This window comes from Ursus americanus, chromosome 33 (assembly GCF_024610735.1).
Source record: "Ursus americanus isolate L20-20 chromosome 33, mUrsAme1.1.p, whole genome shotgun sequence".
In the NCBI taxonomy this organism is placed as follows: Eukaryota; Metazoa; Chordata; class Mammalia; order Carnivora; family Ursidae; genus Ursus; species Ursus americanus.
In genome coordinates, this window is record NC_142159.1 from 28,241,068 (window position 1) to 28,445,345 (window position 204,278).

General features: G+C 55.5%; 6 protein-coding genes and 1 long non-coding RNA gene across 21 annotated transcripts; 3 read left to right on the forward strand and 4 right to left on the reverse strand.

Annotated features, from left to right (window-relative positions):
* The first annotated feature begins 82,711 nt into the window (after positions 1-82,711).
* On the forward strand, positions 82,712-89,813 carry C33H1orf174 (chromosome 33 C1orf174 homolog). Its single transcript, XM_045803512.2, has 4 exons — positions 82,712-82,851; positions 87,360-87,470; positions 88,339-88,824; positions 89,209-89,813. Exons 1-4 carry the CDS (start codon positions 82,837-82,839, stop codon positions 89,320-89,322), a joined length of 726 nt encoding a protein of 241 aa, XP_045659468.1. The 5' UTR covers positions 82,712-82,836; the 3' UTR covers positions 89,323-89,813.
* DFFB (DNA fragmentation factor subunit beta) lies at positions 89,792-108,614 on the reverse strand. Of its 7 annotated transcripts, XR_015722817.1 has the most exons (9): positions 108,326-108,614; positions 107,204-107,330; positions 102,378-102,566; positions 101,507-101,586; positions 101,257-101,427; positions 99,450-99,550; positions 90,959-91,049; positions 90,705-90,820; positions 89,792-90,531 (listed from the first exon to the last, which is right to left on the reverse strand). XR_015722817.1 is itself a non-coding variant. In XM_045803510.2 (8 exons), exons 1-7 carry the CDS (start codon positions 108,446-108,448, stop codon positions 90,983-90,985), a joined length of 858 nt encoding a protein of 285 aa, XP_045659466.2. In that variant the 5' UTR covers positions 108,449-108,614; the 3' UTR covers positions 89,792-90,815; positions 90,959-90,982. The 7 variants fall into 7 exon arrangements, 5 of the variants coding, with proteins under 5 accessions (XP_045659466.2, XP_045659467.2, XP_045659465.2 ...); XR_006780681.2 differs by having other exon boundaries at positions 90,705-91,049; XM_045803510.2 differs by having other exon boundaries at positions 89,792-90,815.
* Positions 108,615-108,724: 110 nt separating this feature from the next.
* On the forward strand, positions 108,725-142,114 carry CEP104 (centrosomal protein 104). Of its 2 annotated transcripts, none has more exons than XM_045803504.2 (22): positions 108,725-108,965; positions 112,738-112,863; positions 115,457-115,630; positions 115,944-116,082; positions 117,308-117,370; positions 117,671-117,747; positions 120,152-120,320; positions 120,758-120,913; positions 121,855-122,076; positions 124,141-124,338; positions 124,904-125,071; positions 125,617-125,790; positions 127,196-127,372; positions 130,796-131,002; positions 131,401-131,508; positions 135,319-135,355; positions 135,737-135,803; positions 136,356-136,464; positions 136,767-136,905; positions 137,060-137,127; positions 138,867-138,957; positions 139,866-142,114. In XM_045803504.2, the coding sequence occupies exons 2-22, from the start codon at positions 112,751-112,753 to the stop codon at positions 139,979-139,981; spliced, it is 2,772 nt and encodes a 923-aa protein (XP_045659460.1). In that variant the 5' UTR covers positions 108,725-108,965; positions 112,738-112,750; the 3' UTR covers positions 139,982-142,114. The 2 variants fall into 2 exon arrangements, with proteins under 2 accessions (XP_045659460.1, XP_045659462.1); XM_045803506.2 differs by having other exon boundaries at positions 139,869-142,114.
* A 119-nt stretch (positions 142,115-142,233) lies between these two features.
* LOC123796146 (uncharacterized) lies at positions 142,234-150,216 on the reverse strand. 5 transcript variants are annotated; one of them, XR_015722710.1, is made up of 6 exons: positions 149,554-150,216; positions 148,498-148,729; positions 144,653-144,818; positions 142,822-144,470; positions 142,532-142,742; positions 142,234-142,435 (listed from the first exon to the last, which is right to left on the reverse strand). It is a non-coding gene; the product is annotated as an uncharacterized LOC123796146 (long non-coding RNA). The 5 variants fall into 5 exon arrangements; XR_015722709.1 differs by having other exon boundaries at positions 148,498-149,045; XR_015722708.1 differs by having other exon boundaries at positions 148,936-150,216.
* Positions 150,217-152,292: 2,076 nt separating this feature from the next.
* Positions 152,293-163,419, forward strand: LRRC47 (leucine rich repeat containing 47). Of its 2 annotated transcripts, none has more exons than XM_045803501.2 (7): positions 152,293-152,931; positions 158,200-158,658; positions 159,569-159,685; positions 160,380-160,495; positions 161,006-161,108; positions 161,411-161,500; positions 161,630-163,419. In XM_045803501.2, the coding sequence occupies exons 1-7, from the start codon at positions 152,311-152,313 to the stop codon at positions 161,876-161,878; spliced, it is 1,755 nt and encodes a 584-aa protein (XP_045659457.1). In that variant the 5' UTR covers positions 152,293-152,310; the 3' UTR covers positions 161,879-163,419. The 2 variants fall into 2 exon arrangements, with proteins under 2 accessions (XP_045659457.1, XP_087714494.1); XM_087858368.1 differs by having other exon boundaries at positions 152,297-152,931; positions 161,633-163,419.
* A 2,395-nt stretch (positions 163,420-165,814) lies between these two features.
* On the reverse strand, positions 165,815-168,606 carry SMIM1 (small integral membrane protein 1 (Vel blood group)). 2 transcript variants are annotated; one of them, XM_045803503.2, is made up of 4 exons: positions 168,504-168,606; positions 168,116-168,245; positions 166,353-166,472; positions 165,815-166,066 (listed from the first exon to the last, which is right to left on the reverse strand). In XM_045803503.2, exons 3-4 carry the CDS (start codon positions 166,460-166,462, stop codon positions 165,940-165,942), a joined length of 237 nt encoding a protein of 78 aa, XP_045659459.1. In that variant the 5' UTR covers positions 166,463-166,472; positions 168,116-168,245; positions 168,504-168,606; the 3' UTR covers positions 165,815-165,939. The 2 variants fall into 2 exon arrangements, with proteins under 2 accessions (XP_045659459.1, XP_045659458.1); XM_045803502.2 differs by having other exon boundaries at positions 168,116-168,252.
* Positions 168,607-169,725: 1,119 nt separating this feature from the next.
* On the reverse strand, positions 169,726-183,444 carry CCDC27 (coiled-coil domain containing 27). 2 transcript variants are annotated; one of them, XM_087858370.1, is made up of 12 exons: positions 183,256-183,444; positions 182,620-182,752; positions 181,429-181,539; positions 180,708-180,865; positions 178,224-178,385; positions 177,107-177,211; positions 176,458-176,848; positions 176,166-176,296; positions 174,063-174,140; positions 173,557-173,769; positions 171,439-171,543; positions 169,726-170,002 (listed from the first exon to the last, which is right to left on the reverse strand). In XM_087858370.1, the coding sequence occupies exons 1-12, from the start codon at positions 183,442-183,444 to the stop codon at positions 169,877-169,879; spliced, it is 1,902 nt and encodes a 633-aa protein (XP_087714496.1). In that variant the 3' UTR covers positions 169,726-169,876. The 2 variants fall into 2 exon arrangements, with proteins under 2 accessions (XP_087714496.1, XP_087714495.1); XM_087858369.1 differs by having other exon boundaries at positions 176,458-176,866; positions 177,107-177,190; positions 180,708-180,879; positions 181,416-181,539.
* Positions 183,445-204,278: the final 20,834 nt, after the last annotated feature.

Here is a 204,278-nt window from a genome sequence, read left to right on the forward strand (position 1 = left end):
TTTTCCTTTGCGTGATTCCTAATGACTTTGAGCTTCTCTTCTCAGGTTTATTAGCTTTGGGGTTTCCTCCCCCATCGATTATCTGCCCATATCATTTGCCCGTTTTTCCACTGGGGTCCCCGAGCTCATCTTTTTTATTTGCAGGAGTTCCTTGTAAATTCTAGGTCTTAATCCCTTGTCAGTTTTTAACATTGCAAGTATCTTTTCTCATTTGCTCAGTTGTGTATTAACTTCGTCCGTATTGTCTTTCACTGAACAAAAATCTCTGGCCCTGGTATAATGAAATGCAGGGATTTTTTGCTTTATGGCTTGAGGTTTTGAATTTTTATTGAAGGCATTCCTGCTCCTCAGTGACAGAGATTTTCTCCTACGTTTTCTGTAACTTCTGCTTTTCCTAGTAGGACTTTATGCAGATCCTTTCTCTGTATATGTCATCAGGTGGGGGGGGGGTCAGTGTTGAGTTTGGGGTGGTTTTTTCGTATCTTATCACAAACGGGTGTTAAGCCTTATCACATGTCCTCGCTGCACTGATCGAGCTCCCTGGGGTTTGCCCCACAGGGAATGACAGTGAGAGTTTCAGATGTTCCTGGTAAAACCCTGCTTCATCAGGAGTCCTTCCTCTGATACACTGTTTGATTCGGTTAACATTTTACTTAGGATTTCTGCAACTTTGCTCATCAATAAAACGGGCCCATAGTATATTTTTTTACTCTCATTGGCCTTATTTGATTAAGAAATCTGGATTACACCTGATTCACAAAAGAATTTACCTGCTCCTAGGAAATACCGTAGAAATCTCCCAAAAATTCATCTGGACTTGGGGCTGTTGCTGGCTGGTGGGGGAGGGTCCCGGCCACGACCGCCCTCGCTCCCTGCGTTTGTCTATCAAGCCGGCGTTCGACCGGACACCAGTCTGCGCGTGTTATGCTCCTTGTAAGAATTTATCCGTTCCATCTAAGCAGCAGTTTAAAGGGTAAAATCTGCCTGTTTGTGACACTGATTTCTTATTTATTCCAGCTTCTCCATCTTTTTTTTTTTTTATTGGTCTTTGCGTGGTCTAACATGTTCATTTCTTTTAACCAGATTTTGGGTTTAATGCCCTCCCTATAGGGTTTATCTTTTTCATTTGTTTCTGCTTTGATCTTTATTTCTTTCTTTTTTTTTCCGGTGGGAGAGGGTTAGCATCGCATTAAATGCCTCCTTCACTTCCAGCACCTGCTGCTTCCTGATACACACATTTGCTACTGTCCGTTTCCCGTTAAGAACCGCTTCAGCTCTTTCCCACCAATTCTGACACGTTGACTTTGTTATCATTTATTCTGTGTGTTTCTTTTTTTTTTAAGATTTGTTTTTCTTATAATAATATTTTTTATTATATTATGTTAGTCACCGTACAGTACATCCCTGGTTTCTGATGTAAAGTTCGATGATTCATTAGTTGCGTATAACACCCCGTGCACCATGCAATGCGTGCCCTCCTTACTACCCATCACCAGCCTATCCCATTCCCCCACCTCCCTCCCCTCTGAAGCCCTCAGTTTGTTTCCCAGAGGTCATAGTCTCTCATGCTTCATTCCCCCTTCTGATTTTATTTATTTATTTGACAGAGAGAGAGACAGCCAGCGAGAGAGGGAACACAAGCAGGGGGAGTGGGAGAGGAAGAAGCAGACTCATAGCGGAGGAGCCTGACGTGGGACTCGATCCCACAACGCTGGGATCACGCCCTGAGCCAAAGGCAGACGCTTAACGACTGAGCCACCCAGGCGCCCCTAGTCTGTGTGTTTCTTCAATTCCTTGATCGTCCCTGTGAGTTATTCAGAGATACGTTACTGAGTTCCCCCAAAACTTCGGGTTTCTGAAAAAACAAGATCCTTTGTTAGTTTGAACGTCACGTATGTGTGGTCAGAGCACATAGTTTATCTCCTAATAATTCTTGGAAACGGACCGAGACCTCCTCCAAGACCCAGTACCCCCCGCCGTGCGTGGGCCGGGGCGGACACACCACCGCACTGGTCAGGACCCCGTTTCTCACTTTTACTTTGATCTGTCATTAAAAAAAAATACCATTAAAATTCCTCCCTGGATTTCTGCCAGTATCGCTTGGTATTTTTTTGAAACTATGCACTTAGGTGCCTCTATCTGTATGACGAATAGCTCTTCTTTATTGGTGATGACATAATGTTCTTTTTCTTTGTGATTTTTTTCATTCATAAGCTCTGTTTTGAGTCTCTCTTTTCTTAAGTTCAGAAGACTGAGGCTAACACTCCCTACATCATAGAATTAATATGAGGATTAAATATGTTATCTGTGTAATGCATTTAAAACTGGTCTACTGTTGTGAAAAGAAGGGGCACCTGTACCCCAATGATCATAACAGCATTGTCCACAATAGCCAAAGTGTGGAAGGAGCCGAGATGCCCTTCAACAGATGAATGGATGAAGAAGATGTGGTCCATATATACAATGGAATATTACTCAGCCATCAGAAAGGATGATTACCCACCATTTGCGTCGACATGGATGGAACACGAGGGGATTATGCTAAGTGAAATAAGTCAAGCAGAGAAAGACAATTATCATATGATTTCACATATATGTGGAACATAAGGAATAGTGTGGAGGACCATAGGGCAAGGGAGGGAAAACTGAAGGGGAAGAAGTCGGAGAGGGAGACAAACCATGAGAGACTCTGGACTCCGGGAAACAAACTGAAGGTTACAGGAGGGAGGGGTGGGGGGATGGGGTAACCGGGTGATGGGTAGTAAGGAGGGCACGTGTTGGGATGAGCACTGGGTGTTATATACAACTAATGAATCATTGAACATTACATCAAAAACTAATGATGTATCATATGTTGGCTAATTGAATATAATAAAAATAAAATAAAATCCAGTTTAAAATGAAAAAAATAAAAATAAAAAAATAAAACTGGGTCTAGAATATTGATGCCCCGTTAAGTGTCAACTTTCTTTTTTTCCCCCAGTTTTTAAATACCACAAATCTCAACACTTCTAGATGGCCTGGGCCCCTCTGCCAGTCTCTGGGGGGTCCTGCCTGAATCTCCTCTGTTTCTGCTCAGCAACGGGGTACCCGCTGCGTGGAAAGAGCTCGCAGGGCTCAGGGAGGGGGAGGAAGTGCCGGGCGCTGTGACAGAACTCCCCCACACCTGGCGGAAATTAGAGTCCCTCCAAAGCCGGATGGATGGGCACAGGCCAGATCAAGAGGAGATTCTGTCTGGATACGGTGAGTGACGGGATGTACCGGAGAAGCTGGTCGATGTGACAAGTGCTTGCAGCCAAGAGCCCTGGGATCAGAGTGATGGGAGCAGCCCAGCTTCCGCATGGATGGAACCTTCCAGAAAGATTGCCCTGCCTTGTTGGTTAGACCACAGAGTGGGGGAGAGGAGGCAGAACCCTACCCAGGGCCTCACCTCTGCTCCCAGGTCTCGAGGCATGCACGCAAGAACCCAGTGGCCAGAGCGGCATCGATCCCTGGCATCAGGGACATGGACACGGGCCTGGGAATTCAGCATAAATCACCCCCTGTCCCCCGGGATGGCGTTGGCGGGACTCTGCAGCAGGGAGCATAACTCAGTTACTGCTGGGAAGGCCAGCCTCCGACACGCGGTCATCAATCTGAATTAAACTGGGGGTTTTACTAACACACCCCTGCCAGGAGCCCCCCTCCCAGCTTTGACATCTCCAAAAGAAAGTGCCGGAGCCAAAGGGGAGAATAAGTAATCGTTTTTTACTGTGTTTTGTTCCTTGTGGTTTACAGGGGCGAAGAGCAAGAGCCTCTGACAAGCGGTCCCGAGCGGGTTCTGGGCCTGACGCCCCCCAGGCCTGGGAAGGAACCGGGGTTACCAGGCCCTGGCTTTAGCAGGCCCGGCGCTTCCCCAATCCCAGCAACGGCGTGTGGGAACGACACTGGAGCCTGTAGGACACGCAGCTCCTGGGGCCCCTGCCAGCCCCACTGAACCAGAAAGTCCAAGGAGAGGAGGCCCGGGCATCTGCCCTCTAAATCCTGACCCGCCATTCCCGTGCTCGGCCCAGGGCCTACCCTCCCTCCAGCTGTCCTCAAGGGCGACAGCAAATGAGTCCACTCTTCATCCCTTGGCTAAAGCATTGCCCTCAGCGGGTTCCTGGGTGCTCTTCATGAGAGGACTGTGATATTGTGACTCATAGTAAGAAATAGGTACTTGGTCTTGACCTCTTTCCTGGCACGGAGCTCCTAGAATCCTTGGAATTTCCTAAGTGCTGAGAGCCATAAAGGTGTCTTCTGTTACATTAATGACATGACTTTGGGACTTCACCTAGGCTGGGGGGCTGGGAGCCAGTGCAGCCACCCATGTGATTAGAGAATGGTACTTTCAGTCCCACACCCTCAACACCCCCTCCCGGCTGGCCCCTGGCGAGGCGAGAGGGGCAGGAGGCTGAATCAATCACCTTTGGTCAATGATTTGATCAGTCGTGGCTATGTAATGAAACCTCTGGAAAAACACAACGGACAGGGTTTGGAGAGCTTCCAGACGGTGCAGGCGTGGGGGCGCGGGGAGTGTGGCTTCCTCCGAGGGCACGGGAGCTCACGCCTTTCCCACGTACCTGCCACTATCCATCTCCTCCATCTGGCTGTTCCTGAGCTCCATCCTCTCATAATAAACTAGTGATCTTGCAAGTAAACTGTTTTTCTGAGTCCTGCGAGTCACGCTAACAAATTAATGAAACCCAGGGAGGGGGTCATTGGAACCTCTGATCTATAGCTGATTGGTCAGAAGCGCAGGTGCCAAACTGGGCTTGTGAGTGGCATCTGAAGGGGGGGTAGACTCAGGGGCCTGAGCCCCTTAATTAGTGGGACCTGACACTAATTGCAGGTAGACAGTATCAGAATGGAGCTGAACTGTAGGACACCCAGCTGCTGTCTGAGATTTGCAGGGAGGATGGCGGGGAGGGCACCCCACACATATTGGAATTGGAACCAGAATTCTAGAGGCTTCCATGGCCCAATAAGTCTGAGAATTAATGCTGGTTGCCTCCCCAGTTCCCAGGCAGCGAGGACCCCCCGTGGCTTCAGGAGTCTCATCTCCAAAAATACACAGAGGAAAGTTTTCCAACCCTGCAGTACTGAAATCCCATCTGTCTTTCTCTGAAGATTGAAAATAGTAAGGTAGTCAGTAAATCTACCTTTTGTGTGCCCTATGGAAAATATTAATTAAAATATGCTTGTTTATCTAAAAGTCTTATGAGCAACTGGAATGCCTAGCTAGGCTCTGGCTCCCTGGCCTACTAAATAGGGCTCCTTGACATAAAATATGGAAATTGGCAATAGTCAGGCTCAGAGAAGCTCATCACCTATCGAAGGCCACACAGCTGGGATTTGAACACAGCCCACTTGAATCCAAAACCCAAGATTCTGCCCCCATGTCCCCGTACTTCCCAGTGATGACAAGTACCAACTGAAATGGAGGCTCAGTGCTCAGGGAACAAGTACCATGGGATGATAAGAACCAGGGACAAGAGGGGGACGGAAGACTGGCTTCTACAGTTGAATTTGGATGGGGACGCAAGCTCCCTGCAGAACAGGTAACCGGGTGGGAACGAGAGAGAGTCGCTTATCAGAAAGGGGGGAGCACGCACGTTCCTGAAAGGAGGGCTCTGTGTAGTTGATGCTGGGAACCCCATGGGAAAAAGCAAAAATGTCCTTGATAACATTTTTGTAGAAAAGGACCGTGGCTGCACTTCATGCAGCTGCTTCTCAGAAAGATCTCAGCAAACGTCAGGGGCAGAGCAGAAACTGTGACTTGGTGAAGACCAGGCTTTGCCAAGACAGGGTCATGTGGTCTCCATATGCAGGCTTCTTGCTCCAGAGAGAGGATGTAGAACACCCAGAGGCATGGACGTGTTGCATACCCTGCAAACGATCATCTATTTTTAAAGAGTAATCATTGGGCTTTTGTTAGAAGGCGCAGAGCACACGCACTATGGTGGCTGACGATGGATGGGGGTTGTTGGTTAGGTTGACCAGATGGCCGGATGAGTATCCTAACCAAAACTCCCGCTTTGATCAAAGGTCCCCACCCAAGAGAGTCTGCAGGGAGCCAACTGTTTATTCGTAAGGGTGGCTTTGGCTTCAATTCCAAAGATAAAGCACCATGATCACATCTCCCAAATTCTGTGCTGTAGAGCGTGGCCAAGAGGACGTGGCTGTGGAGACACCATTAGCCCACCGCAGCTGTGGAAAACTGCATGTGTGCCACCTGGACCATCTGATTTTAGCAACAGGGAGTCCCAAACACCCTCCAGATGAAAGACGTATGAAATGGGCCTCTGACAATTGAATAAATCAACCTTCTTTATGGAGCTATTGTTCATTTCAATGTAATTAGATTCTCAAACATTTTGCTTAAATTTTTAAGAATCCAAGAGGATTCATGGGGGGAATTTTCTCTTGTTTTTTTTTTTTTTTCCTCCACTCTTGTGGGAGAAGTAAAATGTGTTCATGATTTTCTTCTGGTTTAATAGAGAAAAAATAACAAACATTTATGCCTTCAAGAAAACAAAGACATTGATTTAAATATTATTGCCAGGGCAACACATTACCCATTCAGATGCCTTATGGGAACCACAGCCTGCTTTGAAGACAAAGGTTACTTTCTCAAGGCCCAAGGACACTTGCACCCAGGGTCCCCCAAGGTGCCTTTTTCAGCAGTGACGTCAGCGAGATGGCATGCGTGGTCGCAGCTGCAGGGAGGCCGGTGCACGTGCTCTGTCGTATCTTGCTGGGACATCCTGCGCCAGACGTTGGACAGGGCCGCAGTTCCCAGGCTACATCTGAGAAACAACACCGACGGGCAGAAAGAGGAGTTTGTCGAGTTTCACATGCCCGCTGCTGAGTCTCTCTGACGACGACTGAACGGGAGTGGAAACCACATCGGGTTTGTGCAGTAAAAACCATACCATTGATGTAGGGGAGGGATCTTGGTGCATCCAGAACAGCTCCGCCCCCACCAAGGCCATGATGGGAATCAGGAGTCAGAGATTCAGAGGGGCCAGGCAGCTGCTGGTCCAGTCATCATGTCATGGGGGATGGAAGGGTTAGTCGTGTGACCCGTTGCAGGCACAGGGGTGTCTGGGACTGGACTCAGTGATGGGTCAGGGTGTGCACTGGGTGGCCACGCTCTGAGATGACCCCCGGGGCCCCACCTCCTGGTATCCACACCAGGGCAGCTGCATGGACTGCCCTCCTTCCCCCTCTTCCCTTGAGCTCAACCAGCTCCTGTTGTCCTCCCTCTGAAATGGGTACATCTCAGTGCGGTGACACAAACCTAGCTTAATGCTTGCAGCAAGCCCGTCGCTTAGCATTTACCCCACCAAGGAGCTTCATGGGAAGCAGGAGTTCTCTCTGCAATGGGAACAACTCTGCGTTCAAGTATTTCATGCACAGGCGCATGCACTGTGCTTTACGGCAGAGCCTCCAGACTCGTCCCTTGGGACCCTCCCCGGCTCTGGTGTGTCTCTCTGCCCAGGGCAGGCCCACAGGGTACACCGTGTTGCTTGTGACGGACACAGCAACTGGCTCAGAGCACCTTCTCCCCAAAGCGGAGAGTGGAGGCCACCCCCTGGACCTAAGGGTGCAGATGTTGGCACAGCCTGGGTTCAAATCCTCATCAGGCATTTGTTGACTGTGTGACTTTGGGTAATTTGGTTAACCTCTCTGTGCCTTGGCTTCCGTACCTTCTAAAGGGTGGGGGTTGATGATGCCAACCCTGGAAGGCTGTTGTGTCAATTAAATATGCTAGCCACGGTGAATGTTCACGTAGCAAACGAGAGAATGACCAGGCCTGCTGCAGCCCTTCCTTCCCCCTCCCAGGAGCAAAGAGCCCAGCACCACCCCTATTTCCCTGAGAGCTGGTAGTGCACAGCCTCCCAGGACACAAGGTTCTTTTGCTCGAGCTGTGGCTCTGGTGGCTTCGGGCCACTTACTGGCCCCTCAGCCTTGGCCCCTGTTATTCTCAGGGCTGAGGACCAGCTCCTGCCACCTGCACCCCATCTTTGGCCTTGATACCCGCCCTTGCTTTTCAGGCTCTGCTGGAAAAGCCTCTTCCTCTACCAAGGAGACCCCCAGCCTCCCTTTTGTTTCTGAAGATGAGGAGTGGAAGATTCTGGAACTATAGTGATTGAGAGCAGAATAGCCGGCCGACAGAGAGTGCAGAGTTCAAGAAGTGGAAGTCGGGGGCTGGGCACCCGGAGGGTGGTGGGCAGCAGGGGTGGGGGCAGAGAGGAGGCAGGGAGGGGGAGGCTCCCAGGCTCCTAGAGCACGCAGGACTGACCGGGGTGCGGGCTTTCGTTCCAGCACAAGTGCAAGGTTCAACAGGAAGGTCAGTTTGGGGCCTGCCGCGAGAAGCCCCCCACTCAGCAGCCCCAGCATCACAGGTCACCCCAGGGACGTGGCCCTAGCGTGGCGGCCAGTGGCTCAGTCGGGCCCTAAAGCACATCTTCAGGAAACGGTCCCTGGAAGCCACCGGGGGTGGGTCCTGCCTCCCCGCCCGTCCTCCTGCGGATGCGGAGCCCACGCCCCAGCGAGGGGCGGGCTTCCCTCAGGACCCACATCCAGGCTCAGCCCGGACACGGAGCCGCCCCACAACCCACTTTCCCGTTTAATATGATTTCTTGAGTTTCGAGGCCTCACGAACAGAACAGGCCCTGTTTTGATCTGTCAACTTCGAGGCACCCACGGGGGCTCCTGGTAATGACGCTAGCTTCCTACCAGCAACGTCGCAAAGCGCCATAAACACGGTGGCTTAAAGCGACACAAATTTATTCTTTCACTGAGGTCGGAGTCCAAGACGGGTCTTGGTGGGCTCAAAGCCAGATGTGGGCAGGACTGGGCCCTTCCGGAGGCTCCACGAGGATCCGTTTCCCAGCCTCTCTCTGGCCCTGTCTCTGACCTCCGGTCCTGCCACCCTCTTCTGTTTCAAGGACCTTTGTGATTACACTGGGTCCACCTGTGGGTAAACCGAGATCAGCTGCTCTGCAGCCTTAACTCCCCTTTAGCGTGGAAGTTCGCCTGGTCACGGGATCCAGGGCTTAGCGCCTGGACATTTCTGCAGACCGTCACTCTGCCCACCGCAGCGACCAGACGTCTCTGGCTGGCAGGAGTTTGGGGATTTGGCTGACAGGTCCCCCCACCCCTGCCGCTCATCCACAATGGTGAACTACTCAGAGCTGCGCTGCTGATTCGTGCGAGCAATCACAGAGTGGACTGACCCTATATTCCAGGACGATCCCACGGCTCCCTGTTGTGGAAAAGCAAGCCGTGTCCCAGTCCCCAGGCCCTGGCCTGGACAATTTCGCCAGAGCAGGACAAGGGGCAGCCACCAGAGGCCCTGGTCACCGTGAGCATGCAGCCACACAGCAGGGACCGCTGGGGCCTCACCCTCCCTCACTCTGCCCTCTCCAGCCTCTATTCAGAGATATTAGACCTTTCTCATACAATGCAACTTGAACCATAAACCATGACAGAAGACCCTAACATCCCCTATGTACGATGCCAAGGGCTACTTCTGTGACATAGCTGAGGACCAGCAGCTCCTGGGGATGCCACTTACGGTATCATCTTTGTGAATGGCACCCCTCGGGTTGTGCAGTGCTCCTCCTGTGCAACTATGTATGGCGGCCCTGAAGACAAGAGTGGGGAGTAGAAGAGAGCAGGACATTCTTCACATGGGATCCGAGAGGAAATAATGAAGCCCACCTTCTGCATTTTCTTGGCGTGGACACATCCATCATCTCGCCTGTCTTATCCTCCATAAAGACCAACTATTTCTCAGTGGGCACCCGAGTGTTCCCTGCCTGCCAAAACCTGACAGGTGACCTTTGCTTAGGTCCACGATAGATTAGAAAAGCTAACCACATTCAGGCAGAGGCTGAGGTAGAGAATATCCGCCCCATCTCACAGCAGAATGGAGGTTTCCCAGAGCCGTACAACTGGTAGGGAGCCCCAGGGTGAACAGGCAGGCTCTTCTGCCACCAGTATGCTGTGTGGCCCATCAGAGACTCTGTCCCCATCAGGAAAATGAAGTCGAAGTTCCCAGCGGCTCTAGGGCACCCTGTGCCCCACAAGCCTGCAGACAAAGCCTGGGAACTCAGGGCCAATCACAGGCAGGGGTGGAGCCAGCCGGTTGCTTCTTGAGACAGCCATACCAGGAACGGCCAGCGTGGAAGCAGCTGGCAGCCACAGGGCCGTGGCTTTGGATGAGCAATGAGGGGAGCTGCACCTGTCCCCCCGAATTCTGCTGCTGGAATCATCAGCTGACTCTGCAGACAGAATGTACATCTGACCCTGTCCTGAAACGCGGGCTGCTAGCAGGAAGCTCGTCCTCCTGCCTCGGGTCCTGGCGGGAGACTCTGCCCCAGTGGTGTGGGACCTGCCTCCTGGTGGGGCGGGGAACAGCACAGGCCCCTGCAGCCAGCACAGCCCCTCAAGAAGACAGAGACAGAGGTCCGGGCACAGTTTACAGCTGACACAGACCCACCACCAGTAACCCTTGCCCTTACCCCGCACTGTCCCCTGTAGGAGCAATTCCCACCCAGCTTCCTACCTCGGTCACGTGGCACAACACCCTTTTGGGGTACTCTAGGCAGGTGTAACTGTTTCCCATTATACAGAAAGGGTACCTGGAGGCATGAAGTTCTGCCTCCCTGTCCATCAGCTCCCCGGCACCAACAGCCTCACCTCTCCCATCTGGCCAGTCTCCACCCCTCCTTCGGGCTGGCAGCACAAACCCACTACCCGTCCAAAGGGCCTCCCTGCCCGTGGCCCTAGCCAGCACAACCAGCTAGAGGACAGACGGAGGCCATGAGTCTGCACGCTTGCCGGCCCTCCAGAGCGGTTCTGCGGAAATGTCTAAGCATAAAGGCCCACAACAACCCAGCATCATATGAAAACCTGTGCAGAAACTGGAAACGGCGTATTCCACACCCCGCCTTAGCCGGGCTCTGTGCTGGCCCTGACACATCCGAGCGCTACGGCTGGACTTCATGGTCGTGTGGACAATCCCTAGGGCCCAGGCGGCAGGGCAGCACCGGCGAACAGACGGATTGCACCCCGTTTCACGCTCCACACAGACACGCTCTCGGTTATTTGGGGCCAGCACCACATGGAGGCCGGGGGGATACACCCTCTGACAAGCGTCCCCGCAAGCAGCCATGCTTCCTCCTCTGTCACACAGGAATGTGAGCCTCTGCTCCACACCCTCTCGGCGAGACCCTGAGCGCCGATGGGATAGCTCGCCCCACGCGCCCTCCTGCTTGCCAGGAGGAGCCCCCAGGCCCCCGCCCAGGGGTCTGCCTCCCGGAACTCCGTCGCGCCAGCAGCACGTTGGGTCAGCGCTCACCGCCTCTTGGCATTCAGGGGACGAGCATCCTCGTTACCAAGGCTCCGGATGCCCTTTCAGGCCCCTGCGGCCTACGGTAATTAATCCCGTGCCCCTCGGGGACGCCATACACACGGAGTCCACTAATGCAGAAACCACGCTGGGAACAGTCCTTGCCACGGGCCCCTTGTGGCTGAGGCCTCAGAGCATTTCGCACACGCCCGGCTCAGCGCGCACCGAGTCTTCCCCAGAACCCCGCCGGACAGGCGCTCTTGCCGTCCTCCTGGTGGTCAGAACATGAAAATAAAAACCCTGAGGTTTCACTGGTAGTGTGGGGACCCTCACCCCGGCCCGTCTGGCCCCAAAGCAAGCCCAACATCAGAACCAGAGAAGCTGAGGTCCGAGGTGCCTGTCAGCAGCCTGCTCCCGTGGGGACGCGTGAGACAGGGGTCAGTCGGAGTCAGGGGCCGGCACCCACATTCCTGGAGACGCCATGTGTCTTAGTCCCCAGGAGTAGCCCCAGGAGGTCCGGCCCCCTCCACAGAGGAGGCACCCAGGGCTCTGACCTTGTAGGGCCCTGCCCTGCGGAGCCAGCAGCAGACCTGGGGATGGCACTGTGGGCCTGTCTGTCCCCGGGGAGGCAGGTGGTGTGGGGGTGTGAGCACCGCCCAGTGGAGACCAGAAGGCTAGGGAAGGACCCAAGGAACACAGAGGAAACGTGCACCATCCCCTGCCTTCCCTTTCATCTCAAAACCACATCTTCAGGACAGAACGGGGAAGGCCTGCTCACGGTGCAGCCTCCTGCCCGTCCAGTGGGTGGTGGCCAGCTCCCCTTCTGTCACATGCCCTTCTGCCCCGACCTCAGGGCAATGCAGACACAGGGACACTTGGTTGATTCATGCTGCTCACAGCCCAGCCTTGGGGGCCTGCCATCTTCCCCAGGGACACAGGGACCCAGGGCCCTGCACCCAGGTGTCTCCAGGACTTCTGTAGGGTCCTTCCCGCCAAGCACGGGTGCAGCCCCCTCCCCTCCTCCGGGCCTTGCACACACCTCTCCCGACCGTCCAGTTCTCAGTCGCAGCCTCCCTCCCAGACCCTGGAACTTCCCTCCTGCACACGCGGCAGGTTACAAGGCCGTCATAGAGTTAAATGAGTTGAATCACAGCGCACAGGTACAACTGCAGCTGACACGTAACAGCTGTCGCTATATTGTACTGAGAGGGTTTCATTGAATTTAAGACGTGGTCCGTGGCAAGACGCTCTGTTACTTTATGTACCACTAAGAAAGAAAAACGCCGCCAATTAAACTGACACGATGTTTCCTATCCTGTACAGTTTTTATTTTATTCGTATTGAAGGAGCTCTTCCGGACTTAATTAGACAGGGCTTTTTACTGGCTATCACTTCGACGCACACATAAAAATAAAGATAAAAGCAAAATGAAGAGGTTGAAGAATTCCTAAAACTTGTGCACACGCAAGTCCACGTCCTCTGATTTGGTGTCCCCCACACTGGCACCCTCTGAGATGTCGGGGGTCAGCTAGTCCTAAGGGAACCCACAAAAGGAGGAAAAGCGGGGCCCAGAACAGGCCTGGGGAGGGCGGAGCAAGCCCACGGCATCCACTCGGAACTTTGGCGAAACAGCTGATTGTCCCCGTCCCTGGTCACCTCCCACAACCTGTCTCCCGGGGCAAGCGTGCCTCACTGGGGTCTCCAGACTTTCCCCCAGGCCCACTGCCACCTGCAAGTTGGGGCACACTTGGGATATTCAAGTGGGCGTCTTTCCCTCACCCTCACGGGGTAAGTCTCCTGAGGACAAGAAGGCACGAGGCCTCTGGGTCTCTAACTGTGTCGAGCAGGTTAGAGCCAAACCAGGCAGGCGCTCAGCCAGCCGCCGTCCGTCCGTCCATGCTGTGTGATTACTGAGTACTTACTCTATGCCCGGGCCGGGACAGGGCCGCGCCCCCCGGCAGGTGCAGGCTGAGATGCGGTGTGTGCTGGGGGTCATGGGAGACCAGAGAGGCCCTCCGCAAGGAGGTGATATATATACTCGGCAGGAGAGGAAGGTGTGACCCAGGCGGAGGGGGCGGGGGAGGGACACAAAGTCAGAGAGACAGAGAGACGGAGGTGGGCAAGGAGGGCAGGCGGGCGAGCTTGCGGTGATGTGGTTGGTCTGAGGACCTCCCACAAGGGCCCGGCTGTGCACAGCAAGATCACGAAACAGCCCCGAGCCCTTACCACCCAGGGCTGGAGTCAGGGCCCAGGGCGCACGGGGCAGCCCCACGCAGCACCACAGAGGCCGAGGCGACGCTGCAGACCGGGGACACGCACCCGCTCATCCATCCTCCTGCACCTGCTTAGGGAACCAGCTAGTCACAGAGGCACAGACACCGAATGACCCCACTCTCCGTAGGAGTCCTATCCACAGAGACAGAAGGTAGAAGGGTGGGCGCCAGGATGTTACTGTCCAGCAGGTGGGTGTGGGGATAGCGGCGCAACAGTGCGAATGTGCTTAACTCTGTCCCCGTCTGGGGCTTCAGGCCAAAGCTGAGCCAAGAGCCCGTCCAGTCCAGCCCCTTGAGACTCAGGGCACGTGACATGGCTGGAGCCCAGCTGGGGCTGGACGGTCTTACTCAGAAAAGCCCCGGAGACCCGCTGGCCATGGGCAGTGCAGGCCCTGGCTCCCTCGGTGTCTCCTCTCGTCGTTGCAAGAATGAATGAAGCCAGCTCTGTGTCATCTTCCATTTCCTGGTGCTGCCCGAAGAAGAGTATAACTGGAGGGCTTAGAACAACAGACACCTTTTTCTCCCAGTTCTGGAGGCTGGGAGTCTGAGATCGAGGTGTCTGCAGGTTGGTTCCTTCTGGAAGCCCCAAGAGAGAATCTGCCCCATGTCCCTCTCCAGCTTCTGGTGACAACCAACAATCCTTGGTGTGTTTTGGCTTATAGACACACACCCTTAATCCACATCTCTGTCGCCATGTGGGCTTCTCCAGTGTGCCTCTTTGGTCTCTTAAGATCATCAGATCTTATGGTCATCAGATCCAGGCCCACCTTCATGCAGCATGGCCCCCGTCTTACCTGGACGACACCTGCAGAGACCATATTTCCAATAAGACCACGTTCTGAGGTCCCCAGTGGAAATGAATTGGCGGGGGGGGGAGGGACACACTGCTCAATGCTCAGCAGGTTGGAAGGTTGAAGTGGGCTTAGGGCTGGAGGTCACAGGCTGGTATCCACAGCTCACGTGCCTCGAAGCCTCATCTCGGTCATCTGCAAAATTAAGGCCAGTAATATTTGTTTTATGGAGTTGGGAGGATCCCAAGGGGGGGTGTGTGTCAAGACGCCTGGCACAGAGTTGGTGTAGCACAGAGGAATGAATGAGTGCATGAACAAACTGGCCCCACCTGCACCAACAGCGAGGCCCCACTGGCCAAGCCCCAGCCCCACAGGGCCCGGCACAGGTGACCCGTCGGGATCTGACCCGCAGCAAAGCAGCACGGGCTCCGTTGCTGGGGGAGGTTAAGCGTATTATGTAGATGCATTTGCGTGTTTGTGAATCTCTTCCCAGCGAGGGATTTGATTCTTCGAGTGCCGATAGGATGTTTGAGCAAACTCCACTATTGTCCTGATCGTTGCTACTAAGTGCAGTTGGCGCAGCGTGGGCTGAAGAAGGGGATCTATTTTCCCGGTTAATAAGGTTTATTTTTACTCCAGCTGAATAATACACGATCAGTGTCAAAATAAATTACAATCCTTCCATTCTAAACCGCTTGGCTGTCCTACACCCGTGCGGCGTCTGCCTTCCCCTCGACTCCGAGCCGCCTTCCCTTCTGGAGCTCCTGGGAAGCCGCCCTTCCCTGCCTGCCGCGGCTCTGACATTCATTCTCTCCGCGGCAGAGCGGAGTACAGATCCGGTGCCTCCGGGACCTGCAAAACTGGAGAACACATTGCATTAGGAATTGGTTTCGTGGCTATAAATTATGTAACAGCTCCAATCCCAAACCAAGCTGGTATTTTCATGTATGGTGTAAATAAAAACATTAAAAGATTTTTCTAAGTGTTTTGATTTTTCTTCTGTGGTTTATTCCCCTACTAAATTTCTATAAAGGCCCATTTATTCAACTTTGGAGGAAAATACATTAAGCAGTTGTCCACTTGGTATCGACAGAGTCAGCGGAGCTCCCAGGCCGGCCCCTGCCTGCGGCTGACCACAGGCCTCTCTGCCTAAGCCTCTCTGCCTCAGTTTCTCCTACATGATGGGGGGGCACAAGTGCCATTTTCTGAAGGGCTCCTTTCCAAGTCAAAAAGAAGGAAGCGGGAGCAGCATGAAACAGAGCAATGCTGGTCGCTGGAGTGTTTGATATGTATAAAAAATTGACACAGGCACAGCACAGATGCCTCATGGACCCCGGCACCAGGAGTCGCCTAAGTTATGATATTGACAAATACCGCTGTGCACCAACCCGACAGAAAAAACATTCTGATGTGAAGGGTAAAGGAGTTTCTCTTTAAGATCCAGAGAATGGATCCTGCCAGAAACTCGTTTGTCCGACCCCCAAGGCCTTCATGGTGTTGCCCGCTCTCACGTCCTGCCAGCCAACACCTAGCAGGTATCAGCCAGACGGTCTCCTCCAGCCTAAACAGGCCCTACCCGCACTTCCATCCCCCAAGGCTCCGGCCAAGCTCGCAAACTCCGGGTCCAACACAGTCCTGGGCCCAAGTCTGGACTCTGAAACTTACCAGCTCTCCATCTCCCTAATAAAGGGCCTGCCCCTGGCTCAACCGCCCACAGAAACGGCCAACCCCAGGGCCCGACGGAGGAACCCCTCACCCCACGCCCCTGGGAGGCCCGCATCGCTGCCCAGCCAGCCCTGCAGCCCCTCCTCATGTTGTCGGAGCCGTGACTATGCATAACTTGCCCTTTGAGAACAGGAGCCCACCTTCGCCTCCTGGGATCTCCTGCCGGAGCTCAGGGTCCCACAGCCAGGGGCCACTCAGTGGCCTGGCAAGGGTGTCCCCATTATCCCACTGGGGATACGAACGCCTACATTGTCAGAGTTCTGTGCATTTGGGTGGGGTTTTCACATGCTGGGAGCTGCACAGTATCGTCTGTCGTCTGCCCCCAGAAGCCCCTTTGGAGACACCCATAACACAGACCCCCACCTCCCACCCGCTATGCTGCCACTTTGCTTCCAGCTCCAGAGCCCAGCAAGACTCTGAGCTGGGCGTGCAAACACCAGAGTTGCACTTTTTTTAACCAAGAGGTCCACTAAGTTTCTTCAATACAGGCTGGCTTCTGAGGCTCGATTAAGATCGTGAGGTATGCATCTGCCTGGTTCTATTTGTCGGGCAGGAATCGGGTCCTACATTTCCAGGGAAGTCAGGTGAGGCTGCTTGGCCATGCATGACCTTGTTTGCTTAACCTGAACACAGACCAACAGATCTGCCGACGTCACTATCTGTGCGGACGCCGTGGGCAGAAAGATTTGTCATGTGTGACGTCCTTCCGTGAAGCATGCCACACTTGATCGCTGGTATTATTAAATTATTAACTATTATTGATGGGAAGGTCCCCCAGGAAGGACAGTAGGAACCCTGCAGCTGGGATGTGGAGGAAGAGCTCCCTCCCTACCGCATTCTCCCCACATCCCACAGAGACAACGAGAAAGCGAGGCACAGACGACTTTGCCCGCCCCTTCTGCTGATCGCAAGGTTGATTCATGCGACAAGTCAAAACACTCTTCTGAGATTAGGATAACCCTATTTCTTTGGCTCAAAGACAGAGAACTCCCCATTGTGTGCTCAGCTGGGCCTTCGGTGTGGAGACCGGCAGAAAGTCAGGTGGCCTCCATGGTGGAGGCTGGGGCAGCTGGGAAAACCCGCATTGTGGAGCTTGCTGGCAGCAGAAACCCTTTGCCCCTCGGTGCAGGGCTCCTCCAGACCCCCGGCCCCAGGGCTCCAGCACAGCACAGCTCCCGCTCAGCCTGCAGTGGCCACTGACCCTGCCCTTGCTGCTGGCATCTGGCTTTCCACAGTCACGGTGTCCTTCGGCATTCCATCCTTCTCTCACACTTCCGAGAACAGAAAGAGCCATGTCCCGTGGATAACTGATACGGGGTGACCGAGCTCCCTGCACCCTATCCTATGAGCCAGAGAGAGTGGTTTTTCATGGTAAAACATGACATTGCATCTTTAAAAAAGCAAATCGGTGCTTTTAATTCAGGATGTGTACTTCCTCCTGATTTTAAAACAGGATTTGAAGCAGAGCCCTGCTTTATAAAAGGTGTTTGTATGTCTTCACCTCAAACAAGAACAGACCTGGGGGTAGGTGAGCACGCTTTCCCTCCACAGAAATGCTTGGCTTCTATTAACCACATCGGGGAGAATGATCAAGAATCTTCAGACTCCCCTCTGCCCTGAGCGTCTGGGACGGCACCCTACATTTCGTGGGTCAGGGGGAGACACTAACCAATATTCAATCCACAGACACATCGGGAAAGCTTACTCCTCCTGCCCAACACGGGCACGGCTGGGATTTATGGAATTACTTTTGGCACAAGCGGCTTTAAGGCTCAGAGCTGAATGACTGTAAGCCCTGGAGTCACAATGACGTGGTGACGGACGGTCCTGACGAGTCGCTTTAGGACAGAGCTGCCGTGTCTGCTGTTTTTAGGGTCCTCCTCTCAAGAGACCTTTGTTTGCGTCTTTAGAGTGTGTTTTATGAGCACAGGAAGGAACAGCAGAGGTAGAAGTGGCCCCTCTGGGAACCAGCGTATGGGGAGGTGGGGGCCGGACCAAGGCCTCTAACCGTGCCCCCCCCCAACATGGAAGGCTTTCAAACATGTGCATTCATTCTGCAAGGAAAGAGAAATAATGTTAAAGGTTTGGTCTTGTTTGGGTCTTTCGTTCGTGGATAAAAACTCACAGAGCTGTCTCCTGCTGTTCTTACAAGGTCTTTGGCAGCTCAGATGTTTGACTGCTTCAGGGCAAATATATGACAAGTGGGAAGCAATCAAAGCCTTCCTTTCGGTAGCTGGTGTGTGGAAAGCTAAAAATCACTCAACAACAAAAATATAACAGTACACATCCTTTTCAGAAGTGGGAATAAATAACAGTCATTTAAAGTTAGAGCTCAGACCCGTGGAACGTTCCTCCATGAAGGATCTAGAACTCGGCGTGTCCAGATCACGCCGGGGCCTGGGATCCCCTGGCTGGCATGACGTGCCCACTCAGAATGCTTCCCCCCACCTCAAACTCAGGACTTTGTCCTGTTGGGGAACCCCTCTCCCCAAACACACACAAATCCAGTTCTCCAGAGGTTCAGTGTGGGGGGACCTACCTACCCTTTCTTTCTTGATTATGCCTGACCCAGAGTCTGATCTGGGGCCAGACTCCGAGCTGCGGTGAAACAGCATCAGACCACCCCAGGAGACAGAGGGGGCGTCTCTTTCCTGCAGGGAGCCCCACCCCACCCACCGAAACCCACTTCCAACAGAGAAAGTAGGACCTGCTTTCCAATAAAGGACGATTATCATCGTGAAGTGAATCGGCAAGATTTTCACACAGGTTCCCTGCTCTTGAGCGATGCTTCTGGCCCAAAAGTAGTCATGGTCATCAAAGTAGCTCACGTTTGTGGGGGCACGTGGTATGACTGCAATGGCATGGACATGACTTCACTGCAATCCTTCCTTGAAAGCTATTATGTTCTTTTTTTTTTTTATGTAAGGCTCGATGATTCACTAGTTGCATATAACACCCAGTGCACCATGCAATACGTGCCCTCCTTACTACCCATCACCAGTCTATCCCATTCCCCCACCCCTCCCCTCTGAAGCCCTCAGTTTGTTTCTCAGAGTCCACAGTCTCTCGTGCTTCATTCCCCCTTCTGATTACCCCCCTTTCTTTATTAGTTCTTCATTTGCAAACAAGGAAATGAATCTCAAGTAGATTATGTGGCCTGTCTGAGTCCCCATGGGCTCAAGAGACAAAAAGCCCAGGTAGCAGACGCCAAAGGCCTGTCCCTCCATCACTTTCTCCACCCAAAAGAAACAAGTCGTCTTTTTAAAAATTTTATCCTTAATACTAAAATAACATGTTTATTTAAAACAGAGATGTAACAAATTTAAACTTCACCCACCTTTGCACAATTGAACTGTAACTGCCCCTGAGAACTACCATGATAGACAGAAGTGTATCTGTTCAGTATTTTCTACATTTCCTTCTTTACAGAAATGGGACTTAATACTGTATATGCGCCTTTGTTCCTCGTCTTCTTCCCCCCGAGATGGGGTCGGTGCTGCCTGACCAGAGGCCTCAGCAGAGCCCTGCTTCTCCTCCTCCCCACCTCCTTCTCCCCCATTTGGGATAATGAAGCTCATCTTCTTCTCTGGGTGATCTGCCCTGCTGGGTCACGGGAGATGCCTCACCCCTGCACCCCTGCGGGGTCAGCTCCCCCTCTCTCAGACCCCAGGAAGCAGACTCCGCAGGCCAAGCAGTGGAGGTGGAATCAGGCCACAAGACTATTATACTACATGGGGGCTCAATAGGGTCAGACTGGTGCAATAAGAAGAAGTTTCAAAATGAAAGCATGTGGTGCAGCTGGTGTGGGGAGGAGGTGAGGTGTGGCCAGTGAGACACGCCCCCTCCTCTCACAAGGGCCTTTGTTCAGCCAAAGGGGGAGAAAGATCCCCAGACGCCATGCCAGCCCTCAAGCAGCTGACAGTGCAGGTGTAGGGAGCTGTGTGTGGTTAATAGAATACCACATGGTAATTCTGCACTGCAAACGTGAACCCAGCACAAGAATGTGGGGGAAGGAGACAGGAGCCCCCCTGGGGTGGGACTTTCTTGGATTGCCTCCCTGCCTTCCTCTACACTCAGGGCCAGCAGGTTAGAATGGTGACTTCTCAGCCTCCCTTGCAGCTAGGAGGGAAAGGACTGGGTCATATCATCGTAAATAGATGTAGGCAGAAGTCCCTAAGGAATATGTCCCTTCCTGGGGCACCTGGGTGCCTCAGTCGTTAAGCGTCTGCCTTCAGCTCAGGGCGTGATCCCGGAGTCCTGGGATCGAGCCCACATCAGGCTCCTCTGCTGGGAGGCTGTTTCTTCCTCTCCCACTCCCCCTGCTTGTGTTCCCTCTCTTGCTGGCTATCTCTCTGTGAAAGAAAGAAAGAAAGAAAGAAAGAAAGAAAGAAAGAAAGAAAGAAAGAAAGAAAGAAAGAAAGAAAGAAAGAAAGAAAGAGAGGGAGGGAGGGAGGGAGGGAGGGAGGAAGGAAGGAAGGAAGGAAGAAAGAAAGAAAGAAAGAAAGAAAGAAAGAAAGAAAGAAAGAAAGAAAGAAAGAAAAGAAAGAAAATTAAAAAAAAAAAAAGGAATATGTCCCTTCCAAACCAAAAGAGAGGCCTTCAAGAAGAAGTGGCTTTTGCCCTTCCTGCCTTCTTTCTGCCTAGGATGTGTGCACAATATCCGGAAGAATGGCAGCCGTCTTGCAGTCTTGAAGATGAAGGGTACCTGCTACGGATGACAGAATGGGAAAATGGACAGAGCCTGGTTTGTGTCCCAGCCCTCTACTGCCTTTCTCTGGACCTCTTCTCACAAAGAGTTAAAGGCAAACAAGGAGGGAGGGAAACCAGTCAGGAGTTAAAGTTGACACCAAAAGCAAGGAAGAAAAAGGGTCCAGAGCTCAAAATGATCTTCTGGGATATGACCCAAGAAGAAACCATGGAATTTGTTCTATTCTCCAAATGGCTGGTGCTTTCTCATTCTTCAGGTCTCAGAGCTAATCACTTGATTGGAGAAACCCTACATTGACCATTGTGGCTAAGATACCCAGTGTTAGCCTTCCCAGGGCCCTGTGTCCTCTGTGAGGCATGGAGTCCTCCATCTCCTTCACCACTCTCCCCATCCACATGGATAGATGGATGGGTGGGTGGCTGGCTGGGTAGGTGGAGGGATGGATGGTGGGTGGATGGATGGATAGATGGTTGGGTAGATGAATAGGTGCATGGATGGATGGATGAGTGGATGGATGAATGGATGGACGGATGGAAGGAAGGATGGACGGACGGGTGGATGGATGGATGGATGGATGGATGGATGGATGGATGGATGAGTGGATGGATGAATGGATGGACGGACGGATGGAAGGAAGGACGGATGGGTGGGTGGATGGATGGATGGATGGATGGATGGATGGATGAATGGATGGAAGGACGAAAGGAAGGATGGACGGACGGGTGGGTGGATGGATGGATGGATGGATGGATGGATGGATTGACGGAAGGAAGGAAGGACGGACGGGTGGGTGGATGGATGGATGGATGGACGGATGGAAGGAAGGACGGACGGGTGGGTGGATGGAGGGATGGATGGATGGATGGATGGATGGATGGATGGATGGATGCCCAGTGATCTCCTCATGTACCACACTGCCCTTCAAGCACAAACTTGTTTAAATAAAATGTTGTGACTGTTTCACATGTAGGGCAAAGCAGAAAATTCCCTCTCATCCGTGAAGACATGGCTCGCACAAGAAGGAAGCACCAGAGAAGGAAGCACACAGGGCAAACCCCTGGTCCTCTCTGAGCCTCAAATGCCCATAGGGATGTTCCACGGGGCTTGCTGGGCCATAAAACCCAGTCATTTAATGATCAAATTAAACAAGGTTGCATTTTTCAAAACCAGTGGCTCAAAAAGGCTGTCACTCCAGGTCCTTGAAATACTAGCATTTGGTTTCCAGGTCCCCTTATCCCCTTGGACTATGTAGTTCCGGAAGCTTGCCAGCGCTTCTCCAGAGCAAGAGGCAACTGGACTGAGGTTGGTTCAGGGAGGGGCTCCCCTCCAGGAGGTCAGCTGGGGGCTTAGCCTCCAGACATCAGGGGACCCCAAAACGCAGGGTCATGCACCTGACCAAGGCCTCCAGCAGCCTGGCAGATGGACGTGGATCTTGTTGCAGGTTAGGGCAAAGTCCCCGCTGAGAGCAGGTCCTCCACCTTCCTGGGCAAATGCCTCTCTGATGGCACTCAGGGGAGAAGGGACTTCATTACACCAAATTAATAAAACATAAAGATAGGCTCCGAAATCTAATCATAGCTGGTTTACATGCTAAAGAGGCTGCGAGGAGGAAGCTCCAAGGCCGCCCGCCCCACTCAGCACCACCGGGCCTGGCAGCTCCCTGCAGGGGAGGCTGTGTTCTCTTGGTTGGACGTATACCTCGCAGGTGGCCCTCACCTAGTGCAAGAGGTTCATTTGTAACAATGAAAATTTGTTAGGTGAATCTGATTTCCTTTTGACTTTCATAAATACAAACAAGGTCATGTTCTCACAGAGAGAAAAAAACCCAGTAACTATTAGGGCTGGTGAAGCAGCGTGTTCTTGGCATAGTGAGGGGCTGGGGCACAGGATACACCCCCGCAAGGAGGGAAACCGCTTTGCAGCAGGATAAAGGACAGAGTCCTACAATAGCCAGCCTGTGCCAGACACCTTGCACCCAGTGAGCCCCCGGGGCATATTTATGGCTTGGAATGAGCACAGGTCCCAGCACACCCAGGTAACTAACCTGGCCCTCTCATCCTCATGGAGGCTGGTGGAGCCTTCACTGACCCCACTACCCACTCTCCCCCAACTCTTAAAGCCTTCCCACTGTGACCTTTGGAGCCCATAGCCAGTCATTGCCAGAATGCCCCATATCCTCAAACTCTTGTCTGGAGAGCCCCCTCATGCTCCTGTTCTATGGGGTCCTGGTCCTCCCCTGCAGTCACCGCTCCCCCCACAGCCTCTGACCCCTGCACCTGGAGGTAGGGGAGGGGGCCTCCTTGCTTTTCACTGTGGCTTTCTGATGGTACCAGTTAGTTTTGCTGCATAACGAATTTCCCCAAAGCCTCTTGGCTCTGGAACTAACACAACATGGGTCCTTTCTCGGGATTCCGGTCTCAGCTATTCCCGGCTGATCTCTGTGGGATCTCTTGCAGGTCTGTGGTCCACAGATGAGCTGGCTAGCACCTGGAACGCCCAGCTTGGCCTCCTCACCTGTCTGATGTCTGGCCGACTGTCAGCCGGCTCCTTGCCTCTCCTCCTACAGCATTCCTCTTCCAGAGGGCTGAGCCGGGTTGTGCAGGTGTAGCCTCAGGGCTGTGAGCACAGAGAGAGGACCAGCCTCTGGGCACAGGGGCTTCTCACCCTTGCTGCTAAGTCACGTGGCCAAGCCCAGCGTCTGCATGGAGCCCGTGCCTCCCCCCTGCCCCCCCGCCCCCCAAGACCATGGACTCAGCGGGAGGAATGACTGGAGTCACTTCTGTCACAGAGACCCTGCTCCCTCCTTCTGGGTCAAAACCCTCCTCTTCAAGTACCAAGTCCTCCGTAAAACCAGACACCGCCCCCCAACCTTTCTGGCATCTGCATCATGTGGCTCAGTGAGGATGGAGGAAGACTGTGCAGACTGGTCACTGGAATTTATGCCCATAAATCTCCAGTGGGCCCCTACTCCACTGAGTGTGTCCCGCGTGGCCGTGTCACACCACCCCCTGACCACTCTGCTGTGACGACTGCTGTTCTTTTTTTTTTTTAAAGATTTTATTTATTTATTTGACACAGAGAGAGAGAGAGAGACAGCCAGTGAGAGAGGGAACACAAGCAGGGGGAGTGGGAGAGGAAGAAGCAGGCTCCCAGCAGAGGAGGGAGCCCGATGCGGGGCTCAATCCCAGGACCCTGGGATGATGCCCTGGGCCGAAGGCAGATGCTTAATGACTGAGCCACCCAGGCGCCCCAATGACTGCTGTCCTAATTCACTATCAAGGTTATACGCAACTAATGAATCATGGAACATTACATCAAAAACTAGGGATGTACTGTATGGTGACTAATGTAACATAATAAAAAATTATTATTAAAATAAATACATAAATAAATAAAATAAAACCTCTATAAGAAAGAAAAAAAAAAGTTGGAGTGATTAGAGGGAATCCACAGAAGCTTCTGCCACCCACCTGCGGGGTTGCCTGTTCTCCCGCCTCCTCTCTGGACACCACAGACGGGCCCCCTCCAATGCCAGCCCCTCCTCTGCCCATGCATCTCCCGCTCCTACCCCAGTCTGACTCTGGCAAACCTTTGTCCTCTCTTCCGCATCTTCAGTCACTCCTCTCTGCTAGGTTATTCCCAGCAATATGTGCAATTCACTGGGCACTTTTTTCCCACCTCAAAAAACTGACAAGTACGCAGAGATAAAGCTCCCCTTACGCTCCATGTGTTTCTCTGCTCCCCGTCAGAGAGGAGCTCTGCAAGAGCTGTGTGCGCTCAGCCTCTCCATCTCCCCTGCCGTCCTTTCCAGAGCCCACCACCTCCAACCACGGCTCCACACCGTCTGCTCCAGCATGACTGCTCCAGTGCCAGCGATCAGTTACCTTCACCCTGCGGTCAACGGTCAGCTCCCGCTTCTGGCGCTCTGTGACTTGTCAGCAGCACTCGACCCTGTCCATGGCCCCCACCAGCCTGGCATGCTCTCCTCACCTGGCCTCCAGGACCCCGCACCCTTCCAGCCTCCCACCTGCTTCTCTGCTCACTCCTTCGCTGTCTCCTCTGCTCAGGGCCTCCGTGTGTGGCCACACAGGTTGTGCACTGCACAATTCCAAGGGGACAGTGCACACGGCAATGTGGATGACCCGCCTTTGCCCTCTCCCTCCTGTCCCAACACTGGAGACCTCAGGTTTTCATTCTCAGATCTCTCCTCATCTCTGCCCACCCTCACTCCCAGGGTGGCTTCGTGTAATCTCATTCCCACCCTCAGGACCCCCAAACATGTATCTTCTAGCCTGGGTCTCGCCCCAGATATTTTCCTGCCAACTTGGATGTTAAGCAGGAATCCCATGTTTCACATATCCAAAACCAAGTTCCTCATCTTTATCTCCAGAGCAGTTCCCTCGACAGTATCCCCATCTCAGTCATTGGCGACTCCATCCTCTCAGCTCCGCCCGCCAAACAGTGACATCAGATGATGTCACTCTCTCTGCTCAAAACCTTCAGGTGGCTTCTCGGCTCACTCAGAGGAAGAACCCAGCCCACCAGAACCGCCCTTGAGCACCTGGCCTCCTCGCTGCTCCTTGAGCAGGATGGCACATTCCTGCCTCAGGGCCTTTGCACTTGCTGTGCCCTCTGCCCGGAATGCCCTCTCCCCGCATGTCAGCGTGGCTCTTTCCTTGCCTCCTTCCGGCCTTCCTTTAACCACACCTTTCCAGAGAGGCCCCACGCAGACGCCTTGGCGTAAGCTGCAGTCCACCTCCCTCTCCGCTTCTGTGCTCCAGCTTCTCCGTAGCGCTCACCCTCAAACACGAACACGCATTGACCTTCTCAACAGCTGTTCTTCCTGCGCCGGAATGTCAGCCCCACGAAGGCAGGGATCTGTCTATCTTGCTCATCACCGCATCCTGGACAGCCGTGTCTGGCACCCACAATAAATCTTCCTTGGCACTCAGTAACTTCTAAATGAACGGTGAAATGAATGTCTAAATGAGCAGTCAGGTTAGCAGCATGGCCAGCGGGCTTCCTCCCAGCCTTCGAGAGTGCGCCATCCACAGCGGCCACACTTCACTGGCTCCGCCGCCGGGGTTTTCTGCTCTTGTAACCCTGGGAGCCGCCAGCCAGCCCGACCCCCAAGGGCATCAGACGCTCAGCCCCACCCAGCTCCCAGTGTGGGTCCTGGAGTGTTTGTCAGCACCCAGGCAGGGGCACCAAGCCTTAAAGGAAAGCCCTAGAACCACTCCTGCCCTGGGAGTCTGGGCCAAGGGGAGGCGTGTGTGTGCATGTGTGTGCATGTGCACTTGTATGCATATGTGCATGGCGCCTGTGTGTGCACACACGTGTGCATGTGTGGGGTTTAAGAGGCAGCCTGCTCCTTACTCATTCCTAGTTTCATGCTGTCCTCGTGTCACCTCATAGTCCAGGGGAAAAAGGGCATCCTGGATGTCCCCATCCTGGCGTGGATCTGTAAAGTACCTTGCCCTCTGGAGCAATGAGATAAGGGGCAGTGTCTGCTGCCCTCCCTGGACATGCTCCCTGGCATAGGACCCACTTCCTGCTCCGGCCACACTCCCTGCTGCAGGACCCACTTCTTGCTCAACACACACTTCTTGTCCAGTGAGCCGTTCTCCTTACTTGTGACGTTCTCTCTTTGAAGACAAATGTTTGCTAACCTCACAACTGATGGTGGCCCTCCCCCATCCAAGTCCCCACTTGCCCCATCTGCTCACTTCATGCCAGAGCCGGAGCCCTACTGCCCCCCTTGGACAGAAGTAACAACAGGGCTGACGGCCTCTGGGCAGCAAAGCTTGGCTCACTCTGCCTTTTTGCCCTTCTTTTAAAGTCTGAATAAAAATGCTCTCCAGCTCTGTGCTTAACCCAGAGCCAACCTGAGCACTAAATGAGCAGGGTTTCCCAGCATCTCTGAGACAATTGCAATGGGTGGTCAGACCCCACAACAACTGATTCCCCAGGACATCACAAGTTGTGGGTTGCTGTGTGTTCACTCCCTAAGTCTGCCCTGGATTCTGTGGGGAAGTGGTTCCCAGAAATGTTCTAGGAACCCCAACTGCCTGGACAGCACAGTGAGGATGGGTCTCTGAACTGAGGTGGAAGACACAGTCTCTGCAAAAGGGCTTGTTCTGGACTGCAGTAGACCTGAGAACTGGCTTTGGGCAAGTCCCTGATATTTCAGCCATGTGCACATGTCCGTGGACCCTTGGTCCCGAATGCCGTTTACCTTCTGCACGGTCTTGGGTCCTTACCACTTCACCTCCATGTGCTTCAGTTTCCCCATCTGTATGACTGGGTGACATTAATTGTCACCCACCTTATAGGTTATTGTGAGGAATTAGTGCATTAATTCATACAAAGCATTTCAAACTGTCCTTGGAGCACAGAGGCATTTATAACTATTATTTCAGAAATTCAGGAAGAGACAGATTAGGGGTTGGGTCAGGTACCAGGTGACCAGGTTTTCCAACTGGTTTGGAGCCCAGGTAGAGTGTTCTCAGTTCTCACGAGCCAGTCATTAAGACTTTCAACCCAAACCTCTGCAGGGTACTGACCAGCAGGAACAGGAAGACGCTGCCAAGAGCTGGCTCCTTTTTGATCTTTATTTAAAGGGGATTAGGAAATCCTGCAGTATTGAAAAAGCCTATAGTGAGGCTACTGTAAGGATAGAACTTTTAAAGCAGACAGATCAAAGAGGTAGCTCCTTGTGCTTCCAACATCTGAAGCCATCCTTATAATCACTCCTCAGACTGCCTCGAGGTCAGCGGACGACTGTGTGGTTCATCGTCCCCAAACCCGTGAGATTTCCAGGCAATGAAACCACTGAGTTTGGTTTTTTCCCTACAATTTGGAAAAGGGAAAGGAACAAAATTTCATCGAGCACTCAGTTGTGTGTCCCATACAAGGCCAGCATGTCGCCTGTGTCACCTCATTAATCCCTGTGACAACCCTATGAGGTGAAGAGTATTATGCCCTTGATTCAAATGAAGAAGGCTGTGCTCAGAGAAACTTAATAACTTGCTCAAGGTCACACTACTTGACTAATGGCCAGTCTGGATTCCATTCCAGGTCTGCCCCCAGAACACACTTTCTTCCCACTGCCCACTGGGGAAATAGCCTTTGATTCTGAGCTCTCAGGAAAGTGAAAAACAGGTTGGGAATTATTTACATTTTAAACCCTGTATCCCTTCATTTTTCCTCACTGGGTCCTGGGGGCTCGAGAGCAGAGAAACCATGACCGACTACCTCTGCATTTAATGATGTGCTCAGGAGGACCCACCCCAGGGACCACCTGCTCACAAGATTTCCCTCTGCCTGCATGGTCTTCCCATCCACCCACATCCCGGATGTTCAGTCCCCTCGTGATGGGTCTTCTGCAGCTAACAAGGTCAAAGCTACAGTACATTTTTCAGAGAGCCACATGCAGCCTTTAGCAAGTGCTCCTGGGCCCCTCACTCATGAAAGGTGAACATTACGTCTCTTTTATGGCTGGGAGACCTATAACTCAAGGGTGCTGCAGGCAGAAGGAAAAACCTGAGCAGACTTCAGAAGTAGAAGGAAAAGTAATACCCTTCATCGGTGAGCTGTTTAAACTCTCCCACGGGGGAGCACTTTGTTTTTGAGGAACCAGCTGACATTTGTCTCCAGGAGCCCAAACTGAGAAAAAGGGGGCAGCCACTATTTATCCCAGCCAGAGATTACAGTGTCCTGACCTGACACCCCCTGAGGTTCTAGCAGACTACTTGACCAAAATACAAAAAACCAGAATCAACATGATGTTTTCTCCACGCACAGATGCAACAGCTGGTTGTCTGATTTTTCCCCTCCACAAACAAGAGTTGACAAACAAGTTACAGACAGACTCCCAGCTGGTGTACTGCTCTCTGCTCTCCTGGCACAGATGCTGTGTGCCACCATTAATATAAATCCATAGGGATTTTAGAGGTTGAGCTGAAGTGCCAGGACCATAGGTAAAGGAAATTAGATTTCTGAGGCAAATGCGTATTGTATGGCAGGCAAGGCATAGTGCATCACCAGCCTGATGATGAAGTCAAGTGTTTTGGAAGCATTTTGGATCCAAATCCACTTGTCGGGAGTAGCAGACACTGGTGCTGTTCCACACCTTAGCCCCTCAGCACACCTGACTTCAGCACCGTGGTTGTGGACAGTTCCCCATGTCTCTCCCAGACTTGTGCCTGTCAGCACACCTGACTTCAGCACTGTGGGTGTGGACAGTTCCCCATGTCTCCCCCAGACTTGTGCCTCTCAGCACACCTGACTTCAGCACTGTGGGTGTGGACAATTCCCCATGTTTCCCCCAGACTTGTGCCTCTCAGCACACCTGACTTCAGCACTGTGGGTGTGGACAGTTCCCCATGTCTCCCCCCCCCCCCCCCCAGACTTATTTGCATCGGGTCTCTGCCCTGGCTTCAGCACAGCCCACGGTATGAGGAAGATTACAGCCTAGAGGCCCTGGAAAAATAAGGACAAGAATTGGTGGATAGATGCCCCTGTTTCACTCTCTTCAGAGGCACAATAACAAGAGGCATTCTGCACAGTGCTTACAGGGTCCCCTTTGGGACTGAAGCTCAGCTGAACACAATGGTAATTATCTTCATAGCAAAATCTTTCACTAGATTTTCCTCCTGCCCTTTTCCATTCCCGCTATCCCTGCTCCTACTCCTTGGGATCACTTCTCCATTAAAGTACCTGTACCCTTTCTGAGGAATCCAAACAAAACAAACTTAGAAAGCCGACCCTCAGAATGGAATCCTGGAATTCGATTACTCCCTTGTAAGACAGCAACAAGGAGCCCATTTGTAGGTGACAAATAGAGTGATGACAATTCCTGGTGTGCAGTAGCACCACAGCTATGGACAATCTCACCTGTAGAGTGTTGAATGAGGTACAGGTGGAAGCATTGGCTTATACAGTAACTAGCCATTGTAGGCTGTAGAGGCAATGGTAGTTATAAGGCTGGGGGAGTTTGCTGGATTTTGTTAACTGCTTTAGACTTGAAGAAAGAAAACGACAAGCTCAGGTCAGCCAATTGTCAGCTCAGGGTATGCCATCAAAGCCAGAATGTTTCCATGACAGCATTTAAAGTGACTCTCATCCCCTGTAGCCAGACAGCAGATGGTATTCAACATCAGGCCTGTAATTACACTGAAGGTTAGAAAACTATAAGGGACCGAATGCGTAGCCTTGACAGGCTTCCAAGGTAAAGGCTGGTGGAGTGGAACCCTGAGCCAAGGGGTGGAGATATTTGGATGAATGCACCTAAGAATCTTTTTTCTTTTTACTGTCTTTACTAATTTTCCCCCATCCCCCTACCCCACCTCTAGCAACTACCAATCTGTTCTCAGTATCTAAGAGTTTGTTTTGCTTTTTAGATTCCACATATAAGAGAGATCATATGATAATTTGTCTTCCTCTGTATGACTTGTTTCACTTACATAATCCCCTTGAGATCCACCCATGTTGTTGCAAATGGCAATATTTCATTCTTTTTTATGGTTGAATAATATTCCATTGTATATATGTGCCACATCTTCTTTATCCATTCATCCATCCATGGACACTTGGGTTGCTCCCATGTCTTGGCTATTGAAAATAATGCTACAATGAACAGATAGGAGCATATATCTTTCCAATTTATTGTTTTTATTTTCTTCAGATAAATACCCAGTTGTGGAGCTGCTGGATCATACAGTGGTTTTTGTTTTCATTTTTTGAGGAACCCCACAGTTTTCCATGGTGGCTGCACCAATTTACATTCCCACCAACAGTGCACAGTGTTCCTTTTTCTTCACAGCCTTGCCAGCACTTGTTACTCCTTGTCTTTTTTTTTTTTTATCATAACCATCCTAAGAGGTGTGAGGTGATATCTTGTTGTGGTTTTGATTTGCATTCCCCTGATGATTAGTGATGTTAAGCATCTTTTCATGTGTCTGTTGGCCATCTGCTCATCTTCTTTGGAAAAATGTCTATTCAGACCTTCTGCCAATTTTTTGTCAGATTGTTTGTTTGTGCTATTAAGTTGTATGAATTCTTTATATATTTTGGAATTTGTCCCTTTTCAGAGATATGATTTGCAAATCTTTTCTCCCATTCAGTAGGTTGAATTTTCATTTTGTTATGGTTTCCTTTGCTGTTTATAAGCTTTTTAGTTTGATGTATCCCCATTTCTTTATTTTTGCTTCCATTGCTTTTGCTCTTGGTGCCAGATTTTAAAAATCATCGCCAAGACCACCATTAAAGAGTTGATTTCCTATGTTTTCTTCTAGGAGTTTTATGGTTTCAGGTCTTATGTTCAAGTCTTTAATCCATTTTGAGTTTATTTTTGTGTGTGGTGGAAGATAGTGATGGAATTTCATTCTTTTGCATGTGACTTTTCAGTTTTCCCAACACAATTTACTGAAGAGACACCTTTCCCCACTATATATTTTTGGAGCCTTTATCATAAATTAATTGACTATATATGCTTGGGCTTTTTTCAAGTAAATGAGATATTAAAGTCCTATACCATTATTGTGTTGTCGTCTATTTTTCCCTTTAGGTCTGTTAATATTTGCTTTATATACTTAGGTGCTGCTTTTTTGGGTGCATATATATTTACAAGTGTTATATCCTCTTGTTGAATTGACCCCTTTATCACTATCTCACAGCCTTCTTTGTCTCTTATTACAGTCTTTGTTTTAAAGCCTATTTTTTCTGATATAAGTATAACTATACAGCTTTCTTTTTGGTTCCATTTGCATGGAATATCTTTTTCCATCCCTTCACTTTCAGTCTGTGTATGTCCTGACATATAAAGCGAGTCTTGTAGGCAAAATATAGATGCGTCTTTCTTTAAAATCCATTCAGCCATTCTGTGTCTTTTGATCGGAGCATTTAGTCCATTTACATTTAAAGTAATTGATAAGTATGTATTTATTGCCATCTGGTAATTGTTTATTGGCAGCGTTTTTAGTTCCTACCTATTCCTTTCTTTTTATTTGTTCTTTTCCTGTGTGGTTTGATTACTCTCTCATTTTTTTTTTTTTTTTTGAGAAACAGAGAGAAAGCATGTGCATGCGCAAGTGGGAGTGGGCAGAAGGAGAGGGTGAGAGAATCTTAAGCAGGATCCATGCTCAGTGTGAAGCCTGATGCCAGGCTTAATCTCACAACCCTGAGATCACAACTTGAGCTGCAAACAAGAGTCAGACGTTCAACCAACTAGCCACCCAGGCCCCCGATGACTTTCTTTAATGGTATGCTTATATTCCTTCCTCTTTATCATTTGTGTACGTACTGTAGGTTTTTGTTTTGTGGTTACCATGAGGCTAATATATAAAAACTTAAATCTATGACAGTGTATTTGAAGTTGACTTAAGTTTGATCCCATTCTAAAGATCAACATCTTTCACTCCCCTCCCACATTCTGTTTTGATGCACATTTTGCATCTCTTTGTCTTACCTTAACTAATTATTGTAATTTTAGTTACAAACAAAAGTTACTACTTTTGTCTTTTAGTCTTCATACTAGCTTTGTAAGTGATTATTCTATTACCTTTGCTGTATATTTCCCTGTCCAGTGAGGTTTATTCTTTCATATATTTTCTTATTCCTAATTAGCACCCTTTCTTTTTAACTTAAGGAAATCCCTTTAATATGTCTTATAAAGCTGGGGTGGTGGTGATGAACTCCTTTAGCTTTTGCTTGTCTAGAAAAATCTTTCTCTCTCCTTCAATTCTGAATGATAACTTTACCAGATAGAGTATTCTTGGTTGGAAGTTTTTTTGTTCAGTACTTTGATTATATCATGCCACTTTCTTCTGGCCTGAGAAGTTTCTGTTGAAAAATATGCTGATGGTCTTATAGGGGTTCCCTTGTATGTAACAAGTTGTTTTTCTCTTGCTGCTTTTAATATTATGGCTTTGCCTTTAATTTTTGACATTTTAATTATAATGTATCTTAGTGTGGGTCTCTTTATGTTCTTCTCATTTAGAACTCTCTGCCTTTCTGCATCTAGATGTCTATTTCCTTTCCCAGGTTAGGGAAGTTTGCAGTCATTATTTCTTCAAATAAAATTTCTGCCCTTTTCTCTTTCTTTTCTCCTTCTAGGAGCCCTATGACACAAATGTTAGTCTGTTTGATGCTGTCCTCCAAGTCCCTTAAGCTGTCTTCACTTTTGTTGTTGTTGTTTTTGTTCTTTTTTCTTTCTGTTGCTCTGGTTAGGTAAGTTCCACTGCCTTGTCTTCAGGTTCACTGATTCTTTATTCTGCTTCATCTAGTCTGTTATTAAACACCTCTAGTATATATTTTTTTCATCTCAGTTATTGTCTTTAGCTCTGCAGCATCTATTTGGTACTTTCTAATATTGTCCATCTGTTTGCTGAAGTTCTCTCCATGTTCAACCATTCTTCTTCCCAGGCAGGGAGCATTTTTATGACCATAATTTTGAACTATCACCAGGTAAAGTACTTATCTCCATTTCATTTAGGTCTTTTCTGAGGTTTTTTCTTGTTCTTTCATTTGGAACATATTCCTCTGTTCCTTATTTTGCTTGACTCTCCGTGCAATAGATGAAATAACCACTTCTCCCAGTCATGAAGGAGTGGTTTCATGTAGGAGAAGAAACTTGTCATTCAATCCAGCCCCTGCTCTTTGCTGTCTGTCAAACCTCTGTGCTTGTCCAAGTAGCCTATTATATTTTTAATGTGCCAATACCTGTCAGGATATCAGTACCTAGATCCAGGCTATTTGGAAGCCAGACCCTTTGGTAGAAGCTTTTTAAAATGTATAAATATATATAGTCCTGTGGGAGCAAAAGTGTAAGCCCCATCAGGCACCAGAAGCCACAAGAACTGGGACAGCAGACATAAAAGCCAGGGTACCAGGTGCATGTTGGTGCTCTTGAGCACAGCAGAGGGAGAGTTAAGATAACACCCACATTCTGAGGCATCTGGAGAGGATAACAGTCAGCCCCCAGATGTGTGTTTAATTAGAAGACTGCCCTTCAGGCCACAGCCATGATGATTAGCTATTGAAGCCTCCTTCACAGAAAGACAGATCAGGATCTGTTGTCTCTTCCTGTGTCCTGGGGGGTCATAGATATTTAAGAATTCTTTCTTCATTTGAGACAGTCCTGTGGGACCCAAAAGTCTAAGTCTCACTGGCCATCATAGCCAGGTGATGTAGAGGTGTCCCCTGGCAGCAGCTGCAAAAATCAGGGCACCAGACAGGGGTCTGAGCTCCTTTCCAGGTGACACCAATTATTATAGTCCTATGGGATGAGGAACGCAATCTCCCTTGGCCTCCAGCATCTGGCAGTCAAGAGGAGTCCCCTGAGCAGTGTCTGCAACAATTGGGGCACCAGAAGCATGTAAAAGCTCCCTTCCAGGAGGTAATGATGCTCTGGAGCACACGGAAGGAAGAGTGTGAAGGTGGTGCCCACCAGCCTGGTCCCCAGAGAGTGTTCCAGTAGAACACGGCTAGATGCATGTGTTTCTTTAGATCCCTGCCCTCAGACCCACACTTAAATATAAGCAGGTGACCCTTGTCCACTTCAAGTCTGGGTGTGATCAGCTGTCTCTGACGGAGGAGCTTTGAGTAGATTACACTCCTTGGATAGGCCACATGTGGATATGTGCCTGGTTCAGGAGTGACCAGTTTTCATTAATTGGCTTTAATTGTCAGTGATTTAAAACATGCAAATACAGGGGCACCTGGGTGGCACAGCGGTTAAGCGTCTGCCTTCGGCTCAGGGCGTGATCCCGGAGTTGTGGGATCGAGCCCCATGTCAGGCTCCTCTGCTATGAGCCTGCTTCTTCCTCTCCCACTCCCCCTGCTTGTGTTCCCTCTCTTGCTGGCTGTCTCTATCTCTGTCAAATAAATAAATAAAATCTTAAAAAAAAAAAACATGCAAATACATTAAATCATGACAATTATTGATTTCTCCCATTTTCTGGGGATAAAGTTCTTGGCTTACCTTGGTTTGCCTCAGCTTACAAGGTCTCCCCTGAAGCGGCTCCTCCTGACTTCTGTGACCACAGAACTCCTCCCCACGCCATCCTGACACTACATGTCCAGTCATATGGAGTGACTCTGTTTTATGGGACCCATGCTCCCTCTCACCTTCTGGCCAAAGCCCCAGGACTTAGCCATCTGGAGGAAGTCTGTCTGTCCCCACCTTGTGCCCACCTGAGTCTATTCTCACCTAATTATCCCTCAACTGCCCTGATGCCCCCCTGCCAGGATGTGCTGGGTATCCCTCCTAGGTGTTCCCAGGGGCTTGTCATGTTTAGCCAATATGTCATAATTATGACTATATTCTGATGTGATCTATTGACTTGTGCATATAAACCACAGTACTATAAGCTTTATCAAAACAAAGATGCCATCTCACCTATTCCTATAACCCAAGAATCCAGCACTTTCCAGAGCACATGGCGGGTGCTCAGTAAATAACTGTTAGGAAAATGAGATTGGTGCAAAACAGTCGTAACTACAAATGTCATTATAGTCAGTTCATGAATGTGTTACTTTCCTACAGATGTTGTAACAAAGCCCCACAAGCTGGCTAGCTTAAAACAAAAGAAATGAACTCTCTCATAATTCTGGCAGCCAGGAGTCCAAAATCAAGGTGTCAGCAGGGTTATGCTCCACCTGAGACTCTAGATAGATCCTTCCTTACCTCTTCCTGGCTCTTGGTAGTGGCCATCAATCTTTGGTGATCCTTGGCTTGCAGTTTCATCACCCCGATCTCTGCCTCTGTCATCAGATAAGCTTCTCCCTGTGTCTCTGGCTTCATATGGTGTTTTCTTCTTCTTATGAGAATACCAGTTGCTATGGACTGAATTGTCTCCCCAAAATTCCTACTTATTATCACAACCACATTACTGATGAATAACTGAGGCTTAGAAAGTTTCAGTAACTCCCTCTCTCGGTCATTTTGGGGCTGCTGGTACAAAATACCATGGACTAGGCAATTGGAGTCTGAGCTGGAGGCACCGGCAGACCCAGTATCCAGTGATAGCCTGTTTCCTGGTTTGTAAATGGCTGTCTTCTTGCTGTGTCCTCACATGGTGAAGAGCAGAGAGAGAGAGCAAGCTCTTCCCTGAAAAGGGCACTAATCACATTCATGAGAGCTCCACCGTCCTGACCCAATCACTTCCCAAAGACCCCACCTCCTAAAACCATCACCCTGGGGGTTAGGGTTTTAACATGTGAACTGGGGGGCACACAAACATTCAGTCCATTGCACAGCCCCCAAACCATCCTGCTCCAAGGGTGACAGCGAGGGCATATGGTCTATGACAGGTGCACAGCGACCTCCAGGCCAGTAACTGCATATCAACTGAGGCCAGCCAGGAAGATTGACAGTGTTGAATTTCTGAATATTTTTAATGTATTCTAAAAGGACATATTCTTTTCCCATTTTTTCTTATGGAAAGCAGCAAGGTATGGCAAGAGCACCCCCAGCAAGGGCTCTGAAATGGGAGTGCTTGCTGTGTGGCTTTGAGCGGTGCATGTGTGCTCTCCGTGCCTGAGTGGTCAGACCTGTGAACCGAGGCTCACGACCCACTGACCCGTGAAGGGCCACGTGTGCGCGCATCTCAGCAGCCTGGGGCACTCGTGGCCTGGGTGACATGCATCTCTTGGTCACTGCACATGCCACCAGCTTCCTCAGAGTATCTCCCTAGCTCAAACTGCTCCAGGAAGTGGTGGGAGGGAGAGAGGGAGTCCACAGGGGGCCTGGAGCCTGCTCACTGCCCAGTAAGAGCTCATGTTAAATTTTTAGGGATTTTAGGAGCCAGTTGTTAAAACATAGCCATTGTTACAAATTAAAGTATACAAATTCACAGTTAAATAACTTATAATAAAAACAGAGGTAATAAGGACTCAAAATTCCTCAATCCCTAATGAGTCTACCACATGTTATTGTTTTCTGTGCCCTGAGGTTACCGTGTGTTCGCCTGGGGGGACCGCGTGACCATGGCTTACCTATGTGACCTGCCCACCTCCTGCCAGCCCTGCTTCTCCCAATGTCCCCCCAGGGGAGCTGCAGCCGAGCCATGGTACCATTTACACCACGGAAAGTGGCAGTCACTATCCATCAAGGCTTGATTTATTAGTGCCAAGGAGGCAGATCGCACTTAAAAGTGTGTTGTGTGTGCAGTCACTGGCTACACTGCGGAGAACACAAACCATTCAGGAAACATCCTCCCGGTATTTGAAAACCATCATCATCGACAAACTGTTGCCGTCCAGACGTGCAGCTCTGTCGTTTTACTTCTGTCTCGTTCACCAACATGAACAAAAGCGCGAGCTCACATCCGTGTCAGAGCCGTGTTCGTTCATCAATGGCAGGCAACGGTTGACTACGAAACATACAAGAGTTCAGCAAAAATCGACCAGAGCAATCTGTGAGAATCAATGACCATATGGAACTTACAGTACCGAGTGTTGTAAATGTTATTATTACTTGTAAATTGCGTGCTGTGTATCTTCTTTGTCACTAAAACACTTGTGTGCACAGGTGTGAGTACGTTTCGTCAGGGAGCTGGTTGTGACACGTCACCAGCACACCACTAACTCCGAGCACGGCCACCCTTGACCTTTGAACCCTCAGCCTTTCCCACGCCTCCCTTCCCTGTGGTCACAGCGGGTCCTAGAAATGCCGCAGTCACCGGCCTCGACCACGTGGGGCAACAGGACCCGGGGGGCTGCCAGGCATGAGTCCCCGCGAGGCTGACTGAAGACTCTGAGGCCTCACAGGAGAGAGGGATCTGACGTATGAGACCAATTGCCAGGAGGAAACGTCATTTTCGCATAAAGGTGATGACAGCCTCAGCCTGCAGACCCGTCTGCTTCTAGGGCTCAGCTCCCGGGGCAGGCAGCCCGATGTACCTGCAGCCCAGAAACGCTCCCTTCGAGTTTTTGTGCTTTGACAAAGACTCTCTCGCTGCCCAAACTCTCGTCTGCCTCCCCCAAGTCCGTAGGACTGGACCTCGTCCATCCCTCGGGAACCTACCTCATCCAGTCGTAGCAGGAAACCTGCAACATCAGCGTGGACGGAACGCCCACCCTGTATATCTGATGGGGTCCCCACCCCCACCATCCCCAGGGCATGTCTGTCCACCTTGGCCTGTCGTCAGCAGAAGCCTGTCAGTCCTGTTTCGCCAGAACGCCCCTCCCTCCCGATGTTCCCTTTCCCTCTCGGTAATTTCCACGCACGCCCCGGGCTGCTCCCCACTTGTCCTTGCTGTCCTCAGAGCTGAGGCCCATTCTTCCCCGAGCTCTCTTTCCCCTACTGCAAGAGTCCTGACCAAAATCTGTTGTTACCACCCACACTGCAGCCGGGGGCAGCCTCGCCCCGGGTCCCCCAGTGAGTGTCAGGGAAGGCGTGTCCAGCTGGACCAAAGGGTGGGCTTTCTTGACAAGACAATTTGGCTTTTTTTACATTGTGGTAAAATATACATACAATTTACCACTATAATTATTCTTTTTTTTTTTTTTAAAGATTTTATTTATTTATTTGACAGACAGCCAGTGAGAGAGGGAACACAGCAGGGGGAGTGTGAGAGGAAGAAGCAGGCTCCTAGTGGAGGAGCCTGATGTGCAGCTCGATCCTGGAACGCCGGGACCACGCCCTGAGCCGAAGGCAGACGCTTAACGACTGTGCCACCCAGGCGCCCCAATTCTTAAGGGTGCAGCTCGGGGGCATGAAGCACATTCACGCTCTTGGCAACCATGCCCGCCACCGTCTCCAGACTGAAACTCCATCCCCACTAAACGCTGACCTCCACCCTCTCCCCCTCCCCAGCCCCGCGCCCACCCTTCTGCTTCTGTCTTTATGGATCCGACCACTCTGGGGTCCTCACAGAGGTGGAATCATGCCTCTGTGACAGGCCTAGGTCACCGAGCATGGTGTCCCCAAGGTCCCTCCACGCTTTAGCAGGCGTGGACACGTCTCCTTTCTAGGCTGTATAACGTGCCGCCGTGGGGCGCCCCCACTGGCACGTTAACCCGCTGTCAGCGAGCTCTTGGGCTGCCCCAGTCTGGCTGTTATGAGTAACACGGCTGCGGACATGCATGTGCAAACACCCGTTCAAGTCCCTGCTTTCGATTATTCAGGGAGTGCCAGGTGCCTGACGCCGGATCATACAGTAATTTTATTTCTGATGCTCTGAGGAGCCTCCACCCGGCTTCCCACAGCCGCAGCCCCCGTGTGCACTCCCGCCGGCAGCGCAGAGGCCCCGTTTCTCCGTGCCCTTGCCCACGCTTGCTGCTGCCTGTGGTTTTGAGCCTGTGGGCACCCCGAGGAGCGAGGGGCGGGGTCTCCCGGTCACGCTCACTTGCGCTTCCCTGACGATCAGTGATGGCGAACATCTCGTGGCCGCTGGCCCACCGTCTGTCTTCTTCGCAGGAACGTCTGTTCAAGTCCCTTGCCCTTCCTCTGAGCAGGATTGGGTGGGGTTCTGGGTCGCGTTGTCAGGGTTCTTTATATATTCTGCCCATGCACCCTTATCAGCTGCGTGATGTGCAGCCCTTGTCCCCCCTCCCGTGAGCTGTCCTTTTCCTCCGTCAACAGCATCTTTGAGGCACAGAAGGATTTTACTCCGATACAGCCCAGGAGATCTGGCTTTGAATTTCAAAGCACAGCTAATTTCCACAGGCCTCGGATCCATCCTGGGCCTGCCCCCTGTTAGGTTCTGGGTGCCCAACGGAAGAGCCGGCGCTGCCTGCGGTCAGCATGGTGGACAGACTGGCAAGCCGACAGTGCTGAACCGGCCTGCCTCGGTTATGGCACCCGATGCAATGTGCTCTAGAAAACACACACACACACGTGCACACACACACACGTGCACACAAACACAGGTTAGGACAGCCTCCTAGCTAAGGAAACATCTGGGTCCTTGCACAACCAAAGTGACCCTAGGACCATCAGCTGGCAAAGGGTGGCTTGCTCAGCTCCCCGAGAAACAAAAGTCACCATGGAGGGCCCAGCAGACCCAAGGAGGCCCCTGGAAATGAGAGGAATTTGCTGGGGACCCTCCTCTTCGCCCCCAGGACTGCAACCCCAGGACCTCAGTGAGGCCTCGTGATCTGCTGGGGCCGTGACCACAGTTGGGCTCATGACTCGCCCCCACCCCCCAGCCCCATCTGCGGAAGGGAATAATGATCCATTTGTATTCATAAGACTATTGCTGGGAAGATTAATTAAAAGGCGAGGGTATTTTTAACCATCTGTACTAATTTAGGGGAAGAGTTTAGAAATATAATTGTATTATCTGTAACTGAGGAATTCACAGATCCCTCTTGGAATCAGAATATTAATGTGTCGCTCAAAGACACTCAGCAACATGAGCAAATCACGGCCGCCATTCCTCCTAAATTAGCCCAGTTAAAGAAGGATAATTTTAAATGTTCGGCTTGAGGGGCAGGGGCTGGGGGAGTGGAGTCACACACTGGCAAGAAGACCAGGCTTTCTCCCCCAAGTCTGGGGAAGCCGCATCTCTGACACAAAGCTGAAGGCCAGCCCCACGGCTGCTGCCCTGGTCCCCGAGGGCTGGGATTCAAGCCCGAGGGGGTGGGAATGGATGTTCTCCCCGTAAATAACGCAGCAGAGAAATCAAATCAGCCTCAGGGATGGGAGGGAGGTGCTCAGAGATGCAGCCCAGGGCCAGCTGAGTGGGTCCTCGGAGCTCGGAGTTGGTGACCCTAAACTTCTGTCCCCATGGGGCCCTCAGAAAGCACGAGCCCTCCACGCTGCCACTAGTCAGTTATTGAAAGACACCAGGAATAAAGCCCCAGGGCAGGGTTGAGCAAGGGGGCAGTTGGGAAGCCTTTTGCTGGGTGGTGGTGCCTGGGGACAGGGAAGCGTCCATAAAGCAGACCCCAGGCTGTGCCGCCTTGCCTGGACTCAAGCCAGAAGTGGAGCCAGGCTGGAGGACTCCGCTGGGCCCTGGGGAGGTGCAGAACTTCCACGCCCATCAGAGGCCCCACAGGGGCTCCGGGCCACTGAGGGCTAAGGAGACGGAGGGGGCTTCCGCGTGTGCCAGAGCCTGGGGTGATGCAGGCAAGGCAACTGCAGGGCCAAGCTCCTTCTGCTCCTGGAAGTGTTCCCTGAGCACCTCCCAAGGCCCTCGGTATTCAGCGGCTTAGCTCAATTTCGTAGCGCATGTCCGCGTGTGTGCTGCCGGTAAACTGCTCGCCAAGGGATGCTGTACCGCAGGAGGTAGCGTGATCTACAAGTGCGTACGTGCGTGCACACATGCCCTTGCATGCACACACGTGAGTGTGCACACACATCTGAACACACATGTGAGTCCATGAGTGCACATGCATGCACACGTGCCCTGGCATGTACACATGTGAGTGTGCACACACATCTGAACACACATGTGAGCCCATGAGTGCACATGCATGCACATGTGCCCTTGCATGTACACATGTGAGTGTGCACACACATCTGAACACACATGTGAGTCCATGAGTGCACATGCATGCACACGTGCCCTTGCATGTATACATGTGAGTGTGCACACACATCTGAACACACGTGTGAGTCCATGAGTGCACATGCATGCACACGTGCCCTTGCATGCACACATGAGTGTGCACACACATGCAAATGTATTTGTGGGTCCATGAGTGTACGTGCATGTGCACACGTGCAAACATACATGTGGGTACATGAGTGCACACACGTGTGCACATGCATACATGTGCACACAGGCTTTGAAACGAGGGTTCAGATATTGGTGCTGCCTGTACTAGCAATGCGACTTTGGACAAGCTTTGGAACCCTTGCTGAGCCTCCAGTTCCTCACCTGCGCTGAGAGTGGGTAAAATCCCAGCCCACAGGGATTGGTAGAAATGTGGATTCTAGTGGCCAATTTGTTTCGAGAAAGCCCAGCTGACAGGCAGTACCCCGACTCAGGAGACCCTGTCCTCTCTCTGCGTCCCCCATCCCCCTGCTCTCGTATGCCCCCTGACATGGGGGAGGCCTCCATCGAGTGTGGAAGTAGGGAATCATCTTCCTAAAGGACCAGGGAGGTGGGAGCTCAGGTGCAATAAAGCACGCAGAATGGTGCCAGAGCCAACCACGCGTGCAGGAAGCATCCTCCCCAGACGGCGCTCACCGCGGCCGGCATCGGGCACCTTCCTGGCGCTGCGAAGGTGAATGTTCTCCAGGAGATTTCCCCAGGCTAGAGTTACACACGGAGAAAACGAACAGAGCCGCATCCGAGGGGTTCTGTGAGACACTGGGCATGGGGGAGCAAGGATGGACCCACGCCTGCGCCCCCCGATGCACATGTGAAGAATGAGGTCCCAGTGCCCCCTTCTGCTGAGCAATAGATTCCACCCCAATCAGCTGCTTCTTCCATTGCCGTGTCCAACCCCCCATCCGGAGCCCAGGACTTGCAGTTGTGGCTTCCAGAGTCAACGTACATTTTTGATCAAACAGGACCAACATGTGTGCACAGAGCACCTACTGAATACAAGCCCCTAGGTCACGACGAGGTCAGAGAAAGTTGACTTCAGTGAGGTTTCAGGGCAGAGCACAGCTCCTTAGACCATCAGAGACAAAGGAGTTCTGGGATTGGGGACAAGGATGGAATAAACTGGGGAGCAGCTAGACAGCCAGAGTCCCCAGGCACCCTATTCTGTTATTTTGGGAGGAAATGAGATGCAAAATAGCACTTGGGCCCCTGCACACGTGGGATGGAAAGGGGTGGTCGAGTTGCTCTCCCCAGATACGCTGGGCTTCAGAGCTCTTGCCCCACAGCTCGGTGAAAGTTAGGGTAGAGTGGACCCCACTCTGACATACACCATCAAGTCCCAGGTAGAAAACTGAGGCCAAGGGGAGAGAGGCTCAAGGTCATAACCCAGGCCCTCCCTTCCAGTCCCCCTTGAGTTCTGGGGGAAGATTCTCCATATGTCACCCTCAGTCCCATCTTGCTTACCAGGAAGCCGTCCCTGTGCCCACAAGGTCCTCCAGCCATGACTTCCCTGGGACCTGCCCTGCAAAGCTCTCCAGGGGACAGAGACACTCGGGGCAACCCTGACAGGGCTCTGTCCCCGTCCATGGACACTCCACCCACCTCTGCATCTGTCCTTCCAGCCGTCCTCCAGAGGTCACCAACATCCAACCAGTCCTTCATCCACGAAGCACTCATGATCGCCTACCCTGGGTCAGCCTTCAGGCTGCGACCTGCAGACAGCCAAGAGCCAGCCTGTTCACTCCTGCCTGGAGAGAAACCCCTTCAGTCTGACCCTTGAGAGGCTCACACCTCACGGTCAAAATATTCTCCCTATGACAGCAGCCCCTCCCCCCTGAAACAGTCCCTCCTCCATGACAGCAGCCCCTTCCTCCTGACAGCAGCCCCTCCCCATGATGGCAGTCCCTCCCCTCTACTGACAGTCCCTCCCCGCTGACGACAGCAGCCCCTCCCCCTGATGACAGTCCCTCCCCCGGATAATAGCGCCTCCCCCATAACAGCAACCCCTCCCTGCTGATGACAGCAGCCCCTTCCACCCCTTACAAGAACCCTCTAGAATAAAGTGCGTCCTGCCTGAGTTGGACTGTTTCCCCAGACAGCGATCCCAAAGCTCTGTCTGGGGAAGTCCGGTGGGAAGAACAGGACAGGGAGAAGCCCGCTGTGCAGAGCTGGGAGGAGGAGGACGTTCCAGGCAAAGCAAGGTGGGAGAGGACCAGCAGTGGAGAGAGGACCCCTGTGCAGGGCAGCGGGAGTGGCCTGGGCTGCGGTGGGTGAGGGGAAGGTCAGGCCCCCCCATGGACGGTTGTGCAAAGGGGAGCAATGGCCTAGGGGTGGGTCGGGAGGCTTTCCAAAGTTGCTGATTACAACGGCACGGCCGGCACTGACCCAGCGACCCGGGCAGACGCATCTGATGAGGCGGGAGCGCACAGATAAGTGCAAAGTCCTTGAGGAGGCAGGGGACGGAAAGCACAGCCCAGGACCCCAGAAACAGGAATTGTCCACCGCACCCCCCCAGAACTGCCCGCCGGCAGAGTCACCCAGGGCCAGGCTCGGCGAGGTTGATGTGCTCTGGGGGACACGCCTCCTTTCCAGCCTCCTGAACTCACCGTGTCTGTAACAAACCCACCATGAACCATCCGCTGTGCTGGGTCTAGGCAGAACCAGTGAGCTGTGGGTTATCTGGTTTCAATCTGGGAGCAGTCAGCCGAGGGGGGCAGGGGGCCCAGGGCTTCTCCTAAAATCGCCTCCCTGATTTTATTACTCCCCTCCAATGTCTGAGTGAGCCTCACACCCTCTCTCTCTCTCCTTTCTCCTCAAAACACCTGAGTGGCTTCCGTGTTCCTGCCCAAGTCCTGACTGATAGCAGCTGCAGGGAGAGGCAGGCAAAGGGAGGGTCGGTGCTGGCCCGGGAGAGGAAGGCTGAGCATCCTGTGCTACAGGGAACGCACCCCCAAGATGTGGGAGGGAGATGCAGGAAGAACAGAGACAGCAGCACGCTGGCTGGGATGTAGCAATGATGGCAGGAGCTGGGGCAGCTATGTTGTGACAGCAGCCCTGTTGAGCACAGCACACCCGCAAGGACAATGGCTCCTGACATTGCAGAGCCTCCAACAAACCCTGGTCAGCTTGTGCCTGGACCAGTCCAAGCAAGAGAAACTGACTTCTCTGCTGTTTCGGCCGCTGCACTACTCCTCCCTTGTCGTAGCCACGGGAGCCTGTGTTTTAAAGAGAAGCTTCATCCTCAAGGGAGGGCTCAGGGCTAGAAAGCTATCCGGTTGTTCTAGGTCTGAAATTTTTTTTAATCTAGTGTCCTTGGGCAGTGACCACTGCAAATTTCTATGTCAGGAGGCAAAACAATGTGTTCCATCTACACCTCATGGTGTAGTATTCCAGCATTCTATCATGTTCTAGCATTCTATCAGATTCTAGCATTCTATCATGTTCTAGCATTCTATCAGATTCTAGCACTCTATCGTGTTCTAGCATTCTATCAGATTCTAGCACTCTATCGTGTTCTAGCATTCTATCATGTTCTAGCATTCTATAGTGTTATAGCATTCTATCAGATTCTAGCATTCTATCATGTTCTAGCATTCTATCATGTTCTAGCATTCTATCAGATTCCAGCATTCTATCGTGTTCCAGCATTCCATCGTGTTCCAGCATTCCATCGTGTTCCAGCATTCCATCGTGTTCCAGCATTCTATCGTGTTCTAGCATTCTATCGTGTTCTAGCATTCCATTGTGTTCTAGCATTCTATCGTGTTCCAGCATTCTATCGTGTTCCAGCATTCTATCGTGTTCTAGCATTCTATCGTGTTCCAGCATTCCATCGTGTTCCAGCATTCCATCGTGTTCCAGCATTCCATCGTGTTCCAGCATTCTATCGTATTCTAGCATTCCATTGTGTTCTAGCATTCTATCGTGTTCTAGCATTCCATTGTGTTCTAGCATTCTATCGTGTTCCAGCATTCCATCGTGTTCCAGCATTCCATCGTGTTCCAGCATTCCATCGTTTTCCAGCATTCCATTGTGTTCCAGCATTCCATCGTGTTCCAGCATTCTATCGTGTTCCAGCATCCCATCGTGTTCCAGCATTCTATCGTGTTCTAGCATTCTATCGTGTTCTAGCATTCCATTGTGTTCTAGCATTCTATCGTGTTCCAGCATTCTATCGTGTTCTAGTATTCTATCGTGTTCTAGCATTCTATCGTGTTCTAGCATTGTATCATAGTCTAGCATTCTATCATAGTCTAGTATTCTATCATCGTCGAGTATTCTATCATGTTCTAGTATTATGTAAGTTTCCAGTATTATATCAGGTAAGGTAATGCTAATTGTTCTAAAAAAAACAAACCCAAAAACGAGTAATGGCCCAACACAGCAGCAGTTCGCTTTGTGCTCAGATGAAGTCTGAATGGGTGTTCCTGATGACCAGGTGGCTGTCCTCCCTGCTGTGACTCCACACTCTTTCCACCTCGCGGCTCTCCCATCACAGGGCAGTGGAGTCCTCCCCTGCATCCTCTCATCCAGGCCCTCGATGCAAAGGGAGAGAAGTGCATCCAGGGGAGCGCTGGAGCAGACTCCATCCCTTCTGCCCACACTCCTTCATCCATACCTCCGTCACTTGAGCCTGCCTCATTATAAGGAGGCTGGGAAGTGCGATCCCTGCCTGGAAAACCAGTTCCCGGTACCGGCTCCACAGCTCGGAAGGAGAGGACCGATCTTTGATGGATAGCCAGCTGTCTCTGCCGTGACTCCCGAGTCCCATGATGGTTCCAGCCACTGACACTAAGAATCCATAAAACCAAGGGTGCTTCTCCCTGTGTGAACATGAGCTACCACCCACACCCCACTCTCTGCACCAAGGAGACAGAGGCGGGCATGGGAGCGACAGACACAGCTCCATTTGGGCTGGGAGCTAAGAGCCGGCTCCTGTTGCAGCAGACTCGCCTTTCAAATCTCTTGCTGTTCCTGGGCTGCAGGGAGTGTGTTTTCTTCACCAAGTGCCCCAGAGTCTCATGTGAGGAGAGAGAAACCAGATGGGTCGCCAGAGGAAGGGGAGTTCAAGGAAGAAGGGTTCTCTGATTCATATCATTTCCGGATGGACATCCTGCCTCTGTCTTGTCCGGAAGGGATTCAGCCTGAGTCAGGAACGTAACCCAGACATCAGCTGGGGTCCCCTGAAGGCCGCTCTCCACAAGGATCCCCACTGTCCAGCATCAACGGTCTGGTTTGTAGTCCTCGGCCAGACCTCCTGGAAACTTCTTCCCTCGCTTCCCTAATCCTCTTGCTTCCATATCTGTCCCAGAGCCTCTCACGGGGAAAGCCCCAGGAGCTCTCCGTGACATCAGCACGTTCGGCTCTTGCCTACCCCCTCCTCTTCCTCGCCTCTCTGTGATGTTATGGAGATCCACGCAGCCTTCTCTCTGCTCCAAGCTTCCTCTGGCCCAGCTTCACCCCAAATCCAGAGGACGAGGAGGGAAACCCCGCAGTCCATGTGGGAGGGCACGGATCCCTTCAGTGGGCAGGGGGAGGAGAAGGCTGGGACCCTCACAATTTAACAGATCTTGTCCCATCACCTGAAATGCGCACAATTCACTGATACAGTGTGAACCGTGAGTGCTTGAGGACGCTGGGCAGAATGAAAGCCAAGGCAATGCGGTAACCCAGAGCTGGAAATGAAGCGAGGCCGCGGCCCTGAGGCTACCGAGGGCTGCACGCACAGAGCGCTGGGCAGCCCCCACTGACGGTCACTGGTCAGAAAAGGCGAGGCAGCTGGGACAGCCTGCCTGACTTCACGCCGCTGGTAAACGGCGAACCAGGACTCAAACCCAGACCCATCCACGACCAAAGCTCAAATGATTAATCATTCTTCTAGGAGAAAGGACACACACCCGTAACGAGGAGCCTGTGTGGCTGACCCCGGCCGCTGCGTAAGGACCCCTTCCAAGGGCGGACTTCCCAGCGTCCACTCAAGCGTCCCTGCACGGGGTCTGCGCGCCGGGACCAGAGCTCTCCGAGAGCGCGCAGGGGCTCTTCTGTCAATGTGGCTTTGCCTGACGCCACGCGGGTCCCCTGGCCTCCCCTGTGGTGCGGGGGTCCTTTCTCCCTCGTGAGGGATGCCGTCTGGGGAGGACAAGCGGGCGTGTGAGTGTCAGCACGAGGTCAACACCGTGATGATCACAGCCGAGGGGGTCCCCAGACTTCCCTGTACACTGCCCATTGGTTTTTGCTTTTCCTCGGCCGGGAGGAGTCAAGGGGGGGCTGCCTTCGCCATGATATCGGTGCCAGTTCTCCTCCCAAGCAGAAGAGGCACAGCGTGTTGGCTGTAATTAAGCGCTAACCTGGAAAGCATGGGTGGGAGGAGAGGGGGAGCCTGTGGGCGATGAGGCTGAGCCTGAGGCCATCCGGAGCAGGGAAACAGCCGACTCCGGCAGTATCAGAACAGAACTGGGGCCACGGGAGCCACGGGAGCCACGGGAGCCATCGGGGTGAGGTTTTAAAAGTGAGGGAAAGTCCCTTTTGCCTTCAGATCCTGAGTCGTGGAGACCCTAACACCTTTAAGACACCCCACAGGGAACAGGACCCCCTGAAGCTGAGCCCATGGGCCACCATCCCACAGACAGCAAAGTTGTGCCAATGGGTCTGGGCTCCACTGGCCAAGCTCTGGTCTTTGCCCACGAAATCCAGCCACACCTCCAGTTCTAAATCATTATTCCTCAGGGTTCAGATTCCCAGATCCTACCCTCCCCCCGACGAGCCTATCAACAACCCCACGGCTGGCCCAGGGCTCCTTCCCTGGCCCAGGATGAGCTTCCCCCTCCCAGGACACACCTGTTCTCGCCCTGGACTTTGTGTCTGCCCCCGGCCCACCGTGGCTGGGAGGCTTCCCGGCAGCCTCTGGAGAATGGCCTCCACATCCTCTGAAAGGGACCCCACCAGTGGGCTTGGGCCCCCCCATGTGTCAGATCTGGCCCCCACCCCACCTGTCCTGGGGTCAAGCCCCTAAGGATTCACTGGACAGCCTGGAGCTGTGGGGAGACCCCGTGTGTGGCCTCACTGCCACCTGCTCCATACACACCACCAACTTCACCCTCCCCTGGGACTGGCACCAAACCCCTCGTCCCAACCGTCTGTCGCTATTGCTCTCATCCCCATGATGGAGTGTGATATAACAGAAATAGTGGGTTCCATTTGTAATTTAGATTGAATTTCTTTTGGACACAACAGAGGCAGGACATAAAGAAATTACACAAACCATTCAGAAGGGAGTGGCATTGGAGCGGGGGCTGGAATGAGGAGCCGGCCGAGCATGGGGACCAGGCCGTGGGGAGGGTCCAGGCAGAGAGGGTGAATGGCACACAGGTCTGCAGGTTTTCCTTGCAGTGTGTTACGGACTGAGCTGTGTCCCCCAGATTCCTGTGCTGAAACCCCAAACTCCTGCAGGGTAGTACTGGAGGGGGCCCTTGGAAGGTGGTTACTGTTAGATGAGGTCATGGGGAGGGGGCTATGATGGGATTAGTGCCCTTGTGAGAAGGGGCGGAGAGACACCAGAGCTCACTCTCTCCACCATGTAGAGACCCAGCAAGAATGCTATGGTCTGCAAGCCGGGAAGAGGGTTCTCACACAACCCAACCGTGCGGACACCCTGACCTCAGACGTCCAGCCTCCAGAACCGTGAGGCTAAACGTCCGCGGTCAAGCCCCCGCCCGTGGAGTTTGTTACAGCGGCCGGAGCTGAGACGAGAGCATCTCTGTCTCACTCACTGTCAGCGTAACTCATACACTGAGATGGGGAGTGTCTTCTCTTTCATAGGAAGAGTTTGTGAAGATTTGGTATGAATTCTTTAAATACTTGGCAGAATTCAGCGGTGAAGCCACCTGGGCAAAGGCCTGTGCGGTGTGTTCAGGGCAGAATCATCAGGCCGGTGTCACTGGGGGCAGAGGGCAGCAGGTGCGTGCAGGGCCCCTCGGGCCACGGTAAGGAGGGCGAGCATTGCACAGGAAGAGGTGGCCGGATATGCCTTGCGTAGTGCAGGAGGCTTCCAGCTGCCGGCCTGGCTGGAAAGGCAGGACAGGAGTGGAGACCAGGAGGCCAGGTGGGTATTGGTGGGGTGGGCTCTCACTGCATGGTGCACGTGAGCTCGTCAGGGTGCCGTCTGGGATTTAGGTCCCCTCTATGGAGTCCAGGGTCAGTGCCCAGAATCAGCCCAAGGTCATCTTGGGGGTAGGCCATGTCTTGGACCCTCCCTTCCTCCCAGCCTCCTGCACACCTGGCTTCCCACAGGGGGGGATCCCGGGCTCCAGGAGGACTCTGGAGAGTACGTTTCATGCTCTACGGAGTACAAGCCATGCTCACCGCAAACCATGATGGCCCCTTGAAGTCGTCAGACTGGCTACGTGAGGAGTGAAGAGGAAGGAAAAAAAAAAAAACAATTTACAATTGCAAATTGGAACGCGTCTCTCCAAGCCCGCACGGTAATCTAGCTCACGAGACAGATGGCAAAGAAGCGTTCCAGGAACATGTTATAACACATCACTGAACAGCCAAGAGCAGACGGGTTCCAGAAGGGCCGGCTGCCTGTCATTCCACCTTGCGGGGCTGGGACAGGTGGCAGAAGCTGGCCCCAACCACCTCACTCTTCTCTTCTGACCATCCCTCAGCCCTCAACTCTCTCCACTGCAGGGGGGTCAGAGCCACAACCTCAGGGCACCAAGACCCCAGAGTCACAGATGCATAAATCACACGCTTCTGCAGCTGTTTCTGGGGGTTGGGGGACCAGATGCTCCCTGTCTGCTGTGTTTTAAATTCAGGACAAGGAGGACACGGGGCATGCCAAAGCACACTCGAGTCTGTATCACAGCCCAGAGCGAGGCGCAGGTGGGGGAGCTGCGGGAGAGAGGGGTGGACGGAGGGAGAGAGGAAAGCCCAAAGAGGGAGGAGAGAAGCCCCCCCCAAGTCGCTCTGCTTTATGCAAATGAAACAGGTGTACCAAAACCCAGTGCACCTGCCATCCAAGACACACATCCTTGATTCACGCGGAACGTTGCTCTTTTTAGGGGGAAGAAAAAGGCTTCCCTCCACGGATGGGTTTTCTTAGTAACCGTGCTGTCGTTCCCTGAGTGCGTTCATTCGCAGGCCCACTGAGGGGCTGTCGCTGAGAGCAGGAGCCATGGCAAAGCGAATCCAGCCTGCACCCGTGGAGGGAGGCCACGCGTGGGGGACCTGGCCTCGGGGGGCAGATGGGGCACAGTGGGTGTGGCAATAGCTGGACACGGGGCTCTGGCCAGATATGGGGCCGGCGGGGGTGCTGGATAACGGGAGGATGGCGAGATGGCCAGGCGAGACCCCAAAGCCGGAGTGGGGCCAACGGAAAGGAGGGTCCACCCACTGGGAACCACCTGAATGTAAGCACAGCGGAGGGACAGAGGGGACAAAGCTGAGGACAGCTGGAGGTTCCATCAGACCAAAGGACTCTGGAATTTTCTACGGCTGAGTCTTCAAAGCAAACTGGAAATTTTGAGCGACACGGTAACAAAAGGCGTGTACAAGCAGTCAGAACAAAAATGCACGCGTGCACACGGACTGGACAGAGAGGGGCACAGGGGCGGGTGAGCCGGCGGAGGGAAGGAAGGAGAGAGGGGGCATCCGGCCCCTGCACAAGACCTGCCTTTTCCGGTGCCTGCTTTGCTCCTGGCTGCCATGGGGGTATTCGGAAGCACCAAGGATCCGGAAGGTTCTCAGGACCCAGTGCTGCTCTGTGAGATGTTAACTGGTTTCAGCATAAACCCAATACATTTCACAAACAATTTCCTTAATGCACCGCCTGCTTCTCCCTGAGAGAACAGAAGTGATTAATAATGTTAACAATGAAAATGGAAAACCCCCAAAGACCATTTGAGGCCATGCCAAGCCACACTTGGATTTGAGTCAGGCCAGCAGACGTCGCTCCATGGAGAAGGCTTTGGAGGGACACAAGTCTGCCGGCCGCCCAGCCCTCCTCTCCTGCAGAAACGGCCCAGGGGCCAGGACTCCTCGTAAGGGAGACCCACCCGCCCCCAGGCTGGGGCCACACCGGCCTCACCCCACTGCCTGGGAGAACGGGACACCCCGGGCAGCTCTGCTGGCCCCAGGAGAGTCCCTGGAGGCCACTGGGCTCCGGAGACGTGGCCTGTGGTGGCCACGCAGGGCTGGCGTCTCGCAGTTTTCCTCGGGGAGTCATCCCAGCAAGTGGGACTCACTTGCTCAGTCAGTCCTTCATTTATTCACTTGTGAATTGTGAAGTTAACTCCGCAAATATTTACAGAAAGCTCTAGCAAGCTCTGTGAAGGGAAAAATGAAGGGCCTTGGCAGACTGCCTGCCTCAGCCTCTGTCTTTCTGACTCAGGCTTCACAGGAGGCCTCGGGGCCATTTGCAAAGTGTGCTCCTGCTTCCTCCAACCTGGAGACGCCAGCAGGCTGGACACGGAGGCCACTGGTTCCAATCCCGCTCCACATCTTTGAATCTTGCAGAGTCACTCCATCTGTGTGTTAGTCTGCTGGGGATGTCATAATAAAACACCGCAGACCGGGCGGCTTAAAGCAACAGAAATCTATTCTCTCCCAACTCTGGAGGCTGAACGTCCGAGATCCAGGGGCGGGTAGGTTGGTTCCTCCAGAGGTCCCTTTCCCTGGGTGGGGATGGATGTCTTCCTGTCCACACAGTGTTCTCCCTGACTGCATGCCTTAGGTCCCGACTTCCCTCTTGGGGACACAGGTCCGATCGGGTCAGGGTTCACCCTAATGATCCCTCTGTAAAGACCTATCTCCAAACAGGGTCACATTCACAGGTACTGGGGGTTCGCACATCACATGTGCATTTAGGGGCGCACAACAGCCATCTCGGAATCCGGCTCTCCTTACACTTGCTCCAACTCCCTCCCAGAGCCTTGCAGGGCCGTGCTGATGGGAGTGACCAGTTTCCCTGGCCAAGGACAGGAAACCACAGCTCTCTGGCAGGTGGGAGAGGACGTCAGCAGGTGCTCAACCAGCAGAGAAAATCCTTTAAGAAAAGCCAAGTTTCCTTGAAGAGGCGTGAGCGTAAGGTCAGAAACCTGGTGTCAGACCAATCCATTTCTCCCCACTAATTACACTGCCTGCCTGGCTGGTGGCCTGAGATGCTAACCAACACCAGCTCTTCAGAGGTAACACAAAAAAAATTAAAATAAAAAAAGGCAGCCCCTTGGTGGGAGGGTTTTTGGCGTTTCATGTGAATTCCATAATGAATAATTTATATAAAGGCTTTATCGGAGCCCAACGTTGCACAGTAAATGCTCCCTGAGAACATACGCAAACATTTCAACATCAATTTCTCTCCGGTGGATTCGGCTGACAGCCCAAACCAGATTGGAGTTGCTACATTGCTTATTTACGAAAAATATCATAATCTTACTTTTATTTGCATTTTTCCAGGCATTCGCAGGGTGATGAATTTGAGGCACGGGCTGCAAACGCAGCTGATCCTGTTGGATCCGGGAGGGAAGGGGGGTCCTGAGTTTTGGAGCAGGAAGTGAGGAGAAGAGCTTTCTGCCTGCACAGCGGTGAGAAAAGAGACTAGGAAGGAAAGAACCCCTAGTTTCTGGGGCATAAAAGCGACATGCGGCCACATGTCCTGGGCCATTCCTGAGTGGGGTGGGGCGTGGTGCAGGCACGAGGGACTTGAGAAGGCCGTGACTCAGCTTGGGAAGACGACTCCAGGGTGCAGGCTTGGCCCCAAAGGCTCCAAGAGGACGGGTTCAAATCCTCCCCTCACTGGGCTACATGGGTCTCTGAGCTGTCGCCGCCCCCACTCTCCAGTGCAGTCAGAGGGTTTTAACGAGGTGATGCTGGCAGCGTGGCCAGTGCAGGGTTACTCGTGCTCAAGAAATGTCTGTCGAATGGATGGGTACACGGATGTGTGTAGCCCAGCACCTGCCGTGAGCAGGCCACCAATGAGAACTGTCACCATTGAGGTTCCTGTCTCCATGGGCAGATAGGGTGGTCCTGACTCCGCTGCAGCATGCAGGGGTGCACACACCCCCACACTTGCTGCCCCAGGAGTTCACGCAGCCTCAGCTTTAACGCATTCTTAATATTTTGTTTTTCTCATTCATGGATTCTTTATTGTTCGACCCAATGTCCTTCTAAGGGTCTCTCGGTCCCCCAGCCCTGTGCAAGTCCAGAGAGATTGAACCGGGTATGCGGGGAGGGGATGGGGACAGAGGGGCCCCCAGACACTGGTTCTGCCTTTCCCACCCCAACCAGGGGGGTGGTGTTCCAGTTTCTAGGCCATCAGGACCACCTGCCTTTCAAGAACTCTTGGGTGTGGCTGAGGGTCCCTGAGCAGTCTGTGCTTTCTGCCCACTGAGGACTCTCAGCCCTGGGAGGGAGGGGCAAAGATGGGGGGACACTGGGAAGTCAGTGGGGTGGGAGCCAGTGCCCTGGAAGTCACAGAGACACCCCATCTGGAAAAGACCTCGGTGGCCATCCTCGGGCATAGTGGCCTGTGATGGGGATGCAGGCACCAGGGACGTTGCTGACCAACTGTGCAACTTTGAGCGAGTTTGTTAGTTCCTCCATGTCTTCATTCCCTCGTCTCAAGGATGGAGAGATTGTAATCCCTTCCCAAATGGACACTGGAGGGTCTCCGATGGGATCGTGCCTGTGCAGCCCAGGACACGGTGCCGATGCGGAGCCAAACGTACACCCGAGAAATGCGGGTTGTTGCATACGCTTATTCTGGGGAGACAAGAGGGACACATAGGGGACTCCCATCATCCTTCGGTGTGTCTCTGGGGCACAGGTCACCTAGGGCCTTTCCCACTCCTCCCCTATTTGGTCTGGTGTCCACCTCTCCTTTGCACTGCCCATGGACTTGGATAGCCAATTCCATCTGTCATCCTGGGTTAATCCTGATTAACCAATCGCAGTATGCCATCCCCTTTGCCAGTGATTATCTCGGCCAATCAGCACAAGGAATACTCCTGGTGACTATTATAGGTCCAGGCAAGGACACATTATCTAGGCTGGCCAATCAGAGTGATGAGAAGAACTTGGACTCCATCTATCTTTCTCCCCCTGGGTGTTGTCCAATCGATAGCTGGCAGCACATATCTTGAAGCTATGAGGGAGGCTGCCTGGGGACAAGGAGAGGCAGAGTCAAGAGAATCACAGGACAGTGAAGCTAGAGCCTTGATGGCACCGTGCCTGCAGCTGACCTCACCTCCGAACCTGTGTTTACGTGAGATGATGCATCTCTTTATGGTTAAACCAGGCTGCGTTGGTTGTTCCATTCTTATGATCCAAGGTATCCTCACTGGCACAAGTCTGAGAGTCATTCTTTCATTCATCCACTCATACCGTCTTTGCTGAGAATCCAGTACACTCACTGGGGTACTCTCTCCTTAGTGCAAGGAATAAAAAAACCAAGTAAGAAAAAGTCTTCTGCCCCAAGTGCTTATAGTACAGGAGAGCAGACAGATAATTAACAGACATGTACCACCCAGGTGAGCAAAAGACAATGAAGGAGGGTCTGAGCAAGCTTGGCTGAGGGGTGGAGGCTCAGGGGAATAGGGTCAGGGAAGTTCCCAGCAGAAGCAGACTTGTGAGCCATGGTTGTGTTGCTTCCTCATGGTCCCTCAGATGAACCATCTGACTACTGAGAAATGCCCGCTATGTCTAAAGTTAGAGGGTCTAAAGCGTGGACAGACCTCCATGGCCCCTCAAAAGTCCAAGCCTCAGCAAAGTGTGAGTCAGTAAAGGAGCACACAGTGAGACAAAGGAGAAAAAAAGTAATGGCCAAATTGAGGTTATCTGACCAGATTTTATTCTAAGCTTTGTGGATAAGTTCACTTCTGTTTTTGAAGACCCACACAAAGTACTTTCAAATTTAATTTAAACCCATTCCTCACCATCCTGGAAATGTCCATGAGAAGAGCTTCCTGGGGAGCTCCCTGCTGAAGCCTAAGCCTAACCTCAAATGAGGCAGGACACTGGGGTGGCCGAGAGCCCCACTGCCTGCAATTGCCCTCACCACTCACTAGCTGAGTGACCTCGGCAAAGCTCAATTACCTTCTGTGGAAAATGGGATAACAGCAGTGACTACTTTACTAGTTAATGTGAAGAGTCCATGGATAAGAGAAATAAAGTTCTTAGCACTGCTTCTGGTATGCAGTGGGTGCTCAATAAGTGTATTATTTTCTAGATACTTTCACTCTAATTAAATGGTCTATTGGTGAAGATTAATCTTTCTGGCCAATTGGTATAACAGGGATTTACCTTCCCAGCTAAAATAACCAAGAAAAAAAAAAAAAAAAAGGAAAAATATATGAAATAAGAGTTTTCATTCCATGGACATCAGGCAACAAAAGAAAGTAATTTCTAAGACATAGGAAATAAACAATGTGAGCCTGAAGATCTCCCCTGCTTGCTGCTTACATTGGGTGAGTTTCCAGATTGCAGCACAGCACAGGGAACCCAGTTGGAGGCCAAGGGACCCTGAGTGGAGAAGACAGAGCTAAGAATCCAGGGAGGCCAAGGCATCCAGAGTTCCCAGGATACTGCACTGGAAGGGAGAAAGCAGCAGAGAGAATTCTGGAGATCTGCAGAAGACCCCCTTCAAGGAGTACAAAAGACACATCTGTTAAAGGACCGTTACCCAAAGTGCACCAAAAACTCTCAAAACTCAACAATAAGAAAACCAACTATCCAATTTTAAAATGGGCAAAAGACCTGAACAGATGCCTCACCAAAGAAGATATACACATGGCGAATAATCCTATGAAAAGATATTCCACATCATACGTCATCAGGAAAATGCAAAACAAAAAACGACGAGACACCAGAGCACACCTATTAAAATGGCCAAAACCCAGGATACTGACGACACTGAAAGTGGAGCACTAGAAAGTCTCACTCGTTGCTGGTGGAATGCCACGTGGCACAGCTACTTTGGAAGACAGTTTGGTGGTTTCTTACAGAACTGAAGGTACTCTTACTATATGATCCAGCAAGCATGCTCCTTGGCATTTGCCAACATGGGTTGAAAACTTACGTCCACACAAAAACCTGCACACAGACGTTTACAGCGGCTTTAATCATAGTTGCCAAAACTTGGAAGCAACCAAGATGCCTTTCAGCAGGTGATGGGTACATAAACTATGGTGCATCCAGACAATCAAACAGTACTCAGAGCTGAAGACGAGTGAGCCATCAGGCCACGAGAAGACATGGACTGATGTTTAAAATGTGATTACTACGTAAAAGAAGCCAGTCTGAAAAGACTACATATGTGTGACTCCAACCATATGGCATCTGGAAAAGACTGAACTGCGGAGACACTAAACTATCAACAGCTGACAGGAGTGGAGGAAGGAGGGATGAACAGAGAACAACGGATTCTTAGAGCACTGTTGTGTGGGATAACAACAGTGGACACGTGGCATTATACGTTTGCCAAACCCATAGAATGTACAACACCAAGAATGAACCCTCACAGAAACTATAGACTTTGGGTGATAATGATATGCTGACATAGCTTCCTCCTTGGTTAAAAAAAAAAAAAAAAAAAAAAAAAGGCCCCCTCTGATGAGTGATGTTGATAATGGGAGAGGCACAGAGTATATGGGAATTCTCTGTACTTTCCCCTCAATTTTGTTATGAACCTAAAACCTCTCTAAAAAACAAGCCTTTTTGGAAAGAAGAAAAAAGAAAAGTTATCACAATCACATATATTCAAAAGCTATAAAGACATGGAAAATATTTTAAAAGACCCAAATAAAACTTCTAGACATGAAAACCACAGTATCTGAGATGAAAAATACACTGGATGAAATTAGTAACGGATTAAACTGGGCAAGAGTAAAGACTAATGAACGTAAAGACATAGCAATAGGAAGTATCCAAAACAAAACACAAGAGAAAAAAATAATTTTGAAAAATTACTAGAGAATTAGTGAGCTGAGGAACAACTTCACACAGCCCAATATAGTGTAACAGGAATCACCAAAGAAGAGGAACACAAAACCTATTTAAAGAAACAATGGCTTAAAATATTCCAAATTTGGATTTAAAAAAAGAACTACAAACCCACAGATTCAAGAAGCTCAGTGAACTTTCAGCACAGGAAACATAAATGCACATCATTTGTTTACCTCCAATGATAAAGTGAAATTTGCAAAATTAACCAGAGGAAAAAGACTTGTTACATAAAGAGAAACAAAGGTCAGAATAATAGCAGATTTCTTACTGCAAACAATGAAAGCGAGAAGACAGTGTATCAACATCTCTAAATCACTGGTTTTTTTTTAAACCGTCAACTTGGAATTTTATACAGTGAATTATCTTTTTTAAGAAATAGAATTCTTTTCTGTATTTCAGTATAGTTGACACAATATGCTACATAGTTTCAGGTGTGCAACATAGTGATTAGACAGATCTATAAATGAGGCTACACTCACAAGTGTGGCCACCACCCGTCACCATACAAGGCTACTACAATACCATTGACTATATTCCCTGTGCTGTGCCTTTCTGGAAGCCTTATATAATGAAAGTATCTTTAAAAAATGAAGGCAAGGATTCCAACTTCAGATAAGATAAAGTAAGCACACTCCACCTGGTCTCTCCCACTAAACGCAACTGTAACACTTGCACACATATACGGACCAGTTATTTAAGAGTTTTGAAAAGTAAATAGTAGCAGGCAGATTGAGAAAGAAAAACAGATTTTTTTAAGTACCAAAAGTGGACACTGGCACAGAGGGAACTTAAGAAAAGACTTCTAATTCTGACTGAAGGAGAAGGAACAGAGCCCCTAATGCTCAGAGAAAACATGGACATGCCACATCTTTCCTCTTCTATTTTCTCACGTCCCCACCCCCACACGATCCTGTGGCAGGACCACACTAGAAACGAACGAGGGCCAAAATTCTGAGGCAGAGGACTCTTCCTCTCCAGTCAGTGGATCAAGGATCCCAAGAGGGCAGGGGAAGCCCCATTGATCTTTTCCCTCTTTCTCCAACACTGGCACCAGATAAGGACATAGTCGCACACGTGCATGTCAGGGCAGGGTCACTAGAGCCCTAGGTTCCTGGCCAAAGGACTAAAAAGGGCCAGAGATCATGGGGAAGATTGCAGAGAGGGAAAAGCTCTGGAAAGCAACCCCCTGAAGTTGCTATGAACTCCTGGTCTCACCTCCCCAGCCATGCATGGCATGAATCTGATCCTAGATGGTATACCAAAGACTTGGAGAACTGAATCACCTCGGGCTCAAAGACTAGCCCCTCAGCAGAGCACAGGTGAGACAGATTTGAAGGGTGTCCCAAAGGCTTTGAAAACTGAACTGACCTTGGAGTCACAACCCACAGAAGATGTGTTGGAAAATGTGGCTGGAACCCAGTCAAGCTTATTGTTTGCTGAAACAAAAACACCACCATTCCTCAAAGTATACAAAGTACAGAGTCTCATAATATTCCCAATGTCCAGGATACAATCCAAAATTACATGGCATATGATGAACCAGGAAAATCTCAACTCATATGGAGAAAATCAACAACCATCCCCCATGGCAAGATGGCACAGATGTTCTGATTATCTGACAAAGACATTAAAGCAGCTATTATAAAAAAATTCTCCAAAAGGCAAACATGAATCGTTTTAAAACAAAAGGGAAAATACAAAGTCTACTTAGCAAAGTGGGAGTCATAAAGAAAAACCAAATGAAACTTTAGAACTGAGAAAATACAACGATTGAAATGTTAAAACTCCCTGGACAGGGTCAAAGTAGCTCACATACAACAAATGAAAGAGTCCGTAAAGATCAAGATAGACCAATAGAAATGATCAAATCATTACAACACAGAGAATAACAGCTGGAAAATAGAGACTCGGGGATCTACGGGATGATTAAAACAGAAAATCTACCTTCACGTCACTGGAGTCCCCGAAGGAGGCGAGGAAGAGCACAGCGTGGAAACAGTAATAGCTGAGGAGCTTCCCAAATTTGGTGAGAGACATAAACCCACAGGTTGAAGAATCTCAGGGGACCGCGGACAGGATCAACCCAGAGAAATTCCCTTCTCTTCGGCCGGGTACTGAGCGGTGGGGAATTTCGAGCATACGTGGCTCACCCGTTCCCACGATGTGCCCAGATGTGGAAGCAGCTGCAACACATTGAGTCATAGGAGAGGCCGCTCCAAGTTATGCTAGCCTCTCTCTCCTTTCCCACAGTTCTCTCTCAGCCTCGAACAGTCAGATCCAGCACTTGGAGAGGTATGCCTACAGCTTCCTTCTGGCTTGGGGGGCGGGGTGACTGAGAGAAGGCTAGAGCCGCCAGAGGGTTCCCACTTTGGCTCCTCATCCCAGGGCCCCCCTCCCCTCCCCGGGCTCCTCCGGGCCTCCAGGGGGTACCCTGGACTCTTTCTGCCCCTTTTGCTTGCAACCATGGCTTCATCCCACTGTTCTTGGTACCTTCAGCCCCATGTGTGCCCTGTGCCCCTTTTCCCCATGAGACCGTGCAGGGTGGTGACTTGGGTGCTTGTATCCAACAGAGCTATGAGCAGTTTGAGCCCCTCCATTCTGAAGACCCCAGCATATTTGGACCAGAGCATAGGGCCTTTGGTTCCGCTCTGGGGGCAAAGAGACCTTGACCCCACCCCTAACCTATAAAGCAGCTGAGGTCAGAAAGGACGAAGGGATCTGAGAGACGCAGAGGAAGGTTCTCCACGCCAGTGTGGGGGACACATTGACTTACCATAGCTGCTCATGGCTCAACTGTCCTTGTCTTGGGCCCCCCGGCAGCCCTACCCAAGCTCCGGGACCTGCTGAACCGTTTCTCCTCCTGCCTGGAGGGGAAAGCAACACACAGACACACTTCTAATGTTTTCAGCCCACCCACAGTCCTGTGTCCGTGGTGGGGGCTCCTTTTCCCCTCGCATCTGGAGGAGAGCACAGCTCGGCCTGCTGATGTCAACCCCCTCCCAACATCCAGCTTTCATCCACCCCCCACCTCTCCTCATTTACAGGCGACAACCAAGAGGACCACGTATTGCCCGAGAGACCACACTGTTTGGTTTGCTAGCAATTCCCATGGGATTTCCCCCAAATGCACTGACCGAGCCTCGGGGCCCTCAGCTTCCTCGTTCTCTGGACATCGCTGGCAGAATCCCATCGTCATCACCAACACGGCTCAGCTGGAAACCAGGGTGGGTCCGAGCTGTTGTCCTACTGGCAGGCTGGTAAGTCAGCCAGCCAACTTTACATGCTCAGGCAGAAAAGTACAACACCACTCACAGGGTAGCTTCCGGAACAGTGCCTCCACGTGAGTGCTCCGGGCCCGTGTGCAGAGGGCTGCCATGCCCAGAACCCCACAACTAGGACACTTGGGGCTCCTTTGGGGCTGGCATGTCTGCCCTTCCCTCCCACCCAAGAGACCTTATCTCCTGAAAACACGCCACCCCCAGCTTGAGAAGGAAGGCCTTTCAGCTCGTAAGCAGAGCTCTCTGAGCAGAGGCATGCCTGCTGTTCCATCAGCTTGCCAGTCCCCTCTGCTCGGTGAGCCCGGACTGTGCCGATCCTGACGTATTTGTGGAGAATTCTCTCCCCAAAATTAATAACTGAGTTGGAGGGATTTGTTTCTAGTTTGTGACTGAAGTAGAAGGGGCAGAGGGGGGTCATTTGGCCCCAGGTGGGCTCCTCCAGGGGCCACCCCATACGACACCGTTGTGGACAGCCGGCAATGGCTAGAGGGACCTCAGACAGACTGGACAACCTGGTCTGGGAAGGACAGGGCTCTCACACCGAGGCAGTCACCAGGCGTCTAGTTCCGTCAGGGAAGGAATTGGGGCCTGTGAGCGTGGAGGCCCCCATGCAGCCTCACCCGGAGGGCAGGACTGCGGACCACTCTCTAGGTGAGGCAGGGGCCACACAGCCTGGGGACCATTGGACCACTTGGCTGCCTAGTGGCCTCTGTCTCCCGAGGCAAGCAACGTCCTTGACATTCCCGCACTCTACCCTGCAGGAGCACAGCCCCTGCAGTTGGACATCCTGCTCTGCCACTTGCCTGCTGGGTGACCTCAGGCAAGTGTCCACCTCCCTGTGTCGATCACGTGGGGGAAATGGCAGCACCTGCTTGTCTGAGCGCGGAATGAGCTGATGAAGCGCTTCATGTAGTGTGGACTGCACAGAAAACGCCCAGCGGCTCTTAGAAACAGCTCCCCTACACTTGGCTTCTCAAGGCAAACCGTGCTGTTCAAATGCAGGCCAGCTCCTCCCCCACCCCAGTCACCGCCACCAAGGAGGGCTCCCCTCTACCCGCCTCTCCTCCAACGAGGGCTCCCCTCTACCCGCCTCTCCTCCAACGAGGGCTCCCCCTCTACCCGCCTCTCCTCCAACCAGGGCTCCCCCTCTACCCGCCTCTCCTCCAACCAGGGCTCCCCTTCCACCCGTGTCTCCTCTCAGGAGGAACAAAATATGGCTGTCTTCGTTTCTGGGGCTGTAGTAACAGAGCACCAGAGATGGGGGTGGGGAGGGGGCTTAAATCACAGACATCTGTTCACCCCCAGGTCTGGAGGCCGAAGTCTAAGATCAGGGTGTCGGCAGGTCAGCTCCGGCTGAGGCTGAGGCTCTGGCCTGGGCTCGCAGCCGTCTTCATGTGTCCGTGGCGCTCCCACTACGGTCCGCATTTCCCCTACGAGGACACCAGTCCTGCTGGATTGGGGCCTCATTCAGCCCGAAACACTTCTTCACAGACCGTCTCTCTAACAGGGCTTCCTTGTGAGATAGGCCCGTGAGGGCTTCCGCATGTGAGTCTGGGGGGACACCATGCACTTGCACCCGGCTGTCTGCGTTAACGCCCTTCCTGCGGGTGAGCTCGCGCAGAGGGGTCTTCCCTCACCCAGCGCCACGCACGGGGGGCGCGCGGCACACAGCAGCGCAGGCGGGGCCCCAGCGCCCCCTCCAACTGACTGCTCTATTTTCTGCTCCACGTGGGAGCAGACAAGTCTTTTGTACAGTTTCTTAGGACGGAGACTGCTCTTTATACCTGCAGCTTCGGGCGGGGGTGGGGGCAGTGAGGCAGAGAAGGGGCGTGGAGAGCTGTGTCCAGGCGACTCTGGGCCAGCAGATGCAGACACATGACAAATAGTGCTCAGGTGGGCTCCCCGCTGCCAGCACGGCCTCTGCACATCTGCCAGGAGGAGGAGACAGGAGCTGACTCCCAAATTGTCCGGGTCCCAATTTCCCTTGCCAAGAAAAACAAAGCCATCAGGCATTGGCTCCCTGGTTATTGTCTCTGCTCACTGTCTGTCTCTGGCTCTGAGAATTACCCACGGTGCTGGTAGCCGCATCAGAGGAAGCCCTAGGACCTGGTCACTCAAAGCTGGGCTCGAGCATGACCCCGAGAACCCAGAGGGTCACCTGCTGGAGGCGTGTCAGCACCCCCCGGAGTGGGGTTCCCCCACCTCCCTGCTGAGACCACTCGGAGGCATTCAGAGAGGTACTGTTGGTGGGAACTTAATAAACTGTGGCATGAAATATTTATCCACTTATACCAGCTTAAGTAATTTAAGTTTGCTGGAAATCAGCATCATGTTTTCATTTTTAATGAGCCTTCTGTAAAGCAGCCCCTTCTGTCACTGTCAGGTGTTGGGGGCAGGAGTTTCCACAGCCCGATGCAATTTTAATCTCCCTCCATAAACAATGCTGAACAATGCACCATGCGTGGAAGCCTTGCCCAAGGCCGGGGGGAAGCTTGGCCTTTGTTCTAAGTAAGTCCCATGTCCACTAAGGTGTCTCCTCCCTGCTCTCCCTCCTCTCTGAACACCAGGGACACGGGTCACTGCTTAAGCAGAGCCCGCAGGGGCTGTGGTTGGCTGAACGATGGCCCCCAAAGGCGCCCCCATCCTAGTCCCCACAACCTGTAAACGTGTCCCCATATGTGGCAAAGGGGACATTGCAGGTGCTAATGAATTAAGAACATTTAGATGGGGATGATCTTGGATTATGTGGGCGGACCCAATGTCGTCACAAGGTCCCTATAAGAGGGAGAGGTGGGGGTGTCACAGAGAGGAGATGTTTTGCAGACAGAGGAAGGGTCCACCAAGGAATATGGGGAAAAACAAAGAAACAGTTTCTCCCCTAGAGCATCCAGAAGGAGCACAGCCCTGAGGACCCATTTTAGACTTCCTGTCTCCAGACCACAGAAGAACAAATGTGAGTGACTTAAGCCACTAAATGTGTGGTCATCAGTTACAACAGCAATAGGAAACAGATCCAATGAGTTTCTCTCTTCTGACTGCCCCCCAACCAGGTGGTTCTCACAGGCCACCCCAGTTCCGCAGGTGCCAGGCTTCAAACCCACCTCCCACCGCGTCCTGGCCCTGGGCCCCGGCAGGTGCCTGAGTTCTCTCTAAGATGATACCGAATCCCTGGGCGGCTGGAATGGGCTGTGAGCCGTGGCGCCCCCACAGCCCTGCCCCCTCTCAGAGCGGTCTGCGGATGGCGCCCGCAAAGTGGGAATGTCTGCCACATTAGTGCTGCCCGTGTGTCTGAGACAGCGCCTCCAGCAAAGATGAAGTAAGGAGCTCCCATGGCTCAGTTAGGACCAGTGACAGCAACGGTAGGCAACATGGCTCCGGGTGGGGGAAGATTCGGGCCGGAATCCCACGAGGGACTCTGTGACTCACAGTCTAGGACAATAACCTGGGGGCCTCCCTCCCAAGCCTAGCACTGCTTCCGGGAGAGAACTGAGCTCCCCAAACATTCCAATTCATGCAGCCCACGTTCTGAGCCCGGGGGGCGGGGGGGCAGACAGGGTCCCTGCCCTCTGGAAGCCCAGGGAGGGGGTGGAGGAATATCACTGGGCTGCAGTGAGCTCCTGGAGGCGGAGATGGGATGCAAGGGAGGATCCCACCTGCAGGCAGGGAGGGCTTCCTGGAGGAGAAGGTGACTGAGTACACACTGGTCCAGATGGTCACAGTTAGGAAAGGTGTTTGCCATCTACTTGGAGACAGATGCGTCCGCATCTCCCACATCTCACTGTGATTCTGGAACCCATGAGGGGTGCTAAGGACCACCCAGGGCAGGGGACTGCAGGGGAGGAAGCCCGTCCAAGGGCTACTGAGGAGGCAAACAGACATAATTGAGAGGCTGCTTCCCTGAGGGGCCAGGAGGTGTAGGGACTTGCAGGGACTGGCTGGTTTGGGCCTGGGGGCCTGGAGAAACAGAGGTCTGAGGGCTGGCCAAAGGTCAGAGCCGGGCTGGGGAATGCAGGAGTGATGTTGGCTTGGGTCCGCAGACTTCCAGGACCAGGCAGAACATCTGCGGTCAGACACAGGCAGCTGCCACCCGGGCTTTGCTCCGGAGACAAGGAACAGTCAGAACCAGACGAATGAGGCTGCCAGCCAACCAGGAGCCCTCTCTGAAGAGCAGACCCTGCTCTTCCCACGCAGGGATTTTATCTCCCACCCCTTGTTCTTCTCCCCATGGCTGACGGCAGGGGAGAGATACCTGTCATTCTCCTCACCCACAGTGATGGGGCCCTGCCTCAAAATCCATCCGGGGAATGTGTGGGGGTGGCTTGCCTGGCAGGGGCGGGTACAGGCGAGGGAGGGACCCTTGCCAGACGAAGGGCAAGCAGGCCCTGCGGAAGGAGGAGGAATGTGCCAGGCAAGGCATTCCTGGGCTGGACAGTAGGGCCCAAGCCAGCTCCTTGAAGATGTCCTAAGGTCAGTCTCTCTGGCAAAACCCTGGGGAGGGCAGAGCTCACAAGGCCCACTTGGGAAGGCTGTCTGTGGCTTAGCAGGAGCTGTCAAGGTGTCTGTAATGACCTCAGAATTTCTCTTGATCCCTCCAACTCTGCGAGTGCCTAACCATCCATCCATCACCAGGGGAACGTGGGGTGCCATGTCCCCAAGTGACCCTGACCTGTCTGGACCACAGGTGGGCTGGGACAGAGGCTCTCTCTTCTCGTGGCCCACAGGCTGCTCCCAGCTGCAGCTCCCACGACCCACCCACAGGGCAAGAACCTCACAGGCCCAGGGTCCACAGAGCTGGGCAGCTGGCGTTTCCAGACACAGCCAATTTCCCTCACATGCCCTATAAAAACCTAAATGTTTGGGGAGGCACTGTCGCTCCCCTGGGACACAGACCAGGCCTGGCACCTCTCTCACTGCCAGGCCCAAGGTGGAGTCTTTTCTCACCACCCCCTAGTCAAGCCAACCCCTTAACCCACACTCTGTGATGTGAGGGATGTGGCCCAAACCCTGACACATTGCTGGGGAGAATGAGGTCTGTATTCCCCCCTCCCTCTTCTCGAAAGGACCCTGGTCACTGGATGAGGACCCACCCTAACCCTGTTTGGCCTTATCATAACCGGATGCCATCTGCAAATAAGGTCACATTCACAGGTATCGGAGTTTGGACTTGAGCAGCTGTGTTTGGGGGGGGGGCACAATTCAGCCTACTACAGCTGCGAACATCAAACCAGAGTGAAACCAGACACGACATGCCTCTGGATGAAAATAACTCAGCACCTTGCCAAAGGGACCACACTGGAGTCCAACTGAGCCTCTGGTTTTAGGGGCCACGTGCCAGGAAGAGCCGAGGACAGAGGGACATGACAAAGTACACCATGAGGGTGCAGTCAGCAAACCCGGAGTGTGGGCACCTCCGCGGCCCAGCGGCCGGGGCCTTGACAGACAGGCTGTAAGGGAAAGCAAGGGGTGGATGTGGAACCTGTCAGCTGAAAGAGACATAACGATAGATCAGGTTTAAAATAATGGGTAAGACTAAACCAAGTTCCACCTGTTGACGGGGGTGGGGGCATCAGGGCTGTTGGCCTTAATAATCCATGAAGCTAACTACAGTTTTCTCTATAAGTGCTTTACTTTACAATGGAAAGGGGGGTGGGGCAGGGAGAGGCAGAGGGAAAGGGAAAGAGAGAATCTCAAGTAGACTCCATGCCCAGTGCAGAGCCAACACGGGGCTCGATCTCACAGCCCTGACCTGAGCCGAAATCACGAGTCCGACACTTAAGGGACTGAGCCTCCCAGGCACCACCCCTACAATGAAAGGTTTTAAAAGTTAACTACTGTAATTATTATTAAAATTACCATCATCTCCATCACCCTCATCAGTATCCTTAACTCATGCCGCAAGTACTTCTAGAGTCCCCTCTGTTGGCACTAACCTGGGTGCTAAGCATCGGGTGATGAGAAAAGCAGGCTTGATCCCTGCACTCCATGAACTCACCACCTGGGGCAGGTAGGTGGCGAACAGGTAAACATCCGTCCACATACTACCACACAAGAATCGCACTTCCCCAGCCCAAGCTGTGTGGGACGGGGGCGGCCCTGAGTCTGGGGGCAGCACGTGAAGCCTCAGGAAAGGTGGGCATCAACCCACAGCCATCCACCTTTCCCACTCAAGAGAGGATGCAGGGGCGCCTGGGTGGCTCACTCGGTGAAGCGTCTGCCTTCAGCCCAGGGCGTGATCTCAGGGTCCTGGGATCGAGTCCCGCATCGGGCTCCCTGCTCAGCGGGGAGTCTGCATCTCCCACTCCCTCTGCCCCACCCCCTGCTCATGCTCTCTCTCTCTGTCAAATAAATAAATAAAATATTTTTTTTAGAGAGAGAGAGAATGCATCTTGCTCCTGGGAAGGATAGCAAGATGTGGCAGCGAGCCTGTGGTGATCGCCACGTCCTGGCACGTCCCTTCCTAAGAGCCCGACGTGGTGACTCAGTTATCGCCATCCCACGTGGAGAAAGCAAAAAGAAGAACTGGCTGGGGCTGTGGAACGCTGTCAGCGGACATATGACCCACACATGGGAACAAATGCACAGTCTCAGTGTTCACTGCAGAGTCGGGCAATTCTGCCCCAAAGGGGAGTACAGGAGTCTTCTCCATCAGCCCAGAAAGTCCCCTGGGGCCCCATCCCCATCCATTGCTGCTCTTCTAAAAGCTTCACTTTTCCATTGTGGACACCTGATCCAGGCGGATCTGTCATAATCCTGCTGCTGCTTTCCCAAAGTGGAGGCCAGGCCTGGTTGTCATCCCCAAGGCCCTGGACACATCACTGCCCACCGTCACCCCCAAACCTGCAAACATGGGCAGGAAGAAGTGCCAGCCGGCCAACCCTTGGGGAAGGGGCAGAAGGGCGTGGCAAACAGGTACCTGCCAGCCTCGGACCACAGAGTTCAGCCAGCCCACCTGCCTTCCCACCTGCCTTCAAGGGGTGAGGGCCCAGGATCCATGCCAGCCCCAAGCAGCAGGCTGGCAAGATTCCAGAGCAATCCCGGGAAACGGGGAGGGGGCGTTCCTGCGTGGTTGGAAGTACCACTAGGACTGGAAAATCAGGCGTCTTTGTCTCCTTCTCCCAGGCTCCCAACAGGCAGAGGAGCTGGCGGCAGCCGGTTTCAGGGAGTGGAGGGCAGCTCGTGTCTGGATCTTTCTCCAACAGTTCTACCCACTGACTGAAACGTCCCTGGAATTGAAGCAGGTGTGCAGTCCCCGGAGGTGACTTATCCCTGCTTCCTGGTGTCCCAGCCAGCCACCTTGACATTTGCCTTGATCACAAGCTAAAGTGGCGGAGAACGTGGGGGTCTGCCGATAAGACTAGCCCCCACTCCCCATCCCTGCCCACTAACAGAGCATCCGCTCCAGGGGCAGGAAAGAGCATAGCCACCCACTGCCACCATCGAGAAAGGGAGGTGTTTCCACGCAGATGACTTCTGAGCCCTATCTGGTAAAGGAAAAAGATTGTCCCTGCAAAAGCGGCTGATGTCTGTGGGCCGGGAGTAAGTGCCAGGAGGAGCTGGCCTCCGGGCCGGCCTTCCTGGCGCACAAAGTCTTCCTCTGAACGGAGTAGGAGCCTCGCATGAGCCGCGAAGCCACAAATAGCGCTGGAGAGGGTGAGTCCTTTGTTGCTGGTGAGTCCAGAGGCGGGAGGGAGGCAACCGGGGGTGTCTTGCCTGAAGGGTCAGGATCCCACGGGCACCACGCTTCTGTGTCCCTACAGCCCTCTGCCTCCTCTTTCGCAGGTCCCCCAGGTGGGACCTGTCCTTTCAGCGGCCCCGTGGGCGGCCTCCAGGTCTCAGAGGCGTGGTCACAATCTGACATCACCCACCGTCCTGGCTGTTTGCAGTGGGCATTTTTGGATGAGAATTCCACCTGGAATTAGTTCAAGAGTTTCGTAGGAAATCTGCTGCGTGAATGTCAGTGAAGGGAGTCTGGAGGCTGGATTCCATCCCCCATGAGCTAATTCCGCCTGTGCTTATTCCTCAAAAGGAGGTTAAGTACCGACTCCCACCCCCGGGCCCAGGGTGCGATGTAATCCGGATGTTTTCCTGCGTGCCCTTCACAAGGCAGCTGCACAAAGCAAGCCTGGAGAGAGGACCCTCCAGAATGCTGGCAGCCCCGTTCTCCGGGCGACCCACGGAGGTGAGCAGAACCAGAGTCAGCAGCTAAGCCCGGGGTGTGCAGTCATGGGATCTGTCGTCGCCTCCTGGGCTGGAGCCTCTGGGTGGCTTCTCTTAGGACCGCCCGAAACCCAGAGTCATAACCCGTGCTCTCCCCACTTTCAGAGAAGGAACTGAGATGCAGAGGGGTTGAGTAGCAAGGTCAAGTTCACACAGCAATTTAGTCGCAGGGCTGAGCTCTTCACTCAGATCTGTCTGGATCTGCCCGAAATAAACCGCGTGTGCCATCAGCCCCACATGCAGCATGGTTTCATAGACCCCGGAGAAGCACAGAGGGCGCCGCCGACCACACTTGACCACAATGCTTTCTGGTCTCTTCTAATCGATCTTAGAATTCCTGAAAACAAAACTCCTGTGGGTTTATTTACAGATGTCTTATCCCTCTTTCCCTCCTGTCCATGCTCAACAGGAAAATGTCTGTGCGAGAAGGTGTCAGAGGAAGGGTGTCGCCCCCACGCGGAGCCCCTGCTCCTTCTTCACACGGTCACGTGTGGTTTGTGGCCCGGGGTCTCCAGGAACAGCCGCCATGTCCCCACGAGAGCCTCCAGGGACGACCCCAGCCAGGCTGCCCCACTGGCTGTGCCCCACATCCCAGGAGGGGGAAAACGTGCATTGGGGTTGATGAAGTGGGTTTGTCTACACGGCGTTCTGCCGTCTGCAGAGCATGAGCTCACGCACTATCTCACTTGATTCTGAGAGGAGCTTCAGTGGAAAGTATTTTTATCTGCACTTTACTGTGAGGACCCAGGGATCTGGAAGTGTCCCCAGGCCACGCAGAGAGTAAGTGGCAGAGCCCAGATCCCAACCCGAGCTTTCTGTTTGGCACGAAGGAAATACCAACGTGGAGAAGAACACGTTGCTGCCTCGAAAATGCGCGTTTTAAAGCTTGCCTGTCACCCAGGTCTTTGGTGGGGGGGACAAATCATACCACCCTCTTCCCATCCGCGTTCTGAACTGATTATGAAATCAGACGAATGAGTCAGTGTGGGGAGAACCAAAATCTCACTGCTGCCGTGAAGGGTTGGGGGGCACAGCCTTGTGGCAGAGCCAGGAGGGCTCCCTGCCCCAGGGCAGACCTGGCTGGCTGCGCCCTGCCCCCACCACAGTCTGGGCAGAGAGAAAGGAAGGAGGGAGACCCAGTTTCCTCGGCTCATGATGTGTCCTCTTCTGTCGGCCTCCCACTGGCAAAGGTGGGCCAAGGGCTGCCCCCCACCCACCAGGAGGTTCGCTCTGCTGGGAGGGAGGAGAGCAAGGACAAGAGGCCCGGAGCCTTCCACAAAGGGACATCTCTCCCCTGGAAGGAAACGTGAGGAGCAGGCAGTGACCACCCACCCAGATGCCTGGGCCTCCCCATGGCACAGAGACGAGGCCCAGAGCCCCCTGTGAGGTTGGACGGGTTTGGAAAAAGACCAGCTGACCCTCCTGGTGCAGGGTCCTCTCCTCGTGAGGAGGCCGCACCCCTGCTGAGACCTTTCTCTGTGAGCCATCCAGGGCCACTCAAGAAAGCAGAAGTGCTGCCCACATTTCAGGAAAAGGGAGTTTCTCATGGGAATTATGGCTTCTGAGAATGTGGGGGGGGTGCCTGGAGGAGTGAAGGTCTGGAGGGAGGGGAGCGGGGAGAAGGGCACAGATCCCTCCCACCTAAAGCAGCAGCAGGTGGGAAACTGAGTCTCAGGAGCCGAGGCCACGAGGGTGTGGCCCCAAGAGGTGCCACGCACGCGTTCTGTGGGGGGATGGCTGAGCCCCAGCCACTGCCGCCCCACCATGCCAACAAAGCCGCTGTGTCTGAGCACCACCACATGTGGTCGCCAGGCCCCCCGAGAGCCACGGCTCATGCTGCATTGAGCCCCGCAGAACACACACTGGCCAACCCGGCCTGCCCGGAGGCAGATCGCAGTCTTTGCAGGAGAGGCCCAGCAAGTGGGCGAGAGATGCCCCAGCCCTCTGGGTGGAGTGACAGAGATAGTGTGAATTCTGGGGGATGGGGAGAGTCCTCTATGGGACTTGGGGGGCTGCACACTGGTGCTGCACTAGGGAGGAGGGGAGAAATGCAGCCAAGGCCCAGCGTGGACAGAGGACCAAGAGACTTTTCAGAAGGATGGCAGTCAGCTTCTCCCTTCTTTTCCCTTTCCGGAAGTTTTTGTGAGTCAAGAGGGGCCGAGAAGCACCACAGAGCAAGGGCGCCATCGGTCAAGCCCAGGGAAAAAGCTGGGATGAGCAGGGGCTGGGGGTACCGGACACCCCAGAAGGCTCTGTTCTTGAGGAAGCCCGTGCCTGTGATGGGTCTCTGGGTTCTTGCAAAGAGATGCCCGTGGCCCCAGGTGACCCCTGTGCCTGCCAGTCTGACAGCAGATGCAGGGGCTCAGGTCCTGCCTCTTCTCTGGGCCCTGGTTAACTGAAGATCTGGGATAAAGTTTCTGAGGGGGTCTGGGAACCCCCGAGGCAGAGTGTTTGTGGGGACTGTCCATGTTCAATCAAGGCTGGCCTCTCCAGGGAGCCTGAGGGGCACGACCCCTGAAACTCAGGGACCCGTGGGCTGCTGGAGTCCCTCCTCCTGTTGGGCTGGGGGCTTCACTGTGTGGCCCAGGAGAGAAGCTGAGGAAGGAACAAGGTTTGAGACACAAGATGGGAAGGAAAGCTGCAGGGAGAAGAGGGGAGTAAGGAGCAGCTGGAGTGTAGAGCAGAGACACAGAAGCGATACAGAGAGAACCCAGCCCTGCCCCCAGGGGGACGCACACACCCCCAGGAGCAGCCCAGCCAGCAGCCCCAAGGCACGGTCAGGGCCTCGTCACTCTGGGCTTCCGCGTCTTCCTTCATGACTGAGGGGTGTGGACCAGCACATCCCTCCCTCCATCATGATTCACTGGAGGCCCCACAAAGAAAGGGCGTCTTCCAGAAGAAGCCCATGGAGTGGGGAGTGGGTGAGAGAGGGAAAGTCTGCAGCCTTGACCTGGGTCCCAAATCCTGGCTGTGCCCCCTGGGTCCTAGCAGCAGAGGCCATGTGGCCGCCTGGCAGTGCCCCGAAGAGCGCCGCGGAGGGGCTGGGCCAGGGGAAGCAGAGGGTGGGGAAGGGCAGGGCGAGCAAAACTCCACCCACCACCAGGACCCCCAGCACAGAAGGCGCATGCTGGCATCCCTGAGAATCAGATCAGCGTGGCCTCCAGGCCCGCGGGCGGACACTGTGCAGGTTGGGGGGGGGCGGGGAGTCCCTACTGGTGGCGAGCAGGTGAGCTCCTCCATGATGACCCTGCCCTGATAGCAGCTGCCTCGTCTCCCCGATTCCCGTTCAATACGCTGATTTCACGCCCCACGTCCACCAGGGTGTTGGGAATCCAAGAGGCACTTTCTCTACAGAGGTAACTGCTGCTCACTGGACCCTAGCCCACCCGCAGACTCCGAAGGTCATCAGGGACGAAGGAGCGGGTTCCCTGCCCCGCACCTGCACCTGCCGCCCTCCTCCCCAGCCTCCTCGGAGCCCGAGGCCTGAGCGGGATCTGCTGCCGTGGCTGCAGTTCCCTGTCTCATCCTGCCCCCTGCTGTCAAGACCCAGACAGCCAACTCTGCAGGGTGAGCGGCTGGGACGGCTCTCCACCCCGCCACCCTTCACTCAGCCCTTGCTCTGCACCGGCACTTCCCCTCCCTGGGGGACAGGGGCCTCTCCCCTGCAGCCCACATGGCGGGGAAGTTCGGGCAGGGGCAGGATATCCAAGTCCAGAACCTGACACTACCACCTCCTCGTTATGGGGTCTTGGGCACCTGACCTCTCCTCCCCGGGCCTCAGTCACCCCAGGTGTAAATGGTGCAATGAGAGAACCCATGTCTAGGGTGCTTTGAAAATCAAATGAGATAATGCATGAAAGAAGCTTAGAACGGTGCCAGGCATGATGAAAGTGCCCTCAGAACATGTAAGTGTCACGGCTCACCCCATCAGTGTGGGGGCTCAGACGCCGAACATCCCCAGGTTCTCCTGACTTGGTTATTCTATCCACACTCACCAGGGACCTGCCAGGGGCCCGGGCCTGTCCCGGCACGCCCCACCTCTGCCTTAGCCACCTTTGCAGGGGAACACCCTCTTCTCCACAAAGGTGACACCCTCGAGCTGGTCAGTAGTTGGGGAGGCTAAGTGTGCAAAGCAGGGGCCCCACACCTCTTCTGATGCCTGCACAGCCTGCTTGTCCCGCCGTCCTCCGAAGACTTCCCCAGAAGACCGCTGGGCACCTCCAACACCAGCCCACAGGCGTGGGGCTGCACTGCTGGCCTCGTGGTTCAACGAGTCCTCGGCGTAAGAGCCGCCCAGGCCGGAAGGCTAGACAGGTATGTGGACATTCAGGCCTGGGCCACCGGACCTCAGCAGCAGCTCTGCTATCTCAGAAAGTTGGACGTACCTGACCCTGCAAAGTTTAAAAAGCCACTGCTAGGGAAAGCCCCGTGGAGATTCTCAAGCTGAAAACAGCACCATCTGGACACAGCACCATGCCTAGTGGGCGACGTTAAGTAACCACCAGCTCCGGTGCCGCCGGGCACGGAACCAACAAGGGTTTCCTGACCTTAAAGCACATCCCTCGTTAAAACTCCAGGAAGCAAAGGCACAGCAAGAACGACGTCTTCCCTTTGGAGAAAGAGACGACTAGTTTGCGGCTGCCGGGGAAGGCTGGCCTCCGGGGAGCACCAGGGGCCAGGCTCGCTGTGGGCTGGGGGGCAGAGGAGCCTCGCCTGGGTCCCGGGGGTCCCGGGGAGGGGCAAGGCTGAGCCTCCTCCACCGGCCGAGGGACCCGTGTTTCATCGTCTCGGTGAGTTGGCGGGAGTTGTTGCACAAATTACTGTGGTTTGGCGGCCCCTGGGCTCTCGTGGGCCTCATTTCGGAGCAGCGCAAATATTAAAACATCGTTATCTGCGTGCCTCTCCGCGGGGGATTGCGTCCTCACAGCCACGGAATCAAAAAATTTTAGTAAATTAAAAAATTATTCAAAAGAACATTTCTCTCTCACCAAGAAAAAGGCAGGGTGCCTCTCATTTTCCTGAGAGGAAAAATGTTCTGTAAAACCTTCCCCTTTGTAATCAGGTGAACACAATGGGCATTAGTTCCAGGGAATTCAGCAGAAATCAAGAGAAAAGAGATAAGGAAGTTCCAACCAGACTATGAGCGGGGGAGGGGGAGTTACGGACCCACCAGGACACTTCGTTTCATCTTCTCCATGGGAAGGGGGCAAATACTTTAATCCGGCCTTTGGCCCCCACTTGTGGGCAGTCACCTCTACCATGTCCTGCCTGATAGGAGGGCCTGCCTTCCTGGGGGCCTTGGGTCACCCTGGGCAACCCAACAACCTGACGCAGAGTGGTAGTCTTAGGGTAGGGCTGGCCGTGCCAGAAAGACCACCCCTGCGATTTGGGGTGGGGCTTCGGGTCCCAGGTACCCTTACCTGGAGACCAAGGTCAACCATGCAGGGGACCGACGAGTCATTAATCAGTCGATCGTTCATCAGTCACACTCTATGAGGCAGTCCTATCTAGCAAGTGTGTGGGGCAGCGAGGCTCGGGGGCTTCCTGGCTGGTGATGCTCCCTCTGTGTGTCACACACACAGGACGGTCACGGGTCCTGACCCCGTGGGGAGGGGACAATGGGCACTCGCTTTGGGCACTTTCCAGGAAGCGTCTCTTCCTTTGGCTGATGTCAGTCTGTGTCCTTTCCCCAGAAGAGCCCAGTGAGTTCGGCTCCTTCTAGAGAATTAGCCAACCTCGGGGTGGTCTTGGGGACGCCCAAGCTTGCAGCTGAAGTGAGGTCTTGTGTGGACCGCGTCCTTTCACTTAGAAGTTAACTTGCGCCGTGCGTGTGAGACAGACAGACCGACAGGGCAAGAGACAGAGAGAGAATGAAGGTCAGTCCCCCGTCTCCTCGTCTGGTACAAGCGTGTCTTCTGGAATACCGAGGTTCTATATCCTGGGACTGACAAATCCAAGGGGAAAGATTATCCCCACCTTTTCACCTCCACACTCATGCCAACTGCGTTACTTTGAAAATGTCCAAGAATTCCAGATGGTTCAGTCATAAACCTTGTTAGCCGTTCCCTGTCCGTGAGCCAGCAACCCCACGAACCGAGAGACGTGTGTGTGGGGACCAGATAACAAAGCCGGCCTGCCTTCCGCTCTGTGCCCAGACTCAGAAAGTGTGGCTGGAGCACGATGAAGCTGAAACCGTTCCATTCAGCAGCCGGGAGGGAACGGGGAGGAATCCAGCCTTGGCGGCAGCACCGCCCAAGAAGCAAGGTGACCTCCACATTCGCTCACACCTGTTAGCTGCTGAGAATGAGGCCGCAGGTAACCCAGCAGGGCCGCTCAGATGTACGTACAGCTCCATTTATCCAGCGTTTAGCTGCCTCGAAATGCACTGACCCAAATCTGTTCTGGATTCTCAGCAGGCGGCAAGACGGGAGTGCCGGCCACGGGGACACGAGGAGGCCAATGCCCTTAGAGGAGAATGGGGCTTCCTTCGTGCAGAGTGAGGGGAGGCTGACCGCTTGCCGTGCTGCTCCCTGTGCCCAGGGAGCGAGGGAGACCTCCGCTGACCCACGCGGGGCGGTGGGGGCGTGGAGGCCCTTCCTGCGTCCCTCAGGATCCCCGTTGACTCAGGGCAGCCTTCCCAGGTCGACCTACAGACACATATCAGATATGGTTTTGTGAATGAACCACCTCCCCTGTCGGATACCTTCCTCTGTTCCCCGAGCCAGGAACCACCCGTGTGATACGGGGAAATATGGGGCTGCCCTGACTTTGCCATGTTTCCCAACAAATACTACCGATGCCAAGTCTCTCCAGCCCCACATCACCGAAAGCAAACCCATGCATAGTAACGGCATGTCTTTCGTGTGGTTGAAAGGCCACGGGAAGCGAGGGCTTGGTGCATGGTGGGGTCCTCCGGGGGCGGGCACCTCTGCCTTCCTGAGCTGGCCCTTCCCCCGCTGCCCATCAGAGGGCCTTCATCGCCTGCGCGGACAGCCGGACAGCCGAGGAGGACGCAGTGCCTGACAGCATTCCGCAGCCCAGAGGAAACGCATCTGATTTGGAATCTGATGGAATTCAGCCCCTCAAAGCCACGGCCAGAAACGGACCTAGACTCGGGGTCAGTTGTTCCTGGTCCTACTGAATCTATGTCCTGCCAGAATGTGACGACGTCAGTGCGACCTGGCAGGGCCCCCGCTGTGCCTTCCCCTGGGTGGGTGGTGGCGGGGTCCTACTGTGCTCGGGATTCGGTGCCTGGGACTCAGACCGTTCCAACAGAACCGCGGACAGGGACGCGGCCACGGAGGGGAAAACCACCACCAGTTAACAATCACCACACTTGGGGACAAATTTCACTTCTTTGGCGGCTGTCCCTAACGCGTCACTGATGCCTAGCCAAATGAGCCAAAAGGGCAATGGGACACGGAAGCACTTGTGAGTGGGCGGCAGGAGTAAGCCCACTGTGAGCGCCTCTCACACATCTCGGCTCCGCAGCCCAACCCTCGCTTGGCGGTTAATAGGATCATAAGCTGATTTCTACCACCACCACCCCGCTTGCTCCAGGGCAAGGGAGCTCTCAAAACAGGGCTTTTCATCTTTGTGTTTTTCTTCCTGCCTGCCCAAAGGTTCTCATAAAATGGCATTTTCTTCATCTAGCTGGAAATTTAGCCTTTTCCAGGCTCTGCCAAGCCCAGGTTTTTTATTCAAAGGACATTGTAACTGCGGTACCCCCCCACCCCCCCCCCACACACACCATGGGCAGCAAGCCGCTGGGAAGCTTCCAGGCCAAGGGGATGTCGGGGTTCGTGGTCTGAACACTCGGTGCTGATGGCAGCTCCTTTGTACCCCAATGGGAGTGTTTTCTGTGCTTCTCTGTTATCAGGACTGGCCTGGTCTCGACGCTTCTCTGCTCACTTTCTGAGTGTTTCTGTCTGTGGAAGTCGGCAAGCCCCTCCCTCCTGAGCGGGAACCACACCTCCCCGAGGCCAGGGTCCCAGCGCCGTGGTGTGGCCTGCCATGTTTCTCGCGGTCTGGAGGCCCCACAACCAGCTCCATAAATGTTTGGTGAACGAAATGAAGGTACAAGGGTAGCAGTCACGACGTGCTAAGGAGGAGTCAGGAGACAGTTCCTGGCTGATTCCGGCTGCTTTTCACTGGTCCAACGTTGGTAGAACATGGAGGCATCATTAGAATTTTCTTTCGTGCACGTTGACATCTGACTGCGTCCCAGAATGACCTGGGAGTTGCTCTCAATACAAACAGAAGCGCTGTTAGATTTTTAGGACACACACCTAATTGCAGAAAAGACAGGAGGCAAGAACTGAAAGCCAAGTGGACGGAATCAAATCAGCGTCAAGAAATCCTGAGGAAGGACCCCTCGGGTGGTGCGTCCAGGTGACCACAGCTGTGAGCGTGGAGGGCACCGGTTCCCTGTCTCCGAGGAGCCAGAGGAGACTCTGGCCCTGGATAATGACCTTCCGTCGACCATCAACTACCGAAGCATGAACACGTGTCATCCCCCATGCTTGCACACGCTTCCCAGCAGTTGTTCTCCAACATTTCAACTCCACAAACTGTCCGATTAGCCTGCAAAGTGAGCTACAGAAGTCCCATCCGCGTTTAGCCACGGGGGGAGCTTTGTGAAGGGGCAGCACCAGGCTTCCCCCCCACCGCCCCACCCCTGCACAGGGGCATGCACACGTACCCCTCCGCGTCCTCCTCCGGCTCGGTGTGCACACACGTTCTGCACATTGCCTCCTCCAAAAAGCTCTTCTTGCCCAAACTGACTACGGTGACCACTTCCTGCTCAACGCTTGGCGGCCCTCTGGCACACCGTGGCACTTCCTGGCGGCCGCAGCAGGAGCTCTGCGTGCCTCTCACGTGCCCGCTGAGGCTCCGAGCCTGCACAGATGCCTTACACGCAGTGGGGCCCCGGCGAATCTGTGTGGTATTAGCCCATGTGAGCAGTCGACATCTTTTCAACAGCAGACAGCTGTCCGACCAGGGGGCTGTGCTTGTCCAGACACCTACGATGGAAAACCAGGCTGCGAGCTTCACTGGTCTTTTACTTTTTTAACCAATGCTTAAACGTATCACATCCCTTTTATAAGTAGACCTGTTTTTCAGAGGAGTTTAGGTTCACAGCAAAACTGAGAAGATACTGAGATTTCTCCTATTTCCCCCCTCCACTATCACTCAGCCTCCCCCACTATCAACACCCCTCCAGACTGGGACATATGTTATCATCGACGAACATATGTTGACACGTCATCATCCCCCAGAATCCACAGTTTACACAGGGGTTCATTCCTGGTGTTGTATATTCTACGGGTCCAGAAGAAAATAGAAATTCCTCACCCGGAGTTGCTTCACTGTCCACAGTCCCGTGTCCTCAGCTCATGAGCCCGCCCCACCTGCCCCTGGCCACACCGACCTGGGTGCCCTGTCTAGTTTTGCCTTTTCCAGACGTCACATAGTTGGAATCATACAGAATGCCTGTTTTTCTGATTGGCTTCTTCCTCTTAGCGTGATGCATTTGAGGCTCCTCCGTGGCTTTCCACGGCGTGATAGCTCATTTCTTTTTAGAGCCGAATAATATTCCATTGTCTGGATGGACCATTTTCTTTATCCACTCGCCTTTTCAAAAGATCTTCTTGGTTGCTTCCAAGTTTCACCAATTACAAATAAGGCTGCTAGCAACATACTTGTGCAGGCTTTTGTGTGGCCATAAAGTTTACCTCCTTTGGGTGGATACCAAGGAGCATGACTGCTGGATCACATGGTAAGAAGGTGTTTAGCTCTGTAAGAAATGCCAGCCTATCTCCCAAAGTGGCCAGGCCATGCTGCACCCCACCGGCGATGAGAGAGGTCCTGCTGCTCCATATTCTTCCGTGAGCTGGTTTGCTTGTGGTTTTCCCTCACTTAAAAAAAAAAAACAAAACTATTATATCTGTCTTTTAAACATAAAGGGTCAGCATGTGCAAGACAATCCCTCATCATACAGGCCACCACCTGCTGGCAGAAAGGAGACCTGCTCTGGCCAGGATGACCCCGGTTAACGAATCCACTGACTTAATCAATTGAAAATTCTCTTCAACTTTCTCGTCAGCCCCGCAGTGTTTGTGCAAGGCAAACACTGAGCTGTGGACAGAGTGGTGTTTGGGGGGTGAGCTTGTGTTATGGGCGAGAATACAAAGTTTCCTCCCAATCTTCAATCCGCAACTCCCTTATATGCATTCTTACCACCATCCGTCCCTTCCACAAATATTTGCTGAGCACCTAGCAGCATGTGCCTGCCTCGGAGCCAGGATCTGGGGCCGTGGTTGTGAGCAAAACACAGGCCTCGCCTTCTGGGAGCTTGCAATCCTGGTGGGGGTCTGACCACAAACAAGGACCACACCAACCTCACACGCCTGCCATCGAGAGGACGGGAGGATGGCCGTGGAGGGCGGGGGCACAGCTAGTCTGGAAGAGGGAAATGAAGTCCATGTCAGGAGCGAGAGAATCCAACAACATCTCCTCCACCAGCTCGGGGCTTCCCGCCTCACCAGGAGGGGCGGCCTTGGCCCAGGTGTGGGCTCCTGCCTGCTCCCTCCTGCTGGGCCTCTGACATGGCTTCTCCCCTGTGGCTCTCCTCACTGCTGCGGATTTACAAGTCCTTGTGTGATTATTCCACCAGCACCCATCCCCCTGCCCCCTCCCCCCACTCCCCCACTCCCACCACCCCCCCAGCTGGACTAAAAGAATGACAAAGGCAGGCCGGGTGACTCCTTGGAGGGCACCACTGCCACTGCTGTAACGCTAGGCCGAGCTCGGTCCCAGGCACACAACAGGAGCTCAGCACACACACTGAATGAGTGAGCAAGCGGAGCGAGCGAGCCATGCTCCAGGAGAGAAAAGAGGCAAGCTGCCCCTCGTCCTGAAGGAAAAGCAGAATGCTAAATAAGGTATAATGAGGAGACTCAGCTTGTGGGTGGCCGGGAGACTGCTGGTAATGCCCCCTCCCCCCCAAGGACATGCAATTTAAGCTGATTTGAGGTTCAAAGTGGGGATTAACCAGGAAGGATAGGTGGGGGGCTGGGGAGAGCAGGTTTTCCAAGCAGAAGGCACAGCACGGGGCCAGGTGGGGAAGGGGATTTGCTGCACTCTGAGAACTAGGAGGGGAGCGATGAGAGCAGCAGAGAGTGAGGGGAGAGGGCAACAGGGTGAGATGAGCCCGGAGGAAGGGCAGTGGTGGGCACCTTGCCTCCAACACATTCATTCAACAAACATTCCCTGAGCACCTGCTATGTGCTGGCCTTAGAGGTCATACTACGTCCGGTTCTTGATCCTAGAAGAGGGGAAGCAGGCCCCCGCCCACCCCACCCCCCAAGAGCTTCAGCAGGGGTCAGGCCACCACTGGTAAGTGACCACTCTGCTGCTGGAGAAGCGGGACCAGCTGTGCAGTCTAGAATTAGCAGGAACGGTCACTGATTGGAAGTGGGCGGTGAGGGAGGGTAGCTGACGGGGTGGCCCTGGGTGTCAGGCCTGAGCAGCTGGGGGGCTGGAGATACTGTTCACACAAACAGGGGGGTCAGGGGGACGGGGCAGCTTTGTGAACAGAGTTGAAGCCCTGCTCTTGGGAGGTTGCACTCCAGAGGCACCCAGGGCTCGGGCCTCAAGGAGTCAGGCGTGCCCAAGCAGGGGTCCTGACATCCGCTGACACCGTGAGCAACTGGAGAGCCAAAAACTGGCTGGTGGCAATCGACTCCCAGTTTATGAGAAGTGGAGTTCTGAAGGACTCCAGAATAAAACCACTGAACCTAGCTTATTAGGAAACCAATCTCAGCGAAAGTGGGACAGGTTAGGTGTTTAACATGGTTTGGCCTTGGGTTTCCCTCCAACAGCTGGCGGTGATTATATTAGTTTCCTTTTCAAATGGATTTTCCTGCCAGTCCACATTTGTCTTCTCCCTTCCACATAGACCGTGGGAAATAACGCAGCGGGGAAGCACAACCCTGGGAAGGAAGAAGGATTCGGCAAGCAGCCAGGTAGATGAGTGGCTGTGAGTGTGCATGAGCCTGTGAGCGTGTGTGAGCATGTGAGTGTGCATGAGCCTGTGAGCGTGTGTGTGCCTGTGAGTGTGTGTGAGCATGTGAGCGTGTGTGTGCCTGTGAGCGTGTGTGTGCATGTGAGTGTGTGCATGTATGAGCATGTGAGCGTGTGTGAGCATGTGAGCGTGTGTGCATGTGAGTGTGTGCATGTATGAGCATGTGAGCGTGTATGTGCATGCGAGCGTGTGTGTACATATATGAGCATGTGTGAGCATGTGTGTGTGAGCATGTGAGCGTGTGTGTGCATGTGAGCCTGTGTGCATGTGTGAGCACATGTGAGCATGTGTAAGTGTGTGCACATGTGTGAGCGTGTGTGTGCTTGTGTGTGAGCGCATGTGAGCATGTGTGAGTTTGTGTGCATGTGAGCGTGTGTGACCATGTGAGCATGTGTGTGTGCGTGTGTGAGCGCGTGTGAGCGCGTGTGAGCGTGTGCGCATGTGTGAGCAGGCTTCACTCGCTGTCAGCAGCAGCCCCCGCGTGCGGTCCGACTGAAGGGGCCCCACCTGGTCTGCAAGGCACGGAAGAGCTGGCTGGACCCTGAAGGACCCTCACTTTTTATGCACCAGACAGCGGCAGCAAGTGTATTTCCAGGCTTTGAGGGAGTCGTTCCACAGCAGCAGAGAACATTAACGCTCCTGGAGGAGAATACGAATCACCCTCTGCTGAGGAACGACACACAGAGGGACCCTCAAGCGGTACATGAGGCCCAAGCACAACACAGGTCACTTTTCAACCTTCACAGTTTAACTGGAGCATCTAATGCGTCTGACAAAACTGCCTGATTTAAATGTTCTCACCTGCAAAAACATAATAAACACCACTCTCATCGACTTGCCACACTCCTGTGGTTGCCGCTGCAACGGTGCGGGCCACCTGGAGGCCAGTTCCAGAGGGGCACCAGCCAGGCAAGCGGACAGCGCTGGGTGTCCCTCAGCCCTCGGACGGGGGGGGGCTGATGGCCACCGCGTCCTCTTCCAAAGCACATGTCCTAGACCGCGGAGCTGGGGGCCTGGGTGTTTAAAGGCAAGACTGGATTTCATCTTTTTTTAAAACTCTCAAAATTGGTCATGGCTTCAATGCAGGGTTCCTGAGCTGCCAAGAGCCAGGACACTGGAGAGGGGAGGGGGCCGCGCCGCCGGCCGTCACCCTGAGGCCGGGGCTGCGGAGGAGCGGTGCTGGAAGGGCTGAACCCCGGGGAGGAAGGGCCGTCCGAGGGCCGTCCGCGCTGCAAGAGGGACTAGCTGCGGTCCCCCTCCACCGCGGGACAAGCTCGGGCGCGGTAGCCAGGGTCCCTGCCGCCAGCTTCGGGGCAAAACCACGCGGGGACTCGCCGGCCCACCTCCGGGGGAAGGGGCTTCACCAGCCCCCAGGCCAGGAGCATTACAGCACAGTCGCGACGCTCACACACCAGGGACCAGAGACTAGAAACAGACGTCCCCTTTGAGCCTGGAAGAGACCGCCCTCTGGTGAACAACCACTTCCCGCCTTTCCCCCAGACACGTGGCCGGCGCTTCAGGGAGATGCCCCTAACAAACATGGCCTCCGCCCCTCTTTAAATGCTGTGGCCGCGGAAGCAGCCGGGCAAGGGCCCCTCACAAACATGGCCGTCGCCCCTCCTAAACGTGGCCCTCATGGCAGCCGCCAGAAAAGCGCCCCTCACAAACATGGCCGCCGCCACGCCCAGTGCTACATCGCCGACTTTGTTGGGTCACATGCCTGGGGACGCCGGGCTGTGATTGGCCAACCTTCTGGTGGCGTCAGACGCCGGGGCGCGGGCCGAGGTCCGCGGGGTTGCAGCTCCTTGGAGAAGCTTTAGACCGGGACGCGGGGATTTGGGGCGGTGCTGGGGGCGGCAGCGCGCCGCTCACACTCATGAGGAGCCGGAAGGTGAGGGGCCGAGGCCGGGTGCGCCGAGGCTGCGCCGAAGAGGCTGGGGCTTCGGCCACCCTTTGTCTGGGGAGCAGAGGAGTGGCCGCAATTCGACCAGGGCCGAGGGGCGGCCTCTGGTCGTCACCCCCTAGGCCACCCCTGGGTAAGGGGGCTCCCAGACTAGGGCCCCGGGGTTAGGGGGTTTCCAGAGCACGCCACCGGGGAGCCGGGGTATCCTGGGTCACGCCCCCCGGTTAGGGAGCGCCCAGACCATACCACGGGGTGGGGCGGGGGGAGAGCATCTTGGGTCACGCCCCACCCCACCCCCAGAGTAAAGGGCTCCCAGATTACTGCCCTGGATAGGGGGGCTCCCAGAGCATGCCACCGGGGGAGCCGCGGTATCCTGGGTCACGCCCCCCGGGTAGAGGGCTGCCAGACCACATCCCAGGAAAGGGCGTCTCCTTCTCCAGAACTAGTTTGGACCCTGGGAACTGCGGCCCCCACCGAAGCCCTGGGTTCTTCAGCGTATGATCAGCTTGGCCGCAGTCGCCTCAAGTGCAAAGGGGGTTGGGAGGGGACTGACCCGGGCGCCGGTTCCTGCACTGGGTACCTGGCGACGGGCTGGGGCCCACAGTTGGGTCTGCGGGTGGGGGTGGGGGTGTTCTACCGGCCTGACATCTCTGTCTTTCATGGAATTGTTTGGCCCGTTCACGTTTAAAGGTACTGATAGGGTTGGATGCACAGACGCCGTTTTACTCTCGTTTTCTGTAAACATGTCTGTTTTCTTCTGCTCCTTGTTTAAATGGATTAAAATGAGTATTTTCTAATGCAGCATTTTAGTTTAATTATTCACTGTTGGTGAACATCTTCGCAGCAGTTGCTCTGGGTTCTGGTGTGTGCCTTGTAACATAGTGGAGTCAGCTGCAGAGGGGCAGCTGCTCCGTCCCAGGGAGAGGCAAAAATGTTCCTGTATCCCTTTACCCGCCATCTCAGGATGTTGTTAGACCTATTGCGTCTCTTCCTGTTGGAAGCCGGCAGCCCCTGCTTTCATTCTGTCTCCATCTGTGGGCGTTTTCTCAGCCCGGGACAGCCTTGCTACCACCCGTCCTTTGTGCCCTTGCTGCCAAATGAACCACATGCCTCTGTGTCTACAGCTGCTTTGTGAATCAGTAAGAAAAGGGGTGCATGGGCATGTAAACGGGGTTCTGTACGATAGAGCTACTTTCCTGGTGCTCCTCCTGTGAACTTTAGTTCCCGTCGGGGATCCTGGAACTTCCTTTACTGGTCCTCGGAAGGCCAGTCTGCCCGCAGCAAACTCGGACCTCTATTTCCCTGGGACTGTCTGCCTTGCTGTCCTTTTTGAAGGATTGCTTTCTTAGATAGACGATTCTTGGTTGGCAGGTTTTTTTCTTTGAGAACGTTGCGTATGTTTGACTATATCCATTGTTTCTGCTAAGTTAGCGGTTTATTTATCGGGCTACCTTGTCAGCGAAGAGTCATTTTCTGGGGCTGTTTTCAAGATTTCTTTTGTTTGGCTTTCCGTGTTTAAACCGTGCGGTGTCTGCGTATGGAGCTTGTTGCATTTCTCCTATTGGGAGTTAAGTTCTTGGAAATTCCTGTGTGTTGGTGGTTGTTTTGCAATAAATTTGGGAAGTTTCAGCCATTATTTCTCTGAGTATGTTTTCTGCTCCTTTCCTTCTTTCGTGGTACTCCCATTACACGTATGTTGGTGCACTTAAGTGCATCCAGTGTTTTCACAAAGACTTCCTTTTGCTTCATTCTTTTCTCTGTGTTCAGTTCTTTAGTTGTGGTTTTTTTTAGTTCTTGAACATGTTCGTAATGGCCACTTTTAAGGCTTTTGCTGATAAATTCACCCCTGGTCGCTCTCACAGGCACTTCTCTTGGCTGGCTTTTATTCCACTGTAGGGGTCTGCTTTCCTGTTTCCTTGCACGCTCCATAATTATTTGTTGAAACTGGACATTTCAGATGATGTAGCAGTTCTGGGTTCCTGTCTCCCACCCCCACCCCATGGCATATTGTTGTTAGTAGGCTTTTTATTTGTTTAGTGGCTGGGCAGATGTTTCTATTGGACTTGATTTCCCACATCTCATCTGTCCACCAGGGCAGCACTGGACACGCCCACATTCACCCTGGGTTGGCGCTCTTCCTCTCTCCCTGACCACACCTGGCTGTTAAACTCCCATTAAATGCCATGTGATTGCTCAGTTGATTCCAGCAGTAGCCTGGGGCAGAAACTGCTCTGCAAACTAATCCAGTCTCTGGGTGGCTTTGAAGGCTGAGGCCTAGTTTCTGGAGTCATGTTCGATACTTGTTCTGACCCCAGGAGGGCTCCTCCAGCTGAGTCATTCCCTGCTTCTCACCTGCAGACTATCTGGCCGAAAGCCTGTCTTCATTCTCTAACTGCCTTTTTCCACCTCCTCTTCTGTTCCTGAGAGCCCGCTTAGGCACGACCTTCACATTCCTACGAACGAAGTCAGTTCCTTAGGGATCAAGAGCTCTCTGTTCTAATGTCTGCCTCTCCCTCAGGCGAAGTCTCAGAGTCCGAGCTCTGTCCTGGGACAGTGACAGGACAGGCTTCACTGCAGGACACCTCTGTCATACCGAGAGTGCTCTCAGAGGGGCGGGGTGGTGCCAGCACCTGAGATGCCCTCGGCGTGCTTCTCCTGGCCTGGACCCACCTCCACAAGCAGAGGCCAGGGTGACGGGGCCCCAGTCTTCTTAGTGCTCTGTTGGGGTAGAGCCTCCGTCCCACAGCTGGGGTCTGGGCAGAAGAAGCCCCCTCCTCTCAACCACACACATACACACACACACTCCCGGACTCAGGCTCAGAACAGGAAGGATGAGGAGAGAATGAGAAAGGCTGACATGCTGCTCCGGGTGGGAGAGAACCCCTCTGTGTGGGAGCGGGAGGGTGCCCTGTAGTCTCAACGGTGGCGGTCTAGAGTTCACATACCGCTGAGTTTTGTAGGTGGTTTTGAGTGAGTATTTCTTCATTTGTTCTTTGCCCATAGGACCATTTCCAAAATCACCTGCTATGTCAGTGCTCAGTGATACTCGGTGATAGTAGCAGCTGTCCTCAGGGCCAGTCGTCCATCCATCCATCTGCTCCCTGCCCCCCCCCCCAGCACAGTCACATGAGAAAGTGTTGGGAGGAGGACTTAACAGAGAAGAGGAGACAGTCGGTGGCCTGGGACAAACGTGGCCATTCCCTCCTGGGGGGAGAGGGCTTCAGGAGGTGTGCTGGTATAGGGCAGGGAGGAAGGGCATTCTGGAACCTCTGCAGGCTCCGCTCCCTGCGTGTGGCTGTGACCCCGCCACTGCCAGGCTCAGCCAGCCCTACTCTTGACACGATGTGGGCCTAGACCCAGTGCACCCACCCAGCAGGCCCTTTACCTGGTCCAGAGCTCCTTGTCCCCACTGTGCTCGCAGCTGGGAGGGTACCCTGTCCTTCCACAGGCCACTGCCTTTCCTTTTCCTTGCATTTTGAATGCTCTCTGGGAACGCTCCCGCTATCTCACAGCCTGGGTGAGCCGCCACCTCCCAGGGCTTCTGGAAGCCTCTAGGGCTGCAGGCGGGGATGGGTGGGACACCACTGTAGAGATTTCTAAGCCAGCCCGTCTCCTCTTTGACTGGTTTCCTCTTGGTGAGCATGCTGCTCTTTACCCGGCCCTGGGGCCCCCAGTTTTGGGGCCTGCTGTGACGAGAGCCCTCAGGCTCCCACCTGCATGCCCACCCATCCTCACTCACTATTCTGTGTGACTCACTTCCATTGTCAGGTTTCAAGCTGAGCTTTAAATGATATCATTTTCTAAGTGCATCTGGTATCCATTCCAGAACAGAAAAAGGAATCAGTGGAAAAGCTGGTGACATTCAAATCAAGTCTGTAGTTTAGCGAGCAGGGAGGGCTGCCGGCAACACAGGCTTCGTTTTGCCAGATAAACCGTGGGTTATAAGGGTTCACTGTTTTAGCTCATTCCTTCCTTGTCATTAGAAGACTGCCTCGCATTAGGAGTAAAATGGACACAGACCGTTGATAAGATTAGCTAGAAGTTAACTGCTTTAAACGCATAGAATCGGGACTGTTTCCTCCTATAACTTGAGGGAGGGTGGAGTGTGGGGGTGGCTTTCATTTTTCATGTCACCTTTTATCAGGAACTTGAACACCAGGTGGAATTTGGAGAACCTGAGAAAGGGGATGTGCTGCTTCTGAACACATTTGAAGTTGACTTAGTATCTCCTAACTCCCAAACGGAGGTTCCTAAAAATGTGTAAAGGAGACAAACTGCCCCAGGCTTCCAGGACTGTAGGAAAGAGTAGATCTGCATCTTAAACCCAAAACAGTTTTGTTTGAATTTGCACAAGGCCACTGGTGTTTTTCTGGAAGGATGATGAGGGTGGGGGTGGGAGGGAGGCTCCAGCGCTTTCTGCAGGTAGGACATCCGCGTGTCCGTGCTCACGTCTCGTCTCCCAAGAGCACTTTCTGATGCTCCGGGGCCTGCTGTAGCTCACAGGTGCAGTGCGGTCTTCAGCGCGCCTCCGAGCCCGCCGCTGCTCAGCCAGGTTGGCCTCTGCCCGGGAAGCCGGCACCGCCACGTCTGCCAGGACAGGATGTCAGGTGAGCCTTTTGACCACAGAGACGCCAGCACTTGACCGGGGTGTCCCTTTCTGTACAAAACGTTGGCCCTGAGATGTATCAAGAAAGAGTGCGCTGCTTACACCCCAGACAGAAGACAGCAGTGCTGTGATCGCTTTCAGGGAAAGCTGTGCTCTCAGGTCCGGGGCTGTGCTTTGGGGTGTTCGCCCCTCCGTGGGCATGTGTGTCTCGCGCTCAGTCTCCACACGCACCTTTCCAGTCACTCTTGGAATTCGACCTTCTGCATGACGTTGGCTGGCGCGGGCCACGCCCCTTCACCCCTCAAGTCTCGGAGAGAAAGGTGTGCTTATGCCCGCCGTACGGGTGCCTAGCAGCCCTAGTGCCCCGAGTCCTGGAAGGCTGACCTCCCATGCGGCACGCTCACAGGTGTGGTTGGGACATGGTCTGCCACCAGCAGCTAACACAGTTTCACTTCCGTGCGCTGCTCTGGAAACCGTGAAGTCCCTTTGACAAAGACTTGCTGAGCGCCTGCTCTGCGCCAGCACGCAGACCCTGCCTTCACGCAGCTTACGTTCTCGCAGAGACGCAGGGGGACTGGAGGTTGGTTGTGTTACCGTCTGTCCTGCCTGCTTCCGAAGTTCCCTCAGGATCGACAGCGCCCCTGGGGAAACTGGGGGGGGGTAGGAGCGCCGGGGGTTGTGTGTCTGCGTTCGTCCCCAACCGCAGGTTTAAATTCTGTCCCTTTGGAGGCACTGACCTAACCCTATCATAGAAGTCGTGGAAGGTGTGAGAAGGAATACTAACCTCTGGGACTGAAACGTTCTTAATTTGCTCTCTGCCTCGTAATCCTAGATGTGTCCCGTTTCCCCTTACATTTTTCTCTTGACAGACCTCGTCACACAAAGCCGCCGACAGGCGAACTTCCAAGAAGTTCAAGTATGACAAAGGTCATCTCCTGAAATCAGAATTACAGAAACTTGTCCCTAAGAGCAATAGTGTTGCATTGCCCAAAATACCACCCGAGAGCCCTTGTGCCAGTGAGACTCGGGGGTTTGCTGAAGACCACGTGCTGCCTCCAGGAAAAGGAGCTTGTGCTCTGGCCCAGCCGGAGGCCGCGGGGCGCCCCCTCGGGCCCTGCACCGCTGTGGGCGCCGCCAGCCCAGCAGGGACCGAAGACGGCCCACGCCTGCCCGCGCCCGGGGCTCTCACAGGAGAGGAGCCTCCCAGCAGCCGCACGGCGCGGGGCGGCTCAGCGCTGCCAGCGGAGCAGGTCCACAGGCCCCCGCTGCAGACGGATGACAGCGTCTTTCTGGACGAGGACAGCAACCAGCCGATGCCGGTGGGCCGGTTCTTCGGAAACGTGGAGCTCATGCAGGTAAGACTGGCGCCTCCTGCCCCCACGGGCGCCCCCACGCGGGCTGCACGCTCGGTCAGCACTCCCCCCTCCCGGCGTGCGTGTGGCGCTGCCTCGGGACAGACTCCAGTCCCCGCGAGGAGCAGACAGACCAGCTCCCTGGGAGCAGCCCCACTCTGAGCAGAGGATCCCTGCCAGAGTGCCAGCTACTGCCGGGAGGCCTCTCCTTCCTTGCTCGGCCCTCGGGGTGTGGGCTGCTGTGTGACTGGGCCTCCCCGCACGGTTGTGGGTGGGAAGCAGCGCCCCACGCTTACGGGGCATCGGTCGTGGGGAGCGAGCCCTCACCTGGAGTGCTGACCGGAGCGGTGGGCTGCTGGTGGCTGAAGTGTGTTTCCTTCCTCCAAGGACCTTCCACCGGCGTCTTCGTCTTGTCCTTCAATGAGCAGACGAGAATTCAGGAAAATGCATTTCCGAGCCAAAGAGGACGATGATGATGATGACGACGGTGCAGAAATGTAGAGAATAAAGTACATGGTGATTTCCTTGCATATTTAATAACAGTTAATAGTTTGACAGTTTAGCAAGTGATGAAATTTATATCAAGTTTATCTCCCAAGAAAATGTATTCTTAACCAGACGTTGAAGCCGACGCACAGAAGTCCTCGTGCAGAACACCAAGAACCTGGAGCGTTGACACTCGTGACCCAGAACCATCTCGGAGGCAGCCCAGCCGCTGCTCCCACGCACGTGCATTTTCTTGTGTCTGTGTGTACGTGATGGCAGCTCGGGGTTCACTGGGGAGACCTTTCTGAAGAAAACTCCTCACTTAAGCTCTTTAGTTTTGATAATACACAAGTTTATTTTCCATTATCAAAATTTGATCATACTTATGATTGAGTCAATGCCAGTTCTTAAAGAACTCTCCTTTATTTCTATATATGAAGCTAATGTTTACCTTGGAAATTTTGCAAAATACATATGAGAAAGAAATAAAATATATTTTGAAAATATTTTTAAGAAATCTTTACGTTCCTACAACACTATTCCTTTCTAAAATGTTTGAGAGCCAAGTGGAGAAAACGAATCCTTTCCTCTCTTCCGCGTGTAAGGCTGGGTCAGCCTGGTTCACGGGGGTGGGGGGGAGGGGTGACATCCTTGAGTGCCACCCAGAGTGGAAAGCTGAGGCTGTGCACTAGAAGGGACGCGGCCCCCCTCGTGTGGAGTGTGGGGTTCCTGAGATGGCAGCGGTGGTCCTCACGGTCCTCATCCCGTGTAGTGACGAGGCCGCCGGCACCGAGGGCTATGCGCTCCTCTGTGGTACAGGGAGTTACAGAGCGTTGGGAGGGGAGAGCACCAGGAGGGGGCCTGGGTCCCCCACGACCCACACAAGGAGAGAAGCTGCCTGCAGCTCAGGAAGACGGGCCTTGAACATCCGCTCATGAGCAGGTCTCTTGTTGAGCTGTGGTTATGTCCACCCCCTCGTCCTTGCCCACGGTTTTAGCCAGGCTCAGCCGCAAGTCAGAAGCAAGTGTCCTCCCTGTGACCCGTCGTCAGAAGATGGGAAGTGGCCCGATGCTGCGTCGCCCGCCCACGGCACTCACCTGCCTCTCCACACGTAGGCATTCATCACGTCCCATCCCCCCGGGGAGCAGGTGAGTGCAGGCCCGGCAGAGCGCGAGACCACGGGACCCGACCTCACGGCAGTGCGTTGCTGTGATCGTCGTGTGTCTGTTGGTCACAGGTACGCCCGGTCACGGGGTGCGTACAGGGGAAAGATGGCACATAGAGGGTTCGGGACGAGCCGCGCTTTCAGGCACCCACTGGGGGTTACGGACATTTCTTAGTTACGACAGCTGCTGGAGTTAGCCCTGGGAAAATGCGCGGTGGGGCACGGAGTGTACCTTACAGGAAGGATCGCTTGGGGGCAGATAGTGGAGGTTCCCCGAACGCTTCCCGCGTGGCCCCTCTGCTTCCACTGTGACCATCTTCCCGCCAGCAGCTGTGACCTCCGCCTACTCTGGATAATTTTGTAGTGTATTGATCAACAGACTATTTAATAATTTGAAATCATTGCTCGTAAAGGCATTTTGATGGCAGCCAGAGGAAACAAGTAACTACTTGAGGTTACTGTGGAAATAACTAGTAATCACGGCACCTGGTTCGTGGCGACTGGGCTCCCTCAGATTCCAGGAGTCTCCGTCCCACGTCCTGGCTTCTGGGAGAAGCGTCGGCCTGAAGCAGCACACCTGCAGGAGAGATGTGCGGCCACATTGCCACCAAAATGCAAAATGAAAACTGTGCCCCTAGGGGACCAACCCCTGCTCACGCCACGCGGGATCTCCTGGGGTTGGGAGGATAGCAGGGGTGGCGAAAGTGTAACCGTGCTGGTTACTCCGCGGTGAGGGGCAGCGTTAGAAGGAAACTCTAGGTGTCCCGTCACCCTGAAGCCCGTGCAGGGTGACGTCGGCCAGATGGAAGGAAGCAGACTCAGCCCTGGGAACAAAATGAAGTTTCAGGAAGCCTATTAAAATAGCCATTCACTCTCAACAACTTTAGTTGTGCGTGCTCGGTGATCTGTCCTGCCTCGGAATGCCGGCTGCAGGCCCTGTAACTGTGACTTTCTAGAAGCGCTCTCTGATGTTGGTATTCACAAAACCACGTACCCGTGGTTGGGTGAGCAGTGCAGGAACTAGGAGAGCCATCCTGCCATGCTGTCTCAGCGCCTGTTGTGCAGGGACCCTCAGACCCGCTCCCACAACCCCCGGGATTCAGGAGAGATGCCACGATACCCACGGTCCCGTTTATCATGGAAACCACACAGGGGACAACGTGCCAGAGGAACAGCCCCCCGCGGTGACTCCCGGTGGCGGCACAGACGTGGGCCTCATTCTCCAGCCACGCGGGAGGCTCACCGGGCCTTACTGCGGTCAGTCACAGAGGCTTCGACTGCCCACCTGAGGACCTCAGCTCCTCGGGTCTCAGGCAGTCTGGAGAGCAGCTCTCTTGGGACCCACAGTCAGGCCCCTCCCCAAATTGCTTCAAGGGCTTCCTAGAGCATCTGGAACTGAAATCCCCCTCCCCCCGGTCTCACCTCATCAGCCCCTGCCGTGCTCGCACCCCTCACTGGCCTCCTTCAGCACAGACCCCCGCACCTCGTCCCAGCCCCCACTCCTCTCCCCACGCTGAACGGCCGGCTCCCTCTGGCTTCCCTGCCCTGACTCCCCATCCTGGCTGCCATCAGAGGCTGACTGCCGGCCGCCCCTCCCGTAAGCTGCAGGATCAGGATCTGGAGGTCCTCCCTCTGCTGCCGTGCTGACCAAAGAGCCTGGCCCATGGCAAGTGGAGGGCCTGCCAGTACAGGGGACCTCGTGCCCGGGCAGTTCTGTACCCACAGATCACCGGACCCTCCACTCATAGCTCCCAGATTTTTCCTCCCTTCTTTTGTTGAAAACAGCCTGTGAACCCCTCATTTGCAAAGAGGTTGTGCCACCTACTCTGACCTGGGAGTCTGAGGGTGACAGAACTGCTGATGATCCCCCTCCCGTAACAGTCACCCAGCACCCAGGCCGAGGGCCCCGAAACAAGCAAACTGAACCGCGTCACAACCAGGAGAGCCTTGCGCTCTTGCTCAAAGTCAAAGACTGGATTTCCGATGTCCCACCTCCCGAGGGCTTGAAAGTGCCCATCGGAAAGGTGAGCGGCGGGGGCGAGGCGGCGGAGCCCCAGCAGATCAGATCTCAGCGCCGGCCAGGCGGGCCGCACCTGCCGGGCTGCAGGAGGGTCAGCAGGACAGCCCAGCGCAGACACCCTACCCGGCCGACTTCGCCACACCCCCACTGGTGCGCTTCCACGGGGCCGGGTGAACGCCACGAGCTAAGGCCCCACACGCAGGATGGGCTCCTTCTAAGACCTCTCTAGTTCAGTGGAGAAGAGAGAATCATTTGCGTCATTTTTTAGAAATTACTGACCCTTTGTTCTTATCCTTATTTTCATCATTCCCACAGAGTGCAAACTTTTGACACGTCTACTGAAAAATCTTTATTGCTTTTTACGATTATACAAAAGTAAAAATTCAAATATTACAATGCGTAGGACTTTAAAAAGTAAATTTTAAAAGATTATGAAATACATGTTCATTTTAAAAACTTCAAGTTTTATAAAATACATGATTTAGAAAGTTAGCCCTTTATAATCCAGTGCATGCCCACCGCATCCCCAGGGTCACCGTTGTCCCGACGGCACATTTCCTCGCAGACTGTCCCGCGTGCACTAACACACACGTGTGACACAAGCACAGACGTTATAAAATCAGCAGGTCACACTCCGCGTGGAGCAGCCTGACGCACAGCCCCCCGTTTCCGTACAGGAACACAAAACTGCTGCCCCGCTTTCCATGATGTCGACGGGTAAGACCGAAGCACGACAGCTGAGTACGTCTAGTTCACAAGAACAGCAGTTTCCTGTGGTTCAGCACGAGACCACAGTCAGCCCTTCCCCTGCGGACACACGTGGACAGTCTCCCTCTCTCTGCCATCACAAAGGGCACGGCAGCGCGTGTCCTTGCACCTGCTTTACGGAATACAAACGTTTTACCCCACGGGGGCAGCAACCCTCGGGAGCCATCAGAAACACCCCGAGGACAGCGCTCTGCATTCGCCGCGGACTGGAGACCCAGCCGAGAGCTGACACAGACTACTTGTCCCGGGACCGCGCGGCCACGTCTGGCCTGACGCCGTGTCCGTGTGGAGGCCACTGGGCATGCACCCGGCAGCAGGACCATCAGGGTAGGAGGGGCCCCTGAGCGGAGGACAGTGCCTTGTCCCGGCCGACCCACCCGCGCCCCGGCCGTGCACCAAACTGGTCGTCTGGCGCTTGGGCTCTCGGAGGGGCAAAGGCCGACTGAGAAATGTAGTGAGGTCAGAATCTGTAGGAGGACCTCTGAAGTGTCTCCAGGAGCCACCGCAGTGACGAGCACAGAACAGCAGCCACTGGAATGGCGCGCGCCGGGGGAGGCGGCACGTGTGGCCCGTCACCGGCGCTTCCGGGCCGGCCGCCGCCTCTTGGGCTTCGTCTGCGGTTGGTAGATCCTGCGTGGGTCACAGCCGAGCCTGTGGGTGGTTTTCTTATGGCAGGCGATGTGGACCAACTTCAGGTTCTCCAAGGTGAAGAGCAGGCCGTAAAAATACTCCCAGGCCACTTCTCTGCCGTCTCGCTCCGTAATGGCTTCAGCCAGCGCGGGGACCACCGTGCGCTTCTTTTCTATTCTGTAAAGGAAGTAAGAGCCGGTCACTGTGCGCCATCGCCATCCCACGGCACCTGCCAGGACGCCTGCTAGGACAGCACAGCTGAACCGTGAACCAACGTGGGGGCTTCAGGAAAAGACGTGAGCGCGATGGTTCAGATTCCAAAAGGCGCCGCGCTTGGAAACACCCCGAAGGAGCAGCGTGGCAAGGACACCTCCTGTTGCTGTCAGCGGCAGGAGGACTGGGGGACTGTCCTTTACCGGGGCATCACCGCACGCGGCCACGCCCGCCGGCCCGGCCTGGTACAAGCAACTTGGCTTGTCTCCTGCAGGACGCTGGGGCCATGCACATCTCTAAGTCCTGGGAAGTATGCCGAGGGAAAGGGGTCGAGCCCGGCGTCCTCAGTCCCCACCAACGCCTGTCCTCGCGGTGAGCAAGTTCCTCAGCAGAACCTGTGTCCTCCCCGGAGAGCGTCATGGTCAGGGCTGACGTCTGTCTTTCCAACCCGAGCCTCGTGCTTGTGTGTGCCCATAGTGCTTGCTGTAAACCTGTTTCACTTATGAACAAACCATTCAAAGCCCTGTACTAACAGGTACGGAAGCCTGCAGACCAACAAGAAGGCCTCACAGGTACCGGAGCTGGCGGACCAAACCACACAGACTCGCGTCCCCACCGCATGGAGAGATGCTGAATAAAGGGGAAAAGAAGTACATGCTTGAGATCACAAGAAACAAGGGGGCCCCCACTGCCAGAAACAGAGAGGTCTATGCTTGACCTGCAGGGGTGAGCCACCCTCCTGCAGAGCCCCAGGGGAGAGCCGGGGAGGTGGGACTGACAGCCCCCTGCAGCCATCGGTGTGGGAAGGGGAATGGTAGGGAGCCCGGGGCTCTGGGGAGGGAGAGAAAGCCACCCCATCAGCTGCTACGGCTGCATACCCAGCCCCAGAACAGTGGCTTGTGAGGGTCAGTGTGGCGGGGCTCCTGCTGACCCTGACCCACTCCTAGGGCTGTGCTGGCTGGACGGCTGACTGGGGCTGGGCTTTCTCCCCACGGCACTTTTCACCCTCAAGGAGCCAGGCCAGGCCCCTCCCTGGTGACGGCAGCACCCGGAGAACGGGCCCCAGTGAGCAAGCACGTATCAGGGCTCCACTGGCATCCTGTCTGCTGGAGCCACGTGGCCGAGCCTTATCCAGCAGCAGGAGGGGCGGGGAGGACACACAGGGTGCCCACAGCAGGAGGTAGGATTTGGGGAGCACCAACAGCAGGACCGTTTCCACAGTCACCCAGAAAACCAGGACCTTCAGCTCACCGTTTACGGACAAGCAGTCCGACCTCGCGCCACCACACGGCGTGGGGGCCAAGCTAGAAATTAATACTCAGTGGTTTCGGCACCACTGAAAGCCCCGGGTGTCCAGCAGAGACAAATGCAAAACCACTCTGTGGGGACAGGACAAGCCAGCGCACACAGAACGCCTACAGAAAACAATCCCACCGAGGGTGGACTGGGGTCCGGACACACCACCGTCGCAAGGACCCCCGAGAAAGACCGGGTTACAGCCTCTGAAGCAGACCGCTGAGAGCTTAGGGAGGGCTCCCCGAGACCTCTTCTGACGCCAACTGTGAAGTCCAGAGCTCCCCGAGACCACCCCCTCTTCTGACGCCAACTGTAAAGTCCAGGGCTCCCCGAGACCACCCCCTCTTCTGAAGCCAACTGTGAAGTCCAGGGCTCCCCGAGACCACCCCCTCTTCTGACGCCAACTGTGAAGTCCAGGGCTCCCCGAGACCTCTTCTGACGCCAACTGTGAAGTCCAGGGCTCCCCGAGACCACCCCCTCTTCTGACGCCAACTGTGAAGTCCAGGGCTCCCCGAGACCACCCCCTCTTCTGACGCCAACTGTGAAGTCCAGGGCTCCCCGAGACCACCCCCTCTTCTGATGCCAACTGTGAAGTCCAGGGCTCCCCGAGACCACCCCCTCTTCTGATGCCAACTGTGAAGTCCAGGGCTCCCCGAGACCACCCCCTCTTCTGAAGCCAACTGTGAAGTCCAGGGCTCCCCGAGACCTCTTCTGACACCAACTGTGAAGTCCAGGGCTCCTCGAGACCACCCCCTCTTCTGATGCCAACTGTGAAGTCCAGGGCTCCCCGAGACCACCCCCTCTTCTGACGCCAACTGTGAAGTCCAGGGCTCCCCGAGACCTCTTCTGATGCCAACTGTGAAGTCCAGGGCTCCCCGAGACCACCCCCTCTTCTGACGCCAACTGTGAAGTCCAGGGCTCCCCGAGACCACCCCCTCTTCTGACGCCAACTGTGAAGTCCAGGGCTCCCCGAGACCACCCCCTCTTCTGACGCCAACTGTGAAGTCCAGGGCTCCCCGAGACCACCCCCTCTTCTGACGCCAACTGTGAAGTCCAGGGCTCCCCGAGACCACCCCCTCTTCTGACGCCAACTGTGAAGTCCAGGGCTCCCCGAGACCTCTTCTGACGCCAACTGTGAAGTCCAGGGCTCCCCGAGACCTCTTCTGACTCCAACTGTGAAGTCCAGGGCTCCCCGAGACCTCTTCTGACGCCAACTGTGAAGTCCAGGGCTCCCCGAGACCACCCAGCTTTGACAGTTTGCTCAGCAGGCTCAGAAGCCCCTAGACACTGTTATACTCACGGCTGTGGTTTATAATCACAAGAGGATGCATATTAAAATCAGCCAAGGGAAGGGACCCACAGGTAGAGTCCAGAAAAGTTCCAGGTGCAGGACTCCGGCCGCCCTCTCCCCATGGCGGGCAGAGGACCCCCCTTGGCAGCGGCGGTGAGCACACGCGTGGGGTGGTGCCAGGTGGGGACGCTTCCCTGGGCCTCGGTGTCCAGTCTTCACTGGGACTCTGACACGCGGGCATGGCTGGCCACCCAATGATGGGCCTCATCTCCGGCCCCCATGAGACCAACAGCCCCACCCCAATCACACTGCTCCACCGTGCAGCGAACCACAGCCCCCAGGGGAACAAGGACGCTCCTAGGCAGGACACTCCGAGGGCTTCGGGGTGACCTCCCACGGGTCGGGGGCATAGGCCACATCTCTCTTTGGACATAGCTAAATTCTTTACAGCCATAAAAACAAATATGCTTAAAATGAATAACCAATGAGATTTAAAATAGAAATAACAATGAAAAAGGGGTGCCTGGCTGACTTGGTCGGGGGAGCACGTGACTCTTGATCTCAGGGTTGTGAGTTCAAGCCCCACGCTGGGTGTTAGAGACTACTTAAAAATAAAATCTTCAAAAAAATAAAAAATAAAATAAAAATAAATAAAAAATATAATGAAAACAGATTGGTATAGAAAGGCTTGTTTTACAAAGAACCCAGAAGCACTTCCAGGAAGGAAATATGGAGTCGGTGGACAGACGGGAGGCATCACTGCTGCAGAGGGAATGAGCGAATGAACGACAGGGAAGCGTCCGAGGTGGCCCAGGTGCATCGCAGACACCACGCGCTGGGGGTGCAAGCAACAGATGTAGCTTCCCCCAGTTCTGCGGCTGGGTGGCTGGCCGGGGCTGAGAGTCCCTGGCTCAGAGAGGCACCCTCCTCACTGCGTCCTCACCGGACGGTCCCGCAGGTCAGGCCCGCCCTCGTCACAACCGCCCTGAGGACCCATCCCTAGACAGTCACGCCGGCCACCAGGGCTTCGATGTACGAATGCAGGGCCACAGCTCAGCCCGTGGCCGGACGTGGCTGGGAACACCGCAGCAGAGCTGGAGTCTGAATGACCAGACGCGGCACAGGGGAGCCAGGACGAGAAGGCCCAGCACGCAGCCGCGGGTAGTTCCAGAACAGCCAGACGGGGAGAAGCCAAGAAGTCGTGACTAATAAATGCTTACGAGTCTTCCAAAATCCAGGAGAAAGTCATCTCAGAACAAAGAAGACAAGTCCCAGTGAGAACGTGAAGGAAAAATCGGCCCCTGCACACACCACGTTCAAGGAGAAAGAGACAACCCGAAGATGCCACCGAAGAGGCAGAGAGCAGGCCGACGCCCGGAGACCCTGCCATCCTGCCTTCCCGGCTCTGAAGGGGGACCCCCGGCGCCCCAAATAAGCACGCGGGAGTACAGGCTACAGGGACGTCTTCCAAGACGGAAGAGCACGGAGCGCCCACAGACCCGCACAGAAGCAGCGCGTCTGAGGTCGGGAAGGAGGCTGGAGGTCAGACGCACGGAGAAGCCGGCCGGTTTGCTGGAAGGTCTAAGTGCTGCACTTACAGACGAAGATATGACCGAAGTTTCAGAAACAGTGCTCCCGCCTCTGCTGCCTCATCTGCACTCTGCTCCAGGCTGGTCTGTCCCACCCTTTAAAGCTGGGACTGAGCCCCAGATTAATGTCCCCATGCCCCAACGGGTCATGGAAAGTAGCAGACGATGAGCTGGGGAGCCCAGACGGCATCTTGGGGTGCTCGGCGCCCGTCAGAAGGGGGGAGGCCCAGCCCCGCAGCTCAGGCACCAGGACGGCCCTTCTCCCCTGGATGTGCGCCTCCTCCCCGGTGCCCGGGGAATGGCTGACAGGGCCTGAGAATCTGCCTTCCTGACCAGTCCCCAGATGCTGAAGCTGCCGCCAGCCCGTGGACCACACCTACGTGGCCCAGAACAGGAGACCACGCAGGCATGTCCCGAGCAAGTGCTCACCCCAGGCTGTCTTATAAGAGTGGAAACTCAGAAGACCAGACACGCCTACCCGTACACACAGAAATGCAGGTTCAAATGACATTCCAGTCACAGGGTGAAGCGCTCTGCCCCTGGGGAAACGAACGCTCTGAAGCTACAAACGCGTCCCCGTGAGCAGGACTTAGAATGGAGAAGCACGGCGCGGCACCACGTGTGAGCCCGCTCCGTCCATCCTCAAGCTCAGACCTGCAGGGGAAAGGCCTGGACCAACCAGTATCACAAGGACCCACACGCAGAGGAGCAGTTGCCGGGGGGAACTTCACACACCCGGGTGAAAGCAAGAAATGCCCCACACGCCATATCAGAGCTCTCGCTCTGAGATCATCCTGCTTAAGGCGGGAGCTCCCCCGCCCCAAGTGCAATGTCGTGACAATGCCCACTGGGCCGCACAGATGGGAGCTGAACAGGACAGGGGGACATGCGCCACGTCACATGGATGTGGGCGGGAATCGGACCAGTTCCTGTCAGAGCCCGCCACGGTGAAGGACACCTACCCACACAGGTTAGGAGTGTGCCTCCCGCCCACCCTACACGCCCAGGACATGGCTGGGTCCATAACCCACAAGCTCAGCACAGCAAACACAAGGCAGCCGGCCAGCCACGGACGCCACAGCGTGGACAGGTCCCAGCAGGTGCTCTTTGGGTCTATATACTTAGTTCGCAACAAGAGACAGTCCTGACATCTACAGAACCCATACTCACATGTGGTCCAGGTTCCACGTGCTGAAGAGGACCCGGCTCTCCCTGTTACCATAGGGATTGATGGAGTGTTTGGAGGCACAGGTGTCCACGTCAAAAGGACCCTAGGTCAAAAGAGAACAAGGTCCACGAAGTGAGCTCAGCTCTAACCCACTGGCCTCATAGCTGAGAAGAAGGTCTCCCCCAGAAGGGGATTCAGTCCTGGTAAACAGCATGCTGTTTGAAGCAATTAGGAATTCTGTCTTTGGAACAGTCTCCCCCTTTTCCCTCGTGACCCCCAGTATGATACTCTGCATTGGCCAAGGGGACAAGCTAGTTCCTGCCATTGTGAGGAATGCCAGCTTCCCGACCATGTGCCTCTGGGGTCTCCATGCCCCACACCTACCGTCTCCAGCCCTCCCCACACGCCTGCGAGCACTTGCCACCACCCGCCCCGTCGTGGGGAATGAAGGCCCACGGCCCCGCCCACACACTGGCTGCTCCCTTTCCATCTGCTCCACACGCCTTCCCGGTATTTCCCTACAATCACAACACAGCGCCTGGGCATCAGAGACATCAAAGAGTCTGAACTGCCCGGCTTCAGTTTTCCTGTGGTCGGCGTTCCTGGCCATGCCATGCTTCAGTCACTCCTACACAGACGTCTGCTGAGCACACGCCACATGCCGTGGTCCCCACCCCCCATCCTACGCTCGCCACCCCCAAGGCTTCCAGCTCCCCAACAGAGCCCGCTGCCCCCACTTTCCCACCCTTGTCCCCCCGCAGGGTCACTTGTCCACTCCCACCTCATTGTTCAACCCAGCTTTAAAGTGTCACCTCTTCCCTGAAGGCCCCTGCTCACCGCACCTAGGACTGGCCTGTCCCCTGAGGGCCTGCACAGCCTCCCAGCTCCAAGCCCACCGCCCTCACTCGCTTACAGGCCTCGGACCTCAAGCTTCCTGATGATGTCAGGGTGAAGTCCTTATCTCTGCTCCTCCCCCACGAAACACCTGGGCTCAGGTGATGCTCGTGGAGAGTAGCTGGGGTCATTTGCAGGCTAACAGGAAGTTGGTTGGGAAGGAGCAGTGTTCTGCTGGTCAGGGCCCCTCACCCACAGAAGGAACTGCCCAGGCAGAAAAGCACAGGGAGCCGGCCTGTGGGAGGGAGGCCATGCCCGCCTCCAGGGCCTGCTCTGTACCCTCAGGCCACAAGTGGGGGGAGATTTTACTGGACATGCAAAGGAGCCCAGGTACTCAGAGAAGCCCAGGAGACCAGGAAGGAGGCATGGGCAGCAGGACAGCCCCTGCCCCTCCTTGCAAAGGCCAAGCTCCCAGACTCGTGACATTTCTCCGAGTGTCCGGAAGGAGGCCCAGAACACTGCTTCCAGCTGCTGGGACCCCACCAGGTCACATCTGGCCACATATCCTGAAATCTGAGCTGCCATCTAGTAGGCTTCCCTTGGGGGACACACCGCATTTCAGAAGCTGTGAAACTGTCCTTCCCTTTTCCGCCCCCCCACTCTCCTCCCAACGGGGCCGAGGGGAGGCCTCCACTCCCGGTGCAACTGTGCACTCCCGACCACATCAGCGATTCTCAGAGGAGGGCCCAGACGGCAGCACCACCGGGGAAGGTGTCAGAAGGGCTGCTGAACCAGTGGGGGGGGGGGGCGGCAAGCGGGCGTCTTCCACCGACCGTCCGGCAGATGGGGGTTCCAAGGCCACCGAAGTCGGAGAACCACGGGCTGAGCTGACCCTTCCCTCAGGCCAACGCCCACAGGGCTGCCCAGGGAAGCCATGGGAGGCTGGCTCAGCGGGATCCAGGGCCCACGGCGCACCTGGCAGCAGAACCAGCCTTCCGGCGTGCAGAGCCGGCCGCCCGCCTTGGCGCCTCTGTCGAAGTAGCTGCCGTTGTACCCCGCCGCCCGGAGCTTGTGGCACATGAGATCAGCAACGCGGGAATACTCCCCCCGAGCCTCCACGCCGACCACGGAGGCGTAAGAGTGCACCTGGGGGAGAGCAGGGGACGCTGCAGCACGCTGGCGCTCGGCGTCCGAGACCCGCAGCCGGCCCGGCCCGCACACCCACCTCTCTCAGGTAGCTCCGGATCCGGCTCTCGCAGCTGTACCTCAGGTACCCAGACTTACTCTGGAATCGGGACTCCAAACCTGCCAGGAGCGAGACAAGACGAGCCCCCCTGCATCCCCGGCTGTGCTCTCCTGCCGGCAGGCTGGGCACACCGCCGGCCTCGTCCAAGAATCGTGCGGTGTCCTGCTCGCCGGCCCCCCCGCTGGGCATCTAGACAGCACCCAGGGCCTCTGCTCCTGCCCCCCCAGCTCCCTCGTCCACAGGGCTGCAGACGCAAGGGGCTGCGCCCACGGGCTTAAAGGCCGGCCCCGAGGGGGACGCACCCCGTGTCCGTGGCCAGGTGACGGACCAGCAAATGCGGTCCAGCCATGCAGCAGAATGAGAGCAGCCAGAAGAAGGAAGGCGGCTGTGACACACGGACAGCACGCATGGCCCCCGAGGGCACGGTGCTGAGTGAAACCGGCCAGGCTCAGGACACACACTGTGTGATCGCGTGTGAGGCCCTGCGGGGGGCAGATGAGAGACAGAGCGTGCACACGGGGGCGCCAGGGGAGCGTGCACGTGGAGCGGCCACAGGGGCTGGTGTCTCATAGGACAGTTTCAGTTGAGGAACCTGAGAAGGTTCTGGAGAAGGATGGCGGTGACGGCTGCACGCCAGGGTGAACGTGCTCAACCCCATTAAACTACACACTCACACTGGTTAAAATGGAAATTTTATGTTGTGTCACTTTTCCACAGTTCAGAAATAAAAAGGCCAGCCCCAGGGCCGCGAGAGCAGAGATAGGCCCCGGCCCGGGAACTGCAGCAGGATCCGGTCCCCCCTGCACGGCCGGCTCTGAGCAAGCCCTCCCGCTCCCAACCCCCCAGCTACCTTCAAACCACGGCGGGTCCTCGTCCCTGGTCTCGGCCGCGATGTTCTCACTGACTGTGTGCAGGAGGTCGGCCAGCAGCTTCTGCCGCAGCGGGGCCTGCTCGTCGGAAAGCAGCTGCCGGGCGGCCTGGATGAGCCCCGCGTGCGGCTTGTGGAACGCGCTGAGGAAGCGACTGAGGTCACTCACATCTGCCACCAGAAGGGGGACCGACAGAAGAGCCAGCAGTCCTTGAGTGCTGCCGCGGGAGACACGGAGCTGCGGGCCGTGAGAACGGGCTCTCCGCACGTCCAGCACCTCCTCGCTTCTGGAACTGCCCAACCTCAGGGATGTCCTGGGCCCCAGTCCTTGCCCAGACACCAGCGAGCCGTTCCCCTGCGCCTGGGCCTGGGGACCCACCCCACAGGCGATGTAGGGTCGGGTGTGGAGGGGACAGCACCCAAGTGAGTGGCTGCCTTTCTCTTCTCCAAATGAAACCTCCCACATCCATGGGCCTCCTTCTAGACCCCCCTCTGGATCTCCCCACCACAGTGCTGTCCCCCCAAGAGCCCCCCCCCCCACACCTGCTCATGGCCGAGCAAGCACGGAGCACCAGCAGAACCAGAGTCCACCAAGACCCTCCGTGACACCTCGGCCAGCATGTGCACGAAGAACAATGCCCCAGGCCCAGCGGGGTGGTTCCAGGGACGAGAGGCTGTTCAATGCTCAAGAATCAACCAGAATCATCCGCCCTTGATGGGCTAAAGACAAAAATCCCACGACCACATCCACTGCTGCAGAAAGACTGCAAGAAACTCTTCCAGGCCAAGGGCTTGGTGAGAAGTTTCTGGACTTAACGTGGAGAGCACAAGCACAAAAGGAAAGTACAGACAATATGGGCTTCATCAAAATGGAAAACTGTCGCTCGGTGAAAGTCTGTTCCGGGGACGCACAGCCAAGCGACAGAGCAGGAAGGAATGCCCACAGGCCACACCTCACAAAAGACTCGTATCCAGAACTCATCATGAGAAAAACTCAAAACTCAACAGTTAAAAACTCCGTGAGAAGACGGACAAAAGACATATGGACAAAGAGACACTTCCCCAGAGAGGACACATGGACGGCCGACCACACCACCCACACCAAGACCGCCCTGCACACCCAGCCGGGCTGCTGGGGCAGCAGACAGCCACACTGCCCGAAGCTGGACATGGGACAGGTGCCGCGACTCTGGAACACAGTCCACTGCTCTGTTCTACAAAAGACCACTTTATCGAGATGGGATCCCCACCCCTCACAATTCACCCGCTCGAAAGGTACAACCCCGTGCTCCCTAGTTTGTTCACCGAGCTGTACGACCATCCGCAGATCAGAGCACCCGCATCGCCTCGAAAACGGAGTCTGCACCGGTCAGCTGGGATCCCCTCCCTGCACCCCCGCCCCAGCCCGAAACAACCACCAGTCTCTGTCTCTGTAGATGTCTCCGCTCTGCACATTTCAATACGAACGAGATCACGGGATACGTGATCTTCTATCCTCGCCTCCTTTCCCTCGCGCGAGGCTGTCCATCCCCTTCCGAGCGGTCAGTATATATTCCAGTGTGCGAACACACCACACTTTGTTTACCCCTTTGTCTCTCGGGACGCTACTGGGGTTCCACCTTTTGACCATATGAACAATGCTTCTAGAAATAATGATGTGCAAGTCTTCGTGTGGACGTGTGCTTTTGTTTCTCTGGGGTGTGTGCTGGGGTGGACTGCGGGGTCACAGCTGACTCTGTTGGATCATCGGGGGAGCCACCAGCCTGTCCCCCACAGCGGCGGCACCATTTCCCACCCTCCGGCAACGGCGAGCGCTCCGGTTCCTCCCGTGCTCACCAGCTTGTGAGCGGCGGGTGCGAGGCGGTGCCTCACTGTGGGTGCGATTCGCATTTCCCCGATGAGGACGACTGGGTTGTGAGAGTTCTTGATTTATTCCGGATACAAGTCCCTGACCTGATACACGATTGGCGACTTTCTCCTCCCATCCTGTGGGTTGTTCTTGATGGTGTCACAAAAGTCTTACACTCTGAAATCAAATGTATCTATTTTTTCTCTAGTTCATGTTTCTGGCGTCATATATAAGAACCCTTAGTCAAACTCAAGGTCATGAAGACGGACTGCTGGGTTTTCTTCTGAGGGTTCTACACGTTTAGCTCTTGCATTTAGGTCACTAAACCATTTTGAGCTGATTTTCGTATACGGTGCCAGGTGAGGGCCGGGCCCACTCTTCAGCACCTGGATGTCCCGCTGTCGCAGGACCGCTTATTAGAGATTATTCTTTCCCCCACTGGAAGGTCTTGGCACCCTTGGCACCATCCGCTGATCGCAGACCCATCGGTTCCTTTCTGGAGTATCTTCTAGTCCGGTGTCTTGACTACCGTTGCTTTGTAGTAAGTTTTCATATGAGGAAGAGCGAGCGCTCCTCCTGTGTTCTTCTTCAAGGTTGTTTTGGCTACTCCAGGTCCTTTGAAATTACGTAGGAATCAGGGATTAGCATCAGCTTGTCAATTTCTGCAAAGGAACCACCTGGAATTCCAAGAGGGACTGGGATGCTCTGCAGGTCAGCCTGAGGACTGCTGACATCTTAACAGTGTTAAACCTTCCGGCCCATAAACACAGTGTATTTTCCCAGGTATTTAAATCCTTATTTTCTTGGAACAATGTTTTATACTTTTCAGAATATAAGTTTGGCACTTCTTTTATTACATTTATTCCTAAGTATTTTATTCTTTTTCATTCTGTTATAAACATAATTGTTCCCTTAATTTCATTTTTAGGGTATTCACTGCAAGTGTACAGAAACAAGCTGGGTTTCATGTATCGATCCTGTATCCCACGGTGCTGCTGAACCCACTGATCGGTCCTAATAGTTTTTTAGTGGATTCCTTAAAATGTTCTATACACGAGTCCACAGCATCTGTGACTAGTGATAGTTTTACTTCTTCCTTTCCAATCTGCATGCCTTTATTCTTCTGGACTAACTGCCCTGTGCAAAACCTCCAGAACAGCGTTAAACAGACGTGACAAGCGTGGACAGCCTCGTCTTTTAAAATTAAACACACACGATATGACCCAGCAACTGCACTCCGGACGTTTATTCCAAAGAAATGCAAACTTATGTCCACACAAAAACCTGTACATGACTGGCCATGTGGGCTTTATACGTAATAGCCCAAAACCAGAAACCAAAACATCTCTCAGGAGGTGAACACGGCCGCGTCACGGAATGCCACTCAGTGAGAAAAAGGAACAGACTACGGGTACACACACCACATACGTGGATCTCGGGGGCTTGCTCCTGAGTGAGAAAGCCCATCTCAGAAGATCATACGCTGTGTGATTCCATTTCCGTCATGTTCTCGAGATGACAACGTTACAGAGATGGAGAACACATCAGTGGTTGCCAAGGATGAGGGATGGCGGGGGTGGGAGAGGCAGGCATGGTTATAAAGGGGCAGCGTGCGGGAGAACTTTGGAGGGGGGGTGCTTCTGTACCTTGACCGCAAACACACGAGCCTGCACAGTGATAAGACGACACAGAACACACGCCCTGGACCAAGGTCAGCCTCCAGGCTCGGATGCTGTGCTAGGACTATATCAGGTGCACCCTTTAGGGGACACTGTCTTTGCAACTTCCTGTGAATCTATCACGATTTCAAAATAGACAATTTAAACTTTTTCTTTAAAGAAGTTCACCAAGTAAAATGACTAGTGGTCTCAGCGGAGAGGGAGGGGGAGACAGGGAGAGAGAAAGAGAGAGGGAAGAAGAGAGAGACAGAGGGTGGGATGGAGGGAGACAAGGAGGGGTAGGTGGGAGCAGGGAGGAGAGCAACCCAGCCTGGTCTGCTCTCAACTACACCATGACATGGGAAAGAGAAGGAACAGCCAAAGATTCTCAGGACCACAACCCTGACCTGCCCAGTCCCCGCCTCCTGCGAGGGGCCATCCCAGGTGGCATCACAGTGACTCTGCTTTCTGGCTGCCTCTTCCAGAAGGAAAAGGCCCCACAGAGAAAAAGCACTCACGACCTCAGAGCACACACTAGATGGGTCACCCCTCACTACTGACAGCAGAGTCCCAACCCCACGACAAAGCCACAGGCACACTACTGTGGGGCGTCCTTCTGGCCCTCGGGCCAAAGAGGCAGTTATCTCCATCCTCCAGGCTGCCACTTCCTTCCTGGGGCACCAGAAACATCTCCTGAAATGTCAGGCACTTTGCATAAGAGCCAGACAACCCTCCTAGGAGAGCACACTCGCTTTGCCACTGGCCTACGGCTGCAGCGTGGAACTTGTCATCTAGCTGGTGCTTAAACACAGACACCCCTGAAGAACCACTCCTGAAAGCAATTGCTCTGACAAGGCCCCCAATGTGATAGCACACCAGCCAGCGAACACCAACGCAGAACAGACACTGAGCACGGCTCCAGCCACTGCCCCTGCCCTCGGAGCCGCATGGCCCACCTGCATGGAATGGCATCCCTCCCTCTGGCTCTGCCTCACCCACAAACCTGTTCAGATACCAACCCCCCAATCCCTCCCTCCTGCCCTCGGGAGTTACGAGGACACTGCAAATGAACATAAAATTTAAAGAACTCAGAAAAGAAGAAAAGACACCTGAAACACCCAACTGGAAAACTGGGCTCCTGGGCAAGAGGAGGGACAGCTCTCCTGATGCTGAGGGCTGCCCCCTTGGGAGTTCGGGGCGGGAAGACCCTCCCTTTCCCAGGCTGGTATCCATGGCAGGCCCCCAGCACCTCCAAAGCCAGTCCAGCTTCCCAGCCACGCTCCCACGTCCCCGCCACTTACAGCCTTGCCAGGTCTGGCCCGAGGTGAGAACCACCAGCTCCGAGTTGTCAGGGACGCTCCAAAAGTAATCTCCAGTCAGCTCCGTGCCATCTTCGTAGAGGCACAGGCGGGAGCCGGCGACCGGGAGCTGCAGAGAGGGAGGGCAGGGCAGGATGCGTCTGTGTTGGGTCTCAGGCAGGCCCACCCTGACAGCAGGAACCTGAGCCTTTCCACCGCGGTCCTCACAAGCGTTTTAAAGAATCACGACCCGATGCCGTCTGCATTCTACAGGTGGACAAGCACCTGAGACAGTGCTGAGGTCTCAAGAACCCACGTGTTGAAACAGACACCTCCTGCAGGTCATTCTAAAATACGACAAGTCGTGTAAAAATGTATACACCGTGGGGACGACTATGCACCACGCAGACACTTTCGACGTGAGCTCCTGAAGGGCACTGAAAATCCCAGCCTGTTTCAGAAAATGACACCTGACTGCTTCCACTAAGCCCATAAACACACCCCCATCAAGAGGGCACATCACCTGACTGGTGTCGGGACTCCCCCACTCAGCGCACTCAGCTTCCTTGGGCGATGATTCATGAAGGAGAACATCTTACTGGAAAGGACTCATGGCCTCGGGCTGACAAGGCATAACCAGCTCGAGGTACCACCAGTTGGCTAACACCTGCTGGACACTGACGCGTTTTATGAACGTGGATGGCAACTCCTCCCGCACCTGCGCCCCACTTATACACACACCCACAACCCGCCCTGCTCCAAGTCCAAGTCCAGCCAAGAAAACAAATGCAGTAAGAATCCAGTAAGAATAATGACTGAAATCGCTGGAACAATAGTGCTAGAAGGGCCTTTCGTGGGCCTCTGAGCACAGTCCTTCATTTTACAGAAGGGCAAACTGAGTCCCAGAGAGGCCGAGGGGCTGTGCTCTGGAGCGCACAGCGAATTAGCAAACGCGCACTCGAACCGGAGTCCCAGAATCTCAGGCCAGGGCTGCCGTGATCCTCACGGTCAGAAGGGGGAGGTGTTGCCCCAGAAGCCCTCCGCAAACTCCCGCCGAATGGGGCTCGGGAACCAGAGGAAGAAGTGAGAGGACGCGCCCGGTCCCCGGACCCTGGCCACAGGCACCTGCAAGTGGAGGCACCCCTTCTGCAGCACCTCCTGGCAGCTCCTCCCCGCCACCCCGAACTTCTCCTGGCTGTGCAGAGCCCGCAGCTTGAACGTCTTGGGCTTCCGGAACACCGCCAACATCCTCAGGGCCTCCGAGCCCGCCGGCGGTACCTGCTTGGCGGGCCGCTCAGGCGCGTGGTCGCCCAGGCCGCAGATATCAGCTGAGCGGCGGGGGTCCTCCGCCCTGTGGGCTCTGCTGCGGGGACGAAGGTCGCACGGAGTGCCCCGGAAACTCCATTACCCAGAAGGCCCGGGGAAGAGGAGGCGCGGTTCCGTCTTCTGCGCAGGCGCCGCCCCCCAGAGACTGCATTACCCAGAAGGCCCGGGGAAGAGGAGGCGCGGCCACGCCTTGTACGCAGGCGCGGCCCGGTCCGGCCGGCCTGGTTGTCATGAGAGCGACGGCCGCGGCCCTGGCGCTGGGCGCAGGAGGCCGGGGCTGCTCCTTGGCGGCCGCCGCCGCTTTGGCTCTGGGGTGCGGACGGGCGGTGGGCGGCGGAGGAGGCGCCGCCTGAGCTCCGGAAGGCGCTGCCGAGGGGCGGCGGAGAGCCCTGAGGACCGTGCAGGCGCCGAGGTCCGGGCGGGCCTTCGGTCCTGACAGGTACCCCGAGCTCCGACAACGCGCGGACCCGGGATGCGGGGCCTGGCGGCTGTGGGTGCGGCCCGGGGAGTCGGAGGGCCGGGAGGTCGGGGTGCGGGGCCTGGCGGGTGTGGGCGCGGCCGGGGCAATCGGGGGCCGGGGGCTGGGCCCAGGGTGCGGGGCCTACTGGGGTGGGCGCGGTCGGGGGGCCGCGGACCCGGCCGGGGGCGGGGAGCTAGTACGAAGGGTGCCCCTGCCGCGTTGGGCGCCGCCCGCCACTGCCCAAGGTCCGGTCTGCGGTGGCCTCCAGCCGGCGCCGGATTTACCGTCAGGTACTGTCCGCACGTCCGGACCTCCCTGTTCTGGGCGCACAGATGACCCAGAACCCTGCCTGACCCGAGTGAAGAATGTGGTTACGCCCCTGTGCAGGTTCAGTGCCTCTCTTCACCCCCACTCTCCCCCATCTTTCTTTGGTTCCTATTCAATTTCAGATAGGCTCTGCGGCACTTTCAGTCTTTAAGATTACTTGACCAAAAATTATTTACTCGTGTAACATTTAGGTGTCAATAAAAAGAAAAATGGAAACAAGGTTTGTTTCTTAGTCTTGTAGCAAAATGTTGGGAAGTTGCTGGATTGTTTCTGTTTAATTCATAGATGTCAGCAATCCTGACACATAACTGGAAAGGTACATGTTGATAGACTTGGTGAAGGAACCCCGAGCTACCTTGGTCCATGCAGGTACTATCAGGCGTAGCAAGGAAGCCGTGGACAGCAGTTGCTGCTTGGGGTCCTGCATGCTAATAGCTGAGTATTCAACAGAGCTTTGATTTTTCCCAAAACGTTGGTGGTGATTTTTATAGTCTAATGGCAGTGTCCTTTAGTGACATCTCAAGTATCATGTAACACTCCTGAAGGTTTCCACAAAGGGGACCCAAGGGTACAAGGTGGAAGGGCTTTGGAAGAGGGTGGCCAAAAAGGAATCCTTTTCAATTACTTAAAGTGAGTTAATAATGTTGTCTTTACAGTGCCCAGGCATGTCTCCTACCTGGTTACTAAATGCCAGTACTTTGTTTTGAATTTTTGAGGCAATATCGTATAGTGGACACAACCTCTGTTTGGACTTCAAAGGTCCTATTTTAAGTCTTAGAACCTTAGCAGAGGGTTTTGGTCAAGATCAGAGACTCTGGAACCCAACCAGCTAAAAATACTCTGCCTACGTGGCTTACTAGCTGTGTAAACTTGATCATGGGCCTCTCTGTACCTCAGTTTCCATATCTCTAAAGTTGTGTGACAACAAACCTATGTCAGGGTTGTTATGAAGGTATGTGTCTAGGGCTGAGGACAGTCCTTGGCACACAGTAAGTGCTTTAAAGGTAGCGTCCATCTGCAAGCAAGAGTGCTATGTAAAGGAATATACGTCTTCTACAAGTGGGGCAATGTGAATGGTATTTCGGATTTTAGAATTTCAAGGTACATAATCACATTTCGTTGAAAATACTTAGTAGATGCCTACTAATTTCAAGGTGGAATAGAAAGTTACGGGCCCTGCTCTTAAGGATGATGGAAGGTTTTGAGAAATTCAGAACAGAGAGATAGAACTGAGCTTTAGTTAAGTTTGGCTGGACTTCAGAATTCGAACAGCAGGTCGATCAGGACACTGTTGACCCTTCAGCCCTGGACAGGGAGCACATCAAGAGCTCTGAGTTAGGATACAGGTACTGAGGACCCCAGTTGTGCTTGAGGAGGAACACAGGACAATTGGGGGCAGTGTTCCAAGTGGGGAGTCTGTGGTCACCCACTAGAAAAGACAGTGGGATGGAGAAGAGTGCATTCAATCGTAGTCAGTCATCTGAAAGGCAGGACCAACAAGACTTGGCACGTGATGGATGGAAGTGGGGAGGAGAAAGTGCGGGGTAAGTGGAGGCTGAAAGCCCCAGCTCGTGGAAGGAGCTGCAGTGTGGACGACAAAGCCCGTTCCTGGTGGGAGCACAGGTGGGGCTCTGCAGCACGCCTGCATACAGTCACGCTCATTCAGTGTTGGCGTTTGCTTTCCTTTATTTTCTGAGTGAGTTTCCTTTAGTGTTCCTCTGCTATACTGTGACGTCCTTCAGCAAGCTTGTGTCAAAAATTATGATCTTTAATAATGGTTTATTATTCTGTTAGTAATGCTTTTGTTCATATATTCGAAGAAGAATGGCGAGTACCAGCCGATGATTAATTTATTGATGTGGGTCATTTGAGGTTTCGAGTGAAAGTACAAGACCTAGATCATGCGTCAAGCACATTAAAATAAGCAAAATCATGCAGGATATATGTATATGTTGCCTCCTACTCAGGATCTCAATTGACAGTATGTCCTACCCCAGAGAACTTTCTGGAGAATTCTTTATTTTCTATCTTAGTGAGGACTCTTCTTGTTGCAGATACTTAAAGCTAATTCAGATTGGCTTACTGGAAGGGAATTTGACTGGCTCAGGAACTGGAAAATAACCAGAAGTTTATGGGTAGTTTGGGCCTTAAATGTGGCTGAACCTCTGGGTTCCCGAGGCAGCTGTTTCCCCGTGTCAGCCTGCTCTCCGGCAGGACCTCCCCACTGGTGGCCACCAGTAGCCCCCGGAAATGTTCCCCAGCTACAGCCCCAGCAAGAGGAAGGCTTCTCTTTCCCTGTAGCCCCAGCAGAGTCCGGGGATAGAGCCACGTTGGTCCCGTTTGGGCCCTCTCATGCTCCCACCCCTGAATAGCTGCTAAGGAGGGACGTGGAGCCCACAGACTGACTGAGCCCGGGAGCGGTGCGGGCAGAAACTGCCGCTGAGCTGCTGTTTTCAAACCAGGACAGGATGGGTGCTGAGCAAGCAAAACCAGATGTCACGACATCCATCCTCGAGATGATATTCAGCCATGGACTGTTCACTCAACAATGACGTAAAAAGTTCATCCAACCACTATTTAAATATCTGACGCAGGCCCAGGCGCACATCTGCCCCTGGCGTGTATCCCCCTGGAGTCTTGCCCTCCCTGCTCGGGCCGTGCCTTTGCATTCAGCGGTCACCATGCTGTTGATTAAACTGCCCCTTTCCCCCTTATTTTTTTATAACTTCTTAGCGTACCTGTTGTAGTAGTTTCTTAAGTAATATAAAAAAATTTGGTGTTTGTATCTTAACAAAACTCTTTGGTCTTGCCATATCAAAGTGCCCAAAGTGGGTGACTTAGAACAACAAAAATGTACTCGGGAGGCTAGAAACCCACAATCAGGGTGTCAGCAGGGCTGTGCTCTTTGTGAAGACTCCACGGGAGGGTCCTTCCTGGCTCTTCCACCGTCTGGTGCTGACAGAAATGCTTGGCATTCCTGGGCTTGGCTTCTTGTCTGTGTGCATGTCTGTGTCTCTCAGATGGACACCAGTGCTTTTGTATCAGGGCCCACCTACTCCAGCACCACCTCGTCTTCACCCCATTACACTGCAAAGACCCTATTTCCAATAAAGCTCATATTCACAGGTACTGGGAGTTAGGACTTCATTCTCTTTTGGGGAGGACACCATTCAACCCACAACACTGGTCAAATTTTTAGGACATGTATTTGGAAAAAGTCAAGATAAATGGTACCTGAAGTAGAGTTAGAGGCTCCTAGGAGAAACACTTAACAGAAAAACTGGATTCGTTGAAAGTGATGGGAAAATTCTGATATGTTGTGAATTATTTTGTCTATGAGCAGGGCATGAGCTAACAGGTTCAATGCTGTAAAGCGTCACCAAGTTCCTTTATCTTAAGGAAGTCTCTCCTGCCCTATCAACAGCCCAGCACCCAGGATGCCCCACAAGATTGGCTTCGTCGTCGTCAGCTCCTCTGGACATGAAGATGGCTTCAGCGCCCGGGAACTAATGATCCACGCACCAACCGTCAGCGGGTGGAGGTCACCGAGGTGGGCCGGGCAGCGGCCGTGGGCTGGGGCGGCGGGCTGCCTTCTTTCTGTGCTTCTGCTTGTATTACGACTCAGGCCTCAGAACCACACGCCGTGTATGCAGTGATGGGATGGGTTATTTCCTGCTTTTAGTGTTTTTAAAGACAATTTGTTGGACCTTATTTCCTGGTAACATTAACTGACGTTCACTTAAGAAATGTGCTACGGAGGAGAGGGAGAAGGGACCACGCAGGGTTGTTAGCCGTCTTCCCTAGCCTCATTCCCATCCGTGTTCTGTGCCGAGCTCCTTAGTTTCACAACTGTGCTTCTGTGGGTGAGATTTTGTGAACCCCAAACTTTAACCAGGAACGTCTCTTTCAAATGTTTGTCTACGATATATGTGCACCTTTAAAAATGTCCATTACTTGAGAAACAGTACTAGTTAGTATTTTTCTGAAACTAAGCCTTTTCCTGAGAGGTGTTCAGTCTTCACCAAAGGTGGAGTCATAGGTGTTCAGGAGCCCAAGCGCCTGATCAGGCTTCCTGCCCGTGAGGCCAGCTCCCCATCCCGGTCCGCCCCCTCCCAGTGTCCCTGCCTCTCACGCTCCCCACCGCCCTGTCACCTCTTAGTGTCCCTGAAGGGCTTTGATGCGTGCTTGAGCTCGATAAACTACGTTTGAATTACACACTCCCAGGCCCATCTTTTGAAGGGTTTTAAAAAGCATACAACTTCCAAATTTTGTCCATTGTCTTTTCCTTAAACTGCTTCGGAGGGTTTTTTTCATCATCGGTCACTAAGTGCCTTTATGCCTGGAATGACCTCACCAGGGGTCATAACATGTGCTCATAACATGAGGCCAGTTTGAGAGCAGTAAATATCTTACACGCCTGAAGCCACGCTTGCCCACCATGGGAGACTGAGCAGTGTTCGTCTCACAAGCCCGTCCTAGCTGCCCTCCTGCCCCAAGTGCATTTCTCTTACGAGCTTTTCATTTCTGAAAACTCCAGGCGACGGTGCCCCTGGGCTGAGAGGCCATCTGATCTGAGCTCACCCCCCCTCCTCACCACACACCCTCCCCCAGCACCCCTGCACACCCCTCGGAGTTAGACACAGAGGCTGCACAGGTTCTCATGCACTCAGCCTGGTGTTCCTTTGTGCACTCTTCCCTCCTCGTTTCTGTTGTGCTGTGTGAGACCGGGCACTCGTGGTGCAGCAGTGGGTGAAGAGGGCCCCAGGGGGGTGGCGCTGCTGCTGCCCGGTGGGCAAAGCAGGGGGCCGAGGAGATTGGCTGCGAAGGGTGGGGGAGGGTGGCTGGGTCAGGAGTTTGTTTTGTCTGTCATATCCTATGCCTTTCAGGTGACTGCATGGAAATGTCAAGTCACCAGCTAGATCATAGGCTTGGACTTGGGGTGATGTCTACTTGGGGTTCCTTGACAAGCAGGTTTTTAAAGCCAGGTTCTGATAGGCTCCCCAATGGTAAATGTAGGGAGAGGGAGGAGTCTGGAACCCAGCCCAGGGGCAGTGCAGGCCTGGTTAGAGGGGAAGACACCCTAAGGTCATAAGGGCTCAGGCCTATGGGCTGAGTGAAGCCAGGACCGGAAAGTACACTTGCACACAGCGTCATGGGTCTCAGCGGTGACCTTGGCAAGAGTAAGCTGTGAAAACACGGGCCAAGTGCCCTGGAGGGGGCTGGGGAGGGGGTGCATGAGAGAGCTGTGCTGGTTTGCCAAGGGCAGCCAAGTGGTGGCATGGGACCTGAGAAGGATGTGGGGTCACAGGAAGGGTTTCTTAAAACAGGGGGTTCTAGAGTGTGTTTGTGTGTTGATGGGAGTGACAGGAAGAGAAAAGGCTGGGTGGGGGCAGGCAGGCTCCGGAGCAGTTCAGGGGAGTGAGTGGGGGGTGGGGCACCAGCAGGGAGGCTGCTCCGTTCAGGGAGCAGTGGGAGCAGCCCCGTTTGAGGCCAATTTTCTCAGTGGAGTGGGGGGCCGCTGGGAGAGGTGGCAGAGAAGGGGGGAGCATGGCCAGTGGGCAGGAGGGGCCTCACCTAAGAGGCCGCTGGGCCCTTTCCAGCTGTTCCATCCTTTGCTGCTTCCCCCACCCCAGGGCTTTCGACGGCCCACTGTTGTAGCAATCCAGCGCTCGCCGGCTCTGCCTGCAGAGTGCCCACTGTCGGTGCTCTGTCGCTCAGTCACGAGCAGGTCCCGCAGCCGACACTGGTTCTCCAGCCTGTTCTCATGTAGGTTGTTAATGTGCTCTCACTTACGAGGCAAAGCTAGAAGCTCCGCCGTGGACCGTCGTAGACTTCTCCTGCGGACACTGAGCACGCGTGGTAGGCACGCATCGTTCAGGGTTCTCTGAGCAGGTGGCTTTCCCGAAGCGTTTGGGTTCCTGTGCAAAGTCCTTGGGCTCCGTGTTTCCCGCTAGTACAGCCTCTTAAGACCGACGTGTTTATCTCGTGTTGAAGTTCATTTCAAACCGTTTCATTTCATACCATTTTCCAGCTGCCAAAAGCGGCGGGGGGGGACAGTCCGAACTGGGGCTCCCGGTCCGCATGCCCGGGGTGCTGGCGCCAGCCCCTGCGGACCGCCGGGAACCCGCACGTGTTTGCTTCAGGTTTTGCCAGTTTCCGCAAGAAATCGTTCTCCAGATGGTGGAGCGGTGCCGCGTCCGGAAGCTGCAGCTGCTCGCGCACCAGTACATGGTCCCGAGTAAGGTGGAGTTCTACGTCAGCGAGAGCCTGCCCGGCTACTTCGTGCCCTACCAGGCCGAGCGGTTCCGAAGACTCGGGTAAGCGGGAGCCCGCGGGCTCGTGAGGGCGACCTGCAGCCCGCCTTTCCCGTGTCAGCTCTCGGTCCTGGTCTGGAGGCGCGCTCCATCAGCAGTGTGTCAGCAGGACCGCCGGTCGCGTTCGTCTCTTCTCCCCAGGGACAGAATTTGCTCTAAGAGAACTGGTTAGAATACGATTTCTGGGCTTCTCCCGAGGTTTTTCCATTGTAGACTTGACTTTGACTGAAACCCACGAGTTCAGTAGGAGCAGAGGCCAGTTCCGTGGCACACACGTTTTCTGTCAGGTGATTCCGGCGTGTGCTCTCCCTTCCAGCTACGTCTCTCTCTGTGACAACGAGAAGACGGGCTGCAAAGCCCGGGAACTGAAGTCCGTCTACGTGGATGCAGTAGGACAGTTCCTGAAGCTGATTTTCCACGAGAACCACGTCAACAAGTACAACATATACAATCAGGTGAGACGCGTGCTCCCCACCTCCTCGCAGCATCACGGGGCCCCGCGCCCCTTGGCAAAGGCATTTCAAATCTTGCTTTGAGATGGTAACTCTTACGGGAGAACGTGAGCTCTCCGGGAGCCGTGCTGTGGGATCAGGAGCTGCTGCCCCCGCAGCAGGTGCACGCGGGGCACCTGCCGGCCCAAGTGCGGTGGGCCGCTCAGGCTGGCTGCCCGCTCGAGCTCAGAGGCTTTGTGGGAGGAGAAGAATCAGTTATGCGGTGAAATGATAGTTTCGTGGTGATATTAGGTTTAAAACCAATATCATCTGCTGCTTTTTACAATTTTTTACTGTGTCCACTAGAAAATGTAAAATTACCCACGTGGCTTGTGTCGTTGCTGTCAGGTGACACTCTTCTAGATAAACCCCTAAACTTCTACAAGATAACGCCCCTGGTAGGACTTGGGCATGTGATTTCGTGGTGGCAGCCCAGCTCTGAGTCCTCATTCTTATCTCTCCCTCCCTTGCATCCCGTCTTTCTGTCCCTTTTTCTTGTCTTTTCCTTTAGTTGTGTTTTTGGCGTGCTTCATGTAGTAGGTTAGTTGTGTCCAAAGCAGACTCTTCGTTAGCATGGATACTGGCATCAGGCCCTGCCCCTCTAAACATTCCACCAAGTCAGGGTTTCACACCCAGCCAGCGCACTGGGGAGAGCTCTGGTGTGCAGTTCTGTTGTTGGGCCGCCGCAGCAGAGTGGCCGCTAACCTGTTTCTACGTGGCCCCAGCAGTAATAGCCCCTCACGTAGTTCCACCGCAGTGACGCTCCAGGAACGGGGGGTGTGGGAAGGGCTCCCCTTGAAGGGGGAGCCACGGACCCAGACAAACGGAGCTGTGCTAATGCGGGCTTTCGGTCCATTGTCCAGTTTACCAGGATCAAACAGATGGGACCCTGTGCTGGACTATGAGGGGACGGTTCGATGTGATGCTGTGTTAAAACCGTGGAGGTTTTTAGCCATTATTGTTTTAACGTACTTTAGACGTTAAAGTAACCATTGGATTAGGCATTAGAATATTAACTTACATAATTTACAATAACTATTAATAATAATTCTATAGCTTGACATTTTATAATTACGTGGTTTGTTGTACGTCATCCCATTTGATGACAGTATGGGCAAGCAGTTTATAATAAAGGGGGTAAATCATCACAAATTTTATACTTAATTTCGACTGGTTAACTCTTTCTTAGGTTGCTCTGGTTGCAGTAAATATCATTGGAGACGCTGCAGATTTCGGTGATGAAAGCAATATTGTAAGTTTGGGAAGTTTCATTCTTGAAGAAAATGTATTTCTAACAAGAGGGGATTGATTATTTTTGGCACAAAAAGTGTCATCTTGAAAATCTTTATACAATTGTTGAATAACTAGCAGATAATTTCTAGCAGCTATAGCATATTAAACTTTCTTTCGCTCAAGAATTTTAACTGTCTGTCCAAGAGACTAGGATTCTCGAAGCGGGCTGACGTCTTTATATCACACCACCTCTTAGTTAAGGTTTCATGTTGTTCCTGTTTTCCTCTGAGACGCTAAGCAGAACTTTTTGCTCCCAAAGACCTCTAGAGAGAAGCTGATTGATCGTTATCTGGGGCACAGCGGCGAGGACCCAGCTCTGGAAGGAACTTGTACTGGGTAAGAGTCCTCCCCCCAGGGCCGCCAGCTCCTAGGACTCTCCGCAGAATTGCCCGGGTGTGAGTCACCTCCAGAGGACTGTGGTTCCAGAGCCTCTAAATTCAGTTCCGAGCTAGATAAGCCACAGATGGGATTGACTTAAATACACTTAAAGATTAAGGTCACTGTTGTACTTCGCACGTCTTCGTTTATTGCCCTTTGGAGACCGCTCCATTTCTTGCGTGTTCAGGTATTACTAGAAAGTTCCCACATGCAGGTAAAAGATCTGTCGGCCGTCCTTTGATATTGTATTGGCACAGGCAACTTCATAGGTAAGAATTCAAGGAATTAATTGACCCAGATTATCAGTTTCTAGCGCGTTCATCTTATGTCTGCTTTAAGCCCTCCCCTGTCTCATCCAGCCCATGTTGGTGTGGCTCCCGCCTCCCTCAGGCCAGGGGCCCTCATGAAGCCCAGGCTGCAGGCCCAGGGCAGGCCACACTGGCAGCAAGGCTCACTGTCCACTGGTGCACGCCCTTAGCACGGCAAGTGGCTCCGGAGTGACTGCAGAGATTCTCTCCATAGTTTACGCAAGCCTGGCTTAAGAATGAACGACCTCGTCACTGGTTTTGACTGCCTTGCTTCCTGTGGCGCCTCCCTGGGCCTCCAGCCTGGCTGTCACAGGGCGGGTGTCAGTAGGGAGTGCTTGAAAAGTAGAGGCTGTCCCTAAATGTGGATTACAGTAGTGAGGAAAGTGACCTCTCACCTAGGCAGCCCCTTGGTCTCCTGCAGACTCTCCTGTGCCTGACAGAGTAACAGCAGTGCCCGCCCTACCTTTCCGGGTGGGGACTGCCACACTGTCCCTCCCTGTCCGTCAGCACCACCCCCGGGACAGCTCTTTGGCTCTGTCCTCCGTGAAGCTCCTCCAGCTGGTGAGACATGGACAGCCAGTCCCACTGGTTGGTTTTAGCATCTCCCGTAGAAGGTCTTCGGGTAATTTGGACTCTGTTTACGCCAGTTCTTTATCAGGTTAGCCCACTGGGCTGGCAGACTGCGGTTTGTCTATCCTGACTCTTCTGCAGGGCTTTCCTGAAGGTAAAGGGAAAGCAGAGCCCTCTGTGGAAGGCGCGTGTGCAGGGCTGAGCCAGGGTCACCACTAGGGGGCGTTCATGGGCCGGGCAAGACCTGCTCTTGGGAAGCTGCCCACTGCCCTGGAACTGACTCCCATGCCAGAGGGCGTCTTGTTTTCCTTTTCCTGTAGCATTTTCATGATGAAGTCGTTGTTTTCATCTCTAGGACTTCAAGGCAAAGTAACTTTGACCTAAAAGTGTAGTATCTGTATTTAGGTAAAAATAATTAATCTTGTGCCAATACCAAAGCGTGTTGCTGTTTGGTCCTTGCTGAGATTAATTGCTACTGTTCAAAGCTGCCGGGGCTGAGCCTGCCCCCAGGCCTGGAAGCAAACAGCCTGATTTCCAGGGGTCAGGAAGTGTTGGGGAGATGTTTGATCGTTCTGAAAAGTGATGTTGTCCTGTGTCCTGTTTCAATTGATTTTTAGACAACCAAATTTTTTATAAGTAATGTTTTTATTAAAATTTACCTGTATATGAAGATATCTGAGTCAAAGCTAACAACCGGCTTATTTTGTGTAGCTGATACGGCCGACAGAGACTTTGAAACATGTTCTCTGTCAGCACTTTTGTTGCGTGGTTAGACTGGCATTGTTCTCAGTGTTAGACCCAGGAGAAAGCTGCCAGACTGCTGTAGAATTTGAAAGAAAGAATGAGGTGATACTTCATCAGGAATGGGTTACTCAGATCACTGAACAGATCTTTTATTCCTGGAAGAATTATTCTGATCTGTCCAGGACATGCAATGTAGTGCAGCCTGACCCTCTGGCTGAGGCCCTGGCATAGCCCATCTGCGTCTTTAGTCTCGTCATGGTCACTGTGGCGCTGGTGTCGAATGTGGATGCCTGGACCACCTGGGACCCACCAAGGCAGACTCTAAGGATGGAGCCTGGCCGTTTGCTTTGGCTTGGGCTTTCCCTCGTCTACAAATGATTCACGGCACTGTTATGTCCCCGGTGCCCAGAGCAGAGCCGGGCACAGAGTCCACACTCAGAATATCTGTGGAAGAGCCAATGCAGCAAGGGCTACAGTGCCCCCAGTGCAGTTTAACTAACGGTCCGGAGCACAGGCTGTGCAGCCGGAGAGACCTGCCTGCACGTAAGAGCTGGGTGACCGGAAGCCCATTCCTGATTTTTCTGAGCCTCCACTTTCTGTGGCAAGAATGCTCCGGAGCAGATGTGGTGGGGTGCGTGGCTGCGACCATACCTCCCGCACCGAGCCCGTAGCACTCCCTCCACCACTGTCCTGTCACACGTGGCAAAGTCAGCGCTAAAGTATTTCTTTCTTTCCTTTAGGAAACCTGACTATATCTCTCCACTAGATGACTTAGCCTTTGATATGTACCAAGATCCAGAAGTTGCCCAGATTATACGCAAATTAGATGAAAGAAAACGCGAAGCGGTCCAAAAGGAACGTTACGACTATGCCAAGAAGCTAAAACAAGCTATTGCTGATTTGCAAAAGGTACTGCTCTGGAGAGAACAGTCTTCCTCGGGTGTGTGAGACGGCGGTCAGTGGTCCTGAGCCGCAGTACAGCAAACGCGTAGGTCTCTATAAGCTATGGCCACGAGTGTGGGTCCAAGAAGGTAAGTGAAATAAAGTTACGGATGGATGAGCCCTGAATAAAATGTAGGTGAGGGCACACACTCAGCCTCTTCAGACGCCACCCGCAGAGGCCACGTTGCTGTCCTAAAGTGGTAGGAAGACATAAGATGCTTACGTCCCTGTGGACTCGCGCCGTCTCTCAGACGCCCTCAGTGCGCCTGCTGCCGTGTGGCCCGGGCTCGGGCCCTCCTCCTGGCGGGCTACGCGGGCGGGCAGCACCTGCGTGACCCGGGCCTTGCTTTGCCCTGGCCAGGGGCGGATGCGCATTTGAAGCAGCACGACCTTGTGTGCTTCAGGTCGGAGAGCGGCTCGGGCGGTACGAGGTGGAGAAGCGCTGTGCGGTGGAGAAGGAGGACTACGACCTGGCCAAGGAGAAAAAGCAGCAGATGGAGCAGTTCCGCAGCCAGGTGTATGAGCAGCTGCAGCTGCACAGCCTCGTGGACGCCGAGCCGGTAGGTGCCTGGGCACCGGTCCCGAGGGCCGCGGAGACGCACCTACGGGGCCCGCGTGTGATGTGCGCACAGCTCCGTCGTGCACCGGTGACGGTTTGGACAGCTGGCGCCAGCTCTGGGGCCTGCAGTGGGGGCGCTGCTGGACCCGAGCTTGCAGGAAGACTCAGGGGAGGGGGGGAGGTGACGAGCCAGAGCCAGGGATCTCACCGCTCCTCCCCGGCTTGGCTTCCTCGTTGGTAAAATGAACTGAGGGCAGCCCTGCCCCGTACGCCCCATGAGTGGCCTCGGGAGTGTCATGGTGGATCATCCTAAAAGCCTTGGCTTGTCGAGACCGTGTTTCCACCACTGATCTTTGGAACCCCCCAGGCAGTTGGTGTACCCCCCGACGTGGCAGAGTCGTGCGGGATGGTGCGGACTCTGGAGCCGTGCTGCCTGGGCTCTGATCTGGCCCCTCGCTGGTGGTGTGGTCTCAGGGTCATTCCTTACCCACTCTGCCTCAGTTTCCTTATCCCATCTATGGGGTAAAAGTGGTGTGCATTAAATGAGAGCCTCTGTCTGGCACACTTACCGCCATGGCCGGTGCACGGTAACTATGTTGTGATGACACAGAACAGCCTCTGCTTTTGCAGCCACAGGGCACACGGCCACGCCAGGGTTGGGGTCCCGCCCAGGTGCTTCCTACTCCCCCATACCATGTCCTTGCTGGCAGGGCCACATGCGTGCTTCCACGCTGTGGTGACGGAGGCACTGTGCTTGCTGTCACGCCGGCACTCTGGTGTGCTCTGTAGGCCACATGGCCACCATGGAGAGACGGTTGAAAGGCTGTGACAGGACTGGGGGACACCGTCGATGCAGACTGTCACTCTGCCTTCCTAAATGGTCGTGTCCCCCAGAATGGTGTGGCAACAGTACTGGGAGTGAAGTGTCCCATTTTTCCCCAGATGCGAAGGCCTTCTGACCTGCCCCTCCAGCCCCTTGCTCACTCTGCCAGTCCTCGCCACCAACAGCCAGTGCCGTCTCTACCGCAAGAAGAAAGCGCACCAGACAGCCGTTTTGCAGAGCATTTCCTTCAGGAAAACCTTCCAGCGCATCCCCTGGGCCCCTGTCAACGCGCCACAGTGGACCAGTCACCGCCCGCCACAGACCCTCATCTCAACGCCCATGTAGGTAACTGGGTTTCAGATCACGTGCAGTTTATTCAACAAACACATAGGACCTGCACAGTGCCAAGGTTTTCCCAGTGCAGGGGATGAATCAGGGTGCACAATTGCAGAACCCCTTCCTGCCGTACGTTCCAGGAGAGGGGGGCAAAGGTTGAAGCCAGAACGGGGTGCCGACGCAGCCAGCAGGTAATCACACCTCACTGGGAGGCCCTGTCCACACTCAGATGTGCCGGGCCTCCTGCCTGCTTCTGCCCCCACCAGCCGGTGGTCTGGGACACCCCATCCTTCTGAGCCTCTACTTTTCTCTCTATAAAAGTGTATGAACATCTGCTAGAAGGATTGTTTCCAGGAATAAACGAGACCGTGTTTGTAAAGTGTCCAACGTGAACTGAGTCATGTGTGGTTACTGTGCTTTGAGGATTTTCTGGCTTTTGTCACTCAGGACTTAAGAGTTCATGTAGGTTTCAGGGTTCAGTAGCTTCACGGTGTCCTCAACCGCCTCCTTTCCTCCTATCTTTCCGCTCTGTTTCCTGTGGTTCCAAGTCACCCTAGAGCTGGAGCCGTCACGTGGCCCTCAGCTTCATGTCTGCACGTGGTCCCCTGTGAGGGGAGAGCGCGTCCCATTCTAAGCTAGAGTCTCCGAGTTTATCAGCCACACGCCAGCCTCTGAGTGATGACGAGGACCCAAGGAGGGCCTTGCTGGAGCTCCTGCTGGCGCGCAAGGCAGCGTGGCTGGCGGACTCCGGGGAAGAAGGCAGGGTGTCAGGTGGGCACAGGCAAGTGTCTGCTGCAGCCAGAGGCCCAGGAAAGCTAGAGAGGACAGCACTCGTCTGCTGGCTTCCCAGTGCACGTCTTTGAGGGTCCCGGTCATCCCCACTGGGAGCATCCGGTCTGTAATGTCATTGCTTTAAGTCATATTGAACACTTGGGTTTAAAATACTCTAATGTCTCCGTTGTCAGCACGTCACCATGTTCTGTTCTATAGCAGGGTAGGTTTAGACTAGAGAAGCTCACTTGCACACGCGGCATATACCGAGTTAACATCTCATCGGGGGTTAAATGTGAGTGTCTCTGTGACACCTGCCTCAGAAAATGACTGGAATCTCTCTTCTCACTTAAATTCCCGAAAGTCTGCCACATACGTACGTGCCCAGGTGTGCGTCTCTGTCTCGCGTGTGGATGGAAGTCCCAGGAGGTGGGCCGTCCATGTCGCCCACCGCTTGCTGGGGGGCCCAGCAAGCTCCTGCGGAGCTGACGGGGGGCGTGTGGCAGACAGCTGCCCGCCCGGAGCACAGCAAGGCTGTTGAAGGGTTGTTAGCTTGGCTGCCTGTTTTAGTAGACGTCCGCCAGATAATGAACACATTTAAAACGAGGCCTGGTACTTATTTCTAAGCCATAAACTAAGAAAGAAATCAGAAGTCTTGTCAGGAAAAAATGTAATAACTTTTACTTCGTAAGCTACGTGTCCGCTGAGCTGTAATCACTATCGTAAGCTGCATGTCCGCTGAGCTGTAATCGCTATCGTAAGCTACATGTCCGCTGAGCTGTAATCGCTATCGTAAGCTGCGTGTCCGCTGAGCTGTAATCGCTATCGTAAGCTACGTGTCCGCTGAGCTGTAATCGCTATCGTAAGCTACGTGTCCGCTGAGCTGTAATCGCTATCGTAAGCTACGTGTCCGCTGAGCTGTAATCGCTATCGTAAGCTGCGTGTCCGCTGAGCTGTAATCGCTATCGTAAGCTACGTGTCCGCTGAGCTGTAATCGCTATCGTAAGCTACGTGTCCGCTGAGCTGTAATCGCTATCGTAAACTACGTGTCCGCTGAGCTGTAATCGCTATCGTAAGCTGCGTGTCCGCTGAGCTGTAATCACTAGGGTTAAGTAGTAACTGAGGCCGAATCGATACCACTTTTCTGTTGGGTCTACTAGTGAGTTGAATCCTATTATATAAATTATTCCGATCTGATAAAAGTACCATCATGCAGAGCAGTTGGCCTGCGGTGTAGACGTGGTGTCAGCAGGTGGGGAAACCCGGGGAGCTCTGCAGCCACCCTTCCTCTCCTGTAGCTCCAGTCAGTGCCCTACGATGAGCGGCCCCTTCCTGCCTCACGGAAGCAGCCGGCAGCAGCGGCCCCAGAACCAGAAAAGAGTGACACTGATGTCAGCGAGGCTCCCAGAGGAGGTGCTGCTGGGGAGCCGGAGCCCTTGACAGAGAAGGCCCTGAGAGAGGCTGGCCCCGCCGTGGATGTGCTCGGAGAAAGCCTGGTAGGTGGAGTGCCGTGTGCAGGTCCGCGGAACGGGGAGCAGGCAGGCCGGGGAGCGCCCTCAGCTTTGTGATATTGTTGGCGTCCGTTTGGCCTCAGTATTCAGTTGAAGTCTTTCAGTAATTATTGATTATATAAAACAGCAGAAACAGAAGCTAGAATTTAAGATTTTATGAATGCGTGTTCATTTAAGACTGGGTGTTTCTGTCTAGTACTGACAGAGCTAGAATTGAAAATCTGCCCCTTCTGGAACACCTGGCCATCCCAGGGGAAATGATGGCAGAGCGAAACAGGAGATGGAAGTGTGTCTGTATGGAAATGAGCCCAGTGGGTTTCCCCTAGCTCCCAGCTTCCCAGTATTTCTCTTGGCAGAACTTCTCCTACTTCCCGTATTTTAATAGGGTCTTCAGAATTCCATATTAGAAAAATGACTTCCTCAAACGCACATACTTACTCTGCTCCTACGAGAGGTTTTTCTCCGTGTGTCAGGCCGCACAGTGCTGGGGGTGGCGGCGGTGTCACTGACGTGCCTGCTCTGAGTTGGGCCGGCCTCCGATCTGTGGCAGGTCGCAGGGGCCTATTCCAGGACGTGGTCATACCGGGAAGACGCACTGCTCGCCCTGCATAAGCAGCTGATGGAGGCGCCTGCTGGGAGCCCGAAGGAAGAGCTGAAGAGCACGCTGCGTGCGTCCGTCTTCCTCGTGAGAAGAGCCATCAGAGACATAGTGACCCCGGTGAGTCCCCTCCACCCCCGGTGACCCCGGGTGAGGTGCCCCAGGAGGTCGGGTGGCCTGGGGGTAGCGCGGCATGTCCACTAGGAATGAAGGTTCTCTAGTGAGAAATGTCAGCCACTAGCCTGCGGAGTCTGTCCTCACCTGGCCGCGTGCCCTGCTCCGAACGGCAGCAGCTTCCCCACGCGGCCGATAAAACGCTCGGGGACCTGAGGAGCTTGGGGTTATTCCTGGATTCCCCTGGCTCTGGAAGGGGCCGTAAGAGTGAGCACGTCCTCCATGCACGCTGCCTGCGCGTTTGCAGTTCGGCAGGAGCGTTGGGGCGCAGCCTCCAGGGCAACGCAGGGCGCGTCCCGACACCGACTGAGAGCACACGCCTCCCGTAGGCCAGGCGCTGCATTAGAAGGCGGCGTTCCGTTGGCCTCCCCAGCCCTTCGGGCAGCCAGAATCTCCAACCTAACGTTCGTACTTTGTACCGGCGGTAAATGTGTTTTCTTCGCTGGAATGCAGTTACGGGAGCTCCACCATTTCTGCCACTTTTTCCTTAGGTTTTTCAGGCTTCTTTGAAATTGTTGAAAATGATAATTACGCAATATATTCCTAAACACAAACTGAGTAAGCTTGAAACTGCTCACTGTGTAGAAAGAACCATCCCCGTTCTGCTCACCAGGACTGGAGACTCTTCTGCTCGCCTCCGAGTCATAGCTTCAAATTTTATTCAGGTACGAACTTCACCATAAAATTTGAAACAGGAAATAATGAGCCCGTTACTACGCTATTTGACTTTCTAAATACCTCACCAGGTTCTGTCTCTCCTAAGAGCGTTATCGACCCTCCTCGTGACTCGCTGGTGCTTTGATTAAAGTATAGTTTGCCTTGCCTAGTATTCCTCTTTTTCAATATATGCTAGTAACTTTTAGTAAAAATATACGGAAAACTAAACCGGAATAGCAAACTGGGGGTAAAGAGATAATAAGTGTGTAACGATCTTAATCTTAATAGTTTTGTTCGTTCAACAAACGTGCCTCCTCCGAGCCAGGTACTGTGGGGATACTGAGAGAGTGCTGGGAGTCTTACCCTGAGTGAGGCCCGTGCTTGGGCTTCAGCGAGTCAATGAATTCCTCAAATGTTATACAACGTTCTGTTGGGAAGGACTCCAGAGCTTTCCTGGTTTCTCAGAGGGGTCATTTTTCCAGTGTGAAGAACCACTCATCTCATCTCCTTTAACCTGAGTTCTGGGGGAGAATGAACACGAAGTACATTATACTCACAGGAAGGTAAAAATAAGTGACACTGAAGCCCACCAGATACTCCCTCTCAGTGCGGCTCAGAATCTGCGGGAGGTGGCGTCTGTCAAAAGGCGTGTTGAAGATGAGAGTGTGTTGTTCCTTCATGTAGTCATTCACTTTTTAAGAGAGGGAGAGGAAGGGGTGAGGAGGGGGAGAGGGAGAGAGAGAATCCCAAGTAGACTCCCTGCTGAGCACAGAATCCAACACGGGCTGGATCCCGTGACCCTGAGATCATGACCTGAGCTGAAACCAAGAGTCGGACGCTCGACCAACTGAGCCACCCAGGCGCCCCCAAAACTGATTTCTTTCTATATTGCAACCCATGAGCTCCTTTATTTGATCACTCCTCTTTCTGTGTCTGGCTGCTTGAATGATAAATACCGTAAGTATAGGAAGACTTGCTCATTGGCAGTGGGACTTCATGCTCTCCCGTCGGCCCGCCAGGAGTCCCGGCCGCCGGAGACTGTGCACTGCTGCCCTCTCGGCCGCCATCTCATAGAGACTAACAGTACTCGTTTGTTTTAGAATTTTAGAAATCAGAAAACCTTTTTCTTGAAGTTAGGAAATCCTGAGAAGAGAAATCTTAAGTTTTAGATCACATTTGTTGTAAAACTCTCATTGATCTTTGAGTGATCGTAGTTTTATTTTTTATGATTTGAAGTTTTGTTTTTAATCATTATATCTTAAATAGAAATATAAGCTTATTAGAGATAAATTATTTTACCACCATTTTTCATTCCCTGTTTTTTCCTTGGACATTTGAGGTTTATACTAAAGTATACTAAATGCCTCTAGCATTTTCCAGTACAAATTAACACAGTCATGTTGGTTTTTATAGGAAATGGCCTTGTTCAAGGAGGTTAGGTCTCTCCAAATTATTCCATCTTACTTGGTGCAGCCATTAAAGGCCAACTCTTCGACTCATCTGGCAATGAGTCAGATGGGCCTCTTGGCCCGGCTTCTGAAAGACCTGGGCACCGGGGGCACAGGCTTCACCATCGATAACGTGATGAAGGTAAGCGCGCCTCTGGTGTCACATGGTCGTGGCCTCGGCACTTGAGGTGGGCCTGGAGCATGGTGGGTGTCTAGTCAATGTTTGTTGCATGAATGAATGAATGACTTCAGAAAAATAGTCAGTGTCATCTAACAAAGGAGAGCAAGGCTTCCTGCTCCTCGTTCTGCCGTGAGTCTGTACGTACGTGCAGACGTCGGTCCGTGGTGGTGGACAGACCCTGAAGAGCCCGTGTCTGTAAGAGAGGACTGCGGTGTCACTGAGGACATCAAGTCTACGGGAGTGTCGAGCGGCTGAAATGGACAACCTGATGAAACCACAGACGTTCTGGGAGAGAAACTGCCAGAGCAAGGATTCCCTCCTGCCTGATTTCACGTGTGCTGGCAGCGAGCGCTGAGCGTGCAGCCAGCATCTCGGCCAGACGCGGAGCTGCAGCGCGCTCCCGACGGCTCATTTCGGTGCAGCCCGCACGTCAGCACTCCACGTTCGTTCCTGTCGGTGCGGGAAGGGGAGGGTCTCCCTTCTCCGTGGATTCCACGTGTGCCTTGACTCGGAAACCTGAACCGGGTCCTCACACAATCAAATGTATAATCAGGAAAGACAGGATCCTATGAGGCCACTTCCATTCATGTGTTTCCTCTGAGGACGTATGATTTAGACACTGAAGTAAATAAGCCTTTGAAACACTCCCTCCCTTGACTTCTGGAGCTCTGCACCCCACTTTCCCCACGCTTGGCCTTGTTGTCTGGGTCCCTTTTCTGGTTCTTCATCCTCCTGATCGCATTAACATGGGAGTGTCCAGGCCTCCGGTTCTCATTTCTGTGCACATACCTTCCCTCGGTGACCTCACCCGCACCTCCCCACCGTCCGTGGAAGACACAGTCTCTGCACATGCGCTTCCCGGCCACCTGACTCCTCAGGTAAGCCGTGTCCGCCTGACGTCCAGATGGAGCGCCTGCCCTCCTCTCCGACCCGCCCCTCCTCAGCCTTCCCTGTTTCTGTAAATGGTAACGCTGTTCTGTTTGCTCAGCAAGTGCTCTGGGCTCTTCCTTCGAATATATCCAGCTGCTGACCAGACCTCCCAGCTCTCTTGCTGCACTCAGGTCCAGCCCCTGTCATCGCTTGCCTGGCCGGCCACTGCCAGCTCCCCAGTGGATTTTTCTTCTGCAGTCACGTGGACCACCCACTTTCTTGCCTCCAAGTTCAGTTTCTTTGCTCCCCAGCACAGAACACAAAGCCTACCCCACATACCGGAATCCCTGTTACACGGTGCCCCGTTTTAAGATAGCTGCATTGACATCGGTCCCTTTGAGCTCCGCGGCACTATAGACATTTCAGCGGCGTAGTGCAGGGAACGTTCATTGCTCTCCCGCGTGGTCCCGTGTAGTTCGCGAGGGGAGAGGGCGCTCTGCCCCACGCGGGCCTTCAGGCCTCCACCTCCTTCCAGTAGGATGCCACCAGCCTTCTCACAACTCAATCACTGAATGGAGGAAGCGAGTGGAGGGTGGTGAGGGAGTCTTTACGGCCGGGCCGCTCCCACCTACCCTTCCCTGGACCTGAGCACACGTGGCCAGGAAGGGCGGCACAGCTGTGCACATGGAAGAAGGCAGCTGGCTTGTCGAGCACGTAGCTGTATTCAGGTCCACCTGCATGCTGGAAGGATGGATCCAGATGGAGGGAAAAGAGGAAACAAAGACACAGAAGTTGGAAGGAGGAGTCGGTTACTGCAGGAGCGAAGTCCCTGAATGGCCAAAGGGATTGGGCTCTGGCGTATACACAGCAGGGCTGGCTGCACGTGGAGTGGGGAAAACGTGTCCTCTCCACGGACGAAGTCTGCTCAAAGCCAGACTGGATAATGGAGGTTTGAGAGACAAGAAGGATGAATGAAATGCCCCCTTGACATCTGGGAAGGTGAACTGACCAGAAATGCCTCGGGTCAGGTCACTGTTCATTGCCCAGGGCCCCCATGGCACCTGTCATGGCAAGTCTGGCATGGGGCCAGTCAGCATGCTTCTCGAGTCTGCAAGCATGTTCAATTTGGCCCATGACTACACAGGAAGAAGGGGTCCTGGAAGTGACTTAGTGATGGACACGCTGGGCAGGAAAGACTTGAGGGAGGTGACAGACAGGAGAAGACAGTGGTGGGTCCGGAATAGACCGAAGACCCAGAGGGGGCTGAGGAATTGTCCAGGGAGGGAATACGAAAAAGTGGGAAAGGTAGGAGGTGACCCTCAGAGGTTGGGACCCCTAAGGCCGGGACTCCTAATGGCCATGCCACAGTTGGGGGTGCCGGGGTCCAGGGTAAAACCAAGAGCCTGTGGCAGGCTGAGACTGTGGGAAGTGAGAGGCTGGCGCCCAGAGCCCCACGGGGAGACATCAACTTACTGAGCATGGTAACGACCGCGTAGGACGGGATGAACGTATCATGGTAGGTCCTTGTGACAGAACACTGTAGAGCCTCTGAAATGGATCATGACAAACGAACGTCCCCGACAAAGGAATGTGGAGTCGGAGGAAAGAAAGTTTCAGAGAGATAAGCACAGTATACTGTTTAGAGTGTCGGACAAAAACCGCACATGTGTAACCAGCATGTGTATGCACACACACACACACACACACCGTACACACGGAAGCGTGCGTCTGGGTGGGAGCGCGCAGGCCGGCGTCAGGAGAGCCGTGCCTCCACGGAGCGCGGCAAGACCGTGGGGCCGGGGAGCCTTCTGTGGGGACTCATGGCATCACCACGGTGTTCCCTTAAAGACAAAGATCTGAAACAAACATGGCAAGATCATAACATCGGTTACTGTGGATGGTGGATGCGTGAAGTTTCTTATATTTCCTCTTCTCTGATTGGAATATTTTATAATATTTAATATGAAGTCTGCGGAAGGATATAACCTAAAGAATGTTTGTTGGCACGTTAAGTGGAAAAAGCAAAGCACAAAGATAGATAGATAATAGATAGATAGATAGATAGATAGTAGATAGATAGATAGATAGATAGATAGATAGATAGATAATAGATAGATAGATAATAGATAGGTAATAGATAGATTAGATAGATAGATAGATAATAGATAGATAGATAATAGATAGATAGATAGATAATAGATAGATAATAGATAGATAATAGATAGATAGATAGATAGATAGATAGATAGATAGATAGATAGATAGATAATAGATAGATAGATATCTCCAACATGAGCTCCACTGCGTGTGTGAGGCAAACACGGTGGGAAAAGCTCGGTGTCGTAATAGCCAGAACTCTGGGCCGTCGGCGGCAGTGGCGGGGGGGGGGGGGGCTTCTTTTATTTTCTTTTTCAAATTTTTATAATGTGCCTGTATTTCTTTTATGCTGGGGAAAAATAAACTGTTATTGTAAGAATCAGTAACCACAAGGACCCCTCCCAACTTTATGTTTAGTTTTCAGTGAGTGCCCTGGAGCACAGAGTGTATGAGGTTCGAGAGACAGCGGTTAGAGTTATTTTGGACATGTATAAACAGCACCGGGCTTTTATTCTAGAGTACCTCCCTCCAGACGACAGCACCACACGCAAGAATGTTCTCTATAAAACAATTTTTGAGGGATTTGCTAAAATAGACGGCAGACCTACAGATGCTGAAATTAGGGTAAGTCAACTTTTATGACATTATGACTTAATCCTCTATTGAAGTTATTTGGTCCATGAATAAACCAATAGATGACCCGAGAAGCTTCAGGTGCAGGAAGCCAGGGAAACGTCATCTCCCTGAGTTCAGATCCTGGCTCCCCCACGTTCTGCCTGTGAGACTCTCAGTTTCCCTATCTGTAAGTAGGAACAGTGACAGCCGAGAGGACGTGTGTGGTTTTATCTGTCCGTAAATATTTATCAGATTAATCTGGTGAAGGTACTTCGACCCCAGTTATGTTGTTAGTCTCAGTGACTGTCATAACATATAAGAAACATAATTCATATGCCGTAACGTTCTCCCAATTTCTAAGATTACCCTCAAAAGATATTCTAATGGAAAAATAATTTTCATACCAGGCACAGAAGAAAGCAGCTACAGAAGAAGCAGAAAAACGAAAGAAAGAAGAAATTAAAGCTTTACAAGGGCAGCTGGCCGCACTCAAGGACATTCAGGCCGAAGCCCAGGTCGGGAAGGCTGCCGCACCCTCACCCCTGCGCGTTCGTGGACGCCCTGAGTGCTCGTCCCACAGACGGATGCACGGCGTGCTTGCTTTCCTTTCACGGCATTACGCAGATGATATCTGTAGGCTTAGTTGCTTTTTTAAAACTAGTTTTGGGTCACATAAAAGGAATCTTTCATCAGCTAGTTTGAATTAGATACAGTCCAGGGAGTGGTATGAGCTGCTGGTGATCTCCTCTCTAAAGGAGGAGGCGGAGGGTAGATTTCGCATTCGGAGCTCCGAGCCTCCTTCAGAGGCAAAGGAGGACAGTAAGCTTGTGTGTGGAGATCTGATTCCCATGCATTGAAGAAGGCAGGTTTCAGGGAAGTGTTCCCCCTCAGGAAGCCTCTGGTCCTCACCCTCTGGGAGACGCCGTCTGGGGGTGACTGCCCTGCTTCTGGGACTTACACCCGTTTCACGACGTTCATTTTGTCATTCAGTTCCTTAAGTTGAAAGAAAAGGGGAAAGGGGGTGGGGAAGAGCTTACCAAGGAGCACGAGGTTTCAGGGGTGCAGGAAGAGAAGGTTCCAGAGTGTGCTGCATGGCACTGTGCCTATTGGTGACCCGACCGCACTGTGCCCGCAGCAGGCTGTTAGGAGGGCAGACCCCTCAGTGAGGGTGCTTACCACGGCTCAAAAAGAGAGAAACGCAACTGAGTGTGTGTTGAAGTGCCTGTGGCCCAGAGTCACAGTGACGCCTTCGGCGGTGCTGGCAGCTGGCAAGAACAGGACAGAAGGGGCCTTTGAGGAAGGGGGGATTCATGGGGATGGGGCCTCACACCATGGAGTCAAGGGTGGGCCTTCTTTTTTTTTTTTTTTTTTTTTAGAATTTTATTTATTTATTTTGAGCAAGAGAAGGGGTGAGAGGCAGAGGGAGAAGCAGGCTCCCCGCTGAGCAAGGAGCCTGATGTGGGGCTCGATCCCAGGACCCTGTGATCATGACATGAGCCAAAGGCAGACACTTAACCCCTTGAGCCCTCCAGGTGCCCCCCCCGAAGGTGATTCTTTAAGACAGTCATGTTTGGTCCGATTCTCATAGCCGCCCACTGAAGCAGGTCTGGCAGGTGCTCCTGATTTTTCCTAATGTTATACAAATGGAGAAACAATTTTTATTTTATTTATTTATATTTTTAGAGAGGGAGAAACAGCGTGAGCAAGGGAAGGGCAGAGGGAGAGAGAATCCCAGGCAGGCTCCACGCCAGCTCAGGGCCCAACACAGGGCTCGATCTCAGGACTCTGAGCCATAATCAAGAGTGAGACCTTAACGCACTGAGCCACCCAGGCACCCCAATGAGGAAACAAATTTTTAAAACTAAAGTGACTTACCCAAAGCACAGACCTCTCAGTGGTTAAGCCAAGACAGCCGGGCTGTGCTCTTACACCCACCCCCCCCCCCATCACGGTGCAGCACCGAGCTGCAGTGAGCCCAGCCTCAGATGCTGTGGGTGCTGCTGAGGTCACGCCCCCCCCCCATAGATACCTGTGGAAACGGTGCTGGGAAACCTTGTCCTTCAGCTGTCCGGGAGCACCTTCACCAGCTCATCTCCATCCAAATCATGTTTGCTGAGCACCTGCTGTGTGCCAGGCGCTGTGCTGGGCTCTGGAAATAAGCAGGGAACAGAACCAAGTGGCCCTGGGCCACTGCTCCAAGAGGAAGAGACAGGGAAAGAAAAAGTAACACAGGGTGGATGGCACGGCGGAGGCAGACATCGGCCTGCGTGTTAGAAGGACTGCTGAGGACTATGGTATCTCTTCCTCTGTTGTTTTTACCATGGTGAGATATTCGTAGCATATTTCCCATTTTAACCCTGTTTACACATACAGTCCTGTGCCATTCAGTGCATTCACAGGGTTGGCACTGTGCCCACCATCCTGCTCCAAAACTTCTGTGAATGACAGAGTATTTTTAGATTGCCTGATTGCTCCTGAGTTTTAGAAAAAAGGATTTAAAAATTACTGATTGGTTTCCTAAGCTATTCAAAGCATCGATAAGGTAAAACTTGAACTAAAATTCAGCTTTCGGCATTGTTTACACTGTCTCCCTGCAAAATGCACAAACCCATCTCTCTTAAGAAGTTTTGATGCCTAAAGTACAGTCCCGCTAAGTTTGCTTCTGTGTAGGCATACAAATCGTGTGAGCCGCGTGCCAGCTTCTCGTTAATCTGTTACCCCCCAGCTCTAAGACTGTTCTGGTGTGCGCTTCCTGCTCCATGGCTGGCTGTGACAGAAGTCACTTACTGGGACATGAAGCTTAATTCTCTACAAATCCAGCAGACAGCACCCGTGTTTGTAACATGTCACTTAAATGCTACGTGTAGGGCCACCCACTGTCCCTGTTCTCTGAAAGTCCAAGAAGGCCCTCAACCCCCGCCCCCCAGGCCAGGCTGGTTGGTGCCCAGGGTGCTGTGAGGCGCTCACCACACGGTCAGGCTTCGTAGGGACGATAGCAGTGTCCAGAGAGCCGGCGAGGAAACGTGCTAACGTGGCTCCCAGAGCTCTGGGGCGGGGGAGACTGTGGCGGGAAGGCCTGAGCCCCCACACGGCTGGCCACCAGCAGTGACACTCAGCTGCTCCTAAGGGACCCCTCTGTCCACTCCGCCGCTTGGAGCTCCCCTGCATCCTTAGCACCCCAGACACGGGGTGTCTGACACAGGAAAGGAGCCTGGCGGGAAGAGCGAGGCCCAGCCCACCACACTGATGGCTGCCTTGCTGCCCGGCGTCTGCCTGGGCACGGGAAGGCTGCAATGCCAGGTTATCCATTTAGTCCACAAGCGTGCTGGGGACAGTATGCCAGGGAACAGAACAGACAAAAATCTCCATCCTTGGGGACGCTCGTCTCTTTTAGGGGCGTCAGTGATCAAGATACATGAGGGATTGCATGGGGGTGTGGTGGGGCCGAGGAGGGGCTGCCAGCTGACACCTTGCTCTGGGGAGGCCTCTCGGGCAAAAGCCTGGGTGAGAGGAGGAGAGGGCCAGAGCTTGTGTGCCAGGACCCCTGGAGGGGCGGCTGGAGCCAGGTGGCTGGTGTACAGAGAGCGCTGCAGACAGGAGATAAGTGGACAGGTGAGCCAGGAAGCCGGCTGAGTCCCAAGCAAAAGTACACCAGCCTGCCGGGGCACTCACGGGCCCGCCAGCCGCTGCTGGGAGGGCCCCCAGAAGCAAGGCCCCGACCTGGCAAGAGGAGGCCTGGCCTGGGTGTGCTCGAAGTCCAGCCTCGGCTCTGCTGGCGGCCTGACGGAGGCTGAGTGGGCAGAAGGGGAGAAGTACGAGATCTCTCCCAGGGTGCTCCTGGGGCTCTGGAACCTGGTCTGTGACCGGGCAGCCCACGGCAGCAGCTCAGCCTGCTCAGGAGAAGCTGGGTCCTGGGACCCCAGGGAGAGAGGGCTTGAACCCTTGGTCATCCACAGAGAGGGCTTGTGAGCCTGGGAGCCGGGACGAGCACCCCTGGTGTGAGGAGCCAGGAAGGGGGAGGCGGCTAGGAGACGGGGCTCATGGGTCACCCCCGGCGTCGGTGGAGAAGGGTGACAGTCCTGTGCTGCCCAGAGCCCACGGGCACTGAGGACGGTGAACCACTGGGAAGCGGCAGCGGGGACAGGAGCCCGTTGTTGGGGCTTGTGAGGGGAGGGCACACGTGTGGGCATGGACGGCTCATGGAGCTGTGTTACTTGTTGGTAGAAAGTCTGAAAACAGAAGAACTTACTTTTGGCGTCAGAACGTGCCCTGGACGGACTCACTGTGCAGCCCTCTGTCTCTGATCTTTCCGTTTTTGTTCTTAGGGGAACGAAGGCCCCTCGGTGGAGGCGGAGAGTCGGGGTAGGTGCTGGGCCTGGGGACTGTCAGCAGCGGGCACCTCGTTCCCTGAGCAAACACCCGGGGAACGTAATGAGGTTAACACGACCCTTATCGGCTAGTACGCTTTTTTTTTTTTTTTTTTAAGATTTATTGATTTGAGAGAGACAGAGCGCTCAGGAGCACAAGTGGGGGGGGAGCAGACGTCCCACTGAGCGCAGAGCCCAACACAGGCTCGACCCCATGATCCGAGCCAAGACCAAGAGGCGGACCCTCAACCGACTGAGCCCCCAGGCGCCCCTCAGCTTGTAGCTTCTAAATGTGTTTCACACCAAACCGGTGGCTAAAAATGCGAGAGTAATTTTTACAGAAAGTTATTTTAAATGCTTTCGTTTTTCATTTCAGACACGCAAGGAGGGAAAGCAGCCCCACCTCCGGCTCCAGAAGTCCCCGGGAGTCACTGTTTAGATAAGTGAGTAGGGGTGGCCTGAGCCTGTGCTGTGGGGACTGAAGGGACTGGCCGCGTGCAGATGCCACGAAGTCAGTGTGTTCTCCAGCGCAGTGGGATTACGTGAGCGAACCGGCTCTTCTCGGTCATTCATAAAGGTGGGGAAGCGGCCCTCCCGACTGCCGGGCGTTCCCGCCGGGAGAGCCAGGATGCCTTCCCGCTTTGCCCCCAGAGAAGTCAGCAGCCCATTGTCAGAAGTGCTGTTAAAGGCCCAGAATCCTGTGACAGCAAAATCCTTTCCCCGTGCGGCCCCCACAACAAATCTCCAGGCATTTCAGTAAAATATCTTTGTTCTCGCGACTTAAGTAGCGTCTGTGCTTGATTATGCTGACAGGTTAGAATTGGAAGGGACCTCGAGCTCAGGCGTCACAAACACCGGCTCTTCCTACAGCGCACTAGCGGGCTGAACCCCCGCGGACCCTCCAGCAAGGTCCCCCGGGGCCGCCCGCGGACAGGGCAGGTGTGGTGTTTCAGGCGACATCCCTGCCTTCATCTCCGGCTTCTGTTCTCTTGCAGTCTGTGCATCTTCTGTGGGGAAAGGAGTGAGTCCTTCACAGAAGACGGCCTGGACCTGCACTACTGGAAGCACTGCCCCATGCTGACGAGGTGCGCCCACTGCAGACAGGTCAGTCCCCCTGCTGACCAGGTGCGCCCACCGCAGACGGGTCAGTCCCCGTGCTGACCAGGTGCGCCCACCGCAGACGGGTCAGTCCCCCTGCTGACCAGGTGTGCCCCCCGCAGACGGGTCAGTGCCCGTGAGGACAGCCCCGGCTGCAGCCTTTTGCAGCTGGATGGAGGGCTCCCCAGTGTGTGTGCGGGCTGGCGGGGGAGGACTGAGCTGTGTGCGAGCCGGACGAGCTGGCCGGCGGGGCAGCACACGCTGCAGCGTTCTCGGACACAGGCATCCTTCTGCGTTTCGGGATGCAGGTGGTGGAGATCTCCAGCCTGACGGAGCACTTGCTGACGGAGTGCGACAGGAGGGACGGGTTTGGGAAGTGTTACCGCTGCAGCGAGGCCATCCTGAAAGAAGAGCTGCCCAGACACATAAAAACGAAGGAGTGTAACCGTGAGTGCGGCTCAGGCAGCGCCTCCGTGTCCGCGGTGCCCTGCCGGGTTGGGGGGGGGGACCCCGCTGCAGAGGGGGCGTCGGTCAGGTGTCTGCTGCTCCTCGGGCCGCTGTCGCGGAGGAACTGAATCTTGTCTTATTGACACCACTGCAGCTGCCAAACCAGAGAAGCTGGCAAACCGGTGTCCTCTGTGCCATGAGAACTTCTCACCCGGAGAAGAGGTGAGGGCCTGACGCGGGCCGCGAGCCAGCACGGGGTGGCCAGCGCCGTGCAGGGGACGGTGACGAGGTTGTCAGGGCTGGGCCGCAGGCGGGGGACCGTGAGTGTTCGGGGAGCACCCTGCCCTGTTCAGTGCCGCCCGAGCGTTCCCTGTGCTGAGCTGCCTGCTCGGGTCCCCTCCTGCCGCCGCCCTAGACCCTCTGCGGGGGCCTCGGCTCTGGGGGCCGATCGTGACGGGCTTTGGCCTCTGTCTGGTCCCCACGCTCCTCTGGGCGCTGGGGCCCCTGATGGCAGCTAGGCTGGACCACAGCACGCCGGTCCCTCCTCATTACTGAAACCGAGCCCGGTGCCGTTTGAAATTGCACCTCACGGGTGACTGCGGGCTCTCCTCCCTTCCCTCCGTCCGCCACGCCGTGACTCCAGTTCAGTGCGCGAGGGGCAGGACCATCCTCCATGTGCCGGGCAGTCCACCGCTGTGTCCTGTGGCCGGGCTGTCCTGTCCCAGCTCTGGGACGTGTGCCCACGAGACGACGGCTCAGACCCAGTGCGCTGTGCAGAAACCAAACAGTCAGCCCTGTACCCGTGCAGTTGTCCCAGCTCGTCCTCTCTCTCAGAAAGTGTCAATACTATCAAGTCCCCAGCAGAGCAGAGGCGCCTGCAGGCAGCCTTCACGTCCCGTCCGCCGCTTGACTGACGGTGGGCTCTCGTTTCATCTGTACCCCACCCGTGGGCCCCTTCTCGTGCTCCCTGGAGGCACAGCCAGCAGCGCGTCCCTTCCTCTGTAAATGCCCTGCCACGGAGCTGCACCAGCAGCGTTGAGTTTTAAAACTTAGTTCTCCTGCGGCTGTTCCTTAGATGCTCGCGCGTTCTTCCATAATAGACGGGGGTTTTTCAGTTAAGTCTTGTAATGACATAAAATGCTTTGCTCGTCCCAAAGTCTATAAAATGGGACATATTCAGGGAACGGAGAGCAGCTGCTGTCCCTGCCCCTGCTCACCACCCTCCTTCCTTACGGGCTTCGCCTTTTTAAAAGGTACATAAGCAGTTCTCACGTGCGCACACTCTCGCGTGCCGTTTAGTTTTAGAATTTAGGGGCCTTTGCATTTCTGTTCTGATTGCTCCCGTGACACTCATGCTGCCTGTGACACCCCATCCCCTCCTCTGGCTGCTGTGTACTGTGGGGGCTCTGAGCCTTGCAGCCCTCGGCTCCTCTTCCTGCGAGCCCTCCTGTCCCCAGCGCCCGACCGGGAGCGGCAGCCGGGCTCACAGCTACGAGGCGGTCAGCAGGCCTCTCGTACTTCCCCTCTGCTTGCTCAGAATTCAGTCCTCCGTGCCAGGAAGCAAATCGCCACACACTTTCTGAGGGCACAACCGACTGTCTCGTCTGCTCGGGGTCTCACCAGGCTGCGTTCCCATCTGCGGGCCAGGCTGGGCTCGGGAGGGACAGTCCACGCTCACCCAGCTGCTGGCAGAATTCTCTTTGTCATTAGAGGACTGAAGTCCCTGCTTTCTTGCTGGCCGTCCACCAGGGGCCACTCTCCACTCCTGGAGGCCACCCCACAGCCCCATGCCCCGTTTGCTCCCTAAGCCTCCACGTTGGCGCCACTCCCGTGACAGCGCTCCGGGCACCCGGTCGGGCAGGAGCCGTGGCTGCCCCTCATTTCAGCTCTGGCGGGAGCTCATCTCACTTGTGCCCTTGGTGGCCTGGCGGACACACCGTGTGCTTCTCCCTTTGTTGCAGGCGTGGAAAGCTCACCTCATGGGCTCGGCGGGCTGCACGGCGAACCTGCGTAAGACCCGCGTGCTGCACAAGGCGCCCGCCCTGCCGCCGGGTAAGGGCCGTGCCTGCCGGCACCTCGGCACCCATGTGGTGGGGTCCCCGCCCCTCTGTTGTCACTTAGTCTCTGTGTCTTGCCTTGGGCGCTTAGTGAGGAGGCCTACTGTGTGACCAGAACTCTCTCTGTCAGCACCAGACCCTTGCACAGATCCTGCCCGTCCCGGAGGCCCCACGAGGGCGTCATCAAGGCAGCAAACCCAGCCCCCGGGTGTTCCTCAGGGGCAGACCCTGGTTCTCGGCGTCTGTCTGCACCACCAAACCGGAGTATTTAGAAACACAAAGTTAAATAGTAGATTCACAGATGATGCCACTACCCGTTTTATAAATCGTAATTTTCACTATTTTATGTTAGACTTAGAATGCCTTACAAGGAAATATATTTTCCATTAGAAAATTATTCCTGACCAAAACACTGTTGGAGGCACAGCTTTCCATTAGGGGCGAGCAGGAAAGTCACCAACACGAGTGTGACGAGACGTGGGTCCTGGGCTCCGTCCGTGGCAGGCGCCCTGCCAAGGGCCTCGCAGCAGCCTCTTCCGTAAACGAGGAATACGGGCCCTTGGAGGGCCGCCGAGGTTCCTCAGCCCCACACGGAGTTCCAGTCCTGCGGCTGCTCCTTTCCTTCGTCCCTGGAGCTGAGTTTCTGAAGCCAGCAATGGGCGGTCGGCTCCGGGCTCTTCCCTCCATCCCTGACGTCAGGCCCTTCCTCTGAGCCCTTTTCCTTCCTCCTCTGCGGGCTCAGGTGCACGTCCTCAGCAGGTGCGGCCGGTCCTCGCGCCTGCCCTGCTCAGCCCGGCCCCCCGCAGACCGAGGGGCCACCGTGCCTGCACCGCGGCCTCGCGCTCTGTTCGTGTCGTGTCCCTCCTGACACGGTGCCTGTGTTTTGTGTGTCTGTGTGTCCAGCAGGGAAAGGCCCAGCCATGGCCAAATCGGGGACCTCAGGATCAAAGGTCGGAAGCAAGATCCCTACCCCGAAGGGACTGAGCAAAAGCTCTGGCAGGACATACACCAAGCGGTGACGTGACGCGTTCTGTCTCCTTTGTCCTCACGAGGGCCTGAGCAAGTTTCCTGCCTGTGAACCATTTGTCCTAAAACCCGTCCTTGGACGTGGTCCCTCGGCCCCGCGTGCCCGAAGAACCCGCATGCCGGAGTTAGGACCAGACCCGCCGCAGCTCACGCAGCCAGGCTTCTGACCTCCCAGCCCCGTGTGACCCAAAGAGCATCGGTCTGTTTGAAGGGCAGCGACACCGTTGCCCGGAGGGTCCGCCCGCGGAGGGTGTAGCGCGAGCACAGCGCCCTTTAGTCACGCGCTTGCGGTGATTTCCATAAAGGCTTCCCCGTGAACCTTGTGCTGTTGGTCTCTCACACGTGGGCCTTGGCCCCCCGCGCAGCGGTCACCGGCCGGAGAGACGGCGTGCACGAGTCTCACCTGGCGCCTTCCCCCCCAGGCACGGTCTGCCCCCCCCCGCCCCCCGCCCAGCACAGCTCCTCACCTGTGTCTGCGGAGCCCGCGCTCCCCCGTCACAGGTCACCGAGCATGGGTCCCCCTGCAGCACTCGCCCGGCGCGGGGTCTGCGGCCGTCCCCCCCGTCAGGGCAGTGCCCCCGGGGGAGCTGAGGTTGTCGCTGCTGTGCGTGCTCACGTCCCTTACGTGCGTGCCCCCCCCTGGCGCCTGATTGTCCTGTGCTCACCTGACCACTCGTGTAGGTCGGAACAACCCTCTTAAACCCTAGAGGCAGATGTGGCGCTGTTGACCCTGGCGCAGAGTAGCTTCTAGTTGCCGAACCATCACAAGTGAGCCTCCGGCACAGACCACAGAGCGTCCTCCTCGGGCCTGTCGCGCTGCCCCTCCCACGTCGACGCTGGAACTGGGACCGTGCGTTCATTTTCTCAGACGCGTCCTGTGATACTTCAAGCACCAAACATCACTTCCCAAGAAGAAACCAGACCTCGAAGTCCAGTCCCGTCTCCAGCTCCTGAGCAGCCATCCGGTCCTGGGGAGTGGCTGCGCCTGCTTCCCGTGCACGTGGCCGTGACGGAGCCAGTGCGTGTCTGAAGTCTGCTGGCAGTGGTCTCCCCGTGCAGGCCTGTTCCCCGCAGCCGAGCTTCCCGGGGACCCGAGGCGGCTGGCCCTTCCTGTCCCACCCTGTGGCCGGGGCGTACTTGGCCGTCCCCCTGAGCGTCAGGCAGGCCTTCAGAATGCCCATGAGAACTGGGTGCAATGGATGAAATGTGGACTATATGGTTAGCGTATAAATGTGTTTAATTCCCAACCGTGTGAAACAACAAAATGGATTTTAGGAAACCCCTAACAGCTGTTTGGGCAGTGTGCTCCCCGAGCACACTCACGTTGGTGGCCGTGAGTTTGCACGACTCACTCTCCATCTGGGCAAACTAATACCGTCTCGTATACAGCAAGAATAAGACTGAGAGAATTACCCTCAAAAACAATAACCAGTTAAAAAATCAGAAGTATATGGGGAGAAATCACGTAAACCTTCAGTGGACCGAGCAGAGTGCAGATGCCAGCCCATGACGCATGAGGCTTCCTGGCTCTGGGAACCGTGGCTCGACCTGCTGGCCCGTCCTCCACGCGAGGACCAGCCGCTTCCGTAACTAGAGCCGCGGTGACACGAGTTAGTGAAGGAATCACTCCTTCCTCTCCGATCAAAACTTTCAAATACATATGTCCTATTCTCTATATATTGTAACTTAAAAAATATTTGTAAAAATATTTAATTTTACTGATTGACAAACAAAATCAGGTGCATTTAAGACCAGTCAGCGTTGCTGGTTATGGAAGAATCGTGCATTTCTCTTGATCCCTGGCAGTGACTCATGGCTACTGAAAGCCTTACAGAGTTATACACTATTAAGGAACCACACGGAAAAGATAAAAATTTGGAAGGAACTGTAAGATCCCTTGGCCATTTATAAGTAAATATGTAAATTCAGAACAGGAATTAATAATTGACTTTTCATTCATGAATATGTTGTGGATATTTAACTATTTATTTCTATTATTTTCATATTTCAGAATATTTTATCAAGCTAATTTAAAAGAAATGTGTCTATAAATTTGGCATCAGAATACACATGTAAATACTTTTAATGAAAATTTACAGCTTTTTAATGTTTTAACATAGTTTTCTATTTGTCTTTATTTCGGGTACCAGAATTATAATATCTAACTAATATATTTTTGTTGTTACTTCAGGGCCTAGGGGTCACTTCACCCTGAGCATATTAACAAAATAAAAAGATCACTAAATGTTTTGTCACTTTTATTTCAAGATTACAATTACAAGGCAGACGGAGTGTCGTCTACTCTGGCCTGGCGCGCAGGCCGGGGCGCAGAGCCCAGAGCCCGGCCCCCAGGATGCCGGGTGCGTGTCCACACGAGCTTCCTGCTGAACCAGCTGAAGGACCCTCAGCCCCATGTGGGTTGGAGGAACCAGTTGCCCAGCTTCACCCTGTGAGAGAAAATCAGAATGTTCCTCAGACGGTCTCACTGTGCCCACTGCACGTCTCCACACCTGGTCCCCTTGGCCAGAGGGACGGCATCTTACTTTCAAATGAGTAAAAAGGCAGTATTTTCTTTGTTCATCTGTGGAGTGACTTTAAGCTTTTCTGTTTGGCGAATTGTAGAATTGCTTCCATTTTGAAGTTCTAATGCGCAGTTTTTTCCCTTCCACAAACACGTGTTAACGTAAAGCTGACAGCATCGCAGTCTCAATGGAACAATGACTTCGTTTTCTCTTCCTTTGGTGACTGGGGCACCTGCGTGGGGGAGGGGCCAAGTGTGTGTGCTGCAGAGTGTGGGACAAGAGCACAGGGTCCAGAGAAGCGCTCCACTCACCCCTGCAGAGGCGTGGGAGGAGGGGCCCTTCCGCGTGCTGCTGGAATTGGGTGTCGGTTCCTGCCGTTGCATATTGGCTCTTAAAAACCAGGAAGGCGGCGGGCCCAGATGAGAACTCTGGATCAGACCCGGGATGCCTGTGAACAACAGCTCATCCCTGCCTCGGTTTCCCCTTTACAGAGTGGAGCTGGGGAGATGGTGCTGATGAGGCCCAGCCTGGCCAGTGGGTCTGCAAGTTCGGCAAGGGAGCCCACCCCTAATTGGAGGCGCACCCCCGCAGTCCTTCGTCTCTCATTAGGCTGTGCCTGCAAGGGGTAGGAAGCAGGGAGACTGAGGCATGGACCCCCACCTGCCCAGAAAACCTCAGAACTCCACCAAGCTTCCAGGCCCCAGGCCCACCCACCTGAGCCCACTAGTGCTGGGATTGCAGGGGAGGGGCAGGGAGAGTGGGCAGGGCTGAGGTCAGACGCCCCATTGGGTGGAATTCCTTGTGCACGGAAGGAGCTCATCCCCAAGCGAAGCCTTTTTGTGGCCCCGGTCCTGCAGGTTGAGGACTTCCCAGGAGAGGCGTCCCTGGCTCCTCTCAGTGTCCCGGGACCAGTCCGGGAGAGGGAGGGGTGCAGGGTGCTGCCTGAAGGTGGGGGACATGGCAGGAACCACTGCTAGCGTTCTGGATAAAGTTCTCTCCCCATGGCGTAGGGAGCAACTTGGGAGTGCTGTTTACCAAATGCCGGGATCCTAGACTGGGGTGGGGGGTTCCCTGGTGGCTGGGGGAGGCAGGAGGGGGAGCCGGCAGGTGTCCAGGCTCCGAACCTCAGCCTGGGCGGGGCCAGGCCAGGAGCAGGGCCAGGAACAGAAAAAAATCACCACTTATGTTCTTCCTATTGAAAGTTTTACAAGTTTGCTTTTTAACACTGCCATCTGTAACCTACCTGGAGCTGTTTTGTATTTCCTGTTCCCAAATGAGGTAGAGATGTGTGAAACAAGACACACACACAACAGCTAAACGATGGGTCACCTGACTCCATTACAATCATGAAGACTGTGTCAAAGGTGCATTGAGACGCCTTTACAGGAACAGAAAACCAGAACCCATTTGTTCACAACGTGCGGCCAACAAAGAACTGGTACCGAAAAGACACAGAGAATTCCTACACAACACAGGAAAGGGCCAAGCAGGCCTCTGGTGGGCTCTGTGAGTGCAAATAGGTAAATAATTCCAGAACAGGGCACGGCAGGGATCTGTTGCTGCTGCCACAAGTTATCTCGAGCACAGGGACGAAGATCGGGGCTCAGCCAGGTGTGGGGGCCCCGAGGGGATCCACTCCTCGCCATCCCAGCTTCCAGAGGCGCCCACTTTCCCAAGCTCGGGGACCCTCTGTGCAAGGCCAGCCAGGCACCCCTGCTTCTCACACTGCTGTCCCCCTGGTTCTCGGCCTCCACCTTCCTCTTCTACTTGTAAGGCCCCTGTGGTTTCACTGGGCCCACAAGACCATCTCCCCATCTCGAGGTCCAAATACTTCAAATCCCCTGTGCCGCAAAATCTACCACATTCACAGGTTCTGGGGGGCGTGGACCTCTCTGGGGGCCGTCTTCCTGCCCACCACACGCCTAATGTCTGCATTGCTTTTCACAGCGGCCCTCACCACCTGGAAGATACACAGGAAAAGTTTAACAAAGATTAGTGGTGGTGATACCAGAAAAACAAAACAATACTAGCATATCCGTACTTATTTCACATAAAAACAGTATTTTCACCAAAAATGGCTCACAATTCATATGACACAAATACCAAGGCAACTTAACATCCAATGCATTTAAAATAACATACACTTGGGGCACCTGGGTGGGTGGCTCAGTTGGTGAAGCGTCCGCCTTCGGCTCAGGTCATGATCTCAGGGTCCTGGGATCGAGCCCCACGTCGGGCTGCCTGCTCGGCGAGGAGCCTGCTTCTCCTTCTCCCTCTGTCTGCTGTTCCCCCTCCTTGTGCTCTCTCTCTGTCAAATAAATTTTAAAAATCTTTAAAAAAATAAAAATAAATAAAATGACATAAACAAATTACAAAACATTAAATGAATCGTAAATTCATAAAGGTAAAGACTGTAATTCATCATTCAATAGATAAACTAAGGAAAAATTTATAAAAATATTAAAAATACACTAAGCAATATGCGAGTGGAAAAATACAATTAGTAACACATTCTTAAATGAAACAATATTTTCTTTTTAATATATGCGTGTGGAGTTATTCTTAGAAAGCATATTGTCAGCCCTAAGGGGTGACGGGAAGCAGCGGGAACGTCAGCAGCGTTCCTGGTCTCAGGGTATTGAACGCAATGGCCCGGAAGGAACAGGATCCCACGATCCCCAGGAACAGGGCATAGGTCAGGAGCCAGGAAAGTATGTAACTCCCAGTGCCCCTTCCTGCACCTGGCGATGGCCAGCACGCACATGCCGCTCCTCCCTTACCCCGTGACAGCCGCCCTGCATGCCTGCGCGTCTGGGAGAGTGCAGGCAGCTCGAGGGCTTCAAGATATTTGCCCCTTTGTACTCCTGTCCCACGCCTGGAGGCATCTGTCCTTGCTTTTCTGATAAGAACAAATGCTCAGTGCGGAATCCAGCTGGCGCTGCTCTCGCAGACGCGGTCCCGCACGGCGCTCAGATCCTTGTCTGAGAGCTTGATTTCCGTGCGTGACGACATTCGGCACCTGAACAGGGACTTTTTCAGGGCTCGAAATAATCCCCATCCTGCACGTCACTCCTCAAGCCCGAGAAAGGGAAACGACGTCCGCTACAACACTTGACACCTGACACGGAGCCACGATTGAACTCGCTTTTCTCTTTCTTTCAGGCACGTGGAATTTTACTTTCAATTTCTCTCTGATCTGTTTTTCTGTCTGTTATAAACGCGTCAGTTATGGGAACATCTTCCAGTAAGCAACAGGCTGTCCGTAGGGAGCAACTGCATCGGCCGCCGCTTTCTACGGGGCAGGAACTGATAGGACATAACGCAAGTGTGTCTGTAATAGGTCAGCTGGCCCCCGGGACCCGCCCGAGGGCTCTTCCTCAGCTGAGGGCTGGGGACGTGTGCGCAGACGGCTGAAAAATGCACTGGGTCCCCTTAAAGCTTCTCATTTGCATACATGGAATCTTTGCCCGATAGCTATCCACTCTTTACAGAAAAAAACCCACCCCATCTAGTTGGCAGGACCTCACTCCTCCCCCTTCAGATCGGCCAACGCCGCCCCGTCTCGGCAACAGCCCCGATGAATGGAACCCCCAACACCCCACCGGAGGCTCCAGTATTAACCCCCGATGGATCCCCTCCTCCGCCCTCTCTAGCGCGGAAAATAAAGGGGTCAAGGACACTGCCTGCTTCTCCGTGGTGGAGAAAACATTAAAGGAAGGCCAAGTACAGGAAGGCTTCATTGGCTGTCCTTGGGCCCAGGCACGAGCGCCACCCCGGGGTCATTTACGTTCCAGGTCTTCCAGGAGCCTCGGAGCGGCCGCGAGAACGGGCTCTCAAGTACTTCCACGAGGGGCATTATGGAAGGGACAGGTGGTGGAGATGACATGACCCCTTGGCACGGCAAACATCAATCAAAATGGTGGTTAACGCCACCCTGTATTCTTCACGGCTGCACGAATCTCGAGGTGCTGCTCGGATACCTGCCATGGGCAACCTGACAAATAACACGCCATTCCAAGGGCCTTCTAGGACTGTGGTTCGAAGGGCACGTCGGCAAGTAGCGGATGCGGCCCCTAAGCACGGCCCGGACTCCAGATTCTCAGACCCCATCTGGCTCCTTTGCTACGGTTCGGCAAGGAGCCAATGAACCCTGTATGACCTTTACAGAGAGACGACAAACTGCACAAACACTTCTGACGACACAACGGGCCTAGGAAATGCCAGTCAGCACCGCCAGAAGGGGCTGGCACCTTTAAGAGGCCAGCGCCCAAACGCTGTGGAAATGATGAGAGCCTGCCAAAATGCGGGCGCCGTCTCGTAGGGCAGTATTGCTCGCCTCCGCTTTGAGACCTCAAAAATGCTGTAAATGAGGCAAAGAGGGACGTTTTCAGAAACAAGGCCGACAACAAGAGCGGAAACGTCCCACTCAAAAATGCCCCAAATGTAAAAAGGGCTATCACTGGACTAACCAATGCCAGTCCAAGTCCGACTCGCAGGGAAACCCCGTTGGGAAACTTGAAGAGGGGCGCTGGTTCCCGAGCCCCCATGCAAACCGGGAGCCAATCCTCGAACCCAAACGCCCAAATGCGGAATGTCAACGCAAAGACATGGGTCCCCAAAACGTCCAACAACCCCTTCACCCCAGACGACACTGAGTGATAGACGTGCTCGCTGCAGACAGCGCAGGACTGGACCCGCCTCTTGCTTTGATGTGACCTTTAAAATGGTTGGGGAAGCAAAAAAGGCCCCCACAGGCATAGTTGGTCCTTTGCCACCCAGAAAAGCAGGAATAATTTTGGGGCACTCTAGCACAACTATCCAAGGCATATTCATTCTCCCCGGGGTTACTGATTCCGATTACAGAGGGGAAATTCAAATAACATTGACTTCTTTTACCGATACAGAAATACCGCCACAGACCGCAGCAGCACAGTCGCTCCTGCTTCCTTACTGGGCCCCCAAACAGTTAAAATAGACAAAGACATGATAAGGGCTTTGGCAGTACCAGTGCAAAGCAGGAGGCCTTTTGGGCTCTGCCCATCCAGGACACACGACCCACATTACAAATTACAATTGCAAAAAGAACTATGAAAGGCTTAATAGATCCTGGGGCCAACGCACCTGTCATTCAAGCCCAAGACTGGCCAACCGAAGTTCCCCTTGTGCCCACTTCACGAACTCTTACCAGAGGAGGGGGACAAGACAGTCCCCTACAAAATAAATTTGCTGTTGTATGCGCTGATATGGAAGGGCACCGAGCCATCACAAGACCTTTTGTCCCAAACATCCCTGTTTCTCTCTGGGGAAGAGACTTATGAAAGCAATGGAATCTTTCCTTGCAAACAGATTTATGCAGACGGCCATTGCTGCAGAAATGCCCCCACTCAAGCTGTCTTGGAAACCAGGTCCCCCTGCGTGGGTGGAGCAATGACCTGTAAAAGGGGACAAACTAAAACCCCTACTAAGCCGAGTGGAATTAACTCCTGGACGTAGAGAACCTTCGACCAGCCCACGGAATACTCCTCTCTTTTGTATCCCCCAAAGTCAGGCAAATGAAGATTGCTACATGATTCATGGGCAGTTAATGCTCAAATGATTCCCATGGGGCCCTTACAGTTTGGTCTTCCAAATCCTTCCTTACTCCCTTCAACTCAGTCTCATTGGGATTGATCTCCAAGATTGCTTCTTTACTATCCCCTTGCACCCCGAGGATAAAGAAAAATGTGCCTTCTCAGTCCCCACGATCGACAATCACAGAGCTGTCCAAAGACACCAATGGAAGAATCTGCCTCGGGGGTGGAGAAGAGCCCCCCCCGCCAGGTGTCAGTCTTTTGTCAGGGCAGCCCTTCAACCCACCAGAAATAGATTCCCACGCATACGGATTCATCATGACATGGAAGATATCTGCTTGCTTCAGATAATAACACCCTTCTCTGTACGTGTTTACGATTTCTTATTGATTCAGTCACCGCCGCGGGTTTGCTCACCGCTCCTGAGAAAACACCACCGGCAGCTCCACGGAGTATCTGGAGTATAGGCTCGCGTCGCAGACAGTCACTGCTCGACAGATCGCTGTCCATTTTCCGTCGCCACTTCACTTTTAGCTCACTCCTTGGGCACAGCTGCGTCCCACTCTAGAAATTCCTACTTGCCAGCTGACCTCCCTCTTTAACTTATTACAGGGAGATCCAAACCCTGCGTCCACACGATGGATGACGCCTCGAGGAAACCAACGAGATCTGTTATTCCAACGACGAACCTCTACTTTGTCAGACCGCAGAGATCGCTCTGTCCGCGTAACTGTCCTTGCCTTGAACACCCCTCACTCCCCTTACAGGGTAATCTGCCAAGTTCTGCCTGATAAATGCCTTGTTCTTGAAAGGCTTTTCCTCCCAGCCCAACCCAAACACAGGGTCGCCTCTCACCTCTCTCTTGGATTGCAGCTCCTATGAGAGGGTCGGAAAAGAATAATTCAGCTAACTGGTTTTGATCCCCAATATATCTACTAGGCATCAGCAAAGAAGAAAAGCACGACCTACGGATACATGATGGAAAGTTCCAAACTGCAGTGGCTAATTTTATGGGTCAATTTATCTTCCTATTGCCCTCAGATAAACGTATCCAGAGCCTTAAATATTTCCACCTGTCCTCCTACTCTCTCATTTCTAATAAACCCTTATCTGATGCTCTTACAGCCCCAAAGCAGCCGCAGGAGGGGCTGTAACATGGAAACAGGAATAAATGGAAAGAGGCCTACAGAGCTTTACCATATCCGCTCACAGGGCAGAACTGGCTGCTGCCATTCTTGCTCTAAAGGTCTTTTCTCGAACACCTCTTGATCTAATAACAGACTCCCACAATTACTGGGACCTCCCTGCCGCCGCTCTTAACACACACACTAACCGCCCTCTACTATGTCTGTTTCTTGAAGCTCGGTCATTGTTACAACACAGGCTTCCCCGTTGTTTGCCCTTCACGGGCAGTCGTTCTCATCAACCCGGGCCTCTTGCGGAGGGCCACAATCTTGCGGATTCCTGACTTACTGGATCTTAATTCTCCTCTGCCTTGGATTCTCACTCCTTTCTTAGCCAAGGGGCAGTCTCTCTTTCACAAGCAAAACACATCACACGCTTCTGTCCCAACCGCCAGTGATTTTCTTCTGCTCATCTTCCTGGAGGAGTCAGTCCCTGTGGTTTATCCACAAATCAACCATGGCAAATGGACATGACCCGTTTCCCCTCATTTGTTACTACTGCTACTTACCCTGGATATATATGGGCCTCTGCTCAGAGCGGTGAAGCTCCTCTCATGTCATCAGTCATCTTTTGCAATGCTTTGCCAAAATGGGCATCCCCCAAAAAACGTAAACAGACAATGGCCCAGCTTATATGCCCCATCGCATAACCCAATTGCTAAATACATGGGGAATCACACATTCCACTGGCATTCCCCCACAATCCTCCAGGTCAAGCCACTGTTGAACGTGCCAACAGTATCTTGAAACTACTGCATAAACAAAAAGGGGGAACTGAGGCCCCCAAAATGAGAGTAATGAAGGCACTGTTTACTATTAATCACTTACAACTAGACAAACATTTTAATTCGGCTCATTCAAAGCATTTTCGGGTTGAGGAACCCCTTCCCAAACTGCAAGTATGGTATAGACTGCCCAACGGCCGGCCACGGGGGAATGGCCCGGCACCTTTACTCACCTGGGGGAGAGGTCACGCTGCTGCACTTTCTCCACAAGGTCCTCTGTGGCCACCCGCTCGGCTGATAGCTGGCGCGAGGAACTCAAACACCGGCTTCCACGCTTCAGCCTGAGGTCGGTAACTCCACCAGCCGGCATGCCATCAGCCGAGAGGAGGAAGAATGAACCAACACCTATCAAAGACCTCTCACAGGGTGATGCAGAACAGGTCTTAGGGATCCCACTGGCAGCTCTCTTAGCCATCAGGGCTGTAGCCGCTACCACGGCAACCACTGCCACATCTTTGGCTCCCTCCCTCCAAAGGGCACAACAAGTGCATTCATATATGCAAAACACTACAACTGATTTAGAAGAACAGGTCGAAATTAACAAATTTTAGCTAGACTGCTGGCTTTAGAAGCCGCTGTTGTCTGGTTAGGAGAACATCACCAAGCACTCTGGACCAGATCCCAATTAACCTGGGACTCGGAGTTGACATCCTACTGCATTACTTCAATTCCCTACAGCAAGTCTTGGGGGCAACTGAAAATTCATCTTAATTAAGCCTTTTCCTCCTCCTTGAATCTGTCCATTGAAAATCTTTTTTTTTTTTTTCTTTTTTAAAGATTCTATTTGTCAGCGAGAGAGAGAGAGAGTGCGCATGCACAAGCGGGGGGGGGGGGGTGCAGAAGGAGAAGCAGACTCCCGGCTGAGCAGGGAGCCTGATGCCGGACTCCATCCCAGGACCCTGGGATCATGCCCTGAGCCAAAGGCAGACACTTAACTGACTGAGCCACCCAGGCATCCCTCTCCATTGAAAACCTAAAACTTAGGTTACAAGCACAAATACAGGAACTCCAACAAGAAAGTCAACAAGCTACCCTTAATACTCTCAATTTCATTTCTACCTAGCTCTATCCAAAAAACTGGTTTTCTGAACTCAAACCCCGCTCTTGGTTTCACATGGCTGTACTGCTTATACTGATCTCCTTTCTCTTTACAGTCATCAAGGCAAGCCTCTCCTGCTGTTCCGCCTGGAGGACCCAAAACACACTTGTAGCAACCACGCAGATCCTCGTCACCCCCTTCAATAGCCCACCTACATATCCCACTAAACAAAAAGGGGGGCTGTGGAGTTATTCTTAGAAAGTATATTGTCAGCCCTAAGGAGTGAGTGTGGAAGCAGCAGAAAAGTCAGCAGCGTTCCTGGTCTCAGGGTATTGAACGCAATGGCCCGGAAGGAACAGGATCCCACTATCCCCAGGAACAGGGCATAGGTCAGGAGCCAGGAAAGTATGTAACTCCCAGTGCCCCTTCCTGCACCTGGCGATGGCCAGCGCGCACATGCCGCTCCTCCCTTACCCCGTGACTGCCGCTCTGCATGCCTGCGCGTCTGGGAGAGTGCAGGCAGCTCGAGGGCTTCAAGATATTTGCCCCTTTGTACTCCTGTCCCACGCCTGGAGGCATCTGTCCTTGCTTTTCTGATAAGAACAAATGCTCAGTGCGGAATCCAGCTGGCGCTGCTCTCGCAGACGCGGTCCCGCACGGCGCTCAGATCCTTGTCTGAGAGCTTGATTTCCGTGCGTGACGACATATGTGCTGAAGGGAGGACTATTTTCTCTTAATTTTGTTTAAAGAGAGGGAGGGAGCGAGAATCTCAAGTAGACTCCAAGCCCAGCGTGAAGGACGCAGGGCTCGACCTCATGACCTTGACATCATGACCTGGGCCGAAATGAAGAGTCAGAGGCTTAACGGATGGTCCAAGCCAGCCAGGCGCCCTTGGACTGCTCAGGGTCAGACGCGGGTGGGGTCAGGGGCTCCACTGCTTAGGGTTGGACAGGGTTGGGGGGGCCATCACTGCTCGGGGTCGGACCCGGGGGACGCGCCGCTCCGCTGCCGTGACCCGGTCGGGCGGCGGGTCCCGGGCCCCCGAGCAGCCGCAAAGGCCCGCAGAGTCCTTTCCCGTCAACGAGACACCTCCCGGCCGCTCTTCTCCCAGAGGCGCCCGGGGCTCGTGCTGTGTCGCGGGGCCTCCCCTTCCGGCCCGGGCCGGAAGTGGCGCGCCGTGCCCCGGAAGCGCCCCGGGAGCGGCGGCGGAAGTGGCGGCGCGATGGCGGCGGCGGCGGCTCCCGCGCCCGAGGCCTGGCCCGAGCTGGAGCTGGCCGAGCGCGAGCGGCGGCGCGAGCTGCTGCTGACGGGGCCCGGGCTGGAGCAGCGGGTGCGCGCGGCGGGCGGGCGGCTGCCGCCGCGGCTCTTCACGCTGCCGCTGCTGCACTACCTGGAGGTGAGCGGCTGCGGGAGCCTGCGCGAGCCGGGCCCGGGCCTGGCGCAGGGCCTCCCGCAGCTGCACAGCCTCGTGCTGCGGCGCAACGCGCTGGGGCCCGGCCTGAGCCCTGAGCTCGGCCCGCTGCCCGCGCTGCGCGTGCTCGACCTCTCGGGCAACGTGCTGGAGGCGCTGCCGCCGGGCCAGGGCCTGGGCCCCGCCGAGCCGCCGGGCCTCCCGCAGCTGCAGAGCCTCAACCTCAGCGGCAACCGTCTGCGCGAGCTGCCCGCCGACCTGGCGCGCTGCGCCCCGCGCCTGCAGACCCTCAACCTCACGGGCAACCGCCTGGACGCCTTCCCCGCCGAGCTCTTCCGCCCCGGCGCGCTGCCGCTGCTCAGCGAACTGGCGGCCGCGGACAACTGCCTCCGGGAGCTCAGCCCGGACATCGCGCACCTGGCGTCGCTCAAGGTCAGCGGGGAGCGGCGGGGCGGGGCGGAGCCCTGGAGGCGCGGCGGCGATGGACCTGCTCCCGGAGCCGGGCCGCACTCCCATGCCGGGGCCTCCAGCCTCGCGGGCCTGGCTCCACTGGCGCCGCCCTCTGCGACCCGCTGTTGGGGAGTTGTTGGCAATCTCGGCTCCCGTCCCAGGTCGGGAGAAGGTCAGCAGTACGGCCCCATGTCTAAGTGTCTCTAGCTCCAAACATTTGTGATTCCGTGACCGTGGTGGGTGGGGAGGCGGCCCCGGGCAAGGCTCGGAGATGTGAAGTAACGGGAATTCCCATAGTGCAGCTCCCTGTGATTTCATGTAAGGTATTTCCTTCAGCCCTGACGACTGCCTTCCAAGGGAAGAGATTGTTACTCCTGTTTTACAGAGGCCGGAAGGGGTTGTTCAGAGTCAGCAACAAATACTTTGGGTTTTCCTCTAGACTCCCTTGTCCAGGAGCTGCTTACTGACCCCTCCCCAGGCCCCAGCAAAATACTAGGCGGACAGGTGTCCATTAGGCCTGCGGGGTGTAGTGGGGAGGATGGAAGTTGCCCGGCCACACCTATATCCAGTCCAGAAGCTCCTGTGCAGCCCTGTTTCCCCTGTGTCTTCCCATTTCATCCTTAAAAAGGCAGACTTGTATTTCTTCTTCCTCCTACTTTCATCCTTTAATGCAGATTTTCTTAAGCAATAACATATGTCTACGCTTTAACAGCTGGTCTATTTCAGCAGGAGTTACTCTTAAGATACTGTCAACTGATCTTACAAATGTGTGTATATGTCTGTGTACATATCTAAGTCCGTGTCCGCTTGGGTGTATGGACGTGTGTGTGTTTGTAGTTGAGAGAGTGCCACGTGCTTGCTGGCCTTTGCAGAGCGAGGCTGTGGGGGTGACTCCCGGGTCACTGTGGTCATCCAGGGCTGGAGGCTTCGCTTTGTGGCTGCGGTGTGACAGACCACGTACAACACGGTTCACTCCATCTTCCCATCTGTCAGATTTCGGTTTTCCGGAAGGTCAGCATACCGGATGCGCAGCTGAGTACAGGCCATGTGAGTGCAGTCAGTTCTCCTTCCTTCAGATCCAGAATGGCTTCCCGGTGGTCAGGTCTGCTCTGAATGTCTGTACTCGTGTGCGGCACCCACCAGTGACATCCGTGGCTTCCGTTTTGTCTGGACACCATCGTTCAGGGCATGTGTCCTCTGCCAACCCCTCCCCCCGCCATTGCTAGGCTTCTGTCGATCTCTTCCAGCTGAAGAGGGCTGTGCGTGTCGCGGAGGGTGTTTTGCCAGAGCTGGTTGGAATCCCTTTTGGACTTAGATGTCCTCCGGGGGCCTTTCTAAGATGATGTCTCGGTGAGCAGTTGCTGCACGCATGCCGGGGTTGTGCGTCCAGATGTCCCTGCTGGTGCTGCGGGAATGCAGCTGGGGTGCAGGAGACTGAGCTCGGAGGCAGAAGTGTGGGCGCTCCCAGCATCTCGTGGCCATGCCGCTGGTTCCTGCACTGTCTTTGCCTGTGAGAGGCTTGTGGGGACGCCACAGGGCCGTGAACAGGGAGGTGGCGGTACTGCGCGGGCCGTCCGCCACTGCAAGACCAGGCCAAATCCTTGCGCCAGAACAGCCAACAGTTGCTCTATGTGTGACGGTCTCTGCCGGGGCTGGCGCAGCTGAGCACCGCTGTGCTCGCTGGCTCACGGTCATGAGTGCCTGCGCTCAGCTGGCCGTGAGCTCAGGGCTGGGCCCAGCTGGAACGCTGTGATGGCTGCTCTGTCTCCAGGATGTCTTGGCGCCGCTCTCTGCCCCGCAGGCTAGTCCACTTCTTACGTGGCAGCTCAGGGCTCCTGGGAGCACCACTTCGAGAGGACTCCTTGAGGAGGAGGCTCGGAGCTGGTAGCCTGGCACTCCCACTGCACCTGGCAGATGAAACGAGTGAAGGCCCGTTACGTTCCTGGGGAGACTTCACCCAGGATGTAAATTCCTGGAGGCACCGGTTCCCTAGGAGCCACCGGAGAAGCCACAGACAGGCCTCTGCTTGTCGCCTCCCTCACTTCCTGAGGGGGGAGACAAGTGCCTCGGTGCGCCCTCCCCCAGGGAGCTGTCCCAGGCGGTGGCCCCAGACTCAGACCCGACTGCCCTGAAGGCCTGGCCCTCTTCCCCACTCTGGCCACCAGTGACAAGGGAGCCCAAGAGATGGCTGAGTCCTCACCGGCTGGTTAACGGCCTGTATTGAGCCCGGTTCCATCGCTATCCTGGTGTCTGGCCATTCAGCTTGGCTCCCCACAGGGGGCCTCGGAGCATCTGGAGGGGTTTCTCCCTGGGGGCATCTGTCCTTGCACTGGGGTTCTGTCACCTGTGGGGCCCAGCTGCCAAGGCAGTGGTGCACCAAGCCTGGCGGCCCCTCACGTCACTCCTGCCTGCGTCACAGGTGACTGACCCCAGCCTGGGCTCTACCCAGCCAGGGCTGACGGGGACAGGCGGGACACATGTCCCCAGGGTTTCCCCACCCCTTGCCCTTGCAGGTGCCCGCCCCCATTGGGGCCACCCAGGTCACTCACGTGGGAGTCCCCACGGAGAGGTTAAACTCGGAATGTGAAACTCTGCCCGGCGCGCAGACACACCGCAGTATAGAAGCCGTTCCTCCGTCTTCATGTCTTCCCCAGTGGCTGCAGAGGTGACAGCCGGCTCGGTGCCTGGGCGGGGTCCAGGTACCCTCGGGCTGGCATGCCCGCAGGAATGAAGACAGTCCCTAGCGTCCCTCCAGAAGTGGCGTATGAGTGTCGGGTTGGCACAGCCAGGGATTTAGGAGCCCTTCCCCGGCAGCATGGCCCTGCAGCAGTGATGTTCGCAGAGGCGCTCAGCAGCCCAGGCCAGGTCAGCCGTCTGTGTGACCTGCAGGAAGGGAGCAGACGGTGTCTCGGCGTGTTGGCTCCAGGCAACAGGCAGGTCTCGGGGCACCAGTCCACGTGCAGTTCATTCCACTCTGCGTTTCGTACCCTTCGGGGGCACGCACCGTCCAAACTTGGCCTCCTGCCCTCCTGCACTGTTGCCTGTCGTCTCCGGGCACCTCCTGGGGCTCCCTTGTTCCCTTAGTGTTCCTTTTCTAGGCGTGAAACCCTCCTGAGTCTGCTGCTCTTACCTGCTGGTGTCCACGTTTCTGCAGGGCCCCCAACCTCCAGAACCCTGATCTGCCGACCCCCCTCCCTGTCCACATTCCCACAGGGTCCCGCACAGGGCCTGAGCTGCTCTCTGGGCCCTGACCGCCTCCCCTGCCTACTACTCTGAGATATCCACGATTTGCTCATCCTTGCACCTGAAAGAAGCCCCCCACCCAGGACTCTCGTGCCGTTGGCCCCTGTAGTGGGGGCGGCAGCCAGTGAGGTGCAGCCCCCCAGTCTCCCCTCCTTGCCGACTCTTCTCTGCTGCCAGCACATGGCGTCCACCTGGCTGGCCCGTTTCATGCAGCAGTGAGGGTGCCCCTGACGGAGTCCTCAGGCTGGCCAGAGCCCTTCAGACAGTGTGGCGGACCCCAGAGCTGTGTGTGCGGGTGGAGCTAGTACAGGCTACCCCAAACCTGACCTCAGAACACCAGCCCCTCGTTGCTGCTCACAAGCCTCCGGGTGGTGGGGACCTGGAAGGGCCCGATAGAGTCCACCTACCCCACCCTTCCCGGTCCTGCTGCAGCGAGGAGAAAGGCCCAGTGAGGCACAAAGTGGCCACAGCTGTAGGAAATAGCATTGCCCACAGCCCCTCGGGGCCACTTGGCCCCCCAAGGGTGACTGATGGCCAGGTCTGGCTTACGTCCGTCCATCCTCCCTCCCTCCCTCCCGGTCCTGAGTGCGGAGTGGAAGGCTGTTCTAGTCGCTCTCTCTCTCTGAGCTCTGGTACAGCCTTTAGAGGCTTCTCAGTGACACCCGCCCGGCATTCGCTCAGCTGTGACAGCCCTTCTGTGCACTGGCTCTCCCGGCTTCTCAGCAGCCGCAGGATAGCCTCATTCATAACTGGGGGCTGGCTTGTCCTTGCTACCAGCCAAAGCAGACAGCGTCTTCTGGATCCTCAGAGCCCCTGCTCCCTTTTCAGCTCGTGATAAAGTCCGTCACCAGCTTTGTTGGGGCCTGTTACATCCCAGTCAGGGCTGGGACTGGTGCCAGCCTAGCCACCAAGTGTGAGCACTTGCTGGGGCGGGGGGGCTGCCCGCCAGCATTGCTTTGACTCTAGGCACCATCCAGATAGGCCCCCTCTGCTCCAGAGCTCTCCCCAAGCCACTACCCCTTGCCACCTCACTTTCCAAACACTGGTCCCCTGTGCTCATGCCAACTGACCAGATAACAGGTTTCTCCCAAGGCTGCCCCGTCTGGTCTCAGCCGTGCCGAGCAGGGCAGTCCTGAGCTTCCCAGTGGCCCGGGAGGAGAACGTGATAGAGGCAGTCCATGTACAGTCCCAGTGCTGCCTGGGCCAGGACCGCCACTGGCACGGTCACGCTGGGAAAAGATGGGGCGGCGGCTGGCCTCTTCCCGGGGGGGCCAGTCCCCACCACAGCAGCAGAAGGGGAAGCAGAGGACCTGCCGCAGACCCACCTACTAGAAGACGGCTCCGTTAGTGTCCCTGCTGTGGGCGGGATGACCCCGCAAGGTGGCTGTTTTGATGGTTTCCCTCATTTCGGGGATACTGATGCCAGCCATGCGTTTTTGTCCAAGCCCAGTCATTAACAGTGATGGAAGGTTCTTCTGCATGGGCCAAAGGGCTTCACGAGCCGCCTTGTGGCGCTGACAGCTGTGGCACTAAACCCTTCCTGGGTCAGGATGGGAGGCCGAGAGCCCAGGCCAGCATCCTTGCACGCGGGTAGAGCTGAGGTCTCTGCTCCAATTTGTTGCTGGGGCCTTCGTATTGCCATATGAAGAGTAGTGCTTGTTACTCATGCTGTGCTCTTTGTAACCCCTTTAATTTAAAAAGTGTGAGCACCATTTTGTGGGGAACCTCTCATCTCAAGTACTTACCTGTTCATGACCACACGTTCCCCTTTCTCTGTCACCTTCGTCCATCGGGATAGTTGTCGCCACGAGGAGCCTTGCAGGGGAGCAGGAAGAGGAAGACGAGCGTTCCCCGCGGTGGGGTGGGGGTTGCTGGCAGCCATCACCGTCGGCTGCGTGGTCGTGGTAGCAGGTGTCAGTCTGGGCGCAGAGCTGGGGATAGGCCATGTGGGGTGGGGCAGTGCTCGGGAGGCGGTGTGTGACCGCAGGCCCTCCGTCTTCCTCCCAGACACTGGACCTCTCCAACAACCAGCTCAGTGAGGTCCCGGCGGAGCTGGCTGACTGCCCCAAGCTCAAGGAGGTCAACTTCCGGGGGAACAAGTTGACGGACCGGCGGCTGGAGAAGATGGTCCACGGCTGCCAGACCAAGTCCATCCTGGAGTACCTGCGCAGCGGAGGCCGCGGTGGTGGGCGGGGCAAGGGCAGGGCGGATGGCCAGGACAAGGACGAGGCCCGCAGGAGGCGGCGCGACAGGCGGAGGAGGGAGAGTGGCGAGGGGGAGGAGGACGAGGAGGACACCACCCGCAGGCTGCTGCTCCGGGTCCTGCACGTGTCCGAGAACCCCGCCCCGCTGACCGTGCAGGTCAGCCCCACGGTCAAGGACGTCCGGCCGTTCATCGTGGGGGCCGTCGTGAGAGGCATGGACCTGCAGCCTGGGAACGCGCTCCGACGGTTCCTCACCTCCCAGGTGGGTGCATGCGGCCTGGTGTCGCGGTGTGTGTGCACAGAGCAGGTCAGACCTGGGCCTCGGTACCGGGGCTGCCTGTGGGGGTGGGCGCCGTCTGCTCGTCCACAGAGACCGTTGCAGTCCTGCTCGTTTCTGAAGTCAGCTTTGTTACAGTGGGAGATCGACGTTTCCCCGAGTTTCTGATGGCTTGGGGCATTTTCTGATTTCTGTAATAGTATGAAAATCGTCAGCTCTTGCCAGCTGTTGTCACGGTAGAGGAACGTCCTGATTTGTTTTTCTGTGCAGTCTGCCCAGCTTTTAAAGTAGAAGCCACATCTTTGATGTTTGCAGACCCCCCACCATGGCCCTGTGGGGACGACGCAGCTTTCCCGAAGTCTGTGTCTTGTGTGCTCCCAGCCAGGAGTTTAGAACGCAAACATGAGTGTTTTTGAAGAAAAACGTGCTGGGGATATTTTTCTTTTTAAGTCCTATTTTTGTTTATTCAGTCATAAATTTTAGTTCAGGAAGGGTTCTTTGAAGTCTCAGATCCTCTGTTACAGAAAGAAGAAATTCTGGGGCACCTGGGTGGCTCAGTCGTTAAGCATCTGCCTTTGGCTCAGGGCGTGATCCCAGGATTCTGGGATCGAGCCCCACATCGGGCTCCCTGCTCCGCTGGAAGCCTGCTTCTTCCTCTCCCACTCCCCTTGCTTGTGTTCCTGCTCTCGCTGGCTGTCTCTCTGTCAAATAAATAAATAAAATCTTTTAAAAAAAAAAAAAAGAAGAAATTCTACCCCTGAACAAATAAGAGCGTTTTCCAGTGACCGTTCCACAGGATGCATTTGGGGCAGGGAGGCCGCGGGAGCAGGCAGAGGGGCATGGCGCGGGGCGGCCAGGGCGCTTGGGTGCTGAGCTCCGTGGGTCTTGGTTACAGACGAAGCTCCATGAGGACATCTGTGAGAAGAGAACGGCAGCCACCATCGCAACCCATGACCTCCGGGCCGTGCGCGGGCCCCTGCTCTACACCACCCGCCCGCCGCAGGACCTCAAGGTGACGTCACATGCCCCTCTCCCCGTTTGCTCCTGTTCCTTTTGCGGTTTTCAGTGACCCGCACGCACTAGTGAGGGCGCACCTGCGCTCTGGGACAGCATCTGACGCTGCCCGGCGAGTACAGCAAGTTGTGCCCGGGCCGTGTGGACGGTTGTGAAAGTAAACTCATCAGAGTAGGGAGTGACTTCCAAGTGGTTTCCCTCATTTGCTCAGCTTTCACCAAACACTGTGGTTTATGTCCCGATTGCAAAACCCGTCCTTTGGAGTTGACTCGCATGAACTTGGTTCATCGAAGTCCCACCACGGTCTGTTACTCCCTGTGGTGCACCGGGGTCCCCAGCGGCTGCCTTGCGGTCCTGGTGCCCAGCTGCACGCCTGGCTTGACGGGCCGCGGGCCCTGCCCCTCCCCCTTCGGCCCTCTAGGGGCCACAGGCCTGGGAGATGCCATTGCATGGGGCAGGTTGAAGGTTAAGCTTGGCTTCGAGAGGACGGGTGTGTGTGGCTGTCAGGTCCCTGAAGGGCCTCTGTGGCCCCCTCGTGCTCACGCCACCATCCCAGGGAGAATGGAGGGCAGAGCCGAGAGGAGACGCTGTGCCGATGGCCACATGAGCGGAGGCCCGGTGTCGTGTGGTGGCCTTGGCTCTAAGGGGAGCTTGTTTCCATCCGAGCTCACCACCAGGTGTTCACCCCACAGATCGTCCCCTTGGGGCGCAAAGAAGTCAAGGCCAAGGACCTGGTGCGGCAATTACAGCTGGAGGCCGAGGAGCACAGGAAGCAGAAGAAGAGGCAGAACGTGTCGGGCCTGCACAGGTGGGCAGGCCTCCCCTGCGGGCGCCGCACCCACCCTGCCGGGCGCACCTCAGCCTCCACTTCACTCACGTGCTGCCGTAACTTGAGACTTTTCCTCACGGGTGTTAAATCTCCCACACTTCATCCCTGTGCTGTTAGGGATTCTTGCGTGAGGTACAAGGAGCCGCCTCTTCTCAGTGGAGCCGGGGCTCGGACGCTGCTTTGGGGAGAACAGGCTTCCTTGGGCACGCAGGCCCTTCTGGAGTGACGGGTCCTCCTGCACGGGGGCAGAGGAGGGCAATGTGGTCACAGCCATCACGCCCATGGCATTTTGTCCACACCACCAGCGGCTCGAGTTGGGGTATGGGCGGCCCGCTGCACTAGGCCTGCGTGAGCACGGGCTCTCGCACGTCTTCCTCCCAAGCTCCGAGACGCCCTGACCTTACACTGACTTGCTCAAGAGCTTACGTTTGTCCGGCATGACCCGTAGGCGTGCGTCCCCATGGCCTCCCCTGTGTTTCTCCCCCACAGATATCTGCACTTACTGGACGGGAAGGAGAGTTACCCCTGCCTCGTGGATGCGGATGGTGACGTGATCTCTTTCCCACCGATAACCAACAGCGAGAAGACGAAGGTAGGGCAGGGCCTGTGTGTGTCCGTGTGTCTGGGGCCGCTCCACCGTGACATCCTGTCTGCACGCCAGACCGTGCAGGCCCCGAGCCCACGCCGCTCACAGAGGCCCCGTCTCCAGAGCCTGTGTCCCTGTCACATGCGGGGCGGCACCAAGCGTCACCATGTGTGCGTCCCTGCCTCTGCCTGGGAACGGGACAGTCCTGGTTTTCGTGGCACCATTGTTTCTGGGTTTTTCCTCAGAGCGCCTGCTGATGTCTCTGGTAACTTTATTCTTCTCTGACACCCCTCTGATTTCTTTTTAAGATTAAGAAAACAACTTCTGATCTGTTTTTGGAAGTAACAAGTGCTACGAGTCTGCAGACCTGTAAAGAGATCATGGACGCCCTCGTGCTGGTGAGTCCGTCCTGTTGCCCAGTCGGCACTCTGGCCATGAAGGACGGATGGCGCGCCCCCCATCTTCCTGCTGCCCCTCACGCACAGGGCTGCCCCAGTCACCCCTAAAATGGTATTTTTCCTTTGCAGAAGATGGCAGAAATCAACAAGTACACGCTAGAAAATAAAGAGGACGGATCCCTTTCAGATCCTGAAGCTGACGTGGTCTCTGGACAGCCTCCGGGTCCCAACGCGAGCCCAAGTGCCGAGAAGGCCGGGAACACCCCGCTGGTGGTGGAGCAGGTCCGGGTGCTGGACGAGGACGGGCACTTGAAGGTGGTGTACCCCTCCAAGACGGACCTGGGCCTCCCTGCTCCCCACGTGACCGTGATCCGCTGAGCCCCGGCCGCGGCATGCCCGCCAGCTCCGCCACGCAGGTCCTCAGTTGTGCCTGTTGTACTGACGTTAAGTTATTCGTTACGTTCTCACCCCGGTGGTTTTTGAGATCCATGCGTTCTGTTCGGTTGTCCAGACGGTTCTGTCCTGTTGCGGAGACGCCCCATTGTCAGGGGCTTGAATCGTTTTGCCTTTCCAGCGCTGAACTGTTTTATTAACGCTTTTTACGAAATTACTCAAATCCTGGAATTCACTGTTCAGAATGTTCTGAAATCATGTGAACACAGCAAACACCTTTGTTCAGGGGAAAACAGACTCTGATGGGTTTGGATATTCAACTCTAAACTGGGAAGCCAAGCGACGGCGTTTCCGGGAGCCGCACCATTATTTTTGTACGATTCAGCAGCTTTGCGAGCTGCTCCCAACCAGCGGCGCGGCCTCGACTTGGGAGTGACATCCTGTTCCTAGCTTGCCCCAGATTGTCCTCTTTTTATGAAAAAAATATTTTTAAGGTGATCTCAGAATTGGCGAAAGCATTTTATTCTTAATATTGTGGTTGCATGTGTTAGGGTAGAGCCGCTGAGTCCCCTCGTGCGGCCGCGGAGGGAGGAGCAGATGTCAGAACGCGCAGCTCAGGGTTTGCACGCGGCTCCCTGTCACAGAATCGGCTTCCACGGACGGGCAGGACCCTTCTGCCGTCAACGAGCTAGAGGACAGACCGCGGCGGGGGGTGGGGTGGCCGCGGGAGGCCAAGTCTGAAGTCAGCAACAGCCACAGAGCGGGGCCAGGCGAACAGTTCTTCAGCATTTTGTGTTTCCGGTTATGTCCAGGTTTGAATGTCTCGGGCCCTAGACCGGCTGTGTGAGTGTGTGTGTGTTTCTGTGCACAAGTACACGTGCACACACCCCCCCCCCAGAGCCGCAGACACGGGCCAGCCACGAGGTGGGTAGGTGGTTTTGACTGACCTCCCTGCTTCGTGATCTGGCTGGGTTATGAGACACTGACTCACTGGCTTTTGGTCTTTAGTGACCTCATCTGTGTCATGTTCTGTGGCCTGCAAGACACAGTGTGTGTGTTCTGACTTGGGGAGCATTTGCAAGAGGCCCACTGAGCCCATGCGTTTAGCCATCGGAACCAGCTCACGAAGCCACGTGGTTCTCCCAGAGCTCGGCCTGCCCGCGCCGTAGGACCCAGCTCGACTGCCTTGAGACCCCGACCCGGCTCTAGATGCCTCTCGGCCTTCCCTTCTTCGGTCCCTGGACGCAGCTGGGCTGAAGGAGGTGTGGTGGAGGGTGGCTTTTCCTTGTTCTGTTAGCCCTGGGCACTTCGGGCAGCGACCGCTGCGGGTGCCGTGGCTGGTGTGGGTCTGCAGCTGGGGGGGTGGGGGGCACATCCTGTCAGCTGGGACCTCACTGACGTGGACAGCTGCCGGCCTGTTGCCCTTCTGACGCAGCTCAACCCCATGTGAGGTCACCACCGGAAGCTGGACATCCTTCCTCTTGCCGGTCCGGCCCTCTTACAATAAATGTCATTTAATAAGAACATTTCGGCTCCTCCCCAGTGAATCCTTTCTTGCCAGTATTTTGGGGTAGTGTCTGTGGGGAAACAGGACCTGAATGCCCCCTGTCCCAGCCCAGATCTTGCTAGCAAAAAGCAGGAGGCACTTAACTATCACACAGGCTCTGCCCCTCTGGGCCTGGAGTGGGGGGTGGACCCCCCTCCCAGGGGCACCTGCCCCCAGCAGCTCTCATTCCTGAGTCTTACGTGGAGGGGAGACTGCCTGACAACTCAGCGGGGTGCTGTCCCCCTTCCTGGCCAGGGTCTGGGGGGGCCACATCTGGCAGAGACAGCTCACAAGGAGGTGGCCTGTGTCCCCAGGGCCTGGCTGCAACCTCTCGCGCAGAGGCCAGGCTGCTGGCAGAGCCCACGGAAGGGGACGTGCACATCCACCAGGGAGTGGGCTGGTGCACCCCGCTCTCCGTCCCGAGGCTTGCTGGGCCTCAGAGCGCGCAGAGCACGAAGGCCAGATCCAGATGGCTTTTGTCATCTGCTGTTGCCCACGGGGTTCCCCCCAACCCAGGGAGGAGGTACTTGTGAGGACCCGCGGGGACCACTGGGCATTGCTGGGCTGAGCTGGGGAGGCTCTGAGGACTGGTTCCCCACAGTGCCCCTCACGCGTGGACCACACCTGCTTGCTGCCCCCCACCCCGCTCTGTCCCCCCTCCTTGCTGGGCTCTGGCCTTGCCCCCAGCCCCTTCATCTGACCTGACCCAGGGGCTCTCAGGCAGTGGGACCCTGAAGCCTGCAAGGCGTTTGGGAAGTGAGGGGGGGCCAGAATGGCCTGAGAGAGGCCGGTGGTGGGCAGGCAGCCGCCAGGGGCCCTCCTCTCTTCTGTCCAGCTCCCTGGCCCGGCTTTCGGCAAGGGCTGCACCCAGTCTTGGGGAGACCCAGCCCCTGCACCTCAGCAGCAGACTGCCCTCGTCCTAGAGCCCATGGAGGCCACGCAGCCCAGCTGTGCCCCCTCACCCAGTGCCCACCCTGTGGTGGCTCCAGCAGGGGCACCAGGGGAAGGCCGGCCAGATGGGGGTCGGCTGGTACCCCTCCCTCCTCGAGTGTGGCCAGACGGGCTGGGAGGCGGGGCCGCCTTAGAGACAGGTGCCGAGGCCCAGATGAGGGCTGGCTGGATGAGGCTCTGCCGATGCCCCTTACCCACCTTCCCTTGTCCCCACCCCACAGCAGACCCCCCATCACTGCTTGGAGACCCTAGCCCAGGCCTGCCCCCGCCCCGGCGCCACTCCCTCCTTGTGGGCAGAGCAGGGACCACCTGGGTGGTGCAGCTGTCCCCAACAGGCCAGTCTTAGGGGGTCTCTGCCCTTCCCTGCCAGCTTGGCCTCCGACACGCAGGTTTGCCATGTGACCTCCAGTCTCAGGCCCCACGAGGACAGGGACCATCCCTCACCTCCCACCCTCAGTCCTTGGGGAAAAAGCACTCTGCTAAGGTGTTTCTGGCAAGGGCCTGTGGGGCCTGAGATGTGCGCTTGTAGTCAGGTGGGGGTGAACACAGGGCCCCGGAGGGCACCTCCTGGGAACAAGGCAGGGGGACAGCACTGAACCCCTGAGCCGAGAGGCCTTGTATGTGTTCAGTAGGGTGAGGCAGGAACAGGTCCCACTCGCGGCCAGTCCTCGGGCCTGCCCCCAGGGGCTCACTTCCCACAAGAGAGTCCAGCCAGGCAAAGACACATTCCAAGGCCCAGAGCCAAGTGGGAGGGAGGACAGGCCCTTCCCACAAGCCTCCCAGTGTTGTCGAAGTGCCCTCCAGCTGGCCTCACCTGGCAGGCACCTGGGGGCTGGTGGAAGAGGCCCTCACCCATCCTTCATTCAACAGACTTTTAATGGCTGCCTTGGCACAAAGGCTCCCACAGGGCACAGGCGGGGAGGCATCTTCCCACTGGATCTGCTCCCTCGAGGGAGCCAGCCCAGTCCACTACAGGGAGGACTAGGTGGTGGGTTCCAGACAAGGGCGGAGGCCCCACTGCCCACCCTGCCCAGGACTGACTTCCAGGATGGGGTCTTGGCCCTGGGAGGGTGGGCAGAGGGACACACATGACCCCTTCAGAGCCACCCTTGCAAAGAAGAGTCAGAGGACCGAGAGAGGGCAGGGGACCACCCAGGGCCACACAGCCCCACAACGTCCGCTCAGGGAGGACCCCTCCCTGGAGCTGCCAGGCCTGGACCCTCGGCAGGGGCTCTGGGGGCGTGTCCTACAGTCTCAGCTCAAACTGGCCCACGTCTCTGGGCCATGTGGTCTTGGGCTGGCCACCCACGCCAGGCACATGCACCTGTGTCCCTGTGTGCCCACGTGCCGGCCAGTGACCTCTGCACCCTGGGTCTGTGTGTGTGTCGGGGGCAGGGGCACGAGTCTGTGCAGAGAGAAAAGTCTTCTGTATACGCGATCATGTATATAGGGTTCTGTGTATACAAGGACATTCTGGTGTACGGGACGCCCGCCGAGCCCACGTCCCCACGCACGGGCATCCAGCCCCGAGCACGCGTGCTGGGTAGCCTTATTTGCACTTGTGCACGTAGTAACCAGTGAGATAGCCAAGGATGAAGACGACCCAGAAGAGGGCCACTCCACCCAGCACCTTCATGGCGATGCCCAGCTTGCCCGAGCACAGCTTCCGGGAGACCCTAGGGAGAGAAGCCCCCGCACATGAGCCCCTGAGTGGACTGGGGGGCTAGGCTGGAGGGGAGTGGGCCCTGGGGCAGGTGGACCCCGAAGAAGGGTGGCCTGTACGCTCTGCTGACTCAGGAGATAGGAGGGAGCCCAGCAAGGGAAGCCGCACATGGAGGTGCAGGGCCCAGGTTTGCTGGGACTGCTGGGGCTGGGGTGGGGGGCCTGCAGCGTGGAAGCCACCAGGAGGGACATGGAGGTGGAAGGCTCCCCCTGCTGGCCTGTGGGCCTCCGGGCCCTCACCTCTGCCAGCTCCAGGCCTCCTCTATGCCGGACCCAGCCACCACGTGGACTTCATCCCGGCTGCGGTCATCCCACCTGCTGTACTGGACTCCGCTCTCCTGGGTCTGCATGCTGCGGGGGCTACAGAGAGGGGCAGAAGGTGAGCTGAGGCACTCTCGGGTGGGGAGACCGAGGTCCGGTGTGCAGGGCCCTGACTCCGGTGAGGGCAGTGACCAGGGCTCCATGTGGGGCTGCATTTAAGGCCAGGGTCTGCCTGGGGGTACAGGCAGGAGTGGGGAGGCACAACGGTGGGCTGTCTCCTTCCCCCAATCTTCTTACCTGGCTTACCAGGGGACCAGGACACCAAGTGGTCAAGCCACTTGCCCAGGGTCACATGGGAGGAGGGAAAGCAGGAATTCCAACCCAGGGAGGCTGCAAACCCTTCCCTCAGGAATGTGAGAGGCTGTCTCCACCCAGCACAGTGTGGGGGGGGGGGGAGGCGGGGCACCCTGGAGGATACCGTGGGTCCTTGACCTGATAACTGCCGTCCTTCCCTCCCTATTCCTGACAGGCCCCAGAGCGTCTCCGGAGGCTGGGAGGGGAAGGGATGGGGCTGCAGCTGGTACCGCCGTCTGGCCGGTCAGGGGAGACCTGGAGCCCAGAGCAGCGCCGGCAGCTGTGTCCTGCGTCCTCCGGCCTGTCTGGAGTTGCAGCCCCTCCCCTCCACCCCGCGTGCGGGAGAAGCCGGAGCCTGGGGGCACCTGGGCCTGCGGGGAGTCCAGAGGCTGGAGATGCAGGGGCCTCTCTTCTAGGGACCCCCTCCCACAGAATCCTGGAGAGAGGCTTAAAGGCACAGCAGGCCACTGAATGGCAAGAGCCAACCCAGAAACTCAGGAGACCTGGCAGTTCGTCAACTCCTGACATGCCTCTGTGTCCACCCTTTCCCCAGTCCCAGGCCAGGGAGGAGGAAGGAAGGGAGCTTGTCTCCGAGCCACAAGGCCTGCCTCCCAGGTGGGAGCACCTGCTTTGTAGGGGCCGCTCAGATCAGCGGCCATTCTCAGGCCCAAGGGAGGCCAAGCATCTGCAGCGTGTGGGCTGCGCTTTCCCAGGTGTGTCTGGGAAAGTGGCTCTGGGCCCACTCTGCTAGCGGTCTCCCTCACGGCCACCCCTGCCGCCTGGGGGCAGAATCCCCACTCTGTTCCAGGCAGCAACGTGCCACCCCAAATGACAGCCAGGGGCTAAGACAAGCTTAATACCCTGGCCCTGCCTTCCCATGTCACCCGGATGAGGGCAAAGTGCTGGGGTGTAGCAGGAGCTGGGCTTTCTTGCTTTCACCAAAGAAAGCAGCCATTTCTTCCTTCCCGCCCTGGCACGGCGGCTGGAGCTGCAGCAGGCACCTTGCAGCCCGGATATCCAGGCAACACCTGCCCTCATCGTGTGCGGTCTCCAAATCCACACCAATGACCCACCCCTGGGCTTGCTGGTGAGAAGAGTGAAGCCCCACCTGTTCAAGCCTGGGTTCCTGACGTGCGCAGCGGAAAGCATTCCTAACTGATGGAAACTAGACTTTGGCTCTCAAGTCCTCTTGGTTGGACAAAGCCACTAGAAGCGCCTAGACCCTGACAGCCTCACTCTCCAACCCCCCCACTGCAGGGTCACGCCCTGTAGCAGGAGCCGGGCTGTGCCGCCTGGAGACACTCGCCAAGCTAGAGACCCTCTGGGGTACGACCGCATACCTTAGACCCCTTCGCCCCCACAGCACCTCCTGGGAGCCCACAACTTACAAAGGTGGAGTCCTGGCGTGGGGGCCTGGACTCCGGCGCCCAGGAAAGTGGTCAGGTGGTCGAGCCCAGCCAGTGGATCTCGCCCGCCTCCTCCCGGGCCGCAGGTCAAGGTCCGCGGTGCAGCCGATGCCTGCAACCTCAAAACAAAAAACAAACAAACAAACAAAAAAAACACAGAAAATAAAGAAAAGGTGAAGAGGAGCGGCCGTGCGAGGAGCGGGTAGGGGAACGGAGCCCCGGGGTGTCCCCGAGCGGCCAGCAGGAGCCGCCCGGCCGCGGGGAGGCCCAGGGGCGCTCGGCCGGCTCAGCCCTCCCCCGCCGCCCACCCCGCAGCCCCGGGACTCCCGGGAGGCCGCTCGCAGGCCAGGAAGGCCGCGGCCAGGCCCACCTCCTCCGTCCGCCTGCACGAGGAAGCTGCCCCCCGACGCGCGTCCCACCCGCGCCTCTGCCTCCTGCCCTCCGCGCCGCGCAGACGTGTCCCGGCCGGGAGGGGCGGGGCCTCGGAGGGGCGGGGCGGCCTGGGGGCGGGGCGGGGGGGGCTAAGCCGGCACCGGGGCGCCGAGTCCAGGCCCCAGGTGATCCGGACCGCGCCGCCGGAGGGCGTGCGTGCCGCAGAGAGAGGGACTGCAGAAGAATGAGGGGGCTGCCGGGGAGAGGGGGCAGCAGAAGATAGGGGGCCACAGGGGAGAGGGTGCCGAACGGGCGAGGGGTCGGCAGAGGCGAACCCCCCCCCCCGGCGAGGGTCTGCAAGGGAGAGGGGCCGACAGAGGAGAGGGGGATTCCCGGGCGAGGGGTGCCGGGGCGGGGGGGGGGCGGGAGGGAGGGGGCTGCAGCGGAGAGAGGGCCGCCGGGGAGAGAGGGCCACAAGGGAGAGGGTGCCTCAGGGGCGAGGGGTAGGCAGAGGCGAGCCCGCTCCCCCCGCCCCCGGCGAGGGTCTGCAGGGGAGAGGGGCTGCCCAGGCAGCAGGGCCCTCAGGGGTCCCAGGGTTGAGGGGGTCGGGTCCACCCCCAGACCGCGCAGGTGCGGAGCTCTGGTGCAGAAGCTTGCCCTGGAGCCTCCAGGCGCTCCTGAGTCTGATCCGACTGGCGAGGCGGCCCAGCCGGGGCGCCCCGGGGGAGCCGACGTGGAGTTCCCAGCTCCGTTCCTCCAGCTCCCGCACTGGGCCCGCGGCGAGCGCAAAGCAGGGAAGGCCGGCGGCGTGCACAGGTGGGTGGGTGGAGGTCGAGGACAAGACGCGACGCCGCGGACGGGTGCCTGCATTCAGCGCGTTGCTGTGCCCAGAGCCTGAGGCGTGCGGGACGCAGACAGGGTGAGCGGCGCCGATCAGGGTGCCCGGCCGCCTGGAGCTCTCGCCCCCGCAGCAGTGACGGGAACAGGAGAGAAAACCGCCTCCACCGTCTTCCAAAGGGGTTTCCGCAGCAAAGCAGTGCCCGGGCCAGGGGAGCCCCCGCCTCACACGGCTGTGCTGCGGCTGGAGGGAAGGAGCGGGGTAGGCTCCCGGTCTCAGGCCTCCTAAGCCTGGGGCCTCGGGGGACGGCCCTTGCCCAGGGTGGGGGTCTCCCCAGGAAGGAGCCAGGGGCGCAGATGGGGGCTGTGGTTGTCGCCCAAGCCCCCACGAGCCCCGAGGAGAGAAAGAAAAGCTGAGTCCACGGCCAAAGACAGTTTAATTCTAAAGCGAAAAGGCAGGGCCACACAGAGGTGGCTCCCTGCACTGGGTCCAGGCCTCCGCTGGGCGGCGGTGTCTGGGGGTGCAGGCTGGGTCTACTTGGAGGTTATCTTCTTGGACTTGTTCGGGGAGGACAGGGCCTCTGACTGCTGCAGGGGGGGCACTCGGACACCCTTCTGCTTGAGCTGACTGTAGTAGTCGGCTCTCTCGGAGACTATCCTCTGTAACAGAAGTCCAGGCCTGTGGCTGCGGGGCCCTGCCTCTCCCCCCCAAGGGCCCCCAGCAGCAGCGTTGGGCACTGACTGTGGACCGCCCGCTCTCCGGGGCGGGGAGGGGAGCCCTGCTCTACAGCATCTGCTGACTTCTGTGCTGGAAACACCCCACCACCGCTGATCCCGCTCTGGAGATGAAGCCCCAGAGCTCAGAGCTGGGAAGACAGCCCGCCACGGGGGCGTCACCTCTCCCCCAAAGCAGCGCCAACTCCACTGCTTATGTCCTCTGAGAATGTGGAGCGGTCCAGACCGAGAGACCTCGGAGGCCATCGAGTCTGTCCCTCAAGTCCCTTTCTGTCCTGCGCACAGGGAGACGGCCTGGCACCCCCTCACCCCTGCTGCTTTGGCCTGTGCACCACTGTTTTGTGTCCAGCCCCGCAGAGGAAAGGGCTTCTTTCCTGGCTGCTGGGGGGGTTACTGATGCCTCCTCCCATTCCTCTCTCCTCCCCACCCTTCTCCCTCTCTCCCACACCAAGCAACAGGAGCCAGGCTGCCTAGACCCCTCCCCAGGTCCTCTTGCAGCCCCCACCCAGGGGCACTGCTGAGCAGGGCCCCACCCGACAACATAGAGGAAGGAAATCAGGTCTCCGGGAAATGTGGGTGCTGGAAGGTCATGGGCACCTGTTGAGGCAAAGGGCCATGTCATGGGAGGCTTGGGACATGGGGACAGAAGCAGCCCCTAGTGAGAATCCATAGAGCCCTGCACAGAGCGTGTGATAGTCAGGGGCTCTTCTCCCAGAGCCCTCCCCCCCAACCACGCCCAGAGGCAGACAAGCTCTCTCCGTTGAGCAGAGGGAGGCTCTGTGGCTCAGTGAACTCTAGAGCCAGCCTCCAGCTTGTCAGGCAAGGCCCGCAGGGGTGGTGGCTTGCCCCTGCCAGCCCCAAAGCCTGCACTATTTCTCCCGCACCACCCTGCCCCTGTGAGGCCTCTGCCTGGGGTCAGCAAGATGATAGCCTGAACCAAGGCGAGGGAGGGGGGCCACACTCAGGGCCTGGCTGAGCAGACGAGGATTCCAGCTGAGGCCACTCCGAGGTACTAAGAAGCATCCCCAAGAAGGCTGAACTAGACAGTCTGGGGGGGGAGGGGGCGGCTCCTGCTGTTGGAGAGTCTCCAGGACCCCAGCATCTTGGCCCCCTCCCCACTGTACCCCAGAGGTGAATGCCAAGAACAGCCTGGCCTTGCGATGGGGAGATCTGGAGCTCCCTGCCTGAGCAGAGAGCAAGGATGATCCCAGGGGCACGGTGAATGGTGACACAGTCAGGGCAAGGATGGGGGTCCCCGGCATCCATGCAGGCTCCTCCCCTCAGCCCCTGGGCACAGATCAGCAAGCATTGCCCCGGAGACGCAGCCTCTGGGACCAGAGGCAGCCCAGCGCTGGGTATACCTGCAAAGCTTCCAGAATGTCATTGTCAGAGATCTCAGTGGCAAAGGACTTGACCCCAGAGGTGCTGAAGGTGGCTTGGATGATCTTGTTTCTCAGTCTCTCGAGCTGCGAGCAAAGGGGAGGAGGGGGCGAGTCACGCCCATCCCTTAGTGAAGCTTTCCAGAGGTAGATCTGTCCTCACTTCTCGCAGCTTTAGGGACTGGAAGGGTCTGGAGAGGCCAGCTGGTCTGCCTGTGAGCTAGAAGGTGCCAGATCAAAACCTAGACCCCAGGGTGGCTGGGCACCCAGGCTCTAAAACTTTCTACTACGTTTTTTTTTTTTTTTTTAACTGAAAAAGGAAAACCTGCACATGGTTTAAAAAAGAAAAAACAGTACAAGGGCTCTGGCTGATCCCGGGACACCCTGCAGGCTTAGCAGTCCCTCACCGTTAGCAGTGCAGGGAACACCTGCGGGGTGTTCCTCCCTCCGACTGTGCTCCCAGCCCTTCCTCCTTTTCTCGTTATGGTGAGGTGTTACCCAGCCGTGAACGGGGCGGTAACCAGGCGCAAACTAGGATGGAGCTAAGCCTGTCTAGTCTTACTGCCATCAGCATCATCGTGCGTGTGCAGAGCCCCAGCCCACCTCCCCCAATCTGTACCCCAGAAGCAGACGGGGCTCCCCAAGTTATGGTGGCAGCTCTGCACCAGCTCCTCCCCCTCAGTGTCCAGAAGCCCTGATGATGCAGAGATGCCACATGAGAGCCAACCTCAAGAGTTTGCCTTGCCTCAGAAGGGTTGCAGGCACGTCTGCTTTGCCTCGGAGACAGTGCTGAAGTGACAGAGGGCATGTTAGGAGCCCCTGGACCTTGGGTGGGGAGGGGGCTTCCTTTCTCTCCAGTGTGGATTGATGACAGCTCTGTGCCTGGTACCATGCTGGGTATGGGGGTCACGGAGGGAATGGGGGGCCCACTCCTGCCGGGCAAGGGGTGGCGGTCACCTGGGGTGGCAGTCACCTGGGGTGTCTGGCCACAGTGCCCCATGCCCGGGCTGTGTCAGGCATCACTCATGGGTCACAGCACCACTTCCTGCTGACCCCAGACCTGCCCCCACAAACTTCAATACAGCATTGCAGGCTCTACCAAACTGACCCGATGCACCACCCCCGCTCACACTGGGCTGGGAGGACTGCTGGATCGGAAACACAGTTTTAGGAGAGAGCCTGGAGGCCGGTGATGCCGAGCCATCCAGCAGGAGGCTGCCCGGAAGAGGGTCGGGGGGACACACGGTGGTTCCATTACAGTAGGCACTCTAGGTGGGTGGGGAAGTGTTCTTTCAAAAGCCTACACACACAGGACTTTCTCTTTGCTGGTGTTCGGATTCTGAATCAGGTCAGCTTGTCGCTGATTTCCTTTTTGGCTTGGGTGCCTCAGCAAAGGGCACCTTGGCCTCCCTCTCCCTCTGTGCCTCTGCTCACGTGTCGCAGGGGGGCTCAGATATGGGGTCGGCTCCTCACATCCCAGCACCACCCTCACCCCCCCCCTCCCCGCTCTGGGGGCCCCGGCGGGTCACTTCGCCCTCAGGCTGCAGGCTCCTTATGCGAGCAGTGAGGACGCTAGGAACACCTGCTTCGTAGCTTTGTTCTTCACGAGGTTGGGAGACTTCAAAGAGCTGCTTAGAACGGAGCCAGACCCATGCGCGCACCCCCAACACTAAATAGACTGCGTTGTTACTATCATACCCCGGCCCCCCAGAGCGCTCCTTCCTGGCCGGCTGTCCAAACCCTCGTCGTGTCCCTTCACAGGACAAGCCAAGACAGCACCCTCGGGGCTCCCTCCCGCCGCCCGGCCAAAGTGTGCAGCCCCATCCCGCCTTTGCTCTCTCCGCCACCATTTCCGGAGCGCCCGCTGGGTGCTGGGGGCGGGGCTACGAGGACTGAGCGAGTCTAAGCCCGCCCTGCTCCGCGCGCCTCCTGCCTGCTCCGCGCACCTCCTGCCTGCTCCGCGCGTCGCCCGCCCGCTCCGTGCACCGTCCGCCTTCCCCGCGCACCTTCCGCCCGCTCCGCGCGCCTCCCGCGGGCTCCACGCACGGTCCGCCCCCGCGGGCGGTGGGCGGGCGCCGGCGCTCAGCACGCAGGGCCTACCCGGGACTGGGCGCTCTCCAGGGCCACGCGCGCCTGCTGCTCCGCCTGCTGGATCATTTCGTTCTTGCTCAACATCTCCTCCTGCAGCCATTTCCGTCTCTGCAGGTGGTTCTGGTTCTGGCTCACCTGGGCCTGCAGCTGGCTGACCTTGGCGTCGAACTCCGCGATGGTGTGCTCCTGCTTTGCGAGTTTGCTCTGCAGCTCCAACACTTGCTGCAGGGGAGCCAGGGAGGACAGGGGAGTAGGCCCACCTGGCCCAAACGGGTCCCCAGTGATCCCCCCCTTCTTCCCCCAAAAGACAGACGGCCGACTCTCGCGGAGTCAGGTCTGGGGCCGGCAATGGCAAGCAGCCTCTGTGTGCGCTCCTGGGATTCCTTCACTGGGGTGGTACCTAAGGGAGGGGGGCCCCGACTCACTGCGAAGGGGTTTCCAGCTCATCTTGCCCGCGCTGTTGGGACTTACAGCAAGAACAGCGATCTGGCTGCTTAACCACCCCTGGCGGTCACCTGGCGAAGAAGAAGGTTGTCCTTCTCGATGATGCCCATCATCTCTTCGTGCTTCTTGTCTTCCCTGATGTTGGAGAACTGGAAGGCAGATGGGGGGGGGTGTTGGCTCAGGGGGACTCGGGGGGCAAGAGGACAGATGGAACGCTCGCATCCAGCTTTTCTCCCTGAGCCTCAGTACGATGAAAGCAGCGGGACTTCTGCCCAGAGCAAGAAGAGGGGAAACAGCAAACAGGTGGGGAGCTGGGCAGCAGGGCCCGGAAGGCCGGAACCTCCACCAGCGGGGGCGGGGCGTTGACAACAAGCCCAGCTCTCTCTTCAGAGTCCCTAAATCTCAGAAATTGGTGGTGCAGCTTCTTCCGGATCCGGACCCTAATGTGGGGAGGATCGTTGGATACTTTTCCAGAAACCAAGAGCCGAAGACCGGTCCCTGCCCTCAAGCGGCCGGGAGCCTGTGCCGTGTTCCTCTGGTGGGAGGCTGGATGTCGGGGGCACAGCAGAGGGTCTGCAGCTGGGGAGGTGCCAGGCACAGTGGTGGGTGCACCCCCAAGCTCCAGATGGGGGACGTCAGTGCCGAATGTGCATGCCCCCGCTGTCTTCTGGTCTTGGCTCCCAGAACACCGGCAGCTAGGCCTTCTCATTCCAGGCAAGAAACTTTCAGGTTCCCAGAAGATCTAACAAGACCATCTCCAAACGCTCAGCTGAAACGCCCACACGTGCCCGCACATGTGCAGCACAAACTTACCAGCCCATGCGCAGAGACCCCTCAGCTCTGACACAAGTGGGGCTCTCGTGAAGAACAGACACCAAGGCAAAGGGACCCAGGGCACTTGCAGGAGATCGAAAAGGTTCAGGAAGCTGGGCCCAGCGATTGTGAGTGTTCCGTAGGGAATGGACAAAAGACACTGAATCGTGAAATAGAAGAAAAAAGGACGTTCAGAGAACAAGGGAGATCTCGGAAGCCGTCCGAGCGACAAAGCAGAGCACAGGAGGCGGCTGTGGATAAAGTGCCCGAACGTGGGCGGGGGAGCAGCAGGGAGTGGGCAGCAAGAAGAGGAGGAACAGGGGTCCTGGGATGCCAGGAGGAGGGTTCAAGAAACAAGACGGAGGGGAGAAAAAACAAGATAAGCGATGTAAACTTCCAGAGCGGAGTTTCAGGACTCCTGGGACCAAGATGGCGCCCAGCGGTTTTCCAGAGAGGGAGCAGTGCGCCCAGACTGCTGTCCCAGGCAAGTGAGTCAGGAACGCGCAGGGGTCCCCCCAGCAGCCTCGGCGCTCGGGCCCCCGGGGCAGTGCCTTCTCCGGACGCAAAGTGCTCTCCCGGCTGTGGTTTGACATCCCAGCAAGTTCTACTGACACGTAGAATAAGGACATTAGCCCCCCAAATTTGCACCCACTTATTCTTTTATCAGAAGACTACTGCAGGATGCACTCCAGTGAAAACATGGGAGTAGATCAGAAAAGAGAAGGAAACTTAGTTCTGTTCAGCAAAACCTGTGTTTGAGTCCTGGGCGGGCACAAGCTGCTGACAGCCATACCCCGAGCACCGCATAGTGGTGGGACGGCACTGGCGGGAGGCACACCTCCCTGTGCTGGGGGGCCTGGGCAGGGGAGGAAAGAGGGAAGCACTAGCTAATGCGAGGATGGAGAAAATTCCAGAATGGGCATTAGAAGCATGCCATCTGGAGACCTGCAGAGTGATGCCTAAAGAAGAGGTGAGAGCAGTCGCCCTGGGGGACGGGAACACGAGAGGGTGGAGGGTGGGACATGCCCAGTTGTGTGACAAGCCTGTGGGACTATTTGATTCTCTAGCCTGTGTGCATGAATAACTTCAATAAAACAAAATGCTTAGCAAGGGGTGGGCTTGGTGGACTGGTGGCCTCTCTAAGCATGTGTGTGTTCAACCCAGGGACTCAAGCACTGGGGATGCTGGAGAAGTGGCCGGGAGCCCAGAGGCCCAGGGAGGATGGTGCGGGCCAGCAGGCAGTGCAGGGCCAGGGGGCATAGTGTGACCCAGGACAGGCCACCCTGGCTCCCAGCGCCGCCTGCCCAGCAGCGGGATGGCCGGGGCTGCTGGTGCCCACCCTGTGACAGGGGCACGGCCACCTTGTTGGACATGGCTTGTAACTGGTCCTTCCGCTCCCGGAGCTCCTTCTGCAGGGTCTCGTTCTCCATGTTCAACGTCTGCAGCTGCGATTCCTGGAAGTCCACTTGGCGTTGTAAAGACGTGATGGCCCCTGTGTGAGCAGCGGGAAGGAGGGGAGAGAGGACAGGGGGCTGAGAAGCCGAGACAGAGTGGCTCCATGGCCCCAGGCTGAGGGCTGCAGCCACCTGCCCTGCGTCGCTCCGTCCCTGGGCCACCCTCCCTCCGGGGGCTCCTGGGCCCCCAGCGCCCCACCTGTTGCGAGCGAGTATCTGGTCCTGGTGACCTCCAGCTCTGTCTGGAACTCCTGGATCACCTGCTCGTACTCCTCCAGCTGGGCTATCAGCTCCTGCTCGAAAGTCTCCTCCAGGGAGTGGGAGCTCCTCCTGCGCTGGTCCCCGTCCTGCACCTCCTTCTCCTCCTCCTCCTCCAGCTCCTCCTCCTCCTCCAGCTGCTCCTGCCACCCACCCCCCTCCTTGGCTGCAGCCCCCTTGCCGCCTGCTGCGCGCTTCCCTTCCCCCTCGGCCGCCTCTTTGGCCGCCTCTTCAGCTGCCTCTTCAGCCTCGGCATCTGCTGCCTCTTCCTCTTCACCACCAAGGGCTTCCGTGTCCTTGCCTCTGCTGAGCGCGGCACACTCCTCCTGGAGCTGAGTAGGGAGGGGGTGCTGCACAGGAGGGCAGGGGGGCGAGCACACCGCCCGCAGCCGCGACGGCCCCCAGCCTCATGGTCTCGGGAGACCACCCCTCCCCCGGGGCAGGGGAGCTGGAGCCCCCTTTTCCGGGAGCTGCCCTGCCCCCTGCACCTGTTCGCCTCAGGTTTGGTGGAGGACCCCGGCGTCGCCCGGCAGCCCCGGAGAGGTGAGCTGGGCCAGGCCTGCCTGCTCAGCGCCCCGGCCGGCCCGCACCTGTCTCCAGTGCTGCAGCTCCTCCTCGTCTCTGAAGGAGCTTTTCAGGATGCTCAGCCTCCCAATGGGCCTTGCCACAGTCTCCTGCAAGATGCCCACGGGAGCCTCAGGGCTTCCAAACTGCACCCGCGGCTCCCCCAGGTGATGTGCTGAGACCTGTGCTTCTGGAAGGGGCAGCAGCCTCTCCGGGTTGCAGGGGAGAGGGGACCCAGTTCTTCCTGCCAAGGGTGCTGTGTTGGTGAGAAGGGGGGCAGTGACCTGCAGTTCCCCTGGGAACATGGGGTTTCTGGCCCCCCTGGATCAGCCGTAGGAAGTGGCCTTGCAGCAATGGGCACCCCTCCTTTGTTCCAAGAGCGGAGGGCCAGCCTGCCATGCCCACGTTGCACGTCCCTGCAGGCCCAGTGTGGGCTCACATCCAACAGCCCCTTTGAGGCCAGGGAACCAGGAAGGCAAGCCTATGCCCCCAGGCCTCTTCAGACTCCTGCTGCCCCTGCCGGATGGTCCCGCACCATCCTTGTCCAGGCTGCTTTCTCTGGGGGCATCTCGGGGATTCGGCGATGGTCCAAGGCCCCCACCCCCACCCCAGCATGGTGCCCGGCTGTACTCTCAGGTACGAAAGAAATCAGGTTTTAGAAAGACCAGGTGACTGCTCCACCAGGACCTGCCTCATTCAGTCCTCTGCCCAGACCTGGGGAGGGGCAGCACCGCCTCCCTGCTATACAGGCAAGGACACTGAATGTCCTGCAGCCAGAACAGATCAGGCGAATCCAGGCCAGCACACCACAGGGTCCACGGCTAAGCCAGGTCTGCAGACTTCACCTGCAGGGGGCCTTCCATGCCACGGGGTTTCAGAGGGACTGGCCTCATCTTACAGGTAAGGAAACGGAGTCCAGAGAGCAGCACGACCTGTCCCAGGTGGAAAAGCAGGCCGGCAGCCAAGCATAGGGGTCTAGCTGCCCAGCTCACGGCTCGTTTCCCGTACTGAGCTCCCATGAGGACGTGACAACCTTCTGGGGTGACGGGCACTTGCCAGGGGCCTGAGGCCACCTGGAGCTTTGGAGGCTTTGGACGCAGAGCCTGTGTCAGGGCGTCCACTCACCTTCCCTCTCTGGCAAACCCATGTCTCCTGGCCTTTGCTTTGGAGGACGCATTTCAGCTGTTTCTTCAAGGCCTCCCTCTCCTCCCAGAGGGCCAAGACCTCCTCATCTCGCTTCTGAAGCAGCGCCTCCATCTCAGACAGCCGCTGCACTTCCTCCCCCAGCGTGAGCAGGCAGCGATCCTGGCACGAGAGCAAGGGCAGCCCCTGGTGCCACGCAGGCTCCTCCGCGACCCACCCTCTCCGGGCACCTGCCGGGAAGCAGCTCCAGCCCAAGAAGAGCAGACCCCGAAATCCCAGCCGCTCCTGCCCGAGGGCAGGGCCCAAATCCTCGCCTGGGGAGACTCCTGGCAGCCTCCCTTTCAGGCCTGGTCCTGGCCAGCTCCCCAGTTGCAGGGGGAGCTCTGTTCTTCCTTGTGGCCCCATAGCGAGCCAGCAGCACCCTCCGAGAGCCACCCCCTGGGGCTTGTCACAGAGCCAGACCCTCTGCCCTCCACCTTCCATGCTCTAAATCACAGTGCCCTCGCTTCCTCAGCCTTGGAGACATGACACTGACATGTTCGGGTCTACGGAAACAGAAGGACTTGCCATCAGCAGCTCTGAACGGAAAGCAGCAGTAAAGGAAGCCCCCGGGCCCGCAGTGCACCCAGCACAGTCCCAGGAGGAAAAGGAACGAACTTGGAAGTCCCCCAAGTGTTTGGAATTCAAGTGCCAGCTTCCTACATGGTCCGTGAATCAAAGCAGAAGGCACAGAGGAAGTTAGAAAATGTTTTAAACGGAACAATAATGAACATTATCAAGACGGATTGAGACTTGTGGGGTGAAGCTGAGTTGTGGAGCGGACAGATTTGTAGCCCCCCGCGCATCGGCTAGGGCAAGCAAGGAAACAGCGTCTAGGCATCCGTCGGGGGGATCCTGGAAAAAGCTGCGGGCTAAGGGAGGGAGCAGTACGGACGGGAAGGCGGAGGACCCCGCCGGAGGTGGGGGAGGGGCAGGGGCAGGTGTGGCAGGACACCGGGGATCTCAAGTGTGCGTGGAACTATTTACACGACTGAGCTAAACTAATGCCCCGGGCCGTGGTGATTTAGACCCATGACCCATGCCCCTGTCCCACACCAGACAGAGGTTTCTGGAAAGGGGATGCTTGTTTCCAATGGGGCCGCTGAGTGGGCACCATGCCAGCGTGTCGCTGGCGGTGACTCTCTTGCCTCCAGTGGTGTGACCTCTGCCAGCTCAGACCAGGTGGAGATGAGAGAAAGAGCACCCTGAAAGAGCACCGTGGAAGGCCACGGTCGCGGAGGCAGCCACACCTGCAGCCCCTCCCCTGGCTGCTTCACACACGTGAGCTCTCTCCTTCCCGTGGTTTGCAGAGAGCATCCTCTTACACAGATCCGCGAGGCTCTGCCTCACTATAGCCTCAAGCTTTCCCCGACGTGGAATTGCTTTCCCAGAAGGGGTCAAAGGATGTGGACGCCTCTAAAATTGGGACGTCTCTCAGAAAAGGCAGCGTGGCAGGAATACATGTAAGATGAAACCTCATGGGGCCGCGCTATCCGGGCTACCCAGCATTTCGTGGTGCTCATTTCCGTACCTGTCATTAAAGCCTCACCAGCTTTAAAACACCACCACCAACAGGAGAAAGAGAAAGAGAAGGGCCAAGTTAGCACTGTCAGGAATGGAAAAGAGGCTCTCTCTCCTGCAGAAATTAGAGGGGTGTTAAGAGACCACTAGGCACAGGATCAGGCTAATAAATTTGAAAATTTACATGAAGTGGACACATTCCTCGAAAAACATAGCTTATCCAAACTGAAGAGGGAGAAGGAAATCTGAGTATTTTTCAAGGAAGTCAATTTATTATTTGGAAAACCTGCCCCGTGAGGACTCTCCAGGCACACACGGCTTCAAAGATGAATTCTTCACCAATCCCATGCAGACTCTTCCAGAGAATCAAATGGAAAAGAGAAAATGCCTCCCAACTTTTTGATTGTTTGTTTTGAGGCCAGAATTACTCGGACACCAAAAGCAAACAAGGGAATTCCAGACAAGCGAGCTGCGGGCCAGCCTCTGTCACAAAGATGCAGAGGGCAACGTCGCAACAAGTCAGCTCGGAGCTGGAGCTTTGCCTACCGAGCGGATTACTACTGTTTTTAAGAATATATGCTCTTAAGTGGAAATGGTGGGTCAAAGGTAGGTGGACAGTTGATGTCATGATACGCGTGGCCAGCTGCAGGCTAGGGAGGGGACAAGATCTGTGCCCACTCAAACCACCACGCGCTGGGATGAAGATGGACGGGCGCCAGAAGGTCTGGAAAGAGCTGGGTCATGGAAGCCTAAGAAGGGTCCTCGCGGTCATTTTTGGCCACGTCTGGAGACCTGCTTGGGTGGTTAACCAGATACCAGAACAGGAGCCCGGGGGGGCTGGCAGGGCCCTCCTCGCAAGCCGGACACGGAGCTGGGGCGTGAGGGTCAGGCTCTCCGCCCAGGACTCAACACGCGTGGCTGTACCTTCTCGTGGATGACCGAGATGTACCAGGGTAACTGTTTCTTCGGGTGGCTCTGCGCCAGGACCGGGCTGCTGGCGACCGGGCTTATGGTCTGGGATTCGCTTCTCTTCCGCAAGTAGTTGAACTCACAGGCACTCTTACTAAAGGGAAGGAGGCGCCCTGTGGAGAAGCCGCAGGGCGTCAGACTCTTTGCGTGCTGAGCCGCCCTGGGGCCTTCCACGGTCGTGTCCCCCTCGCAAGATGCCCCTAGGAAACCCTTTGCTGCCCAGCTGGGCTCCTCCATGCTTCCTAGTGCTGACCCTCTGCACCTGCCCATGCGTGTGTTGCAGAAATGGAAGGAGATCATCAAGGCAGCCCTTGGAGATCCCCAGAGCCTGGGAGTCAGGACACCGGCGGTCACGCTGATGGCCCAGACATTTGCGAGGGGTTTCCTCGCATTCAGATGAAGGAGACCTCTGTGCGCAGAGATCATCTTTGGATAAACCGAAGTAAGTATATTCATGCGTGGGAACAGCGTGTTCTACTGAGGGAGGGGTGCATCCTTGTAAGGGGCATAGCGTCGGGCAGGTGGTCCTGGGAAGGGAGTCCCATGGGGGCATGATCAGGGAGCCCTGGGGGGAGCGGGGGCCCCAGCAGGTGCAAGCAGAGGCCTCAGAGCTGGCCTGCCAAGGAGAGGACCCCAGGGGCATGCTCGTCCCAGTGGCGGCAGGCCCTGCCCTCACCGTCCACCTTCGTGTCCAAGCCCCGCTGGCTGCAGGACGGGTCCTGGGTCACTTTCCAGGAGTCGAAGCCCATGCACGAGTCCTCAGGCATCTCGGCCGACGTGGACGAGCCTGCACAGTGTTAAAAAGGCCAGCCGATGACAGCTAAGGCCACGTCTTCCCAAGACCTCCCGGGCAGGGACTATGATTTCATTTCTTTTTAAACTTCAGGTAGGATTAAAGGTGACTTTTGTCAGTGGATGTATGGGATTGAACCCTGGGACTAAATCGAACCGCAGTTCCGTCCTCCTGCCCGCCATGGGTATGCCCACCCGGAACAGACCAAGTGCAACTTAACCTCTGCAAATTGATGCGTCCCCTCCCCTGGAAGGACCCCATGTCCCCTTTTATAAAAATGGCTCAGCCTCAATGTCTCCAAAAGTCCTCTCTACCCTGCCGGGCAGACCCCGTTTCTGCTCAGACGTCATGAATCATGCCAATGGCAGGTGCCCAGTGGGCAGCATGTAGGACTCAGTGTGGTCCCTCAGCCCATCCCAGCCCTGCCCAGAATTCATGGACCTGGAGCACTAGCTGCTGTCTGAGGTTCCAGCCCTGAGAAAGGGGAACGTGGAGCCTGCATGGCTGGGGGCTCCTGCTTCTGACATGAACAAGGCCCCCATGGCTAGCCACAGGCACTAAGCCTCCATTTCCCTGTCCCTAAGGACAATGCCATGTATGGGGACGTGGAACCAGCACAGGCCCAGGAACTGGGAGGTCTGGGGCACTGCTCGGCCTGGCCACTGCCCCCCCAGTGACCACTGAGCACCTGGCTGCTCTCCCAAAGCCTCCTGTTCTCCTGGATCAGAACGGTGTGCGGTCACACCAGATCGTTGTTGGGCTCCTTACCAGAGTTGGTGTCTGTCTTTGGCCTCAGACCTCTTTCCTGCAGCTTCCAGAATTTTGAACCTTCTCCCTCTCCCCTGCCCCCAACCCTACTGAGTCTGGCGAATCAGACAAGAGAAAAACAAGAAGGCTCTTCCTTCCCCCTGCCCTCAGCCTGCCCTGCTGCATGCTTTAGCTGGTGCTTCTGCACGCACAGTGAGTTCCCACCACTGACCACCACTCTGGCTGATGAGTGCCGGGAAGGTGGCCTCACTCCTCCAGGGAGGGAGGTGGTTTCCACGCGGGGGCCCCCTCGTTCGTGGCTCTCACCGTAATGAGACATGGACGTGGCCTTGGTGCTGAACTGAGGACAGCCAGGGCGCTTGAGAAACACCTTTCTCAACTCCTGAAGTTCGGCCATGAAGCTGGTGTCTGTGAGGCTGAAGTCTTGCTTGTATTCACCCTGGTGAAGTGGGGACAGCAAGACACTGGGGGAAGAGCCCCTGGAAGCTGCATGCAACAACTGCAGCCATCTGCCCCCATCCCCGAGAAATGCAGGCTTCAGGACAGGCATGTGCACCCACTGGAGAAATCACCGGTGTCCACCTGGGGATCCACAGGTGGCTCTCCGGTCTCCCTGAGCCCACGGCAGATTCAGGAGCCTCCCAACTGTACTATTCTTTCCTTGTCCTCTCTTCCTCCGACTTCGTTCCTTTTTGAGCCTCCCCTGCCCCCCCACCCCCGCCAAGAGGAAGGCTCAGGGTGGACAGCCATCTTCTCTCCCAGGTTTCAGGGCTGCCAATTCTTTGCACTCCCAGAATGGGTCCGTCTTCCTCTGTCACCAAAGTGTATTTGGAAGGCCATGGCGGATGCCCAGGCTCTGGGTGTTCCGTCAAGGGGGAGAAGCAGGCCAGCCCCACGTTCGCTGTGCCGCTGCCCGGCCATCCCCCTCCCGGTACCCCGCACCTTCTTCCTGTAGAAGCGACTGATGGCCTGAGCCGACTTGCTGAGGGACTGCTGTCTCTGGCGGAGTTTCCATGCCGGGACCAGGTTGTCCCGGCAGGCCACGCACTGGAGGATCATCAGGCCCTTCTCCATCAGGTTGGGCACCGCGCTGTGCTTCTTCGGCGTGCTGGCTCCACCGACTGGCAGCATCCTCAGGGCGGGGCGGAAGGACTGGAGGATGCCTTGGACAGATGGCCCCTGGGGGCCTCTCTGTCTGGAGCAAGGTGTCGGGGTGGGGGGCAGGGGCTCGAGTGTGGACCTGCCGCCGGGCACAGCCCTGGACACTACCAGCTTCAGAAGCTCCACATCCTTTGGGATCCTGGGAGTGTGTATGGCATCACAGATGTCTCCATAGCAACAAAGCGTGTCATTCATCTTAATTTTCTGTGATTTGACCTCACTGGGAGGGACTGTGTCTCCAGTTGCATTCAGCCTTTAGACTATGTGAGGTGGCTCGTCCCCCTGGGGCAGTACACAGCCCACACCTGCACCACTGGCTCCCCTCGGGGTCAGGCGTCCACATCTTGGGACTTTTGTCTTCTAAGTACTTCTCCACCTCGCTTCTTCATCTCTATCCCTGATGTAACTGTCACCACTCAAATTTGTCACCTTGCAATAGTCTCTCCCTGAATTTTTGTGACAGATTCTTAATTTATATTCACTCCCTCTGCACCCACCCCATCCCGTGCCCAGCAGCCCAGCCCGGCCCTCGCCTGCACTGCCTCTTGCCCCAAAGCTGGGCTTGGTCGGTTATCACTGCCTGAAACAAGGAGGGTGCTAGGCACCCCGGGTTGAGTGAGGATTGAGGTGGCCCCCTGGGTTCCTGGAAGACCCCTGGCATGGGCACCATTGTGTTCATCCATTCACAGTGCAACGCTCTGCACCTCCACACTGTAGAGGCCTTGAAAACAGGACCTGTGCAACCCACTGAGTCCCGCCAAACATCTGTGAATTCCCTAGCACGCGGTGAAGTGTGCCTGGTACTCTGTGTAGACATGGGTCCAGGCGTCTGCCTGCAGTCTTCCTTACATGCATGGGCGTGCACACACGTCTACACAAACATCCCCCGCGTGCACACATTCACACACAAAGCCCGGCCTGTCTCCAATGTGAAACCGCATTTGACTGTGATCGGATCCGAGGCAGGAAGGTCGGAAGGTGGCTGCAGCCCGACCGCGTGAGCTCAGATCCCAGCTCTGACAGACTAGGATCTGCATGTCCTTGGCCAGTCCCTCCCCCTCTCTGCACCACTGTGCTCGTCTCTGTAACAGGGATACAAATGGTACCCATCTCGTAGCGTCGCTGTGAGGATTTAACTAGGAAGCAGGGAGAGCTTCGCGCCGCAGGCGGTACCTAGTCAGTAAAGCCCCCGCGTCGTTGACTTGATCCTTGCTACGACCCTCACCCCACCTTTGGCATCACCCGCTGCCTGTCCTGGGGGACTGGGAGCACTGGGAGCGAACAAAGGGGATGACTGATAAAAACAAACCGTGCTGACCCCTGCTTTCACCGCATGCGTCGTGAGCCCTCTGGATCCCACGGACGCCTTCTACCCTTGCCTTTCTTCCCGCCCTTTTGGCGCCTTTGGTTTGTCATGAATTCTCTATCACTTACTGAGCATGTGCCAGGCGCCAGGCGCTGCCCTAGGCCCCGAACACCCCGGGGAGTCTGCCAGACAACCCGCGTGGCGCTGGGACCGGCGCTTTTCTTGACCACATGGCCTGTCCTTGCAGGGCTGCCACTGGCTGAATTCAAGAAAAATTGCTCTGACCCTGGTTAGAATGGAAAGGAAAACTTTATTCCAGGATTGCAACAGGGGAGAGATCGAAAGCCAACACCGACTGGGGCGGGCGAGGGGGTTTCAGCCCAGGAGCAGCGAGAGGGGTCGTGGGTGGAAATTGCTCAGAGGGGACAGAAGGGTGGGGGGTTTCTCCCTCAGGGCAGGCTGAGCACTCAGACGCAGGGCCTGGCCATCGGTGGTGCAGAAGAGGAATTCGGTCACCTGTCAAGGGTCCAGGGACTCTCTGAAAACTGGCCTAAGGTTCTTGCTGAAACGGGGCTTGGCAAGGATAGACGGGGAAGGCCAGGAGGGAGGCCCTGGTGAGAAGAGGGCTCAGGGGAGACTGATGAAGCTTTGGTCAAGGACAGAGTCAGGCCAGTTGCAGTCAGTCAGGGACCCAGGCTGACGAGGCTCCTCCTCCGTGACCAGCATCTGGGTCTGGGTCATGGACGCAGAGGGAAGGAGCTCTGAGGGCCCCTGGTTAGCAGTACTTTGGCCTGGAAGTGAGGCCCTCACTTCCACTCACATTTGACACCCAAAGCAGACCACCTGGTGCGCGGCATTACAAAGGGGTGGGGAAAAGCGGGCCCACCCTGATGGGTTCCATCATACCCCCCCCACCAGAAGGTATGTTGAAGTCCTAACCCCAGGACCTCAGCATGTTGCCTTATTTGGAAATAAGGTCTTTATAGAGGTCATTAGGGTAGGTGCTGCTCCACCCAGGTAGTGTCCTTATAAAAAGGGGAAGCGGACACAGACATTCACGGAGGAAGAGGTCTGGCGGGGATGGAGGACTGGAACAGGGCACCCATTAGCCAAGGAACTGCTGCAGCGGTAGGGACGGGCAAGGAAGCGGCCTCCCCTGCAGGTTTCCAAGGGGGCACGACTGCTGACACCGAGTCTTTGAACTTCTGGCCTCCCAATTGTGAGAGCATTCATTCCTGTTGTGTAAACCCCCAGCCGTGTGCTTTATTACCACCCCCAGGAAGCTAGTACACCCACCACATGCGGGCCCTGAATGTGGGCAGTGCTGGGGGCTGCACGGATGATCCCCACGACCAACAGACATGCCCCAGGGCTGGGCTCGGGGACCTAGCAGGGCGTGCGAAGTGTCCGGGTGGCCATGGGCCTCGAGGCCACGCATACCCCTAAGAGGGGCATCCCGCAGTCTTTGGGGGGAGCAGGGGGAGCAGGACCCTGAAAAGCTTCCTTTGGGAGGCACGCCGAAGCTGAGTGCTGAAAGTCTGGTGGGCTTCGGCCAGGGGTGCGCGAACTTTGAGGCAGAGGTGGTGAAATCCTGCAGGAGCTGAGGACCCTCCCCGGCTCCGGGCGGCTCAGTGCACCTAGAGTTCACAGGGACCGAGGGCAGCTCCTCAAACTGTGCCATGCACGGGAGTTGCCCAGGGAGCTCGTCAAATGGAGATTCCCATTCACCAGGCCTGGGAGCAGCTCCTCGCTGCCCGCCTCTGCGGGCTTTCTCTCCACCCTGGCACTGAGTGCCTGGGGGCAGCACCTGGGGCCCTGGCGCTGCACGAAGCCTACCTTTGACCCCTGTCAGCCGTCCACAGCCCTTGCAGCTCTTCGGCTTCCGAGAGAAGGGCTGCCCGGCCCTCCGAGGGGCCTCCGGAAATGTAATTCATGCACGCTGCACGGCCTGCCTCTTAAGTCGACTTATAGTACACGTGACCCTCAAGTTTACTGAGGAACCATGGAGACGTTTTCACATGATGCAGCGACAAAGCTCTTCATTTTTACAGATTCATACCAAAAATCCACCAATAAAGTATGCAACACCACCAAAGTCCTTAACCCGCTATATTTTTCCTAGTCTATACGAGCCCTGAGCAGGCTTTCTTTCATCCTTCCTTTCCCCTGACAAACTCGTGTGTCTCCCGTGTGCCTCCCGTGTGCCTGGCTCAGCACTCCCAGCTGGCAGACGGTGAAAACTCCCATCTGCTGGGTCCCTTCTCTCAGGAGGCCTACAACCCAGAGATCGTATGAGAAGATGACCAGAACAACTGGCTCCGTGATACTGCGGAGTTCCAAGGACAATCGTAATCGCTCTGGTTGCAGATTTCAAAGGTAGAGAAGATATCTGCATATCCGTAGACACAGCAGCATTGCTGACAATTGCCAGAAGCCAGAAGCAGCCCAACTGTCCCTTGACGGGTGAATGGAGAAACGGAAGAGAGTATGGCCACTGACTGGACTATTACTAAGCTCTGAAAAGGAAGGCCATTCTGAAGCTTGGAGGAATCTTGAGGACATCATGCTAAGTGAAATAAGCCAGCCACAGAAGGACAAACACTCTGTGATCCCACATAGATGAGGGAGACAGAAGCAGAAGGTGTGCGGGTGGGCGCCGGGGTCTGGGAGGGGGGTGCGGGGCTCGTGCTGAGCCGGCAAGAGCTTCAGTCTTGCAAGACGAAGAGCGTGTTGGACACGGACGGTGCACAACAACGCAAAGGTCCTGGAGGCCACTGAGGCGCGTGCCCAAGATGGTCAGTTTTATGCGACTTCTGTTTTGCCACCATTTTATCTAAGGAATAGCTTTTTAAAGGTGTAGAAGAGTCCTTTTCTTCTCCTCTGGTCTTTCCTCCTTCTCTAGCCGATGGAGAGGCGACAGCATGAGAAGAGGTCGGGAAGGGCCCAGAAGAATTCTTAGCGTTGCCACGGCTGAATGCCAGCAGCGCACATTCTAAGGTCCCCATCGGCCCCCGCTGGAGGCAATTGCACGGCTCCCTGCGTGGTTTGAGCACCTCCCATGAGCCTGACCCTCTGCTGAGCACTGACGGAAAGATGGTAGCCTAGTCCTTGCTCTTCTTATGTTCCAGCGGAGGAAACGCAAAAGCTGTGAAGCAGACCCACGGAAACATTTCGGCTTGTGGGAAGGGCTCCAAAAGAGAGAGATCCATGGAGGCCGAGGTGGGGGGAATGGCAGACGCTGTGGGCATGCCACAGAAGATGGGCTCTCACGGCGATGTCAGGGCTCAGAGCTGATGCCACGGAGTCTAGCCCCGGAAAATCAGGAAGAAGAGCTTTGCTAGCAGAGAGCAGCTCATCATCGGGAGGCGGGAGTGAGCGTGGCTGCTCAAAGAGCAGCAGAAGCCAGATTCTTGGGACCTGTACTCCTCCTGGTGGGAAAAGGCCATGGAGGGTGTAAGAGCTTTGGGGATACAGCCAGAATCCCCGAGCGAGACTTATACTGTACTGGTTTCCTGGGGATGTCAGACAGGACACGCAGTGCACGGACGTTCTCACACACGTCCCGGAGTCCAAGATAAGACATCAGCAGAGCGGTTTCCTTCTAAGGGTGTGAGGGAGAACGTGTTCACAGCCTCTTTCCTAGCTGCTCAGGGTTTGCTGGTGGTCTTCAGTGATCCCCACCTCTGCTTCATCTTTGCGTGGCATTCTCCCTGTGCGCACGTCTGTGTCCAAATGTCCCCTTTGTAAGGACACCAGTCGTATTGGATGAGGGGTCCCCCTACTTCAGTAAACCTCACCTTCACTCAACCAATTCCATCTGCAATGACCCTACTTCCTAATAAGGTCACATTCATAGGTACTGGGGGTTAGGACTTCAACATGTGAATTTTGGGGAGACACAGCTCGACACATAAGAGCCTCCCTGGAGTGGGAGGATGGGGTCACTGGGTGATGGACATTAAGGAGGGCACTTGATGTAATGAGACTATATGCAACTGATGAATCACTGAACTCTACCTCTGAAATTAATAATACACTACATGTTAATTAATTGAATTTAAATTTAAAAAAATGAAGAACCTCCCTCAGTCAGCAATAGTAAGCGCAGGGTTCTCTAGACCCGATTCCCCAGCCTCAGAGCGCCTAAAGCATGCCTGGCGTGTAACAGGTGCTTGAAAAATATGTGGCTGAATGAAGTACTATCTCTGGCTTAAAGGACCTGGAAGAAAAATGCAGTAAACACTGAGGGCACTCCAGCTTCTTTTCGTCCTTCAATTCAGTAAGCATTTAAGGCCAGTGGAAATGTCAGCCTCGTTTGGGGTGCTGGGGACAGTGCAGTGAAGTCTCGGACCCTGGAGAGCTAACACTTTATACTGAGACATTTGGCTTTACCTTTACTGTTACTCAACTGTGACCCAGGAGGCATCCTGAGTTCAAAATCCAGAAACGAGACCGGATGGCAACTGGACAGCTGCAGTATGCGATTCTCTCTTTAAAGAACCTGGGTTTTGTGCCTGGCAGGAATTAACCCAGCTAAGACAACGTTCCTCAGATGTGCAAGAGAAGGCACTGGGTTTCCAGAGAGGTCTCTAAGTGGAGAGGGGCTTGCTTAGGTTTGAGCCCTGATCTTTTTACCTTCCGTTTTCCCATCTTTAAAGCAATGTCCAATCTTCCAGACCAGGAACTGGCCTTCAGAATAAAACCATTGGCCAAAGAAGACCAAGAAAAGAGAGGGAAGCCTGTCTCCCTGCTGATGATCTCCCAGCCCTCAAATGCTACACCTGCCGAGGCTCGCCTGCACCCCTGGCGCGCAGGTGCCCCTGTCCTGCACCCTGGTGGTTTCAGGACCCTCGTTCATAAAATCCCAGCGAACATCAGATTGCCCCCAAAGCCTATGATTTTTGTTACTTTAAAAAAATATATTTTATTTATTTGACAGAGAGAGTGAGAGAGCAGCAGAGGGAGAGGGAGAAGCAGACTCGCCTCTGAGCAGCGAGCCCGATGTGGGGCTCGATTCCAGGTCCCCTGGGATCATGACCCTAGCTGAAGGCAGAAGCTTCACCGACTGAGCCATCCAGACAGCCCTGATTTTTGTTACTTTTTTAAAATTTTAATTGCAAAGCCAATTTTTGCAACGATAGACATTAATACGTGAGAAAGCCCTCTCTCCGGTCAGGGAAACCCTGTAGGGGGAGAGGCTCCGCAAGGAAACAGATGCTGAGCAACCGCCCAAAGGTGAGGGCGGCGGGAACCTGGAGACTGGCCGTCATTCCACGCCACGCCCAGGCCACGCCCAGGCCCCGCCCCGAACCCAGAACCACGCCCCCTAGAGCTGCTTCGGTCCCGCCCCTCGCCCAGAACCACGCCCCACGCAGGACCTGGCGCCTTACGCCCCCGCACTTCCGGTTCCGGGTCGGTGCGGTGTAGCGGGGGCTTTAAACCGCGGGCGGAGGCGCTTTGGTTCGCTGCCCTCCTGGCCCTCAGCCTCCGCTCATTCCCTGGAGCCTTCCCGGCACCCCTGGCCTGGGGACCCTGTCCTCCCGCTGGCCTCGCGTGTCTGCTCCCGCCTCCCCAGCGCCATCAACTCCTCTCCCACCAGCGCCGCGTCTGCCTCCGCTCGCCACCCGGCCGTGTTCCCTGCTCTCCGAATGAAACGGCCATCGGTCCCTTCTAAGCAGGCCGACCAAACGCTGCCCTCAGATGCCTCTGACGCCTCGTCGTCCGGCCGTGTCGCCAGAGCCGCGGACCCCGGGCTCTCCTGCGCTGCGGAGCGTGCGGGGGATGCCGGCACGTGCCGCTTGCTTTACGTTGTGAAGCAGACGGGTTCGTGACGCAGAGCAAGCCGGCAGAGACCAGTGCGTGGCTGACCAGGATGCGGATACCGTCGTCCGTGAGCAGCGGTAGATTTCGGTCTACGGACGTTCACTTACCACCTGCCGTGGGCGGCTCGGCCCCCGGTGCTGCAAAGCCCTGGTCCTGTGCTGCTGGATTTGGTGGAGAGACAGACAGTAGATCCGGCGGACTGGGTTCCACGAAGAGAAGTCCAGCTGCAGAGGGAGCGGGAGGGTGGAGAGGCTTCGCAGAGGGGTCATGTGGGCAGGGACCGAATGGAAGAGCCGGCCCTGCAGTATCTGGAGGAGGTGCGCTCCGGACAGAGGAAGCCAAGCCCCTCTTAAGGCTCCAGGGAGGCCCAGTGGGGCTTGTTCAGGGTATAGCGACGCAGCCGAGCTGGCAGGACTGCAGTGAGCTCGTGGTGAGGGGTAGAAACGAAAGCAGAGTGGTAGGCCTAGACACTTCGGGTTGTGTTCAGAGTGCCTTGGGGAGCCCCCCCCCCCCGGGGGGCGTGCCTGAAAGGCTGGAGTTTTGCAAGCATTGCCCCAGCGGGTCCTTGCACTGCTTTGGAAGACCCCCACCCTATCGGGGCCAGGGGCAGAAGGAGGCAGGGAGACCAGGGTGGGGGTGGGGGCATCGCAGCAGTTGGGGCCTGGATGAGAGTGGCAGCATAGTTGGGTTTGGGGTGTTCTGAACGTAGAGCCTCTGAGACCTGCTGAGTTCCTCAGGCCCAGCTCCCTACGTCGCACAGCTGAGCAGGACCTGAGCCCTTTCCAGTAGCAGTGTCCAGCAGCTGAGCATAACACTGGGAGCCGGCAGCATTCTGGACTCACGGCCAGTGGCATCTGGCATGATGGCAGCAGCCCAGCTGGTGGTGTCAGGTGCAGCCCAGCCAGCCACAGGGGAGCAGGGCTGGTCCCCTCCGCGTGTGTACTGTCACGGAGCTGGCTGCTGGCTGCCCAAGAGTGGGTCTGGCTGCCAGGTTTGCCGTCACACTGACGGCTCCTGTCCACCGTGACGCTCTCTCCTGAAGCCGTGTCTACTCTGTGAAATCTCCTAATTAACATGTTAAGAAGGTTTAAGCCTGACTTAATGCACATAGACCGGTCTGAAAATGTTCAGCTGAATGGTGTCCAGTACTTGCCGCCTTTTTGTCACCTAAGCACGTTCGTGAGTGTTTAAAATTTACGTGTTGTTGGAAAGCTGGCAAATTGTAGTTTTAGATTATATATGGTTATATCTTCCTGGTACCTCCCTTCTGGACTTAGGAGAGTTTGCACCCTTTTAATCGAAGCATAACGTTCGTAGAATAAACACATTCGTACATGACCCGACACGGACAAGTGCCCGAGCTCCACACGTTTGCAAACAACAACCCTGTGGCCTGCCCCCAGAACGCTTCCTGTCCCCAAGACCCCCTCGGGCCCCCTCCCAGTGCAGACCCAAGATAACTGCTGTCAGCTGCGAAGGAGCTCAGCAGGTCGATACCCTGACAGTCTTACTGGTGTCGGTTACGCGGCGGTCTGCGATACTCTGCACACTTCCTGAGAGGCCCGCGGTCAGTTAAATCTGGCGGCCAGTCGTGCTCACTGGCCGTGTTTCTGTAGTTCACTGTGTCAAGCCCTGTTCCTTCTTCAGTCGTTCTCTTGTACCTGAGATGTACAGAGGTGTTGACAGCATGGATTCTGGAACTTTCTAGCTCTCAAACTGCAACACCCTCCTAACATTCCGTTAAATTCCTCCAGGGTCTCTGCAGTCATCTAAAACTGGAAGCAGGTGGGGCCAGAGCTCATTCTGTCTGCCTTCCTGGTCACGTGTATGGTTTCCGGCGGGCATTGTACTGGGGAAGGGAAAGGTTCTGTTCTTCAGTACATTTGGGGAAAAGCATAAGGAAATGAGATGATTTAGCTGGCCATTCCACTTGCATATAATTTAGTATACCCTTACAGTCTGGCATCCCTCCCATCATTTTTGTGTTCTAATTGTGCTCAAATACACGTAACATAAAATGTATCATCCTAACCATTTTCAAGCACACAGTCCAAGGACACGTAAACACATTTGCATTGTTATGCAGCTATCACCACCACCCGTCTCCAAAAACTTTCCATCCTCCTGACACTCCGTCCCTCCTTCCACCCCCAAGGAACCCCGGCCCCATCCCCCTCCAGTCCCGGCGCCTCCCTGTCTTGGCAGCTGTATGGGTCTGCCTCCTGCGGGTCCCGCATATCAGGATTCGTCCTTTTGTGACAGCGCCTTTCGCATCGCGTGGTGTCTTCAAGGTAGATGTATGTCGTATCACGTGTTGGAATTCCTTTCCTTAAGGCTGAATCATACTCCATTGTATGGGCAGTCCATGTTTTGTTTACCCCTTGACGTGCCCATGGACACTGGGGCTGCTTCCACCTTTTGGCTCTTGTGGGTAATGCTGCCGTGAGCATGAGTGTGCAGGGGGTCTCTTCCAGACCCCCAGTCATGTTTGGTCTTTGTGTCTTTCAGGGGTTCGTGCAGGAAACAGAAGCTACCTGGGTGTTTTAAGCAGCAAGGGACTTAACATAGAGACCAATCGTTGGCAGGTTGGGAGCTGGGGCTCCCGGTGAGGTGACCTCAGTACTCGCCTCTGCCTCGCTTGAGAAGGCCAGTAGGCAGGAGGCTGCCCCCGGGGCTGTTGGGTGTGAGGGCCGTGGTCTGGGGTCAGGACATCTGGTTGTCTTGAGGGCAAATGTTGGGATGCTGTTGAGGTGACCCGGTCAGAAATCCATCCCCATTGCTCTGATCGGTCTCCCTAGCTTTCGGCAGTACCGTGTCTTGATTCCTGGGGTGTCCGGTCAGGTGAAGTGAAATGAGGTGGCGCGAGTCCTCCGACTTGTTTGCACCTTGTTTTGGTTATTCTAGATCCTTGCCTTACCATATACATTTAGAATCTCGTCTGCGTGTATAGCAAACACCCCGTCCGGATTGTGATGGGAGTCGCTCTGAGTCTAGATCGGCCTGGGGAGAACCGACACCCTCGGGGTAGGGTCACAGCCCGCCTCTGCGTTGATGGCAGTCTTCCTCGATTTCCTTCATTACCGATCTGTAGTCTTCCGTGTCTAGATCTTGTGCGTGTTTTGTCAGATGTTTTTGGTGCTGTTGTAACTGTTACTTTCGTGGAGATTCCTAAAGGGAAGCCTCACTGAAATGGAGACTCACGCCCTACTGCTCCTGCCCAGGAGCGCGCCTTGCACGTGGATGGTACCGCACTGCCCCAGCAGGAGGAAGAGGGTCTCCTCCCCCTCCCCAAAAGCTCCCAGTTTGCTCCAGTGCACTTTTCCTAACCACAGCCCTCCCAGCTCCCCGTTCCTCTGTGAAGTGTACTTCTCAGTTCTCCAGACCTGCCTGTGGGTCCCCCATCAGCTGCTTGTCCCAGATGGCAGTTCTCTGCTGCTCCCCAAAAACCCACCCTTCGCTGGTAAAATAACTGGCAGTTTTAGTTTTAAGGTTAACACTTTTAAAATTTTCTGTTTTCATTGTTTCTTTGCTAGTGCACATAATACGATTGATTCTCATACAGAACGTTGTATTCTATGACCTCGCTAAACTCCTGTGTTCCATTCGTTGGCTTTGTTATTGAGTCTCTGTCGCTGGCACGCTTCTCTGTTTCCTGTCTACTTGCACTGGCAGGGACCTGTCCTATAACGTGGAGCGGGAATGAGGAGAGCCTCGTGTTGTGCCCAGTGTTAGGGTGGAGGCCTTTGTCTTTTACCACGAGTGTGGTGCCAGCTGTGAGTCCTGTCGGGTTGGGAAATTTGCCTTCTGTTCCTACGTCACTCAGAGTTTTTATGATGAGTGGATGTTGAATTTTATCAAATGTATTTTCTGCATCCATTGAGATGATGGGTGATTGGTCTTCTGATATCCAACCAGCCTTGCATTCCTGGGAGAAGCCCACATGATCGTGCTGTATTTCCTTTTTTATATATTGTTGAGTTCCATTTGCTAAATTCCTGTTAAGAATGTTTCTGTCTGTGTTTATGAGAGATGTTTGTCTATAGCTTTTTTTATAGTGTCTTTATGGGGTTTAGGTTTCAGGGTAATGTTTGCCTCACTGACTCAGCCGGGCATGTTCCCCACCCCCCAGCCCTTCAGTTTCCTGGAAATGACAGAACGGGCACAGATTTCTAAACATATAAAAGGCCATTTTGAGCTCCCTAGGGTGAGCCAACACAGACCTATAGCCCTGGTTTGCCTGCGTTCCCCTCCTATGGGGGAAGCGAGGTCACCATAACTTCCATCTGAAGCAGGCTTTTTCAGTATTCTGTAAGAGGGCCTTAGGCTCTTAAGTCATAACCTTCTTATTCAGAAACCGTGGGCTGACCATTATTTATGGGAAAGAAGTTCTGGAAGTGCTCCCGGGACTGTTTCTGAAGAACACGGACAGTGCTTCTCTCAGAGCGCCGCCTCACCTAAGGACTGATCTCTTGGCCATTCTGGGACAGGAAGGCTTACCTACAAAAGGGGCCACTGTGTTTCCCAAGCTGGGGTGTCCTTTGAGATCTGAGAGTTTTCTGCAAACATTTCCTAACTCAGCATTTATGTTTTGGTGATCCAAGACCATCTGTGGTCATTTGAAGGGGCCACATAGACTCAAGCCACTCTCCTGGGGTCCTGCCCTGGCTCGGCCACTTGGAGCTGTGTGACCCTGCCATGATACAGAAATGGGAGCTCCTGCTGGGTTTGCAGCACCCCGTTCAGGGCCCGTGCTCCGTCACAAATGGCGGTCTTGTCGCTGCTCCTGACCGCTGGGCGAGCATGCTGCGGCCAGTATTGTGTAATTTCAGTTACCAGACTGTGGTGTCCAGCGTCGAGACATAGACTCTGATTGCCGCGGTGCTGTGCGGTGAGGGGAGCGTCTGCGGCAGTGGGAACGGAGAAGGTCGGGGGAGAGGTCAGAGCTGCCCTGGGAACGCGTCCTGGGGGAAGCCCGCAGCTGCTGGGAGACTGGTACTCTCTGCAGGAGCGCTCATTACAACAGTGTGTCTGCTCGTCAGACGCACATTTATCTGCGTTTACCAGGTATTGTGATTTGGGGTTTAGTTTACAAGTTAGATTTGGTTTAATAGTTATATGAGGAATTAATATGTTATGTAGGTTATATTCAGAATAAGTCAATGCTGGAAATGCATGGAATATTTTCCTTCAGAAGATATTTGCATCTTATGCAAGTCTGCGAAATACTGATAGAAATTCCCTCGGCATTTACAGATTCGGAGGTGGGTCTCTTTTTTCCCTGCCTTGTGCTGTGCCATTAAAGTGGTGTGCCTGACCCCTTTTGTCACCAGGAATGAGGCTCTGGGCGACAGCTGCCTGGCCTGAGGGTGGTCTGTGGTCGTAGAGAAACAGGACTGGCATGTTCAGTCCGACCTGCTCTCTGTGCTGTGACTTCTTGGTGTGCCGGCAGTTTTCGGGGAAGGGGGTGTTGTGCGGGCGACCTCCTGGTCCGGACGGGCGGGCCGCTGAGTCCTGCTCTGGGGACGCTGGCCCTGGCAGCCCGTGGTCCGGGGGTGTTACAAGAGGAGCCTCCTGGGGACTGAGTTTTAAGGTTTCAGGTACAGTTATGTATAATACGCAGGGTACTTTTTTATAAAAAAAGCTAACCTGTAACCCCAAAATGAGATTCTCATTTCCAGGAGTGAGAGTAACTGGCTTTTTCTGTTTGAATATTATTTGCCGTAAAGAGACCCACTCTCAGGGGGTCCCCAGGGGAGAGCGGAGCGCGGGCTTCAGGCTCAGTCCAGCCAGGTTCCGCCACTTACCAGCTTTGTGACTTGCTTTGTGACTTTGGACCCAGCCTCTCAGAACCGCTTTTGTTTTCTCGGAGATGCGGGAGTGTGGGTCCCATTATTGTGTGTTGACCAGTTTCTTACACTTCTCCTGGTTGCCAGGAAGCACGCTGGGCGAGGGGTGTTTACTGGGGGATAAAATAGAATGGCCTTTGCACTCCTGGGCTTAGGCTCTGGGAAGAGGGATGGCTCCCGAGCAGGTGAACAGCCAGATACTTAATTACGAAACTCGCACGGTGCCTGAGGTGTTAGCGTCGGGGTGACAGTGGGCAGGTGCAGCTCGCTCCGGCAAGCTTCGGTAGGGCGTGGAGGGGTGTGGTCCTGAAGAGATTCTGGTGCGGAATTTGGCCCTGGGGGCTCGGCCAACCAGATGTGCTTCTCCAGTGCAGGGCGTGGGGGGCAGGAGAGGCCCAGGGTCTGATCCCTCCAGGCGCTTTGAGCCGGCTCTCCAGTTCTCACCGGAGCAGAGCCGCCAGGGCGGGCCCCTGGGCTCTGCCGGTCAACTGTCTGTACCCGGCAGCTTCCCGGGGTCTCCTGAGGAAGTCAGGTGAGGACCCCCATTGTGGACGTGCACCTCGCTTCCCTTCTGACCAGAGGACCGTGCGGTGACGCTCCAGTAACAGCCCTTCAGGCCGGCTGACAGCGTTGGCTCGCCTGTGTGTCCCCGTGGAATTTTGTCCGGTGCGCCCTGCACGACGTGGATGTCATCAGCTCGTTGCCGGGAGAACCGCACTCCAGACACGGCGTTTGCCCTGGGGAGCGCCCTCTGCCCAGGTAAGACCGCGGTGTTCCTTTCGGGGCTTTCCAACCAGCGTCCACAGGCTGGGGATCCCGTTCAGGACGCTACCCCCACCCCAATTTGAGGAGCAAGTAAAGTAACGTGAGACACGCATTAAAAACGTCTGTGAAGAGTTACGTTCCAAATAGCGTTACCGAATCCCTGAGCTGCGACAAAGGGGCTGAAAGGCATCACGCAGGACGCATTTCCCTCTAGCGGACCTTCGGCTGCCATCTCTGCATACACAGAACCCCAGCGCCTCCGCTGTGACAGGCCCTTTTGGGTCCCTGAGTTGCAGAGCTGAATGTTGGGGAGGGAATCCCAGCCAGGTTGGGGGCGCGCAGAGCAGCAGGTCACCTGTCAGCAGTGAGGACAGGGGTGCACCCCAGCCCAGCAGAAGAGGCCCAGTGAGTCTGAGAGCTGAAGACAGGGGCGGGTTATCTTTGCCCACACTTAACACTGTAAGGCGGTAGCCACCTGGTAGTTTCTGCTCCCCAGGCTGGGCTGGGCTGGGCTGGGCGAGGTCCTGCAGTGACTGCAGTCTGCGGGCTGGTGGCCAGCCTGGAATGGCTCAACCAGGGCCCCGGGGCCGGGTCTTGCTGTCACCTGGGTCCTCTTCTCTGAGGTCTCAGGGCCCGCCCTGCCACACGGCCTCTCCTTGAGTCTCCCAGCAGGGTGGCCACACTTGTGCCGGCCTCTCAGGGTGCTCCAGAGTGAAGCATCTGGGCCTCTCCCGTCTCGGGCCCTGAGCAGTGCGCTGTTACGTCCACCACATTCTTTGGGTGGGCGCAGGTCCCAGGCCCGCCCTGGCCTCAATGTGAGGGGACTGCACAAGGGTGTGAGTACCAAGGGGCGGGGGCCGTTGGGGCCACCAGGGCAGCCGCTGCGTGATAGCTGGTTAGGCCTTGGGGGAGAAGGCAGGGCAGGGAAGGGCAGCCGGATGGAAAGAAGGGTCTGGCCAAGGACTGAGGCAGTGGACGGATGGCAAGGTGTCTGGGGGGGTGGGGTGGCATGGACAGCTGTGTCACCCCGAGCTGTGTGGAATGGGTTACAAGGGGGTTTGGGCAGGGCGTACCTAAGTGGCAGTGATGAGGGCTTGGTCTCTCAAGCCCTCACTGGAAGTACCTGGTGGGTGACACCCACCAGTGTTGGGCTGTGAGCGGGTGTTTGGGACAAGGAGTGAGAGGCCAGGCCAGGGGTGGGGAAGGCCATCCCTTGTCTGGGCTCGTGTTCCCTTGGACTTCGGCTGGAGGGCCGGGCCTCCGGCATCCTCTGCTCTCACAGCCCTCCATCCTTCCTCCCACTCTGCATGGGGTCCCTTCTGCCTGCGCTTCCTCACGCCCCCACTGACCCCGAGTGGCCAGATCCAGCGGCAGGAGCTGCTCTGACTCATTTCCCAGGGCTCAGATCTCCGCCGTGGGTGGTGTAGCCTAGGCCGAGTCCTGCGTGACCCCCCAGATCAGCTTTCCCTGCCGCCAGCACTGCTGACTGCCCGTTTCCATGTCCCGCCCCAAGCCCTGGCTGCATGTCCGCTCTCCGGACCAGGCATCTGCACGCACACGCAAACGCACGCACGCACAGCTGGAACGGAGCGCAGCCAGAGCGGGCTCCCCGCAAACGCACGCACGCACAGCTGGAACGGAGCGCACCCAGAGCGGGCTCCCCGCAAACGCACGCACGCACAGTTGGAACGGAGCGCACCCAGAGCTGCCCGCCCCCCGCCCCCCCCCCCCCCCCCCCGCCGCACTCTCCCTCCTGTGCCTGTCCTCATCTTTGGCCCCTCTTCTGTCACCGCCTTACATCCTCTCTGTCGTCGGCAGCTCCTGTGTGCACTGCCTGGCTTCCCCCAAGTTCATCCCACGGCGAGACCCTCAGGATGGAAGTCGATCAGCCTCCACGAGCTCAGGGTAGATGCCACCCTCCTTTCCGACCGCAGCCCTTCTTGCTGGTTCTCAGGGCACTGCGGGCCCCTCCTTGGGGATTTGTCCTTGCCCTGTCCTTTGCCTGGATGTGTCCATCCTAGGCTCTGTCCTAGGCTCCTCTGTCCCGCTGGGACATTCCTCAGATGTCACCCACAGGACTCTTGCCGACACCATCTGAACGGTCTGCTCCACTCATCCCTCCCTGCGTGCTTAGCGCCTGGCCCTGCCTCGGTCCAGTGCTGAGTACAGCTCACCGCACACAGATGGTGCCTTTTCATTGTACGTTCTAGTGGGGTCCGGCCACCACGTCCTCAGGTGTGCGGTTCTCTGGGCACTTTCCAGACCCCCTGGGCATCTCTGGCCGGGGCACTGCCCTCTCAGACCCAGGCCGGGTGCCACCGTAGGGGTGGGGTCAGTCCTGGGAGGGGTACTGAGAGCTCTTCGGACCCGGTCTCAGAATCCTTTGAGGTCGGGGAAGTTCACAGGAGGGACTTGGGTATGCTGACTTTCTGCCAGAAGGTGTCCTTCCACGTTCTGGTCAGTGCAGCGATCTGCCGTTTTCAGAGCGAACGCGCATTCCGGATGTGGGCGTCACCTGCAGCTGTCTGCGTGATCACCCACCATCCGTCCGGGAGGCGCCCCGTCGAGGTTGTATGAATACGCCCTGTTCTGAAGCACACAAAATGACAGGAACTTCCCCATTCCAGGGGTCTGCTGAGTCCTGCATCCATGCACAGTGGGGAGGGGAGACAAGATGACATCAGGCAGGGGCAGTGGTACCGGGCTGGAGGCGTCAAGTAGAGGCCCCCTTGGTGCCCGCCCTGGAGGCCCGTGGCCTCTCCTCACCCCTAACCGGAAGAGGACTACCTTGGGCTCCATTTGGGGTCTTTGTTTTTGCCCTGAATCTGTGCAAACACACTGTGTCCGGGGAGAGACTCTCCTGTAGTCACCAAAGAGCGGCTCCTGGGGCCCTTCGGGTGGGGCTGGCCCGTGGGCTGTGGACCTGTGACAGGAAGTGGTTCAGGCCTCTGTGGTCGGGACGAAGCACCATGAGCGACGCTGAAGCTCAGAGCCTTTCCTTGTTTCCCATCCGGTTCAGAGGTGTCTGTGTGCCTCTGATGGGGACTCCCGTCCCGGTGATGGGGGAGGGCTCGGTCTGCTCAGCCCTCCACATCGCACCAGGAATAGGTAACAACTCTGGGCAAAGGAATGAGCGGGTTTTGCTTGGAGTGTGTGTGTGAATGAACGGGCCCAACCAGAAGGGGTGGCTGGGGCCCCAGTGGGGCCACCTAGGCCTGCCTGACCTCTCCTGGCCTCTCCAGACCCCTCCTGACTTCTTCTGGTCCTTTCTGACCCCACTTGACCTCTCCTGGCCCCGCTTGACCTCTCCTAGCCCCTTCTGGCCCTCCTCCTGGCTCTACTTGACCTCTCCTGGCCCCACCTGGTCTCTCCTGGCCCCACCTCAGCTCTCCGGGCCCCACCTCACCTCTCCTGGCCCCACCTGACCTCTCCTGATCCCACCTGACCTTTCCTGGCCCACCTGACCTTTCCTGATCCCCACCTGGCCTCTGCTGGCCCCACCTGACCTCTCCTGATCCCCACCTGGCCTCTCCTGGCCCCACCTGACCTCTCCTGATCCCCACCTGGCCTCTCCTGGCCCCACCTGGCCTCTCCTGGCCCCACCTGACCTCTCCTGATCCCCACCTGGCCTCTCCTGATCCCCGCCTGGCCTCTCCTGGCCCCGCCTGGCCTCTCCTGGCCCCGCCTGGCCTCTCCTGGCCCTGCCTGGCCTCTCCTGGCCTGCCTGCGTGTGGTGTCTCCACAGAGCTGTCCCTGCCTCAGTGAGTGCCAGAGGAGTGTGGGCACGGCTCCATCTGGCCTTTGTGTGTTTTCTCTTCTGCTTGGTTTTAGCCCAGTGTCTAAAAGACTTGGGTCCCCCTCCAGGTTGAGCAGACTCAAGAGGCCTGTTTTGCTGGGGCAGCGTCCCATCTCCTGCATCCCGGAAATCCAGAAAGCTGAGAACAGAGAGACGGAAGGGAAGCTCTACTCCAGGCAGCTGGGAGGGTGTTCGTGGTCTACCTGCACCCCATGTGACCTTTCCGAAGTTGAGACCGCCGCCCGCCCCCCACCTTGGATGAGGGGTCAGGAGGTGGAGGCCGAAGTCAGGCCCGTGAGGTCAGGCAGCTTTGCACGGACGGAACGCCCGTGTGACTCCAGGCAGCCCTGAGTGCGCGGCTCTGCCGTGCGGACAGCCTCATCGCACTGAAAACACGGGAGAAGCCCAGTGGGGCTGCTCAGGCCCGGCGTAGAGGCCACAGGTCCTCCCGCCCATGAGTGTGTGCGGTTGTCTTCCTCGTCTGAGTTACGCAGAGACAGCCTTCGGAACGTGCGCTTTATTGTGTTACAAAAACAAAATTTCCCACCAAAACACAGCTAAAAAAATAACACATTTTCCCAAGATTACATTACCAAAAACAGTTAATATCATTGGAATAGATCCATTAATACTGCTCGAAGAAGCATCAATTACATTAGAAACATAGGTGGTATTTTTTTTTAACCTTACAGCGTTAAAGTGCTTTACCCTATGGAAACAGGGAAGCGGCTGTGTGCGTCTGAGATGCTGACCTGTCCCGGATCCGTGCGTGCTGCGGGCCTAGGCCGCGGAAATGACCGCTCGGCAGCAGCCCGGCCCTGGTGACGAGGAGGCTCTGCGGGCAGCCGAGCCTGTGGGGGGCAGCGAGGGGCACGAGGCAGGACAGGCGGGGGCCCCACAGCAGTGCGCTTTCTGGCCTGAGCCCAGGCCGGCTGGTGTCGGTGTGGACGCACGGCCCACCCCACTCCCCGGGCTGCTTCCCGGCCAGAGCGTCCCTCCCACCTCGTCACCGCTGGAGAAACCCCACACCTTCCAGGTGTATTTGTTCTCGGTGTTTGAGTTCTGTGGAGCCAGACTTTCCCAAACCTATGGATTGTCGCTCCTGTCAATTCGCACATTCCCTGGAGCAGGGCCGGGTGTCTACGCGGTTGATTCTCATGGTTCCTTCTCCCGGAACGTGCTCACCCTACAGCATGGTGGGAGAGGCTCCGGGCGCGCAGCCTGGAGCCCCCACAGGAGGACGACCTCCTCCCTCCTCCCTCCTCCCTCAATGTTCGGGGGCTCTGCCTGCCCCACACCCACCCTTTCCAGGGCCCCTAGTGGGGCCTCGGGGCATTTCCGCCTGGACTCGGGTCCACAGGAGCACGCCTCGGAGACAAAGCCATGGGGGCCTGGGCTCACCGTGCACACAGCTGGGTTCGTGGACCCCAGGGAGTTGGGGGATGGGTCCCCAGCGCCTGAGCTGGAACAAGGGGGCACCACCGGGGGGTTCCATCGTGTGGCCGCAGGAGCAAGCGCCAGACTCTAGCCCAGCCCCGATGCCCGAAATGCCGGACGTCACGGCCCCCAGTAGCCCTGAGTCTGTGGCCTGTGACTGCAGTCCTCTAGGGCAGTGCGTACCCTGGGGACACTGCAGATCCCCGTGCGCCAGAGCCCGTCTGGGCTAGTGAGCAGAGCTGGCTGCCCGTCAGAATGAGCTCGTTCTCTCTACCCAGTTGGCCCCAGCCTGGAGGTCAGAGCCTCCTGGGTGCGCTGACACCCTGGAACGTGGGCCCCAGGGGATGCACGGTGGAGGGGGAGGGCTGGCGGCATAATCCCAGGCGCAGCCGCTCACGGCAGCACACACAATGCTTTCACGGCAGTATAGACCGGCGGGGCGTCCAGGTGACGTTCCAAGATGAAGTCCTGGTCTGGCGTTGTTCCGGGACTCCCTTCCCCGGCCGGCCAGTCTCTGAACCACTGGGCAGCAAGTAACACCCCTCCCTCTTCCCAGTGTGGACATCTAAGAAAGAAGCTGGTATTTTACCACCCACCATCTGGACGTCCAGCGTGGAGAGGGACGCAGCTCGAGTCCTGAACAGACACCTCTGAACACGTAGCCTGAGGAGTCCGTCCTGCCTTCCCTGGAGAGGAAGCATCTCCTGGGGGGCTCACGGCAACAAGCAGAAACCTGAAAGGCACTGAGGGCTGCGTCTACACCTTCCCCTGGCCTGGAGGCTTCCCTGCTCTGTGCAGACACCAGCAGAGGACCACACGTTCTGCAGGCACAGCGAGGAGCCAGCTGTGCTTGGGAAGCTCCGTGTACCCGCATCCAAGGTGAGTTTCCGCTCATGAAAGAGGCCGGCCTCCCGTTATCCTGCCTGCCTCATTACCCATGGTCCATGCTTCTCCGTGGCCCTGTGTCCTGCCCTGGACAGTGCGCTTGGTCGGTCAGCTTGCTGGCCACAAAGGCTCACGTGGTTCCTTGCCAATGAATATGGCCCCACGCCTGCCCCCAGCCCGCTGATGCCTTGGGGTGCCTCGTGAAGGACTGCGTCCCCACCACTGCCTCCTTGCCATCCCCAGGAGCACAGGAGGGCCTTCTCATCACCGGGCCTTTCTCCGAGCCCCCGGTCAGCACCCTTCCTGCCGACTGCTCCCTCCGCCTAGGAGGGGCTCTCCCCACGGCCCTGAGAAAGGTGACCCATTGCCCTGCCCCCAGTTTGCCAGTGTCACCAATGGAGTGGAGCTGTCCCCAGTGGAGAGCTTTGCATCCAAACAGTGGATGGACCTGCTCTGCGCCTCCATGGCCCTGTCCAGCATGTGGGAGCGAGAGGCTGACCCTCGCCTGGCTTGCCCTCTGCTGTCGTAGTGCAGCCTGTTTATACAGACCTGGGAGGCCAGGAGTGCCGCCAGGCTGAACCCTGAAGGGAACGGTAAGAATGAAAGCAAAAAATAAAAGCTGACCCGCCAATACAAAGGGTATCATTTTATCAAATATTGACAGTTTCCAGTAGTCTAAGAAGCATGCTGTCCACGTCTGTGCCAGGAAGGTCGCCGCAGGGAGGCGGCTGTGGCCAGTGATGTTGGCGTCGGTGTTGGCTGTGGCAACTGACCAGAAGTTTCCTTGCCTCCCAGGAGGGACCGCACACGCCTCCAGTTCCAGGGAGGTCCTGGGTTTCCTCTTTGGGCAGGAAGTGGAAGGTAGCTGCATGGTTTGAAGTGTGAGGGACAGACTGACCCTCAAGTCCAGCAGAGGGACCCAGCCTTGGGCAGAGACAGGGTCTGA

Coding starts and splice junctions, on each gene's coding strand:
- CEP104 (XM_045803504.2), top strand. CDS start 112,751: ATGCCCCACAAGATTGGCTTCGTCGTCGTCAGCTCCTCTGGACATGAA. Junction 115,631..115,943: donor GAGCGGTTCCGAAGACTCGG/GTAAGCGGGAGC, acceptor TCTCCCTTCCAG/CTACGTCTCTCTCTGTGACA. Junction 124,339..124,903: donor ATGTGCTCGGAGAAAGCCTG/GTAGGTGGAGTG, acceptor GATCTGTGGCAG/GTCGCAGGGGCCTATTCCAG.
- CCDC27 (XM_087858369.1), bottom strand. CDS start 183,444: ATGCTGCCAGTCGGTGGAGCCAGCACGCCGAAGAAGCACAGCGCGGTG. Junction 171,544..173,556: donor TGGAGAGCGCCCAGTCCCGG/GTAGGCCCTGCG, acceptor CTTTGCTCGCAG/CTCGAGAGACTGAGAAACAA. Junction 170,003..171,438: donor ACATTCTGGAAGCTTTGCAG/GTATACCCAGCG, acceptor CTTCTGTTACAG/AGGATAGTCTCCGAGAGAGC.
- DFFB (XM_045803508.2), bottom strand. CDS start 108,448: ATGTTGGCGGTGTTCCGGAAGCCCAAGACGTTCAAGCTGCGGGCTCTG. Junction 107,331..108,325: donor AGGGGTGCCTCCACTTGCAG/GTGCCTGTGGCC, acceptor CCCTCTCTGCAG/CTCCCGGTCGCCGGCTCCCG. Junction 99,551..101,256: donor AAGGCTGGTTCTGCTGCCAG/GTGCGCCGTGGG, acceptor CTTTTGACCTAG/GGTCCTTTTGACGTGGACAC.
- C33H1orf174 (XM_045803512.2), top strand. Junction 87,471..88,338: donor CTGCCAGGACAGGATGTCAG/GTGAGCCTTTTG, acceptor TTCTCTTGACAG/ACCTCGTCACACAAAGCCGC. Junction 88,825..89,208: donor GAAACGTGGAGCTCATGCAG/GTAAGACTGGCG, acceptor CCTTCCTCCAAG/GACCTTCCACCGGCGTCTTC.
- LRRC47 (XM_045803501.2), top strand. CDS start 152,311: ATGGCGGCGGCGGCGGCTCCCGCGCCCGAGGCCTGGCCCGAGCTGGAG. Junction 152,932..158,199: donor CGCACCTGGCGTCGCTCAAG/GTCAGCGGGGAG, acceptor TCTTCCTCCCAG/ACACTGGACCTCTCCAACAA. Junction 161,109..161,410: donor CCAACAGCGAGAAGACGAAG/GTAGGGCAGGGC, acceptor TTTCTTTTTAAG/ATTAAGAAAACAACTTCTGA.
- SMIM1 (XM_045803503.2), bottom strand. CDS start 166,462: ATGCAGACCCAGGAGAGCGGAGTCCAGTACAGCAGGTGGGATGACCGC. Junction 166,067..166,352: donor GAGGCCTGGAGCTGGCAGAG/GTGAGGGCCCGG, acceptor TTCTCTCCCTAG/GGTCTCCCGGAAGCTGTGCT.